General features: G+C 38.8%; 6 protein-coding genes across 14 annotated transcripts in view; 5 read left to right on the plus strand and 1 right to left on the minus strand.

The window, feature by feature from the left end:
• The first annotated feature begins 13,508 nt into the window (after positions 1–13,508).
• On the plus strand, positions 13,509–23,136 carry mocs1 (molybdenum cofactor synthesis 1). Of its 2 annotated transcripts, none has more exons than XM_030127324.1 (11): positions 13,509–13,782; positions 15,092–15,200; positions 15,799–15,966; positions 17,322–17,486; positions 18,477–18,538; positions 19,271–19,382; positions 19,770–19,882; positions 20,214–20,324; positions 20,491–20,611; positions 20,717–20,764; positions 20,899–23,136. In XM_030127324.1, exons 1-11 carry the CDS (start codon positions 13,576–13,578, stop codon positions 22,029–22,031), a joined length of 2,349 nt encoding a protein of 782 aa, XP_029983184.1. In that variant the 5' UTR covers positions 13,509–13,575; the 3' UTR covers positions 22,032–23,136. The 2 variants fall into 2 exon arrangements, with proteins under 2 accessions (XP_029983184.1, XP_029983185.1); XM_030127325.1 differs by having other exon boundaries at positions 20,717–20,779; positions 20,899–20,995.
• Positions 23,137–36,236: 13,100 nt separating this feature from the next.
• LOC115414112 (cilia- and flagella-associated protein 100-like) lies at positions 36,237–38,333 on the plus strand. Its single transcript, XM_030127326.1, has 4 exons — positions 36,237–36,354; positions 36,472–36,674; positions 37,719–37,812; positions 38,150–38,333. Exons 1-4 carry the CDS (start codon positions 36,247–36,249, stop codon positions 38,273–38,275), a joined length of 531 nt encoding a protein of 176 aa, XP_029983186.1. The 5' UTR covers positions 36,237–36,246; the 3' UTR covers positions 38,276–38,333.
• A 9,997-nt stretch (positions 38,334–48,330) lies between these two features.
• LOC115413245 (uncharacterized) lies at positions 48,331–66,469 on the plus strand. Its single transcript, XM_030125978.1, has 6 exons — positions 48,331–48,741; positions 48,928–49,493; positions 50,077–50,664; positions 59,523–59,553; positions 64,557–65,122; positions 65,707–66,469. Exons 2-6 carry the CDS (start codon positions 48,935–48,937, stop codon positions 66,306–66,308), a joined length of 2,346 nt encoding a protein of 781 aa, XP_029981838.1. The 5' UTR covers positions 48,331–48,741; positions 48,928–48,934; the 3' UTR covers positions 66,309–66,469.
• Positions 66,470–70,873: 4,404 nt separating this feature from the next.
• Positions 70,874–206,404, minus strand: daam2 (dishevelled associated activator of morphogenesis 2). Of its 8 annotated transcripts, none has more exons than XM_030127317.1 (27): positions 206,190–206,404; positions 171,823–172,111; positions 160,524–160,613; positions 151,308–151,382; positions 145,637–145,731; positions 134,152–134,485; positions 132,210–132,320; positions 131,080–131,183; positions 129,673–129,739; positions 129,440–129,557; positions 129,207–129,345; positions 126,252–126,275; positions 125,647–125,705; positions 125,229–125,413; positions 123,816–124,121; positions 122,815–122,922; positions 121,249–121,278; positions 119,400–119,506; positions 117,955–118,039; positions 117,310–117,416; positions 114,894–114,982; positions 111,774–111,942; positions 108,093–108,200; positions 107,296–107,356; positions 104,992–105,123; positions 99,272–99,442; positions 70,874–72,313 (listed from the first exon to the last, which is right to left on the minus strand). In XM_030127317.1, the coding sequence occupies exons 2-27, from the start codon at positions 171,988–171,990 to the stop codon at positions 72,101–72,103; spliced, it is 3,255 nt and encodes a 1,084-aa protein (XP_029983177.1). In that variant the 5' UTR covers positions 171,991–172,111; positions 206,190–206,404; the 3' UTR covers positions 70,874–72,100. The 8 variants fall into 8 exon arrangements, with proteins under 8 accessions (XP_029983177.1, XP_029983175.1, XP_029983180.1 ...); XM_030127315.1 differs by lacking the exon at positions 206,190–206,404 and adding an exon at positions 185,492–185,800; XM_030127316.1 differs by lacking the exons at positions 70,874–72,313; positions 206,190–206,404 and adding exons at positions 96,144–97,619; positions 185,492–185,789.
• On the plus strand, positions 82,815–90,247 carry LOC115413829 (uncharacterized). Its single transcript, XM_030126942.1, has 5 exons — positions 82,815–83,586; positions 83,774–84,339; positions 84,930–85,524; positions 88,008–88,573; positions 89,157–90,247. Exons 2-5 carry the CDS (start codon positions 83,781–83,783, stop codon positions 89,756–89,758), a joined length of 2,322 nt encoding a protein of 773 aa, XP_029982802.1. The 5' UTR covers positions 82,815–83,586; positions 83,774–83,780; the 3' UTR covers positions 89,759–90,247.
• An 18,021-nt stretch (positions 206,405–224,425) lies between the features above and the next one.
• The window catches only part of kif6 (kinesin family member 6), a 55,638-nt gene continuing 13,132 nt past the window's right edge, over positions 224,426–266,931 (plus strand). The window contains exons 1-15 of the mRNA XM_030125980.1: positions 224,426–224,518; positions 226,352–226,461; positions 227,192–227,266; positions 231,176–231,323; positions 231,567–231,676; positions 233,309–233,438; positions 236,601–236,807; positions 236,938–237,081; positions 237,359–237,445; positions 242,102–242,205; positions 243,899–244,004; positions 246,833–246,992; positions 252,784–252,981; positions 260,266–260,368; positions 261,103–261,158. Of these exons, the coding sequence (XP_029981840.1) occupies positions 224,459–224,518; positions 226,352–226,461; positions 227,192–227,266; positions 231,176–231,323; positions 231,567–231,676; positions 233,309–233,438; positions 236,601–236,807; positions 236,938–237,081; positions 237,359–237,445; positions 242,102–242,205; positions 243,899–244,004; positions 246,833–246,992; positions 252,784–252,981; positions 260,266–260,368; positions 261,103–261,158 (1,798 nt within the window). The 5' untranslated portion in view covers positions 224,426–224,458. The remainder of the gene's footprint in view (positions 224,519–226,351; positions 226,462–227,191; positions 227,267–231,175; positions 231,324–231,566; positions 231,677–233,308; positions 233,439–236,600; positions 236,808–236,937; positions 237,082–237,358; positions 237,446–242,101; positions 242,206–243,898; positions 244,005–246,832; positions 246,993–252,783; positions 252,982–260,265; positions 260,369–261,102; positions 261,159–266,931) is intronic.

Below are 266,931 nucleotides of genomic sequence, written 5' to 3' on the forward strand. Positions count from 1 at the left end.
TACAGAGCCTCCGAACCTCCAAATGGGTCATACCTGATGACAATGAAAAGATGACAAACTGTATTTTACGGCCATTATTTACATGTATTGATAGGATTAGCTGATCAGAAGTTATTAAACATTTTAGATCAGTAGATATTTTTGGTTGTCAGTGGCTGTTTAGGTCTTTATGGGTCAAGACTAGTATGGTTTTCAAAGGTCTATATGTCAGAACAGCTGAAACAGCATAGCACACCATACATCCACCACCCATAAACCTTCAGTTATTGTCTCAAATAAAAAAGTCACTGCCCTCAAAATGAAAAATCCCTTTGGCATTGTGTAAACTGTGGTGGCCACACTCTTATGTAAGATGTTTTGGTAGCAGATTTGGAGTTGGTCCTTCTATCGACGTTTCATTCTTGTGTTACTTTTTTGATTGACACAGAATAGTAAATGTATGAGAACGTTATTTCTGTCTCACTAACTGAAGGCTATAGTATATCAAAGTGTATATTAAATTCAGATGGAGGTTTCAGTGGTAAAGAGTTTTACATTACACTGCACTCACATTTCCATGTTAGTATGCTGTGTTCATTTATGATAATTATATGATATTATCAGACCAAATGAATTATCATCAATAACACATAATTACAAAAGAGGAAAATAATGTACAGGCCGACACTGTCGCTGTGTTTGCTGTTACATGTTGGAGTGATTCACTAAAGCATCAATGCATATCAAAAGTGAGATGTGAAAAATCCACATTAATATAATGATATTCATATATACCTGACAGTTGCAGTGATGTGATAAAACAATCCCATTTTGATTAAAAGAATGAAAAATCCAAACTTGTCTTTACGTCAATGCAACGTCAACTGAAGCAATATAATGTTCTAATGGGAGACAAGTGACAAATTGAAGGAAAAACCTGAACAAATGGAAGGACAAGCGTAACAAATGCAGGGGCCGCTACACATGCAGTCCATGATAGAACTGAATATTGAGAAGTTAGCATACATAACATACAGACAGACAGAGAAAGGTAGATCCAGATCCAGATTAATTTCATGAATCCTCAGGGGGAAACTCACACATCCATTTGCTCAAGAAAACAAGAAATTGAACAAGTGAACAGTGAATTATTTACAGAGTATTCAGCCTGTCTTCACGTTAGAAAACCATGCTTTGTGGCATGTACAAAAACGCTGAACAGGTCCAGCTGATCTTGCTTTTAGATCAAGATAGGAAGAGGAAAGATAAGTGGCTTTGACAGAGGGTTCCGTTTTGGGACAAATAGCAGGGATTCTAGTTACACAGACCGTTCCCTAGTGCTTCAATAGTGCATCTGCATTTAGATCTATAGAAAAGATATCTAACATGGTCATGAACCGTAACCAATGACACTTGATAAGCACAGGGGCCTTTTGCTGGCAGAGTTTGGGTCTAGTTGTCCCCTTAGAGCAGAGGTGTCAAACATACGGCCAGTGGGCCAAAACCAGCCCACCACACATTTCAAAGAATTTGCAAAGTGCAAAATTTACACTGGAGATATTAACAGTCAAGAGTGTCAGACTCATTTTAGCTCAATTTGATCACAAGTGGGTAAGATATTAATAAATTGCAGGTAAAATAATGGCTAAATAAACTCTGTTGTGGAAATTTTTCTGTGCTGCTGGTGAATAACGAAATAGAGATGTCTGCCAGCTGACAAGGTTTTTATTTCTCTGCAAAGAGCGGTGATTGTGAAGAAAGACCCCGAGCTTCTGGCAAAATCCACCTTTATTGGGTGGATACCATCTCTCAGGTGACACCTAAAGGGGTCTTCAAAAGGGCCCTTTTGATTCAGTGGTGGGCCCCGGGTTTTACACCTAGTCAGGAACATGCACTCACCTTTTGTTGGTCCGTATTTACATATGCAATAAGACACCTCGGTACGTTCCATTGAAAGGCAACGTTAGGGCGTTCTGAGGAAGGAGATGAGACAAAGAAGCTAAAATTCCATTACAACTCTAAATAATGACAACTACAAATTTCAAACTCCAATATTTTAACAATATTATGTTATTAAAATGTGATAAGTTGTGGCAGAATATTGCCAAAATTACACTTATTTTTCTTATTTTGCGAAAGCAATGTTTGTAAATGTTGACATTTTAACATTTTCATAATATAATGTTACTTTTTTGCACTAAAGCAAAGAGAAAAATTTGGAATTGTGAATATATGTAGACTATTTTTATATTATTTTACTGGTTCGGCCCACTTGAGATCATACTGAGCTGTATGTGGTCCCTGAACTAAAATGACTTTGACACCTCTGCCTTAGAGGAGAGCATCACAATAAATACAGTGAAAAGTAAATACAACACAAAGTTGTTTTGAGTTATCAGCTTTATAGGATAAAACATTTATTTTTTGATGGCAATGCTCTTTTCCAGGACAATTCACACATCCATAGGGCACCAGGGCTCACTGAATGGTTTGACGAGAGTGAAAAATTATGTAAATTAAACGCTGTGGCCTTTACAGTCACCAGATCTCCACCTAACTGAACCTCTATGGGAAATGATGGACCAACATGTTTGACACCTCTGCACCATCCTCATCAAATCCGTGGACATAGACATATGCTTCAGCAGTTTAAAGCTGGGTAGGCACTCTCTGCATTTTGTTGAACATGGCTGAATAAATTAAATATGACCAGTGTTTTATTCTGTAACAAATTAACACCCTCTCAGCTTTAACAAACATTTAACTTTGTGTGAGATTCTTGAGAGACCCAAGCTGAGGATAATGTGTTCATAGCTCAACAGTTATAGGCTGAACGCCCTTCTAAATATCGTCGAGAACATGAGGAAAACTCAATCATATGGTTGAGCTAGCGTTCTACTCACATCTATTTCTTGCAAATTGCTCTTTAAAATGTCACTGACTGCAGAGCTGCTGCGAGCATGCAAAATCATTCCTTGAAGGGAGGATGGGAATATTTTAGTCTATCATGTACTTTTGACCACATGCATATAGCCCCAATGCCTGGGGACAAAATAAAAGTAAAACTGATAGGGAAGGAAGCTAGTTTTTCACTTGAAGGCAGAATTTTTATTTGATATATTCACATTTTAAATTAACATATTCTAACTCAACATATCTGGTCTGAAATAAAAAGAGGAACGAGTCAAGTTTATTTACTTAAAAAAAAAAAAGAAAGAAAAAAAATCATACAAACATAGATTTAATGGGCTTCAAAATGAAGGCAAAGTACCAAAAGGGATAGAAAAGTGAACACACTTCCTGACATTAATTACATCTTTTAATCACATTAACACATTAAACTAGTATTTAGGCCACTGGAGAGTAATAAAACCATGTTAGCATTTATTAGTTCTGGTTAACAAGACACAAAGCAACATTAAGAGTACTTTGTAGTGTTCCACAGCATCTTGCAAAAAAGACCAATATACTCTATCTTCTCCTTTTGGTCCATGTTTCATCTCCTGTATCTTCTAAAGACTGAGCTGAATATCTAATCTATCACTGAAAACAGCTGTAAGTTGAAATAAAACTGATATGTATGTTAGTAGTGGACAGAGTAAGGCCTTAAAGTGAACCTGTACTGGTCATGCTTACAACATTAATTGTACTTTGTGTATTACTTATAAGCAAAAGTGGCTCAAATTCAGTAAAAAATTGCCATAAATGAAAATAAATAAATAAATATTGAAAATAAATTGGTTTTAAGATACTGTAGAAACATGGTGGACTGTGTGACCTGTTCCCACTATATTAACATCTCATTCTGACAAAAATTGAATTATTATACACTAATGAAAACAGACATGAATATTCTGATATATCGCTACAATTAAATCATTAGCTCCTCGTAAATCTCACACACTAGATTTTCAAAAAGTCTGTAGAGCTGACAGACAAAGCAGTATTGGACTACAGTTTACAAGACAAAGCAAAATAGTAAGTTGTCAGTACTCCACTTTAAAATCCTAATAATGAGGCAAAGATTTTCAGAAAATGACAAAGGATGTTACATTTAGAAAAATAATAATCAAACCCATAATATATGGAACTTGTAAAATTATTTAGAATTTTTATCAAAATATAGAGGATACTGCGAATTACAGATCTTATATTAGATGCCAGAACCGAATACCAGATCTGCGTGTGCCTCCCTTTCTGAAACAGATTTCACAGTTACATTGCTGAACTTCAGGTCTGCCAAGAAAACTCAATGCTCCTGCTATTTAAAACCCCACACATATGGACCCAAACGGCTCAAAAGTGACTATTTTTCCTATTCCTTTTTCATTTTCTGAGTTAGTGTCTAATCAGTCCCTCATTACCGCTGTCATGTTGGCTGTAACAGCATTGATTCAATTGATGTGGTTCTTAAAATGAATACAAACAAACAGCTGAACTGTTTCAGCAACATAAATGTATACTGGCAGTGGGAAAACTCTCCAAATGTACAATAAATATGGTCACCCTAAAGTAAACTTCCACTGAACTGCAGCACTTGAATGAACCCACTCTACTGGGGCTCAGTGAAACATTTATTTAGAGCATAAAAATTCTTACAAATATTACCATAAGGCATTCTAAGCATTTCTATCAACTCTATTGAGTCATGGTTTGAAAGGTGGAAGGCAAATGTTAAAAGTTCCTCAACAGCTATTCATACTGCTGAATCTGTGAATTTTGGGAATTCACACAAATTCATAGCATTTTTATTCAGTCATACTTTTCTACTTTTATTCATAATTTGTTGTGTTCAAACTGTGTGTTTAGCAAAGTATAATGAAAATCCTCCAGTTAAAATCCAATACCTGAAGAGATTTTTGGAGACTGTGGGGTTAAGCAGGTCCAAACTGAGTTCAGCAATGAAGAGGACAAAGCTAAATTATTCATATGCTGACTACCTTTTCATTAATCTCTGAGTTCTAGAAAGTGCTTCACCTCTACATGAGTTAATAATAGCTTCGGTAAAGAAGTGAAAGGATGAGGCTTGGAGAGCATACTCTTCATCTGAAAACACTGAATATTTTGCACTTTTTCACCATGTCAAACAGAATTTCATAAATAAAGGAATGACTGGCAAAACAGCCACATGGATGTCTTGCATGTAACTGTTACAATATGTTCAAATGAAGAGTCTCAAAATCAAAAATACATTCACAATATTTAAGCTGTTTGATGGGTTGGCGGTACAATCAAAAACAGCCTGTTACTGCATTCGGTGGCAGTCATGTTACAGCCTTTTTTCAGTTAACCTTTCTTCAGACTTCTTTGATGTTTAATACAGAACAGACTAAGCTGCTGTAACACAGGACATAATATTGAGTTTCTTCAGCCTCATCCACCCCACTCTGCACACACCCCATATTTGCAGCCACTCCACTCCGACTTAATAAAACACTTCTAAATAATTTGTGACACAATTTTACATTTTTGGCAATGCAAGTTATCAAAAAAAATCCTAAAAAAGTCAGCTCAGAGTAAAAGTTTAACTATTCTAAGCTGAGCTGGTGTGATCGCATTACAATCTCCCCTGCCTGGGAAACTATAAACTGTAATTCTAAAATCAATGCATATAATCAATGTGCATTAGCAGAACTGCATCACTAGGACAAGCCTTTGTCCCAAACCACTGAGGTTTTGTTTATCATTTGATGTTCAAAGTTATCTTGCTGCTGTCCTCCCCTCATTTCTAAAAACACTGTTTCGTCCCTGTGTCCCTGGTGGCGAACACCCACTCTGGCAGAGAATTGATAACAGCTAGAGGATTAACTTCAGAGGTTTACAGCGTGTGCTGGGAGTCCCTATGTCCCTCAGAAGCAGCATTACGTCAACAAAGGACAATACTTTGTCCCCAAGTAATGCTGGGAGTCAAACACCCACCACTCTTTAGGATATTGATTATTGTTAGTTTTCCTTGGTGGATTGTGTTTAGCAAAGCTATGAAAATCCTGCCAGCAGTCACAAAGTTATAAATCCTATAGAAAGATTTATTTTGCTCTCTATGGTGTATAGTTTAAAGGTCAAGTGCATCTCATGTAAAGACAGAATTCCAAAAGGACCAACAGGCTAACTAGTCTGAGACACATTTGGCCTTTACACCACATTATATTAAAACATAGAACATAAAATCAATGTGCTGCTGCTCATTGCTGCACAGGAGACTTTTTCATTTATTTTGCCACTTGTTTTGGTTTGTTATGTTCTCATTCCCCACAGCTCAGTTCAGTCAGAGGGCACACTCTGCACACATGCTGCAATCTTGCTCTGTGGTTTGTACAGTATGAAACACATCAATGCACCAGCAAAATCAAGCCTGAAATATGGCAAAATAACTCAGCCTTTCTCTTACAAATAATAACTCAATTTGATGAACACTTTGAAGTTGTACAGAAAAACTATATGTAGGAAGTTGCATTTAGGGAGTTTTATTCGAATAGGAAGGACAAAAAAGGTGTTATTATGAGTCACAAGTAAAATAAATAAATTAAGAACCATTTCAGTTGTCTTACATGGCAGTTTGCAGTGTGGATAGCTTCTTAACTCTAACTTTTTAATTTGTAATCTAACATTTTTATAGCTGGACTACCTTTTCATACTTGTGCAGCTCATTTTACAAAACACTTGTAAATGTGAATCTCAGTTTCCTACAACTAACATAACAGACTGAGTTTCATATGGAGTCTGACATTCAGTGTATAGCAGTGCGGGCCAACTACCCTTGCAGTATAATTTCAAGAGCAGCCATTGTTCCCAAGACATTATTGCCTCTTTGATGATGCAGCATAAACACCAAAGTCACCTTCTATTGAATCTGCAGCAATAAATCTGTAAACATGGCCTCATATCATACTATTACAACATAATTACAGGTGCAGTATCTCTCCTTATACATTTCAGTAGCTACTGATGATGTGTCCCCATCAGTCCAGGACCCAGTGACCTTCGTAGAAGAGGTCTTTCAGTCGTCAGAGGTAAATACAGTATGCAGCCTATCTGTGTATTTTATGATGGACAGAACTGATTGTCTGTAGAATTGTATGTAATTGTTTTTCTGGAAACTGGTAAATAAGTCACACATGGCTCCATGTACCCAGTGAACTGTAAACACCATCAGATCCCTCAGATTCTTTGTGGGCATAAAAGATGTTGAGTTAATTATGCCATGTTGCCATTAGTCAGCCAAACTGGAGTCATTTAAAAAAAACAAAAAAAACATCAGATTGTCTCTTCATCCGTCCATCACAACAGCCTCATCCTCTAATTTTGAGCTTGTTTCTGTGCTGCTGACAGTTCAGATTCAATTCCTCACCCAAACTTCACCAAAGTTGAATTCAGCATAAAAGACAGATGAGGAAACTTTTATAAAAACATTTGCTACTCTGAAAAGTCTACAGATCAAACTAAATTTTGCCCCAAAAGGTTAAAAACAAACACCACATGTCAATTTTCCTTCAAAACTCGTAAAAATCAAAACACATGCATCATTTAGTCATTATTATTTAATGTTTGCACTGATGAATGACTGATCTTGAGCTGGAATTGACTGTGATATATACATCAAAACCACAGAGTTGCCCAATTTTGAGGAGTGGGGAGCAGGAGGATGCTTGACTTCCTTCACCATATAAGCAAAGAATGTGGCAGCTCCATGCATTGAAGCAGCATGACAAATGCTGATGACTAATGGGTAAATAGTCTCACAGACCTACACCACCTGCTTACCGAGGCTAAGCTGACTGATGCCAACATCACAATGAGTTCTGGCTTAAGGGAAGAAATTATTTAACTGGCACCTGCTAACAAGTCAGAATAAAATGATGAATGAATGTCATAGGCAATCAGTGCAGAATAAGAGTAAAAAATATATGTAGAGATAAAAATAAATTCCTTTATTAAGGAAAAAGTCTCTCAGTCATGCTGTAGTACACGTTGAATGCTGGACTGCCTCCTCAAGTCCACATTTAACTTTTGGTGTTATGGCCATAATTGTACTGTTTGTTGTTTCAGCATCACATTCAGGTGCATCAATAAGCTGTTTTTGCTGAGAAACCTCTTGAAGGTGACAATAAATTATGTAGTCAACATTAAACAACATATTAAGGCAGATGTATTACTCAGTTGCCACCAAAAAGGCTAAAAGAAAGTTGAATATTGGACAAAAATTCCTGAGGGAATTATAGAAAAGACTCCAAATGAATGGTTGCTGAATGCGTACACAGAATTACAACATGTCATGAGACAGAACTTTACTAGAATCACGCATCAGAAACCAATCACTTTTCAATGGAAACACCTAGAAGTTGTACTTTTTCGAAATTGTTGAAATATTGCTTTTATTTTGTGGAAAACTGTAATGGAAACCCAGCCACTGTGTACCTTTATCATATCATTAGAATGTTTTTAGCTCGTTTTGCTTCTAGTGGTTGGAGGACTTGGTTAAATTTTACAAACAGGAAACAATAGAGCCAATTTAGTTGATTCTTAAAGATTCTTAAAGTTTTAAAGATTTCTCCTTTGTCTTTGACTTTCACCATGCAGTATTATATCTGTGGGAAGTTTGACAGTCTTAGAATCTTTGGCTTAAGTGAGAAAGTTAAATCCCTGAATTTAGGGAGCAAACCCTGTACAATGTCAAAAGAGTGATCTGAAAGTCTAAAGCCATCAGTAAATAAAGACTGAAAGTGGACCTGCAGGGGAGGACAAGGACAGAGGAGACATGTCCCACAGATAAATGTCTTGCTTGGTATTGCCAGAATAATTCATGAATGAGAATTAGTCTGGGCTCTCTCTGTTCATTTTTGATTTCCAAAGGCTGTTTTTAACACACTCAGACCAAAATGACTCTGGATACACTTGGATTGACCTTCAGTCAATCAGACCAACAGTTATGGACAAAGCTACTGCTGGACCTGCAGCTGCCACGGCACATCATCGTATCAAACCACACCAGCCCTGACCAATATCAGATAAATGACCGAGATTAGCTCTACCCAATATAGGCACAGTGGAAATGAGTTAGAATGGGAGCAATGCCAGACAGGCAGATGTGTCAAGGACCAAGGCTAATAAAACTTCAGAAACACACAATATTTGTATATTTATGGTCCAAATTATTCAGGGAGGTATGGAGAGAACATGTAAATTTTTAATGAGATCTTGAACATTTGCTATTGATTATTAAGTGCATCTTAAGCTGTCTTCTAATGTGGATATTCAAGAAGAATTTATGTTTCTTAGAAAATTAAGTTTATTGTTTCTTACTTTAAACATAAAATAGGTTACTGTTTTTCTCATAATTAAGGAGAAATTAGAAAAAAAATCCAATTTGAGTATTTGCTTTTTTTCTCTCTCTCTCTTGAGTCACTGTTAAATTAAAGGGATAAGCTGAACATATTTAATCCTTCCATTACAGAGCACTCAGATAAACAGCTCCTACAGTCTGGAACCACTTGGTGTTGGCCATATGCAAATTCATGTTCCCTCTATTTCAATAGTAAATTACGCCCACACAGAAAGGGAGAGAATGCTGCTGGACAAGAGTGGGAAGTGAGCCTATCATTTGAGGAATCTTCCAAGATCAGAGCCAGCTTTAAATACCTCTGTTTAATTGCTGTGTCATGACAGGATAATTACCACCGTCATTCCATCCATTCAAGGGGACTAACAGGCCCACAGCTTACACCTAACACTTTCTGCCTGTTGGCATGGTTCTGCATTGACTTCTGGTTGTTGTCTGGCAGCAAAATCATGGTAAAATGAAATGAGCTTTAGAGGGTAGGTGGCACTGAGAAATAAGAGAGAATGAACAGTCAAAAAGGAAAGCCATGTGCTGCTTTAAGGCTACATCTGTGGCTGACTCTGAATGGTTTTTAACAAATACACACAATCAAAAGCTAGAAGCTAATATGTGCTCCAGCTTTCGTGTTTGAGAAGTGATAGAGTTCTGACTGTGATCAAATAAAATGTTGAGTGAAGTTTTTGTATTATAACCTTTACTGAACCAATAAAAAGCTCATTGAGATTAAAAATGTCTTTTTCAAGAGTGTCCTGGCCAAGAAAGGAGCAGCGGCGGCAGCAGCAGCAATACAAAATAGAAATCGCAGCCATACATCCACACTAAAAAATATACATATAAAACGCCACCATTATTTTAAAAGGTACTAAAAGTATAACAACAATGTCCCTTAAATGTTATTTGAAGAACTACCACATTGAAAGCTACAAGCATCTCAACAGTTGACAGTGTGTTTTGTAGAAATCCACTGCGATCATTAGAAATGCTGTGTGTAACACTTTTAATACTTGAATTACAAATTGGCTCGCTAAGGCAGTGGTGACATCCTGCGTGACCACACATCAGCTGTGTTTATCTGGTAAAAACAAGAGGATATCATTGTTGCAGGTATGATTTGCAGAACACCACGTTTGGAAGGAAGAGGTTACTCAAAAACCAAAAGCAAGACAAAGTGTTGTAAGATACTTAATAGGGTGAAAAAAACTGCATGTTTCACAGTATATTTAGCTGTGATTTCACGCTCCTCTGCACTGCTGAAGCAGTCTGTGAAGCTGGATGCATTTCAGGTGCTAAAAGGGGAATGATGAAAGGCACCAGAAACTTGCATAAGTCAACAGTGATATAGACAGAGGGCTTTAGGCAAAATGCAGTGTGCTGTGCAAACAAAGGCTAATCAATTGCTTGTCAGTTACCTTTATGATCAATTACCTGTCCATGTACACAGATAAGATAATATGTTAGACAATGCAGACTTTTTCTGTGTTGCAAGGTTGTGTTTTGTTGACCTATAAAGACCCAAACGTCCACAGGTGACCAAAACCGTCTACTGATCTAAACTATTTAATACCTGTTGATCCACTAATCCTATCAATAAATGTAAATAATTGGTGTAAAATGTAGTTTTTTGTCTTTTCATGGTCATTAGAAATGACCCATTTGGACATTCAGAGGGTCCGTAGTTACTGTGGAAACACTGACATCTTCTACAACGTTGATTCATCAACAAAACCCACGAAGTTTGATAAATGACAGAAGATGGACAGACTTGATTCATGTTCAGTTAATGATACATTTTACTGAAAAAGTCACTTTTTCTTCAGTTTTCTCTGTTTTTGATATAATAACCCTCAGTTTTAATCCCAGCTTTTATGAACATCTACATGATCAGTGAATTAAATAAGGGAAAACATCTGATTTTCACTGAAAACAAAAACCATAAAATGCAGAGGATAATATTATTATAAATGGTGATGAATCACTTATGAAAGGTTAAACTGAGAGAAAAATTTCATTTGGGAACAGCCATAAATGTAGCACTGGGTCTTTATGGGTTAAACTGAACCATTGTCATGTTTGAAGTTGTGCCTTGAGTGTATGTGAATCAGTTTCAAAGATGTCATGTATGATGTTCCGCAGACTTCGATCATTATCTCTGCACTGATGGAATGCTGTGACCTGTGAGTGGTCTTCTGCCGCCCACTGCTGGGACCCCCTGCCCTGCATGTTGATCCTCAGCATTAACTCTCGAATGATTTCTGAACAAAAACACCCTTGATGCTCTGTGGGTTCTTTGCTATGTGCACCGGTGGAGTTCGATACGGTTCACCTCAATATTGAAGAAATGTAAAAACATCCTCTGCCCATCACATCATGTCTCATGCATGGCTACAACTCTATGACAAACATCAGGTTGTTTGATTTCACTGAAAATCACCTTTTGATTCTGCAGATCATACTTCATGAAAAATGTTATTGAGAAGGCAACGGCACCACCATGTTATTTTAAAAGCCACAATAGTTAAATGAGTTTTTTTTTTTTTTTTTTTTTTTTTGTTACTATTCACTAAACGAAAAACACAACCCTTATACATCAAACACTCAATTGTCCAACATTCAGCTGTGATTGAATGATATATTACATGTTTTCAATCAGTAAATGATGTAGAAATGGTAGAAATAGCCAGTCTGAACCAAGCAGTAGTGCTGTAAAAATAAATGTTACAGACAAACAGCATTGTTGCATAAATGAGGTATGTTGATTAGAATACAATACCCCTCATCAAGAAACAGAAAGACTGCAGATCCAGTAATCAGTTCTTTTATTTATAGTGTAGAGAAAACGCTATTATTTTTCTCTTCTACAGACTGATTTGTTCAGGAAAAAAAACCAATAATTAAATAGGTGACCTTAACCAAAATGTGTCTGAAATACTTTGCCATTTGGGCACCTGCAACATTCTTCCGGTCGGTGACATTACTTTGGCAATAAAATGTCCCTCTGTCATGTATTTTTCCTATAAACCCCTTTTACTATTTTCAGAGGTAAAAGCAACCCCAATTTATAAAGCTAAGAGTCTACTCCCATCTAGTGGATAAAGCATGTGTTGCATCACTAGAGAAAAACGATTATACACAGATGAATTTGCTTTATAGCCCCTGTAGAATTATATGAAATATGTGTGTGAAAATCTATATAGAAGTGAGTTTCTGTCAAAAAGCTTAAGAATGGCCAAGATCAATGGTTTATTTTTATTTTTATAAATATATACAGTTGTGGCCAAAAGCTTTGGCAGTGACACAGGTCGATTCTTTGCATGAATGTGATTTATTTGCTAAAAGTCTTTGAAACTTATAAAATTGCTATTACTGTCTTCAGTTTACTTAAGAAAGATGTGTAAAACAAGAGAAGAGAAATTCTAAATAGAAAAAATAAATTAAAAAGCTTGTGAAAACAAAATTCATGTCATTGCCAAAACGTTTGCCCGTAACTGTAGGTTGTCCAAGGAAGTGATCTTTACATTAGGTCAGAAATCAAGGAATTCTTTGTTCTACATACGGAGCCTGTGCTCATTTGTGATGGAGGTGGTTTAGTTGCTATCACATTACCTCAGTATGAAATTTCAGTCAGCTGATAACAGGACTGCATTGTCGCGTGTGTCTTTGAAACAGATTTAAAAGTCAGAAGTGCAAATGGGGCTGTGTAAAAACCAGACTTTGAAAAAATCAGCAGAACAATTCATTGGAAATTTCCTCAGCTACACGGTCAGCCTACACTTAAATGACTTATTAGTGTGGCTGAATGGTTTACATGTTTGTTTAAGTTTTGACATGAGGGAAAGTCAAATCTGTCCCTCAGCACTCTACTACAATTTACCTCAACATAAGAAGTTCTAGTGTTATGCAATAATGGAATACCAAGCAACTATGGGATAGGGCTCTTTTTTTTTAATCAGGGTTATGGCATGACTGAGCACCATGAGTGAAATAAAATGAGACATATTATCTTGGGAAATGAATAAATTAAGCACCAATGGACTAAATTATCAAAATAAAAACAGTCTATAATGGATTAACAAGTTCCAAATGGTATTACTTGCCTCGAACTACATTACCCAGCATGCATCAGCATATGCGTTTTCACGCGCGATTGGCTGACGTGACCCCGCCCCTCCCAGTGTTCAGGTCATCGGTCTCACTGCAGATAGAGCTCTGGGAACAGCCACGCACAGTTCCGGGGCTGTCAAAAATAAAAAAGTAAAACCATGGCTTCTCATGCTAGCAGGTACTGCCGCCTGTTAGACAGACATTGGACTGTAACACCTTTTAGAAAACTCTTCGTACAACGTTCAAATGGGAACAGTCAGCGACCGTATTCCAGTGCGACGTACAAGGAAAATCAACTTGAACTTGGCCACCCGACTTTAGCTTCTACTAACTTCGCTGCGTCTACGAAAACCAGGTCAAAACAGGTAGGACTATCCACTAGAGTGTGTGTACAAGTTTCACTGTGAACGTCTTCACCAGAGGCTACTTTTTGTGATGCTTAGCTTACATTTGTTAGGTTGTGACCGTAAGTGCAAGTACCTCTAACCTCAGTGCACTTTAAGGCCCAATAAAGGGGCTTGACTTATCCGAATGACAAACGGAATGGAATAACCAATGACCACTAGGATTAGGGTTAGGGTCAGGGGTTAGGGTTAGGTCGTTCGTTATTCCATGCCATTTGTCATTCGGATTAGGAAGGCCCCCAATAAAGGCTAAATACAAACAGTCAGGGCTATATAGTAACCTGTTGTAACCTACTGTGACTGAATAACAGCGTACAGACAACACCGGCGAAATCCAACTTTGTAAAACTTTCTTAAATTATTATTTTTTTATTCAAAAAATCCCTAAATGCAAAGTAAACAAATGCTATTTCAACCACATGTCCAATAACTTCTACTACTTACGTTGACTTAGTATTGAACCAGTACCCTGTGACAAATTTAATCAGACAACTTGTACAATTATTTTTCCACTGGCAAAACTGTTTTTCTTTCTCCCAAGTTCTTAAGCTGTCTACCACTCAAAAACACACAATAGACATTACCCTTCCAGTTAGTTTTGCCACTCGTACATTAATTGTACTTGCTTTGTCTTGTCACTTACATGTGCTGTCAATGACAAACTATATCAAAATTAATTTTGAGAGTCTGTCTGAGAATAGAAGCTGTATGTTTTGAGAAGCCTGGAAGATTTTACTTTCATATTTACCGGTGGTTGTACTACTACATTGGGCAGGTATTACAGTTACAGATGGAAAGGAAGATGACAGGGGATGCAGGAGGATTCATTGACTATCTTAGTGAATAATCTCCACAGGAGTCAGCTGATTCCTTTTGCACTGACAATTCTGTCATAACAGCAGCCCACTGTTGACAGTCAAAGGTCAGGAGTCATTTACAAAGCCACGCACAAGTTGCTTAATGTGCCTGAAGGAATAGAGCCTTTGATGTACTCGGGCTTTTCTTACATACATGCAATGCAGGATGCATCACATGCACAAAGGTCTGAAAACCTCATTTAAACTCTAATTGGTTAATTATGTTATGATTTAAGGCCTGAAATTCAATGCTAAGGCACCATTTTTGTGTGCATTTTGTGAGAATAAGATAAAAAATAATGGGTAAATATGATAAAGATCTTGTTTTAATGCCACAGCATATTGCAATTCAACACATGGTATCATCTGTTTCATTGTGTAAGGTTGTTTCTCATTGTCTATGCTTTCCCCAGGAAAGGCTAAAAGATCACAGCCTACCCTTTTCAGCATTCTTGACTGACAACTTTGGTCGGAGGCACAGCTACCTGCGGATATCCCTGACTGAGAAGTGCAACCTGCGCTGTGAGTCAATCTGTTTCCAATGTGCCATTATGAGTGTCCTTGGCTGCTCCACTGGTGTTGATATAGCTTGTACTGCAGACACCACAGTCCATAATATATAAATCTACCACTTGTACAGCTTGCACAGCCTGTACAGCCTAGTATTACCTCAGCCTATACTCAAGCCAGACTTCAATAAACTGTACAGCACGACTGTTGAGCAAAGGTGATAGTGAGCGACAGAAAAGCACCTTGATTTGGCAGAGATTCATTGTTTCTTTATGAACGATGCTTCAGCAGTGGTATGTTTGTTGGCAGAAGCGCAGGGTCTGACTGAAGGACATTCTTTCTGAATGTTAAGACACTCTTAAAAACAGACAGAAATTGGCCACACTTGGACAATTTTATATGACAGTTTAAGGACAAATATGTGGCTGATAAATCTGTGTTAGTTACTTTTGTGTATTTACACATATTAAATGCATATAAAGACATATATGAAAAAAATCACAATGTAATAGCATATAATGACAAATATGTGAACCCACATATCTGGCAATACTGCTGGATATGGGTTTTAACTGGTACCTTCCTAACTTGCCTCTCTTCTCGTTTTCAGGTCAGTACTGTATGCCAGAGGAGGGGGTGAAGCTTACACCACGGGGTCAGCTGTTGTCCACCTCAGAAATACTGACCTTAGCCCGCCTCTTTGTCCAGGAAGGAGTAGATAAAATTCGCCTGACTGGAGGAGAGCCCCTCATCAGACCTGATGTGCTGGATATCATCGGTAAGGAACTGGTATTTTCACCTGAAACACCATATGAGGCCTCCTTCTGAAATGGGGGAAACAGTGTTTTAGGCGTGGGATTCATTCATCATTCTTTTTCTCTGCAAACAAGGGTGTGTCTGCTCCATTTCTCACTTTTTATCATAAAGGTATACCATGTGGAGCTGATTTGGATCTCCATACTAGTGGTAAACACAAACTGTGTTATGCAGTTTATGTCATGACTAAGTGCATGTAGTGACAGCCTTTTCAGAAGTGATTCAGAGAAGCATTTAGTTTCCAAGGCTATCAGTGATTCATCTGCTTCACCCCCTTCACTAAACTCGAGCTTTTGTAAGTGACAAGAAGAGAGAAGAGTAGAAGAACAGAACTGATTTTCTACGCATGCCATCAGCTGAACATACACATGACAAGGAAAATGATTTGTTACACCACAGCTGCACATGACTGACAAATTTAAGGAAAACCCCCATGAAAGTGGTCTCTTTTAGGATAACAATTGACCCGTCCATTTAGTTCAAGGGGTCACTGAATGACTTGAGACTGATGATGTGAATTCTATGTTGGGGCCTTTGGATCTCAGTTGAACACTTTTAGATGTGTTAGACACTGCTCCCTGCCCCAATCATCAAACACCCAATCATATATATTTGGTTAAAATGGTGTTCATCTGTCCAGTTGAGTTCAGAAGCTTATTTAATCCTGGAAGGATGTAGTGGAACACCACCCTAGTGAGACACTAGATTTTCCTTTAATTCGTCATGTCTGACATTATCGCATGATTTAATTTTACCACCAGATTTCCTGGTTAACTCGAACATTCTCAACTACTGAGGAACACTTCTTGCTGGATGTACTTATTTTGTTATAGCAAGACATGAATGTATGGAACTACTGAGTGTTATAAAGTGAATAATAACTTATAAATAGCATATAAAGTGCGGTAAATATCTGTTACTGTGTCACCTTACTTCACGGGGGTTGCTGGAGCCTACTTATGGGCAAAGGTGGGGTACACCCTGGACATGTAGCTGGGATAGGCTCCAGCGACCCTGGTGAGGATAAAGGGGGTTCAGTTAATGAATGAATGTGTCACCTTACATGTAACTGTTACGTGTTATGTTCATGTGATATTCATTAAAGGTTAATGTGAAAACAGTTACCAGACTTTTACATTATGTATTGTTGTCTGCTGGTAGTAGATAAAAGAAATAATATGCAGCTCCAAAGTGTCAGAACACGGAGGGGTTTTTCATGTTACTATGAAAACTACTAAAAATCTACATACAGTACATCTACACATTTCACCACAACAGTTTGTATTTATTTATTTAGTTTTATCTTTCTTTTTGCAGCTGAACTGAGGAAGCTGGAGGGTCTAAAGACTATTGCTGTCACAACCAATGGCATAAACCTGGCCAGGCTTCTGCCTAAACTGAAAGATGCTGGTCTTGACCTGATAAACATTAGCCTGGATTCACTGGTCCCAGCGAAATTTGAGTTCATTGTCAGACGGAAAGGTATGAAAATGCAACATTTGACTGGTCATGAAGAAACCCAACTTTAAGCTTACAGTGTAATCTGTGTACAGAGATACAAGTTACAGAGAAAGGAAAAAAAAACAACATTTTGAACACCAAACAATAGTTTAATACTGGGTAAGCTCTGAAAACTTAAAGAGACCACTGGTTTTATTATCTGTTGGTACATGTTTTTAATGTTTTTTGTTTATCAGAGACCAGACAACATCTCTCTTAATTCCAAATAAGATATTGTAAATTAGTACAGTCATTTACAGAAAATGATTATTGGTAGCTCATATTAATTTTGGAATATGTAATTTAAAAGCAATCAAATCTCTTTTAACTTAGGAAGAGTTCAGAAGCCAATATTTGGCAGGAGAACCATGATTTTCATGCATCTCAGCTCCAGTCTCCCACATGCTTTTGACTGGTTTTTCTCACTCTGCTGCTGTGAAACAAAGCAGCTTGGCTTTGTTTCATGGTTTCTCTTGTTCACATTCCAGAGGTTTTCAATGGGGTTCAAGTCTGGAATTCTGAAAGGGTCTTTATACTTTTTTCAGAGCTGTATATGGGCTGTTTTCAGACAATCATATCAGGGTTTTGTAAAGAGTCTCTGAATACAGGTGGAGTGAAGGTGACAGCAGGGCAGAGCTCTGGGTGGTTGGCATGTGGAGGGCAAACACAGATGGACCGACTGAGATTAGGAGATGAGACAAAGAAAAAAGAGCGTATTGGCATGTAGAAAAAGTGTCTCAGCCAATGCTCCACCACAGAACCTAATTTCTAGCAGTCTAACAGACATTAAGCCTCAAAAATCATTTTGTAAAAACCCACAGTATGTTTATTGGAATAAGAGGTCTCAAGTCTCCCTGAAATTGCGAACTAGAAGACAAATGAGTCGAACTCCTGGAGTTTATGGGTTAAAATATGTATTTAAAAAGTACCCAAGTTTTAACACATGCTCTTTTCTCACCATTTCTTCCATAGGATTCCATAAGGTCATGGAGGGCATCGATAAGGCTGTTGAAATGGGCTACAACCCTGTCAAGGTATTTTATTATAATTTTATACATACATACATACATGGATTAAAAAAAAAAAAAATGCATGCTTATAATAAGAGTGCTAGCAGCATGAGAATATATATGTCTCAGAATAGTAGTAATTTATTCGTCCCTTTAACAAAACATGATATATACATACATACAGTTTGGATTTCCATATTAAATACATTGCGTTTGTTATAACAAAGATGGAAATAAATTATGCTATGAAGGGAAATATATCATACTGTATGAACGTACTGTACTGTTTGAACTGCTTGAATTTCCCTCGGGATCAATAAAGTATGAGTTTTGGCGTGCAAAAGGATTTGAACAGTAAGACACATTTAGTGCTGGCCTAGCTTGTTGACATTAGTGTCTGCTTTAGTACAATTTACAATACAGACTTTATCAGCAGCATATTTGAGTTTTCAGTTTTGACTAAATGAAAGACCTTGGTAACGTTGCATCAATGCATGACTGCAATAAATGTATCAGCAGAATATGTGCAGAGCTGATAGCTGATGATAGTACAGCAGTTTCCAACTTTCACTGAAAGAATCACTATTTTTCTGTGGGTTTCTTGTAACATTATTCCTTTAAAATGTCACTAATCTGTTGACATGGATAAATATGACACCTGGCTGTCTAAAGAAACTCTGTAACTGTGGAGATTACAAGAACCAGAAACGTGTCTCTAAAGCTATCATTGGCCTGCTTTTGTGGTTCCCCCTGCAGGTCAACTGTGTTGTCATGCGAGGTCTGAATGAGGATGAACTGCTAGACTTTGTGGCACTGACAGAAAAGAAGCCTCTGGAGGTGCGCTTCATTGAATACATGCCCTTTGATGGTGAGTTCTCTCCTTCCAAAAGACAATCAGTGCTCCTTTAAAGCATATCATATTGAACAGCTTTTATACAAAAATTGTACTGCAATGATTTTTAATTGTCAGAGTGAAAAACAGTGTTTCCATTACACAAGATAAATGGAATTAGCAGCAATGGGACAAAGATTTCATCACTGGTACACTTATTTACACCTTTGTGCTCTTTTATTCATATTTGAGAAAATTATTCTGTATGTAATTCTGTTTGCATAAACTGCACTGATGTGTTTCTACACAACAGAAGTTTGGGGTATTTAAAAGTTAAAGGGGGCAAAGATACTATTCCTTTCTTAAATGTTAAACTAGTGTTAACTCACCCAGTCGCACACTGTTTTTTCCTCTTCTCTACAGGAAACAAATGGAACTTTAAGAAAATGGTGAGCTACCAGGAAATGCTGGACCGTATAAGGCAGCATTGGTCCAACGTGGAAAGGCTTCAAACAGGACAAACAGACACAGCAAAGGTCAGATTAGAAGGACTAATTGAACATTCTTCTAAGCAATATACTCTTTGTTTGTCTTCTGTCACATCATTTAATTCTATCATTTCAGAATATTTGGAATAAATGCTCTAAGAAAATACCTTAATGCAGAACACACAATTGCAAAGTTCATTAAATATTTAAAACATGAACAAACATGAAAAATCTTTTTACGACACTTATTAGTGGTAAGGTCTGTGAAAAATAAGATATGTCAGAGGTAATTTAAGTATTTGTTGATTGGTCAAAACACTTAAACCATTTTTAGATTAAAGTTTGTCGTTTTATATCTTTTTTTCTTCGTTTACAACAGATATTTCAAGTACCAGGCTTTAAAGGGCAGGTGGGCTTCATCACCTCCATGTCGGACCATTTCTGTGGCTCATGCAACCGCCTGCGCATCACTGCAGATGGCAGCCTCAAGGTAAACCTATAACTACTGCTGTGTTTTGTTGGAAGCTGCAAAATAACATCACATGTGCAAATTGTACACAAGCTATAACATTCACATATTTGCAAACATCCACAGTTCTATTTTTTTATTTTTTTTTTTTGGCATACTGACCCTCTTTCATGTCTGTTGCTGTCAGGTGTGTTTGTTTGGTAACTCGGAGGTGTCCCTCAGGGATGTCCTTCGCTCTGGGGCGTCTGATGAAGAGCTACTGCAAATCATTGGAGCGGCTGTTGGCAGGAAGAAAAAGCAACACGCAGGTAGACTTATTTTCTTTAACTTTATTCCCACAAATGTTTTGTGGATAAGTATTCACGAACATATGAGTAGCATGTCAGCTTGCATGTTTTTTTTTCCTCCTTCAGGCATGTTCAGCATCTCCCAAATGAAGAACAGGCCTATGATCCTCATTGGTGGGTGACATAACTGTACGTACAGATTCACCACAGTCTGACTTGGTGAATTATTTGGCACTTCTAATCTGTCTGTAGATGATCGTTGCCTCTGTTGAATTGTGACCTTGACCTGTTTACTCTTTCTTCAATAGACATCAAACCCAAAAGACCATGGTCCCTGCCCGGGTTACAAGACAGGCTGAGGGCTTTCCCCATTGGTACCCAGCCCACAGACGACACATTCCTCTCTCAAAAAGATCGTTGCATGAGCCTATTAGAAGACAGGAGGGTCCTCAACAGTGAGGGTGTTTTGTGCCTTCCACTCTGCAGCCCTGTAACAAAGGTAGTCCATGTTTGCTGCCCAAATGTATTGAGTGGGGATATCCATCTTCAGTCACATATTGGCAGTGAAAATCCTACTGAGACGGACCACCTCCACTCCACAGCATCACTTCACTCCTCTGCTGTCAATGATGGTCTGATTCGTCACTCTTTCCACACTAAGACTGCAAGTGATAATACGCGCACAAATGTTATGAGCAATGTTAATATAGACAGTCTCAGGTACGCACAAGCCACAGGGCCTAAGGCTTCAGCCAGGACCCCTATTTCTTGCACACTACTAATGAATGCCAAACAAACTGTACATCACCATAGTGTTAGACTATGCCACAGTCACAATTCTACTGAAGACCCCAAGCCCAGAAAATCAACAAGTGATCAGACCGACTCAAACGCAAACACTTCCACCACCTTCCTGGATGATACAACCGTAACCCAGCTGACACATACAGATGCCCAAGGCCGAGCCACCATGGTGGATGTGGGGGGCAAAGTTCCTACGCGTCGCAAAGCATCAGCAAGTGCCACTGTCCTGTTGGGCTCCAAAGCCTTTTCACTGCTTCAGGAAAATCAGCTGGTTAAGGGTGATGCATTGGCTGTGGCACAGTTGGCCGGCATCATGGCCTCAAAGCAGACCTCCGCTCTCATCCCTCTGTGTCACCCACTCCCATTAGACCACGTCTCTGTCACCTTTGAGCTAGATGAGCTGCAGAACAAGGCAATCATCACAGCAACGTGTCGCACTACAGGCAGGACAGGAGTCGAGATGGAGGCTTTGACAGCCGCGTCTGTTGCTGCACTGACCATCTATGACATGTGCAAAGCCGTGAGCCATGACATCATCATCACTGACATTAAACTAATCAGTAAGACAGGGGGGAAGAGGGACTTCCACCGCCATCCTCACCTCTCCACCGACAACAAATCAAATGCAGCAAAATGAGAATGAAAGAGTTTTACAGACAAAAGCGTGCCATCTTATTTCACATATAAACACATAAACGTTCTTTCAGAGCTTCACTAACAGTTTCTCAAGCTCTGACACAGAAAACTTGTTTGACTCTGCCAGTGTTTTTTCCCACTATATTCTAAACACTTGTACTGTCATTTGAAGTCCTATATTAATATGAATCATGCAGTCTTAAGAGATCATGTTTACCTTAATTTGACAATGCCATTTTTCCGATTTTAATAGCATTTATTTCAGTGTTATACAGCAGATTATTTGCCATGACACAATGCATCTGATGAATGTAACATGAGGAGCTTTGCACTAATTGCAGGCTTTTTGGACTTTTTTGTGTGCGTCTCTAGAGGGCAGTATTACATCTCTTGCAAAATACTCTATGGACAGTGTCATCTTCACCACAACACTCAACATGTTTAATATGTTGGTGTTGTATTGGACTACTTGAAATTTGGAGATGCTGTCATATATGGAAACCCTGTTATTTACTTGAAAGTTGGCACTGAAAGAAGTTTCAGCCAAGTAGCTACAAAAAGTGTTTATTTTCTGGATGAAGTAGTACCTTACCTTTTTAAATGCATCTAGTTTTACATTTTATTAATCAACAGAGTTATGAATGTTAACACTTTTTAAGTTATTTCATATATGTGAAATGTAACTTCTCACAGATGGTTCATCCATCTTTTTTGTTAGATATAAGACAGATTTCACTCTAAAGTTGCACATTGAAATGATTACACTTAATTTGTTTGATTCCTTCTACCTCCTGAAAACACTGGACTGATACCACAGCGTAGGGAGAACATGTTAAGATTGATTTGCCTCAAAATATCCACCTTCTACAAGAATACCACCATCTATGGTGGATATGAAGACATAAACTCAGTGCAAACCAAAAGTTGTCTTTTTTTTTTCCCTCTTCTCGTAAAATGATTACCTTAAAATAATTGTGTTAAGATGGAAGTTGCTTTATTTTTGTTGGTGCAAAAGTTGTCTAAAATGTTTTATATAACTGAAATACAAAGTGACTGACATTTCATGCAAACTATGTATTGTAAATCTCTGCCACATAAATTTTGAGGAAAAAAGAAAAACTTGATTGCTTAAATTTTCTAATGCACATCCCTCACCTGTGGGAACCAAGTAAAGTACAGTAAGTAAAGTAAATTTTATTTATAGAGCACTTTTCACAGACAGAGTCACAAAGTGCTTTATCAATTCAAATCAGAATCAAATTAGTTTACAGAGACCCAACAGAATCCTTCAGGAGCAAACACTTGTGATTGGTGACAGTGGCGACGAAAAACTTCCCTTTAACGGGCAGAAACCTCGAGCAGACCCAGACTCCTGAAGGATGGCTGTCTGCCTTGACCAGTTGGGTTAAAGAGAGAGAGAGAGTAAAGGAGGAGAAAAGAGAGAGCGATAGAGATATAGAGAGACTGGGGGTGACACATGGAGTACGTTATGATGAATACATAGTGTAATCAGTTTGTGGTGGCCCTGGGTCAGGTGGGAGACTAAAAAGCCTTTTTGAACAGGAGGGTTTTGAGGTGTTTTTTAAAGCTCTCTACAGAGTCCATGGACCGTAGGTGTAGAGGCAGGTCATTCCATAGACGTGGTGCCACAGCTTTAAAAGACCTGTCACCACGTGTGCTAAAACAGGTGCGTGGAACCATCAGCAGGTGCTGTCCTGAAGACCTCAAGCTACGAGTCGAGCTGTAGGGCTGGGTCAGGGAAGCAATGTATGCAGGGGCCTGGCCATGTAGAGCCCGGAAAGTTAGCACAAGAATTTTGAAATGAAGACGATATAGAACAGGGAGCCAGTGGAGAGATTTAAGGATGGGAGTGATGTGGGTTCTCCTGTTTGTGCGGGTCAGAAGCCTGGCAGCAGAGTTCTGGACAAACTGTAGTCGGGCCAGCTCCTTCTTGTTTAAGCATGTAAACAGGCTGTTGCAGTAGTCTAAGCGAGAAGACACAAAAGCGTGAACGATCATCTCGAGCTCATTTATGGACACCATAGATCTGAGTTTGGAGATGTTGCGTAGGTGGAAGAAACAGTTTTTGACTAGGTGTTTGGAGTAGAATTCTAAAGACATGTCCTGGTCAAAGAGGACACCCAGATTCCTCAGTTTGGTCTTTACCGAGGAACTCAGGTCTCCAAGGTGATGTTTGATCCCTGGGATTGCACTGTCCGGGGCAATGATGAGGGTCTCAGTTTTGCTGGAGTTCAGCTGGAGGCTGTTATCATTTAGCCACTGCTTCAGCTCTGACAAGCAGTTGATTAAGGAACTCAGTTTGTGGGGCTCAGAGGAGTTAAAGGAGCAGTATATCTGGATGTCATCCGCGAATAGATGATAGGAGACATCACTATACTGTCGGATAATGTGGCCAAGTGGGAGGACATAGAGTAAGAATAGCATTGGTCCCAGGACAGAGCCTTGGGGCACACCACACAGTAGATCTGCTGAGTCAGATTGGAAGTTGTTTATTGACACAGTGAAGCTTCTGCCGGTCAGGTAAGAGGAGAACCAGTCTAGCACAGGACCTGACATCCCTACCAGGTCCCTCAGTCTCTCAATCATTATGGTATGGTCCACTGTGTCAAAGGTCGAGGAGAGATCTAGCAGGACCAAGACCGTGGATTTCCCGGAGTCAGCCGCCATCAGGATGTCACTAGACACTTTTAATAGTGCGGTTTCTGTTGAGTGGCGTTGTCTAAACCCAGACTGAAAAGTGTCATAGATCTAGTGTGTCTCCAGAAAAGCTGTAAGTTGTTTAGACACTGCCTTCTCAAGGATTTTGGCCAATAGGGGGAGCTTTGAAATGGGCCTGTAGCTTTTGAAGTCTGTGGGGTCCAGTGTGGTTTTCTTTAGTTTAGGTTCTATGATGGCCTGTTTGAAGGAGCTGGGAAACAAACCAGTTGAGAGCGACAGGTTAAAAAGCTTTGTGACCCATGGTCCAATAGTGTCAAAGACACCGACAAGGAGCTTATGGGGGAGGATGTCTGCAGAGTTGGAGGAGGGTTTCGTTTTGGATAAAAGTGCTGAGATGTCCTCCAGTGTCACAGGGTCGAAAGAGGACCAGGTTTGCAGAGGGGGATCAGCTCGGGTCAGACGGCCAGAGGGTGGTGGGATATTGTGTTTAATATCTTGTGATCTTGTCTGTGAAGAAGTTTAGGAAGTCATTGCTGTCAGCTTTACAGAGCACGGGGGCCGCATGGACAGCAGGGGACACAATGGACTGGATTGTGTCAAAGATTACTCTGGGGTTTTTCCTGTTTGTGGCTATAAGTTTGTGGAAGTAGCTGGATCTTGCCTCCTTAATCATTTTATTTAATGAGGTTATGAGATCTTTAAGAACCAAGCAAAGCTCAGATCATTACTTTATCCAGTTTCTGAAGGAAATGCAGGCTGTAATTTGGAGACTTGTTTAGTATTTACTTTGTTCAATAAAAAAATGACAAAACATTCAGTTTTACACATGTGACGCAGCAAAAATATAACATAATATAAAGAATAGGTATTTCACAAAAGCATCTAAAAATAATACTGGTTCTGATCTGTGTTGGAGATGCATTTGGAGCATAAAGAAAAGTGGGGAATTCCAACAGGTGAGTGACTAATAAAATGATGGCGACCACTTATTGGAGATGAAAAAATAATGCTGTAAAAGTAATAACATCGACACACCTACATCTAACATGAAAAAATAAGCTGCAGCCAAACTAGGAAATCTGCCACTTGAAGCTGAATTTTACGCATTTTTTTAGCCACTATGTCAGTTACATAGATTGTAACTGTTGGGGAGGAACTAATTAGGGCTAATTCGTTTAGGCTAAACTGGAAACAAGATGGTGCGTCTGCCAGAACGCAGGTGAAGGGGAAGAGACCAGACTCCAAATGTGTCTTCTAGCAGCTTTACTTGATTTTCCCTCATACAGATGAAACTGCATATACATGCAACTTAAACAATCAAGCATCAGTCAGTCTGAAACAAAAAACAAATAAATAAAGGCATTAAATTCAACCTTCCACAGTAATCAATCATTATAAACAAACAAACAAACAAACACACATACATTCAACAACCTGAGTGTGTTTCATGGCATACATATTGCAGGTAACTGAACCCATAACCCATCCAAGATAAATTATCCAATGGCGCCATCTAGCGGCGTTAATAACAAACGTGGCGATCACATACACACGCGATCCATTACTCCATATCCACCCCCCGCACTGACACAACTACGAATAATACACCCCACAACACAGATAACTTGTTAATATGTAAACGCTCACTAATGAGCTCTAAATTATGCGTCTTGAGGACCGCGACCGGGCCACGGCCCTAAGCTAACATGCTAACGTGGCTAACGTAATCATACAGAGAAATTACCTACATTAACCATATGTAAGGAACACAGAACAACATGTACTTACTTTTTGTTCATTAACTAGGAACCTATAATGTTGGCGAAGACGAAAATGGACAGGGAGCTTATACTTTACAATACAACATGCGCTTCACAGCAGTCGGAACAGGAAATAACGAAACAACGTGAGATCACACACGTAATCTCGCGTGATTTCTAGTGAAGGGCTGAGCCTTGTTACAGTAACTATGGTAATTTGTTTTATTGGTAGCATTCAGTAGAAGTGAAACGGAATAAGGTAAGCTCATGTTTTTTTAAAAGAAGATGAAGAAAAAAAACGTGCTAGTTATTACATATTCTAATACTTATCATTAAGGCCAGATTGGAGTTAAAAGACAGTTTCTCATAAGCTAACGCTAGCTAAATTTACCAAAACCGAGTGTAGTTATTAGGACGTTTTATGAACTCTCACTTAGCAAGTCTATTTTTGTAAAAAAAAAAAAAACAACAACAACAACAACAAAAAAAAACACTATTAATGGCAAACAAACATGTAATTCATTCATTTTTGTCTTTATTATGAAAGGTTTCATTTTTTTCTAACCAACTTTGCGAGCTAATGGTGCCACAGATACCAGGTTAGCTAACTTCCGCTAGCTAGCTTAGTTGACTTATGCTAATGGTGAGCCGTTAAGGTACCGAATCTTTGTAAAGAGCCGTTCGGGTTTTTTTTTGTTTGTTTGTTTGTTTTTTTTTTATGGAGGGAGTGTCCGATTGCCTGTCAATTTACCAACATACTGTTCTTGTTCTGAGAATTGCACTACAGTTAAGGTATTTAAGTAATTGCAGTGATTAATCACTGTTGTGTTTTGTGTAATTTTTTTCCGTATGTTTACACACATTTATTGTTCTTGTTTTGAGGAGAATAAAATGTTATTTCATAAGAAAATGTTTTATTTTCTTCTTCATATTTAGGCTATAGACTAGTCCACATTATGTTCCGTGATGTTTTTTGTCAAATTCCAGCATTTGCCTAATGTCACCTCTCATGTCATGGATTTAGCCCACACATTTGAACTAACTATTCTTTTTTACGGTAAGATAATATTTACTGCTGCGCCAATCAAACACCTTTAAAATGTAATGTCAGTCATCACATGTAGCCTATTTAGTCATTAAAACATTGGTGTTTCAAAATAATGCAAAAAAACATAAAAGAGCCAGTCTGTTGAACAGCTCTTTTCAGTGAACGGCTCCTGATTGAACGGCTTCCTTCAAAGAGCCAAAAGTCCCATCACAAACTACGATCTTGTTCTTGTTCTTGTGGTTTTATGGTGGTTGGCAAGCCAACTTATTGGAGCATTACCGCCACCAACTGGACTGGAGTGTGAACAGAGATTTGCTAGAGAAAAGGAAAAAAAAAAACAATTAAATCCTTCCGAAAATATCGTTATCCCTGAAGTACTCTATAATATATTTATATGTGCATCCAACTTGACTCCCAAGAAGCCCCTGCAAAGAAAAATCAGTATGCTTCAGTTTCTTTAGCGCTGTAAATAATTTTCTGCGTTGTACTGAATATGCCCTACACTCCAATAATATATGTTTGACAGATTCTACCTCACTGCACTTGCTGCATACACCTGTTAGATGTTTTCCAATTAAATGTAAAGACTGATTTAATCCAGTGTGTCCTGTCCTAAGTCGTGTTATGATTCTTTCATTTTCCTGATTCCACCCTCCAATCCTACCTTTTCCTATTTGTGAATTTATGTTATACAGATGTCTACCTGTTTCACTCCCATCCCAATACTCCTGCCATATTTTAAACATTTGCGTTTTAATATAACTTTTCATTTCAGCCCTACTGATAGAACTCTGAAAGCCTACATCCTTATTTTTCAATGCTTGTTTGGCCAGTTGATCTACTTTCTCATTACCTTCTAACCCTACATGAGCAGGTACCCAAATAAATTTTATTTCACAATCTCTCTTTTGGACATGATATAATCCACTCAAAATTTCAAACGGAATGTCTTGCCTACATCCCGACTTTCCACTTTTCAAACTAGATAGAGCTGAGAGGCTATCAGATACAATAACTACATCCTGTTCTGAATTCCCTTCTACCCATTGTAAAGCTATTCTAATTGCCAAAAGTTCTGCAGTAAAAACTGATAAATGATCTGATGCCCTTTCTTTAATCGCTACATCATGACTAGGAATGAAAATTGCTGCTGCTGTTTTCCCTGACTCCGGTTGTTTTGATCCATCCGTATAAATAATTGTTTTCCCCACTCAGTGCTGGTCAATATATCTCTGAACTACAACTTGTGTAGTGACTACAATCTGCATGAGTGATTTGCATAAATATTAACATTACCTTTTGACAAAGGAACAAGATATTTGTTCCAAAGATTGATTCTCATGAGAAAGAAAGAAAGAAAGAAAGAAAGAAAGAAAGAAAGAAAGAAAGAAAGAAAGAAAGAAAGAAAAGTATATTGTTTTCTTTTATACTCTTTCCATTCCTTTTTGTGTGTTGTATTGCAAGGACGAGATTCAGAACAGATTTACTTCTTACTGTATCGCAGTAGAAGCCTGTCATCTGTGACTGTAAAGGACCAAAAACAGAAGGAAGTGATTGGTCTGACATTAAGACATAACTATGTGCAAATCTGCCACAGACGAAACATAAGATTGTGTCAACAAAACATTAAAAATTGCTGCTTTTCTGTTCCTTTTCAGGAGTTGTATAAAATGCTGGCAGGTTCCTCTGATAAGGACAAAAGGGACGATGCAGTGATGCAGACAATGCCCAGTGAGTGGAATAATAAGTGTGGAAAACCATGAAGTGGTACTTCTTGGAGAGGATTAATAATTATCTTTAATTATTTTATTATTTGACCTTTCATTGTAGAGAGAAATGAGAAGAAGATGACAGAATTGGAGGTAAAAAAAAAACAAACAAAACACAACACAATTTTCAAAGTAGTTTTAGCACAAAGTGGTTGTTGTTTCGGTAGCACATATGACATTTTCAACGCCGATTCATGTTTTCATTTTCCATAATTATATGGATTACCCTTCATTCCTCTATCCTTAGATAAATATCAGGAAGAGCAGGTCTGACATTATGAAGTTAAATACAGTGATAAAGGAAGAGAATCAGCTACAAAAAGACCTCAAAGAGCAACTTAAGGATCTTAAAGAATTTGTAGACAGCATTGTCAAGAACGAGGAGAAATTTGCTGACGTGATATCACTGTAAGAAGTACATTACACAGATGCTTTGATTTCCCATCACCATTGTTATAAATGTTTTGTGTTTTTTTTCTTTGGTGTTTGATGTTTTTATTGTTTTATTGGCAGTTTTGAGAAAGTGAGAGAGTCCAAACTAGAAAAGATTGCTGTGCTTGAGAAGTTAGCCAGTGAAATAGAGAGCATGAGAAGGTAATACAGGTGTGTGTGTCTGTCATGCAGTATGTCTACAAGTAAGTGCTCCATAGACAAGGAGCAAACTCCCTTTTTTCTTTTTTACAGTGAACTTGTCGAGACTGAAAGAAACCTGAAACAATATATCCAATTTGAGGACATTTTGTTTAAGCTATCACCTGTCGACTGGCAGGAGATCCAAAAGACAGAGGCTTTGAAAGTTCAAGTCTCATCTGAAAGAGGTAAGCAGATAATTAACAACAACAAACACTCTTAATCTTGATTGGAAGTACTTAAGAATTCACTACTCATTTGAGTAAAGCAGCATAGGCTACCAGTATTAAAAGCATTCAAAATTGCCTGGAGCCCCATTAACACCAGCCTATCTGGAGTTCATTACACAAATGCATATACAGACTTATGTTTATACATAAACTACCTACCTACACTTAAATTTAATAAACATGCCAGTTTTTCATGTCCAATTTACACTGAAGTTCATACAGCAAATAAAAGGGTTTTACAGTCTCAAAAGACAGTAATGAATCTGGAATAACTCCTTAAATGTTCATGTGAATATATTTAACTTAACTTTTCTTAACGAAAATGCTCAAATAACATCATCTTCATCATATACCACAAAAATGACATTTTACAAATCTTGTTTATTGTTCATATACATTAATATACGGCTCAAGGTTTTTTGTTCATGTTTCACATTCCCTTCTCGCACTTTTTCATTTACAAAACAATTCATAGTTACAAAGTCCTACAATGAACTAGTGATCTATCCAGGCTCAAGACACGCACACACCCACACACACGCGCACACACACACACACACAGAACCTGCAAATATTGAGCAGTTACAGAAAAATAATGAACTCCTGCTGCTTTTGGAAATGCTATTTTACCAACGATTTTAACAAGTTTGTACTAGAATAAGATTAGCTAGACCATTCCTCTGTAAAGTGCTGCTTTTTGCATCATAATTGTTTTCCCCTTTAGCAATTTGATCCTCCCTTAAATGGTGTTTGATAATTATGTTGGCCAAACACGTCACATTTACATTTCTTGTTAAAGCTGGCAAAGCACAGACTGATTTGTCATGTTTATGGTCATTTTACTTTTCAAGCACATGTATTATCCAGGTCTCAGTTGTAAGGAGTCCTGATACAATAAATTATGATTAATACACTATCAATGCTGATACCTGCATCAGTATCAACTTCAGTTTCCCATTTAAACCAGTATATTAATAATCATAATGCGGTACAAATATTTATTTTCAAGCTCTTCAGCATTCTTCCAAAAAAGCTGAAATCTGATATTTGTTAATATCACATCATTAATAGAAGTGTATAAAAGTTGTTGATGTCAATACAGTTGATACTTGGCTATATATAAGTAGTTCAGTGACATAATAGTGTTAAAGTTTCTTACCCAGCCCGAATGGTCATAGTGTGATGGGAATGCTGACATGCACACAGGTGTGGAGACCACAGAGTCCAGCCCAGGTCAAATAGCACCTTCAGCTACAGCATCTGCCAGTGCCAGCAGTACACTGTAAGTACACGACAACGCACTCACCTCAAACATGAAACTAAAGATTTGACGCGGCATCACTAGATACACATAAACACTTCATAAGCACTGATAATGATGCCTTTATCTCTATAATTTTTTTCTCTTTCTGATGAAACTGTATAATGTGATTTTGTTTCCAGTTTATCAGAAAAGCAGTAATGAAATCATTACATCTCGAGATGACAGCGCTTAATATAATTAGTAGAGAAATAACCAGTTTTGTCCATGTGCCTGAATACATGCTGCTGGAACAACTTCCCAACACGCTTATTTCATGTTTGTGTGCTTGAATCTTCTTCTCACAGGGAATTGTATTCTACACCGGATAGCAACAGATCAGAGCACAAGGTCAGTTTTCCTGAGCTTCAATTCAGACTTCACTTCATGTTCCATCTTGTCATATCCTGTGTTTATTGGCTGTTCTCACTGTGATGTCACTCTCTCCTTGCAGCTTAAGCCAGTGCTCTACTTCTCTGAGCCTGAGGAGCTACTGGATGTGATGTCTGGTGTGACAGAACAGATTCTGTCCCTCAGCCAGAATTGCAGGAGGGTGGATGAGGTGCATACAGAGCAAGCAAAGGCCATTGAAATGAAAAGGAAGAGCATGTAAGAAACTGGGGTCAATGATCATGGACTTTGGGGACATTTTGTCATAGATTATATACTTTTATTTCTTTTGCTCATGATATCCTTTGTATTCATCCTTGATTTGTAATGCTTTTCCAGTGGTAGGATTTTATCTACGACAAAATAGAGTTATCAAGTACCTGTACTTTACTTTTTAGTATTTGTTTTTACTTTTACTTCCCTTTTTTACCCCAACTATTTACCACACTACTTTTTACTCCTTATACTTTCAAAGCAAGATTGTTAATTTGTTTAAATGCATTTGAGGGATATTGCCATTTGCTGTATCGTACATTACTGTGTGCCTTCCCAGTACCAAAGATAATTTTAAGCCTAATGAACTGGACTATATCACATAGAAAAGACCTTCGTGTATCCATCAGTTCATATGATACACTACAAATACAACAAGGTGAAAATGATGTAGAAGACCAACAGTCTAGGCCAAAAATTTTGTTCCTTCCACAAAGTTTCTTTTTTCCAAGCTTTGCTGCTTTTTTAGACTTTTTGTCCACATGTTTCTGAGGTGCACTGATGAGGGTTTTATGACTTTCAAGGACTTATATTGGTAAATAAATAACAGCAAATAACAAATAGGTCAGTTATAGAATCAGTTTGCGTCACTGGCAAAACCTTTGGCCACATCTGTAGAGCAGAAAGACAAAACAGACAAAAAAAAGACTAGACACTGATTTTTATTATTTTCAGCAAATATTTTTATTTACTTTATGTTAGAATGATTTAATATTCTTCACATTATATTAAAACATGGGCGAGGTCAAGGGCATCACGGATGGATAACCCACTACTTTTTGATTCAGAACCAGACAAGTTTAAGACAGATATTACACATAATGGGAAAGGTCTAAATGCCATCTTAAACATACTCAAAGGGCAAAATTTAGTTTCAAATATTTGTAAATGAAAAATATCAAAAACTACTGTGTCACAGATGGACAAAAAAATTAATGTCTATTTTTTTGCAAGAATTACAAAGTTCTCAAAAGTGAAGTTCCTCTGACATTTTCATCCTAAAATGTATTCAGTGTATACCTTAAACCCTCTATTTAATAACCTAATAATTGGTTAGATGAAAAAAATATTTAATCATACCTAAACAGCACGACTTCCGACAAGTGGCATCGTCACGGATGGACAAAGCCAAAAATGTCACAGATAGACAACAAAAGTAAATATCAAATTAAGCATTTTTTATTTCAATTATCATATTTATAACATACAAATATTAACATTATATTCAAATGTATTTTACGTAGATATACAGTACAGGCCAAAAGTTTGGACACACCTTCTCATTCTTCACATTTTCTTTATTTTCATGACTATTTACATTGTAGATTCTCACTGAAGGCATCAAAACTATGAATGAACACATGTGGAATTATGTACTTAACAAAAAAGTGTGAAATAAATGAAAACATCTCTTATACTCTAGTTTCTTCAAAGTAGCCACCCTTAGCTCTGATGACTGCCTTGCACACCCTTGGCATTCTCTTGATGAGCATCAAGAGGTAGTCACCTGAAATGGTTTTCACTTCATAGCTGTGCCTTGTCAGGGTTACTTAGTGGAATTTCTTGCCTTATTGATGGGGTTGGGACCATCAGTTGTGTTGTGCAGAAGTCAGGTTGATGCACAGCTGACAGCCCTATTGGACAACTGTTAGAATACATATTATGGCGAGAACCAATCAGCTAAGTAAAGACAAACGAGTGGCCATCATTACTTTAAGAAATGAAGGTCAGTCAGTCTAGAAAATTTCAAAAACTTTGAATGTGTCCCCAAGTGCAGTCGCAAAAACCATCAAGCGCTCCAACGAAACTGGCTCACATGAGGACTGCCCCAGGAAAGGAAGACCAAGAGTCACCTCTGATGCTGAAGATAAGTTCATCTGAGTCACCAGCCTCAGAAATCGCAAATTAACAGCAGCTCAGATTAGAGACCAGATGAATACCACACAGAGCTCTAGCAGCAGACACATCTCTACAACAACTGTTAAGAGGAGACTGCGTGAATCAGGCCTTCATGGTCAAATAGCTGCTAGGAAACCACTGCACAGGAGAGGCAACAAACAGAAGAGATTTATTTGGGCCAAGAAACCCAAGGAATGGACATTAGACCAGTGGAAATCTGTGCTTTGGTCTGATGAGTCCAAATTTGAGATCTTTGGATCCAACCGCCGTGTCTTTGTGCGACGCAGAAAAGGTGAACGGATGGATGCTACATGCCTGGTTCCCACCGTGAAGCATGGAGGGGGAGGTGTGATGGTGTGGGGGTGCTTTGCTGGTGACGCTGTTGGGGATTTATTCAAGATTGAAGGCAACCTGAATCAGCATGGCTACCACAGCATCCTGAAGTGACATGCCATTCCATCCGGTTTGCGTTTAGTTGGACCGTCATTTATGTTTCAACAGGACAATGACCCCAAACACACCTCCAGGCTGTGTGAGGGATATTTGACCAAGAAGGAGAGTGATGGAGTGCTGCGCCAGATGACCTGGCCTCCACAGTCACCGGACCTGAACCCAGTCGAGATGGTTTGGGGTGAGCTGGACCGCAGAGTGAAGGCAAAAGGGCCAACAAGTGCTAAGCATCTCTGGGAACTTCTTCAAGACTGTTAGGAAACCATTTCAGGTGACTACCTCTTGAAGCTCATCAAGAGAATGGCAAGAGTGTGCAAAGCAGTCATCAGAGCTAAGGGTGGCTACTTTGAAGAAACTAGAATATAAGAGATGTTTTCAGTTATTTCACACTTTTTTGTTAAGTACATAATTCCACATGTGTTCATTCATAGTTTTGATGCCTTCAGTGAGAATCTACAATGTAAATAGTCATGAAAATAAAGAAAATGCAAAGAATGAGAAGGTGTGTCCAAACTTTTGGCCTGTACGCATTTATTAATTTTAAACACTGTGCGTTTAGAATATGACACAAATAAAATAGTAGCCATATATCAGTGTATTTGGAATAATTTAGTTTGAGTTTATAAAATGAACCCAGAATGACGGCACAAAACTGTGCCGCTTTCCAAACATTCACACTCATAAAACTCCTCAAAATTTTTTTTCATGAATTTTTTCTCATTTCAAAATACATTTTCCTGAAAATATAAGTAATTACCTACCAAAAAATATAAGTTTGGTGTAGATTACTGTAATTTAATTTTTTTGACCAGATGTTAACCTTCCCTTGACTTCTCCCAACAGTATAACACGAAGCTCAGTTAGTATTTCACAAAAGCAGATTTCAGAGCCTGAACTTTTTCACTTTTACTTGAGTAAGACTGAACCAGTATATTCACTTACCCTCATAGTGACAAGGTGAAAAACAATGTGAACTAGAAGCACTTGGAGAGCACAGACCTCTGCCTAGGCTGATCAGTGGCCCCCCTCCGTGGGCCCCCCCATGCCTAGGAGGTTATGTTTTTGCCAGGGTTTGTTTGTTTGTTTGTCTGTCTGTTTGTCTGTCCGTTAGTGTGCAACATAACTCAAAAAGTTATGGACAGATTTTGATGAAATTTTCAGGGTTTGTTGGAAATGGGCCCCCCCACCCCCGATCACCACCAAAATTTAATCATTTCTTCCTTATCCCATTTCCAACAAACCCTGAAAATTTCATCAAAATCTGTCCATAACTTTTTGAGTTATGTTGCACACTAACGGACAGACAAACAAACAGACAAACAAACAAACAAACCCTGGCAAAAACATAACCTCCTTGGCGGAGGTAACAAACAAACCCTGGCAAAAACATAACCTCCTTGGCGGAGGTAATAATGTGAATAACATGTTTTATTGCGGTGGTATATATTAGTAAGGTATAAAGAAAATACATCACACTAATATTGCCCAGTGTTTCAGGTTCAATTTAAGCATTAGACCGCACATAATTCTGCGCTCAGCTGCACATGTTGATGCAGGCTGACATTTGATCTTATTTAGCAAATCTGTTGAAGAGCATGTAATCATTTACATTTGTAAGTGTCCCACTTAATTAATGTTTTTGAAAATTATGTTGTACATCAGATATAATAGGATTTAAGATGATACGAAAGCTGTAAAATATTGCATAGAAAGTATTGTGTGCAGTGTTCAGTGATATTTGCGCAGTCACTTCTCTCTGCCTGAAGCGAGGAGTCTGAAGAGCAAGCAATGTTGCAGCTTTCTAAGATGAAGGACAAACTCAAACAAGTCAAGGAGGAAACAGTCAGACTGAAACAGAAGGTCCAGCTCCATGACACCTTAAAAACAAAAGACAAGGTGGTCACTACTGTTTCAAATGGATTCTCTCAGAGTTAATAATAATTAGATGTGACGAAAGATGTCATCACACCCTCCTGCCTTTTCACGCATCCCTCATCCTCTGTTTGCTTCCAGGACATAATGTTGAACTCTCTGGATAAGAAGGTGTCAGAGGTGTTTCACTGCTGCGTGAACAAGCACTGCACCATCTTAGGTACCCTGGAGAAGCTGACAAGGATTGAAAACCGCATGTCTGAGCTGGTAGAGCAGGTTGAGACCATGCCTAAAGAAGTGGTGGAGAGGTTATTGCAGGTCAAGGAGCAGGAGAGGAGATCCAGGTCAGTCTCTGTGATGGTCCTAGATTTTTTAAGTCACTTTTTTCAAGTCTTGATCCTTTATGCAGCCAAAGTTAGTTAAGAGTGAGGCTGGAGAAAATAAAGTAAAAAAGCACTGTTCATTTAGTGAGAATAGTGGTATATTTATACTGTAGCATATTTACTTTTATAGTATTCACCTTCATTGTTTTATGTTTTTATTGTCTCTGGAGTACACAGAATGCAGTGTTTTTTGTTTTTTTTTCACTTTATAACAAACCAGACCTCCTTTTGGTTTAAGTACCCCGCCCCCCGAAGGGGAGGCAAGGGGTATTATTTTTGGTTCAGTTTGTTTCTTTGTTTCATTGTTAACACTCTAGCTGCAAAACTATTGGTTAAATTCATACCAAATTTGGTTTATAGATTGCCAGTGACCCAGAATAGATGTCATTACATTTTGGGAAAAACAGGTGAAAGTTTCAAGTTTTATTAATTTTTTAAATCTTTTTTTATTATTATTATTATTTACTTATAATGGGTGAAATTTCACGTCTGTCAAAGCAAAACTATTGGTTGAATTCATACCAAATTGGGTTTATAGATTGCCAGTGACCCAGAATAGATGTGATTACATTTAAGGAAAAGTAGGTCAAAGTTCAAATTTTTTCTGAATGTTTTCAATCTTTTTTTTTTTAACTCCCATTTACTTATAATGGGTGAAATTTCACATCTGTAAAAAACATCAATTTTGTTTCAGTTTACTTCATATTTGGCACATATATAGAGGCAATTGATATGCTGACATCACCACACGCATAGACATGATGACATCAGCTGGATCGATGTCAAAATAAGCTACAATACATGCAAGGGGCGGGGTTTGTTGTAACTTGTTTATTCTCAGGTGAAATATACCAAGTTAAAATTGAGGTGGGAGGAAATTCACTTCAGCTGTCTATAAGGCTCCAGATCAGTAAAGAAAATGTATAGAACCACAAAAAGTGGTTTTATAACCAGTTTAATAAATGTTAGATTGTTTTCCTATTTAAATGTCATTACATGTTCCAGGCTGCACGAGGAAAAGCTCCGACTGGAAAGGCAGAAACATGAGCTGAAATTTAAAAAGTACAAAGAAAGAGCCATGGGTGAAACCAAGAAAAAGGTGCTTTCAAATCCTTTACAGTTACATTTTACGGCATTCTCTGTATGCTTTCTGTATACTTACCATGTACTGTAGCACTGGATCAGATGTGAAGGAAATTTGCTGGAATGTATTACAGATCACATCAGAATTAAGGTGCTTTTTTTCCCAGAATGAAACTATATTTTCTGAAAAAGCAGATGTAACATGAAGAAACATGGACGCTCACTTTAAGACAGACCTTAATGACAATGTCAGATTGACATAAGAACAAAGTCATTGTCTGTTTTTCCTTGTAGTCTTTGTAATGTAGGGTCAAACACCTTTTCTTTTTTCTTTTCTTTTCTTTTCTTTTCAGAGTGGAAGGAAGCTCATGCCCAGATCTTATGTTGGTGCGACCAAAAAGGAAGTCCCTGAAGAAGACAACAGACCTGATGAGGAAGATCTACCTGACTACCTGTCATCAGACACTGAGGACTTTTAAAAATAGATGTTTCCCATGTCATGCAAAATTTTAAAAAGTAAAAAAATACAAGTGAAAGCACAATCTGAATCTCTTTAACTTATTCCTTATTGCAAAGAAATTGATTTCCCTATTAAAATCTTTTGAGGTGCAGCTTTTTATTTAGGTCGACCCGTTTCTGTAACAACAAAATGAAAGTGTTTCCCCTCATCATAATGTCTGTCTGCAGTACTTCCTCCTGAAGCTTTAATGACATGACATACAGTGAGTGGTGCTGAGTTGAGTTCAGGGACCATTAAAGGTGTGAATTCCACTTTATCATTTGATACTTTTAAGACCTTCTTAACTTTGGGAGGAACCTCTGAACTGAACTGAAGTATGAACTATTTCACACATTAAGATCAATGGTTACACATTAAAGAGTGTTGTGTTTACCTCCTAAAATGTGTATCCATGGTATCTAATAATTAGGCTAGAAGGTTTGCAGGCCAAAGTAAAATGCAACACTTTGGAATGTGGACTGTGAGCAGGTCTACCAGCTTTATGGCACCATTGACTGAAGCATGACCAAACTTTACAACAAGCTGTGACTTAATAACAAGTCACTACTTAATCTCTGTTGTTGTTAAGATGGTTCTGCAGAGTTGAAGTTGCCACTGGCTGAGAAACAACTAAAGATGATGTTTTTAATGATACTTAATGATACTGTCAAAGTTGCCAAATTTCTTTAATAGAGGGGCTTGATTTGTTCCTGTAATCTATGGACCAGATGAGATGTCAGTACCACTCAAAGTGACAAAGGGTGCTTATACTTTTGGAAAAGATGCATGTCTGTAGTCAACATTTTAGTATGATCACCCTTCTGGAGTCACAGCTAGATTAGTATTATTAGCTAGTGTTAAAATGCATTGATAATATTTACACTAATATGCATGGCCGAGCAACAAGTGGTATATTTTTAAATGATATTAATGATCATTTTCCCATATTTGTTATACTGTATAGTTTAAATGTTAAATCTTCTGTTGGTGTGAATGAGTCTACTTGTAAATTGGTAAGAATAAGGACTCGAGAAAGAATTGAGGCTTTAAAGACGGATTTAACATACTGCAACTGGAATGAGGTGTATGCTGAGGATCCTACTCAGGCCTATGATGCATTTTTGTCTATATTTATAGAGTTATACATTAAACATTGTACTATTAGAAAGTGCTGGGTGAAGGAAAAATACAAAGGAAAACCTTGGATGACTAAGAGCCTACAAAAGGCGTGTAAAAAGAAAAACTCTAACAAATTTTTACATCTAAGAACCAGTGAAAGTGAGAAAAAGTATAAGTTGTATAAGAATACACCAATTATAATCATGGATTAGATTTAAATAGCACTTTTCTATGAATGCATACTCAAAGTGAGTACAGAGGATCCATTATTCATTCACTCACACATTCTCCCTCTGGTGGTGGTAAACTACATTTGTATCCATAGCTGCGCTGGGGCAGACTGACGGAAGCGTGGCTGCCAATTTGTACCTATGGCCCCTCCAACCACCACTGAACATTCACACACATTCATGCGAGTAGCAGCACTGGAGGCAAGGGGGGTGAAGTGTGTTGCCCAAGGACACAACAGCACATGGACAGAGCAGGATTCAAACCGCCAACCCTTCAGTTATTGGATGACCCATTCTACCATCTGAGCCATGGCCGCCCCACTGACTTCCATTATGAGAAAACAGAAGATGGAATATTACAAAAAACTGTTAGAGGAAAGAAAAACAACATTAAAATGACTTGGAAAGTAATTAATCAAATCATTCGAAATGCACATAACAAATCAGAAGACCCAAGTTATTTCTTAAATGGCTCAGGTGATACAGTGGACATTTTGAAAAGCATTGCTGAAGAGTTCAACAATTATTTTGTACGGGTCGGTTGTAATTTGGCCAGTAAAATTAAAGGTAACAGCAATACTTATGTTCCTTTATGGAATTGATGAAACTGATGCAACTGAGATTGTAAGAAAATTCAAAAAACATCTGATATGCATTCAGTTGATATGGCAATTGTTAAAGAAGTCATTGGCCAAATTGTAAGCCCTCTGACCTATATATGCAATCTGTCCTGCCAAAAAGGTGTTTTTCCAAATAACATGAAAACAGCAAAGGTTATACCAATATTTAAACATGGAGATAAGCATTGCATTGATAACTACAGACCAGTGTCCCTTCTTCCCCAGTTCTCAAAAATATTAGTGAAATTATTTACTAAAAAACTGGATCTTTTTACTGAAAAATATAAAATATTGAGGGAACATCAATATGGCTTCAGGGAGAATAAAACTACTGACTTTGCAGTAATAGAGATGGTAGAGGAAATAGCAAAGGCAAATGAAAATTAGGAATATTCAATTGGTATTTATATTGATTTACAGAAGGCATTTGATACTATAGATCATAGCATATTGAGAAAACTGGGGAAGTATGGGATAAGAGGTGTGGATTATTCTTGGCTGAAAAGTTACTTGGAAAATAGACAGCAATGTGTACAAATTAACAATACTGTGTCACAATTACAGGAAGGTCACCTGTGGCATACCCCAAGGATTGGTGATTGGTCCAAAACTTTTTCTGCTCTATATTAATGGTATTTGTAATGTCACTGAATTATTAAAATTTGTTATTTTTGCGGACGATACAAATATGTACTGTTCTGGGAAAAATTTAAAGGAACTTTTGTCCATGGTTGAAAGAGATTTAGAAATTCTTAAAACTGGGTTTGATGTCAATAGATTGTGACTTAACATTAAAAAAACTAAATTTATGGTTTTTGGAAATCGAAAAGAAATTGATGGGGACATTACATAAAAAAATATGTGATGCTGAAATTGAAAGAGTGTTTGATATAAAATTTTTAGGGGTAGTTATTGACACAAATTAACATGGAAATAACATATTAGATATATAAAAGGAAAGATTGCAAAGTCAGTGGCAATCTTGTATAAGTCCAGAAATATACTCAACCATAAGGCACTTCATATAATTTACTGTTCACCTATACTTCCTTATATCTCATATTGTGTGGGAGTGTGGGGCTCGACGTAAAAAACAACTGTAAATACTATAGTCCTCCTACAAAAATGAGTAATACGTATTATTAATAAGGCCAGTTACTATGAACATACAAATGAATTGTTTATGAAATCCCATATTATGAAATTTTATGATTTGGTTTACCATAGAATAATGCAAATAATGTATGAAGGAAAATTAAAGCTACTCCCTGTCTGTGTACAAAGGTTCTTCTCAACACAAGTCTAAATATGATTTGCAAGATCTTTGTAAATTTGTTGTACAAAAAGCTAGAAAAGAGACTAAAAGAAGATGTATATCTGTTGTTGGAGTTAAACTATGGAATGAGGCCAGCATGGATTTAAGAATGTGTAGCTCATTTCTGATATTTAAAAAAAATGCTACATAAGGCAGTTTTTGAAGGATACAATTGTTAAGATCTAATAAGTAATAAGGAAATAATTTATTTTCAACTCCACATTAAATTACCATTAATTTGGTTGGTTATGTTTTCTATTTTTCTGGTTTAGATTCACTTTTTTATGTTTTTGCTTGTTTGTTTGGTTGTATGCATTGTTGTTTTTTCTTTTTCCTATATTGAATGCTGGGTAGCTGGATTTGTTATGTAGGACAGGCATTAATATAAGCATTCTGCTTCTGCCTGTGCCTTTTCACTCACTAACCTGTTGGTAATGTTTGTAGTGTTGACACTGGTTGTATTATGTGATGAATGAATAAATTATTTCATCATCATCAAAGTCAAAGAGACATAGAAAAGACAAGGGGAGAATCCAGGGTGATCAATCAATCAATCAATCAATCAATCAACCTTTATTTATAAAGCGCTTTTCATGCACAGATGCAACACAAAGTGCTTTACAGAATTAAAAACAATTACACAATAAAAACAGAATAACAATTACAAAGAAAACCCCTCCCTCCCACCCTCCATACTAGACACACACACACACGCACACATGCACACGCACACAACAGGGAGACATGGCATGGCACTGTGGATCAAGGAAACGCCACCTTTGGGGCCGTCCACACTGGGAGGAGCCACAGGCCGTGCCATCGGGGGGACCGGCACCCAGGCCCCCCGACTCCGACAGACAGGTGGACCCCCACATCGAAGGGAGGACCCCCAGCCAGCCGGGCCAAAGGGACCCAAGGACAGTACCCCCACTAGCAGACCAGACACAGCTCCCAGTGTTTTTACCTCCGCCAAGGAGGTTATGTTTTTGTTGGCGTTGGTTTGTTTGTCCGTCTGTCTATCTGTCCGTGTGCAAGATAACTCAAAAAGTTATGGACGGATTTGGATGAAATTTTCAGGAAATGTTGATACTGGCACAAGGAACAAATGATTAAATTTTGGTGATGGGGGGGGGACTGATCTGCCTTGGCGGAGGTCTGCGCTCTCCGAGTTCTTTTCAGTTACTTTCAAATTCATATTTGGTTCAGTTGAACCATAAGGGATAATCCTAAACAAAACGCTACTTTATATTCGAATAAATGTTGGAATGGCAAACAATTAAAATTCCTTCTCTGATGGGACATTTTTGGCCCCTGGTATTTTAGGCTAAAACTCCAACTAAAATTTCTCTTTGGAATTTCATTTAATCTATACCTGTTTAATTCATATTTCAAGGTATAAGTCTTAAGAAGTAATTAAGGCATAAATAGACCAGGCTTTTGTACTTTCTTTGGCAGTATGGGCTGTTGAGTGTAAAAAGTCATTATCTCTGACGGGACACTTTTGACCACTCTTTAAAAATCTGAAACCAGAGGTTAAAAAAAAAAAAAAAAAGACACCCTGTTGTAGCTAATGAAATGTATTTGAGTACTTTAAAATAACATTTCTGTATTTTACAAACATCACCAGATATATGTGTTGAGAATATTTTGATAATTATAATGGCACATCGATAAGGGATAATATAATTTTTGTGCAATCCACTATCCATTACTACTACTGGTACTCAGTATTAATTAACATTGTCCATGATAGACAGTCTATTATTCATATAAAAATGTCTTTTTTCCTTAGTCCTAGAAGTCATAGCTTCTCTACATTTGGGATTTCAACCAGTAACATTAACTGGTGAGGGGAACATGTCATGTCCACGAGTGTCTGTGTATCTAGGACTTCTTTCTCATCTTGTATGGGAATCCAGGCTTTGTATTCTGTGGCTGGGAACACAAAAATTCTTTTGCCAGAACCTTTAGTTTAGGGATGCACCAATACCACTTTTTTCCAGACCGAGTACAAGTATTTACATTTGAGTACTTGCTGATACCGAGTACCGATACGAGTACTTAATAATCCTATTCCAGTTCTTAGTTCCTTTTGTAAATGTGCTTTATTGTCGTTGTCATTAGTCTGACTGGAACAAAGTGCTGCTACTGACATTTAATGTGTTGGAATGAGCGTTTGTCAATTAATCCACCAGGGGGCGCTGCTCTGAATTAACCATACTGGACAAATACCACGAAGAAGAGTAAAGTTTTTTGAGAAGAAGAAGTCAGTAATAACAAACATGGAGACGACAGAGGTAACACTAATGTGATACTAATATTGCAGCGTTTTCATTGCTAAGGTTTAAAAGCTTAGCTTCAGCAGGAAGAGAAAAGAGAAATGAGAAATCTTTTTCTTCCTCATCCCATTTCCAACAAACCCTGAAAATTTCATCCAAATCTGTCCATAACTTTTTGAGTTATGTTGCACACTAACGATCAGTGCCCCCCCTCGTGGGCCCCCCCACCCCCGAGCACCACCAAAATTTAATCATTTCTTCCTTATCCCATTTCCAACAAACCCTGAAAATTTCATCCAAATCTGTCCATAACTTTTTGAGTTATGTTGCACACTAACGGACAGACAAACAAACAAACAGACAGACAAACAAACAAACCCTGGCAAAAACATAACCTCCTTGGCGGAGCTAATTATCCTCTATAATTACAATTTTCACTGTAAATCAAATCTTTTCCTATGTTTAATTTCCTATATTCAATGTAGATGTTCATGAAAATTCCGAGTTAATTCAAAGGTTATTATATCAAAACAGAGAAAACTGAAGAAAAAGCGAGTTTTTCAGCAAAGATATCAATAACTGAACGTAAAAACAAGCGTTGTCAACCACTGTCCTTGATCCAACTCCATGGGTTTTACTGGTGAATCAATGTTGTAGAAGATTCCACAGTAACTACGGCACCTCTGAACATCCAAATGGGTCATATCTGATGACCATGAAAAGATGACAAACTGACAAACACCAATTATTTACATGTATTGATAGTGTGGCATGTCGGTGTGCACCTTTACCTGTGTGGTGAATGGTAAGTGGCAGAGAGCAGAGCCTATCAGTAGTGGGTGGTCCATGCGCGCTCACAGGACTTGGTTCAGGTGCGGCGGTTGCAGTGTTTGTTAACTGGTCAGAGTTTTCTTAGTCTGGAGCACGCCTGTGTGCCCTGGTGCTCCAGTTCGGCTGGCGCCGTGGGATCGGGAAGTCTAGCTCCGGGTAAGTCGCTCGTTTCTCCGCCTTGTAATTTGGGCCCTAGGCCGAAGCTGACCCAAATTACGCTTCACTTCAGATTCGGAGCTGCAGCGGGGACAGCCGCTCATCCCCTCCATCTGGCTCTCCCCCTCCTCCTCTCGCTGCCCATGAACACGTGCCTTCTCCAGCAGGTAAGGTCCGAGATAGTTTCCTTTCAGTAGATTAGTCTATTCTTCATTATTATTTCAAGACTCGTGTCTCCAGCAAGCACGAGAATCCCAGGTAGCGGTCCATGACCAGGACCACCGCTCCCAGAAAGGACCCGCTGTTTTGTCCAGTGTTGTCCAGCTCTGTTCCACCTCGTCCAGCGTATCTGTTTCCAATGTAGTCCAGCGCCACCGCTCGGTACGGGCTCCAAAACTGAAGACGGGAGCTCTGTCGACAGCTCCCCTGGGCATCCGAGTGGTGCGTCCAGGTGCACTCGGACAAAAATCCATCAAATACTTTCCACCTATACTAATAGGAAAAATTGGACTATTAACGCTGGTTTTGTTTCTTTTGAGTAGATCGGATTCCTCATTTGGTGAGCTTGGTTAAGTTTTGTGTGCTTCATTTTTGCCTTATTACTTGCTGTATTATTTTTGCTGTGATTATTTTATTTGCTTTGCATGTAACACATATTTGCTGCGCATGGCTTATGTTTTTGATTTGCATGTTGTCATTTATTTTGCATGTTTTGCTGTGTTTTGCATTCTGATTTGTTAGAATTGAAGCATGAATTGCTTTTCTGTTCCTCTCGCCATTTCGGAAATGATCTCCTGTTTTAATGTTGATTAATGTTTGCGATTGCTTTTACCAACAGGCCTTTAGTGTTTTAACAAATTGTGAAAAGGAAAATAAACTTTAATTTTGTAACTTTATTTAATCTGGTCTCACATCTCGCTTTATGTCCATACCAAGCGTGGCCTCATTTTCAATTGGTTTGGTCCTGGAGCCATCCCTCTAGGTGGCATTGTCAAATTAGTGCCATCTTAACTTTAAGTCAAACACCAAAATCTACCCTCATGGCACAATAGGATTAGTGGATCAAAAGGAATTAAACATTTTAGATCAGTAGATGCCTTTGGTTGCAGGTGGAGGTTTGGGTCTTTATGGGTTAACAAATGTATGAATGAATGAATACATAATTCACAGTAAATTATGTTTTACTGAAAGAAACATTTTCAAAACATGAAAATCACAAAAGTGTATGGATATCACACAAACAAGTTTCACTAGAATCATTCCAGTACTGACCAGTTAGTGAGATCATATCAAGTTTTTATATGTTTTCCTCATGTGTTTCATATCTTAATAGATTATGTGCCTTTGCACATACTCTAAAATTCAACTATGAGAGAAACTATTTTCCCCACTTTAAGATGTTCACACAAAATTCCAGACTTTTCAACGTCTGGAAAACAGCGTCTCAAAATTCCATACTTTTTACACAAGCTGCACAAGCACCCTCTCTACCATCCATGGCACTCTGTGAGAATGTAATGTTAAACCAGTAACTGCGAGCAGTTACGACTATTGTTCACCCACGCAACTCGGGGTGGGTCACAATTGATGGGTGTCACAATCGTGGGAATACAGGGGTCTGGAGGTCTGTTGTGACTCAGTATCTAGCAATACTGACTTAGATGTGAATTCCATTGCCCACCAATAGGTGGTGCTGTAATACAGATTCATTGGATAAACGGACAAAAAAAATGACTGAGTTATAATAGTTATGTTTTTCATGGCGAGACATCAAACAGACATCGCTGCCTCACCCTGACCGTGTCAATGATCCCCCACCAAATCTATATGTAACTTTTCATCTACAACCTCTAGAGACTTAACTGACCTCTTAACTTAACTGAGTTTGAAGTCCACTGAGTTAAATCCCTAGGAGGAGTTTGATCAAAGACACTGTGAGGAAATGGCCTAAAAGAGCAGCAAAATTCAAAATGGTGGACTTTCTGTTGATCTGATGTCATGGACCTTGTGACTTTTTTGTAGATCCTGGTGAGACACATATATGTACAAAATTTTGTATAGATTGGGGAAAGTAGCAGGGAGCAGTAGACTTTAGGGGGTGCTACTGGGTGAGTTTCACTTGTCCATGTACCACGCCCATTCTGTTGTGTTGGGGATGGGACTCTTCTTCTACATGTGAAATTTTACGCAGATTAGATGAAGCACAGGTGAGTTATAACAATTTGTTCACTTACAGCGTAACATCAGAACTCATGGTGGCGCAATGATGACATCATGTCACTTAAGGTCACCAAATTTTACACACAGTATCATCAACATGTTAAGGCTCGTCTGACAGAATTCAGTTGGATATGTTCAACCTGTTAGGAATAATACACCAAAATGTTAAAAGAGGCCATTTCCTGTTACTACTAAGTGGTGCTATGAGTCAGATTTAATAATGTTATGTCATTTCATTCAGGGCAGGACTAACAACAAACACATTAAGTTTGGTGTTGATGGGATGAAAAATGGCTGTTAGTTGTAACAGTTTCATTTTTCATAGTGATACATTAAAATATGTCACCCTGCTCTGACTGCATCGATGGTCACCCATCAAATCAGTACGCAACTTTTCATCTACATCCTCTTGAGCAGTGCTGTAGTCTAGTTATTCTAGTGGGTATATTCTGATTTATCCCCTTCCAGCATTGTAAACCCCTGTCCTGGAGCAACATCTGCCCCGCAGCACCCTTCCCAGCGCAGCAGCCGCTCCAAAACAGCCCCACACAAGGACCAGCATGCTCATTAACTCATAAAGTATGCATCCACACATAATTGAGATTATGAAAGACTGGCTATGTATTATCTAAATGTAAATGTATCGTAAGCAACACAAGATGTATAACAGTCATTAACAGCTGGAAAAGAAAACAAAGTTTCAAATAAAGAAGTCTGCTCCTCAGATGTAGACACCCTTTTCTCTGTAAGGTTGCCAGTTGATTTTGTTGCACTGCAGATAGCGTAACCTGGAGGTAAACAACAACATCAGTAATTAACATCATAATACAAGTGTCATGGTTTTACTAATGAAACAGTGTTGTCCTTAACTGTGAGCCTAGCTCTGCTTGAGAGCTGCACCGGTGAACCACACCTAATACACATGCACGACTTTGAGTAGAGAACACACGTCATAAAACACCTCGAGTGGCTGAAGACCCCTGCGGAGACCTTCCAATGCCTTCAACTGAGCACAGTGCTACAGAATTCCATCCAGAGAAAAAACAAGTCTTTCCAAACATCTCAGAGCAGTATTCTGATCATTGCTGTTGTTGTTGAGCTTATTGTGATATGTACTCTTCTTACGAATCTGATCATCCTAAGGTATTTTCTATGATGGGGTATCTTAAACTGTAACCAGGGTGATACATCTGAAGTTTAAATGTCTGACTTGTATATAAAAGTTACCATTAAATGATCAAAGGGAGGAAGTGAGATGGAAAATGTTATATGTTAACCTTTATCCTAATAACTAAAACTGTTTTGCAGTTGCTGCATGTGGGTAGAGGTTATGAAGTTTTTCTGGCACTGATAGCTTAGCTGACATGAAACTGTGTTCAGATATAGAGGAAATGTGATGGTACACTCCAAGAAATCAACACCCATGTGGGTTCTCAGAAATGGTATTGTGCTTCCTTTTGTCTGCACAGCAACCACCTTGTATAAAACCTATGTGTGACCTTTTTTCGATGAGCTTCTGTTCAGGCTGCTGTGTGTACTCTGTCAGACTTAATCCTTCTGCTGCAGAATAAAAGACTGAATTCATCTGATAACATTTATCTGCAAAAGATTTAGTCTCTGTTCATACAGTGAAAATCAGAGAAGTGCTTCAGCCTCCAGTGTCAAGAAGAACCTGAGTGAGTACTTGTAAAACATCAATGTTATTTCTCCACTTCTGTTTTTACATCCATGTATCAGACCACAAACGTGTAAATTCTAGAATTCTTTTACATTCCTATAAACAAATAATGTCACTAAGTTAAGTCTTTTACCAAACCATATGATGAGGCAGAGGTTTTCATATGTTTTTTCTCCTTTTCCAGGATCATCATGGGGGATCAAGCTGAGTTGGACCAATGTAAAGAACATATTAAAAAAGCACTGGAAAATGGTATTGTTGCTTTGATAGCTGAAAAGATGAGAGAATTTTTGGAGAAGCATGAACAGGTTCCACTGAACATTGCTGTCACAGGAGAGTCTGGTTCTGGTAAATCCTCCTTTGTTAATGCCTTTAGAGGCGTCGACAACAAAGATGAGAATGCTGCTGCTACTGGTTGTGTAGAAACCACCACAGAGGTTAAAAGTTACAACCATCCAAAATATCCCAATGTTACATTATGGGATCTCCCTGGCATTGGAACCACCAAGTTCACAGCTGACAAGTATCTGGAACATATAGAATTTAAGAAGTTTGACTTCTTCATCATCATCTCAGATACTCGCTTCAGAGAAAATGATGCAAAACTCGCTCAGGAGATTCAGAATATGGAGAAGAAGTTCTACTTTGTTCGTACCAAGATTGACCACAACATGCAAGATGAGGAAAGAAGTCAGAGAGACTTCAATGAGGAAAACACCCTTGATCGAATCAGAAAAAACTGCACTGAAGGTAAATTTCTTTAGTTTCTTATTTACGTAGGATCCCCATTAGTTATTATCACACTAACCAAAACTCTTCTCTCACTATTGCATCACTGCTACTGAATATAAGATCTGATCTGCACTGACCACAGTGGAGTAAACTCCATGTATGCACTATAGATTCACAACTACAGACAATGTATGTTAAATGTGAATGAATGATTTTCATTCACATGAACTGATGCACAAAGGTCCTGGGTTTGATTCCAGTGCCTTCTGGTGTGGGTCTTTCTGTGTGGAGTTAGTGTGGATTCTGTGTAGATTCTCTCTGGTTACTCCAGCTCTTCAAACAAATGCACCTTAACAGGTTAACTGGTCAATCTAATTTACCTGTAGGTGTGACTGTGACAGTGAATGGTTGTTCATCTGTATATGTCACCCCTGTGATGAAGCTGGGGTTGGCTCCGCCCCCCATGACCCTAGCAACCATTAAGTGGTTCAAAAAATGGATGGACAGATGATTTTCATATCAGTCTCTGTATATTAACTCTTTCCAGCTCCCAGCCTCCTGAAATATTTAATGTTTTACATTAAACTCTGTTTTCATGCAGGTCTTGAAAAGCTTCATATTCCATCTCCAAAGGTCTTCCTGATCTCCAACTTTGAACCCCACCAGTATGACTTTGAGTGTTTATGTAAGACCTTAGAAGAGGAACTTCCTGAACACCAGGAACATGTTCTGCTTCTTGCTCTGCCCAACATCAGCCAGGAGATCTGCAATAAGAAGAGAGAGGTTTTACAGGCCAAGATAAAATACTATGCATTAATGTCTGCAGTTGGAGCTGCTGTACCAGTTCCTGGCACCTCTGTTGCTATTGATGGAAGCATCGCTCTGATGTTTGTCAGAAACTGTGAAGATGCATTTCATATTAATGGAGTGGAACTGCTTCATTCTGTTATAAAAGAACCAGTAAAGCCAGGTAACAAACTGAGTTTAGATCTTGTACTCCATGTTTTGTCCTCATCTGTAGTTTTTACTTCATTAACAGCAGCAGAGGAAGGAACCAGATTCATCCTGATATTTGGAATTGCAGTAGCAATGACTCTGTCTTCCATAACAACCCACAAAGCTCTCACATTTATTCTTGACAAGTTCACTGAAGCTGCACAAAAGGCTAATATGAAGGCAGTAGGTTTGAGCATCTAAGTGTGATATAGAGGTAATAACATCACACTTTCAAATCTGTGGTGGAACAACAATCAGCATTTAGATGTACAGGGGTTGGACAAAATAATGGAAACACCTTCACCTCAAGATGATAATGCCCCAATCCATACAGCTAGAATTGTTAAAGAATGGCATGAGGAACATTCTAATGAAGTTGAGCATCTCGTATGGCCGGCACAGTCCCCAGACCTCAACATTATTGAGCATTTATGGTCAGTTTTAGAGATTCAAGTAAGACGTCGATTTCCACCGCCATCGTCTCTAAAAGAGTTGGAGGGTATTCTAACTGAAGAATGGCTTAAAATTCCTTTGGAAACAATTCACAAGTTGTATGAATCAATACCTCGGAGAATTGAGGCTGTAATTGCCGCAAAAGGCGGACCTACACCATATTATATTTTGTTGATTTTTTAAGGTGTTTCCATTATTTTGTCCAACCCCTGTAACTGACACCATATTAACGGTTTAAAACTGTTAAAAACTTTATCTTTTACTACATGCTTCTTACATACTCCATGTTCTGTGTGCACCAAACCACTGAAGCAAATACCAAGTAATGTGAACCCTGTTTACTTACGTGGCAATGAGCATGATTCTGTTTCTTCGATGTAGTTACTCACTTTTACATCACACTTATTTTATGATTTGAGTCAATTTGTTTTGTTTGTTAGTTTTAAAACACTATGTTATCATTAAAATTATGTAAGAATTAACAAATACAAGTATCTACAGATTCTGTCTATTTGTCTATGTATGATAAGACACACACTGATCACTGTCTATATTCATTGTTTCTGATTAACTCAGAATAATCTGTGGACTGTTGCAAGTACCAAATACTCAGTAAATAATGTAAAGTTACTATTTTTTGTATGTTTGGTCTAATAAAAGTCTGGTTAAAAAGCATCACAGTGTCACCTCTTTTTTCATCAAATCATTGAAAAAAAAAAACAGACCATCCATTGTCAGGGACAAAGGTTTATTGTAACCCTACAAAAGACACAGGGTGAGAAAAAAAATTAAACAAAAATAATATAGAAATGAAAAAAAAAAAAAAAAAAGGATTCTCATCTTATATAAGTCTATCCATCATACATGGACCACAGTTTATTTATTCACATTTTTAATATAACATTTTGTTGTAATGCTGTGTGTACATACAAAATATAGCAAACTAAATAAGGCAAATAAATAGAGGTACAATTTACAGGAGAAGGGAACATTCCTGAATTTTTATGAACATCTACATGATCAGAAAATGAAATACGGAAAAAAATACATGATTTTCACTAAAACACCTCAAATTACTGAGGATAATATTATAATAAATGGTGATAAATCACTTCAGTAAAGTTAAATGAAGAGAACTTTTTTTTTTTCGTAATCCCAGAAAAGTAGCAGTGGGTCTTTATTGGTTAAACTCATAGAAATGTGGCTACGATGAAATGTCTGTAAAATAAGTCAAAGGTATGGAGGGAAGGATGTTCTGTCAACATGTAACAGGTCACTGGTTGGACTTGTCTATTAGACTTTGTGCAGAGCTGGGCTCATGTGTCACAGTGGACTGACCATGTGGAGAATACAGTATCAACCCAATGCACTGAGCTGAAAACTGACACAGGTTATGACACGTGATGCCACAAGATGGAGCCTGTTAGTCATAGTCCAACTGTCACATGCATCCTGCTGTCAAATGAGTTTCTAGCAGTGGCGATTTCTCATAGACTGCAAGGGAAGCCCGGCTTCCCCTAAAATTACAAAAATTAAATGGTTAAATCTGTTCGGTTGTGTTGACATTTTATTGACTCCAAATGTGTTAGAACACGTTCATCTTAAAGATGAGTTCATTCAAATCAGCTTTATCACAAATCAACGGACACGATGTTGTTCACTTCTCCTACATTCCCGTGTCTCTGTTTCCTCATCCATCTCTGCTCAGTGCATTTGTCCGTAGACTGCGGGCATCTCTGGGCTTCAATGGGACTGAGTGGAACAGTTTTTTTCATTGCGTCAAAACTGGACGGTAATTGGATAAATGCCACGACGTTGTCCCGCCCCCGGATGCTGGGCGTCTCTGGGGGTGAATGGAGCTGTGGGCGGAGCTCGGCCAGGCTGGACGCCAGAATCCCACGTGCTGATTGGAGGATCAGTCGAAAGACTGAATCCCGTTTGATTGACAGCCGTTTTCAGATCTACTCCTTCACTGACAGTTCAGTTTAATACCGTCACACATTCTGCTGTGAAATCGAGAAACTACTACGAAATTACTCGTTCATTTCTTGCACTGTAAATAAAACACACTCATTGTACTTCCTTGTTTCAATTTAACATAATTTCAGCGTTTTCTTGTTTCAGTTACATAATTTAATAATTTCTTGTTCGAGTTTAATATGGTTTTGTAGATAGTTAAATCAATCATACTGTCGGCTAGGTCGGAGTGAAAGGAGCATCTGTAGTTTAAAAAGGCTGAAGTCTAACACCCACAACACACTGGGCCAAGGCAATCTAAGCAGAGAGGACACTGGTCCAGTCCCTGGAAAAGACGCCTGCTTGGTAGGATAAGGTCACTGAGCATTTTCCTTAAAAGGAACAGAGGGCCGAATGTATGTTTAAATAACTTGACTTTTTGTTTTGTTTTGTTTTTTCTGATGTAAGCCGACAATGAGCTTCCCCTGTCTGAAAGACGAGCAGCCGCCACTGGTTTCTAGAGAGCATTACATCGCAAAAGGGCAATGGTACATGTGTGAAAACAGGAGCAGAGGCACTTAAAGCTGAAATGAAAAGGTGTTTAAGGTCCCAACAGTTGTTCATACAGTTCTTAACGTGGACTTTTCATTTGGAGTCGGTCTACTGGTCCATTTCAAGTCAGTAAACCACTGATGTTCAGTGAGAAACAGGTTTGTGACCTGTATTATCATCACATACAGTCACTGCAAATGTCCTCGTCTTGTGATCTATGACACTGTTTACTGTCCATAAACCAAGTGTTTACTGAGTTCAGTGCAGTGGGAACATTTCTCTTTAGTGGTGTGGGGAATGGCTTTGCAATGTTTATACTCCTTCTCTTTAAAAAACTGAACCAGGAGCTGTTGTGCAAATCCTTCAGTCTGTTAAGGGGTAAATACGCCGACAAATACAGCTGTCGAGAAACCCTCAGATAGAAAAAGAGCCCAAGTCCAGTCCTTTTACTGCACTCTTGGACACCTGACATGTGGCCCTTCAGTGACCATGCACCTGGATGGAATGATTAAAATGGCTGATTGTGAAAAACAACAGCGTGAAAAGGGCAAGCAGTTCCCTTTTTACATAAAGCGCAAAATGTATAGAAATTCACTTCAACAGCAATGTGAACTTGCAACACCAACAAATAATGCATTGCGTGTACAAAACCCAAAAAAATGCCATGAAAACATAGAAAAACCTCTACATCTTTGCAATTAGCTTGTCTGCATCTAAATATAAATATATATATATATATATATATATAAATATATATATATATACACACACACATACATATATATATATACACACACACACATATATATATACACACACATACATATATATACACACACACACACACACACATATATATATATATGTGTGTGTGTGTGTGTGTGTGTGTGTGTGTGTGTGTGTGTGTGTGTGTGTGTGTACAGGGTGGGGAAGCAAAATTTACAATATTTTGAGGCAGGGATTGAAAGACAGTGTATGACCAATTAGTTTATTGAAAGTCATGAGAATTTATTTGCCACAAGAAAATTTACATAATAGAAAATGTTTTTATTCTGTGTCCTCCTTCTTTCTCAATAACTGCCTTCACACGCTTCCTGAAACTTGCGCAAGTGTTCCTCAAATATTCAGGTGACAACTTCTCCCATTCTTCTTTAATAGTATCTTCCAGACTTTCTCGTAATAGTTTTGTTCATAGTCATTCTCTTCTTTACATCATAAACAGTCTTTATGGACACTCCAACTATTTTTGAAATCTCCTTTGGTGTGACAAGTGCATTCAGCAAATCACACACTCTTTAACGTTTGCTTTCCTGATTACTCATATGGGCAAAAGTCTCTGAAAAGGTATGGATAATAGTGTTAGGAATGATTATGACATCAATATATGTTTGGTTTCAAAACAATTGACATAGTGCCTGCTGAGAAAAAACAACTAAATGTTCAGTGTAAATTTTGCTTCCCCACCCTGTATATATATATATATATATATATATATATATATATATATATATATATATATATATATATATATATATATATATATATATATATATATATATATATATATGTACTGTATAAACGCCTAATTGCAGTATGTTTTGTATCAATACATTTACATTTGTTTTCTTTTTGCTTTGGCACTAGTTGATGCCGGAACAATGCTGAATCATTGGTGAGTGGAGGTGATACTCGACCCTTGTGGCACCGTTCTCTCCCTGTGTCAGGTGGATTCGAGCCCAGACGGTGGTTTGAGGGATTCTCTGAAAAATGTACCCCGGGAATGCTGTGTGCTGGAGGAGGCCACTGGGATGATTCCTAACACCATTTTGATTTTTTAATCTTTCTCTTCCTTTCAGAGGCCTGCAAAGCATTCTGGGAGTGTTGATGCAGTGGAAGTTCATATCCATCTGTTCTGTGTCTTCTCTTAGGGACATTTGAGGCAACCCTGACTGTGAAGAGATCCTTTTTTTCCACTTCTTCTTCTTTTCTGATATTTTGATCTGCCCTGGACTCTGTCATTGCTCTTCTTTCTGTGCTTTTGGCCCTTGTGTCTATGTACAGTATGACTGATTAATCCCAATGTCCATGATCAGCCCACTCCAGGGGTTATGGGAAAATATAGCAATGAGAAGTGATGACGGGAAACTCGAGAACAGTGTTAAAAGAATATGGTCAAAAGACGTGGGATAATTTGTCACAGTGGTCCGTCCATCTGTCCATCAGTCCCAGCCGTCCTGTGACCAGCTCAGGAGAAAACAGTTCACGACAACATCCAGGACAAACAGCTTCACGAGACCAATCAGAGGATTTGCAACTCGTCTGATGCACCACTCTTCTTGATTTCTTCTTGATTTTGCAATAAAAATCTTTTGAGATGCAGCTTTTCATTTAGGTCGACCAGTTTCTGTACCAACAAAATTAAAGTGTTTTCCCTCATCATGATGTCTGTCTGTCTGTACTTCCTCAGCAGCTTTACTGACATGACATACAGTGAGTGGTGCTGAGTTGAGGGACCATGAAGGTGTGAATCCCACTTTTTCATCTGATAAAGGTCAATGGTTACATGTTAGAGCGAGTGTTGTGTTTACCTCCTAAAATGTGTGTCCATGGTATCTAATAGTTAGGCTAGAAGCTTTGCAGGCCAAAATAAAATCTAACACTTTGTAATCTGGACTGTGAGCAGGTCTACCAGCTTTATGGCACCGCTGACTTAAGTTCCAAGTTGATTATTCATATTTCTTTACCAGGGGCATATGGGGCTTGATTTGTTCCTGTTTTTAACAGTTTCTGGTTGAAGAATATTCAATTGTTTGTCTTCTTCTTCTACTTAAAAATACTGATCGTTAGATCTACACAACCCCTGCAACTAGATGGAGTACAGATGACCAGAGGCTTGTATCTAGTGGATACAGGTTACAAGTTGTGAAAATGTAGTTTAAAATCTGCTGTATAATACAGGCATAGAAGTTGGGAGTCTAAGGTTGAAAGCATGTAAAGTTGCAGTTTTGTGCACAAAATGAGACTTTAATGTTCCTCCACATACAGTTATATGACATGTTAAAGTTGGGTTTACAGCATTAATATCATATGTCTGTTAAATGCGAGCATTGTGTGATATTGTTGCTCATTCTGATGTCAACCTTTTGGTTCCTCATGCAGTTTCACTGATTCTAAATTATACGAAATCTTCACATTTGTCTACCCCTGGGTTTGACCATTATCACACCACTCTGCTAGGCCTCCCTAATGTTAGTTTTAAACAATGTACTGTTTTTAATCCAGCTTCTCTCTTACCCATACCAGGTTTATTGTTTATTTTTTAGGATCCCCATTAGCTGCAGCAAATGCTGCTTATTCTTCCTGGGTCCATTACATACATAAAATTACACAATACATGCATACATGACAAAACTAAAAAGAAAAAACAAGAAAAAAAATGGTAAAAGAAAACACACAGCATGCATGGTGCTGTTCTCCGAAGTCAGTGATGTCATGGAAAAGTTTTTATCATTGCTATTTCCTTAGTAAAACATAATACATATTATATTTAGTATTATTATAACTAATTTCTTCAATCATATTACATGTCATATCTAGTGCTGGGCAGTGATTAAATTTTTTAATCGCAATTAATCACATGGATTTCTGCAATTAATCGTGATTAATCGCATAGTTATGGGGGGGTGGGGGGGCATCAACAGCGTGTATTGCCTTTCAGTGATATTTCAGACTGGAAGTACTCTGGTGATAAAAATAATTCCACATTGCAGTGCTTCCAAACAACTTTGTCCTTCTCAACCTCACCATCTGAAGACATTTAAAATGAAAATGTCCATGTAAAAGACCGGCACTTTTCTCCATGTTTATATCCACACCAGTTTATTTCCGCTTGTGAGCGATTGACAGGGGTCTTAGGTCCACTAATAAGTACTAATACTGATAAGCCCAATAATAGGCGATGTTCAGTTGTTAAAAGTAAACCAAGGGGGCCCTCTAGTGGTTGGAATAAATTGCACCAACGTATGTTTTGTCCTTGCGGTGTTCCCATAGCCAGTTCGGACATAAGAAGGAACTAACAGACACGTTTCTTTCACTCTGTTTGTATGGCCCGAAAAACGTTTGCCTGTGAGTATTTTATGTTCAGTTGTTGTAAGAATGAATAGTATAAAATATCTCTGATGTGAACCTTTGTTGCTGGATAAAAAGACATAAATCTTACGTTAATCTCTAAATGCTAATCGTTAGCGTGTCTATGGATTTTCACATTCAAGTTAGCATTGAGCTAGTGATCTTTTTCCCATTCATTTAAATGTATAATGCCATGTAAATGTACGAAGGCAATGAACAGAACTGAGACATATTTTGTATGTATGTTGCAGTTTTACAGTGAGTCTCAAGTAAAAGATTTGGACAGAAGTTTTGGGCGTCCAGCTCTTCTTGGGAAACCTGTTGTCTATCTGCCGAGCTAATCACTACACACACACAAGCAGGAGCAGAATAATATACGTGTACTGTCCTCGCTAAGACGTCTGTACTTAGTCTGAGCTAGACAGCGAGCTAAACTCTGAATTGACGATGCAAGATATGTCCTCTATAAAGTTTGCAGCTTTAATGTACATATTTGACATGCAGATTGACAGAGTGAAACTACAAAATAAAGACAAAATAATTCAACTAGTTATGTCTATTAATGATATGCATGTTCACGGAGAATGCGTAGATGTAATTATTATAAACTTAAATTGACTGCTAACACAACAATCACATCGAAAATAAGTAAAGGTTAGTTCAAAGGCTGGCATATTATATCTAAACACAACCAATGAATTTACACAAACTTCACATCAGCCTGCAGAAAGAATTAGGAACCCATCTCCGACTGCTAGCATAAATGAATTAGCTTAAACATGTTAATAACACATTGTAATAAACACATCCAAAATAACGTCATAAGCATGTTCCTAATGGCACGTTTGTATGTGAAATTATTTAGCAAACAACAGAATGATTGATACATACAGGCATTGAACTGCAGGAGTTACACAAAGTTTGATTCAGCATTACTCGGAAAGTTCGCTCACTTTTCTCCTCTCAGCTACGTGCACAGTTCACACAGAGCACCGACGCTTCTACAGTGCGTGTGGAAAATAAGAGTCTGTATGTATAAATGAACTAAGACTTGCTTGAAAGGCAGAACAATAATAAAATGAAATTAACGTGAGATTAAAAAAATTGTCGGCGTTATTTAATGAATGCGTTAACACAGTAATAACGCTTTTACTTGCCCAGCCCTAGTCATATCATTATGCAGTTACAGTATTAACACCAATAACTATAATCACAACTACAACAGTTATTACCATCTTATCACCATTCACCACAACAAAATCCCTATAATTTTATCTTATTTCCAATAACATCATCCATACCGTAAATAATCCTCTTATTATCATCATCACCACTACTACCACCCATTACAACAACAATCATGACTAAACAATAGCAATGAGAGCAGACACAGCACCCTCATCATTTGAAAAAGCAAACATTAATACTAATTTTAACAATAATCTACACTTACGCCATTTTATTCAAAAGATGCTGTTTTAATCATAATTTAAATCTACTGATACTAGTTTTTTGTGTGATGTCTCTGTGGAGGGAATTCCATTCATACATAGCTCTGAACATGACTGTTGGTTCGAAAGCTTTAGTCTTTATTTTCGGTAAAGTAAAATTACCTACTGTCGTGTGTTTTGTCATGAAATTATGTTTATATATACTAAACAATAAGTTCTGATGCATAATGTGCAGAGTCTTTGTCATAGAGATATTGCTACTAATAATGAATATAACAACTTGTGCTTTACTAATAACCAATTAAGACTTTCATGCATTGAAAGGCGAAGGTGAAGACCATGACTGTGTTGCAGAACTTCAGACATTCCACTCCATAACCCTGATCTCATTCTCTGTGTTGATGATTCTGCCTCCCCTGATTCATATGGCATGAATCGTGTGGGGTTTGCAGTTGTTTCTGATTCTGACATTCTCTGTTCTGCTTCTCTTCCATGTCATCTTTCTGCACAGGCAGCAGAAATGACAGCCTTGACGGAGGCATGTAAATTGGCAGCTGGTAAGACTGTTAACATTTACACTGACTCCAGATATGCCTTTGATGTTGTGCATTACTCTGGGGCCCTCTGGCATCATCATAACTTCCTCAAATCTGATGATAAACAAATCCAACCCCACTGTCTGGTTGTAACTATGCTAGATGGTGTTCTTCTACCAACTGAAGTTGCTGTAAAAAACTATGAAGGTTGATGAAAAGGGCTGATTTGTGTTGTAATAATTAGAACTTCTTCACTGGCATACGGTTAGATATGATAAGTGGTCAGGGATTGCGTTGAAATGCTTTATTCTCTCTTCAGGTTGATTATATACAGGTGAACAGTTCTGGTGTTGACATGGGTAGGATGATTTGGATAGGATGACATGGGTAGGATGACATGGGTAGGTTGTTTTAAGCTTAAACAAAGGGAAACAATAACTATTACAAAAACAATTCCAAACACTTTCAAAGATATTCAATTAACTATAACACAAAATACAACTCACTCAATTATGCATCCATCCAGTCTGTGCATTTAAGTCTGTCTTCTCTTCAGGCCACATGCTCCCAGTCAAACAAAGGAAAGAGGATGGTCTGGGCCTGACTCTTCCTCTTAAAGGGTTGGGTGTGGCCTGATAGGTGAGGGTTAGGTCCTGACCCTCCCCAACCAGGAAGTGGAGTTTTTAACAGTTGCAGTATGTAAATGTGTGGCTCATGCAAAAGCCACTGACTCTGTGTCACGAGAGAATGCACAGACGGATGCAACTGCAAAAGTTATAACTTCCTCCTCTCCTCCTCACACCCTCACATGTCTTTCTGCTACCACATCCCTTCCTCCTGACCTAGTAGCACTACAGTCATTTGCTACACCTGATGAACGCTGCATTTGGTCTCAATGTGGCTTGGATTTTTCAGATGGGGTATGGTGGAGTCCTAATGCCCATCCCTGCTTACTTAAACATTTTTTCCACATATTGCCAGGTTGACTCATGGGTTAGACCATGTGTCAAAAGGGGGAGAATGGAAATGACAAAACAGCACTGGTACACAAAAGGATTCACCGTGTACACCCAAAAGGGTCAAAACACAGTATTCGAAATCTCACTGGCAGAACATTTTGGAGACAATTTGACAGATTAGTGTTGCTAAATGACCCATATTTTTACTTTTAAATTCATTTTGCTTTAGTTGAACCATAAGGGATTATCCAAAACAAAAAGCTCCTATATATTGGAATAAATGTTAGAATGGCAAACAATTAAAGTTCGTTCTCTGATGGGACATTTTTGGCCCCTGGTATTTTAGGCTAAAACTCCAACCAAAATTTCTCTTTGGAATTTCATTTAATCTATACCTGTTTAATTCATATTGCAAGGTATAAGTCTTAAGAAGTAATTAAGGCATAAATAGACCAGGTTTTTGTACTTTCTTTGGCAGTATGGGCTGTTGAGTGTAAAAAGTCATTATCTCTGACAGGACACTTTTGACCACTATTTAAAAATCTGACAACAGGTAAAAAAAAAAAAAAAAAGAGACACCCTGTTGTATCTAATGAAATGTATTTACATGAGTACTTTAAAATAACATTTCTGTATTTTACAAACATCACCAGATGTATGTGTTGAGAGTATTTAAATAATTATAATGACGCATCGATAAGGCATAATATAATTTTTGTGCAATCCACTATCCATTACTACTACTAGTACTCAGCATTAATTAGCATTGTCCATGATAGACATTCTATTATTCATATAAAAATGTATTTTTTCCTTAGTCCTAGAAGCCATAGCTTCATTAGCTACATTAGGCAGTCCCTCCAGGATTTCGTGGGCTTTTTTTTTTTTTGTTGATTGTTGCGGCCTAAAATGCCTGATTTTGTGGCAGCTTTTCCAAAAAATTGCGATGAAAGTTGTGATGATTTGAGGCTTCTTTTATTAAAGTCACAGGAACATGGGCATTTGCAAAATAGCTAGAACAGTCTTTTTTGAGTTTTTAGTCCTAAAAAGCACGAGGAAGCAATGATTTTAAACAAAACAGGCTTTTTTTTTCATTCATTCATGTATTTGTTTTGAGCAGAAGAAAAAATTAAACATTTTTTGTGTACAAGGAACTAATATCCAAGGAAATAGATTAATAAAGATGTTATAAAAACAGCTTTGTTCCTGTTGCCATCATTGAGCTCAATAAGAAATAGTTACATTGCACTTTATTAACTTTTTTTCGTTATTTATTCTACTTCTTTGCTCTATTTATTATAATTGTGACTTCAAATTTGTAAATTTTTATGTTCTTATCCTGGTTTTTTATCCCAGGCTGTTTTTATCTTCTGGGTTTTTATTGTTTGATTGCATCTTGTTTTTATTCATTTGATCTTATTTATTTATTTTATTCTTTTACTTATCCATGCTGCTATACAAATGAATGGTGGAACACTGAGCACTTTTTGTCCTGTCTTTTTGTCCTGTCTGTAAGCTCGATCAAGTACCTGTCTAACATGTTCAATGTACAGTATGTCTTGCTGTAATGCCAAAGCAATCACCTCGACTGCAAAACAAATCTACCCATGGGTACAAATAAGGTAACCTTGAACCTTGAACCTTGATACTGACTTCGATGTGAATTCCATTGCCCACCAATGGGTGGTGCTGTGATGCAGATTCATTAGATGATTGAACAAAAAATAACTGAGTTATAACAGTTTTGTTTTTCATGGCGAGACATCAAACAGACATCGCTGCCTCGCCCTGACCGTGTCGATGATCACCCACCAAATCTATATGTAACTTTTCATCTACAACCTCTAGAGACTTAAATGACCAAGTTTGAAGTCCATTGAATTAAATCCCAAGGAGGAGTTTGATCAAAGTCATTGTGAGGAAAAATGGCAACAAAATTCAAAATGGCGGACTTTCTGTTAATCTGATGTCATGGACCTTGTTGACTTTTTTGTAGATCCTGGTGAGACACATATATGTACAAAATTTTGTATAGATTGGGGAAAGTAGCAGTAGACTTTAGGGGGTGCTACTGGGTGAGTTTCACTCGTCCATGTGCCACGGCCATTCTACTGTGTCTGGGATGGGACTCTTCTACTTGTGAAATTTTATGCAGATTAGATGAAGCACAGGTGAGTTATAACAATTTGTTCACTTACAGCGTAACATCAGAACTCATGGTGGTGCCATGATGACATCATGTCACGTAAGGTCACCAAGTTTTACACACAGTATCATCAACATGTTAAGGCTCGTCTGACAGAATTCAGTTGGATATGTTCAACCTGTTAGGAATAATACACCAAAATGTTAAAAGAGGCCATTTCCTGTTACTACTAAGTGGTGCTATGAGTCAGATTTAATAATGTTATGTCATTTCATTCAGGGCAGGACTAACAACAAACACATTAAGTTTGGTGTCGATGGGATGAAAAATGGCTGTTAGTTGTAACAGTTTCATTTTTCATAGCGACACATAAAAATATGTCACCCTGCTCTGACTGCATCGATGGTCACCCATCAAATCTGTATGCAACTTTTCATCTACATCCTCTTGAGCAGTGCTGTAGTCTAGTTATTCTAGTGGGTATATTCTGATTTATCCCCTTCCAGCATTGTAAACCCCTGTCCTGGAGCAACATCTGCCCCGCAGCACCCTTCCCAGAGCAGCAGCCGCTCCAAAACAGCCCCACACAAGGACCAGCATGCTCATTAACTCATAAAGTATGCATCCACACATAATTGAGATCATGAAAGACTGGCTATGTATTATCTAAATGTAAATGTATTGTAAGCAACACAAGATGTATAACAGTCATTAACAGCTGGAAAAGAAAACAACAAAGTTTCAAATAAAGAAGTCTGCTCCTCAGATGTAGACACCCTTTTCTCTGTAAGGATGCCAGTTGATTTTGTTGCACTGCAGATAGCGTAACCTGGAGGTAAACAACAACATCAGTAATTAACATCATAATACAAGTGTCATGGTTTTACTAATGAAACAGTGTTGTCCTTAACTGTGAGCCTAGCTCTGCTTGAGAGCTGCACCGGTGAACCACACCTAATACACATGCACGACTTTGAGTAGAGAACACACGTCATAAAACACCTCGAGTGGCTGAAGACCCCTGCGGAGACCTTCCAATGCCTTCAACTGAGCACAGTGCTACAGAATTCCATCCAGAGAAAAAACAAGTTTTTCCAAACATCTCAGAGCAGTATTCTGATCATTGCTGTTGTTGTTGAGCTTATTGTGATATGTACTCTTCTTACGAATCTGATCATCCTAAGGTATTTTTTATGATGGGGTATCTTAAACTGTAACCAGGGTGATACATCTGAAGTTTAAATGTCTGACTTGTATATAAAAGTTACCATTAAATGATCAAAGGGAGGAAGTGAGATGGAAAATGTTATATGTTAACCTTTATCCTAATAACTAAAACTGTTTTGCAGTTGCTGCATGTGGGTAGAGGTTATGAAGTTTTTCTGGCACTGATAGCTTAGCTGACATGAAACTGTGTTCAGATATAGAGGAAATGAGTTGGTACACTCGAAAAAATCAACGCCCCTGTGGGTTCTCAGAAATGGTATTGTGCTTCCTTTTGTCTGCACAGCAACCACCTTGTATAAAACCTATGTGTGACCTTTTTTCGATGAGCTTCTGTTCAGGCTGCTGTGTGTACTCTGTCAGACTTAATCCTTCTGCTGCAGAATAAAAGACTGAATTCATCTGATAACATTTATCTGCAAAAGATTTAGTCTCTGTTCATACAGTGAAAATCAGAGAAGTGCTTCAGCCTCCAGTGTCAAGAAGAACCGGAGTGAGTACTTGTAAAACATCAATGTTATTTCTCCACTTCTGTTTTTACATCCATGTATCAGACCACAAACGTGTAAATTCTAGAATTCTTTTACATTCCTATAAAAAAATAATGTCACTAAGTTAAGTCTTTTACCAAACCATATGATGAGGCAGAGGTTTTCATATGTTTTTTTCTCCTTTTCCAGGATCATCATGGGGGATCAAGCTGAGTTGGACCAATGTCCAGAATCTGTAAAAGAAGCACTGGAAAATGGTGATGATGCTTTGATAGCTGAAAAGGTGAAAGAATATTTGGAGAAGCAAGAACAGGTTCCACTGAACATTGCTGTCACAGGAGAGTCTGGTTCTGGTAAATCCTCCTTTGTTAATGCCTTTAGAGGCGTCGACAACAAAGATGAGAATGCTGCTGCTACTGGTTGTGTAGAAACCACCACAGAGGTTAAAAGTTACAACCATCCAAAATATCCCAATGTTACATTATGGGATCTCCCTGGCATTGGAACCACCAAGTTCCGAGCTGACGAGTATCTGGAACATGTAGAATTTAAGAAGTTTGACTTCTTCATCATCATCTCAGCTGATCGCTTCAGAGAAAATGATGCAAAACTCGCTCAGGAGATTCAGAAAATGGAGAAGAAGTTCTACTTTGTTCGTACCAAGATTGACCACAACATGCAAGATGAGGAAAGAAGTCAGAGAGACTTCAATGAGGAAAACACCCTTGATCGAATCAGAAAAAACTGCACTGAAGGTAAATTTCTTTAGTTTCTTATTTACGTAGGATCCCCATTAGTTATTATCACACTAACCAAAACTCTTCTCTCACTATTGCATCACTGCTACTGAATATAAGATCTGATCTGCACTGACCACAGTGGAGTAAACTCCATGTATGCACTATAGATTCACAACTACAGACAATGTATGTTAAATGTGAATGGATGTTTTTCATTCACATGAACTGATGCACAAAGGTCCTGGGTTTGATTCCAGTGCCTCCTGGTGTGGGCCTTTCTGTGTGGAGTTAGTGTGGATTCTGTGTAGATTCTCTCTGGTTACTCTGGCTCTTCAAACAAATGCGCTTTAACAGGTTAACTGGTCAATCTACTTTACCAGTAGGTGTGAATGTGACAGTGAATGGTTGTTCATCTGTATTTGTCAGCCCTGTGATGAAGCTGGGATTGGCGCCACCCTCCCATGACCCTAACAACTATTACGTGGTTCAGAAAATGGATGCACAGATGATTTTTATATCAGTCTCTGTATATTAACTCTTTCCAGCTCCCAGCCTCCTGAAATATTTAATGTTTTACATTAAACTCTGTTTTCATGCAGGTCTTGAAAAGCTTCATATTCCATCTCCAAAGGTCTTCCTGATCTCCAACTTTGAACCCCACCAGTATGACTTTGAGCGTTTATGTCACACCTTAGAAGAGGAACTTCCTCAACACCAGCAACATGTTCTGCTTCTTGCTCTGCCCAACATCAGCCAGGAGATCTGCAATAAGAAGAGAAAGATTTTAAAGGCCAAGATAAAATACTGTGCATTAATGTCTGCAGTTGGAGCTGCTGTACCAGTTCCTGGCACCTCTGTTGCTGTTGATGGAGGCATCACTCTGAAGTTTGTCAGAAAGTGTCAAGATGTTTTTCATGTTGATGGAGTGAAACTGCTTCATTCTCTTATAAAAGAACCAGTAGAGTCAGGTAAAAAAATGACTGTAGATCTTATACTCCGTGTATTGTCTTCATCTGTAGTTTTTACTTCATTAATTGTAGCAGAGGAAGGAACCAGATTCATCCCAATATTTGGAATCCCAATAGCAATGGCTCTGTCTTCCATAGCAACCTACACAGCTCTCACATTTTTTCTTGACAAGTTCACTGAAGCTGCACAAAAGGCTAATATGAAGGCAGTAGGTTTGGGCACCCAAGTGTGATACAGAGTTAATAACATCACACTTTGAAATCTGTGGTGGCACAAAAATCACCATTTAAATGTAACTGACGCCATAGGACAGTGTTTTTCAACCTTCGGGTCATGAACTCATGTGGGGTCGTCTGGAATTTCTAGTATTTGACCAAAATAAAAATTACGAATAAAAAATATTTTTAATGATTCAATATATATTTAATATATGTTTTGTGTGTCAAATGTTCAATGTGGTCAGTTTCAGATGCTGCAGCTCTTTCATAATTCATAGTTTGAGTTATTGTTTGTTCAGTATTAATTGTCAGCCTTGTAAATCTAAGCTGGACTGACTGTACATATCCTGACCAAGAAAAATCAAATTTTGACTTTGGGCAGTCATCTACACCTGGCTTTACTGCCTCCGTTCATAATAATATACATTATATAGACTAAGTGTTGTCTAAAATTAATGCTTTTTTTGAACATAGTGAAGGAAACTATTACATGATCAAAAATAAATTAATTTTCGCAAAAAAGTCTGTTTCGAATGTCTGGGTTCACCAGAAATTTGTGATGTTAAAATGGGGTCACGAGCCAAAAAAGGTTAGGAACCACTGCTACAGTAACTGTTTAATATAGTTATTCACTTTTACATCACATTTATTTCATGTGTTGAGTCAATTCATTCTGTGCATCAGGAATAACTGTAAGTCTAGCTACACTTTTAGGAAAGTATGAGCTATACACACCACCATCTCACAATGAATTTACATTTTGGTTTGTTAGTTTGAAAACCCTGTCTTAACTATTAACATCATGAACTAATTTAAAAATATACCATGTATATACAGCTTCTGTTTATCTGTCTCTGTATGATTTGATCAGTCACTTTGTTCATTCTTTTTGATTAACTCAGAATAATCTATGGACAGTACCAAATACTCAATAATAATGTGAAGTTACTATTTTTTGTTCTGTTTGGTCTAATAAATGTCTGGTTAAAAAGCATCAGTGTCATTTCTTTCTTCGTCAAATCATTGAAAAAAAACAAAACAAAAAAACAACAGACCATCCATTGTCAGGGACAAAGGTTTATTGTAACCCTACAAAAGACACAGGGTGAGAAAAAATACAAAACAAAAATATAGAAATGAAAAAAAAAAAAAAAAGGATTCTCATCTTATACAAGTCTATCCATCATACACGGACCACAGTTTATTTATTCATATTTTTAATATAACATTTTGTTGTAATGCTGTGTGTACATACAAAATATAGCAAACTAAATAAGGCAAATAAATAGAGGTACAATTTACAGGAGAATGGAACATTCCTCAATGTTTTCTTCTTTTTTTAATCTTATCTCAAACATCAAGAATGGTGTACAAAATGCTTTTTTCTTTCCAACTGTACATCTTTCTGTGGAGGATATTTTTCCAACCATAAAAATACTGACTCCTCACAATTATACAACCTCTAAAACTGGGTGCAACTTTCCTCAGGCAGTACAAATAAATGTCAGGTAACAGGTGTGTTCTGTATCGCAAGCAAATTTCTATCAAAGCTTAAAGTCAACACATCACACGGTGTGCACCCCTATTTAGGCATGCAGGTTGACCCCAAGTGCATATTTGACAGAGGCGTGGTGGTGTCGTAAACATCCCCCCTCCCTCCCTTTTTTAATACACTGAATCAGGTGACATAGACAAGTGAAAACTACAAAACTGTTCACCCGTCCTCCATGACAGCGCCACCTTGTTGTCCCCACATGTCATTACATTTCCAGCGGACCAGCCGGAGTCCCCAACCTCACTTGCCCTTCTCCTCTTTCTCCTCACACCATTTTTATTTATTTATTTTTTTTATCTGCACCACTCTTTCGTTGCACCCTTCTCATTTCAGAGGGACCTACAGCCCTCACAATGGTGCTGCAAATGGAAATATGGAAATGTCCCATAATAAAAGTGCATTGAACGAGCTACTAATTTCATTCCTCTGATTTCCATCTTTATGCTCCATAATCTGCCAGTCAATGGCCAAACATGTAACCACACAAACATGTAATAATACTGACAATGCTGCCAAACCCCTTGGTAAATAGTGTCAACTACAATAAGGGTTAGACCTCTGGATTAACAGTTAAAGGGTCTGATATAGTAACTGTGATGAAGTCTAAAGACAAAGGAGCAGAGGTTAGAAAATAGAACAGCTGAAATATACATGAGATGCTGGTTAAAGAATATTCAATCATTTGTCTTTTTCTCCTTCCAACTAGTAGAGTCTGAATCTATTTGGTTTACCAGGTAAGCTCTGAACTTTCTGATTTAGGAATTCACTGATCCTCTCACGGTTCTGTCTGACGGTCTCTTTTTAAACCCATAAAGACCCAAACAGCCACCGGTGACCAAAACCATCTACTGATCTAGAATGTTTAAGAACTTCTGAAATAGACCTATTAATACATGTAAATAACTGGTGTAAAATTCAGTTTGTCATCTTTTCATGGTCATCACATATGACCCATTTGGACGTTCAGAGGCTCTGTAGTTACCGTGGAAACACCGTCATCTTCTACAACATTGATTCACCAGTAAAACCCATGGAGTTGGATCAATGACAGTGGATGGAGATACTGGGTTTATGTTCAATAAATGATAGATTTTTACTGATAATTACTTACTTTTTCTTCCGTTTTTTCTGTTTTTGATATAATAACCCTCAACTTTAATCTGAGCTTTTATGAACATCTACATGATCAGAAAATTAAATATAGAAAAATACATGATTTTCACTGAAAAAACTCAAAATACTGAGGATAATATGATAATAAATGGTGATAAATCACTTAAGTAAAGTTAAATGCAGAGGAAAAAAAACATTTTGGAACTGCCACAAAAGTAGCAGTGGGTCTTTATGGGTTAAACTCATAGAAATGTGGGTACAATGAAATGTCTGTAAAATAAGTCAAAGGTATGGAGGGAAGAATGTTCTGTCAACATGTAACAGGTGACCGGTTGGACTCGTCTATTAGACTTTGTGCAGAGCTGGGCTCATGTGTCACAGTGGACTGACCACGTGAAGAATACAGTATCGACCCAATGCACTGAGCTGAAAACTGACACAGGTTATGACACATGATGCCACAAGATGGAGCCCGTTAGTCATATTCCAACTGTCACATGCATCCTGCTGTTAAATGAGTTTCTAGAGAGCAGTACATCCCAAAAGGGCAATGGTACATGTGTGAAAACAGGAGCAGAGGCACTTAAAGGTGAAAATGAAAAGGTGTTTAAGGGCCCAACAGTTGTTCACACAGTTCTTAACATGGACTTTTCATTTGGAGTCGGTCTACTGGTCCATTTCAAGTCAGTAAACCACTGATGTTCCATGAGAAACAGGTTTGTGACCTGTATTGTCATCACATACAGTCACTGCAAATGTCCTCGTCTTGTGATCTATGACACTGTTTACTGTCTATAAACCAAGTGTTTACTGAGTTCAGTGCAGTGGGAACATTTCTCTTTAGTGGTGTGGGGAATGGCTTTGCAATATTTATACTCCTCTTTAAAAAACTGAACCAGGAGCTGTTGTGCAAATCCTTCAGCCTGTTAAGAAGTAAATACCCCGACAAATACAGCTGTCGAGAAACCCTCAGATAGAAAAAGAGCCCAAGTCCAGTCCTTTTACTGCACTCTTGGACACCTGACATGTGGCCCTTCAGTGACCATGCACCTGGATGGAATGATTAAAATGGCTGATTGTGAAAAACAACAGCGTGAAACTAGCACATTTCATAAAGTTTGTAGAATTCTGGATTAAAATGGACAGGGTTGGGAGGCAGTCAGTTTCCTTATCTCCCGAGGCATGGCTATATATCTTTAGCCCCCTAATCCACACTGGTGGGCCCCTACCCCAATATTGAGACCTCTTTGTGAGCCCCTATCTCCAGTCTAACCCTACAGAAATTAAAAACCCAAACCCAGGCCTTTGTCAAGGGTACTGCAAGGGGTTTATTATTTAAAAAATACCTCAAAGTTCATCCTGTAGCATCAGGCAGCCCAAGGGGATGGGTCTTTCTGCATGTAAACCAACATTTGGGAAACCTGAAGGAAAAATCCAAGTCTATTCTGTTGGTGTTCTGTTAATCTAAAGTGTTACAGAAACTTAAAAGCACACATTAAGCCATGAAGTGCTACGTTGTACCCTGGTATTGTATCAGCAGATGCATCAACGCTGACTGAAATAAATACTCACAGAAACGCTATAATCTTAGTTACAGCAAGATCAAGCACTAGTTTATCTTGAGGTCAAGGTTAGAGTCGGTAAGTAGGGCCCAGCCTCGACACGGGCTGACGGCACCGAGACCAAATGTTTTAGCACCAGTGGAACAGACCCCTGTATCAATCAAATGAACAACAGAAATTCTGAGGAGGAGACTCATGAAAAGCCCCGATGGAGAGCGTTTAAGGATCTGACTAGCAAAATATAAAAACCATTAATTCGTATATGGCATTCCTTCATTATCTTCATTCAAACTACAGCTAATTAAAAACAACGGAGTGGATGTTTTCCAGAGGACAAGGTCAGGTTTACGTTGCGTGAGGAGGTTTAAGTAAAGTTTCTCAGGAAAAAAAAGCTACAGTGCAAAGGTGTGAAAAGGACAAGCAGTTACCTTTTTACATAAAGCGCAAAATGTATAGAAATTCACTTCAACAGCAATGTGAACTTGCAACACCAACAAATAATGCATTGCGTGTACAAAACCCAAAAAAATGCCATGAAAACATAGAAAAACCTCTACATCTTTGCAATTAGCTTGTCTGCATCTATATATCTATATATATATCTATCTATATATATATATATATGTATTTATATATTTATATATATATATACTGTATAAACGCCTAATTGCAGTATGTTTTGTATTAATACATTTACATTTGTTTTCTTTTAGCTTTGGCACTAGTTGATGCCAGAACAATGCTGAATCATTGGTGAGTGGAGGTGATGCTCGACCCTTGTGGCACCGTTCTCTCCCTGTGTCAGGTGGATTCGAGCCCAGACGGTGGTTTGAGGGATTCTCTGAAAAATGTACCCTGGGAATGCTGTGTGCTGGAGGAGGCCACTGGGATGACTCCTAACACCGTTTTGTTTTTCTAATCTTTCTCTTCCTTTCAGTGGCCTGCAAAGCATTCTGGGAGTGTTGATGCAGTGGAAGTTCATATCCATCTGTTCTGTGTCTTTTCTTAGGGACATCTGAGGCAACCCTGACTGTGATGAGATCCATTTTTTCCACTTCTTCTTCTTCTTCTCTGATATTTTGATCTGCCCTGGACTCTGTCATTGCTCTTCTTTCTGTGCTTTTGGCCCTTGTGTCTATGTACAGTATGACTGATTAATCCCAATGTCCGTGATCAGCCCACTCCAGGGGTTATGGGAAAATATAGCAGTGAGAGGTGATGATGGGAAACTCGAGCAGTGTTGAAAGAATATGGTCAAAAGACATGGGATAATTTGTCACAGTGGTCCGTCCATCTGTCCATCAGTCCCAGCCGTCCTGCATCCAGCTCAGGAGAAAACAGTTCGCGACAACATCCGGGACAAACAGCTTCATGAGACCAATCAGAGGAGAATTTGCATCCTTCAAACGGCGTGGCTGTCCACACACATCCAGTCCAGTCGTTATTTATTTACTGTACATCTTTTAATGTCACTGACGGCCTGGTCACAGATCAAGGACCTGGACTAAAGGTGTTAAGAGATCACCACAGCGAAGTTTAGGTGCCTACAGTTTTTCTGTTCTTTTTCCTTCTGTGTCTAGTAGTTGACCTTAGTGACGGCTCGTTCACGGCCTCCACCCTCCACCAGCTGAGGGACGGAGCGCTTGTGGTTACGCTTGAACTTGTTCAGGTCCTTGTCGAAGACCTCACCGGAACGCAACGCTGACACCAGGTCATCGAACTCCCCGCTGACCTTGTCTGATGCACCGCACTTCTTGGACCGTCGTTCCCGCTCCCTCTGCTCCTTGAGCTGGAGAGAGAGAAGAAGTCAGGTGACTGAGTAAACACAGCAGAAATTTGAGCTTTACACCATGTTCACACTACTGTGGATATATTTTCTTCTCCTCCAAACATGAGCAGTATTTTAAGTCACAAAAACAGACATTTTTATAAATGCTGGGTAGAGGTTTATAAAAACTTTGGTTTATGTGCATCATAGATGTACTGTAGCACTGGATCAGATGTAAAGGAAATTTACTGGAATGTATTACAAACCACACCAGAATTTTTCCTAAATTAAATTATGTTTACTGAAAAAGCAGATGAAATATGAATAAACATGGACAGATTGACACCAGAACAAACTCATTGTCTGTTTTTCCTTGTAGTCTTCATAATGTAGGTTAAAACACCTTTTTCTTTTCTTTTCAGAGTGGAAGGAGGCTCATGCCTAGATCTTATATTGGTGCGATGAAAAAGGAAGTCCCTGAAGAAGACAACAGACCTGTCATCAGACACTGAGGACTTTTTTTTTTTTTTTACTTCTTTTTAATTAGATTTCACGTGTGTAGTCATACGGTGCATTGTAACAAATCATTATATCACAGAAATATGAGTGTGTGTGTGTGTGTGTGTGTGTGTGTATATATATATATATATATATATATATATATATATATATATATATATACACACTCACATCTCAGTCTTAATGGGGGTAGTAGTCCATGGTTGTTTCAAGTCCAAGTCCACAGGGACCAGAATATTCAGGAGAGATCAACATCAGCCATTAAAACACAACATGGTAGAACCTTGACATTCTTTCAGAATCTGAGATAGAACAAAATAGAAATCCACAACAGCAACAACAATAAAAAGCAACAACACTTACATCAAATTAAAATGTGACTTAATGTGGGTCCCGCTGTTCATAAATATTTCTCTTTTCATTTGTAACACTGCAGTGGTATATTCCATGTTGTACACATCCTGAATTCTATCCCTCCATTGGACTATTGTGGGGGGTTGTGGCTTTAACCAGGAGGTTGTTATTACTTTGTTTGCAATCAATAAAAGTATCCTAAGCAGTTTTGTTAGACTGTTTTCCTGAAGATCCTCAGGTATTATGCCCAGTATAAAATGTGATGGTTTCATTGGTAGGTCTATGGACAAACATCCTTTTATTTCTCTTTGAATATTTTTCCAATATTCTGATAATTTTGGACAATCCCAAAATATATGTGTATGGTCTCCTACCAAGCCACAACCCCTCCAACACAAAGATGAGGTATTGCTCCATCTCGATGTTATACGAAGCGTCCTGAAGTATCTCATTTTTAGCTTCCATCCGTATTCCCTCCAATTAGGACTATTTGTTGTCTTATGTCCCTGTTCAAATGAAGTTTCCCATTGTTCATCAGAAATTATGTTCATCTCTAGTTCCCATTTCTCTTTAATATCTAAATTATTCTCTCCCATATCCTCATTTATTATCTTATATAAATATGATATAAATTTTTTCTTCACTGTTCCATCTATTGTTGAAATTAAAAAGTGTTCTATTTTAGATGGTAGAGAGCAGAGCTTTTCCCGTTCTGGATGTCTGTTTAAGTAGTCTCGTATTTGTAAGAACCTGAAAAAGTCCTGGTTTGATAAATCATATTTTTCTTTAAGTTGTTCAAATGATTTTAATATAGTTCCTTCAAATAACTGGTCTAAGACTTCTAAACCCTTTTCTTTCCATCTTTCAAAGCCCTTATCAAGTTTTGATGGGAGAAATTCTGGATTGTTGGCTATTTTCATGGCCCTGGATATAGTCTTAGGTAGTTGTAATTTTTTCCTAACAGTAAACCATACCTTCAAAGTATTTTTAACCCATATATTTGAAAACTTCTTTATCCTACCAGTATCTAAGTTAAGAAATGGGATGGAGTTCAATGGAACATCTGAGCATTCAGACTGTTCCATTCCTACCCAAATAGTATCCTTTTCTTGTAGTATCCAGGAGACCATGGGTCTTAATTGGGCAGCCCAATAATATATTTTCATGTTAGGCAAACTCAGGCCTCCATTGATTTTTGTGCACAATAGTCTTCTAAGTTTAAGTCTTGGGGGTTTACTTTGCCATATGAATTTTGAGAACCATTTATCTATGGTGGTGAAAGTAGCGGAGGAGACATAGATAGGTAAAGACTGGAAAAGAAAGAGCAGTCTGGGCAGAATATTCGTTCTTATGGTTTCTATTCTTCCGATTAAAGAAAGTGGTAACATTTCCCATCTTATAAGATCTGCTTTTATACTATTCATCAACTTTCCATAATTGTTTTTAAACAATTCTGATAGGTCTGCCGTTAAAATTATCCCCAGGTATCTGAATTTTTGTGACCAGCGAAAATTAAAACTTCCTGTTAATTGAATAGGCCATTGTCCTTTAAGCATCATAGCTTCCGATTTTGTTTGATTGATCTGATAACCAGAAAGTTCACCATACTCTTTCAGAGTATCCATTAAGGCAGGAACAGATGTAATTGGTTCACTTATGTAAGTCAAGATGTCATCTGCATATAGGGATATTTTATGTTCTGTATTCCCCATATCCCTTATGCCTTTTATTTTGTTATTTTGTCTTATATATGTTGCTGAGGGTTCAGTATTAATGGCAAAAAGCAGAGGACTAAGACAATCTCCTTGCCTCACCCCTCGCTTCAATTCAAAGAAATCAGAACAGCATCCATTTACTCTGACCCTTGCTTTTGGTTTTTTATAAATAATTTTAACCCAATTTATAAATTTTTGATGAAATCCCATTGCAGACAGCGTCTTATACAGAAACTCCCAATTCACAGTATTGAATGCCTTCTGTGCATCAAAACTTATGAGCATTGATGTCTGTTTATTTTTCTTCGCATAGTTAATAATATTCAAGGTTCTCCTTATATTATTAGCACTCTGTCTGCATGGGATGAACCCTGGTTGGTCTGGCTTAATTAATAATCCAATATATACTTGAACTCTTCGTGCTAAAATACTTGTCAACAGTTTTTGGTCATTACATAGCAAACTAATGGGTCTATATCCTTCACAGAATGTTACAGTGATCCCTTATTTTTCACGGTTAATGGGGGCCGGCGCCCCCCGCGAAAATCGAAAATCCGCGAACTGGAGCCGGAGCCCCCCGAGCCTATCCTAGAATTCTCTCTCTCTCTCTCGCTCTCTCTCTCTCGCTCTCTCTCTCTCTTTTAACATTTTTATATAAAATAACACTTACATTAGACTCCAGCAGCTCCTTCCTTGACTGACGATGAGGCCCATGATGATGATGATGATGATGATGATGATGATGATGATGATGATGATGAAACACCTGTGCACTTCAATGAAGACGATGAAGATGACACAATGCACAGGTGTCAAGGGAGCCTTATAGCTCTTCTAGGGGCGCCTCGTCGTCAGATGTTACTTGAGGCGCTGGATCGTCGAGTAATGCAGCTTCTTCGGATGGAGTTGGCGAAGCAGCGGCAGACGGGGAGGCTGGCGGGGGAGCTGAAGGTTCGGCTGATGGCTTCCGAGGGACAAGGAACATGGTGATGGGGAGCTGTTGCCGTTGCTTCTTCTTTTCGGCGAAGATGCTTTTATACAGGGCCATGACACCCTCTATCCTGTTGCCGAATTCAACAGCCCACACCATGTTGTCGTCTATTTCCTTGGCCGTACGTTTCACTGGCAGCTGCGGCCTCTCGTCTGCTGTGGGGTGGATTTTCGCGGAATTTCCGCGATTTTTTCTTGATTTTTTATTTTTTGATGAATATTTCTGAAAAATCCGCGAATAACTAAAACCGCGGAACTTAAAGCGCGAATTGGCAAGGGATCACTGTAGTTCCTTCCCTTCCTTATGAATTACAGATATGATAGCCTGTGACCAAGTTTCAGGAGGGTTGTCCCTAGAAAGAGCGTATCTAAATACCCTTGTTAATACTGGTGCTAGGTCATTAATAAAGCATTTGTAAAATTCTCCGGGAAGTCCATCTACTCCTGGGGATTTATTATTTTTCAGTCTTTTTATTGCATCTCTTATTTCAGATTCTGTGATGGGTGAAACCATTTGTGATGATGCCTCTTTCGTTAATGTGGGTAATTTTAATTTTTTAAGGAAGATGTTGGTGTTATCAGTTGTTGATTGTAATCTAGGTTCTCTGTATAAATTTTTGTAAAATGTTGCAAATGCCTCTGCTATTTCTTTGGGGTGTGATACTGTTTTAGTACTTGTTGGATGGACTATTTTGGCGACAGTTCGGTCAGCTTGAGCTTTGCGGAGTTGAAAAGCTAGGAGACGACTAGCCCTGTTTCCCCTCTCATAATATCTTTGTTTAATGAATCTTAAAGCTCCTTCTGCTTTGAGTGATAAAAGTTTATCTAAAGCTTTTCTTGCTTCCTTGAGTTCAGTAATAATCATATCATTTGATCTTGTATCTTTGTGTTGTGTCTCCAAAAGTTTTATTTTGTTTTCTAGATTCAGCTGGTCCTCCAGTCGCTTTCTCTTCAGTTGTGATGATATCTGTATGATTTTTCCTCTTATGACCGCTTTTGCTCCCTCCCATAAGACTGTAGGATTAACTTCTCCATTATCATTTATTTTAAAATATTCTTTTAAGACTTGTCTCAAGTCATCTACAGTTTCTGTATTATTCAGTAGTGAGACATTCAGTTTCCAATACTTAAAGAATGAATGCGTTCCTAAATCTATTTGTAATATGGCTGGAGCATGGTCACTTAAGGTTATAGGTTCAATATGGCAATCGATTACTTTATAAATATATTGTAGAGGTAGACAGAAAAAATCGATTCTAGAGTAGCTATTATGAACATTAGAGAAGAAACTGAAATCTTTCCCTTTAGGGTTTTTAGCTCTCCATGGATCTACAAGTCCCAATTCAGAAATGAAATTATTTAACATGTGTGTTTTAGGACTTGGGGGTCCCTTTTCCATTGGGGTCCTATCCATCTTTCCATCTTGTACTGCATTAAAGTCTCCTCCTACTATTAACATACCTTTTGCATTATCTGCTATTACATTCCCCAGTTCTTTAAAAAAAGTTGGATCGCGTTCCTTTGGAGCATAAACATTCAAAATTGAGATATCAGATTCCCCACTCTTCCTATTACCATAACAAATCTTCCTAATTTGTCCTGTACCACCTTTTCTGCACTAAAAGCCACAGTTCTGTTTATTAAAATTGCAACCCCTTTTTTCTTTCCATTGGAAGCACTACTAGTTTGACCCATTCTCTTCTTAGTTTTAGATGTTCATTTTGATTTGAGTGAGTCTTTTGTAACAGAGCAATAGAACAATGCATTTTTTTCAACTGGTTTGCTATATATTCTTTTTTTTTTTCGTTTTATAGGATGATTTAAACCATGGACATTGTAACTGACTATAGTCAATTTATCCATTTGGACAGCTGTACCCCTTCATACATCCTTTAAAGATAATCCTGAAAACATATAATGCACTTCATATGACCACACAATTGCACCCTTTACATGTAGCATCGAACATTGTAGAGAACAGAGATGAAAATAAGAACATTCATCAAACAGGAAGAAAGAACTGACTTCCAAAAACCCGACTGATTTAAAACCCATCAGTCTCACCAAGGACAGAGTTGTTGACAGTCTCTCCGGGTGTGCACACAGTGCGAGTGGCTAAACGTAAGTCGGATGTCTTTACAATAGCCCGTAAACAGTAAATTTACCAAAATAATAAACTTAAAGCAGAAAATATCACAACAAAAGGAAAAAAGTAAGGAGAACTCAGTTGAGGAGAGTCTATTTTTCCAATATATTTCCCTGTAGCTTTCTATGGACAAACTAGCCAAAACATATCAATAGTGCTTTACAATTGTCTATGTATTAAGTGACATTTCACCGAAGTTTACTCACGGTATTAAATGAGTCCACAGTCATTCTTCATTGTAGAAAAACCCCTTCAGATCCGCGTTGGTCATCATGCCCCGTCTGTTTGAAGTCTCAGTCCAGTTATTCCGTGAAAGTTTGGTGAGCAGTGTCTCCCGTTCATCCACTTCAACGTGGACACCCAAACCCTCCAGTGTTTCGGCTGCATCTGCGAGGAATGTGAAGGTCTTTACTCCGGATTCCAGGTGAAGTTTCAGCTTGGCTGGAAATGGCGATTGTGCTTTTATGTTCTTCTCTTTCAGTCGCTTTATTACGTCTCTCACTTGCTTGCGTTTCCTCTTGATATCCACTGTATAGTCCTGGTCGAAAAAAAATTTCTGCTCTTTATATGTCGTTCCTCCGCGGTGTTTCCATGCTTCCTGGAACACCCTGTCTTTGGTTCGGTAATCCAGAAACCGAACGATGATGGACCTGGGTGGACTCTCTGGATTTTTCGGCTTCATAGTTAAGGAGCGGTGTACTCTCGCTATGTTTAGGTTCAAGTCTCCTGGTAATGTAAGTGATGTTCGGATAAGGTCACTAATGAAATCTATCATGTTACTGTTGTTTTCTTCTGTCTTCTTTTACTCCGTAAATGCGTAAATTGTTCCTTCTTGCTCTGGATTCAAGGTCCTCACATTTCGCGGATATGCCAGCATCTGATGAGGTAAATAACGTAGGGCTCTTTCACTTCGTTGTGACTTTTCCTCCTGGCTCTGCTTCTGACACTAAAGCACATTTTAAAAATGCTCATAATTCTCAGCACAAATCTTCTATTTTGCAAAGCCTTGGTGTCAGTTTCATTCATGTAGTGCTGAATCCTGGAGCATCTCAGAGCACCTTTCATACTCAACAGGCCTACACCATACTCTTCATTGTAGCCCTGGCACGTGCAGCAGGGGGCCGGGGGGGGGGCTTGAGCCCCTGCCGCTTTGATCTTCTGCCTGCAAGTGCCCTTTTTATTCTTTTTTTTTTTTTTTTTTTTTGTGCAAAAAACTCCATGACTAAAATTTCCGTGACTAAAATTTTGATCAATGATAATAAATGTTAAGAGTGGTTTAATTTGGCTGTCACTGGACCTGGTCATGGTGTCCTTTCATCTCTGTCACACGGCGCGCGCGCACACACACACACACACACACACACACACACACACACACGTCATGCCGTCTGGAGAATCAACGAGGAGGAGGGAAGCGCCGCGATAAGGTACGTGACAGTGCACCCCGCTATCTGCCCAAAACATTCACTGGTCGCTTTTGGTCCTGGTCCTGTTCCTCAACAACTATAGTTTTGGGGCCAAAAAGCGATGGTAAGTGAGTAAATAATTCAATATCATCGTCACGTCATGGAATGAGCTCCCAGACTAGCACACTCTAACAGCTGGGTGTCCACCTGAGTCTGAGTCCTGCTGAAGCACTCACACAGATCTGCTTCTGTTTTATTTCCATTAACTGTTGAGTTTTAGCCGCAAAATTGTAACACATGGTAATAGTCCTCACTTGCTGAAACAGTCACTTTTTCTTCAGCTTTCTCTGTTTTTGCATAATACCTTTAAGTTTACTCTGAGTTTTAATGAACATCTACATGATCAGTAAATTAAGTATAGGGTAAAGTAAGTGATTTACACTGAAAAATGCAAAACACAGAGGTTTTTATTATAATAAATGGTGATATATCACATAAGAAACGTTAAAAAGAGAGAAAAAAATCATTTAGAAGCTGCCATAAAAGTACCACTGGGTCTTAATGGGTTAAAATGTGCTGAAGTAATTAAATTCTGCTAAACTGATATAAAATTGCATAAAAAGAAAACACATCCAAGTCTTCTTCTCATCCAATACCTAAATCTGGCCCTTTTGGTGTACAAGAGTCATAAAACTCATGTAAAATCCCCCGACTCTTTCATCAGTGCCAACACTTTGACATTTCTGCTTTTGTTTCAGAAACCGCTGGATCGATTATCGTAATATCCGTGTTCGCCTCAAACATCTTGAGTGAATCTTATTTGAAATAACCACAAACCTCCACAAATATTCCCATCAACCTGGTCAATATTAAATGATACAGCTATAAATACTACAATATAAACTTTATTATCATGTAATGTTAAATGGTTTGGCTTGGGTTAACACTTCCTCTACATGATTTCTTAACTGTAGACCTAAATATCATCATAAATATGTCCTATAATGAAAAGAAACTAAATATTCAATGTTTCACTGTAAAACCAGGTGTAAAATGAAGGTATTTCTAGTTATTAACATTCATCGTCATGCTTTTATACATAATTTAACATCTGTTTTGAAGAATTTATCTTGGACTTGCACTGGAAAAATCCAAATCTTACAAAGTGTATTATTCTCATTTACTAGTCAAAATATCTCATCACACTTAAAATAAGACATAATCACCTACAGAGTAACTTGTAAGGGAGATAAAAGAACTTATTTTTAGACAATAGATCTAGAAAATCTTATTTCAAGAAATCTTTCCGAGATAATTTTCACTTGTTCCATTGGCAGATTTTTTTGGTGAATTGAGCAAAAAAAAAAAAAAATCTTGAATTAAGCAAAAAATATCTGCCAGTGGAACAAGTGAAAATTATCTTACTAAGATTTCTTGAAATAAGATTTTCCAGATCTATTGTCTAAAACCAAGTTCTTATATCTCACTGAAAAGTTACTCTTTAGGTGATTTTGTCTTATTTTAAGTGTGATGAGATATTTGGACTAGGAATGAGAAAAATACACCTGGTAAGGTGTAGATTTTTGCAGGGTATTAACACACAAAAACTTCTACACATTACATCTGTATTTACACTTCTATAGGAACTGAATATCAAAAGAAACTTATCACATATTCTATGTGATGCCATTTCACACCATTTTATTAAATATGAAAACAAATTCTTTCTTGTTCTTAACAAAACATTGAATTAACAAACAAAATACAACAAACAACAAAAGAGTGGATGGGTATCCAGAGGAGAATGTAAAATATGACAAAGGGTAGTTCAACAAAGTTCACATTTAGAAACAAACATTATTAATCCACAGCACGTCAAAGATCTCAATCCCATTGAACATCTGTGGGATATTCTTGGTAGATCCGTGTATGCTCGGCGTCCAGCACCTGGCAACCGCCAGATGTTCATCCAGGCCCTTCAGGAAGAGTGGGACAACATCCCCCCCAGATAGGATCAGGAGGTGAATCCAGAGTATGTGCAGAAGGTGCACAGCCTGTGTTAGGGCCCAGGGAGGACACACCCAGTATTGAGGACATGGATCTGGACCATTTGGTCAATCTTTGACTTGCTGTGGATTAATAATGTTGCTTGCTGCTAAATGTGAACTTTTTAATTGGTGGTTATTCGTTTTCATGTGCCCTTTTGGAAGTTTGAGCCCCTGCCCCTTTATAGCTCTCTGCACGGCCCTGTATAGAGATAAACAATCACACTCACACCTATGGGCAATTTAGATTAACTTATCAAACACAAGTGCTATCCACTGCACCACTGTGTCACCCATGCTCTAAACATATGTACTGTTAAGTTGGTAAATGAGTTACTTTAAACTTTAGAAGGCTTATAGATATTTATCATATTTGGTCTTAGTTAAACTGTCTGCCTTATATACAGCTGAAACCTCCTCAGAATTAGATTATATGGTTATTTTCAGAATGGTTAGTTGTACAGTTGTAACCTCACTGTGAGATAAATTATCCCGTATTGCCATTGATTTGAACAAATGCATAAAATGAATGTGGTCTTGCTGACTTTGGTCAGCTTTCTTAGAATAACTGTCTTACAGAAGGTTGAAAATCACCCCCCCCCCCCCCCCGGAATGAAATACTGCAATACTGGCATGACTCTAAGGATTCAGGAAATGTATAATTTGCCCATATTGTTTGTATTTTGGATCTCTGATGCTTCCTGATGCCGCAGGATTAAAAAAAAAAAAAAAAAAAAAAAAAAAAAAAAAAAGATCTTGTTAGAACCGGTAGTACGAGGTCTGGACCCAAATGCACAACCCACAGACAAAAATACAGTTAAGTGGTGTTTATTAAACACGGACAGGATAAACAGTTCAGACAAAGGGGTCTTGAGTGAATCCTCGAAGGATTGTTTGCGTGGATTCATAACGGCGTCCGAATCTAAAAGAGAAAGCTCATTGCCCGGGTCGGGAGCACACGAGGGGAACCTGACTAGGAGAAAGCAGAGGAGCGTCAGGGGACAGACCAGGTCATACACAGGGAGTCTAGCAATCAGGCACCGGTACAAAAGGGAAAAGGCAAAAACACAAACCATGAATCCGGGCAAAAAGGGTCGAACACCAGAGTGGCAGATCAGGCTGAAGTACAGGGAGGGAGGGAGGGAGGGAGGGAGGCAGGCAGGCAGGCAGGCAGGCTGAGAAGAACACTGGTTGGTAAACACACCACGAGGGAGGAATACAAACTAGCACAGGACAGGTGAAAACACAGGGCTTATATACACAGAAGGGAGGGAAGACAATGAGACACAGGTGGAACAAATCAGGGCGGGGACAGGTAATCAACACAGGTGAAACAATCAGGGAAAGGAAGCAAAGACACCAGACATGACACAAGAGGAGGACTTAACAAAATAAAACAGGAAATGACACACAAGACAGACAAAACATACAAGACTCCAGGGACTGATATGACAGATCTAGGCAGAAATTGTAGGAAAATGTGTGTGATTAAAAGTTTGAAGAGCTCCAGTGTCTACTGTATGTTTGTTAAAAGTATTGACAAAAGAGCTTGAATGAAAGCTCAGTGTCCCTTTTAACGTGATACTAAACATATTAATAAAACACACTGAAATATGTCGTTAACAAGGGTAAATACCAAGATATACACTAATGACAAAAATACATTTTTTCAGTGGGGTAGGGAAACTTTCACAGCTGATAACACTAATTTAGCTGTGACTCCAGAATGGTTATCATACCAAAATGTTGACTACAGACATGTATCCTCTCAAAAAGTATAAGTAACCTTTGCCACCTTGAGTGGTACCATCTGGTCTGGCCCATGGACTACAGTAATAACGCACATACACAGAAATAGTCGAATCCACCGTTCATATTGTATTTTTCCATCAGTTGGCCAGAGCAGGGTTTCTGTTTCACTATTACTCACACTCACTAAAAGGAAAACAACATCTGACTCCTCCCCTTCTGTTTTTCTTCATAAGTGACCAGTGCTACATGAAGCCTCCCCAGAAAGAAACATAGATGAAGGATTGAATTCATCTGACAACATTTATTCTCTGTTCTTACAGTGAAAATCAGAGAAGTGCTTCAGTCTCCAGTATCAAGAAGAACCTGAGTGAGTAGTTGTCAAACATCAGTGTTATTTTTCCATTTCTATTTTTACATCTATGTATCAGACTACAAATATATAAATTCCAGCATTCTTTTACATTCCTGTAAACAAACATTGTCACTAAGTTAAGTCCTTTTTCAGACCATATACTGGGGCAGAGGTTTTCATATGTTTTTTTCTCCTTTTCCAGGATCATCATGGGGGATCCAGCTGAGTTGGTCCGATGTGAGGAATCTGTTAAAGAAGCACTGAAAACTGGTGATGCTGCTTTGATAGCTGAAAAGGTGAAAGAATATTTGGAGAAGCATGAACAGGTTCCACTAAACATTGCTGTCACAGGAGAGACTGGTTCTGGTAAATCCTCCTTTGTTAATGCCTTTAGAGGTGTCGACAACAAAGATGAGAATGCTGCTGCTACTGGTTGTGTAGAAACCACCAAAGAGGTTAAAAGTTACAACCATCCAAAATATCCCAATGTTACATTATGGGATCTCCCTGGCATTGGAACCACCATGTTCCCAGCTGACAAGTATCTGAAACTTGTAGGATTTAAGAAGTTTGACTTCTTCATCATCATCTCAGCTGATCGCTTCAGAGAAAATGATGCAAAACTCGCTCAAGAGATTCAGAAGATGGGGAAGAAGTTCTACTTTGTTCGTACCAAGATTGACCTGGACATGAAGAATCAGGAAAGAAGTCAGAGAGACTTCAATGAGAAAAACAACCTTCATCGAATCAGAAAAAACTGCATTGAAGGTAAATTTCTTTTGTTTCTTATTAACGTAGGATCCCCATTAGTTATTATCACACTAACCAAAACTCTTCTCTCACTATTGCATCACTGCTACTGAATATAAGATCTGATCTGCACTGACCACAGTGGAGTAAACTCCATGTATGCACTATAGATTCACAACTACAGACAATGTATGTTAAATGTGAATGGATGTTTTTCATTAATATGGACTGATACACAAAGGTCCTGGGTTTGATTCCAGTGCCTTCTGGTGTGGGTCTTTCTGTGTGGAGTCAGTGTGGATTCTGTGTAGATTCTCTCTGGTTACTCCAGCTCTTCAAACAAATGCACCTTAACAGGTTAACTGGTCAATCTAATTTACCTGTAGGTGTGAATGTGACAGTGAATGGTTGTTCATCTGTATATGTCAGCACTGTGATGAAGCTGGGATTGGCGCCACCCCCCATGACCCTAACAACCATTAAGTGGTTCAGAAAATGGATGGACAGATGATTTTTATATCAGTCTCTTTATATTAACTCTTTCCAGCTCCCAGCCCCCAGCCTCCTAAAATATTCAATGTTTTACATTAAACTCTGTTTTCATACAGGTCTTGAAAAGCTTCTTATTCCATCTCCAAAGGTCTTCCTGATCTCCAACTTTGACCTCCACCTGTATGACTTTGAGCGTTTATGTAACACCTTAGAAAAGGAACTTCCTCAACACCAGCAACATGTTCTGCTCCTTGCTTTGCCCAACATCAGCCAGGAGGTCTGCAATAAGAAGAGAGAGGTTTTACAGGCCAAGATACAATACTATGCATTAATGTCTGCAGTTGGAGCTGCTGTACCACTTCCTGGCACCTCTACTGTTGTTGATGCAAGCATCATTCTGGCATTTGTCACAAAGTGTGAAGATGTATTTCATATTGATGGAGGGGAACTGCTTCTTTCTCTTGTAAAAGAACCAGTAAAGTCAGGTGGAAAACTGACTTTAGCTCTTATACTCCGTGTTTTGTCCTCATCTATACTTTCTACTTCATTAAAAGCAACAGAGGAAGGAACCAGATTCATCCCAGGAATTGGAATCCCAATAGCAATGGGTCTGTCTTCCCTAACAACGTACAATGCTCTCAAATTTTTTCTTGACAATTTCACTAAAGCTGCACAAAAGGCTAATATGAAGGCAGTGGGTTTGAGCACCTAAGTGTGATATAGAGTTAACATCACACTTTGAAATCTGTGGTGGAACAAAAATCAGCATTTAAATGTAACTGACACCATATTAACTGATTAATGTAGTTATTTGTTTTTACATCACATTTATTTCATGTGTTGAGTCAATTCATTCTGAGCATCAGGAATAAATTTAAATCTAGCTACACTTTTAGGAACATATGAGCTATAAACACCACCGTCTCATAATGATTTTTGAAATGTTGGTTTGTTGATGTTGTTGATGTTGGTTTGAGCCCACAAGTCCAGAGTGGGCAGGTAGGACTGCTCAGAGAGGGAAGAGGATTAGAAGAAATAGGCTCCAGTGAAGATAATGGTGTAGGCCTGTTCAGTATGAAAGGGGCTCTGAGATGATTCAGCACTACATGAATGAAACTGACACCAAGGCTTTGGAAACAGAAGGTTTGTGCTGAGAATTCAGAGCATTTAAACTGTGCTTTAGTGTCAGAAGCAGAGCCAGGAGCCAGTAGTGATGAGGGGATTGTTGTTGCATTGCTCGCCCTCAGTCACAGGATACACATATATTTTTTTCTTATCATCCTCATCAAACCCCTAATATCACTATGCCAAAAGTTTTTGATAGCAATGATGGAACAAACTGCAAGTAAGTTGTGATGGAAATCTTTTGTTGCAGAAGATACAAAAATAATAGTTATTAGAAAGTGCAGCAAGCTTTTTTTTTATTATTATTTTTTTATTTAATATTTTTATATATTCTTTCATTTCATTTCAAACATTTTAAAGGTTTGAAAAATGTTAACACTTATAAGAAGAAAAATATAGATTCTGTTATTGTTGTATTGTGAGGAATAATAATGTTGGAGATGTCGATGTGCACTCACTGTTGAAATAAATCCACATTGTGAAGCAACCTTTACTTGCGCTGAATGGGAAATATTTTAGAAAATACACAGAATTACAAGGCTGTGCAGAACAGTGTGTAGGCCTAACATGTAAGGTTATAATTGCATGATTTTAATAATAATTGATTGTGATCTAAAGTGGGCCAGTCTGCGGTATGAAACTCCAGGGCTGAAAATGAGTCTCAGTCCGGCCCTGTTGACAGACATATAGAGATAAACAATCACACTCACACCTTTGGGCAATTTAGATGAACTTATCAAACACAAGTGCTCTCCACTGCACCACCATGTCACCCATGCTCTAAACATAACATATGTACTGTTGGTAAATGAGTTACTTTAAACTTTAGAAGGCTTATAGATATTTATCATATTTGGTCTTAGTTAAACTGTCTGCCTTATATACAGCTGAAACCTCCTCAGAATTAGATTATATGGTTATTTTCAGAATCGTTAGTTGTACAGTTGTAACCTCACTGTGAGATAAATTATTATCCCGTATTGCCATTGATTTGAACAAATGCATAAAATGAATGTGGTCTTGCTGACTTTGGTCAGCTTTCTTAGAATAACTGTCTTATAGAAGGTTGAAAATCCCCCCCCCCCCCCCCCCCCCCCCCCCAGAATGAGATACTGCAATACTGGCATGACTCTAAGGATTCAGGAAATGTATAATTTGCCCATATTGTTTGTATTTTGGATCTCTGATGCTTCCTGATGCTGCAGGATTAAAAAAAAAGATGATTTAGGCAGAAATTGTAGGAAAAATGTGTGTGATTAAAAGTTTGAAGAGCTCCAGTGTCTACTGTATGTTTGTTAAAAGTATTGTCAAAAGAGCTTGAATGAAAGCTCAGTGTCCCTTTTAACGTGATACTAAACATATTAATAAAACACACTGAAATATGTCGTTAACAAGGGTAAATACCAAGATATGCACTAATGACAAAAATACATTTTTTCAGTGGGGGAGGGAAATTTTCACAGCTGATAACACTAATTTAGCTGTGACTCCAGAACGGTTATCATACCAAAATGTTGACTACAGACATGTATCTTCTCAAAAAGTATAAGTAACCTTTGCCACCTTGAGTGGTACCATCTGGTCTGGCCCATGGACTATTAACGCACATACACAGAAATAGTCGAACCCACTATTCACATTGTATTTTTCCATCAGTTGGCCAGAGCACGGTTTCTGTTTCACTATTACTCACACTCACTAAAAGGAAAACAACATCTGACTCCTCCCCTTCTGTTTTTCTTCATAAGTGACCAGTGCTACATGAAGCCTCTCCAGAAAGAAACATAGATGAAGGATTGAATTCATCTGACAACATTTATTCTCTGTTCTTACAGTGAAAATCAGAGAAGTGCTTCAGTCTCCAGTATCAAGAAGAACCTGAGTGAGTAGTTGTCAAACATCAGTGTTATTTTTCCATTTCTATTTTTACATCTATGTATCAGACTACAAATATATAAATTCCAGCATTCTTTTACATTCCTGTAAACAAACATTGTCACTAAGTTAAGTCCTTTTTCAGACCATATATTGGGGCAGAAGTTTTCATATGTTTTTTTCTCCTTTTCCAGTATCATCATGGGGGATCCAGCTGAGTTGGTCCGATGTGAGGAATCTGTTAAAGAAGCACTGAAAACTGGTGATGCTGCTTTGATAGCTGAAAAGGTGAAAGAATATTTGGAGAAGCATGAACAGGTTCCACTGAACATTGCTGTCACAGGAGAGACTGGTTCTGGTAAATCCTCCTTTGTTAATGCCTCTCGAAGCATCGACAACACAGATGAGAATGCTGCTCCTACTGGTTGTGTAGAAACCACCACAGAGGTTAAAAGTTACAACCATCCAAAATATCCCAATGTTACATTATGGGATCTCCCTGGCATTGGAACCACCAGGTTCACAGCTGACAAGTATCTGGAACATGTAGAATTTAAGAAGTTTGACTTCTTCATCATCATCTCAGATACTCGCTTCAGAGAAAATGATGCAAAACTCGCTCAGGAGATTCAGAAGATGGGGAAGAAGTTCTACTTTGTTCGTACCAAGATTGACCTGGACATGAAGAATGAGGAAAGAAGTCAGAGAGACTTCAATGAGAAAAACACCCTTGATCGAATCAGAAAAAACTGCATTGAAGGTACATTTCTTTAGTTTCTTATTAACATAGGATCCCCATTAGTTATTATCACACTAAGCAAAACTCTTCTCTCACTATTGCATCACTGCTACTGAATATAAGATCTGATCTGCACTGGCCACAGTCGAGTAAACTCCATGTATGCACTATAGATTCACAACTACAGACAATGTATGTTAAATGTGAATGGATGATTTTCATTAATATGGACTGATGCACAAAGGTCCTGGGTTTGATTCCAGTGCCTTCTGGTGTGGGTCTTTCTGTGTGGAGTTAGTGTGGATTCTGTGTAGATTCTCTCTGGTTACTCCAGCTCTTCAAACAAATGCACCTTAACAGGTTAACTGGTCAATCTAATTTACCAGTAGGTGTGAATTGACAGTGAATGGTTCTTCATCTGTATGTGTCAGCCCTGTGATGAAGCTGGGATTGGCTCCACCCCCCCATGACCCTAACAACCATTAAGTGGTTCAGAAAATGGATGGACAGATGATTTTTATATCAGTCTCTGTATATTAACTCTTTCCAGCTCCCAGCCTCCTAAAATATTCAATGTTTTACATTAAACTCTGTTTTCATACAGGTCTTGAAAAGCTTCTTATTCCATCTCCAAAGGTCTTCCTGATCTCCAACTTTGACCTCCACCTGTATGACTTTGAGCGCTTATGGAACACCTTAGAAAAGGAACTTCCTCAACACCAGCAACATGTTCTGCTCCTTGCTTTGCCCAACATCAGCCAGGAGATCTGCAATAAGAAGAGAAAGATTTTAAAGGCCAAGATTAAATACCTTGCATTCGCGTCTGCAGTTGGAGCTGCTGTACCAGTTCCTTTCACCTCTGTTGCTGTTGATGGAAGCATCATTCTGGCATTTGTCACAAAGTGTCAAGATGTATTTCAGATCAATGGAGTGGAACTGCTTCATTCTCTTATAAAAGAACCAGTAAAGTCAGGTGGAAAAATGACTTTTGCTCTTATACTCCGTGTTTTGTCCTCATCTGCATTTTTAACTTCATTAAAAGCAGCAGAGGAAGGAACCAGATTCATCCTGGTAGTTGGAATCCCAGTAGCAATGGGTCTGTCTTCCCTAGCAACCTACACAGCTTTCACATTTATTCTTGACAAGTTCACTGAAGCTGCACAAAAGGCTAATATGAAGGCAGTGGGTTTGAGCACCCAAGTGTGATATAGAGTTAATAACATCACACTTTGAAATCTGTGGTGGAACAAAAATCAGCATTTAAATGTAACTGACACCATATTAACTGATTAATGTAGTTATTTGTTTTTACATGACATTTATTTCATGTGTTGAGTCAATTCATTCTGAGCATCAGGAATAAGTTTAAGTCTAGCTACACTTTTAGGAAAATATGAGCTATAAACACCACCGTCTCATAATGATTTTTGAAATGTTGGTTTGTTAGTTTAAAAACACTGTCATTACTGTTAACATTATGAACTAATTAAAAAAATACCATGTATCTACTGCTTCTATCTGTCTATCAGTTTCTGTATATGATCAGTCACATTCATTGTTTTTGATTAACTCAGAATAATCTATGTTACAACAAACAAACAAACAATCAAAGTTACAACCATCCAAAATATCCCAATGTTACATTATGGGATCTCCCTGGCATTGGAACCACCAAGTTCCGAGCTGACGAGTATCTGGAACATGTAGAATTTAAGAAGTTTGACTTCTTCATCATCATCTCAGCTGATCGCTTCAGAGAAAATGATGCAAAACTCGCTCAGGAGATTCAGAAAATGGAGAAGAAGTTCTACTTTGTTCGTACCAAGATTGACCACAACATGCAAGATGAGGAAAGAAGTCAGAGAGACTTCAATGAGGAAAACACCCTTGATCGAATCAGAAAAAACTGCACTGAAGGTAAATTTCTTTAGTTTCTTATTTACGTAGGATCCCCATTAGTTATTATCACACTAACCAAAACTCTTCTCTCACTATTGCATCACTGCTACTGAATATAAGATCTGATCTGCACTGACCACAGTGGAGTAAACTCCATGTATGCACTATAGATTCACAACTACAGACAATGTATGTTAAATGTGAATGGATGTTTTTCATTCACATGAACTGATGCACAAAGGTCCTGGGTTTGATTCCAGTGCCTCCTGGTGTGGGCCTTTCTGTGTGGAGTTAGTGTGGATTCTGTGTAGATTCTCTCTGGTTACTCTGGCTCTTCAAACAAATGCGCTTTAACAGGTTAACTGGTCAATCTACTTTACCAGTAGGTGTGAATGTGACAGTGAATGGTTGTTCATCTGTATTTGTCAGCCCTGTGATGAAGCTGGGATTGGCGCCACCCTCCCATGACCCTAACAACTATTACGTGGTTCAGAAAATGGATGCACAGATGATTTTTATATCAGTCTCTGTATATTAACTCTTTCCAGCTCCCAGCCTCCTGAAATATTTAACGTTTTACATTAAACTCTGTTTTCATGCAGGTCTTGAAAAGCTTCATATTCCATCTCCAAAGGTCTTCCTGATCTCCAACTTTGAACCCCACCAGTATGGCTTTGAGCGTTTATGTCACACCTTAGAAGAGGAACTTCCTCAACACCAGCAACATGTTCTGCTTCTTGCTCTGCCCAACATCAGCCAGGAGATCTGCAATAAGAAGAGAAAGATTTTAAAGGCCAAGATAAAATACTGTGCATTAATGTCTGCAGTTGGAGCTGCTGTACCAGTTCCTGGCACCTCTGTTGCTGTTGATGGAGGCATCACTCTGAAGTTTGTCAGAAAGTGTCAAGATGTTTTTCATGTTGATGGAGTGAAACTGCTTCATTCTGTTATAAAAGAACCAGTAGAGTCAGGTAAAAAAGTGACTGTAGATCTTATACTCCGTGTATTGTCTTCATCTGTAGTTTTTACTTCATTAATTGTAGCAGAGGAAGGAACCAGATTCATCCCAATATTTGGAATCCCAATAGCAATGGCTCTGTCTTCCATAGCAACCTACACAGCTCTCACATTTTTTCTTGACAAGTTCACTGAAGCTGCACAAAAGGCTAATATGAAGGCAGTAGGTTTGGGCACCCAAGTGTGATACAGAGTTAATAACATCACACTTTGAAATCTGTGGTGGCACAAAAATCACCATTTAAATGTAACTGACGCCATAGGACAGTGTTTTTCAACCTTCGGGTCATGAACTCATGTGGGGTCGTCTGGAATTTCTAGTATTTGACCAAAATAAAAATTACGAATAAAAAATATTTTTTAATGATTCAATATATATTTAATATATGTTTTGTGTGTCAAATGTTCAATGTGGTCAGTTTCAGATGCTGCAGCTCTTTCATAATTCATAGTTTGAGTTATTGTTTGTTCAGTATTAATTGTCAGCCTTGTAAATCTAAGCTGGACTGACTGTACATATCCTGACCAAGGAAAATAAAATTTTCACTTTGGGCAGTCATCTACACCTGGCTTTACTGCCTCCGTTCATAATAATATACATTATATAGACTAAGTGTTGTCTAAAATTAATGCTTTTTTTGAACATAGTGAAGGAAACTATTACATGATCAAAAATAAATTAATTTTCGCAAAAAAGTCTGTTTCGAATGTCTGGGTTCACCAGAAATTTGTGATGTTAAAATGGGGTCACGAGCCAAAAAAGGTTAGGAACCACTGCTACAGTAACTGTTTAATATAGTTATTCACTTTTACATCACATTTATTTCATGTGTTGAGTCAATTCATTCTGTGCATCAGGAATAACTGTAAGTCTAGCTACACTTTTAGGAAAGTATGAGCTATACACACCACCATCTCACAATGAATTTACATTTTGGTTTGTTAGTTTGAAAACCCTGTCTTAACTATTAACATCATGAACTAATTTAAAAATATACCATGTATATACAGCTTCTGTTTATCTGTCTCTGTATGATTTGATCAGTCACTTTGTTCATTCTTTTTGATTAACTCAGAATAATCTATGGACAGTACCAAATACTCAATAATAATCTGAAGTTACTATTTTTTGTTCTGTTTGGTCTAATAAATGTCTGGTTAAAAAGCATCAGTGTCATTTCTTTCTTCGTCAAATCATTGAAAAAAAACAAAACAAAAAAACAACAGACCATCCATTGTCAGGGACAAAGGTTTATTGTAACCCTACAAAAGACACAGGGTGAGAAAAAATACAAAACAAAAATATTATAGAAATGAAAAAAAAAAAAAAAGGATTCTCATCTTATACAAGTCTATCCATCATACACGGACCACAGTTTATTTATTCATATTTTTAATATAACATTTTGTTGTAATGCTGTGTGTACATACAAAATATAGCAAACTAAATAAGGCAAATAAATAGAGGTACAATTTACAGGAGAATGGAACATTCCTCAATGTTTTCTTCTTTTTTTAATCTTATCTCAAACATCAAGAATGGTGTACAAAATGCTTTTTTCTTTCCAACTGTACATCTTTCTGTGGAGGATATTTTTCCAACCATAAAAATACTGACTCCTCACAATTATACAACCTCTAAAACTGGGTGCAACTTTCCTCAGGCAGTACAAATAAATGTCAGGTAACAGGTGTGTTCTGTATCGCAAGCAAATTTCTATCAAAGCTTAAAGTCAACACATCACACGGTGTGCACCCCTATTTAGGCATGCAGGTTGACCCCAAGTGCATATTTGACAGAGGCGTGGTGGTGTCGTAAACATCCCCCCTCCCTCCCTTTTTTAATACACTGAATCAGGTGACATAGACGAGTGAAAACTACAAAACTGTTCACCCGTCCTCCATGACAGCGCCACCTTGTTGTCCCCACATGTCATTACATTTCCAGCGGACCAGCCGGAGTCCCCAACCTCACTTGCCCTTCTCCTCTTTCTCCTCACACCATTTTTATTTATTTATTTTTTTATCTGCACCACTCTTTCGTTGCACCCTTCTCATTTCAGAGGGACCTACAGCCCTCACAATGGTGCTGCAAATGGAAATATGGAAATGTCCCATAATAAAAGTGCATTGAACGAGCTACTAATTTCATTCCTCTGATTTCCATCTTTATGCTCCATAATCTGCCAGTCAATGGCCAAACATGTAACCACACAAACATGTAATAATACTGACAATGCTGCCAAACCCCTTGGTAAATAGTGTCAACTACAATAAGGGTTAGACCTCTGGATTAACAGTTAAAGGGTCTGATATAGTAACTGTGATGAAGTCTAAAGACAAAGGAGCAGAGGTTAGAAAATAGAACAGCTGAAATATACATGAGATGCTGGTTAAAGAATATTCAATCATTTGTCTTTTTCTCCTTCCAACTAGTAGAGTCTGAATCTATTTGGTTTACCAGGTAAGCTCTGAACTTTCTGATTTAGGAATTCACTGATCCTCTCACGGTTCTGTCTGACGGTCTCTTTTTAAACCCATAAAGACCCAAACAGCCACCGGTGACCAAAACCATCTACTGATCTAGAATGTTTAAGAACTTCTGAAATAGACCTATTAATACATGTAAATAACTGGTGTAAAATTCAGTTTGTCATCTTTTCATGGTCATCACATATGACCCATTTGGACGTTCAGAGGCTCTGTAGTTACCGTGGAAACACTGTCATCTTCTACAACATTGATTCACCAGTAAAACCCATGGAGTTGGATCAATGACAGTGGATGGAGATACTGGGTTTATGTTCAATAAATGATAGATTTTTACTGATAATTACTTACTTTTTCTTCCGTTTTTTCTGTTTTTGATATAATAACCCTCAACTTTAATCTGAGCTTTTATGAACATCTACATGATCAGAAAATTAAATATAGAAAAATACATGATTTTCACTGAAAAAACTCAAAATACTGAGGATAATATGATAATAAATGGTGATAAATCACTTAAGTAAAGTTAAATGCAGAGGAAAAAAAACATTTTGGAACTGCCACAAAAGTAGCAGTGGGTCTTTATGGGTTAAACTCATAGAAATGTGGGTACAATGAAATGTCTGTAAAATAAGTCAAAGGTATGGAGGGAAGGATGTTCTGTCAACATGTAACAGGTTGGACTCGTCTATTAGACTTTGTGCAGAGCTGGGCTCATGTGTCACAGTGGACTGACCACGTGAAGAATACAGTATCGACCCAATGCACTGAGCTGAAAACTGACACAGGTTATGACACATGATGCCACAAGATGGAGCCCGTTAGTCATATTCTAACTGTCACATGCATCCTGCTGTTAAATGAGTTTCTAGAGAGCAGTACATCCCAAAAGGGCAATGGTACATGTGTGAAAACAGGAGCAGAGGCACTTAAAGGTGAAAATGAAAAGGTGTTTAAGGGCCCAACAGTTGTTCACACAGTTCTTAACATGGACTTTTCATTTGGAGTCGGTCTACTGGTCCATTTCAAGTCAGTAAACCACTGATGTTCCATGAGAAACAGGTTTGTGACCCGTATTATCATCACATACAGTCACTGCAAATGTCCTCGTCTTGTGATCTATGACACTGTTTACTGTCTATAAACCAAGTGTTTACTGAGTTCAGTGCAGTGGGAACATTTCTCTTTAGTGGTGTGGGGAATGGCTTTGCAATATTTATACTCCTCTTTAAAAAACTGAACCAGGAGCTGTTGTGCAAATCCTTCCGCCTGTTAAGAAGTAAATACCCCGACAAATACAGCTGTCGAGAAACCCTCAGATAGAAAAAGAGCCCAAGTCCAGTCCTTTTACTGCACTCTTGGACACCTGACATGTGGCCCTTCAGTGACCATGCACCTGGATGGAATGATTAAAATGGCTGATTGTGAAAAACAATAGCATGAAACTAGCACATTTCATAAAGTTTGTAGAATTCTGGATTAAAATGGACAGGGTTGGGAGGCAGCCAGCTTCCTTATCTCCTGAGGCATGGCGTCTTTCGCCCCCTAATCCACACTGGTGGGCCCCTACCCCAATATTGAGACCTCTTTGTGAGCCCCTATCGCCAATCTAACCCTACAGAAATTAAAAAACCCAAACCCAGGCCTTTGTCAAGGGTACTGCAAGGGGTTTATTATTTAAAAAATACCTCAAAGTTCATCCTGTAGCATCAGGCAGCCCAAGGGGATGGGTCTTTCTGCATGTAAACCAACATTTGGGAAACCTGAAGGAAAAATCCAAGTCTATTCTGTTGGTGTTCTGTTAATCTAAAGTGTTACAGAAACTTAAAAGCACACATTAAGCCATGAAGTGCTACGTTGTACCCTGGTATTGTATCAGCAGACGCATCAACGCTGACTGAAATAAATACTCACAGAAACGCTGTAATCTTAGTTACAGCAAGATCAAGCACTAGTTTATCTTGAGGTCAAGGTTAGAGTCGGTAAGTAGGGCCCAGCCTCGACACGGACTGACGGCACCGAGACCAAATGTTTTAGCACCAGTGGAACAGACCCCTGTATCAATCAAATGAACAACATGAATTCTGAGGAGGAGACTCATGAAAAGCTCCGATGGAGAGCGTTTAAGGATCTGACTAGCAAAATATAAAAACCATTAATTCATATATGGCATTCCTTCATTATCTTCATTCAAACTACAGCTAATTAAAAATAACAGAGTGGATGTTTTCCAGAGGACAAGGTCAGGTTTACGTTGCGTGAGGAAGTTTAAGTAAAGTTTCTCAGAAAAAAAAAGCTACAGTGCAAAGGTGTGAAAAGGACAAGCAGTTACCTTTTTACATAAAGCGCAAAATGTATAGAAATTCACTTCAACAGCAATGTGAACTTGCAACACCAACAAATAATGCATTGCGTGTACAAAACCCAAAAAAATGCCATGAAAACATAGAAAAACCTCTACATCTTTGCAATTAGCTTGTCTGCATCTAAATATAAATATATATATATTTATATATATATACTGTATAAACGCCTAATTGCAGTATGTTTTGTATTAATACATTTACATTTGTTTTCTTTTTGCTTTGGCACTAGTTGATGCCAGAACAATGCTGAATCATTGGTGAGTGGAGGTGATACTCGACCCTTGTGGCACCGTTCTCTCCCTGTGTCAGGTGGGTTCGAGCCCAGACGGTGGTTTGAGGGATTCTCTGAAAAATGTACCCTGGGAATGCTGTGTGCTGGAGGGGGCCACTGGGATGACTCCTGACACCGTTTTGTTTTTCTAATCTTTCGCTTCCTTTCAGTGGCCTGCAAAGCATTCTGGGAGTGTTGATGCAGTGGAAGTTCATATCCATCTGTTCTGTGTCTTTTCTTAGGGACATTTGAGGCAACCCTGACTGTGAAGAGATCCATTTTTTCCACTTCTTCGTCTTCTTTTCTGATATTTTGATCTGCCCTGGACTCTGTCATTGCTCTTCTTTCTGTGCTTTTGGCCCTTGTGTCTATGTACAGTATGACTGATTAATCCCAATGTCTGTGATCAACCCACTCCAGGGGTTATGGGAAAATATAGCAGTGAGAGGTGATGATGGGAAACTCGAGCACAGTGTTGAAAGAATATGGTCAAAAGACATGGGATAATTTGTCACAGTGGTCCGTCCATCTGTCCATCAGTCCCAGCCGTCCTGCGTCCAGCTCAGGAGAAAACAGTTCATGACAACATCCGGGACAAACAGCTTCACGAGACCAATCAGAGGAGAATTTGCATCCTTCAAACGGCGTGGCTGTCCACACACATCCAGTCCGGTCGTTATTTATTTACTGTACATCCTTTAATGTCACTGACGGCCTGGTCACAGATCAAGGACCTGGACTAAAGGTGTTAAGAGATCACCACGGCGGAGTTTAGGTGCCTAAAGTTTTTCTGTTCTTTTTCCTTCTGTGTCTAGTAGTTGACCTTAGTGACGGCTCGTTCGCGGCCTCCGCCCTCCACCAGCTGAGGGACGGAGCGCTTGCGGTTACGCTTGAACTTGTTCAGGTCCTTGTCGAAGACCTCACCGGAACGCAACGCTGACACCAGGTCATCGAACTCCCCGCTGACCTCATCTGACGCACCACTCTTCTTGGACCGTCGTTCCCGCTCCCTCTGCTCCTTGAGCTGGAGAGAGAGAAGAAGTCAGGTGACTGAGTAAACACAGCAGAAATTTGAGCTTTACACCATATTCACACTACCGTGGATATATTTTCCTCTCCTCCAAATATAAACAGTATTTGAAGTCATAAAAATAGACATTTTTATAAATGCTTTCCTGGGTAAAGATTCATAAAAACTTTGGTTTGTATGCATCATATGGAAACCAAAGAAGCACACCACATTTTGTACATGCCTATTGTTTCTTTATGTAAATACAGATTATAATCGTACACTGTATAGTCAGTGTATGACCTGCAGTAGATTAACTTACTGTCACTGCTCAGCTTCAGGACCGACTAAGGTCTCTGCATCTACTGTGAATAATATTATCAGAGGGCGTTCGTCCCAGTTTGCAGTCACTTGTGCATTTTAGTGTGGACAGTGATGTTTTGTAAAATGAACCTTGTTTTTTTTAATGAAGGGAGAAGATATAAGCAGAGAAAGATATCCATGTGGACATGGCATTGGGCAGAACATATTACAACTAAATCTAGTAACAATGTGGCACTTCTTTAACAACAAAAAATCAGAGCCATTAATGTTTATTCTCTAGGTCAGGGGTGTCAAACTCATTTTGGTTCAGGGGCCACATACAACCCAATTTGATCTCAAGTGGGTCAGACCAGTCAAATAATAGCATCATGACATAGAAATAATGAGATATCCAAATTTTTCTCTTGCTAATTGAGCAAAAAAGTCAAATTAAATTATGAAAATGTTTGCATTTACAAACTATTCTGTCACAAAAATGTGAATAACTTGAAAAAGTGTAATTTTAACAATATTATGCTCAGTTTATCATTTATACATGTGCATTACGGATCACGGTGGCTCTACAAAAGGCACAAAAAATTTAGTAACAGGCAGAATGTTGTTAAAGGTTTGAAGTTTGGAACTAAAATGACTTCATATTTCAGTATCTTCAGTGTAATTTTTGCACTTTTTAAATTCATCCAGCAGGCCAGAGTGGAACTTTTAGTGGGCTGATTTTGGCCCATGGGCCTTATGTTTGACACCCCTGCTGTAGTGGTTTTCAACAGTTGATATAGTCTGAGGTAATAATGATGTTTACGTCCATAAAAACAATATAAAACCAAGCAATTTAACATGAAATCACTCAAGAATACAATATAATGCTTGGACAAACAAACTCCCCTGACATAGTATTCCTTAAACACATCAATACATTCTGTGCTTCTCAGCCTACTAACCACTACTTATGAGAAAATATTTATTTATGTTCACTCATGTTAAGGACACAACCTTCAGGCTCTACTTTGTCCTAACTTTGAGTCTGTCATTACACTTTCTAAGCTCCTAGGAGATGAGCAAGAGTTAACTTAAGGTGTATTTCAGTGCAGTCTGAATGTAGACAGCGCCCTCTGTTGGAATGAACTTGAACAGCTGTTCAAACTCACTGAGGTCGTTCATTTTGAGTCATTAATATCATGCTCCCTTTTGATAGATGATTATTATGATATAATCATAAATACTGATTGACTGGGAGTCACTGTGTTTTCCTTTGAGTATATTTCAGGTGATATTTTAGTGGTTGGTGGGCTGGTTCTGGTACTGCCCTGTGTTTACTCATGTGTGCTCTTAGGTTTATGTCTCACCATGGCCTCCATTCGTGCCCTCCTCTCCTCCTCATCCTTGCGTCTCTGCATGTTCTCTAGGTCTTGCCGAGCTTCGCTGAACGATTGCAGGAAGGTGTCGAAGATTCCAAAGAACTCGTCAGGCTGCATCCTCCCTTCTTCCTCCCCAAAGTGCTTCAGAGATTTGGCAAACTGCACAAAGATAACAAAGGTAATCATTTTCACATTTTACAGGGAGTGAGTGAAATCCAACCGATACATTTACACAGAAAGTGAAAACAAAGGCTTTCATCTGTGTGCTCGCAGATCTCTTATGGTTTGGTCTCGTTTCCAGTGAAAGGCTCATATGAGTTAAACTTAAATTCATTATCTGGCATTTCTGCTTGAAGTCATCATCGCAGGAGCACAGAATGTACACACATACATAAGGCCAATGGTGGAGGATGATTACATGATTTGACACCGTATGTCCGCCCTGTTCTGTCCCATCTGTTCACTAAACCCTGCCAGGATGATGCCTTCAGCCAAACTCACTGTACATTCCCACACTCACACAGCTTCATCCTTCACCACAAAGCAGACGACTCAGGAAGGCCCAGCTGATATGTTAACACAATAATGTGATACCGAATGGAGAAGAAAGCAGGTTATCCCTAAAACACCAGCAGGATGTTGTTACATAGGTGCACAATTCATTTAAAGTAGTTTTTCATTTATATAGATTGAGGCGTGTAATACTGTTATGAAACGGACAGAGTTTATTTTTGATGTGTATAAGATTTTTGTGTTTGGTGAAGGCTTGGTCAGAATTTATCTTGATACATATAAGATTTGTTAAGTTACTTTGGGGAGTTGACATGGGAATTTATGGCAGTTAGAAAAAAAAGATAAGGTAAGGGGGCAGGAGTAAATACAGCACATCTAATTTAATGTTTTTTAATGCCCTTTTTAATGCCCATGTCCAACTGCAGATACAGTTTTATTTATAGTTTTATGACGATTTACCGTCGACAGGCTTTAACCGGGTTCTGAATGGTTCCTCCTCCAATCACTTCTGCTGAAACTTGCATTTTCCCATTTTTCCGACATTTGCTAATATTTTCTCTGCTCTTTCGCCGCAGCATGAGCATGCTCACAGCACATTGCATTCCAAGCATCCAGTGTTGTGACTTTGTACATCGGCCATAAACAATAGTTAAAGGGTTCAGCCTCTCAATCATCACACTATACTTCTGATCAGAATTATTAAATGTTTATATAATCAAAATAAATCGTATATAACAATACTTCTTTTTACATCAAAAGTATTAAATTTTTTAATGCTTCTGGACATTGAATTGAATGCTTTTTAATGCCATTTAAGGCCTTAATTTTCACAAAATCTATTTAATGACTTTTGATGCTTTTTAATGACCCACATAAACCCTGAAATAAGTTGAACTTCATCCCACTCCTTTTCGAATATGTTTTTTCTTCTTTTATATATTGCTTTTTCTCATTGTATTTGGTTTTAAATGTTGATATTCGAAATAAAGAATAAACAAACCAACAAGGTATGTTTACTTTGCAACTAATTTTGTAGTAAATCAAGGCCTTACATGTTATTTCAAAGCTATTTTTTTTAGCTCACAAAACAATCTGACAACAAACACATCACGTTCATTCTTATAGTGTTGCTTATATGCTGTGCATCAAAACATACGATATCGTAAATCACTAAATTACTGTGCTGCCATATTAATCTGCCTTCCAGATGATCCTCAGTTTTAAAAGTGTCAGGACGCAGTAATCTGTGCTGTACTTTATTACTCTGTTGTGTGTGGGAGTCCAGTGACAAACACATCACATCACTCCAGTTTATGAGACGTCTAAACACTGTATGTGGCCCCGGTGTTGTGATATGAAGGAGCTGGGGCTCGTTCTTTTCCGAGGATGCGAAACCATCCTGTTATTATGGGCTGGCTCCCATAGCAACCACTGCCATCATCCCTCTCTCTCCTGTAATTACGTGTCTGGTCAAATCTGTTTCCTCTCGTCCCCCTGGGTCTGCGCTAAATGAGTAAACACACATACAAGAAACGGAGAAACGACTCAGATGTAGCCTATCGTGCACATTCAGTCAACTCTGTAAAAGGCTAATTGTCTTTTTTATTGATTGTGCCCTTAAGTATTAATTTCTTGTGTTTCTTTATCATTGATGTTGAACAGAGAGACTTTAATTTGGTGTCGGCTCTGATAAACACATTGTGGATTGAATTTTGCATAATAACCTCACAGCTACTGTAACAGATATACATATGAGAACTGGCTTTGAAAATACATTGAGGAAATACTTTATTAGAAGAAATCCATTTACAATAAAACATAAAGAAGCTAGCTATGTGCTAACTTATGAAGCGGAGCAAGAACAAAAGTTGGTAAATGTTTAATTGTTATCAAGTGTAAGAAGATGAGGTCAATAAAAGAGGGGAAATAAGTACAAACGGGTGTTGAGCTGACTTGCATCACTAAACGAATCACAATCAGTGCAATTTTACTGTATAAATGCAGTTTGTGATTTAAACGTTCAGTGTGTTTGGTGATATTTTAGATTTGGTAACACTAAGCAGAGTGAGATCCTATGTAAAAAATGCAAAATGAAAACTGAATTTGTCTGCATTTATTTATACTAGTTTGAGTTTATATGTATAAGTTGGACAGACTCTATGTTTCAAAATGATCACCAATCTACATTTTACGTGATGACCAAGCAACACTGTCCACAATAACAATCCAACATGTTTGTTTTTTTTGTTTGTTTTTTTTTTACACCAAACTAAGCAACTCCAGTGCTGAGCTAAAACTGAAAGCATAACATATTGTTTGTTTAGGAAAACTGTCATCAGATTCTGAAGAACTGTTGTTAGATACACATACATGGATGGATCAGAGAATTAAATATGTAAATGTGTGAGCCTTTAGTTTCACAAAACAAGGAGAAAAGGGGTGTGTCTGCACGTTGTCGGTCACATGGGTAAAAACCAGTGCTGTGAGCACATTTCACAATACTCTTAAAGAATCACTTTCGATGGTGAACTGTTAGGTCAGGGGTGTCCAACTCATTTTAGTTCAGGGCCACATACAGACCAGTATGATCTCAAGTGGGCCTGGAGAGTAAGATAATAACATAATGACCTATAAATAATCTTACCTCCTCCTTTTATCTATGTTTTATAGTAAAAAAAAGTTAAAATACAGTCAGGAAAATATTTATGTCTACAAACTATCCTTTTAAAAAATGTGAATAACATGAACAATCTGAAATTTCACAAAAAATAAGTGCAAGTTAAACAATATTATTCATTCATTCATTCATTCATTATCTGAACCCACTTTATCCTCACTAGGGTCACGGGGGTCGCTTGGAGCCTATCCCAGCTACATAGGGGCGAAGGCAGCGTACACCCTGGACAAGTCGCCAGTTCATCGCAGGGCTGACATAACAATATTATACTTCACCTTATTATTTCCACATGTGCATTACAATTTACAGATCACAGTGAATCTACAAATACACACAACATTTAATAACAGACAGAATTTTGATAAAACTGCACTTATTTCTCTTAACACATTTCAGGTTCATATTTGTTCAGGATTTTCACATTTTTTGTGAAAGGATAGTGTAAACATTTTCATGTCCTTTGACTTTTTTTTCTTTTCTTTTTTTTTACACCAAAACTAAGAAAGTTTTGTGTTATTTATCAGTTATTACAATAGTATTTAACTGGTATGACCCACTTGAGATCGAATTGGTCTGTATATGACCCCTGAACTAAACTTTCACATCCTCAACTGTTAATATCTTGAGTGTAATTTTTGCATTTCACAAATTCATCCCATGGGCTGGAATGGAGCCTTTGGCAGGCCGGTTATGGCCCTCAGATCGTATGTTTGACACCCCTGTGTTAGGGGGTCAGCTGGTCTTATAGATGATCCACCACTTTGGTCCATACTGCTAAACAGTTACAGGAAATCTGCCATTAAATTGTGCACAGATATTCACAGATCCCATGTGTGGGTTATGATCCAACTGTGTTTCAGTACGCTCTAGGCTCCTCATTCATACTATTAAAAAAAAGAACTAAAGGCTTAAAGACACTGCTCTGGCTGTTCAACCACTGAACAGAGGAAAGTACAGAAGACAGATTGGCGCTGTTTTTAATGTTACAAACCATCCACTAAAAGTGTTTTATTATCCAAATTCACATTCGCGCCTGGATCTGGAGTTTTAACGCTACATTTAGTGCTGGTGCTCATAAATGGTCCTTTTTATCTTAATATTTCCTTTCCATCGGTGGCGCATGTGAAAATGTCATGGACGACTCCCTGTTCTGTTTTCTGTTTAAAGCCAAGCAGTTGTGCTGTTGGATAAAAAATGTCAACGTGTGTGTGTGTGTGTGCCTGTGTGTGTCTGTCTGTGTGTTTTAAGTATAAACCCAACCAATCTCTCTGGATGAAAGAAAAATCCCACCCCTCCTCTAGAAACCTCTGTCCCAATAACCTACGTGACCTTTTACAGCTGTAATCCTCTGTAATGTATGTACTAGTGTCTGGACTGGTGATGGAGTGTATGTTGTGTATCTGTTCAACACATACACACTCATACATCTGTTGCTATGGAGCTATACGAGCCTCAGTGGACCGACTGACGGCCTGTTCTGTTTAGTCATCCTCCTCTTAACTTTAAGACCCAAACACCCACACTTCCATATTTGTATTCCACTGGAAACCCGTCGTAGAGTCAACGAACCCTGACCTGCTGAATTAACGCGTCACATTCCCTGCTTCACAACACCCCACATATTGATACAGACACACACACACACACACACACACACACACACACAGACACACACACACACAGTCATATTGGGGGAAAATGTGTGTGTTTAGAGTCTGGGCCAGTGAACACAGGTTCTTTTGTTTAACTGCAGGAACCGGTGCCCTGCTCCTCCCGTTCTTTTCCCGTGACGTTCCTTCTCTGGCTCGTTTTCCCCTCCAGTTTTCTACCGACCTCCTCCTTAAACAAATAATTAAGCAGAGGGCAGATTCTACGTACAACCCTCCTAATTTTCATCCTTCCTCTCTCTCCCTCTCTCCCACAATCTGTTCATCTTTAAGAGAATTTAAGCAATTTGGGCAGTTAACGTCATTACTGCAGTTACACTGAGGGAAAAAGACAAGCCACACTAACTTCTGGCATTGAGGTACTGGTGTGCAGCGTGCAGCAGCGCAGCAAAAGGCCTGCAAATTAAATAACGTGCTGAAATAAATCTTTTCAACAACGTCTTTTTTTCTGGATCCTTAAGGATTCCCCAAGCTCCAGTGATATCTTCAGCTGACATACTTCCTCCCATACATCACTACATGATCCAGCAGGGTTCAGTAGGGCATTCGTCCCAGTTGTAAGGACTCAGAATGTGGATTTAAAACGCGAAGTCAAAGAGACAAAGAAAAGACAAGGGGAGAATCCAGGGAGATGGGTTTCCTCAGTCTGCTCAAGCCATCACGACGGGCTGCACAGAGGTGTTGAGGCTTCTCCCTTCAGAGTTTTGTCTTTCATCCTCTCTCCTCCTGCCTGACATGAAGGCTTGGCAGTGCAACCGATGCATAGAAACCACCCACATGTTCTCATCCCGTTCACATACAGTTTATACTATGTATCTGCTTTCACACTGCACCGTTACTCATTTATCTACCTTGTCCTTGGCTTCACTCAGCTGGTCCTCCAGTTCAGAGAAGCTGAAACCGGCAACAGTGATGAAGTCTCCAATCACTGCCACAAACTTGTCTCCACGTTCCCTTGTCCTGCTCTGCTGGTAGTGTAGCTCCTATAGGTACAAAACAGAAGAAGGAGAAGGAGAAGAAGAAGAAAAAGGAGGAGTAGAAGAAGTAGAAGAAGAAGGAACAGAAGGAGAAGAAGAGGAACAAGAGCAAGATCACGGAGAAGAACAAGAAGAAAGAGGAGGAATAGAAGAAGAAAAAGGAGGAGTAGAAGAAGTAGAAGAAGGAACAGAAGAAGAAGGAGGAGAAGAAGAAGGAGAAGAAGAAGAAGAAGAAAGAAGAGGACGAAGGAGAAGAAGAACAAGAGCAAAATCACAAAGAACAAGAAGAAAGAGGAGGAATAGAAGAAGAAAAAGGAGGAGTAGAAGAAGTAGAAGAAGGAACAGAAGAAGAAGGAGGAGAAGGAGAAGGAGAAGAAGAAGAAGAAAGAAGAGGATGAAGGAGAAGAAGAACAAGAGCAAAATCACAAAGAACAAGAAGAAAGAGGAGGAACAGAAGAAGAAAAGGAGTAGAAGAAGTAGAAGAAGGAACAGAAGGAGAAGAAGAAGAAGAAGGAGAAGGAGAAGATGGAGAAGAACAAGAGCAAAATCACGAAGAACAAGAAGAAAGAGGAGGAATAGAAGAAGAAAAAGGAGTAGAAGAAGTAGAAGAAGAAGGAACAGAAGGAGAAGAAGAAGAAGAAGGAGAAGAAGAAAGAAGACGAAGGAGAAGAACAAGAGCAAGATCACGAAGAACAAGAAGAAAGAGGAGGAATAGAAGTAGAAGAAGGAACAGAGGGAGAAGAAGAAGAAGAAGCGAAGAAGAAGAAGAACAAGAGCAAGATCACGGAGAAGAACAAGAAGAAAGAGGAGGAATAGAAGAAGAAAAAGGAGGAGTAGAAGAAGTAGAAGAAGGAACAGAAGAAGAAGGAGGAGAAGAAGAAGGAGAAGAAGAAGAAGAAGAAGAAGAAGAAAGAAGAGGACGAAGGAGAAGAAGAACAAGAGCAAAATCACAAAGAACAAGAAGAAAGAGGAGGAATAGAATAGGAAAAAGGAGGAGTAGAAGTAGAAGAAGGAACAGAAGAAGAAGGAGGAGAAGGAGAAGAAGAAGAAGAAGAAGAAGAAAGAAGAGGATGAAGGAGAAGAAGAACAAGAGCAAAATCTCAAAGAACAAGAAGAAAGAGGAGGAATAGAAGAAGAAAAAGGAGGAGTATAAGAAGTAGAAGAAGAAGGAACAGAAGGAGAAGAAGAAGGAGAAGGAGAAGATGAAGGAGAAGAACAAGAGCAAAATCACGAAGAAGAACAAGAAGAGGAGGAATAGAAGAAAAAGGAGGAGTAGAAGAAATAGAAGAAGAAGGAACAGAAGGAGAAGAAGAAAGAAGACGAAGGAGAAGAACAAGAGCAAGATCACGAAGAACAAGAAGAAAGAGGAGGAATAGAAGAAGTAGAAGAAGGAACAGAAGGAGAAGAAGAAGAAGCGAAGAAAAAGAAGAACAAGAGCAAGAACATGACGAACAAGAAGAAAGAGGAGGAATAGAAAAATAAAGAGGAGTAGAAAAAGAAGAAAGAGGTGGGGTAGAAGAATAAGAGGAGGAACAAGAACAGCATCCATAAATGTCACCATAAACTATTTTCCAGAATTTCACAACAATAATCATTTAACTCATGTGACTTCCCAAATATTCCATAATCATCACCAAATATTCCAAAGTCAAAGCTGGTACTAACAACAGGTTACACAGACTGAGGAGGAAACCAAATTATTCAATGGTCTCATCCATTGAAAACACATTGCAGCCATTTAGAATAATGATGTTGTTGTAAAATGATGTTGCACCATGGTCTGTTTTACGAGAGAGTAGTTGGAATCAGCAAGAGGATGACCTGCTTCTGTACCTCCGTTAATTACAGAGGTAACATAGTCCATGTTACCACCTTCTGACAACATTACTCAGACCACATAGCAGTTTATAGAAACACTTTTCTAATTTTTTTGTAACTTTTTAAAAGTTTGCTTCAAAGTTGCTTGATGTTTAAGGAAACCCAGCTTGAGGGTGCACTGTCATAAGCATGTGTATGTGGTGACACATGTGATATTTGGTATCACCTCCCAGTGGAAGGGTCATTTCCAGATCTTAAAACACATCACCTCGCGGTTCATCTTCTCTTTGCTCAAAAACATAATTACAGACATGAGAATAACCAGCGGGAGGGATCGTGACACAATGCAGAAGAACTCACCGCCTCAAGAGCCTTCAGTCCACTTTTGATGTTGTGAACTTCTTTTTCCAACTCTGACAAACTAACAAAAAAAAAAAAGAAACATAAGTGAGACACTGAGATACTTTACTGAGATATTCAACTGTAGTTTTTAATCAGTGCTCAACCACTTCAACATGACTTATGCCTTTTCTCATTTAACCCTTTCATGCATGAATTATGAGAACCTTAATCAAGATTTTTTTTCCTGAGTGTTTTTATTCCTCTTTAGGTATGAACCCCGCCCCCCCCCCAAAAAAACACAATGCGATTGAAATGTTTTTATGAACCTATTTGTCATAGAGTTGCAAAAACGTCCTCTCAGCTGGACACCATGTGTTTAATTTTTGAAGTAAAGAATCATGTATTTACTGATATACTGTTTGAAAACTGTGAAATAAAAACATGTTTAATGCTGCTAATCTGATGTTTTCTCACATTTTAACATACTCTAATACAAGTTACTACTTACTTCATGGAGAAAATATGCAAAAAAAAACAAAAAAAAAAGTTTAAAAAAAATGTTGATTACAGTCTAATAGCAATTAGCAATTGATTTACACTCAAACGTGTCACTTCAGATCAGGTTTAGTAAGAACAGCAAAGTTACAGTAATGGTATGAAATAATTCAGTGTATGGGATGGTGCATAAGCGTCCACTATGTTGGCTGATATGGAACTAAAACAACAAAATCCATGAAAATACAAAAGAATAGCTGGAGAATAACTGTCCACTGGAGTGACCAGTATCCATGAAAGGGTTAAGAGCTTCCACTCACTTGACTTTGGCGGCTTCAGGTACACTACTGAGGTCTCCCTGGATATGCAGCGTGTCAGGGTAGTTCTTCTCAAAGATCATGATCAGGTAGTGCAACATGGTAATATTCCTGTTGTTTAAAACACAAACACAGAACCAAACGAACTTAGTAAAGGAGCAAATGAATGGAATCAGTGAAACATAGATCTGCATCTTCTTTAAAACATGGGCTGGTTCTTCTTTTTATTCTTCTACTCTTCTTTCTGTTCTAATTTGCACCAATAAATGTAATTATTTACAAAAACTGAATAAAATATGGACTTAACGGAAAGTGTAATTAAACCCATTAATGTTATAGTTTGATCAGCTTGATACAAACTACAGAACTGATTTGAATAATGTTGAGAGTCTGTGTAAGTGTAGTCACCTTTAGATCAACAGTGTTTGTACCAGTAGGTGGCATAATGGGACAAATTACAATGCAGTATGTTATTCCACAACTATTACAAGTTTATTTAGGATCATTGTCTTCACTGGTGCTCAGCATTTAATACATGTGTTATTTTCTCAAACTTTCCAAAAACAATTTGAATGTGCACTCCCAGTAAACTGACAGTAAGATTCCCAAAGCAAAGCTAATACATTACAAGGGTGATATTGTATTTTCTAGCATATTAACCATCAAACACCTAAACAGCCTCTGGCAACCAAAACCATCTACTGATTTAAAATGTCCAATAACTTCTGAACCACAAATCCTATTGATGTATTTACATAATTCAGGTAAAATGTAGTTCCTCAGGTTTTCATAGTCATCGGATTTGACCCATTTGGACGTTCAGAGGCTCTGTAGTGAACATGAAACAACTGTCATCTTCTATAACATTGATTCACCAGTAAAACTCATGTATTTAGATAAATGACAGTAGCTGGTGACACTTATTTTTATATTTGGTTAATGATATACTGTATGATGCTGAAAAAGTCACTCTTCCTTCAGTTTTCTCCGTTTTTATATATCAAATAAATGTAGGAAAATACCTTCTTTTCACTGAAATGATTATACAATGATAAATGGTGATAAATTGCTTAGAAAAGGTTCAATATGCAGAAAAAAATCAGTTGGAGGTCACCATAAAAATACCTCTAGGGTTAAGGGTTAACTGTTGACTATTACATTTTCAATAAATCATTAGTTTTGGTGCATATGTGCTATAGTTAAGTTAACCCTTTCATGCATGAATTATTAGAACCTTAATCAGGATTTTTATTCCTCTTTAGGCATGAAAAAAACAATGTGATTTCAGTTTTTTTAATTGAACCTATTTTTCATGGAGTTACTAAAATGTACACTCAGCTGGACACCATGCATTTACTGACATACTGTGTGCAAACTATGAAATTTTTTTTTTTCTGGGTCTCAGGAGGATACCACTAGTTATTATTCACTCAGATATGCCAAAAAAAAATCTTTTGGTTAAAAAAACCCTGTTAATTACAGTCTAATAACAATTAGCAATTGATTTACACTCAAATATGTTACTGCAGATCAGGTTTATCAAGAACAGAAAAGTTTCAGTAATTTGTATGAATTGCATTGTATTTTTATATATATATATATATATATATATATATATATATATATATATATATATATATATATATATATAATTGATGCATAAGTGTCCACTGTGTTGGTTGATATGCAAGTAAAATAACAAAATCCATGCATATACAAAACAACAGCTGTGAGTAGCTGTCTACTGTAGTGACCACTATGCATGAAAGGGTTAATAAAAAATAAGCTCTGCTGCTATTACTATGTGTGGGTTAGTGATTAATGAAATCATATACATCTACGTAACTTAAATGAATCACAAAGAAAGAGTCCCAACTGAAAGACTGTCATATCTATGAGGCATTCTAATAAATCTCTGTAAAATTAAGTGACAGCCTTTTTACAATTTGCTTTACAAAATGCTTTAGGAGTTGGTACTACAGTTCCCATCATGCCTTGGACAAGACAAACAGGAAGTGAAACCCTGGCATTAAGATAGAGGTGCCTGAGCTCATTTTTTGTTTACATCGTGACCAATTTTAGCTGTGGAAAACTGCACCGCATTAGTGAGCAGCCCTTTCTGTTTGCACCGTAACCATGGTGATACGGAAAAACAACAGCTCAGGCTAAACTCAATTTAGTTCGATACTAAATATGAACTTTAAGATGCGAGAAGCTCTGAAGATGCAGAAAGGGTTTTATGCAATTTCTAAACAAATGTATGAATGTTTATCTAAAGCAGCGACATCAGATGGACTGAGCAAATGGAAAGAGTCTGTTAAGTTGATTCCAGTTGTATGTGTTTGATGTGTGAGTTACCATTCAACTGTTACGACTAGAAAGAGTCTGACTCAACAGAATATAAGGGTTTTTAGCCATTACAGGCCCAAACAGCCACTGGCAACCAAATTCATCTACTAATGTAAAATGTTTCATAACTTCTGAGCCACTAAATCAGGGGTGTCAAACATGCGGCCTGGGGGCTAAAACTGGCCCGCAAAAGGGTCCAATCCGGCCAGTAGGATGAATTAGTGAAATCCAAAAATTACACTGAAGACATTAACAATTAAGAATATTAAAATAATTTTAGGTCAATTCGATCTAAAGTGGGTCAGACCAGTAAAATACTATCATAATAAACTATAAATAATGAAAACCACAAATTTTTCTTTGTTCTTGTATAAAAAAACAAAAAAAAACAAAACAAAACATACAATAACACAAAAAATGTTTATATTAACTGACTAGTCTTACAAAAATGTGAACCTGAACCAATATGAACAACCTGAAATATCTTAAGAGAATTAAATGTAATTGTTCTAATATTCTGCCTGTTAATAAATATTGTGTGTATTTGTAGATCCCCTGTAAGCTGTAATGAACATGTGGAAATGAGAAGCTGAGGCCAAATAATGGCAATAAATTGTTAAAATTGCACTTTTATTCTTAATAAATTTCATTTTGTACATGGTTGTTCATGTTTTTCATTTTTTTAAAGGATATTTTGTAGATGTAAACGTTTCGATAATATAATTTCATTCTAAAACATAGAAGTTAGACGTACACATTTTGAAATTGGTATTATTTATGTATTATTATTTTAATGATCCGGCCCACTTCAGGTCATATTGGGCTGTATGTGGCCTCTGAGCTAACATGAGTTTAACACCCCTGCACTAAACCTATTAATACGTTGAAATAATGGGTGTAAAATGCAGTTTGTCATCTTTTCATGGTCATCAGATGTGACCTATTTGGACGTTCAGAGGCTATAGCATTCACCAGTAAAACCCATGGAGTTTGATCAATGACAGTGGATGGAGACACTTGTTTTTCCATTCAGTTATTGATATCTTTGCTAAAAAAGTCCCTTTTTCAGTAGTTTTCTCTGTTTTTGATATAATAACCCTCAACTTTAAACTGAGCTTTTATGAACATCTACGTAATCAGTAAACTGAACATAGAAAAATACATGATTTACACTGAAAAAATGCAAAACTCAGAGGATAATATTATGATAAATGATGAAAAATCACTTAAGAAAGTTTACAGATGGAGAAAAATGAATTTGGGAAGTGCCACAAAAGTAGCACTGGGTCTTTATGGGTTAATCTATCTCCCATTTAGAGTCCCTGCTGACCTCACCTGTCTATGCTGGACTTGGTGTCAGCGATTTTGTTGAGGCTGGAGACCTTGAAGCCGTAGGCGTTTCCTCTCTGGCCTTTGTTCATGAAGTTGCCGAAGGCCAGCACCACCTCCAGGATCTGAGTCAGCCGCTTGCTCCGAACCACCTCCTTGGAAGCATTCAGGATGGCTGTCGAGTTGAGGGAAAATGTAGAGAAAGAAGCAGCTGGAGAGATCATATATGGTGATGGATACGTGTGCGCGTTGTGTAGTGGATCACTTAACCTTTAATATGACATAATAAACTGGCCTATTGCCTCTCCATTCTGGTATTCTCCTCAGCCTCCAATGACACACATGCAAAGCAGAGGCTCAACCCAACACTGCCTGAAGGTTCTCATCCTTTCCTTTACTTTTAACATCCTTCATAATGATTGATCAGTATTCCCCCAAACAACTGGGCCGCTCAGTGGGGAAACCCATCAAGTCCTTCCATCTATCTCTAAAACAGCAGGGGGAAGGGAATATTCTAAACCCAGTTCCACGCTGTCTGTTTCTTCCCCCTGAGAACAGACTTCTCTGGCAAAGTGCAGGTGCTTCCCCTCTCTGAGCAGAGAAAACCTCAGTGTGAATGTGAAAATCATTAACTAAATTCATATTGTTATTGTTAGAGTTCTTTTTGCTGTGATACCACATGGGAACCGTTCTTTTGGCGCCGCTGACAGTGTTCTGCTGGAGGCAGAAAAGTCTGGCGGCACACGGCACCATCTTCAGTGTTCTACTGAACGTACTGGGTGGTCCAGGGATATACGGCCTCATCAAGAATATATGACAAAGTAACATGAATAATAAGACGGGATGAGAACTTTATTACAGCCAGCGATGAACTGTGTGGTTGAGGAACATTTGGATCTGACGAAGATTCTGAAACTCACAGGATTACAAAATGCACTTTTCTTTCCATTCCTGGAAACCCGTGATGTTTTTCAGAGGATTATTTTAATTTGATCTCAGACTGGAGTGGATCGACTATCTGAAAAAAATGTTGCAGTACACACAGTAGCAAATTACACACACAAATAATATGATTATCTCATCAAAGCCCCAAAACGCCTTCAGGCCTTTCCAGTAGCTCTGGCGCTAAAGGACACTGTGACAGCTCAGTGGCGACACACCCATGTGCACACGCGTGTTCCCACAGATGTCGATCACCCTCATTGGAAGCCGCTGGCTCTTTGAAGTGAGCAGTAATGTTTACGAGAAAGGCTCTTCCCTCTCAACACTGGCCAGCTTTCCAAAACAGCCTCCCTGGCAACCTGAAGGCTGGCTTACAGGAAAAAACTGGAGTGGGCCAACGCAGAGTGGGCCACCCGCCCTCACCGTGCACACACATGAGCGAGGGAAGAAATTAAGCACTGGCCAGAGTCTTCCACACAGACATGTTTAATATCTGAAAAATGTTTTTGCTTTTAGACGTATTGGTGTAAACCGGTGATTCTCAACTGGTCGGTTGTAAACTCATTTTCAGTGGGTCATGGGCCTTTGTCTGAGGAAATAATGTTAATAAACCAACCCTGTGCTTTATTTTCTATGGAACTGAGTGCCACCCATTCACACTCCCAACAGTAGGTGGTGGTAATGTACTGTTATGCTAATTAACACCAGATAATTCACAGCATAAAAGAAGATCCAAAAGATTTTATTCAAATCACAGTGAAACTCAGGTATGACAACGACTCCATCAGATATGGTTTTACCTACATCGACAAAAACCTCAGTGTGTTTAATGCTTGAAGAAGTGACTGAATTTACTTTTAATTTTTAACTGAGTGCACTTCTTAGTTTTGGTTAAAATGTACCTATTTTAGTGTTATTGGGAATATTTCCATATTTAGCGTCACCCCCTGCTGATCAGTTTGGTTTATCATTAAACGTTTCTTCTGTGTTTCCATACTGTGATATTCTGTATTATCTCAGGTTCAAAACACACCAACTTTTTATTATATAAATTTGAGAAGTTTAACTTATCAATTTGAGTCACTGCCTGTCATTGAGGGGTGAGAGTGAGTCCTGAAGCCTGACCAGTTGAGAACCACTAGTGTAAACAATAGTGGTGGGACCTTAAAATATGTTGTACTTTTTTCTGTGTAATGTTAATCCGTATTGAGTTTTAATCACTTTTGATGGAGAATGGAGCTGCGGCATAAACCAGGCTTTGAATATATGCTTATTACTAAAATCAGCTCATTGTTGCAGAGTTTTGACAGTACCACTAGGAAATATGGTAAAACAATGTTCTTGATGGGTTCAGATATGATAATTTTGACAAATATTTTTCTTGAGGCTGATTTTTGGTCCTGGAAACCTGATAGTTATTTGTGTTCTTAAACTATTCTTTATACAACTACAACTTGCTGAGCAGTGGATGTGAAAACAGAATATTCAACATAAAACTGTCCTGTATGTGGAGCTGAAGAAAAATCAGCCCAAGAGAGCAAACATTTATACTATGACAATGATGTTTGCAATTTAATTATCATTTGAATGCATTTTATATAAAATATTACCAGCCAAATTCATCGTTACAAAAAAAAAGAATAACTGAATGAGTTTACTTCTGCTACTTCCACCTTTTATTGTTTTTTACAGGGTGCTTGCTCTTTATCCGAATAAAAATTCCTGATTTTTCCAGACTTTTACAAAACTGCAATTTTTTTTTGACTTTATGTACTTCTATACTTGCATGTCTACTTTTTTTGTTGAGATTGTACCTGTTGTATGTAGTAGAACATTTCATTTTAATAAATGTATAATGAATGAATGCATAATTCGCAGTTAATTATACTTTACCGACAGCAACATTTTCAAAACCTATGAAAATCACAAAAGTGCATGAATATTACACCAGAATCATTCCAGTACTGACCGTTTTTTTATACGCTTTCCTCGTGTATTTATTATATTACAAGATCATGAGCATACTCTAAAATTCAACTGAGAGAAAATTTTTTCCATACTTTAAGACTTTCACACAAAATTCCAGACTTTACAAGGTCTGGAAAACAGCATTTCAAAATTCCAAACTTTTTAAGACTTTCAGGACCTGCACAAGCACTCTGTTCTTAATGTTTATGTCCTTACCTTCAACTTTCGGCTTGGCTTCAGCTAGACGCTCTGCAAACTTCTTCTTAAAGAAAAGAGCCTGCAGTCTTTGCTGGTAGTGGTCAATTCTGTTGCAGAACAGACAGAGACAGAAACAGGACACAGTTTAAAAAATAAGAAAAAAACAGTACAACGAGTGAGTTACAATCATCTCTAGGGAGCGAAAGTTCAAAGCCAGAAGTCACCCAGTCATCCAAAACTCCCTGACTCAGTTTTCACAGACCTTTTATCATCGAACAGGCTCCCACCAACCTGGAGAGTTGACAAATGGGTATGTTAAACTGAGTTCACTGAGGGAGGGAGGGGACATTTCAAAGAGGAACCAGGGATATTAAATGGTGAAAAAAGGAAATAAGAAAATCCCAGATGTATTCCTCAGACCAAAGGAGATGCGGTGAAAAGGAAGGAAACTGAATAGGGTAATATTTCACAAAAGGAAATGAAAAGGCTTAATTATCTTGCATAAACAGTTAAGGGGGCACGTTCTGAGAAAAGATGGAGGGCAGAAGAAAAAAAAAACAAAATGTCTGGAGCTCACAGCTGATTTAAAAAGCCTCTGCTCTGTGGTGTGACTCCTCAAAGGGCAGCCATGATGTCTTTATTCAACTGAATGATGAATCACCCTGAAATTTAATTTTCTTTATCCCAGCCTCCACTTAGTGTTTCACTAGTTCATTGTGTACGAACAGCAGTGAGCAAAATCTATGAACAAATCTGAACAAACACACTTTCCATTCTATACATCCTATACTGCTTTATACCTATACTCCATTACATTTAAGAGGGAAATATTGTACTTTTCATACCACTAAATGTACTTAGTTGCTTACTTTTTAAATATATAATATATACATCCAGACCTTTACATCCCCAGCGCAAGAAGGAGTGGACCGCAGGTCATTCCTCCCCACAGCAATCAGACGATATAACACTCCACAGTGACCCCCCCACCCCCCATATCATACCATGTGCATGTGCAACCACAATGTTAAAATGTGAATGACATTTAATTTTAATTCTATATTCATATAAATACCAAATTTCTTATTTTTCCTCTTTTATTTAATTTTTCACTTATTTGTGGTTTTTCTACCCATCTTTTTCTCTGCACTTGCTTGTCATATGTTGCTGCCATTAACTGTGAAATTTCCCCACGGTGGAACAAACAAAGTCATGGCTTATCTTACATGCTTATATGACACATACAAAAAGTTGTGATCATTCATGTGCCTTTCAGAGGCAGCGTTTCCTCTTCGCTGAAGATCACTCAACTTATAATCTTTATTATTGCAAATATATAAACATATATTGAAAGGTATATGGTTTGTGTTTATCTTTATTGATTATGAAACAAACATCCATCTTACAAAAATGCTTTCATACAGGGCAGATACTTGCAATAATTCATGAGCATCTCACTTTTATTAAACTACATATATATTGTGCATATTATAATATTATATTACAAAGTGTATAACATAATAAGCTATTTATAATTTATCATTATTATTACTACTTCGTTATTATCACTTTGCTACTCGTAATTTCCAATGTGCAATTGCAATTTTTCACTACTGCTTTTTTACAGGTTTTTTACAAATCATATGCCTTTCAATGTATGTTTATGTATTTGAAATAAAACTTACATATACATTGTAAGTTGAGCAAACCTGGTAAAGTGATCCCCAGTAAAGAGAAAACACTGCCTCCTAAATGCTCACAACTGTTAGTGTGTGCCTGCTTATATGACAGGGTGCAGTACTATACTATTACTCTACCCTGTAGTATACCAGAATCTGTATCTGAAATAGACCCCGAATCTAAAATTGGATTCATATTGAGAAACTACAAAATTAATACTAGTCTGTTCTGTATATACAGAATATAACAGACATTATATATATATATATATATATATATATATATATATATATATATATATATATATATATATATATATATATACATATATATATATGTGTGTGTGTGTGTGTGTGTGTGTGTGTGTAATGCAATAATCTGTAATAATATAACACTTCTGCATACATTTCTGTACATTTTTGTCAATAATTCTTCAATACTTTTACATGTAGTTGAGTACTTCTACACTGTGGTTTTCCTACTTTATTTAAGTAAAGGATCTGGGTACTTTTTCAATCTCCATTGAACAGATATTTTAGGTATTTTATCACCTAGTAGAGTTATATCTTAATTTAACAATTAACTTTCAGACATCACTCTGTAGCATTAGTATCAAAAACATTAAGCAAAACCAGTGTCTTTGATTTATAGAGGTGATGATTAGAAATGTGTAAGACATGAACCACAAAAGTCAGACTACTTTCAAACTGGTTGTGTTTTTGTGGTGTTATTGTGAAGTAAAGTTTGCACATACCTGCTCATTTCAAAGAGGAAGCGATCTGCCCGGGCCATTCGCTCCAGCTCATGTTTGTGCTCCTCCAAGAGGTCGATGTCGCTTTTCTCAGGGACAAACTTCAGCAGCTGTAAACACACAGGGGCATCATTAAAACACATGAGCAAAACACTATTATGCCAAGACCTTTATCCACACAAGTTTTTTTTTTTTTTAAATCTGAGTCGAAAGTTTTTCCTCTGCTCAGAAACTTAACATGGATGCTCAACCTTCACTGTGCAGGATAACGTGGGTGTCTGAGTTTGACACTTGAAGGTTGTTTGAGTTCATATTCATCTGCTTAAAATGCAGCGTTCCTCTGTGCTCAAATTAAATCTGCTGTTTCAGAACAGACTGAACAGATGCAAAGGTAAATCGATTATGTGATGCTTATAAGAGAGTGATGAGGACAGAGCAGACGTTTCAGTTTACAGAAAAAAATCAAATCTGTGACACCACTTGGTCTCAGGGCAAATCACTGATGAGACCATATACCACTTTCACTTTTTCAGCTCTTATATGTGCACTGTTTTTGCCAAAGAATCAGACAGTAAAAACCTCGATGAGCACTTCTGTCTTACTGTTGTCCTCCATGTACATGTACATTTACTATAAACTGAACCTGACCTGCTCTAGCATATCTTTGGCCAGTTCTTCTCTCTCGTCCATCTCCAGGATCGCCCTCCTAATTTCTTCATTGCTCATTTTTAACCTGCAAAGAGAGAAAAAAAAGCCTGAAAGCTCTGCGGATTTGTTGTAATTAATTACATTCATTGATTGAATGTAGTTATTTGCTCCATTAGAAAAAAAAACATAAGAGGGATGTGAGAGACACCAATACTGGTCTGACCCAGAGTGAAACCCGGGACCAGTGCCAGCTGTTTTTGGTGCATCTGATCAGCGTTAAGTGTACTGGGCTGGGATCAATAACAGCATTGTTAGCCTGTGCATCAAAGCTTTATTGAACAAATGCTGACCCCATTTGGGTCTAGTTTGTACCCTGGGGTCATTTACTATTGACACGAAGCAGAGTTCATTGACTGTGTTGCAGTTTTTTCAGACAGAGGTCTCAGGAAGCCTGCTTATTGATTTGTAAAGATAGTGGGGGTAGGCCTCAAATTCTCCAAAGAGCTCAGGATTATTGCTGTTAGGAGACACCCAAATGGGAAACATACTGTGTAGGGGGGGGTCTTAAATGATGACAATTGATTCTAGTTCACATATAGTGTGGCTCGAAGGAACAGGGGAAATTAATGCTTCTATGTTGATTTTAGATACATTCATGTAGAAACTGTCAGGGGGAATGTTAAAAAAACAGGAGGCAGCCCTTATTATTCATTTTCCTTAACTTCATTTGTTCATTTGTTTACAGTGTTATTTCCACAGGTTCCAACAAAATAAGAAATACAATAATAATTATAACAAAAACAGATTTGCAGAGAGTTATACGACCTATATTTAGCTTGAATATTGATTGCTTTGTGTTACTTCTCATATCCAAGAGAATTTGCCTTGTTTTTTATGTGTTTGTAAAAAATGCCTAAAAAAAAGAATAAAAATAATAATCATGAGATTAAATATGTAAGACATGCACTGTTTTTATGAGGGTGATTTCAGTATTCATTAGCATAGGTGATAATGCATGTACATGCATTGTGGGTTTTTTACTCTGCATCATGTCAGATGTCTGTTGGTAGTTACAGTGACAATGGTGAATGAATCTTCCTTCTGTTTGGTGCCTTTTAATCCATAAAACAGCATACTGAACTGCTAGGACATAAATGTCTATTTTTCTTTATTCGCTACTGAAATACATCCTGACTTTGAAAATGTTTTTGTCATATAAATAACTTTTCCCTCATTTAATTACACCGACAGATGCCCTCCTGTGTCCACTGAAATCATATTTCCTGTACCAGACATAAAAAGGACCAGGCAGAGTGAGTTATATCTCTAAAACCCAAAGGCTGCTATGTCACTGTGGACAATGTTCACAGAGTAATGATCACATCTACAGATGAAAACCATGATGTTAATTCATTTTGGAAAATGTAATTATTGCCAAGACGTACTTTGAAAGCAGGATAACACAGTTCTGTGCACGTCTGCCGTCGATGACTGACAGCTCTTTGACCTTCCTTGTGCTGACGTATATATCATCCATAGAGCCTGTCTCTTTCTGTAACAGACACAAACAAAGAAACATGTTAACACCATCCCCCTTCAAAAACACAAAGCTCACATCTGGTTGACATCGTTATATTGTTTAGAGATGGCATGACCCTATCAAAACATTTAATAAAGTGTTAATTTGGAACAGATACTGAAGAAAAAAGAAAAAACAAGTTTAAATGCTGCAGTGAAAATGGAACAAAAAGGCTGCATTCAAGTCACATTCTTGTGTTGGCCCTCGGTCAAGTTCTTTGACCTGCTTTTGCCGTCATTCACTATGAATGTCAGGTGTCATGTATCATGTTTAAGAAGTCATAATGCAAACACTGGAACAAATTGTGGGAGGTGTTTGAACCTATATCAAAAAGAGCTGTAAAAATGATTGCTGAAGGCTGAAATTCTATATTGGATCTCTGGAGGGAAGAGTTTTTTTTTGGTGAGTCACCACTGAAACACAAAGCAGTCGGGCCTATAAAGTGCTCAGAGGAACAGGAAACTCGGTTCAAAAACGTGGTTCAGGCGACTCATATTTTTGTAATCTTCACACAAATGTAGTTTTAAAAATCCACAAGGGGGAAAGAAGAAATGTCTGAGAAACTGGTTGGGCCAACATGTTAAACACGTTCTATTTATGGCCCGAGTTGGTTTCCTGCTCGCCAGAAAACGTCCTTTTTGAGGCTGCTGGGTATGACGTATGTAAAACAGATGCGGCTTGTAAAGAAAGTGTAATTTTTCCATGCCCGCGTTGACCTACAGTGTCTGGCAGCAGAGTAAGGTTGGCACTGGGTTAGGGGGACAACTCCCATTCACTGGTCCTGCCTCAGCCCTCCATGCCCACGCGTGGAGAACACAGTTTACCAAGTTGTTAACAGTATGTGCACTCAAACCATGTAACCAAAGACTATCCCCTTCATCTTTTACAACAGCTATTAAGTGGCAGTGCTAATTTTTTCTTAATTTTTGTCTCATTTTTTGTTGGCTTTCATGAGCAAGTGGCTGCACTTAAAAAGGCTCTTCTTGCTCAGCTTATGATGACGGATTATGACGATTAAGGCAATGAAATGTTATGATGGTAATAGAGGTAATCAACACAATAATAATAAGATAAAAAAATTAGTGTACAAATTGACAATGAAGATTAATGTTGTTTTTACAGTGCATCTGGGCTTATTGGATCTCCACTAAATTACAGGAACGTGGCCAAGTCTACAACTTCATTTGTCATACACACAATTAAGAATCATGTTGCATCATTAGAACAATCAGATTTGGTATTTGACATGATATTTAAGCACACAGCTTTGCTTTTTTGCTTATTTACAATAAAAACATCTGTGTATGGGTAAATCGTAATGAATAAAGAAATGAAGAAAGACCCAAACAGTCAAACTTTAAGCTGCAAAAAACTTAAAAGCTGGGAGAAACTGTACGGCTAATGACCATTCTGTGTGGGTTTGTTCCTATTTTCACATTATATGAGCTGTTCTCATTGCTCATCTTAAAAAATACTGGTAAATGTAGCTTTTAAGCCAGCATATCCCAGATCCATCTGATATAGTCCAAGTTCCCCAAAAGGAAACAGCAGCAAACTTTCGGTACTCTACACACTATAACCAGAAACAAGTCACATTAACTGGCATTCGTGACAGAAGTATTGCCTCATTGGCTGGCTGCTGCACCGCAGGACAGAGGTTGATAGTGCAATGAAGGTAAACATTTGGTGGAGAAGCTGGAAGACCTGTAACTCACCTGTTTGAAGGATTGGTTAGTGAGCAGGTCCTACCCAGGCAGTCGGAGAGAGTGCAGAGAGACACAAAAAATTGAAAACACATGCAGAGATTAGCATTTCAAGCAGAAAAAAGTGGTGGCTAGAGCAAAGAACTACAACTATGCACACTACAAGCTGAAGCTGGAAAGCTTTCTGTGAGAAAAACAATGATCATCTACTGTCCAAGTCATCAAGGGCTCATGAAACACTACTTTACTTTGAAATACAGTACCTCTGTGCTGCATAGGTGAACACAGAAGAGTTTTAACTATGTTCTTTTGTGGTTTCTGAGTTCCTTCAGAGGTCCCAATTGTTCTAATGTATTCTTTTGATTGCATCTACATGTGTCTTGACATGGAAAAACAAGAACATGAAAAATGAGTGTGGTAACTAATCCTACAGAGGGCAAATGTAAACAAAAGCCTTTTTTTCTAAAAGAAAGACCAATGACAAGCCTAAAAAAGCAATTATACCGTGGATAAACACTGCATTATTGTCCAGTTGAATTGAATCCGTCTCTTGCCAAATGGAACCAAGTTGTCAAAGCCAGGAAGATCTTGGTTTTTTTTTATGTGGCTTTATCCATTGCGATCTGCATTTAACCATTGGCTTGTGCCAATAAAAACCTGCTTTGTATAAATAAATACCCACAGTATATCACTGTCAGCAACAACCTCAAATGACCCATTACTCTTTAATAAAAGTCAGAAAAGAGAAGTTCGGCTTTTAGCAGGCAGTGAAGTGCATTATAAAATGTACCATATTCAACACTTAGAAAGCCTCTATAGAGAATACAGTGTGTAAACGTCTTTCAATGAGCCTTGCTGTGAATACTAGAAACTAATTAGGGCATATTAACATTCCACTTAAAACCATTTGAGGCAGTAAAATATATCAATTTATACAATTGCACCAATATTATCACATGACAAGTGGTGTGTAATTAGTTTGTAGCACAGAGGGAAGTAATTGCTATGTACTGTATGGTGTCACCCAAAGACATACAATTATCCTATTAGTTAGTCCCTGGCTCAACATGTTTTAGTCAATTGCTCCTTTATTTTACTCCAACAGCCTCAGTAAAACCATTTCCTGTATCGTGACTCCTTGTGACTTCAATGTAATGACTGTTTCCTCTGTATTTACCCTGAACCATGAGCCCGTGATGACCCAGTCAGTTCCACAGCTCTCATACAAATGCACTAAAGATACTACGGCAAAGCTTCAGCACTGTGGCATCTCTACAATAAGGCTTTTAGTAGTGAACAGCTGCTGGTGTTAGCCTGGAGCTGGACCCTAAGGACTCTGGAGAGTTCTCTTAAAAGATCCTGGCCCTCAGCCCATCACACACACTTTCACTAATACACACACGCATTAAGACATCAAGGCCAATTTCATACTTTCATACGCTGTGACAGTGAATATAATAACGATACAATGGGTTTCTGTTTTTGCAGTTGTGATTCTTGCCAACACAAGCACACTTAAACACACTCAAGTGTTAGCCATAAAACTACATTTCAGAATACCGTAGAACAAATCCAAACCTGCTGCCTCTGATAGGCTGAAAACATCTTCTCTATGTCCTTGAGGTCGAGAATCTTGAAAGCTCGCAGGTCATCAATGTCATGCCAGATGGTGCCATTGATCATATTCTGAGGAGAGGAGAATATTAAGGTTATTTTGGATATGATAATCATGTTTGGGAAACTGAGTTTAATCTACTGCTGGACTATGTGAATAAATTCATCATTTACATTCTGCAAGTCTTAAATACATACTGATTACTTTATATATACTATCATTACTTTGTGGAGCCAAGCACTTTCTATAACCACAGCCTTCAATATACATGGCACAAAAAGTAAAATAATGTGATATTACATTATATTGAATCTTGTGGTATACATTTTTTGGTAATATTGCTCCACACGAGTACAATAAATATTAACACATAAAGACCCAAACAACCACCGGTGACCAAAAGCATCTACTGATCTAAAATGTTTAATGACTTCTGATCCACTAATCTTATCAATACATGCAAGTAATTGGTGTAAAATGCACTTTGTCATCTTTTCATGGTCATCAGATATGACCCATTTGGACGTTCAGAGGCTCCATAGTGAACATGGAAACACTGTTATCTTCTACAACATTGATTCACCAGTAAAAACCATGTAGCTTGATACATGACAATGGATGGAGATGCTTTTTTATGTTCAGTTATTGATATATTTGCTGAAAAAGTCACTTTTTCTTCCGTTTCTGTGTTTCTGATTTAATAACCTTAGAATTTACTGTCATCTACATGATCAGTTAACAAAACAAGAAAAAAACAAGAGTTTCATTGAAAAAATGCTAAACACAGTGGATAATATTACAATAAATGGTGGTAAATCATTTAAGAAAAGGTTAAATCTACAGAAAAATTCATTTGGGTACAGTCACAAAAGTAACACTGGGTCTTTATGGGTTAAAGTATGAGATTCATTTCTATCAGGTGAATACTTATTTTGTGTTTACCCAACGTTCTGAGTTCACTCACCTCTCCTATTTTAGACCAGTTAAAGGACTTCAGAGGATGAGACGGCTGAGGAATGGACTTGGAGCGCAGAGTGTTCGCTGAATTGAAGGAAGAGGGAATAGGAGGAGGCGGTACTCCGAAAAGGGGCGGGGCTCCCGGTGGGGGAGGCGGTGCTCCAGGTGGCGGAGGTGGCGGCGGAGGAGGCGGACAGCTGACAGGTAATGGCGGAGGAGGCGGAGGAAAACCACCCATCATAGGTGGAGGAGGTGGAGCCGCAGGACCGCCGGGAGGGGGAGGAGGCGGCGGGAAAGAGACGCTACCAGACTGTTGGGGGAAAAAAAAGACGAGATGAGTTTATAATATATAAGACAAAGGGAAATAATCTGAATGCTCTTGGAAACTGTGAAATATGCTTGTTTCTTGTCTGATTAGCAATCAGCACAAGACTGGAAGCATTAAACATTTTCAGAGTATTATTTCTGTCTTTAAAGTTATTTCATTGTTTGTACTGAAAAAATTCATAAACCATTAATATGCGTAGAGATAGATAGATAGATAGATAGATAGATAGATAGATAGATAGATAGATAGATAGATAGATAGATAGATAGATAGATAGATAGATAGATAGATAGATAGATAGATAGATAGATAGATAGATACATAGATAGATACATAGATACATAGATAGATGGAATGAAGAGCTTAAAGTTGTAGGAGTTGGATTTGAGAGTGCACACCCTCAGACAACATATGAATACACACCATTAAGTGACATAATGGAAAAGTGAAACCCCTTCTTAAAGCTTATGAGTTAAGACACAGAGTAGTGACACATATTTACCAGACACACTGAAGCTTTAGGTAAGAAAAAGTCTATTGTTAATCAATAACTTTGTATGGATTTAAAATAAAGTTGGTCTTTGCTGCCTCACTGTTATGTACATTAAGTTGTGGGAACATGTATATAATAAAAAGCACTAAATAAGACAACCTTCTCAGACTGTGGAATTTGCCAAAGATTATAAAAACATTAATTCTGTTCCATGTTGCGTTTATTCTAACTTCACCAGATGCATCATTTTTTTGTCCTGGTGTTGCTTGTTGGTAATCAGCTTGATTGTGCAGCTGCCATTTCTTGGTCATGAAGCATCATCATCAGCATCAGCATCAGCATCTTATTTTATATCAACATGTGTTGTTCACACAAGTAAGTAAATATGAAAGGAGTTAGAATTAGAATAAGAAGCGATCTCTGTAGTCAATTTTCTGCTAATATTTACTCTATGGAGTTAATTTTCAAGTAAACTGAAAATGCAGAATTCAGTCATTAAAAAACAAAGACTAAACATAATGTAAAGATCTAATTCTACACAACATCATCTGCCCCCTAGATCATATTATATTTTACATGTATTCCAGTGTAGTGCTTACAGCTATGTCAGTGATGCGTGAAGACAGGTCCAGGACTTGTTCCCTGGCTGAGCGTAACTCTACACCCTCACGCTGGAGTTTGTCCTTCATCTTGTTCAAAGTCTTCATCATCTCCTCCTTCTCCTGAGTCTTGGTGTCACACTCCCGTTCCTTTTTCTCCAGTTTACCTAGCAGCTCTACGTGATCTGGAAAAGACCAGAGGGAAACATTGTTCATGCACTGTGGATGCAAGTGATGGAAATGCAAATAAGCAACACAAATCAACACAAAACAAAAAAATCAAGACTATATATCTGTACATGCAGCATTTAAGAGGGAGAATAATGAAGATGAGAATACAGTCAAACATGCATTAATTTGATGCATTTTCTTTTTCAACCTGCAGAGTGCAGTGTGTCAAACAATTTACAAGTCGCACCTTTCCTGAACTTTTCTGCCTGGTCTCGCCACTGTTTCACCTCATTCTCATTTACCAGCCTGAAAAAGAAAGAGGAAAAAATTAAAACATCAAAACACAATTACACAGACAAATTAAGTAAAGTCCTGCACAAAGTCTTTGCTGGTAGGAGTCAGCTGCAGCCCAATCAAGGCAAGCCAGAACATTTTCCACAAATGCAATCACTGGATTGGAAATCCATTATCATTGACAATAATTTGAGGGTTCCTGTTTATAAAACTGATTCAGATTCACTGCCTGCATTGACTGGATTGATGCAGTTTTCTCCTTTAAGCTGCATAGTACAACATTAATGCTGGATGGCCGATTAAAACAATTATATTCAGAGTTACAGTATTTTGCACTTAGTTCAGTGGGAAGCGTAAGTTCAAACAGAGTTATTTTGTTGGTCTGTAATTAATTCAAAACTGAGTAATGTGAGAAACGGATATTTTTTAATAGGCAGGAAATTAGAGAGAATGTGTAAGAGGTAAGAGGGAGAATCAGAGGTCAACATATAAAGACTGAATAAAAGAAAAATAAATGAAATGGTCAAAGAGATATGATGACAAAGATCAGAGTGAAACCTTGAGCATCGATGGTAGCTTTGGCTGGAGTTGAGAAAACAAACATACACAGAATATACACAATGAAATGAGCATGAAAAAAAATACAAATGTTGGAAGAAAATTCTGAGGTACGGCTGCAGAACAGGATAAAATAAGTTCACTCTAGTAATGATTCACACTTAGATGCTTGCAATCAGTTCACACTAGGAAATCCACCAGGCAGTTCAAGGGTAAACTGACCATTAATCAGGTTTGAGGTCTATGTTGGTGAACGTAAATGTCTGAACTTGATTACAAAATCAATACTGCTTTAATTACAGCTCAGAAATTGTTCCATGGATCCAACTCATTAGATTAAAAAAACACAATCACTTTATTGTTGACTAGTCAAATAAATACCTTCACATAGCTGTGGAAAAATGTAATTTGTACAGGAGTGTTAATTTTTACGTTAGGAACACGTGTGAGTAGTCAGAGCCGTCTTCATGGCGACCGCACATGATAAATGACTTTGTCTTCCAGTTGTTTTAACAGTTGTTTTAAGGTCCCCCTCTCCCGCTCTGAGCCGCCCCGGCATGAGACGTACGTTTTCACCCGTTAACCATCAGGGCACGCAGCCAACATAATGAGGAAATCTCACTTTATGCGTTCTTTTCCAGGCATAATTTACTCTAGGAGAGTTTATGGAAACACAACAAGGCTTTGGCACTAATGTAAAGTGAGCGATACATTTTGACGGCTGTGATAGAAGTAACAGTAATAGGCAGCTGGACTTGGCTCTCTGTATTCCATGATGCTAACGTGCTGATTACACAAACAGTGGTGGCTGAATTAGTGAACGGGGTAGGAACGAGCAGGAGCCAAGGTTTACCACGCTACATGTTATATGGTGCTTTCACCGCACAGACTAAACACATTCATCACTGATCTGAAGGTTGGTTTAGAAATCACAGAAATGTGGAGAGAGAGAAAAGAAAGAGAGAAAGAAAAGAACATCAGAAAGCGAAACTGAAGTCCATTGTTTGGGAAAAGCACACACCAAATATTGTGTATGGACAAGCTCTGAATGCTGTCTTTTAACACTACCTTTTCTCAGAGGACACGGCAGTCATTGGCTTCTGAGCACAAGCAAAAAATCAGTGAAAACAGACCGCAAAACCCACCGAATGTCAGCGATCATCTGAAAACAATCTCCTTCACTGACAATGTAAACTGTGCCCACAATGACATACAGAAAACATTCAAGTAATAATGATGGGTTTTACTTCATGAAACGGTTACGTCTTTCTGTTGTCTTCTACATGGAACAACGTGAGCGCTTCGCCGCACCTGAACATGGCTGACTTGGCTGACTCGCCTGCTTAATGCGATTAGAGCAATTTCCTTTTGATCTCTGGCTTCCGCTTTCATGCCAATTCATGCTCAGAGCTTGGCTTCCTCCAATTCTACCCAGAACCCCCTGCTGCCACCTTCACTTCACCTCACCTTCCTGTGCAATTGCATTCTTTGCTCCTACAACTGGTACAATAGCTCATAAAATAAAAAAAAATTAAAGAATTAGCCAGGATAAGAGTTCTGAGTCTGGTTTCCCTATGCCACTGCTCCACTGATGGGCTGATACACAAGCCACTGAGTCAATCATTCAAAGCACTTATCTGCTGTCTAGTCATGTCTTTATCAGTGATAAACACAGAATGTTGATATCAAACCTCTCTTTGATCTGATGCAATTTTAATAAGATTCACTAACCACTAGGATTTTCTCCATACTTACATCTTCAGTGGATAAAAGGGAAAAAGATACAGAGCCGTAAACAGACCCGACACTGTGCCAGTCGCTCTTTTATAATGGTCTTAACTATTAAGAATTTATGTCTGGGTGCAGAAAATACAGACATTTGCTTCTAAAAATCCTGAGAAAATTTTAATTGTTTTGTTTTTTGTGTATTTGTCTGTTATGTTTTGTTTGACTGCTGCTGTAATTCACTTTAATTATTAATTTTATTATGTACTAATTTTGTGTTGTCTTCAAGAATGTATGTATGTATTTATTTACTTTTCTAGTGGTTAATATAGGTGTGTAGGTATATATGTGTATGTGAAAATGACAAGGGTTAACTATTTACAAAAGATCCAAAGGAATTGATTTTCAGTATAGCCTTATGCTGATAGGAAGCTAAAGGATAGACTGTCATGTGTAGGAGGGGTGGAATTAACCCCGTAAAGCCTGAGCCACTGAATCATTGACAGAAAATTCCAGTTCTTTCAAACTGGAGCTATTGGTCCTTTTGAACAACCCCCCAAATTTTTTTTTCAAACATCAATTTCCATGTATGAGTTTCAATTTTGTATCATATTTGATACATCGGGTCTCAATGCTCAAATATTATTATTTTTGAACAAACAAAAACATAGTATAACACAAACATGTCAAACAAATTGGTAATTCCTTTTCAAAATTGGCAAAGTTCTGCCTCCTTCCTCATTAATGACAATCTTGTAGCGTCACTGGAAAGGCCTGTGGGGAATGAATTCCTCCCCTGGTGGATTATCTGTGTATTGCATGTATCTAATTGCACACATCAGGTTTTTCAGGAAAAAAAAAATACCACACTGATCATGTAGAGGGCTCCAAAACTCATGCATCAAATATGACACATTTGGCGTTACAGGGTTAAATAAGTTATACTTCTTCCCACTCCTTTTTGAAATATGTGAATGAAGTCATATTTTATTTTCATGTTTATGTATAAGTTTTCATGTTTGTTTGCAATCTGTTTTATTTTTAAGGACTAAAGTTGGGTTATTTTGTTTGTTTTGTTGTATATTTGAAATAAACTGAACTGAACTGAACTGAATTTGATGTATGAACATCTGATATGACTTAGAAATGTTTTGGTCCATATCTGAGTGAAATCACAGTGATCATGTTTCAGCTGCTGTGTGTGAATATAACATAAGAGATTCCACTTACATACGAATAATGTTCTTAACACTAAAGTTGTCCAGAGGAGCAACATCGGGGTCCTCTCCTTTGTCGTCCTGAAGGACTAGCTGCTGGAGGATCCGGTCTAAGAGCTGCCAGTGCTGCAGGCTGCCACCACCACGCTTATCTGAAGGATGGGGGGGTATGAGAGATGAGACACGCTCATTTAGGTGAAGTGGTTTTGCCTTTGACTCGTCCTTGAATCGTACGTGCATACTCACATGGCATCTGCAGGCAGTGATGGAGGATGGAGAGGAGGTGTGGGTAGGAGTCCGTGTGGCTCAGCTTCTTCTTGATCAACTCAAACATGGCACCAGCACTCTTAGTATCTACATGGTTCTATCAAGAAAAAGAGGAACAACCCTTTAAATACTGCAAAGTCTAACCATCAGCCTGCTGGAGTGTAACAAATGAGCCATTCGGAAAGTATTTTGAGACTATTTTTTTTACTCACCATATCAAATCTTTTGGCTAGTTCAGAGTCATCCTCATTCCGCACCATCTCAAAGAAGTCCAAATGTCTATAGAGAGAGAAGATGTAGAGTTTCAGTCAGCCAGTTCAGCTATTCACAAAAATAGATTAGAAAAAATAGTCCAATTGTAGAAAACAGAACTGAGATTTGAGAAATGTGACATCCAGACAAACAATATGAAGCTTGAGAAAAGGTACCCACACACTAAAATATATATATATACATAGCAACACTTTATCTAGATTTGAAAAAATAAATGCATGTTAAATAGTAAAATTTATGACCTCCTGCCCCCACCCTGGAAAACTGCCATCATATTGTTTACTCAGTTTTTGTGATAGAGCGAATCACATTTTACAACAGACTCCAAAATGACAGATTTGATAAAATATGGGATAAATGGAGAAAATACATCTTATGAAGATGACCAGATTTTGTGCAAATCTTTTTTTTTTTTTTAATTTCTACATTCTCTTTTCTTTATGAAACTGTATTTCCCTGTATATTGTTTTTGTATTTTATTTGATTGTGTTCACCCCTCATTAAATGTTCTTGTTATCTTACTTTTTTCTGTACAAAACCTGCTTGAAAAATAAAATTACAATCCCTAAGACATCTGAGATGGACAAAAGGCTAAAATAAAACCTGCAGTTCATTTATAATGAACTGGAGGAATTTATTGGATGAAGAGACAATAACTTGAGTACACGATCTGTCTCTAGAGAAGACTGTGACTGTTCAGACAAACTAAAACAGGTCCAAACTCCATCTCTGTTACAGGCAATAAGAGCTGGAATAGTCTCCCAACGACTATTCGTGAAATCTCCACCTTTTTTACATTTAAAAAAGAGCTAAAAAAAAATGGTTAATATCTAATCAAACCTGTGAACAGCTGTGATGTCTGCTTAGCATTTCATTGCCATCTCAGTGGTTATTCTTCTTGGAAGTTTTACATTGTATTTATTGTATTAATAACGCATTGTATAATGTACATTTTTATATAATAATGTGTTATTTGTATGTTTAGTCTATTTTAAATTTTGAGGACTATGGATGGAAAATAGCTCCCTGCTAAATCCGGCATATTTACACAAAGTAATGTTTTTATTTGTACTGCGTGTTCATTAATATGCACTGTCCTCATCAAATAAACTAATATAGAAAGAAACTAAAGCCTAAATTACTGAAAGGGTATAAGAATTATCTCGGATTACATATAGTTTAAAAAGTAAAGATACAATACATAGAGATACCCATTAAATGTAGATCATAGTCAAATACATGTGGACAATAAGTACAATAAGTTAAAACAATGGGATACAATCTGCAGCTTCCAAACATTTTTATGTGATCTGTAGATATGAGTAGTTATTATGTGTCATTCTTACCTATCCAACGTGGCGTTCTCATGCTCTCGGAGCTTGTCAATGACCGGCTGGATGCCCAACATTAGAAATTCGTACCTTAGATGGAGGCGGAACTCCAGGTTGTCCTGTTAATAAGAGGACAACAACAGAAGATGATGAGCCAGTTATAAATGCACAATACTGTCACTGATGCTGCATTCGATTCTTTAAATTAAGACTTAAAAACTTAAACCAAAATAGACTTTCATACAAGATTAGGTTTATGTTTGTTTTAAACTATTTTAAGTTTTTCCTTTTGATTTAGCTTTGCATCCTCGAGCTCAAGCAATGTTCATGGTGTCCAAGAATAAACTGAAATTTTAAAAAGCAATGGTTTTGTAAATCAAAATTGGTATGTATGTAAATTTCTTTTTTAATTGTTTTATTTCAAATATGGAAATGATACAAGCCTCCTAATTGCTACTAATTGACTTCTTTGCACACCATAATATAGAAATGAAAATTCAAGGAGGCAAAACATAATTATACACACAAAAAAGAAAAAGAAAAATAGAGTCATACATACCTTTTTTAATTCACAAAATGTCTAAAAAAAAAAAAAACTAATACTGACATTAACACTAATAAAAATTTAACTAAAACTAGGCAGATTTGCATAATAAAAGTAAAACTATTTCTTTACCCCAAGATTAAACTGAAATTAAAACCCAAACGAACACACTAAATTAAAATAAAAACTAAAGAAAACTCAACAACTATAATAAGTGTACCTTAAAGGAGTGAGTAAACAGTAAATAAAGAGAATATAGATCAGGGGTCACCAATCCTGGTCCTCGAGGGCTGGTATCCTGCATGTTTTAGATATTTCCCTTGTCCAGCACACCTGACAGGCGTTATCAGGGTTCTGCAGAGCTTGATGATAGGCTTATCATATGAATCAGGTGTGCTGGAAGAGGGATACATCTAAAACATGCAGGAAACTGGCCCTCGAGGACCAGGATTGGTGACCCCTGATATAGATTGTAGAAGGTATTGCAATATTGTATTTAATCTCAACCCTCGTAATCTATTACTTACTATCCGCCCACATGAGATTTGTTTTTGTTATTAACTTTAAACAGTGTCTAATAATAACACATATTGGCTCTGACCTCCCCAGCTCCAGCGTTGAGCACAGCATTGATGAAGGACATGATGGCTGTCTTTAGGTTGACCTCGTCTCTGTAGCGGCCTGTACTTCTGTCCAGCTCATTCAACAGTGTCTACATGATGGGGATAGATGGGAGAATTAGTCAGCCAGTATGTGTGAACTAAATCTTCAGATAGCAGCGGGGTCAAACATAAAAGGAACATGTCACTGAACTAATGCACAATCTGCATTTATCATGTTCTAACATAACAGCGGAGGTACTTAGGTAACAAGGAGGTCACTGTTCTCGCCTCTCAGACCCCTCTCACTCCCTCCGTCACTGACCTCCGGCATACCTCCGCAGCTTAATCATAACTCAAACCAACATGAAAAAGGCCTCATAAGTTCTGAATCACTCAGCTCTTGTGGTGTTAGCTTAGCCCGAGGTGGCATGATTTACCAATACCCCGGGGGAATGTGTGAGATGTGGCGTGTTGACTCAGTCCTCGTAGTCAGTAAAGCCTCCATAACTCAGGATGTCCTCACCTGCCTTTAATACGCCCGACGTGTTGACTTAACCTGAGGCCGACAGTCTGAGGCGCTTCAGCATGAGTGTACAACTTATCTGAAATGACCACGGGTTGTATTTTTGTCTGTTCTTCTATCATCTCTGTCTCCAGCAAAGCCCCCATGAGACATGACCCACAGTATTTGGAGTAGTAGTGACAGGAGTTATGGGTATTTGTACTAGTTATGGGTAGCAGCAATTCTAGTGTTTAACAGTTGTACTTCAGTTTACTGCCCATTCATATGTCTCCCCCTATCTCTTTCTCTTCTTTTAATCCTCTCTCTTTAATCCCAATTGGTCCGGGCAGATGACCACACCCCAAGAGCCAGGGTCTGCTCCAAGTTCCTGCCTGTCAAAAGGAAGTTTTTCCTTCCACTGTCACCCAGTGTTTACTCCTGGTGGATTCTGTTGGTGTCTCTGAATTGGCTTATTAACCCTTTTGGTAATTTCCACATGCATTACAAGACAGTGACAGCAACAGTTACAGTGAGGACAGTGAGTCAACAATCTCAGGTCTAATGTGGTCTACAGGGTCTGTAAGGTCCACCTCTGCATGAACAGTGAATGTACCTGCTTTGTTAGGTACCATGAAGTAATGGTACTAATGTAAGGAATGATGTTCAAAGGGATCATGTGGATGTGGACAGGTGTCTGGATCAGCACTTATGCTGGTCTAATGTTCTACAAGTGATGTTCTAATGTTTGAAAATATATGTTCTTCTCACCTTATATGTGTTTTTCTTGAATTTTTACCCCATCCCCTGAAGGGGAGACAAAGGGTATTGTTTTTTGGTTTGGTTTGTTTCTTGGTTTTTTGTTTCTTTGTTAACACTTTAGCATCAAAACTATTGGTTTAATTCATACCAAAGTGGGTCTATAGATTACCAGTGACACAGAATAGATATCATAACATTTTGGGAACAGTAGGTCAAAGTTCAAATTTTTTTATGATTTTTAGAAAAATCTTCCCATTTACTTTTAATCGGCAAAATATGTGCGAGGGGCAGGGTTTGTTGTACCTGGCACTACTTGTTTATATGTACTTCTTGGATTTTTATTTATTTATTTTTTTGCCACTTATGGGTAAGAACCAAACATGGTAACTTCATTAATCTTGATTTTCTATATAACAATAGAAAAAAATTTTAAAAATTCACAAAAGTAATAGGGTCTCCTCCAATAACACACTAAGGTTGAAATTTTGAATTTCAGAGTATTTCTATGAGTGAACTATAAAGGGTTAAGAGTCTGGTTTAGATCAGCTCTAAACGTAAAGTGTCATGAGATTACTTTTGTGATGACATGGCACTATATAAATAAAATTTGATTAATTGATTTAATGAACATGACAGCTGTCGACACGTGTACTTCATGGGATTCATTTCCTTCCTCTTACCTGGAAGCGGGTCCTCTCAGCAGCGTACTTCTGGTAGTGTGCCATGGCCTGCAGCACCTTCTTGTGTCCATCGGGCACCAGGCACACCGCCCCCAGAATCTCCAGCACCGCCACTTTGGTCTTGATATTCTCCGTCCGCAGGCTCTGTGAGATGGTGTTGATGCTCTGTGGGTGGGCCAGGACGTGGGCGCGGCCCTGGGAGTTGTTCATCAGAGCTTTGATGCAACCGATGACCGAGGTGTGGACGCGGCTCTCGGACGTCTCGTAGTCCATGCTGCGCAGGAAGTTGAGAAGGCAGGTGAGGCCGTCAAGCTCGATGAAGCGAGTGACAAACCTGGAGGACAAAAGATTCAGAGAACAGAGAGTTTAGAAAGTGTCAGAAACAAACGGACAATTCAACACTGCAAAAGGGGGAAGACCATGTAGCACTGTCTCTACTAGAGGTCAAATCCAGTTTAACTAAACAACCATAAAGAGTAATTAAAGAACATAATTTAATACATAACATGTCCTGATATGGTCACTTTAACCCTCCTATGACCATAATTATATTCAGGCTGCCTGGACTTATTTCAGAATTGTGAAAAAATGTGAAATGAGTGAAATGAATGAAAAACTGTCAATATCTGGCAGTTATTCAATATTACTGTGTGTTTTTGCCTATGCAGTAACAGATTAAAGACTGGTTTAATTAAACAAGTCAACTAATCTAACTAAATAATATATACATTTTTACAGCAACAAATGATTCTTGGTTATCAGTTATTCTTGTATGGTATACCCATTTATATATACTAAATATTCACAAATAAAACTGTAAATTCAGAAAAATCTCCCACAGTGAAAAATGTCTTTCATTTGCTTCATTCAACAGTTCATAGTTTTAATGTTTTCATTGCATTGCCACCATACATCAAGTTTTATTCAAGTGAGTTATATACAGTATTGCCTTCTGAAGTGCAGAGAAAGTACCACATAACATAAAAAGTAATATTAATGAACAACTCCACCTAAGTACACTATTTAAATAAGTGTCCTTAATTAATTTCCATCACTTACTTGCTCTCACAGTCACTTAAGTGACACTAAACAATAAAAAGACTTTTTTAAACTTGAGACTTTACACCTACTGTTTGCTGAGGATCAAGCTGACAACCCTCATTAGCAGAACTAATTAGAAAGCAGTGAGTCATTAACCTCTGATGGAGAAGCAGCCCTGCTGAATGACAGATAGCACATGTAAACATCCAGGAATGTCACATCTAGGGAGCTCACTGTGGGCTGCATTGTGAATGACTTTGTGATAGGACTCGTAAATTATTACAAACAAATGAGTGTTTGTACGAAGGAGCAAAAAGAAAGAGGCTACGGAGGACAGAGGAGGACGAGTGGAGGATGACAACAGAAGGATTGAGTCACAGGCGGACAGCGAGGAAAGAGGGAGAGGAAAACGACAGAAAAAGGCAAAGGGCTGAGAGGCCACATTTATTGGTCCTCGCTGTAACAGATACATTGTTTTGACACTGACGGAGGGATGAGCTCCAAGTTCCATCCCCTCCCACTGCTGTCCTGGCTCAGTTAGCATGGAAAAACAACACAGAAAAATGTGAATTATCTAATTATTATCTTATATAGCTGAGGCCAGGGCTCCTTCCACTGCTCACACAGGATCAATCCCAGATTTCCATGCATAAACACACTCACACACACTCAAACTTTACCTGGCATGACCAGTAAATCTCTCAAAGACACATAATCCCCAGATCTCCAGCAGCACCTACATGAGATCAACTAGATCATACTACATGCATGCATGCATTCAGTCAGCCATCCTTGACAATCACAGAGAACACACACACAACCCTTCAGCTGACAATGTGCTTTTTGTTTAAGCGCAGATGCCGCAGTCTCAATACCCACTCAACACTAAGGTGCTGAAAAATAAATGCAATAAATTAGATATGACTTGATTCTGATGTAAGACAGACACTGGAACTGGAGCAAGGGAGAACTGATCCAACTGTTGAAGTTACACATCTTATATCAGAGAAATTCCTTGGAAGACGGCGATAGCCAGGAATTGCGGGGCCACCTCAGAGAGCGAGGCTTCATACTGGAGGAGAAATTAAGCTGAACATCCTTGTGATTAATGTATGGAAAGTAGAGGGTGATAGATGTTGTTCTTGGAGTTTGAGTTCAAAAGGGTGGGATGGGATTCAAGGACTCACTTACTGCTGCTGCACTTTGTTCTCCTGGTTTGCTGACAGTTTGCCAGAAACATGTACACACACATACACACAGGTACACAATGCAGCATGTGAATATGCTTGTGTGGGTAAAGTGGGCAAATGCACGAAATTTTAAAAAAAATCACAAATGCACAACTCTTCGAAAGGCATTCAATAGTAACTAATCCTCTGTACTGTTAACAAAACCTTCTCGTAAGCTGACATCCAGCTATTCTCCAGCCTCTGCCCCCTTTCCTTCCCCCTCCCTCCCTCCCTCCCTCCCTCCCCATCTTTCATTTTCTCTCCACTGAGCACTTGAATCAATGGATCCCATCTCCTCTGACTTTGGAGTCTCCTCTCGTCTCCTCTTGTCCGCTGATATTCACGCTCAGCCGAGTGGCGTGCAGGCCTCCTCTTTTTCAAAAATATTTTTGGAACAACCGCTGCATACTTAAAACCCACTGGGGTTGCGTTCAAGACAGGGAGAGCTAGACAACTGCTGCATACGATATGAGCTCAGGCGGAGCTGAACAATACCGGGGCTGAGCCAACAACACACACACACACACACAGAGACAGAGACAGAGAGAGAGAGAGAGAGAGAGAGAGAGAGAGAGAGAGAGAGAGAGAGAGAGAGAGAGTTCTTCAGACAGACAAAAGAAAGAAGTGAGGAATATAACTTGGAATGGGACAAGACAAAACAAAAGTGACAGTGAGGCAAAAAATGACTGCATGTGTGTGTCTTGATGCGGAGCCAAGGATGGTCAAAGGGGAGCTGCGGATGCATTTAGGAGAAAGATACTTGATATAATAAAAATATCTCAAGGTTTACTTGCTCCCATTGATGTAAAATGTGTCAAATCTACAACTAGAAGCTAAATCAGAAGGACGGTGTGAATGCCCAAAATCAGATTTCTAAACCTCTTTCCATCAGACTGGACTCTGCTGAACTGTGCCTGACCCCTGTGTGCAGACAGTTCATTTAAATTCACACTTGCCCCAAGGCCTGACCACACAAACTTATCAGAAATGAACACGTGCACACTTCCACACATACATGCACGCACTCAGGTGGTCATGCGCTCCCTGCCTCTCCTCCTTACCACACACTTAACATCTTTCAAACCCTTTCTACTAATCTGAGGCACTAGAGATTGACCTATGTGTTATTTTCAGCGCTGATGACAATAGAGATACCGGTTATTAATAATCAAGCAAATCCATGACTGATATTTAGAAGTGATACACATATGCAGAAAAAGTGAAACCTCGGTGTCAAATATTAAGACACAAAACTGTGTATAAAAGTAGATTTCAGCAGTATTTCAATAACTTTCACGTCACTTTTCGCACTGAATGGGAAGGATTACAAATTAGTACTAGTTATTCAGATCAGTGCTGTGGATGGGACAATGCTTGAGAACATAGAGCGATAATTATCAGACTGTGTACAAAGATGCACACTGTGATTGCCATCCCAAATTTAGGAAAAAAAGGTCTTGATATTCTACTGGCAACTTGTTGCGAAGGTCATAAATCTCACCCCTTCCATGTTCTTTGGTTTGAAGACTTTGGACAAACCAAACAAAAGTACACATTAAGAATTTTTTTTTCAGATTTGTGCTCAAATTGTGAGTTTTTTATGCTATAAAAACATGGGATAAACAGTTGTAGTGCCCAATCATAGTCTTAAATATATCAGACACATGGCCAGGAGCCAATCAGGTGGGAAGCATGACCTCCTTGTATCACTACTGCGCAGACTCTGGCTCCAAATTGCGTCACACCAGGAACATGGTTTCATTCATACACAGCAGCAGGAAACACTAGTCACTTTTCCATTGGACATACACGCAAAACTTCACCGATATTTGCTTAATGTCAAAAAAACAGAAGTGCATAATGTCGGTTTTTCCATTAAATCCCAAATGCTATAATTTATTTATTTATTATTGCGAGATGACACGAGAAGTCATTCCATAAACATGGCAACGAACATAAATATCGTGTTGATTACCTCTCTATCCTCAATTTAAAAATTATTTGTTTCCTGATGTGTCCACACATACCACACCATGTTTCTTTTAAAACTCTTCTTTTTCGCTTGTTGTAACGTCTGTCAACATCCGTTTTTTGTTTTTTGTTTTTTTTTCATTCACATGACTCTAGTTGCAGAAAAAGGTCTTTCCATTGCAGTTTTGCATGATATACCAATTGCGCTATGCCCCAAAACCCCCCTCTTGCCAGTGCAAAAACTTTTAATCGAAAAACGAGAGTTTTGGCGAAATTGTCGTTTTTCCATTAGGTAAATTTTTACGTGCAAGTTATATTTGCACAATTTCAGTGACAAAGGAAAAGCGACTAGTGTCAATCTTTATATACAGTCTATTGTGACAACAGACAGACAGGTGATGCTGCATCAGAGCCACAGTATTGGCTTAAAAGATCCACATAGTCTTAAAAATGTGAATGTGGGATCCTGTCATTGGTCGATTCCATACAAGGACACACACATGCATAATGTATATACTTTTCTAATATAACAAGGGCCCAGGAGATTCTTCATGGGTGCAGCTTAAAACTATTTGACCCAGGTGTCTGTAAAGCTTGGAAGGAAAGCCATACAATATCAGCACAACTCTCACTCAAATAAATGTTTCATGTGAGGCCCAGTGTATAACGGAGCTGAACCAAGAGCTGAACAAAGGGCAACACACATAAACCTGACACACGCACATAATTATATCACAATAAAAGCCCTGGCCAAGGTGCACATCTGTGATGTGTATAGTCTATATTGGCATGGTGGGAATGGCTCTTATGGACTTGGTCGGGATCAGTCTGTCTGGATATTTCTGAGAGCTTTCCAGTGAACCATGTGTTCATAAAGGCTCCTGTGACTGGTAATGAGCTCAGAAATGCACACAGAAACATTAATCAGACAATAATCAGCACTAAATCTCAGAGTGAACCACAATATACACATACAAATTTAGACATGAAAAGGAAAGTGTTTGGGAGACTAGAGTGAGGACAGACTATACCCTCTTTGCTTTCCACTTCCTTGTTAAATACAAAGTACCAAACGGTGAGAAATCAGCACATTGAGAGAAGCAAAAACATTCCTCAATCCAAGACTCTTTAAAGGTGTAATACTTCTATTTGGTAATATGCGAAAACAGATATAAAGTTCACTCTCTATTAAGCGGGGACGACTGCAAAATGTTTTGAAGGATAATATTTGCATGTGATGGCGGTGAATCGTCCAAAGGGCTGTTGACTCAGGCGCTCTTCTGAGCAGAGGCTGAACGGTTGCAGTCGACTCGAGTCAATGTTCTTGTTGGAGGAGTGATACAGAAACAACGTCCACAGAACTGTCCTGGGAATCACTGCAAGGTTATAATGATTATGCTTGGACTGCAATTGCATTTTAGGCCAGTGTGGCCTCTGTGACCTCCAAAAAGCTTCATTTCCTGTCATCCTGCAGTTATTTCACAGCGGAAATGACAGTGGTTGAGGAGCATCACGTCTTAGTTGCAGGAATGCGCTCACAAAACAACCGACAACACACAAACAGCACAGATGAGTTGATGACTTTACAGGTCAACGGTGCTTATGTTAAGTACACTTGACTCAAGTTTGTAAATATTTAAATAACAGGACGCTAATTTGAAAATGCACACGGGACTCTGCATGTTTTTATGCTGTGGGTTGTGTTTGTGTGTTGGTAATATGCTGGGCCTATTTCTGCTTTATGTGAGTAAACACAACCTGAACATGATGGTTCAAGCTCCATTTGACAGCTGGTAAACAAAGCAGTAACTGTTGGCAAAGAAAATGAGATTAGCTCAAATTTTCTTCCACTTAAGTTTATAGCCTGTGTTTGAAATGACTCTCTTTTTATGGTTGTTCATAATTAATCAAATTTACAATCAAAATAAGACATGTGGGCCATTAAATTTACTTAACTATTATACCTATTAAAATAATTTTCAGCAGCATCGCAGCATGAACAGACATGACTCTGACGTTCAAGTCTGATGCAGTCTCTTTGTTCTGTGATGAAATGTTGGAATATGCTGCTGTACCTGCCATTCTTGTCAGACCAGGCCTTATATAAAACACTTATGAATTTACTCTGATTCGCAAAAGTCCCTGTTTAGCCTGTTTCCAGCCGCATTACTGGGTTCACCCCATCACAATAAGCCACAAAATGACAGCAATTTCAGGTCAAATTTTACAAAGCCTATACTGGTAGGGATTCAAGATTATTAAATTATTATGCTATTGTTTCTGTCTTTTGATTTTTTGTTACTTCACAATCACTGGCACTAATGTGACAATATGTGGTTTAATTTACTGAGGCAAACAGGCTGTGTTTGTGCATTTATATGTTACTGTAGCTGAAATAAGACTGAGAAATGCATTTTCAACGTTTCATTACTGTTAACCCTTTATTGGGCAAGAGACTATTTTTGGTAATTTCTGCATACATTACAAGACAGTTGCAGTGAGGACAGTGAGTCAACAATCTCAGGTCCAATGTGGTCTACAGGGTCTGTAAGGTCCACCTCTGCAAGAACAATGAGTGTAACTGCTTTGTTAGGTACCATGAAGTAATGGTACTAATGTAAGGAATGGGCGGCCATGGCTCAGGAGGTAGAGTGGGTCGTCCAATAACCGAAGGCGGTTGGCAGTTTGAATCTTGCTCTGTCCTAGTCATGTGCCGTTGTGTCCTTGGGCAAGACACTTCACCCACATTTGCCTCCAGTGTCACTCACACTGGTGTATGACTGTGTATGAATGTTCGGTGGTGGTCGGAGGGGCCGTTTGGTGTGAATCGGCAGCCACACTTCCGTCAGCCTGCCCCAGGGCAGCTGTGGATACAAATGTAGTTTACCACCATAAATGTGAGAGCAAATGAATAATAGATCAATAATGTAAAGCGCTTTGGGTGCCTTGAAAAGTGTTATAGAAGTCTAATCCATTATTATTATTATTATCATTATAATTATTATTATTAATGATGTTCAATGGGATAATGTGTATGTTGGTCTACGTTCTAAAATACATGTTCCTTTCACCTTGCATGTGTTTTTCTTGTATTTTTTTAAAAATAAATTTCTTGGACTTTTACTTTTTTTGCCACTTATGGGTAAGGAACTAAATATGGTAACTTCATTAACTTTGATTTTCTACATTATATATATATATATATATATATATATATATATATATATATATATATATATATATATAATTTCACAAAAGTTATAAAGTCTTGATAGATCATCAAATAACACACTAAGGTTGAAATTTTGAATTTCATAGTATTTTTATGAGTGCCCTATTAAGGGTTAAATATATTTTACCGCAGAGTAGACAAAGGTAAGTTAAGTTGCTGTTGCCATTGTGTTCATTTCACAAGTGTGCAGTAACACTATGCAGGCCACATGATCAGAAGGTGTCATCTTGTGTTTTCAGTGCCCTATAATCAGCCTGTAAGTGAAAGTGACAGCAGTGGGTGGCCTGCTAACAATGTGCTGCTTTTCTGTGCTCTGCCTGGCACTCTGCATGGCCACCATGTGTTTGCGTCCCGTGGTCCTGCAGAGGGGGCCGAGGGCACAAGGGCACCTCTTTACTCCAAAACCCAGCTGCCTCTCTGAAATGCCAGAGGAGACGAGGGAGGGAGGGTTGGAGGCCGTTTCAGGCAGTGATCCAAAGCCAAGCCGTGAATCAACGCAGAATACAGACACTGACTTGTCGCAGAAAATGTTGCCATAAAAGTGTGTACATATGCACACACACACACACACACACACACACACACACACACACACACACACACAGAGGTGACACATGAATAGAAAGTGTAGGTGAGGCTAATGAGCACATTAAACCACACGGTTTCCCTAGACATCTAAGCTGTCAGGCACCCATAGACACCCATTTGTCACAAACTTAGCGGAACAGTAACACACTAGCCGGGCTTTCCCCTAACGCCCATATTCAGTGGGACACACCTGCTACCCAGATCACTGCTACAGTACTTAAAAACATCTGTGATCAATAGCAATAATTCACTCTGAGAACAGTACAGTTGCAGGTGCATTACTAAATAGTGTTGACTGATTCATTGCAGACACCATTGATGAGTTTAATTAAGTACACTTAAATATAATACAAGAGTTAATGGCTGAGAGAGAGCACATTGAAAGGCATAATGGGAAGCATCATTATTCACGTCACACAAAATTAGGAGCCGTCTGTGCTAATGTGGATATTTTGCAAAACTAACATGTTCCTCTACATTTTGGCTTCTCATCCACTCATAAACAGTACTTTCAAAGTGAGGATTTTAACAGTTTGTGAGCAGGTATCCATGGCCTTTCTGCTGTGTTGTGTAATGTAAAATGCGCAAGAATCGTAACGGCCAAAACAGCAGATCTGCGGCTTACTGATTCTATTTGTTTGGCAGTGTTCAACTTCACTTGTTTCTGCTGCTTAACTTCTCCACCTGGCAAAAGCCTTTGCATTCTGACCTGGGCCCATCTGTGGTTTAAAGTCCCCCAGAAATAACGGTTTGTTTGAGCATTTACAGTTGATTTTGTGTGCAATTTTAATTGTGTTTTGTTTTTTGTTTTTTTAACAACTTTGTACAGTGACCTTGAGTGTCCTGAAAGGCACCTATAAATACAATTTATTATTATTATTATCATTATTATTATTATTATTATTATTATTATTATTATTGTGCACTCCTATTGTGTATTCAACATAATATACAGTATTCTAAGTATACTCTATATTGAGTAGCTACTGGAAAATCACATTTGAGCCTCTTTAAACTGATTCTAGTCCTCTGAAATCCTACCTTTTGTGTTATTTACTGAAATTGCCATCTGAATGTGCAGTTAAGAAAAACTACAGTTACAGTCAAAAGAGCAAAATGTGAACCGTAAAGACAAGTAGTCACACAGCTGTGGTTTAATATTTCAGTACAACTTTCATTTCACTCTGGTTACTGATAAAATGAAGTCCTTATTGTTGACACAGATCCCTTTTATTACTGGGCTTCAGTGCTCAGGGATGTGTTTTTTCAGTAGTGTGCTGGTAATACCGAACACCTCGATGCGTCACTGCAATGGCAGGTATCAGCATCAACATTGCGGGAAACTATTACTAAGCTTTCCTGACAGTGAATGTCTGAAATATGCTTTCATTTTCCTTTCAGCTGGTATGCCGCATTTATATTTTCCATCTGGTATGGGTGAAAGAATCATCTGAGCATGTTTGGATGATTAATCAGATATAAAGACAGTATTCCTAATATTTCTGTTGCATTTTAATGTAAATCAAAGGGGTCCCTTAAACAAATCAGACCTTGCTGTTATTGCTTTAAATAAAAGGGTAATATCTCCTAATATTTCAGTATTTCCTTCAAATAAAGTTACAGTTTTTTCTGGTTAATTTTTCGTCCATAGCAAACATCATTATACAGCTTATGTAACACGACAAGACAGGGAAAGGAAAGCAGTGTCTACTGTTACGGACACTTAACACCCACTGCATTATGAATTTGAACCAATACCCTCAAGGCAATGGTACAAGACACCTTAGCCTCACAAAAAAATATAAAAGAATATTGTGTAAAGGACCACTTAGGCAATGCGATATATATTTCTGCTGATTTAATGGTGAGTGACAGAGTGTGACTATAAAGGACATTTGCTCCATTAACTTTAGTCCAATCCTGAGTAAAACTCCACCCACTGCATGAATCTGCAAAGTGGTACAAGGTTGATAAAAGACCTGGGGGGGTGAATGTGTGTGACAGGAGATGTTCAGGGACATCGAGACAGGAGAGGATCAAAAGACACCTATGCAGAGCCATGCAAAGGTCTGAAAGGGTTAGTTTCCCTTTTGTTCAACTTTACCCCACCAAAATAAAAAAAAAATCAATTTCATTTTAAATGTATTAGGAATTTAGGATATTTTCACCAGTTTACTGCGTCCTCTCCTAGAGAGCAAAGACACGCTTAACTACTCTTCAAACCCACCAAAGTCGCCTGACAATAACAGCAATTCTGTGGCTATTTCAGTTGGTCAGCCTGCTTGTACTACTGTATTTGAACACATTAGCTCAGAAACTAAATGTCAAACCAAGTAGCAAATCAATGCAGCAGTAAATTATAGAGTGCAATAGTAGTGTTTTTTTTTTCTTCAAACAAATCTGATGGTTCTGTATAGAAGTATGTACAGGGTTTGCAGTCGCTCTTTGATTTTTCTTTTTAGGACATTTTTACATAAAATTTAATCCATAATGGTTACTTCAGTGTCTTCAAGGTTGGACACACTTGAAATGGCATGTTGAGCCATTGTCATTCCTGGTCTAAAACACGGTTTAGTGTTTAGTACCACTTTAAAAACAACTTTGATGCAACTTTGTCTAAAGCATAGATTCAGATCATTACTTTTGGTGCACTGACTTGTTTATTTATCTGAATTCCATTAGTAGTGGTATTAGTACTGGTCTCAAAAGTTTTTCATTTTTAAATAAATAATTTAGAAATAACATGTAATACTATAAATAATGGGAATGTGACCAACTAATATGACTAAGAACTTTACTTAGGAGGCCAGATTCCTCCCATGTGACTAGACACTTCAGCATTGTTAATTTTACTGGCTTGGATATCGAAACATGTAAAAACTCAAATACACCAATGTTTGCCTAAACTTTGCCTAAAATCACACACAACCCAGACATGACCCAGACACTGAGGCTGCGTGGGTTTTTGTCACTCTACACATTACGTCTGTCACTTCATAGCTCCTCTTAGGAAAACTCAACACCCAGCTTTTATCCAGACCACTGCATCATGCAACTGGCTGATGGACAGCTCCAAAGAACCGCTGACAGGCAGAGGGAGGTGGTTTGCATTAGTGGACTGTCCAATGTCCTTGAATGTTACTTTGTGGGTCATAAGTGGTGCTGAACAGTCACTGATGACCATGTCAGTGAGAGAGGAGTTCAGATCTTAAAGTGTCTATCATTGGTTTTATTTCACTGAAAGGTTATTAAATGAGCTGCATCAGTTTATGCTTCCATGACAGGAGAGAGACTTCATGGAAAGCAAATCTTTACATAATTAAGAGTGCTTTACATGTGTAGTGTAGCGTAGTTAGTTAAACAGCAGGAATGCATGACTGAGTGAACAAAGAGCAATGAAAGGCTCAGAAGAAGATTCGCTCACCTCATTGGCTGAGTTCGAAGTGCTGTCTTCAGGTCCTCCACCACTTTGTTCCTCATTTCCATTTCCTCTTCATCGAAAGCAAACAAGGTCTGCATCTGTGCAAATGTTGAGAAATAAAATGAATATCAGTAAAAAAAAAAAAAAAAAAAAAAATGTTATGGCATGTGCCTCTGGCTAAAACACCCTCAGGCATTATTTTTCCCCTTTAATTAAGAGCTTTAAAAAGTACAGCAACAAAATGTTCATCTTAATTTGGAAGCAATATGACAGGAGTCTTACTCACATACTATATTTCATACCCTTTATGAGTGAATATATTTGTTTTGATTAGTCCTAGCAACAGATAATCAGAGCCTCATTAGAAGGCTTATGTTTCAGGTGCAATAATCAAACACATCATGTGGTTTTCTCCCTTTCAAAGTCATTTTCCTTTTAATGAACTGTTTGATGCTATACAATGTGCCAAAAAAGTCATGAGGGCAATTAGGTCCAATCAAGCTTACAACAAATAGGGCAAATCATAAATAAATACTTTGACCAGTGGGAGTGTTAATGCATTTCTGCATCACTTAAAGGCTTCCCTCAGCAACATCAAAGAGCTGCTGTGCTCCTATTAGTCAGGGCCACAGGGCTTCTGTTTAGCCTCTCCAGGCTTTTTCCATGGCAGTTCTCTGCCAAGTGCAATGGTTCAAACAGTGTGTGTTTTTGCAGTGGAGTGACGTAATCACTATAGCTGCCTATTAATTTGCCTGACAGTAGTGCTCAAATGTGACCCCATTTTCCAATCTTTGAAGAACACACACAGGTCAAATTTTGGGGGAAATATTCCATTGGCAAGTAATACCTTTGTGGACTAACAATACCTAAATAGAGCTGTCCCATGTTTGACTACCTAACAACAGCTCTGGTCTGTCCAGTGTGTGAGAGTGTTTAATCTAGAAACAGTGCAGTCAAAACATCCATCATGTCGACTTAGCCTCAAGTCCAGATGGTTCAGAGACCCTGTGCCAAGAAGTAAAAGCTCTGGCTCCTGTTTCTCTAAACGAATATGTTCATAGTCAATGGGAAGTTGGACACAACAAGTGTTGGGGGGGGTGAATGATTTGGTCATGCTGTGAGCCAGTTCACCGTGTCAATGAGTCTAGCCAAATGGCTCCTTCCTACATCTGCTATTTGTAAGCCCACACTAACCTGTGGCCAACATGCACATAAGGATACCATTATAGACAGTTGGTAAACCAGCAGAAGGTACCTCCCTAATTCTCTATTATGGGAAGTGCCCCCCAGAGTCACAACTATGCCTTCAAGCTACTCGTCAGTGTATTGTTAACTGAGTGAGTGATGAGTGCAGCTCATCAAAATCTTAATTTCCACCATGTGGGTCAATGATGTGCCAACAAGTAAAGAATGGAGCAAACTATATTACTTAGACAGAGGTACCAACTTATTTAACATGACAAAATGCTAGCAGACACTTATCTGATGTCGACATATTTGTTGGTAATGCAAAAGAAAGAAAGACATGCTAAGCAGTGCTATCTTCTGTCTTCACTACAATGTGAAGTTGCTGAATATTTCAGGGGTCTTTCTGTTACCTTTGATGCTATTTTAAAGCCATAAATGAAAAGAAAAAGACCAGTGATAGCATTAGCTTTTTGCAGTCTGGTTACTCATCACTAACCTGTAGAACTAAAATAAACAGAACTTCAAAACACTGAGGTTTTCTTTCCGCTTTTCTCAAGTATCATGTGACTGAAAATACCTTTTCGTGCTTTTGTCATTGCTAATGCAGGAAAAGTGCAGGTGATACAGATAAGATTAATGATGGCTCTGCTCTATTTCTGTGTCCCCAGCATAATTAGCATAATTAGTGGATGGAGGAACCAGGACATCATCCTTTGGTTTCTGAATTGTGGTTTTGAAGCTGCAGATGACAAGCTACAGGACCCCACGAGGTCAGAGGTGAGCTAATGCAAAGTGCTAGCTTACAGACTCAGTAAAATGGTAAACTTCAATGTATGATGTGATTTTACTAAGTCATTTCACAGTCTTGCTAGTGGAATCGATTAATAACTCCAGTGTAGCTGTCTGTCAGGGGAAAAAAGTGGTTTATTAAATAAACCAAAACACTGAAAGTCCAAGTCAGCTGGTGAGCAAGCCGTCACACAGACCTGTCAATCAAAGCCCAACACAGCAGGCATTAGAGCCCTCTATTGGCCCTGAGATCTTATTAACGGAGGAAAAACTGATCACTTATTAGAGGGTCCAAATACAATGGATCCCACTAGAATGACAACTGGAAAAAATAATTGAAATGATTAGTAATAGTATTTTAGAGTGAACTTCAATGGGAGCCAAACCCAGGGGCCAACAGTCATATTACAACTTTATGATACCTCAGCACTGAAACAAATTCTCCTACATATAATGTACCAATTGTTAATGCTATTAATTTGATTTTGTGCATTTTATATATTAACAACTCAAAACATCTCTTTTGAAATGGGGTTTTCATCATAAGAATAGCCTCACAAATTCTGTTTCTGATGTAAAAAAAAAAGCTTTAAAAAAAAAAAAAAAAAAAAAAATAGAGGGCCTGGAATATATAAAATTGTCTGCTGCCCAGTTTAATAATTTCTTTTTTTTTTTTTACACAGTGACACTAAAATAGAACACAATTCTTGGCTAAATTAAGACGCCCTTCCCGTTGCCTCTGAGTCAAAGCTCGTTTCTCTTAGTGTCGATCTCCACAGTTCTGGCCAGGTGCGAGCTCTGAAGTTCAGAACACTTGCTTGGACACAGCAGGGCTACAGAAACTCATGTCAGAGTCACGAGGATGTTTGAGTTATCACCCTGCAGCCAATGAACAAGCTCAAGGCTCTGACACAATTTTATGAATGAACATCAAGACACACAGTACAGTAATGTCTGCGGGCGGCAAAGTGAAAATGAGCTCATCCAATAACTCAGCTACTGTGGAAGGGCCGTCCCTGGTAAACTCACCCAGGAGCCAAGACATGAAGTCATAGACGGCGCAAAGCACCTCCAAAATTTAAAATGCTCTACTTGTCAAATGCTGTCTGGGGCACGGCAGTGGAGAAAATGGAAGATTCAGGAAAGGGATGAAATCAGTCGTTACTATGGTGAATAAGGCAGACTTGGCTCGTGGGAGGATTGAATAAAAGACTGATTATTCTACAAAAAGACGGCAATAATATACTTAAAGGGGTCATATTTTGCTAAATGCACTTTTATTATTCTTTGATACATTTATTTGCGTATTTGGGGACCCTAACAGTTAAAAAAAGTTTGAATTTGAACCCTCAGGTGCTGCAAAGCTATCTTTATATTCATTTTGGCAAAAGTCGAGTGGATTTCTAAAACCTGTTTTAATTCCTTCTTAATTCATTGCGTCTAACTAGTTACGTCACGACATTTGCACATATAAGGTCAAGACTTCCAACGAACATTTCTCTGAGTACGGCATAATTGTTTGTCAGCAGCAGCGGTTGTAGTCCATACTGAAAATTTGTCCAAACTTCGAGCCGATTACCTAAAATGTTCAGTTGTTGGTTGTATTAGCAAACACAAGTAGCTGAACGGGACAGAGCAGCACAGCCAACGACCTGGAAGGGGTGGGGCATGAGGTGGCTAATGTGCATTTAAAGGGCCGGCACTCAAAACGACCTTTCTGGTGTCATTAGTCAGAAATAGGTTTGAAGATGGACCAGTGGAGTTTAATTTATGAAGAATTCAGACCCAACCATAGCATTTACAGTTTATGTAGACCACAGGGAAATGTTTTAAAATGCATAATTCCATTTAAAAAAGCAAAATATCACTCCTTTAATAACCTATTTAGTCTATTATAGAATCACACTATCTTAATTTTCCTCAAACAAGTGAAAACAGGGATGCTATATACATACAATTTGGTCAACTTCATAATTTTAGAGGATCTAATTATACAAATGGAATGTAATATGCAAGATTATATTTTCAGAGAGGTCGAAGTAGAAGAATTCTTGTTTTTGTTACCATAGAATATGTACAGATGGGGTGAGTTGCCTCGTATAGTTGCGGTGCCATGTTTCTAAAGTACCTTAAAATGGAAGTGTTCTTCTTTTACTGTTTCATACTCTCATCTACTATGTCTGAGTGTGGATCAGATAAATATTCACTTAACTGAAGAGGCCAAAACAGACAAAAACAGGCTTTTTTAGTGGCCACTGTAGGAGACGTTGAGTGCTATCTGCAAAAAATTGGTTTTCAATATTTCCTGCAACTCTCTGCACTTAAGGCTTTCTTGAAAATGTTAGTGAACAGCTGGAGAAAAGTGGGAATATTTCATCATGTTGTCACCATTTTAAACTTATTTCCGGACATTTTTAAGACTATACAGCTCACTTGCCGATACTCCAGGTGCTGTCGTGAAAAAGGTAAAAGATGAGCTGAAACATAACCCTGACAGTGTGCCTGACACCTAATAGTGCAGAGGCTCTACTGGTGGAGTTAAAATTCTTGACAACTTACAAATCAGCACTTTCTCTCGACAACACTTAAAATACTGTGTACGCATTTGAGTGTGTGTTTGTGTGTCCCCTGACTGAGAACAACAGTAAAATGGTTTCTCCAGACTTCAACGCAAAGCCCAGGTACTGCACTGTGCAGAAAGAGCTTGTCCTCATCTCCTGAGTGACGCCAGTAAACAAAAACAGTTGTAAAAATAGCAACCTTCAACATGAGTTGTTGCTATAGGCATATTTGCCAGAAAAACAAACAACATGGCAATAAACAGATATTAAATGCCATAACTTCTTGGCTCTATGGTTATGATGATCCGCTTAAGTTATGGGTGAGCTTATGTTATCTGAATGATGTCTTGGAAAGACTTGTCAACTTGTAATTTGCCTGTCTGGCCAGATGGAAAAATCTATAATTCAATTAATATTCAACATCAGTAAGTGAAAAAAAGGTCAATTACTGAGATGAGATGCACATATGGAATTCCCAGACTGTACCTCAGGCACTAACTTGCTAGTCTCTACATTTCATCCTTACACGTCGTTCTTCAGGAGGCCCTTATAAAATCATGTTTTATGATGCTCAAACATTTGGGAGCCAACTTGCTGTCCATGTAAGGACTTGGGGTTAAAGGTCACAGTCACTAACAATGTCAGCGCCCCTGAATGTGTATGTACAAACAAATAATACTCTCATAGCAGTGCTTGTGTCTTAAATGATCCTGAGGTCATGGTAGAAGACAGTTTTGTGATGGTATCAAGCTGTTTTTATTGGCAGCTATTCTGGCTCAAAATAATGAATATCGTCGTGCTGGCTCTGCCTCATGTCTCTAACAGTCATTCCCACTGACTGAACTGCTGAGCATGTAAATGGCCTGTTTGTCATCTCGGTGTGTGTGAATGCTGGGGTCACAGCAAAGGAATGTGGTCATGCGAATATAACAAGCAGTCAGCAGGGAGACGATAAAAAAGCAAGCCAAGAGGGAAGTCTGAGAAATCTTGACTTAACAAACAGTGACCTCTGAGGAGTGGTACTCAGACATAAGTAAGTGAACTGAAGGATGCAGGAATAGTAGATTAAAGTTAGCAAGGAATACTAGCTCATCTATGAAATTTAGGTGGGTATCCAAAGCATGAGTTTGACTTACAGCAGCCATGGAGTTGATGCGGTCAATGTAGTAGTCGGGCCAGCTGGTGGCCAGCTTGTTCGGGTCCTCTTGTTCCTGTGGATCAAAAAAAAGAGAAAAAAGGCTTTATTATTGTCAAGAAACAAAGTGTTTCAGTATGGCTCTGCTTGTATGTTAAGACACTAAACATCCAGAGACTGTATGTAATGATGGACATCAGATATGGTAGTCCCTGATCCCAAAACCCAGACTACATTTACATGCAAATAATGGTCCAGTTTTGCACCCTTACTCTGAGAAAGACAACATTCCTAATAAGCAGTGTTGATGGCTAATGAAGGTGAATATTCAGCCATGCATAACCTGATTAAAAATAGTGTTTTTGAAAAAGGCTGGCATAGATTTGCTTATATGCATAAACCTGTTAGTATCCTGTCACATTGTTTAACAGTTGCCGTGTTTCTTCTTCCAACCAGAAATGTGGATCTTTGTTTGGATTCATCCATCTCTGCTAGAGAGGATTTCAACTCCACTCCAGCTGACTGTAAACAGGAGCCATGTGTGGAGGCCTGTAGTCAAACACGCACATTTCTGAATGCACGTCATACATGTCCAATGAATCCTCCTAAAACATTTCCCACATGCTGTTTGGAAAATGCACCATTAAGAAAAAGACCATTCAGAGCATCCTAACAGATTATTCAGTTTAGATGACACGTCATGTTCACAGTATTAGTGGAATAATAGTGTGTGTGTGTGTAAACATAGTCGTTGTGGTTACAGGACTGTGGACCATTTTGCAACTGGTGCATAGTAGAGATAAAGGAGCAGAACATGGAGAAGATGCTGAATACAAAATAGCATGAAGATTTTCAGACATAAATTTTTTGTGGGATCCAAATTCCACTGACCTTAAGAGGGCAGGGTTTAAAAATGACGCTACAAACGGCAACTAGGGGACGATCAAGATATTTTGGCTGCACTTTTAGAAAGCTGTTGTGTCATCCATCTTTTATGTACAGTGGGGTTTAAATCCACTGGAGGCCACATTTTAAATTCTGAACAAAAGGTAGTGCAGTTGTCTACTAGAGGCGAGATGAGGCCATTGGGACAAAGTTAACATTTTCAACCGAACACTAAGTTCATGGAAGCATCAAAAATGATGTGTATTTTGTTCAACGCCATAGCAGGATATGAAAAACAAAGCACCCTCTTCAGGATGTTAAAACACTATTGACTTTTAGTTTTGGTTAAATATTATGAAGATAATTTTGAAACTACTTTAATCCCTCCTTTTCTTCCATCCCTTCACTTTCTACCTTTACTTTCTACCTCAGTGTGCCTCTGAAATCTAAATGGATCAGGCACTCCAGTCCATAATAATTGGGTCACAACATCTCCGACTACTCACTTAGCTTTTATTGCACAGAGAAGGGGAAAGAAAGAAAAGAGAGGAACTGCCTCGAGAAACAAAGTGCACTTCGCATTAGTTTTCAAATAGGTCTGTCTGAGATCAATTTGTCCTGGCCAATCCTAGGAAGCGCAATGCCACAAGCAACCAAGGCACAGGGGAATACAGAGAGCATGTTCCATGTTCACATCTGGTCTTGTTTAGCCTGGGATTAGAGCGCTGGGGGAACGTTGTTGTTCTTGTTACTGTGTGCACGTCAACGAAAGTTGGAAAGTGTTGTGTGCCACATTAAGGCGCAATTTGATAGTTTTGTAAGATAAGAGTTACAATAATTCTTTGCCTGTTCTTTTAATCTCAGAATGTAGTTTCTGATGCATCAGTACATTGTAACAAATGTACTTGATTGATTCTTTCTTTTGCGATTCTCTTCCTAAATGCAGTAAAAACTTGACAAATTAATTAACCAAAAGATTGTGTATGTTGTCATCAGGGGCAGACTAAGCCTAGAAATCTTCACTTTTCATTTACAACTAGAGTATTCATGCAGCTGCAAGAGCTCATCAACTCCTCCTTGATATGGAAAATCAATATTTCATGCCTCTCAAATCCCCTCATTTCTAAAATATTGCTCTAATATTTGTGCTGTGGCACTGCACAGCAAAAAGCAAATTACCTTTTCTGGTATTAAGCCAGTGAAACTCTATTCAGAAATAACCTTGAACTGACTGCCCTGGAAATAAAATCTAATTATCATCTCCAGTAATCCAACAACTACAAGTCTGGACATAAAAATGCACTGCACAAACACAAAATCCATACACACTGAGGCAGGGCCATGCTGCTTCAGTGTAGACTTTGGGGTTGGTCAGCGTGGCTTTCAGCGCTCATAATGACCACTGTTTGTGATCGGCAACACCCGGTGCCAGCATTCAAGCTCAAACTAAAGAGCTGGAATAAAACTAAAACAATGGACCTCACTGTGCTACTGAGCGAGTGTTTTCACGCTGGCCGCCGTTTTTCACTACACTGCAGACACACTCAGGACATGATGCCAGACAGATCCTGACGCTAAGATTAACAACTTAACTGCTTCACTCTGGCCCTTTAGCCCAATTACAGCACAGACACACCCTCCCAAACATGTCAAGTCCAACGCAACATTTACTCTGGCAGTTTCACGAGCTGTAATTTTCCTCTTGTTTTTGGGACAAATGAAAAAATTATTACTACACGAGGTTTGTTTTTCAGGGTCGGAGTCCTATCAGTGTGTTTACTTTATGAATGTTCACCCTTTTGATCAAATTTCTGCAGCTGAAAGTTGCAGACCAGTTTGCTGTTTTCTTCATCAACCATTTTTGACTTAATTACAGTTGATGACTGATATTAAAATCTTTAGAGAAGATGCCAGACTCCACACAGTGGTGCCTTTTGAAAATGAAAAGTGTAGAAAGCATGCACTGCCTATAAATGGAGAAAATATATTTGAAAGATTGTGCATTTGTTTAAAGGATCTGACCCACATTTTATATTTATGTACAGTCTATATACTGAACATTCTTCTGCTTATGGTCTTCTTCTAAGCAAAAACATTCCAGTTACATGCCCTGCTGCGACAGTTTTAAGGTCAGTCCCGTCGTTCTATTACAGCAATTACACACTTACAGTGCACTGTACATTCCTCATGTCTGGGGACATTAAATATGATTTACAATCAGGGTTGCAGCAAAGCAGGACAGGAATCCCCAGCAGTGTATCAGGTATATTTCTGTAAGGTGTTACAACCATCTGTTGAAGGATATATTCTTTCAATGAAGACCAAAACACCCAGTGAAAGCCAGAGTGCAAGAATATTTCACTATGTTTTTGGCAGGCTATTGTGTTTGCAGAGGCACCTGTTAAAAGAGGATATGAAATTACATATTTCAGCTCCCTGCTGTCATGCAACACACCATTTCACGGATTTCAAATCTCTGAAAAGTTTTCACTGACAAATATAATTGAGTTCACAGATTGTAAAAATGTAACATGCATCCTTTCATGTCACAAGTCAGGAGCAACAGGGGGTGGAAAGCACAAAGAGTCTGTTTTAATGATGAGCAAGAGAGTGGGAGGTAAAGAGAAATGAGACTTACACAACACTAGAGCTGATGGGCTCCTTCTAAATTCAGCATGTGCTATTTCATGATCCTTTTGCACATATAAACGCCTAGATTACTATTAATGTGTTCTGCAGAACACAGCATGTAATACAGATCTAAGGGCAGCATACTTCTCTGTAGGATCTTGGCTTGGTCGTTGGTTCAAGTAGCCAAGAGTTCTGGATCCTAAACAGGCCATGGTCTATGCATTGCCTCTCAGAAACATGCTAACATGTTTCTTTGAGATCTCCAGTTTCTTTGGAGATGCTTGTCAGCCTCCTCACAATCTGTTCCCATGTGCTCAGAGAGGCCCGGGGGGACCCTGGCTCTAATGTGGGGACTCTTGAGGGCTGTTTAAACCCATGACAGCACCAGCAAGTAGCACAGTATAGTCCCAGCCAAGTGTATGTATGCTAGTGTTGTTCCAATTTAAGGTTCATATCCACAAAGGAAATTCTATATTTTCTACCCAAAGTCATTGATTCTGTTCAAGATATAAAGCATATGATCAAGTGGAAAACATAAAAAAACCCCACAAATATGCTCAAACTGTTAAAACTAACTCTTCTTTGACAAACCTCAAAAATAAAATGCTTCTTTCCCAATAACACACTAGTAGTACATTCACTCCTTTAATACTTTACTGAATATTCCTTTTGTACTTTTGCATATTTAAGATTTTGAAAGGACAGAACATTTTTCAGTGCAGCTTTGTGTTTTTTAGGAAGAGTAAAATATTTATGCAACATTGCACTTTTCTCCAGCATATTAAAAATCCACATCATAAAACAAGATAGAGAGCAACCAAGTGTTAAATTATACTTTCTGAAAGTTATGTCAATAAACACTAGTTCAGTAACTATCTGTCCATCCAACTCTCTGGTAAAACACTAATGCATATATAAAGGATATATAGTGACGCTTAGATGCCAATCTGGTGCATCCAGTTCCCTGGAAACATACAGACCATGCAGCTCCTATAAAAATGTGTTTTACAGCAAGACATTAAACAGATACAGTGCTTGTCATTGAAGTTTTTACAACTCTATATTCACTGCTCGATCTGCCACCTCTTAACGCTCCTTTGTGCAGAACGAGGGGTACTGTCCAACATTCCAAAGAACCAATCCCTCTGTGGGGAATATTTATCTATGGAAGCTGGGATATAAAATCTCACCTAGAGAGGCAGGAAATGGACAGGATATTGAATTCTGGAAGGTTATGTAATGACTGCTGTCTCCTACAGGTAGCTAAGACTGCACGAGGTTGAGCACATGTTCAGGCAGAATGTTTGGGTGAGGTCACATTAGTGATGGAGATAAAGCACGTGTGCGTAATAACCGAAGACTGCTGCCACTTCGCTCAAGGGCTACGTGCATATGGTACATGGGCCAGTTTGTGCTAAAGGTGCACTGCGTGGGGTTTATGTTGGCATCTGTTTTGTGCTGTGAGCCCGTCGTTTGTTGACAATAGAAAGCATTCAAACCAAATATCAAAAATGGATCTAATATTAGAAAGTTTGCAAAAATGAAATGCTGATATCTTCACTTTCAAATAGTTTTTGATGCTTATTATTGTGTACATATGACCCTAAATAACACACTGTATTCCCAGTGGCTTTAAATATAGTATGTTAAAAGTATGTATGTTAGATGAGGATAAAGTTCAGAGAATTTGCACCAGAAATCCTCAAGAGACACAAAATCCTTCTTTCAGAGAAAATGAGGACAGTAGATCATTGATCAGTGCAAGTTTTGTCAGTCCCTTGACACTGATAAATGGTCATATTGTGCGATTACTGGCTGCAACTACAGTGTGTGTCAGTGTAGCACTACTAATAGGAGTCAGGAGACTCTGTTTGGCTCCCAGCGCAGAGCAATTATTAGAAGGTATTAGATGTAACATCGTGTTCTCTACCTGCGGGCTGCTGGACACGAGTCATCGTTGCAAAAACAAGTATAAACACATGTACATATAAACACACAGATACACACACAGGTCGAGAATGCATGTACGCTCAAACAGGGAATCTGTGTTTGGATTATATGTTAAATGACCGTCTCTTCATTGTCACACTTGACTAAATGTGAAACCCACACTACATGTCTTTCTCACGTCCAGACAACCAGGACCCCTGGCTGTGGCTGACTGGGTGGCTGAGATCAGGTGAAGATACGGCTGAGTTATATAAAGCCCCAAGGTCCTGACAAGATGTTCTAGTTAGTCATGGTACAACAGAGGCCATATTTACACTAATTCCACCACTGACTCACATCAGCCAGAGACTGTAAGTATACAAGTGTCTGAAAAACCAGCTAAATATTTAATGTGGCAACAAGCAAGATCAACAAAGTTAGTAGGCATTGACTTCATATTTAGCTACTTGTGTTATCTGTGATCTTAATCCCTTGCAAATTGGAAGATCTGTAAAGTAAAAATTTCACTGAAAATGACCTACCCTATTTCAGTAAACGCAGAGGTCCTCTAATAATATTAGTCCTGTCTGAATCAACATCTATGTGATTTGGTAAGATTTGCTGTACTTTTTGTTTCCTCAATGCTTTTATTCTGTCTATTTCCTGGTCAAAGCAATGGCGGTTGTGCCAGTGATGATAAGTGAAAGTTTTAAAAGTGTATCGAGTGGAAATTCAGAGGGTTCATGTCACGATATAACATAGATATTCACTGAAAGAGCAAACTGAAAACCATCAGAAAAGTGACATCTCCTACGACAATGAGACAGATGACGTGCATCACAACTACAATAATGAACATTTTTCTGTCCTTCAACAAAGAAATAATGTTCAGGGAAAAAAAATCAGCGAATTCAACTAAAAACAAACTTATTCCATGTGAATACGCTGCATGAAACACAGACATGGAAGGTTCATTTCCAAATCACAAGAGATCCCCAGGTTTTACTAATCCTGTGTAACTTGGGCTCCAAGGTCTAAATCACGGGTGTCAAGTGGGTCAGTTAGTAAAATGCTCTCATAATGACTTACTGTACAAATAATGACAACTCCAAATTTCTCTCTTTGTTTTAGTGTAAAAAAGTAAAATAACATTAAAATGTTTATATTTACAAACACTTTCACAAAAAAATGTGAATAACCGAAAATGTCTTAAGAGAAGTAAGTGCAATTTTAGCAATATTCTGCCTGTTACTAATGTTATGTGCGTTTGTAGATCCACTGTGATCTGTAAGTTGTAATGCACATGTGCAAATGATGAACTGAGGCATAATATTGTTAAAATTGCACTTATTTTTCTTAATAAATTTCAGATTTTTCATGACTGCTCATGTTAACCATATTTTTAAAGGATTATCTGTGGATGTAAACATTTTCATAATGTAATTTAACTTTTTTCACTCTGGCAGACTTTGGATTTGACATTATTTATATGTTATTTTATTATTTTACTGGTCCGGCCCACTTCAGATCATACTGGACTGTAAGTGGCATGTGAAGTAACATGACTTGGACACCCCTGGTATAAATTAACAGATTTATTCATCTTTAGTTACTTTTTTATAATTATGTTTTACCAAATTAGTGTGTGGAAGTTTTGGGCAGTCACCTGAAAGCAGTTTATTCAATTATTGATGTATTTTTGAATTGTAAACAACATTTCCGAATAAAGAAAACCAGTTGCAGTCTAAGGCAAAAATCAACAGTGTTGGTGGTTGTAACACTTTAAGAAGCATGGTATTTTTCCTCAAGTATGCAGTCCATCATGTGAAGAAAAAAAAAGAAATCTAAATATGTGGTTTTTGATGGACAGCACCACAAATGGGAGCAGCACAGCTGAAGGGGTTTGCATTAAACGTGTTGACTAGTTTGTTTTGCAGGTGAACAAAGTTAGTTTGTCCCTTTGCAGTCCTCTGTGGCTCCGTCCAACTGTTATCTAACCACAACAACTGGAGCCATCGCTTGGCTGGAGGAAACAAGGGAACCAGTGTTTGTCGCTGACAGGAACGGCTGAGGGAAATTCTGCTGTCCTCTGCTCTCCATTCAAATCACTGTCATGCTGTAATTCTCAGGAACACTGGGCACTACTGTGTGGCGTGTTTCTGTGTGGGTTATGTCTGAATAACCTATAAGTACGCATTTTCCGACGTATACAGTGCGGTTCATGATGTCGGTGTGGGTGTGTGCATGTGAGGATGCTAATCATACGTTCCTGCCCACATATTCACACACAGACATGCAGATTATTATTCACTATTGCACGCCAGTTGTTTTTTTTCCCCTCATTCTCCATTACGCCGTCTCTATCCATGAATGAGGGGTTTGTTTGGTTTTTCCTCCGGCTTTCCGCTGTGCACCGTTACCCTGGTTTTGCTCTCCGTTTCCTGGCCTGAACACTTGGCTGTTTTTTTTTTTCACCTTAGCCTTGAAGAGGAAATGATTTCTGACTGGGAGAGATGGGGGAGGAACGACAAACATAATATATCCTACCTCTGAACCCAGTTCGGCTCACACTGCAAACCATATTGGGTCCAATATTCCCAGACTGTAGCCAAAATTTTGTTTCCACTACCTTCTACTACAACACAAAGGGTCCTCATAAACATCTGTGGTTGCTTCCGATATTAAATAACTGATATCAGAGTAATATTGAACTTTTCATGTGGGTTCAAATGTGCAAACGGATCGTGCCAAGAAATAAAGTATACTCTGCAATATATTCAAAAATCATAGAACACCACAAGTCTCTTCGTTATCATAATATATTAGAAGAAAGACTTTATCCTCCTTGGTTATTATTTTTACCTGTATTCCATTTCATTGTAAACTATTGCGGTTCTCCAGCTTCCATCCTTGCCTTGACATCCCTCTAAACACACTGTTATTCCACTGCTCTTCTTTTTCCTAGTAACTTAATACTGTCCTGCACAAGTACAAACTTTAACACATACAGGTGAACACAAGTGCATGCACACACACATATAAAGCAGTGTGTGTTTGTTCCTTTTTAAAAAGGTTGTCAGGGCCCATCACATCAGTAAAGTTGAGCCTGCATGCCTTGGAAAAGAGAAAGGAGGGGTCTGATCACCCTGCTTCCAACACTAAACCTTCAGCCAAAAAACAAATTAGCAAAGAGACACAAGGGAGGGTTTATAACTATTTATTCAATTTGCTATAGAAGGGGAGATTGGGGTGAATTCCCTTTTTCCTTCAAGTACCAGGTCATTTCCTGGGGGATATATGACCACAAAGTGAGACCAGAGTTGTTGTGGAGAGACAACGAAAGATGTTTTGGCGAGTGGAACGGGGTGAAAGAGAGGACTAACCAGAATGTTCAAGTATGTTGACATGGTAGGTTGACAATTTTTGCACAGCTCAAGGAAATTACTCGCTCCGATGTGGGGAGGGAAATTTGTAGATTTTAGGGTCATGACACATGGGCTGAGAGTGCACCATATGTTGTTTAAATGTGTGTGGATCTACAGTAATACATATACCACAGTCTGTGAGCAATATTGCGCAATGTAACTGGCATAATGGCCGAATATGTTTTTGTCAGCACAGAAATTGGTTGCTGGAAAGTGGGTTCACTTGTGGCTGAGCTAATTTAAAAAAGGTTTCTCTAACATTCATCACTGATAGTTTAGCTCTGAACTGTGGGCTCAGATAGCCAGTCAACAAAGGGCCAGCCAGAGACTGATAAAGATGTACTCACCTTCTTTTTGCTGCAGTAGATCTGCCATTTCTTCTCATCTGGCAGAGCAAACATGGCCTCCCGGTTCTTGTCTGTGAGGTCCAGTTCATCCTGCAACATCAGAGGAAGGGGTTTTAGAATTATGCTTAAATATGTTAAATATGAGTTGAGCCAGAATGTAAAACAAAATATGAGCAGGAAACATGTATTTAAAACATTTACAGGATTGACTGTCTCTATAGTATGCAACAAGCCATCTTTTTAGGATACAGTTCCCTATGTTAATATGTCCAAATACCAACACATAATAAAACATTGTAGCTATGGATGTAGATCACAGAGTGAGTCAAGTTTACAGAATGACATCTGATGGTCCAACCTTCCCACCATCTGACTGAGAAGTGGATTAAACAAACTACAGAGGAGTGTTTTAATATTCACCCCGCTGCTCTGCTCAATTCTTCAGCTTGGTACAAGGAGCCTCCCGCACCTTTTGAAATGCATATGAGCCCAGGAAATAAGTCTCTGTGTGCCACAGAGGAAAAGTAAAGTCTTGGAAAAATTGGGTGGATAAATCAGGATTTAGAGGAGAAAAGGAGAGAAGTAGAAAGGCAATGATGTAAAGGAAGTGGGCGAGAGGTGCATTGGTAGAAAAAAAAACTGTAGATGGTGAAAGAAGCAGAAAAAAAGGGGGTGTGTAGTGTTGGAAATCGACAAAGAAAAAGAGAGGATGAGATGCTACTGCACCAGGGCTTTGTACCGAAGCTCAAACTAATCTCATCATAATGGTTTTCTACCATGACGTCAGCCAGAAGTGCTGGGCCTCCTGGGCCCCCCAAAGTGAAGATGGCCACTGGTGCCAGAGGCGGGGGTCCCTTAAAGCTGGCCAGTAGAATCACAGGGTTTGTTTTCATCCATTCAGCTGGACGGGGTGGGCTGAGGTGGCCCACATTCCAAGTGTCCGACACTATGAAGAATGACATCATCTCTCAGTCCATTCAGTGGGATAACCAGTGGCAGCATTATTGTAGGTTTGGTAAAAAGGAAAAATCTGAAGAGTGGGAGCTTCTAGGGGGTCTAACACAGATAAAAAACATGAGGGGGCTTTAGAATCCTTAGTTAAAGCATTCCTCAGTTCAACAGTGGGAATTCAATCATTTATATGTGCCTCAGATCTTGAGCTGATCCCCCTGTGTTATACCTGCTTTACCACAGTCTTCAGATGTCCACAGACCATGAGATCTTTTAACTTTTTTGCAAGACACATTATGTGACATGGATTTAATAAACTTGGGTGCAACATCAGGTTTCATGTAGGCTACGCGACAAGTCAGTATACAAGAATATAACATCAGCAACATGCATTGTCCCTCGGAGCCACTCTGAACAATGAAGCTAAGCTGAGATTCAAGTCATTACAATAGTTGTATTTATGTGCATGGAAAGAACAGGAGGAGAGCCTGGATCCAGCCATGACTTGGGAACAGAGGCCAACTTAGAGACTGCTTCTGGAAAGTAGGTTGTTGGTTCATTAGTAAATATAGATCATAACAGCAGTCAGGTCATTTTGTCACAATACCATGAAGACAGCTGTTGTTAAACCTCTCACAGTGTGACAAAATACAACCATGGCCAAAGAAGTGTACCGTGTCAGTGTCAATGTTATGATTTATTACATTTTACACACAGATTCACAGCAGACAGCTCATTGTGGGTTCTGTTTAAATCCGTTATGATTGCTGCCACTGTAAATATATATATGCTGGCTTGGACAGTTGATGATAGTAAAATCACAATCCATCACCTTTTCTACAGTCTCCTGTACTGTAACATGCCAGACTTTTGCTGATAATCAATTTACATCACTTTTTAATCACCTTTCAACTGGGACAACCCAAAACAATATAGCTAACCATCTCACCTCTGACCGTGCCCCTCAATCTTTACAGATTTCAGCACCGACTTGGACCCAATCCCCTTTCCACAAGCTCAGGCTTAGAGATGAACACAGTGAAGCCAGCTGGTCTCTGGCCTGTGGCCTTGTTGCTGGGTCAAAGCTCTGCTGGCCAAGATGCTGCTGTTTGGAGGAGCTGATAGTGGGAGCTGGTGGGGGATATCAGTGAGACTGAGACCCTTGGATTTTAACCAGATGGGAGCTAAGCCCAACAGCCTCCTTGTTGCACTCTCAATCTAACTCCTTCTAGTTCTTGAGCCTCTCAATTCAGGCTCTTATATGGATGGTAGATAGTTGAGAGGCTGATACATGGCAGCAATCAAAATGAGGATTTAGGTGTCTATAACACACGTTATACAGTTGATGAAAGCAGCTAAGCTCCTCTCAAGAAGACTCTTTTTCTTAGGAAATTCCATTTAGAAATGGATATATGATTACATAAGGCTTTTACATAAGGTTTAAGGTGTATGCATGGAATGGTGGCAATGTCAAGTTAAGTAACAAGGACAGAGGTGAAAGCGAGTGGCAGGATGGACTAATGTACTCCATCTTCAGATTTCAGACTAAGGACTGCATGTTTTATGAAAAGTCGTGAAGGCAGGCATCTAGATGAATCTTTATACTTCCACTTATGTAACAGTCCAGTTTCTCCCTCCACCTGCACCCCCTGATAACTTCAAAACATTCTCAGGTACCACATCTGGAACACATGGCCTGTCCTCATGACTGAGCTGACATCCAAGAAACATGCACTCCTTCTCTTAATCTTCCAAAACAGAACCAAATCCTTTTTCACTTTACAGTGTAAAACTCTCCTGATGTGCCCCTGTGCTCCTTTGCCAGCATGCTTCAGCAGAGAATTTCATATAAACCAAAACTAATATTGTTACACCTGCTGCTTGAGAGGGCTCAGACCTCTGAACCATTTTCATATTTCCTCTAGAAATACCTACCAAGAAATGTTACAAATTAAAAAGTGGTGCTGTAATGGTTATAGGCACTGACTGTCTTGTGTGAAACTGCCCTGTCATTTAATTTCCTGCTTCTATAAAACTGAAAGGCTTCCTTAATGTGCTGAGATAATATGAGAGATATACTGCAAAGAGAGAAAGGTGACCAGAGAGGAAATCAAAACACCTTCTCTATATTGCATTTGGAAACTGATTTTGTACCATCCTTTAACAATTAAAAGAGGGCAATTGCTTGAACCTAATACAATGAAAGTGTATTATGAATCATGTCATTTCGTTTTAGAAATTGTAGCTTTTCTCCCTTTGGACTAGAGGAGGTTGTCAACCTCACATCTGTAAGTATATGATGCTAAACTGTGGATGGTATCTTTCCCCGCTATGACTAGACCACCAAAACAAACCACATATTCTGTATTAACTAGTTAAATCGTGTGTTTAAGTAAAACGTACAAAATTCCATCTTGTCTGCTTCATGCTACTGTGCCTGCTCGATACAGGCACCATCTTTGTTTATCAGCAGTACAGGTGTAACTGCCAATTTAGACTGTGTAGTACACTGCCAAGCCAGAAAATAGTCTCAACATGGATTTAACTAAACAAATAGGTGATTGTCTCCCATTGGGTTTTGACAACAGAGATTAAAATGTTTCAGCTACAACAAGTTCTTAAATAGTACCTGATGCAGTGAGTATCTTCTCATTTCTTAAAGAATCATAAGTTTCCTGTAGAGCATAAAGATTGGACTGTGTTTCAGTGGAAAAAGCTCATATGGGCTGATGAGTTCATATTGACCCTGGCCCATACATCAGGGTGAGAAGAGAGATGAATGAAATTATTACCCATCATGCCTAGTGCCTATTATCCAAGCCTGTGGGGGCAGTGTTATGATCTGGGGTTTCTGAAGTTGGTCAGGTCTAGGTTCTACTACATTTTGACAAATAAGAGTACAATACAACAAAATGATATCAAATGTAGTGACAGTGAACATGCTGATCAAAACAACACTGCAGTGAATGTGTGCCATAATCTTTTTCTTTTTTTTTTTTCCCTCAATGAGGTTATGTAAGATAACTGTGTTAAAGTATATCATCTGACCATGTAACTCACCTACTCACCAAAAGTCTTCTTATTGGTAAGAAAAACAACACTTAAATACCTTTTGCATGTTGTAAAAAATGTTGCATGTTGTCCTTTACATGCCAACATTTCAAAACTTCGGAAATCTGATTGTAAAGTTAAAGCAAGCATTTAGTTAACAACTGCATAATGCAGGCTAATACCTCCAAGGGATTATGACGATGAAGCACATCCATAAGTCATAGCTTCTATTGCCACATAAATTAAGGTGTGTGACGTTGTAGGAGTCAGACAGATACAATACATCTGTGGGAGATTTAAAATATTTACCTTCACCATATGGTGAAGTAAAGTGGAGGATGATTTGCATCCAAATGTGGGGATGAAGTCAGACCAGCCTGGGAAAACATAAATACCTGCTACTGTTGTTTAGATTGCTCACGAATTACAGTGACAATGATAAGTGTATGGAGAAACAGAGGAGCAGAGGCGGAGAGTACAAAGAAGTAGGACTGCACAAAATAGGACTGAAATCAATAAAGCTAAACTGCAGGAGCTGCAAACATAAGATTATAAATTAAGCATTGTTGTCCTATACTGGTGTATGAGTGTGTGCGTGTGTGTGCGTGTGCGTGTGCGCGTGCGTGCGTATGTGTGTATGGGTGAATGTGAGGCTTTGTAAAGCGCTTTGGGCACCATGAAGGTGTATAAAATGCACTATATAAGTGCAGTCCATTTACCATTTATACACATGCCTCAGCTCATAGCTCAAACAATAAAACACTTGGACCGGTTGATTAATTGCCCAAATATATTTCAATAAATTTTTAATTTATCACTATCTGCAGATATTGTCTATAGCTAATATAAGGCTTCTCAACTGGAGACAGTGACTTTGAGAGAAAGTGATCAAAACCTAGAAACTGTATGAGAATCATCTAGATGTTGAACAGTTAATTTAACTGTTCAAGATTTACTGTGGAAACTAGTTTGGTTTTTACATCCCGAATTAAAGGTTAAATGTAATTTACTTTATTATCCCCTTACATACAGTACATAGCATTAGCATTAGCACAGACACTTATAAGGAGCAGTGAGCTGCCATTGACGGTGCTTGGGAACTCATTCCAGATCTTCATCAGTAGCTCGATCAGGGCCCTGACAGGACGATGAACCTGCATATACCTGTTTTTAATGGAGGGGGAAACTGGAGGGCTCAGAGGAAACCCTTGCGGCAGAGAGGGAACAGGCAAACTCAACACAGAAAGGCTCCAGACCGACTGGCTATCGGCCTTTTCCTGCTCTAAATTATCATTATTATATAGCCCTTTAAAATTCGGTCACCCTCTACTTATATTGCAATCATAATATCTGCAACCTGATATTTCAGCATATTGTTCAGTCCAGGCTGCACGTGCATTCGGGATATATATACAACTTGGTGTGTGCGTGTTTTGAGATGAAGGAAAACTCACACAGAAATGCGAGGGAGACTACAGGAAAAGGAGGGAAGTAAATGAGTAGGTGTGAGTGAGTGACACAGGAGTGGGAGTAGGTGTGTCTTTGTGACAACTGATTGAGAATGTGCGAGGCTGCGCCTATAAGGGAAATGTGTGTGGTCCAAGAATGACATCCTCTCAGCGGTGTGCATGTGACTTTTCCACAGTGAATTTAAATGTCTTTAACTCGTGTACAGCACAGACTGACACATACTCTCACATGTGCATATATACTGTATCTCCTGTAGCGGTTTCTGGGCGAGACAGGAAGTTAGAGGAAAGACAAGCAAGATGGCAGGAAGTCATATGAAGCCTCGGGGGGACTCACAGGAAGCTGTAGCTGCCATTATTGACCTCAACGAGATTCAGGGAGTTTGTACGCGTCCGACTTCTAGCATTGGACTTCTATGTATGAGGCAAAAACTAACTCATCTACCACCATCAATAAGAGGTCAGCAATTACATTAGATGCATTATTTCCACAGTAGACCTCCACAGCCCAAACACACACAGTGAGCTTGCACCATTTAGCAGCATTAAGATGAGTCATATATCCTCTCTTTGATGTGTCATTCAGTAGCTAGCTGTTATTCTGCTGCCTCTCCCCTCGTCCAAACAAGGCTTGACCACTTCTGTGATAAGGTTGGCTCGGGACAATGAGAGCTCGGCTTTAGAACGGAGGTGGGAAGTGGGAAGCCGGTACTAAAAGACAAATGCGAGGGAAGGAGGGAGCGAAATAAAAGGAAGAGAGGGTGCATCCCAGGGCGTACACTGGGGAGGAAACTTGCTCCCAGTGGCTCAGAGGGTGGAGAACATTTCCATTCCTTCTTGTTATGCAACACATTTTTGATTTGCGTCCGGCTGGAAAGTCACACCGGAGGGAACATTAGACGTAGATTTATGTTTAAAAAGGGCCTGCAAACACAAGTAAATCAAAAAGGCTAATATTAAGGGTTGTGATTGTGAGTCTTATAGAGTGGATGACATTAATGGTTGTGCACAGACCAAGGGCCTGACACTGGACATCTGGACCACAGCCCAGAGTGGCTGGATTAAATCTGTCCCAAATTACCAGACAGAGAAAGATAGAATAAGGCTCCCGCATAGGACAGACACCACAAAGTAGATAGAAAATAAAGAGGGCAGAGAGAAAGCACTCTAATCTGATGTCTGCCAGTACTGTACTTGCCAGATGTTGGCCTAGCAGAGCTGATTCTGTCGCGCTAATATGGATAGACTGTAAATCACATCTTCTCTTAGCTCTAATCACAGCAACTCAGACAAGTGTGTAAATACACAAGCGATATGGCTGTGGTTTAAATTGAAAAACTCTTTACTTCCATGTTGAGGGGAGCATTTTTCTGCAATCTGTATGCAAAAAAAAACAAAAAAAAAAACGCAAAGCACAAAGATGCTGAGTCATCTTTGTCGATCACCTTTCAGTTCAGTTCTATTCCACTGCATGTTTTCCAGCCCCTGGGGTTGCACTGTATCTTTGTTTTTCTCCCTCTTAAAAATGTGTGTCTCCACCAGTTCAGTGGCACTCTGTTGTTGGGTGCAGGCCTTTATAAATGTGTTGACACATTGGGACCATATGCAGACCTTTCCGCAGTAAATGCAATCTGTTCACTGCTATCAGCTGAAAAGTGTAAATGCCAGTCTGGCTGTCCCCAAACAACCTCAAATTCTGGTTTCTCTTTGAAGAAACAGAAACTGCATTTTGGTTTACCAACTACCACCAACGAAAAATGTAACCAAGCATTTGAACAAACTTTAATAAGAGAGCAATTTGACATTATAATAAAATGTTATTAGCAGGGAATTGCCTGATAAACAAAAATAAAACTGCCATTGTTCCTGAAACACTGCCAGATTTCACACATGGCCTGTATATATGAAGTATGCGTGCAAGACTTGAAACACTGGCGGAAAAAAAAAAGGTTTAAAATGCACCCTGATCCATAAAACAGAACCCGGAACATTTGCTATCAGGAAATTCTGTGGCCAGCTGCAAATGTGTAGTTTAATTGATGCAATCCATTAACTCCTCTGATGTGGTCTTTGTTCATTGTGTCCAAATCAGTGGCGATTGCTTCCAGGTTCATTTGCATCAGTTTGTCAAGTTCAGTATTGGCACGAGAGGCTTTCACGTGGCAGACATGGAAGCAGGAATACTGCTCAGAAATTCTCTAGGATGAGTTGTTGTATGTTTGGAGAGTCTTTGTTTACACAAGGGAAACAAAAATGGATCCCACACATGCTTATTCTGCAATATTAGTTCTGTAAGCTACACACTGACGACAATAAGTCATCTCAGCACATGTTTTTCCATAAAGCAGCAGAAAAAGTGGTGGAGGTTGTTTAAAGGTTATATATCTGTGAACTCCTTGAATTCATACGTTTAGGAACTGTATAGCAAAGAATAGAAGAAGGGGTGAAAATGCATAATTTTGTTTTTAACCCATAAAGACCCAGTGCTACTTTTGTGCCAGTTCCCAAATGAATTTTTCTCTATATGTAACCTTTCTTACGTGATTTATCACCATTTATTATAATATCCTTTGTATTTTATGTTTTTTTTTCAGTGAAAATCAAGTATTTTCCTAAATTTAATTTACTTGTTTAAAGTTGAGGGTTATTATATCAAAACAGAAGGAAAATGAAGAAAATTTACTTTTTCAGCAAAGATATCAATAACTGAATGTAAAAACAACCACTGTTACTGCATAACCACTCCAACCACTGTTATTTGTCAAACTCCATGGGTTTTACTGGTGAATCAATGTTGTAGAGGATGACGGTGCTTCCATGGTAACTACGGAGCCTCTGAACATCCAAATGGGTCATATCTGATGACCATGAAAAGATGACAAACTGTATTTTACACCAACTATTTACATGGATTGATAGCAGCGTTTCCACTGGTAAGGTTTTGCCGTGGCGCGGCACCATGGCAAATCCTTGCCACCACACCATACATTTCATACAAAAAAGTAATCACCATCACATTAGACTTATTATACGTATGTATAATATATAATAGGCCAGGACAAACGTCCTGCCCCCTCAAATGAAAGTTTGCGAAGATTCAGGCGGTAGGCAAAATGTTAAACGAGTGTTAAGTTTCACTTTCACTTCCGCGGACCGCACCTCCCACCCCACCCCCAGATTACACACTGACAACCAAGAGATCAATTCCACAGGCAACACTGGATAGGATTAGTGGATCAGCAGGTAGTAAAGTTTATATCAGTAGATGATTTTAGTCGCCAGTGGATGTTTAGGTCTTCATGTGTTAAGAGGGGGCAATGTGAGTGGCATCATGCTTATTCCAACTCCTCTCAAAACATCCTAAATAGTAAAGAAGGACATATCATAATCCCATTCAAGATTATGGATGGATGAAGAGAACAGTTACACCCACCATACAGTCTGTTTCCTGAAATATTCCTGGAACAAGAAAGTCCAAATTCTTTAGTTTTACTAAAAATGTGAACCAAGCTAATATTGCACTGTGCAGTATGTTCACACACTGAATACCTCACTGTGGACACGTGGAGGTGGCTTACTCCTCCGTTTGGCCCAGATCTGTCGCTCCTACTCTGGAGGCTCCATTGAGTCTCATTTTCCTCCTCAGGAGAGGCTTTCATAACAGTAACCCCTGTGCCTGAGTTGCCAAGGAAACACTCAGTGTTACATTATACTCTGATTTCTCCATGTCTTTCCCTGTTGCACAGTTCTTCACTTCACAACATTACCTCCCTGTGTCAGCGTTACAAGTACCATGTCCATCTTGAGTGACGGCCTGAGGTCTGGTTGTACAGATTTTTGGACGACTGGTCATATGTGTCAGCATGTCGGCTGCTGGATCAGTCAAACAGATGTGGAGGACCAATGGCTTGGACAGATGATTACAGTTAGGTAGAACCAGTTTGTACAATCGGCCATCCAATCAAAGCAGACATGAATCAAACTGTCAAGGCTTGAGTGATTATCTGACTGGAACATCATTTTTCCTGTGTCAAACTTTCTATCAAACAATTTAAAACTCTAAGAGCAACATTTAATGATACAATACTGCAGTAAAACAACACCACAGCCCAACACAAATATTAGAACAAGGACAAAACATGTAACCAGTGAGTGACACCATCAGATGAAGCCACCCAATAACCATCTTAGGAATAATCTATTCACAACATGTGGAAGGGGCCCAGATCCAGTGAGAAAATGCCAAATCCTCTTGCTCCCTTGGGTTCAAAATCTGCAATCTAAGAGGTTTTAAAATCAGGGATGGATCCTTCTGCTCAGCTTTTTTTTCAGCTTGTGTATCTGTGCAAGTTTCATTACAGACATTTATAAGAAAATAAATTCTCAAACATTTGCCTCCACATGAAAAGCATGTTTTATATTCCTCTGCTTAATATGCTGTAAGTACTTTCAGGTGTGGAGGATGACATGAGTAAAGAGCTGAAACGCATCAGGTCATTCCTAGATGCAGATTGGAAAAATCAATGTCTTGTCTGTGACCAACTTTTGAATTTTCCCCAATCATGCCAATACCTGTACTTCACCTACTAAGGTTAATGACTTGTACGTTTCCCCGTGATTATAAAGACAGAACATACGGGGTCACTTCAGGTCAATTAGCTGGAAAAAATACAGGAAGGATTGGGAAAACATCTGCCTTGATAATGGCAAATAATTTCCCATCACAAACGGAATTTCACTTAATCTGCTGAATTGATTTTGACAGTCAGAGGAGTGATATATCCTGCAGGCGGTGAGGTTTAGCATTCCCCAGGACCAAGACTGGACAGTGCCAGAAGCAGTCCCATAGCCACGCTGTTGAACACATTGCTGAGCAAGAGACGGAGTGAAGAAGGAGGATGTTTAAGACACAAAGAGATGGAGACAGACAGGGCAGGAGACAGGAAGTGAGCAAACGAAGACACAGAAACAGCAAAGCTCTGTTTTTCTAGTGGCCAGCTTGCATGGAAGCTGAAACACATAGTGGCCCTCTTTAGTCTGACAGCTGTGCTCGATCCGTCAGCGCAGGTTGGACTCATGCCAGCACAGCCATGCCAGTCTGGCAACAATACAGTCCTCTGACCTGTGCCAACAAGAGCGATCTGGGAATGAGACAGGAAGCACTGGGGATGTAGCACAGAATGGAAAGGATGAGTTTTGAAATTTGTGGAATGGCGGGTTGTGGGGGGGTGGGGGTCTCATTCACCCATGTAGATGCGCTCCATGATTCGTTTGCTGTGAGATTCCAAGTTCTGTCTGGTTGGGATAATGAACAGCACGCAAAGGAAAAGACCTAGGCTGCTCTGCATTAGAAAAATGCAATAGCAGGACTTTTATTGTACCCAAGCATTGTTATGTGCCCAATCCACACAATTTATGTGTTTTCACACATTTCTACTTGGCAGCTAATTTTGGAAAGTGGTTCTTAGCATGGCATCTACAGCAGCACAGAACTGAATAACACTGAGGTAGGCTTGTTAAACTTTGTTCACATGGCAACAGGTACTTAAATAAATTATCATTATGCTCCTGAAAAATGCTGTGCTTAAAGTGTCCTGATATATTGTGAAAGTATCTGAGTGTTCACATGGGAAGCATACTGCAACACCAAGTCATGAATTATGCATTATGGGAAATTAAAAACACATCACCACATTACTCACGAGGAGTCTCTCTATGCTTTGTTTTAACATGCAGGATCAAGTCATTGCAATCACATACTGTATAACCTTTGAATGACACTATGAGGAATGTTGCTCAAATATTAATATCCTGCTATATTTACTCACCACCAGCTCAGAAAAACGTGCATGCAGCTCCTCAGCAGGCGGCATAGGTGCACTGAACTCCAGCAGCTGTAGCGGCACACTATCCTTTAGGTTGATCTCCGGGGGCTCGCTACTGCCAAAGCAGCACAAAAAGCCAAGGCCCGGTCGCGTCCTTTTCCTGGGGGGCATGGTGGCTGTGTTGGCACAGGTGGCAGTGGTAGTGCTGGACCAGGAAGGTAGAGGGGGGGGGGCCAAGGGGCAGGGAGGGGGAGTGGAGAGGAAGACGAGGCTGCTATCTAGGGGGCATGATCTGAAAAAGAAGAAAGAAGAGATAGGTTACACAGAGATACTGACAACCCAAGCTTACTTTACATTGGCTTATGTTAATAAGAAAACCTGGTAATACATTTACTATCACATGTGGAGTGTTGTAACGTATGGTACTTGCACAAATGATTCTTAATTTTTTATATTAAAAATACCAATCTGTGCTGAGTTGTCAAAAAAAAAAAAAAAAAAAAAAAAAAAAGGTCTTCCCATAGTGCATGGATCTACAACACCCTGTTTGTCAATGTTTCCTGGAAAGAAATTATTAGCCATAGGAAGTGAAGGAATTTATGTTTCCAGCAGCACCAGATTGTCTGGAAATAAATACAGGAAGATACATGACAGCCACAGCCATCACAGCTAAACAAAAGAAAAAATATCACCTTGGGAAACTTTCCATCAGAGAAAATTTATGCAGGAAGACCTTAACAGTACTATAAATGCAAAGAGAAGTGGAAGTGCAATTTAGAAACGGCCATCAGTACCAGTCAGATCGTCTTTATCCTTTTCACTCTGTATATAAACGGTGCTTTGAGGAGGCACAGAGGCAGCAAGGACCGCCATCATATCCTTGTCTTGACATCGGTTGGTCTTATGCCTTGACAAAGAATCCTTGTCTGTGAGGTACAATAGTGAGTGTACAGTGTGTGTCGTTTGTGTAGACTTACACTGAGAGCTGCCCCAGCAGTGCCCTCACTCCTTCAATGGAGCAGACACTGTGTATACTGTATGTGTGTGCATGGAGGGTAGTGAATGACACCCACTACAACAGGGGCAGGGGCCTGAATGGGCCAGGACTCCCTGGAGGATTTCCTCAAAGCCACAAAAAGAATATGGGTGGTCTCTAGTTTATGAATAATAGTTATTTATATTATATTATGTCCTATCAAGCTGACACTTCCACTTTGTGAGAGTACATCCACTACAGTTCTCTTTTAGGCATCAGTTTACTGCATTTGTGAATGAATGGACCGCAAAGCTTGTTATGCAAATATTATGGAAATCTACCAGAAATACATGATCTGTGTGTGCTTTAAGTGGAACATGATGAAATTAAACTCCATGAACAACAAAGAAAACCGTAAGCAGATTCAAAAACACTAATCTCCAAACTTTAACTCTTTTTTCATTTGTAAATATCCACAGGGGCCTTAAGCTGTGCACCCCTCTGCACCATACGGCAGAAAGGTTATGACTTTAGTTTCCACTTGAAAACGCAATCTACTACATCTTCAATGAGCACAATTCGCCGCCATCACTCTCTCACACATTCAGCTCAGCGTAGGAGTTCTCACTGCACTAGCTAAAAATAGCCAGATGGTAAATTCTTTATGAATGCGCAGGGCCCTCAACAGGAGCTTAAAGGGGGAAAAAATGAAAAGAGAAAACACCACATTTCCATTTTGCCCTTTCGTCTTTTGCTCATTTGCTTTTTCCGCCTCCTTGAATCTGCCATTCAGTCTTGAGGAAAGAGGAATGGAGCTGTGCACAGTTACAAATGAATTGGGAGGTTACGTAAAGGAATAAAAGGCACCCTAAGTTTTTCTTGATAAAAATCATAACAATAATAATAATATGTTTATTAATAGAGCGCTTTCCATTTAAGTGCTGTACAACAACTAGAATAAAGAATAAAAACACAGTTCAGTAGAGACGGGCAGGATATGGCTGCAGTAAAATAATAAATGGGGTGTTGAAGTTGGAAAACACTTTTTTCTGACAAGTATTTCAATTTAGAATCTTAAATTATTCTGTACTACCACCTTGACATATTGGGATTCTTTCACTGCCATTGCATCAGTGTGCCAGATAATAATTATAGCACATGCGGCATGTTGTATATGTGAGCTGGTGTGTGTTTGGTATGTGTGATACCGCACTTAAATGTATGTCATGTTAGTCAAAGTGACAACTTCTAAAACAGTCTCCAATTAGCCTGTTGGAGGGCTGTGGGCAAAAATAAGCCCCCATTACACCCATTCTCTGCGCAGTGTTTATGTATCTTATTGCCTTTAATATCTTATTAGTTACCGTGCAGACTGCAGAATAGTAATTATGTTTCTCCCAAAGTGCCATAAACAGTGAGCCGTTAAGTAATAATAACAATAATAATAATACATCACACTTATATAGCGCTTTTTTGGACACTCAAAGACATTTCACAAACAAAACAAGTAGTGATTTGAAGTTTTGTATTGAGTCCGAGTTCCTGATGTTTTGTGGAAGTGTATACATAGTAATTTGATTAAATAAAAACACAATTTTTGGAGCATCGTCATTCGTTTTTTCCTCCAGGTCTTCCAATCTAAAATAACAGCCACATGTGTGTGGGATATTGTGTATGCAAAACTACTGAGATGTTGCATTAACATGTATCAAAACAGATGTGGCAAGGCATGGCACGCTGACTAAAATTGCATGGACGTACAGTATAGGTATAACTGAGTTTTCATTGTGGTAAAGCAGTGGGGAAACAGGAAACTGTACAGCACTTTAAAACAGTGAGTTAAAAAAAAAAGGCATATTTCAGGGAGGTAAATCACATACATTTGCACTTGAAAAGGATGTGCCTCAGACTATTAACATAGACAGCTTTTCATCGTTTTTATTACTATAAGATAAAGTATGAGCCTGTGCCAAATTTTTATGGTGGTGGTGAGTTAGTTATTGTTTCTGTGGACAGCTGGCGGAGCCTAATGGAAAAGAGGCCACTCAACAGGGGTTTAAAACCATTCAGCAAAAAACACAACCTAAACCTCCTGTCCAGTGTGTGTCCGTGTGTTTGTGTATGTGTGTGTGTTTGCCTCTATCTTCACTCTCCCACAGAGCCCCACGTGCAGCCAGTCCTCACTCAACACCACTTCTGCTGGCCTTCTTCCAGCCCCTGCCCAGGGAAAGTAGGCCAAGGAATCCAAATACACTATAGGCTCACAGAAATACAGCATCTACTGTATATATATGGAAACATTAGGAGAGAAGGACATCCAAGACTGTGTTTGTGTAACCTTTGTCACTCTCTGTATGGAAGAGTCACTACACAAACAGAATCCAAAATGACCGTGTCCACTGCCATATGTGACATGAGCCCCCTCTTATCTTCCACCTTTTCATCTCATCCCTCTCTCCCTCCCTACTTCACAGGCTCACTGTCATCTCCCATTATTCCTCTCTTTCAGGGTGAATGGAGTGACATTTCCCTCCGTCAACCCCCCTCCGACAATAACATCTGTCATTTTTCCTTGCCACTACCCACGTCTCCTCCTACTATCTCTATTCCTCGCTTTCAAATATTCTATTCCTTCCCACTCTTCTTCCATGTTTGAGACACTATTTCCCTTCTTTTCTTCATGTGGGTAATTTAGCATTCTGGGGAAATACATATATTTTCTTTATTTCAAAAACCAAATGCATCATAATTTGGTTTTTAATGCATCTCACTAATGCACCTCTTTCACTTTTCTAGTGACATTTCTTCTTATACAGAGACTTAATGCCAGATACTTTGTTTCATGACAGTTTTACACATTAACTGAGTGTAGCAAGCCATCCACAAACTGTTGTTATTACAGGGGGGATGCCAAGTCTCATGTCTGAAGGGGCAAGAATCAAGCCTGCGGCTACAAAACGAGGCCAAAGTGGAAGCATCTTAAACTTCTAACACCACTGAAAACTAAAAGCTCCAAAAATGCCTGGCTCCCATAGACTTAAACTAAACCTCTTACTAAAAATGCTTGATATCTTTCCCCCCAGGAGACATTTTGATCTCATTCATTGTATGAGGTGGTTCATCTTTAAATAACTCTTGTTAATTAAGTTTTTGGGCAAATAAGTAGGCCTTGCAGTGGCAACTCATACACCTGCCGAGTCAGAGCTTCTGTTTATTGAATAAAACATTTTTAAAAACAATACAACTTGATGTTGCAGCTAATATTGTAATAACTAGACTGTCAAACTACTTTGTTATACAAATCTTTGATGAACTTAATGTTTAAAGTCCTTTACACATGAGCCTTTTTCCGTGTCAAGAGTACTTTAGCAGAGAACACAAATATTGTACCGTGAAAAAGTGGAATATGGTTAATTTTTCCAGACTTTCACAGCACAGATAAAGTCATCAACCAATCATTTGTGTGAAACTGATGCTAAGTGATAATAATGATGAAACTGTACCTGTTCATTTCTAACCACACTGATTAGTATGAAACACAGAAAGGATATCTATGTTTGTCCCGTAGGTGTCTTTTACCTGGACACTGGACATAGATTTAGAGGACTGGTGGATGCTGGATTTATTTGCCATGCCCCTGGTGTGTAAAGACCTTTATTGTGTCAGTGCGCTAGCATTTAGCATTAGCTCACAATGACCCCTAATTCTCTGCCAGCTCTGTCTGTTTGTGACTCCACAACTCCTGAATTGAAAACAGCAGTCCAAAAACCAATGGGTGACGACGTGGTTCCATCCACTCCATCTATACCAGGCCAAGGACCTCAATATCTGGCAGATTGCTAACATGACAGCAAAACATGCTACTGGCGTAAACATACTGGGCAGATGGTTGAAGTATTGCCTACTATTGCTAGAAACGACTAAAAGTGGTTTCTAGACAAAGTGATTAGTTTACTTTTCTTTTTTTTCGTTCATGTAGCTACTTGTTACACAAACAAGATTTTTTAATAACTTTTTTAAAAATGCTGACAGCTTAGCTAGATATTCTATAATATGTAATAATATATGTAATATTACATGTTATAATATATAATATTTTATACAGTTATAATCAGTAATCACTACTAATCAGTGCTAACCTGATTTTAGTTCATATTACTGCACTGACAAAAAACTATTTTAATCTCTATTCTTAGATGAAGCAGTTTCCTAAATTTTCAATTATTTGTTTGATGAATATTGTTTCTCATTACATTAATCTCTCTGTCTCTGTATTTTCAATGCTAGCTGTTTATACACTAGCTGTTTTTTCCTGTCACTTGTCAGACATCCAACCCTTGTAGCTTGAAAAAGTCAACACACACACTTCCGTTCTTTTGTTGCTCATCGCTAGGAAATACAAGTGTGCAAGTCACAGGAAAAGGAAACTATCAGTGGAAGAGTGAAAGCTTCAGGACCTCTATAGGCAGGTGCTAAAGAAAACCATCTGTGTGTTGAAATGAAAAATGTAGGAAGACCTCTATAAAAAACAAAAAGAAAAATAATGTGTCATTCCGAACTCCCAGACTGACACAAAATTCTGCGTATATTTACACCCAGACCTGCCTGCAGACAACCTGAAAATAGACATTCACTGCTCCATTTCCTTAGACACCACTCCTGCAGTCGCACTGGCACAGGCAAACAGTGACAACTTTTCATGAGTCAAAATTCAGACACACCCACCCTGAGATTCATATGTAGGCACATCCACACATGCGGTATTAGCATACTCACACACCACAAGCCCCGAAGCAGGGAGAGGAGCCTGCTGGCTGCTCTGTGTTTGAAGGGTCTGGAAAGCAGCCGAGCAGAGAGAGAGAGAGACAGAATGAGATGAGAAGGAAGAGCGGGAGGGAGGTAGGGATAAAGGGAGATACTGCTGCCACTTCTCATTCAGCCCACTACCTCATCGCTTCATCCCTAGCGCCGGGAAGTAGGTCAGTGGAAGAGGAGGAGGAGGAGGAGGAGGAGAAGGAAGAGGAGGGGGCGGTAGTGTGGAGAGATGAACTGCTGCTGCTGTTGCTGTTGCTGCTGGTGTGTGATTGTGTGTGCAGGCAAAATACAGAAGAGGTGTATATCTATGCAGAGATCAGTCTCTCAAACATCTGTGTAGGAGTAATTTCAATCCTCTACCCAACATCTGTCGCACAAGACAATTATTTTAGTATCAAATGGGATCAAAATCAAGCTCCTGCATATCATCACCCTTTTCCTTTTTACTTGCAGCACATAATCTAGACTCTCCTTCAGCTCCAGCTACTTCAGTATGCTTCTACTCCACAGTCTTGTCATCTTATTTGTATCACACAGACGGAGGAATCAAGCCTGAGCTAGCTCTTACTGAACTGATGTCACTTGGAGAAAGAGAGAAAAGTAATGGAAGGCAACAGCAATGTAATGGAGGAAAAACAGCAGCAAAAAAACTAGTAGACACAAATAACAAGTTGAAGAGGCACTGAATAAAAGATCAGAGAGAAGCCTGCAGCACACATTTTCTTTTATTCTTTGCACATACACACATATTGTTTCTGGGTCCCACAAATGAGGACCATTCCTCTGGGGTGCTGGGCTGTGGAGGAGGGTATAAGCTGGTTTACGTAAGCACCCAACACCAGAGTTGGGAAGCAGTGCCACGCTGGCAAAAACAAGAACAAAAATGCCAAATGCAGTGGGGATCATATTAAAGAGTTGGCATTGAGGGGTGAACGATGGCACTTAGCTGTGCCAAACACAAAGCTGGTTGTCCAAAAATACTGTTTATCTTTAAGATCTCAGTGCTGTTTCATGTGGCAACACCTGTGGTAAGCAGTGTTCATGGCACCAGAGAGTCCTAGAGTTTGTTTTAACTGACACACGCCTGCCACAGACACCTTGAGTTACTGTGTCACAGAGATGCAACACAAGAACACAGTGTAATGAAAATAAAACTTGGCCTGAGAGGATTCATCACATATAGTACAACCCCAAATAAGGAACATTGTGGCAGGGAGAAAAATGTAATTACAAAAGAATGAAGTTATATTAAAATTTGGTGTGGAAGACAACATATTTCATGTTATATCTGGAAAGTAAATGCATTCCTGACATTGAAGCTGCAACACATTATAACTATTTTTTATTTGGGGTTTGATCTTAATGAAGAACAGTATAAAACACACCAAACCAAAACCACCATACTGCCTCATCTGTACACATGTATGCAGTTGAACAGGGTTATGATAAAAACATAATGTATGTATGTGTTTTGCCAAAAGTCATCACAAAGTGTCAGTATAGTGGGTTATCAATGCACATAAGCACAGAAAAAACACTACCAGATGTTGAAAAGGGAAATCTACCAATTGCTTGTTTGTTCATAGTCAGGTTGTGTACTGGAATGTAAAAATCGATCTGTCCTTTGACGTGGAAGTGAACTACTCTCATTCATTAATTTGACATGAAGTAGCTATTCAACCCAGTCAATTGGACACATTGGAGCCATGCCACCCTTTGGATGCTGCTGCCCAGACATGCCCTCTCCAACATGCCCTAACCCTCCCTTTCTACTGTCTGCCTGTCTGTCCAATGACTAAGAACCCACTCTCCGTTCTTTTCTACACACCAAAAGCCACTGGCTCCAGGCCAAATCACCTGGGACACTGAAACTCACTCCCCATGGACCCCCACCAGACCTTTGGCCCACCCACAGTCCACTGCCTTAGGGGAGTCGAGTACACATGTAGACATCAGTCTTACTCTGTTAGGGTCAGAGGTAATATTCCAGTGCTATCTATTATATAATGCAACTTACTGGCATGCATCCCCTCACACACAAACACAAATAATCACAGTTTGTTCAGTAGTTTTACAGTTGTGACAACAGTTTTATTCAAGCATCACTTCCTCATTTACATGGTTTTAGCATCATGGGTGGTCAATATATAGATTTTACTGATACATGACTGACAGAAACAACTGGTGCAGCAAACAGACAGTTCAGTACTCATCCCTGATCAAATTTATGTCAGCATGACTATAAATTCCCTGTACATAAAAGAGTCCACCACACACATTGGGACTGGCATTCCTGAGGTGTGACATCACCAATTTACTCCAAGTTTCTGTGGTTAGTAGCGAGTTACAGCTGACAAATGATCAGAGCTGACAGCGGAGGAACTGCCATTATTTCACGGTACATTTGCATGAGATGCATTCCTGCGCTCGCACTGAAAGCACACATTCTGTGAGGGATTTCATGTTGGAAGGCCAGCACTTTCATCAGAGTACACCGAGTGGCTTTTGCATGTGGACCTGGACAATGGGCCAGAGGATTTGGGTTTGGACAGTCTGCTGGGCCTAACAGGGTAGACAAATGCAGGCAGAGCTACTTTTTTGTCCAAGTCTGCAACGTTAGAATCCCTCCTCTTGCTTTAGAGTCCATGTGTATCTGATCTTCAAGAGGACTGTTATTTTAGCCATGACAGCATGGGCTGTCTCCAAGAATATCTTGGCCCTGTTGATTGGTTCTACACTCACATTAAGTAAGCAAGGAGCAATAGGTTCAAGCTTTTCATACAATAGCAAAAAGTCCGTCCTAGTGACCACACGTCAGAATGACTTACTGTCAATTAGATTCATTTGGCTTACAGACACTCTCCAAGGGTTTGTGTCTTCAGATAAGGGATGTCTGTGAACTTATTGTGCCTACGTGCATCTTCCAGGAAACAGGAGTCGAGAACACACCCATGTCTTCACCCCTATGAGTCCTCCTATACTCCTTCATTCCTTTGCTTATATTCGTCTCCCAATCACTTCCTTTCAGCTTTGCAATCAGATCGAGGGCACTATGAGCATGAGACAGCTAAAAATCAACTTGGCTGTTGGACAAGGTACGCTGTCGTCAGGACATACTAAAATATAGTCTGAGACAAAACTCCCTGAGTCACTGACAAATTTATATGATGAAATAACACCCAATAGCAGATACTGAGTCACTTTTGAAATTCTATGTGCTTCTCACATTTCGAGACAGAATAAACCTCTCTTCAGCAACAGAAATACATAACGTTAAGGAGGTGTGATTGACTTTATTCCATGCGGTTGTCATATAGTATGGAGCCAAAACTGCACAGACCATAAGGAAGAAATGAATAAGTCAAAGTACCACTATTTAAAATGACCGCAACCTCAATTATTATTAATTACTTTAATCACTTGAATTTAATACTGCTGCCTAAATATTTCCAGACTATCTCCGAGGCAAATGCAATCACATTTGGACACAAACATTATCATTTTCTTTGTTTACAAACAGCTATTGTCAAGCAGCCAATAAAAAGACAGTGTAATTAAATGAATCCCATAGGTTTGCACAATGGATTAATGCTTTTTATAAGTTTGACTACTAATATTCTATCTTTAGGACACTAACTGCTATATTTTAATTGTTCTGGCAGATTGTTTAAACTCTCAATGTCCATATTGTGGCATTTACATAGATCAGTCCTTATTGTCTGATTAATAAGAAGTTAGGTCTGCACCATCTACACATAGCAGTTTTCAATATCCCACCATAAACTCTGTAAAACTGTCAACCTCTTTCACAGCCACATTTGAGAATTCTCAGAGGCCTTATTGGCTTCTAGCCTTATTCAAACAAACATATAAGCACTGTTGGTTTTAACGGGGCCATAAGGCACTGTAACCCACTCACCCATAAAGAGGAAATTCCTCAACTTAACCGCTGGAAAAAGAGGAGGGGAGACGTTTTCCATCCTCCAGGGATGTCATTAATAGCCATTTCATTTAGGCTGATTAATAAAAAAAAGTCCATTTCCTGATGTGAGGAACATTCATAAGTGACGCAGACCAAATGAAAGTACCAGGGGGTTTATTACAACTGTGCTTTTAGATTCAATTTTTACTTTGATCAAAACAAATGTAGCAGCTCCAAGCAGAAGTATTGGGGCCTCAAGTACCAAGCACTGCACAGTTGCAGTTTGAAGCAAATTATTATAAACATGTTAAACCCCTTCATAGAAGCCACGAACCACAGACACGAGCTGCATGAGCGAAAGTTGAAATAAGACCCCGTGCAAGAGGAGGCAATTTGGTTGAAGGTAACAAATGAGCTCCACAAGTTTGCAGACAAACATCTTTGGGTCCTGACATAGTAAAAACACCCCAATGTTGGACACTTTTGTTTTACAATGTTTTATTCAAAAAAGCAATTTAATTCCACCTCTATTAATATTCTTTTATTACAGTACTCAGAAGACCATCCACACATTGTACAAGTCCACCAGCTGCTCTATAAGTCTTTAAAATATAGATGGGAAAGGCAGAAGAAAAAGTTGATATCAAGGGAGAAACTACCATCCAAAGCCCAGATCCACTGTTGACCCACTTCTCCACTGGCTGATGGGCACATCTCTACAAGTCACATCTCTGCTCATCAAGTGGACCAGATCACTGGGATAACTGCGCTATTAATACTGGGAATGAGAAGAAAGTCAGCCACGCCACAGTTCACAGGCCCTAACATTCCCACATATTAACAGGGCTCGGAATGAAACCCAATACTTGGCATCCCTTTCCCTTGAACCCCAAAGCACTGTCCTGCTGTGTCAAATCGTTTTCTTATTTCATATGAGAGGAACGCGTCAGAGTCACAAGCTCCTTGTCTAACTAAAGATGTGTTATGTTGAGGAAAAAAATTGGCTCGAGTACAGCCTCACAAGTACAGGCCTGCTTACCATGACCCTCAAGAGGGATGGGATGCTGGACTACCCAGAGATTCCATGTTCTTCAAACACCCAAGTGTTCTCATTTAAAGGGAATGGGCCATTTCTATCAGTGCAATGCACTCAAACAAATTACACAGATACTTGAGGAGATCCAGCTTTTTGTGGGTGGTGAAAAGGGGAAACGTTTGTCCTTCCAAATGAAAACAAAAAACACAGACTCACCAATTAGATCCTATCAAGCCTACATGACAATAAAGAAAATTTGCTACATGCAATAACATTGTTCAGTACTGTGGTGACAATATAACTGTGCAACCAATTAATCTGAGAGCTGTTGACAGCTAAGTAAGAGTTCACCCCATTGGCCAAATGTTGTAATGAAGACATACCTAGGTACCATGTATCCAGGGCTCCATCTGACAGCATGCTGAGTCTGTATGCATGGTATTTATGAATATAATAATTTTTGCTATTAATTACAGTTCAGGCATCATTTTGCAATGTGTTTATCAGCATCTTCATATTGCAATCAAAACTGTTAGTTTCTACACAAGCTCCACCAACACCACTCCCCAGAGATAACACTGCAAACCCATCATTGTTTAGTTTCTTGTTTTGCAGTGTGGTTTAAATATGTCACTCAATATCAGTGAATGTCGGTCGATTGCAGAATTTTATATTGTGCATTGTTAAGCTATTAATCTTGCCTGGGTTAGAGGTCAACAGCTGCAGCATAGAGGACAGAGGGCTTCTGGGTAATGTCTGGAATGTTATGGTGGGGACTGTTTTAGCACTGTAGATAGGGACAGCCCTCTGAAGTGACCAGCATTTTTTTAAAAATAGCCTGCAGTAATACTGCACTGAATCAAGGCACTGTAAAAAGGAGATATGCTTACACATCATAAACCCCAGAAAGTGTGTCACTGGCACAAATACAATAGTACTATTTGATACACTCTCAGTGTGGGGACTTCCAGTGAAGAAGAGGAGCAGTCAGTTTTCTCCTTAAAATCTCTGAGTGTTTGCTTCTCCAGATACTGTAAACACTCTTGTGTAAATACAACATAATGATAATCCAGCTCAGAGGAGCAGATAGTTGATTTTAAGCAGCTTTACAGACCTTGTCTCTTTCATTCTTTTCCACTATCCTAATGAGGAGGCTGTTGATTTGCCAGTCAGCAGCAGGGCTAAAGCAATAAAAAGCCAACCGTTGCTCACTAACTCTTCCTTGCGCTCCCTCTAATCCTGAAAGAGCAGTTCATGCATCCGTAATGGTCGATAAAATATGAAAAGCCCTGAGAGCGCTGACGGCAGCAGAGGGTGTACACTATGTGTGGGTTCTCAGCATTCGTTAATGTCCTCCCAACACACTGAATCTTTAACCAAGGCCACTCTGTTCACCCCCCCCCCAAGCACACGTGAGCATATGAGGATTTCCAGCAGACTGGAGAGTAAGCCTTTAATGTGGTGGAAATGGATACTATCTTGTTCACAATGCAAAAAGACATCAAAGAAACACACATGGCCCTATGACTGTATGATGAGCTCTGCCTCAGGTGAATAACCTTTAACCACTAGCCATTGAAAACCAAAAATGCTTTGAATCCACAGTAAATAATGTTTTGTCTAATGCTTTTTATACTGCCATTATTTCCCAGATCAGCTATTTTAAGGCCAAGCCTCTAGTAAAAGTTTGCATACACGAGGTAACTTTTTGGATGTTTTTCCTCCTAAACCATCAGAACTTATGTGAACCCTAAGTAGGCATCACTAACCAATTTCCAGGTGGAAAATTGGTAGGCTGGAACATGAACTTTCATCACCATACTTTGACACACTAGAAGGATTTACCGCTAAGATGACAGCTCTCAGCTGCGTATGGGCAAGACTTCCACATTGAAAAGAAACCATAACGAGGCTTCACCATTCCTTTAAATTAGGAAGCCTAGGAGATTAATACAAGTTGTTTCTGTTTGTCTGAGGACTGGCTTCCCTTCAGGGAAATTTTACAGCAGAATGTATGTGTAAAAAAAGACCAACTTTCCAAGTAAAACTGAGCTGCTTTTAGAGGTTACTGGAAGTCTGTAGTGCTGGTTCCATATTGGGATGGGCTGTTGTTGCTGGGAGAAGATGTAAAGCATATATGGAATGTTTGGCTGCCAGGCCATTACTTACACGTAGGAGCTGACTGTGTGATTGATGAACATGTGTGATCTGCCCACGTATACGACCCAAAAAAAGCTTCTACCCATTGCATATGACACTGTCACATCCTCCCTCAATTTTTCAAATGCCAAACATTTTCATGAAATTTATGTAGAGAACACATCACAACTTTTTTTTGGTTCAAACACATATTCCTTACATGCAACAGTTTTATACTAGTTTTTCTACCAAGCAGCACAGCCAAAATTACATTCAATACTTCTATCAAAAGCCCAAAAGCCCAGCTCATATATTGCGCAAGCACACATGGGGGTAGAGGAAGGCATGCTGTCAACACCACTGGGAAAAGAGTCCAAACATCAGGACCATGCACAATTCACAACCCAGCTTTTGCTGCTGTTTATGGCCTATAAAGCCACCGTAGTAAAAGTGAGTATTGTAAAATACTGTCCTGCCCTCCAATCACAACAACACAAAAATGTGGAAACTCTATCATCTTAGTGGGATTAGTAGCCCTTGTTGCCCACCAGCTTCTTCTCTGCTCAGCCTACAGACTTATGTTTATTTTATTGGCTGCAGTAGTCTATGTTTTCCTGGCTGAACTAAGCAGCGGGACACAGAGCACAGACAAACTGGGTTTACACTTAAACATCTGTATTCTGTCGTGTGTGCAGTCTCCTGCTGGGTGAATGGTGTAGCTGTTGCTCACAATGACCAGGGAAGGTTCAGGTATCAGTTTTAAGATCAAGTATCTCCTACTTACCCACTACAGACAGGCTGCCTTGAGAGATAGATTGTCCCTGTGTTGTGTCACTTGCAACAGAATATGAAAAGACTTTCAACAAAGCAAAGTTAGGAGAAAGGTTTCAAGTATTCCTGCATCCTCAGGCAATATTTCTCTCTCTTTTGCCACTTGAAGTTTGTGTTTCATGGCCAAAAATTCCGCGGCATTGCTGAGTCTGGTGGTGTTTCCCGGCTGAGCCCGCTGCGTTATGTCTGCTTCCCCTCACTGAGGTTCTGAGCCGAGCTCTGGATTTCAGCTGACTGTGCGGGGAGCTGAGCTGTTGACATTGTCCTCACTCTCTTTCCCCCTCCCTTCCTTGCTCTCTCTCCCTCTTGCTCTCTGTCTTTAGATCACCCGCCCCTCTTTCCCTTTGGATTCCGGCTCTAGCATGACAGCATCCATGTGGATTCACTGGGAAGGTGCTGAGCGCTCTGTGAATATATGAACAGAGTGCATAAGTGCATGTGACTGCCCGCTGCGTGATGCCAAGGGAGAGGGCAAGATGAAAGGAAATGACCCTTGGCGACCTGTGCTTCCCACCAACACCCCTACTCGCAATGTCAACTCCACCCAATGCATTCCCTCACTGAGTGAAAAAACGCATTGGATGGGGGGGATATCACACCCAAAGGAAAACCCTTTTCCTGTCTCGTCATCTCACATGCACAAAAGCACACCCAAGCACATACACCAGGACATTCCAATTATGTGATTCTCCATTAAGAATTACTTTTGTGACATACACATACACAGGAAAAGGCTTTCCCACAAGTCCAATCAGTGTTCACTGCGGAAAAGGTGAGACTATTTGTCGATAGCATGATTCACAGCTGGGTCAACCTTGTCAGGTTCCCAGCATTAGCTCAGACATCATACATATGTTATATGTGTTATGAAGGGTCAGCTGAGAGGCCACATTAAAGAGGTTTCTGTGAAGTTCAAGAATGTTACTGTTGTAAGTCAAAGAGTTCATGTCAAGATACCACATTTGCTAGAAACACGCAAACCTTAACCCCTGAAGCTGAGAAAATCTACACAGGACATGCCAACTCTTATACTAATCACTGCAACATTTCTAAATACAGGGGTTACAAAGATTAGCAAGCAAAAGAATTTGTCCATTTTATCATGTCAGCTCTTTTATTGAGTGTATTGATGGGGAGAGTGCCTCAAGACATTATTAACATCCTCTTAACCCAAAATGAGTGATCAGTACAAAGGGTATGCATTTTTATTTTCATTGTCAAAGTTTCTGAAACCAAGAGTCATTCTTATCTGGCTCTGTCTGCTACTGAGGCTAGACAAGGTGCTAGCTTGTCTGATGGTGATTTCTGATCAATATAAAGGTTAGTGCCTCTTGTCACGCTGATACAATGTGCAAAAATATAAAGAAGTATGGGCCATTAAAAACACAAGTTGTCAGTTACATTGTTTCATCCTTACATGTGCAGCCTATAAACATGACTCCAAGTAAACCCCATCTATTTGTTTGTGCTGAAAATGTGTGCTTGTGGTGCTTAAACTCTCATAGCCAAGTAGAGCCAATGATATGCCAAAAAGTGGATAAAGGGGAGAGTCATTATACCATTTGTCATGTCTCTCTAGGGACAGCACACAGATGTCACCAAGTTGTTGGCATAAATGCCTGAGTGCATTCCTGAGAGAGCTCTAGGGACACATCCATTAGCCCAGCACTCAGTCTTAGCCACTTTCAATACTGCTTCTTCCTCTCTCTTACTGTGCAGCATCAGGTGTGTTTGCATCTTTTATCTTCTCTCTTGGGCAATATCTCCATTCCACAAAGAAAGGGAAGAATCCCTGAGGAAATGCATAGGAACAGAGTAAGCTCATTCGTCTTGTTTAGCTAAGTGTGTTTCAGCTACCCCTGTATCATCCATCACAAGACAGTAAATTATATTGGCTAATTGGAGTAAATTGAGTGGGCTGGGCATGCTTGCGATAAACATCATACCCCTACAAAAAAAAAAAATCCAGAAAAAACATAGGTTCATCTGTTTTCCTTTTTTGGGAGTGTGTTTGTTTTGAATTGTCTTGGACAGCATACATTTTGTTGTAGGAAAGAAAATAAGAGGTTACACACTCCACTCCACATTGTCACTCACAGTGCCAGAGGATGACCGCAGATTGTGGCCTCTACAGACTTGACTTTGGTGAACTTGCACTGCCCCCTGGGTAATTTTTTTAAACACAAGTGAGGCTGGCGTTTGCCCACCATGAACAGAACCGTATGGTGAACATCAGGAGTGACATTCCAGCTGTAGAGCAACATAAATAAAGATAAAGTGTGACATTTCAGGTAGGGTGCTTTCCTCTCCGCAGGTTTGTGAGCTATGAAGTGACACGTAGCTACAGTCAACCTGCCAGTCACTTGTCATTCCGGTGAGAAAACCTCACTGAGTTGCAGTCTGAACTCTCCTATACCAACTGAGAAACCTATGAAAGGCACCACTGAGCATTCCAAGCAGATCTTTCACAAACAAAAATGCACCACCACAGTGTAGAAACAATCAAAGCCAAGCTAACGAGGGCTAAATTTAGTCAAGGAGAGCAGTGAAAAGAAACTTGGCTCTCTGTGGGGAGTTGGACAAAAGGTGGATGGAATATTGGCCAAGAAGAAATGGGTCACCCAAGGTGGTCTCCTCTAGGCTCATAAACCATGCTTTTTACTTCAGTTGCCTGGTATGGACAGGTAGTCAAAACTGATAACAGGCAAACAAACAGCTGGAAGTGAGTAAAACTGCTGCTCTTGGCTCTGAAGAGGTCTCAAGGGTCATCACTGAAGAGCAGTGGCAAGATCCCTCCTCCAACCTGGCAGCTGCCAGAGCTAACATGGCAAACAGTCATGTTTTACGATGTGTTGTTTCTTAATGTATTATTTAGGGTTTCTCTGACCAGACAGCTCTCATTTTAGTTTGTTTTGTTTAAGAAAGGAATTCCTTGTGACAGCAGTTTGCACACAACCATTTCTTTCATGCCCCCACAGACATAAATTGCCAGTTAAAAAAAAAGAAAGTCACTGCACAAAGCCTGAACTCTTGACAACATAAACATGAGGGCACATTTTCATTCAGAGCCTAATTGTATGTTGGCTATAAATCATGATAGTGGGGAACGCTATCCATCTTTCGAACCTTGCCACAGAAAAGTAGCCTTATGACAGTAAAGCCATAAACCATGAATCTAATTGTAGTCAGTGTGTTCTTATGATGACATTCATTCCTGTCTGTATTATTTACAATAGCAATGTACAATTTCTTACTCAGGATGCACTTCTACTTTAACTTTCTTCAATGACAAATAAAAAACATTAAGCTGTTTTTATTGATTTGACTCAGTGACCAGAATTACCAGTCTCTGGCAGAGGATGGCTTTTTTTGGGTGTTTTGTCGCAGTACTGGGTATCTGAATGGCTCCTTTGTAACAAAAGCAGACTGGGCAGGGTCAGAGGTCACCCTGCTGGCCTGCTCCCACAGTACCTCTGCTGTCTGCCTGGATATATGCCAGCTAAATGCAGTCATGTTTGGACAATGGCGCAGCTTTCCGCCGAATGACTCATGACAGCTTCATCATGTTAACTAGCGATGTCATGCCTTGATCTTTGGGCATGAAGGCCATGTAAGACTGACAAGGTCTAAAAGAAATCATCTACACATTGAACAACCACTTTGAAATACAGTGAGCACAATTATGCTTTGACTGCAGACGACAACTGCAGTTTTAGAAATGTGGAATTCAGCAAAGAAGTACCCACAAGACAACCACACTTTTGCTCTAACACATCAGTTCTCACAGGTCCTTTTGTGACCACAGTGAATCCAGGTGTGTGGACTATAAAAAGGAGAATAGAGACTGACAAAGAATACTTATGGGAAATGAAAGACTGATGGCAAAACCGAAAGGCAAGGGCTTTGCTTTCTATTTTTCCAGATGTGTCCATTCAAAAGCAAGGTTTATGTATTCCAGTTGCTTTTATATTGGCGACATGGGGACCTCACTCCACAGTGTACATTGTCAGCTGTATGGCAGACATTACAATTTATCACCATTGCTTTTGCCGCCATTTGAAAGAAAACACTAAAATAACTGATCTTTTAAGGAGAGACTTTTCAGAATGACCTCTTCCTTCACTGACCACTGACTGAACCCGAGTCAAAGTCCCTTATCTTAGCTTTTCCAGGTGTATGCATGTCTTCTTAAAATCCATTCATAACAATATAAATCAGAACTTTTACTTTCCTCAAAACTGCTGCACATGTCCATGTATGGCAGGGCACGTCTGGAAAGTTGGATTGAAAAGTTTAGTCCAACTCTAAACAGTGCACTTGCAGGGGGTACCCTCACTTCTTGGTCACGCTACACTCCACACACGGTCATGACTGTCATAGTATCGCCATGAAAACATCTGGGAGTCATCTGTTCTGTTAAAAGAGGCCCCCTGTGAACAGGTGTGTGTCTGCGCTCATGGCCTTTTAGCCTTTTTCTTGACCTCTGATCTCTTGTTATGGGTGAAGAACTCTTTGAACCCTGTGGCACCAATGGACACAGACGGTGCTGTCTGAACAACCAAGGTCACATTACCTTAGACTGAGGGTGACTCAGGGCATTTTTTGTTCCTGGTGAAGCTACTGAAGTTAGAGTTTCAAAGCAACACAAAAGTGCACCCCAAATTTTAATTAGCTAATTACAGGCTGTGCCCAAGGAACTATGATGATTAGCTTAGCTAGGCACAGTAAAAATAACACAGCTGTATCTATTTGCATAAAGCTGGGACAGCAAACGCAACAACTGACCAAACCTTTGAAGCCACTGTGACAAAAAAACTCTGCAGCCTCTTGAAAGATTTTTATCACAAACCAAAGGAAGTGGATTGCCTAAAAATAGCCCACGAATTTTGTTCTCTTACCCTTTGGTCTGGCTTGTTCACATTGGTTTTAACCAACCCAGCTCACACCACTAGTGTGCCCAAAATAAATCATAAGCTGCTATTTTTTTTTTTTTTTTTTTTAAATCTCTTTCCTGGTAGATTTAATACTTAGAATGAGGCTTGAGGGTGTTGTACTGTACTGCAACTCTCTTATATGCTCTCCAGAGATGACAGAATAATAACAAACACTTCCTGTTTATCTCTGCAGCAGGTCAGAACAGACTGTTCGGAGCTGCAAATCCATTCCAACACAAATCCACTGGTTATCACATCTTAATGTAGGAAACAAATACCATTTCCGACAGTAAACAAAAAAATGACAAATCAACAATATTGGCTTTCCTTCACAATCTTGTAGCAGCATCTGTAGTCATAGAGAATGAGACTCTATCAAAAGGAACTATTTGAAGAATTTTCAGGATTTCAGCCAAAGTTACACAATATATCCGTCTACAAAACTTGGAAAGCTGAAGAACAATTGACCTTCGACCTATCAGCATCACTCAAGCACACGTGCCTCGTGTTCCATTCAGCCACACAGAGACTTTGTCTGTCCAGCTGCTTCTGATATGGTGGGAAGGGTCAGACATGTTATTACAGTGATTTACTAGCCCCTTAAGTAAAGAAACCCTTCGCCCTTTCTCCGTCCCCACAGCTGAGAAGGGGCTCCCAGAAACATACAGTGCAATGGCTAAACAGTGGACAGTCACATGGCCTCCGCTGCTGTCTACATGTTCTTTAAGTTGATTGAGAGGAGAATACTAAGAAAACTGTCCTTGGGATGCATGTTTAAAGGGCTGGGTCAGGATTGCCTTTCTGCTTTGGCTGATAAGCAACGGTCATTCCTGTCTGCAGGAAGACATCACACATTCATGTGCATTACACCCAAACCAAACTGATAAGAAAGCAATCTTAATTTGGTTCTTCATTCACTCTCATTCTCCATTCAGTCTCTACATCTGCTACTGTGTGGAGAGCAGACTGAGGGAACATTAATGATGACAACCATCTTCAGCCACATGTAACACAATAATAACAATAAAACAATGTACTGAATGATAAGTGAGTTTAACATGATTTTTTCCACAAACAACTTTTGAGACCTTGGTAAAAGTGAAAAGCTTGAAATCTCAAAATGTGCAATTATTATTTTTGTGATTTTTTTCCCTTTTTTTTTTTTTCCCTGTTTTTTTTATGTGAAATTACACAGCAAAAGAGTAGGGTTTTATTTTGTCAAAACACACTGACTTATCCAAGCTTTCAAGGAGGAAATACAAGCTCAATTATGTGTGTGAAAAGCACATCATGTGACAACAACAATTAGTTGATTTCTAGCCACAGGGATTTGTACAAAATATACAAAAGATAAAGGAAACACAGTGAAGGACAACATGTGGTGCAGCATCAACAACCAATTGGATCATAATAAGGAGTTTCATATGAGTCAAATACAGTCTGCATCATCTGTGTTCTTTTACTGGACACTGGATCAGACACACTGGCTACAGATGAACATCCAGGTGATGTTGAATCCATGAATAATCTATTGCCTGGCACAAATATATTTGAATCTGATACAGAGTAAATGTGACTGTTGCAAATTGTATCAGTAGATTTCACACAAAATTCTTCGTTTGGACTTTATTCATCATCCCAGTTCCACATCACACTTATAAAAATTGTACTGTTTGATGTCACAAAACCTACTGGTTGGTATGTCCTTTAATTTCAGATTTTTGTTGAGCACTAAGAAACTTTCCCAAGTCAGTAGATGAAAAAATGTACTAAACCCTGCACAGACATCAATGTGAACAGTATAAATCAGACATTACAGTGAAATAAGACTGAAAAATACTTGTTTTTGAATAGTCTGACTTTAAAATTGTATCTAATATTTAAAGTTGAAAGTAGTTTGTCAGTATGATCATATTTGTGGCCATATTGTCAGGCCCTAAGGGGAGTACATGATGTGTGTGCAAGAAAGAGAATCTGAATACATATAGCACCATGCTGTGTGCAAGGGTGTTGGGGGACCGGGGGTGGAGGGGTGCTTGCTAAGAAGGCCCTTTGTGCACCGATTACCAGCAAGTGGGGTAAGTGATGGTGTTGATTGAAACCAGCTGAGCCCAGGGCAGGCTCCTGGAGTCACAGACGCACGCCCAACACCGCGCCGCCCTTAAAATCCATCTGGTCTCTTCAATGACATATCCGCTAATGAGCCTCTCTTCCATGCTTGTTCATTTTCTGCTGCCTGAAGTTTACACAAACACACCCACACATCCGCAAACGCTTGTGAAATCAACCTAGCAAACAAGTGAAAAAGACTAGCTATGCTAATGCTCATCAGCTGGGAACTGACCGCCGTGCTGTGACAAAAACATGCACTTGCTTTGCTGATGAGGTCTCTGCATTGATTATATTCATGCCTTAATTCTGAGGATGATTCTTGCCTCATGAAAAAAAAAAGATATCAATTATTCCAATCATGTTTAGCCCTCACAGAAATACATTTACACACACATGCACATGATTGCCAATCAGAAGTACTCAATAGTACAACATCGACTGAACTCAATGAGCAGTGTATCCTCAGGGACGTTCTAAATGCAGTCATGTGTGGTATCCAAAAAGCATGATCCAAGCCAAAGCTATAGCCATCATTCAGCTGCTATATACTGTATTTATTTAAATGTAGTACAGATGTTTCCTTACCCATGCCTTAAAAATGCACAGCGTTGCAGAAATATAAGTACAGGTTTTACTGAGAAGAAAAGTTGTCACACAATAAGCAGTTGTCCTGTGCACTCGACAAAAACCTGCACTGAAATAAAGCCTTGACCCCCGTAGTACAAATCTGGGTTAATCACAGCTGCTCTGGCTGCATACAATCAACACACATTGTTCCGATTACATGCTATTTAAGTTAAATGGTCAGGTTGGACCTCGAATTGTTGTCCCATTGCATGCTGCAACAAAAATGTGGGTCAGCATTTTTTTCCCCTGCAGCTTTTCCTCTCTCTGCATCTAAGTTTCCTTCTCTGAACAATGAGTCTGCCATTTTTTTTTTTTTTTTTTTTTTTAGTCCCTTGGATCGAAGTGACAACTGGTATTATTATTATTATGACCACAAAGGCCACAGACAGTTAACATGCCTGCTCTAAGATGCAGGACGTGATATGAAGCAGAACTCAGTGACCTTGCTTCGCCGTTTCACCTCTTTCTTTTTTAAACACTCAAAAACCGAGGTCAAAAGAGCCATTTCCATAATCATGAGCATTGATTGGTAACTCTCAAATGGAAAGGAGGAAGATCAATGGGAGAACAGGAAAAGGGGCTCATCGGCAGCTTCATCCTCTTCCAATGTCAACAGCTTTTGATTTGAGTGGCACTTTACCTTCAGGGAGCTGAAATAACTTACTCCTTTTTGGCCTTCAGTGTTTTGGTTTCACCAGAGACCATGGTGAGATGAGGAAACCAGGCTAGGTCTCTGCAACTGTTCATCCAAACTAGAATACCGCAACTAAAAATACACTACAGTAACCAGGAATCGATATACCATTACATGTGAAGGTTTTAAGTGGAAGTGTATTCTAACAAAAAAAAAAAGGAAGAGGAGATACGTCTGGGAAATGTACTGCACACCACTGACCAGTAGCCAAAAAGCATAAGACAGATTTATGATCAGCGTCTGCTTTAATACTTTGTCATCTGTGTTCTAAGTGAGTTTGTGTGTGCGCGTGAGCATTCAAATGTACTCGACGCACAAATGAATCGCAGCGGGGCTTCTTCCCTTCATTCTGTTTCACGAGCCAAACCAGCAGGCCCCCACATCTCTGATCAGCAGATCCTTTTCCTCTTCCTCTTTAAGCACTTGGATGGAATGTCAGGAAGCCAAGGTGATGATGGCTAGTTTGGGTGTAAGTGTATGCACTATACGTGAGTGTATGCAGGCATATGCAGTACACAGTGCAAGTGTAGGGTGTGTGCAGGATCAGCTTTGCACAACACAAGGCTACAAGGCTAGCTTCTACAGGTAGGTTTGGAAAGACTTTAAAATCTGCATTCCTGATTTTTTTCTGTTTCTGAATCTACAGTCTATTTCTCCCCAAAACTAGTAAAAGAGCCAAAAAAAAGTTGTCCATCTCCAGCAAGAAAGCAAGAAATGGACTGAACTGAAAAATAAGGCTTCCATTTGGTTTTGTGTCTCTATCCAAGGGCTGAGAGATAAAGAATGCACAAGATTTCCTGCCTCGCGGCGCAATGTTCCCCAAACATCGCCCGGTTTATGTACTGCGGCCTGTCGCCAAGGCAACCTGGCAGCGAATCAGGGCCCAGCAAAAGAGCGATGGTGATCCAAAGAAGGGAAAGAGTGAGAGGAAAAAAAGGAGGCAAAAGGCAGTTTTAGTGAGGCTCTGCTTGAAAAAAATGTATTATTTTGAGGCACAACGTTTACATGAGAAATACTTTTACATTTTTAAATGTAATTAATGCATATTTTATCCTCCTTTCATCTTATAACTTTAATGATATGACAATGCTTTCACTAGTTTTGCCAACAAAATGACTCAGGAGGTTCAATGCATAAATGGCCACCTCAGTCAAGTCTGCTAGAAAATCTGTTAATTCTCATCATCTAATTGGATTGCAGTCGTTATTCCAACAACTTTTCATCAAGATGTTTAAGTTGATCTACACACCTCTACTCCTGTCCAAACTGTCACTCCCCTCTGGCTCTTGGCATCCAGAATAAAACAATACATCCATATTCTCTCCACATTAAAACTGTATCACTGTAATAACCTGGATCACTCAGGCAGTTAATTGTGCATTTAAAGGATTTCGTTTGTCAGCGCAGAAGCCAGGGGGGATGGGGTGGGGTGGGGGGTGGGGGTTGACAGAGCTTGGTGCATGGGTTGATATAGCAGCATTAATGTCTGCACCAGGGGTCCAGTCTGTTGGACTAATACCTCTAATCCACCCCCCACCGATCATGTCAAATCCCAGTAGATGTGGTCAAGGGCATGGTTACAGTGTGGTAGCATCAGTGCCTCAGCCCTGACCCTCAACCCCTCAACTCCCCTCCCCCCCTACACCACACGCTGTCATTTCACCTCTTTCTCTCCGATCACAATATCTTTCGGTCCCCTCACGCTACATGGCACCGCTAATCCCTGCGGCTGCTGGACAATGTGAAGGTACAGAGGGGGGTGAAAAGGAGATGGGGGGGGGGGGGGGTTGAATTGTGATGATGGAGCGAGACTGGACTTTAAAAACCCATTTTCTAGATGGATCACTGCCTGAAGAAATATTACAGGCAATGGCTCTGATACAGAAAGAAAATAGGCAGTACAGCCAAGATGCAGAGAGAAAAAAATATATATCAGTAGCTTTAATGCACGCCAATTCCAACGTTCAGTGTGGGGTGGAAACAGTCAGATGGTTTGGCACACAGAGCAGTGGCTTATGGGTTATCTCTCCATCACTCTGATGCTGACAGGATGGGCCTGTCAACACACATGCGCACACAGACAAGCTTCTTTTTTTTTGCAGAACTGTTACAATCCTTGATCTGTGCTGCTTCTCGTATTTCCATTTGGAAATTACCTTAAAACAGCAAAAGTTGACAATAAGGGAAAAAAATATATATAAAGGATGACTCCAGCTCTATCCTTTAAGTACACCAGAAGCTGTAAACCACTGCCAAGAGCACATTAGCAGAAGAGAGCTACATAACCGCACTAGCAGGGACTTCCATGGATGACAGTGAATGCACCATAAATATCTAATTAGTGAGAGGCAGTACAAAAGAGAGATATTGCGTCATGTGCACATCTGTGCACAGACAGTGATTAAGATTAAAATGAAAGGAAGCTGAAGTTAATTTTTCCAACCTATGTAATCTTGCAAGTGCGCAAATAACTTTGCCTGAACGCATAAACAAATATAAACAAGCCCCTTTATAACCAAAGTGCACAGATCCAGAAAATGCCAAAAATAACCTGCTGTTCGTGGTTGCTAAGACATGCCTGGGTCATTTGAGTTTCCCCCACTGGCTCCCGTCGCTTGTTTACCCCCACACTTCCTGAATGCTGATGGAAGATAGCCTCCTGGTTTAAACAAGTGGAAAGAGAAGGAAAACAGCACACTGTTCTGAGAAGCTGCTGCACAATGCAAGGGGAAAGAGGAGGACGGAGGAGGGGGAGGTCTGTTTCTTTGTAACCAAGGAAACAGCACCAAGGGGGTCACCTGACGTCCACATGATATTTACCACAAGGGAGTGATGGAGCTGTACATCAGAGGAGGATGACAACTGTTTTAACAGGCTTCCTTCCTCCCCTCCTTACTATCTCCTCTCCATCTGCAAAAACTTTAAAACCAGAGAATATGCTGCATTCAAGAGCATGCATTTTCCATCAGTATTGATCAAGGAGAGCAGATGAGATTAGTACGGACCAGCAGCAGGTCAGAGGGGAGGTAGAGGGCTAGTGTTACAGGTGAAAGCAAGAATAACAGAAGAAGAGGAGGTCATGAGGGATGGAATCGCAGCACAGAGATCATCCACAGATGCTGCAATCTGGAGGAATGACTCGGTTTATAATGCAGCACAAATAAACGCCTTGCTTTTCAACAGTCCATTTGAAGTGCACTGCGAGTGCAAAACCTGCACAAGATCAATCTGCCTCTCTGGAGGGATAAAAGTAAAAAAAAACAACAAAAAAGGCCCCATTTCAACGAGCCTCTCAAGAGACAGAACCCTATTCATAGCACTGCTGAATGTTTCAGTTGTTGCCAACCACGCGGTTTGTCACTTGGCGAAAAGGAGTTTTTGAAAAGAACATGCCAGGGATGAAGGATATATGGCTCAGGTCCACTGTTCGGACGGTGTTGGTCTGTTTAGTTACTCGATAGCAAGAGAGACAGAAGCGTTTGTCATCGCTCCTGGATCCGTAGCTGTGTTCGCTCATCCATCTCGAAGCTCAAACACAATGAGATGGCAGTTAGCTAAGATGAAGCATTAGGGCCTGGGAGAGAATCAGTGGAACACAGTAAAAGTGCCTGTCACAGCTTTCTTTTCTACTTAAGAGCTTTGAACTGCACCATAAAGCCATTACACGACTGAAAAGAAATGCATGAGAAGATATAGATGCCAAATTTAGTAATCCAAAAGTCTGACTGAGAATTATGACTGAAATGAGGTTATAAAATGTTTTACTGTTTAGTAATGGCCTTTAATTTCAAACAAAGTGAGGTCAGTGGGGAGGTTTTGTCTGAATGTTTGAACCTTTTTTCTGCCTCAGGTCCAATAATTAACGGTCTCACGGTTTCCAAACCCTGCAGGTGAGGACAAAATAAGAATATATGATGGACCAGAGTGGAAAACAATATGGGTGAAAGGGATGCATCCACTTCTTAAATCTTGTTAAGAGGCTCCAGGCTTAGATCACGTCCATAAAACGTATTTGTCACACCAGTAAAGTGAATTACAGCTGCTTAAATTGAATTTAAGATAGAGGTGGGAGGCAACATAATCCGACAGCGTCTAATCTTTGGAAAAGAATTACAGGTTATTTAGTCTTTGGTCAGTACAAAGGAAAATCCCCAACAAACCAGTGAGGGATAAACATCACTAATCACAAAAAGACACTGACGAGCTTCATAAGAAAAATCCAAAACCTGTATTTCAGGGGAAAGCCGTGATGTGAAAACGAAACTATGTCAAAGTAAATGAGCGTGTCAGTGTGACATAAGTGCATGAAGCAAAGTCCAACTACACTGGGCCACAAACTGTGTTTAATGATGTAATTCCTTTATCTGAATGGCTTTTACTCTACATGAGTCACAACAAGTTTCATTAACAAAACTGAAAGCTATAAATGGTATCCATCTCAGGTTCAACATTTTAAGACATATTCTGCAACTGGAGCCAAGGTAAACCTGCCAAAGCCTGGCCCCTGCTCAGAACCTGTCACATCAAGATACATGTCTCAATCTCACCCTTCATCTGATGTAATTTATCGGTGGGAGTTGTTTGCCAAGCTATTCATCACTATACTGAAGAAGATAAAATATATAATGGAGCAGAGAGGACTGGTCATTGAAATGGTTTTGACAAGTGGTTTGCTACTCAAACGGCAGGATTTAAGGACTACATGCTACCACTAGGGGGGTTGTTGGGAGCAGAGGGGGCCCACAGCCCCTCCGAGCCTGGAGGACCCCAAGGGAAAAAAGCCAGTCCAGAGAGCGGGGGACTCTCACGGACAGTTGAGAAATTTTCCCACAATCAAACACACAAACAGAGCCACACAGGGCAGAGGGAAAGACCCCTGTCCACCAAGGAGAAAGAGGGAGGGAGGGAGAGAAGGAGGAAAAGAGGAGGACAATCTGATAGTTACAATAACACAACCCAAAGAAGCATATACATGCCATATCTCTTGTGAAGAGGCCCCTCATATTTAATGCATGCTATGGATGCTATGGATATCCAATGGTCTGAGTAAAAACTCTACATTCTCCTAGGGATGTTTAACCTGTGAATAACCTTAAGTAAATTTCATAAACCCACAGGGCTAGTATGGGCCTCCACCAGATGATTTGGCCAAACCCGCACAGTTCATTGGTAAATGACCTCATTAAGGTAATCTGTTTTCAACACAATCTACTGCTACAAATACCATCTGCTAGGCATTAATGGGGTGTCAGGCCACTGAGGACATCTGGATTGTTAGTGTTGAGCAGTTTAGGCTAATTTAGGGACATTTTGATCCTGGGAAACTAACAATGCAAGATAAAAATTCTACAAAAAAACCCAGGCCAAATGGTTTGTCGGGGGCAAATCAAGCAGAAAAAGATCTCAGGTTGAAGCCGAACAAGGAGAACTTTGTCATTAAAACAAATCCAAAAGGCTATGGGCTTCAATATTGAATGCCTTGAGCTGCCCAACCCAGCATGTCAAGATAATTAAATCTTAAGCACATAATGGCAAGCTCTTTAAAAACACAATCTATTTCCTGGAGGGCCAGCCAAGCAGTTGGGCAAGGTCACAGGTCAAAGGTCAGCTTTCACCACAGTTCTGGGGAGTCTATCAACACAAAAGGTTTGATCTCTGATACAAGGAGAGGCCTTTTGAGGGAGGAGAAATTAAAAATCCTCAAACATCAGGATCAAGTCCTTTGAAGATGCTCCTGTGGCTGTAGGGCTGGGTGATAAAACGACTAGGAGACACAAAATGCTGTTTTAGTTATTTTCACTGCAAATTTTGATGCTGAATGAACATTTCATTATTTTAACTTAATACAAGTGAATTGTTTTGAATGCTGTACTTCTAGATTGCTGAAATGTTCTGTGTTACTCATGCTCTGGCCATAGCAAATACTTTAAAACCGCAAATAAACATCTGTTTTCTTGTACTTTGACTCAAGACTATAAATCACCCTGTAAAACTGAAAGAAATAATGACCTGACAGTTATGATGATAAGTATTGGTATTAACTGATATGAACTGTTTTTTTCATGATAAGATTTTTGAACAAAAGCATTTGGATTGAGCCCAGTTTGGAGTCAGTTTTTCACTTTTGTCACCTAACCATCACCACCCACGCTATATTTCACCATTTGATGATGGAGCTCCTTCCACTGGAAATCTAAAGGTTACATCTTGAGAGAATGTGGCATGCAAGCCTCCTTGCAAGTGGGTCTGCAAAAAGTCTTCGAACTTCCTTTTATAGAAGTAACCCCCCGAGCTGGATATCATAGCCATTATAAATAAGAGGCTGGAATGTAGAAGGGGAAAAAATAAACATCCAAGCTACTCTGTTATCTGCACCCAGCTGTGCAGTTTAGAAGCCAGTCCTTCGAGGTGATGTCACGCTGGCATTGTGTTACTGTTAAAATAGAGTTCCTATAACTTCTGTGAACACTGATTCATTCAAGGAAGCAGGAATGCAGACCTTGACATCACATGACCTTAAAGCACAAAATAAAAGGGATGTAACTGTCACAAAAAGTCAGTGAGTGTAGGCATTACGATCTGGATAAATCTGATTTGGTGCTGATTTGCAGTTGTAAAGCAGAGTCACAACAATCCACTGTATGACCTTAAACTGAAACCACAACTTCTAAGAACTTAAAAGAAACAGTGCTTTAATGAGTCAGGTAATGTTGGAATTACGAGTTTAAGAGGTTCAAAGGAGCAGGGGACGATGGGGAACATCTCCAGGTGTGGCTTTTTCAAGCTCATTTCGGAGGCAAAGTGAATCCGAGACGTGGAGGTGAGGGGAAACCTGCAGTCAAGAGAATTCGAGGGGCTGACGCACTGGAGGTTCGATAAACGATTCCATATGTGCTCCAGATCCCAAGTGAAAGGCCTGCTTTGTGCTCAGTGAGGTAGCACGCGCACAGGTCCCAAGTGGACCCCCCTTCCCTGCTCTCCCTTCCATCTACTGACAAAACCTATCGTGCCCTTTCTCAGTAGCTCGGGGTAATATTAGCCAGGCACATGGGCCAGGAGTAAGGGGGTTTGGATGCCCAAGTCTCCACCCTCTGTCCTGCAGTCTATTTTGACGGGAGCTAATTGCCTGTGACTACGTGGAGACAGGGGACCGAAACAACCATTTCAGTGGGTTAGTTGTCTGAGAGGGTGAATAAGGGTAGAGGGTAAAAAGGATGGAGGTTGAGATGGAGATGGAGGGGGAGGGAACTGTCAGGAAGTGAAGACATATTAGGATATTCTCAACCTCCATTACCCTTAGTGCTAAATCATTCCTACTGATGGAGAAATAATTCCTCAAGACATTAAAGAGGCAATCATACACAAACACCTGCTCCTGTGTGTTTAGCTCTGATATGATTGAGGAACCAATCATCCAGCCATAATGCACACTTAATGCAAAATACGACCTCTTTTGTGGTCAAGAGGATCAAAACAATGGATGGTGAAACTGAGAATAAAATTGCCTCTAATTTATACCACTGGTGGAAACATGCAAGTCTAATCAGGTAGTCAAGGCAGCAAGCTACTGTTTCTAATAACATTACAGCGGCATGAGTGTACAAACACCAATCTAACAATGACACATTGTGCAAAACTGCAAGAACAGAACTTCCCTTTTAAAAAACTGGTTTGGATTTTTGAGATTGTAATCAACACATGATCTATTTTTTTACATTAAGACTGAGTGAGTGTGTGAGGTGGACTGAGAAGAAACCAGACTGTACTGAGGAGGAAGCAGAAAATGACAACACATCCCATTGGTAAAGGTGTCATCCTTCTCAAAGACAACAGATACAACCTGCAACCCTTGGAACCTGGTTTTCCCAAGCAAACAGTTGCATAACGTAACCCAGACAACCCATTTACAAGAACAGGCTTGGTATGAAGAGGAAGAGAAAATGCTGATTATCTGACATGAGGTCCCTTCAAATGTACATTAAGATCATATCATGGCTTCACAGTTGGCTGAACTGAACTGGTGCCAAGTGTCTTTGGCATACAGGTGCATTCCTGCCACACTGCAATTCCTCTTCCTCCACAGCACAGAACAGCCTCACTACTGTATGAGAGAAACAGACCAAAGCCTGTTGCAGCCACCCATCAGCAAGCCCTGCACACTAAGCACCCATGTCCAGGACCCGTTCTAGATCAGACATGACTTGAGGCAAAGAAAAATATAAAATGTCATGCTTGTTCAAACTAAATACATAAAGCTTTAGAAAGAGTTTTACTTCAACGTCAAATAAATGTCTCCAAATCTGTGTTTAATCAAGAATCCCTAATAAATGCCTGGTGCATTCATGTACTGGAAACTTTCCTCTGCAATTTGTCCTTTACAGTATATTTTAGAGTCTGGCAGGTGTGAAATCTTCTGTTAATGTTACAATACAGACGGGGAGCTATTTTAAAACCTCCTCTTCACTGATTTGGCACTGTACACTGTGTGCAGACTATGCATGTGTAATTCGTGGTGTAAATATGGTCGCCTCCTGCTGCACAAACAAATCTGCGACCCAAACCAGTTTCACTTTTTGTCACAAATAAAAGAACATGCTAGTGAAGTAGCAGAGGTGGCCATGTATTTGTGTGGATGAGGAGGGGGTCACAGCCACTAGTGACATAGGACTGTGAGGATGGGGAGGGGGCTACTGGGCACTGTACTTTAAACTACGCAACACTGTGTCTGGTGTAGGATTATACCCTCACAGCTAATTACTCCCAGACTTCTTTGCTGAGCGCCAGAAACTGTCCGCCGATACAGTAAGCCGGCACGCTGCCTGCCTGTCCAGTGCACAAAGAAGAGAGGGAGCTGGAACAGGGACTGGCACGGGGCCGTATGTGTGTGCTGTGGCCACTTAAGTGTGTTTGCAATGAGTGAAGGGTAAAGAAAGAGAGGAAAAGCCGGCTGCTGGCAAACCTTTAGGATGCAAGGCAAGATGAGGACGAAGCTGTCAACTTAATAGTTCATGAACTGTAAAGGTGCATGTGCTGCACATAGAGGTTTAAGTGCAGTTTCGAGCACAAAGTCAGCACAAAACCTCCAGAGATCTAGAGGAAAATGAGCCACATCCTCCAGCCGTTCACACTTCCTACCCTGTGTAGTCCACCACACAGGAATCTAAACTTATAATGGCACATTTATACAGAGTTAAAACAAAAGAGGACCCCGACCTCAGCAACTACTCATAAACAACAGGCTTACGTTTTGCCTGGCTGCCCTCTCCCCATGGCAGAGAGGCTGAGACCGGACACCCACCACCACAGCCATGTGTGACCACCCTGATACCTGGTTAACAAACACACATCCACCCTGTGCTGAGCAAAGCTTCCAGTCATCGTTCCACCCACAGACACAACCAACAGGCCTCTACTCTGTGCTCTGTCAGCAGGGGCACTGCCAGAAGCAGAACACCTCAGCCCAGTGGCCTTGTTACTCTTGGATGTCAGGCCTATTTTTCTTCCCTCCCACCCCTCTGAAAACACACAGGTAGGTGGACAAGGATTATGTGCGATAACCAAAACATTGGACCTAAAAATACTCCGGCCAAATTGCTGGGACAGCTGCTCTTGTCTAACTTGAGAGTAAACAGACAAATACATTCCTGTTTTCTGGGGGATATTTTACATATTTGTAGCTGAACCTGTGGGAAAGCTTACAGCGTATTAAAAGCTCAGTGGATTGCAGCTTTGCTTAGAGATATACAGCCCACTATAGTGCATGGCTTTTCAATAAATCCATCCATCGCTGACATCCATTAACAGAAGTCTGTGGGGTTCAGTGGTCAGACTATTTCTGTCTGTACACTGAGTGAATTACATATTGTTACAAAAATTCCTTCAACGGCCTTACATGGACAAATCCTGCAAGCTACTTATTCCAAATGGGTTAGCATGATTAAAATGTCATTTCTATATCATAATCCATTCTAATCCACGATCATGCATTTTTTGTTTTTATTTTTTCTTCTGTTTTTAATTTCTCTGAATCAGGTCCAAACTGTGAAGGATCACTGTGGCTTTACTTGGTGCTCCAATCTTGATCCAGTAGGAGGAATGGAGCAGATGCTAAGTACTCCTTAGGCAAACTGTGTGGGTGAGGAGAAGGGGATGATTTTGTGCTTAGCATGGCACTGTGCTTGTAAAGCCTCGACAACTGGCCAAGAGGTCCCAACGTTGCATTACTGCCAGATGTTCAGTTAGATTAAATAGCTCTTGATGCCTCCCCATCGTGTAAACTGGCTGGCAACGTGGGCTTTAAGAGTCATGGACACCCCAAGAGTACAGGCATTTAATTGTATTCTCCTGATATGGAACACAAAAAGTAGCTCTTCAAAAAACTAATGGTAGTTTATGTCCATTGTGTATTATTGATGATTCACAATCTGAATCACTTTCTTTCTCTCTACATGAACTCAGAAAAAAGCATGATTCACAAATAATTAACCCTTAAAGATCTAGATCTATTTTCCTAATTATTTTTTTCTAACTTTAACCTTTCCTTAGTGATTTATCTCAATTTCTCCTGCATTTAATTTACTGATTATGTGGATGTTTACAAAAGCTTAGAATAAAATCAAGGTTTATTTTATCTTTTTAACTTTTTTTAGCAAAATATATCATTAAATGAACATAAAACCAATCATATACAACCCCTGCCATCCAACTATATGGGTTTTATTGATGAGTCATAATGTCGGAGGAAATTATTCTGTTTCCATGTTCATTAAAGAGTCTCTGAACATCCAAATAAGAGGGATCTCCTGCCAGTGATAAGCTCAGTAACTGTATTTTACATTAATTATTTCAGTGTATTGATTGGATTAGTTGTTCAAAAGTTAGTTAGTTGATGCTTTTGGTCACCAGTGGCTGGTTTGGTCCTTGAGGGTGAACAATACACTGTACACTTGTAATATCATTAAAAAACAATACCAAAAAAAGCTTGCAAGGGTTGCCATTATGCATTATTAGTTAAGAAATAAAAATAATTCAAATACAGTGAAGCACCAGTGGATTCGTTACAACAAATAGGTTGCATTTTTGTTGAGAAGGAATGCGCTGATCTTAATTTTACAATTAATGAATTTTTCATGGTTTTCACTGAGCAAAACCTAGATTCACTATAATAACTTTGACAAGCAACAGCTTTAGGTGGACTTATGTTAAAAAATACAAGCTTTTACTTGAGAAGATTAATTTCTGATATTTTAATGCCACTTTTCTTGGCTGATACAAAAACACTGAAACATCACTTGCTGATGTGTGCATGTTAAATTCAACCTGAAAAGTTACTGCAGCCAAATTGAACTCAAGAGGATAGGAATTACCTCCCACTATAAGAAATATCAATCACAATAAACTAGTTAGAAAACTAAACACTCAGATTTGCAGAATTTTGAGGCAAAAATACAAGCAAAACTCTAGGACGTGTAAGAGATGTCTTATTCCACTGGTTAAAATCATTTATTTGTTTTGAAACTGTTTGCAGGGATAGATAAGCATTAATATTTACAGAGACACTTTTTGCAGCGTGGGCCTTGTGATGACAGGGCAGCTGAGGGGACGCAGCGCCCTCTTCAGACCCTCACAGGAATAGAAATGACTGTGTGTGGAGCCCACTGAACGATCAGCCGCCTAATATCGAGGTCAAAGGCATTACGCATCTTTCCAACACTTAGTGCCATCCATCATTATGACACATGTTGAATTAAATATCTGACAACCATAGTGATAAGAGCAGTAATGAAGGAAAAGACTGCATAAGATCACATGTTCAGGGTGGCTGTCATGCGCAAAAACTGCATTTAAATTAACCAATATGAATGTAGGGTAATGGCGGTCAATAATGTGCCATAACGCATTGGTTTCAAAAAAAAAAAAACAAAAAAAAAAAAACAGCTAATAAATGTGATCATGTTTGACTGATCTTAGAGACAGGCTTCAGATCAGGTGTTAGATGTTGAATAGAAAAAAAAAAAGCAGCAGCAGCGAGGTGAGACACATTTCCACCTTAAACCAGGGTGTGATTTCTAAAAGCAGTATGAGCAAGCACAGCATACAGCAAAAAAAAAAAAAAAAAAAAAAGGAAGAAAGAAAATCCCCCGATCTCCATCACTGCCATTCCCATTAATCGTGATTTCCCACCGAACCACCTCCAGCCCAGTCAGAGGGTCTAACCCTGGGGATGCACCAGGTACCACCGCTGAACACAGACTCGTTTTTACACTGAATTTGTCCAAACTTACCTTTCAGATTTGTGTCCGAGAAACAATCGCCGCTCGATAATAATAATCCGCTGTCGTTGTCACCAGGTGGATGTGAAAGAGGTGAGTGTGGCGACGGGTCCGGATAAACACAGCCGATGAGCCCAGTGTGTGTCTGTGTGTGCGTGTGTATCTGTGTGTGTGTGTATGTGTGTGTTGGCTGTACGAGCCTGCTCATTCAGCTGAATGATAGTGGAGAGTGAAGGGACTGACAAGTCGGTCAAAACAGCAGCACCACGCCTCCCCTCTTAAAGCTACCGCACTCTGTCTGTCTGTCTGTCTGTCTGTCTGCCTGCGTGCGTGTGTGTGTTTGTGTTGGAGGTGAGGGGAGGATGATTGCAATCAAAAGTCATAACACTACCAGCCCCAGTTCATTAATAAGTCATGATCTCCTTCATGTTTTCATTGCAACCCATAAATACTGAAGCAACCAATAACCTGAGGTAGAGCTGGGTAATGAGAAGCAAGATGAGCATGAACATCTACTAGTGATCAAAAGCATCTACTGATCTGAAATCTTTAATACTATTTACATTTTTAAAATGTTCAATTCAAATTCTCTATTTATATAAATATTTATAAAATAAAAAAAATTAAAAAAAAAATTTTCATTTTCTTTTATACTTCATTTCTCACTTGTTGTTTGTTTATTTTTTTCCTACCTGTCTTTTTCTGTGCACTTGTGGGTTGTATGTTGCTGCTGTTAAGTGTGAAATTTGTGCTTGGTGGGATCAAAGTCTTTCTTATCTTATCTTATCTTATCTTATCTTATCTTATCTTATCTTATCTTATCTTATCTTATCTTATCTTACCTTATCTTATCCATTGTATTGTGCTTTTGATTGTGTTGGGGTGTTTTGCCAGAGTGTGGTTTTTAAACTTTCTCTTACAAGGTGAATTAAAAGATGGATTTCTGTTTTTACTTGGAACAGACAATAGTTATCTATCTATCTATCTATCTATCTATCTATCTATCTATCTATCTATCTATCTATCTATCTATCTATCTATCTATCTATCTATCTATCTATCTATCTATCTATCTATCTATCTATCTATCTATCTATCTATCCTTCTCTTAATAACTTTTGATCCACTAATCCTATCAATACTATGAAGTCATTCAGGTAAAATGCAGTTTCTCATTGTTATCAGATATGACCCATTTGGACATTCAGAGGCTTTGTAGTGAATGTCTTGCACAACACTGATTCACCAATAAAGACCATGCAGTTTAACTAAAGTCAGTGGTTGGAGATAATTGGGTTTTTTTGCTGCAAAAGTTTCTTTTTCTTCAGTTTTGTCTGTTCTAATAATAACATAATAACCATCGGCTTTACTCTGAGCTTTTATAAACATCTACATGATTAATGATTTAAATATGGGAAAATACCTGCTTTTCACTGAAAAAATGCAAATGCAGAGTCAAAGATGAAAGCTTAAAAAACGTAATAAGAGGAAAACTATGTAAAAGACACAAGCTGAAAAGAACATAAAAGATGCAACAAGATGAAAATGAAGCAAAATGCACAGTTGCTCTAATATAATAACCTTTTATGAACATCAGCTATAATTACTGAATTAAATATAGGAAAATACCTGATTTTCACTGAAAAATGCAAATGCAGTGGATAATATTAATGATAAATCACTTAAATGAAATTACATATAGAGAAAAATTCATGTGGAAGTCATCAGTATCAGTATTGGTAATATTGGTATTGATAATTATCAAGATAAATGTTTAAGGCTGTATGAATGAACTAAATTAAAGAAAACTAAAGAAGGAAAAACCACACAAATATGACAAAATATATGGCATAACAACTTAAAGGATGTAACAATGAAAATATAAAAATGAAATGAGCCAAAAACAAAGAATTGAAATTGATGTAAAAGAAATTATGAAACTACACAAGACAAAAAAAACTAAATAAAAGATGAAGGAAGACAAACTAAAACATAACACAAAGACACATAGACCCAAAGAGACAGATATAAAAGATGAAATGAGACAAAAACGATGTAAAAGACTGAAATAGACAAGATGAAAAAGAAGTAAAAGATGCAACAAAAAGAAAATAAATTTAAAAAAAAGAAGTCGGAAACAACATGTAAAATATACAATGAGATGAAAATGAAGTAATACATGCAACAACATGAAAAAGAAGTAAAAGACACAAGACCAAAAAACAAAAAATAAAATGAGGCAAAAATGTGAGAAACTGAACAAGATCAGATGAAAAAGAGTAAAAACCATAACAAAAAGGAAATGTTGACTGTGTATAGTTGTCACTAGTTTATCTCACTGTGTGAACAAAATAAACCCTAAAGACATAAGATGAACATATATCATAATAAATATAATTATTATAAATGTGCATACAAATATATGATAATAACTATGGATTTATTCCAACAGATGCTCCATTTGAAAAATAATTACAGCTGGAAATGCCACAGTCACAGAGGAATAACAATAAACTAGTGTGACTCCAAACTCAACAGGGATTTTAAAGAAAGAAAATAATTATGATTATATGTTTGCCAAAGACCTAAGGGTTTAAAAGTTTCCCAAATATAAAGCAAAGGTCTCAGTGCCGCAGCTGCTAAGCATTTAATCCTCTGAAATATGAAGAAACAGTATGACTGGCTGTGTTTTGATCTCTTCACAACCCATAATCCTTCATTAATTGCAAATTCTGGGCATCCACTTTGACCTGGGCTCAAACATGGACATCAATACTAATTTCATGTGTTTGTGAGAATCAAACAAGTCCTGCTGTGATGTTTTGGATACAGTCTGTGAGATAATTCCCGGGCAAGAAATTGGGTTTCGCTAAAGGTCAGTAAACAGGCCTGAGCCTTGTGTACACGCAGTCGCTGCCCTGAAATGAACTCATCACAATCCATAATTTGTGCCTATAAAATGCAAGATCATTCACGGTATGGAGTTTTGGAGCTCAAGCGAATGAAGCGGAGACTCAGAAAGTCAGAGTCGTGCCATGGAGGGATATGTTTAATGCCTGGCACGTCACCAACGCGTAACCAGAGCCATGTTTACTGTCAACAGATGAAGGCAGCGACTTTATTATTTCGTTTAACAGTAAGCAGCAGCAGCCCAGGCGATTATTTTATGGGACAAATAAGCCATTTAAACCACGCAAGCACAAAGGAAACTAATATCTATCAGTGGCAGAGGATTAATGACGCGTATACTTTTGTTTTACTGTGTAAATTTGGCGGTAGAACAACATTGCTTAAGATTTATTCCTTAATATGTAAATAACAGCTGAAGACATGAAGAGTTCCCAGCAGACAGTTTCAGATGTTTGTTTGACAGCTTTCACTGGTGTTGAAACATGTAGTTATACGGTGCCAAAATGAAAGTAAAAACACACTTACCTTGTACCTGATTGTTTGTCATTCCTTAAATACCTTTATGCTATTAGTTCTGAAATGTTTCCAAAGCATTATATAACAACGTCACAGTGAAAGTCTGGATTTCTAAGAGAAATCCTATAAACAGCATATGCATTTGCAATGATTTTTAGATTCAGTAGTCCTCGGGGAGTCGGTATCTTGATTGAAATCATCATGTCTGCTACCTTAACTGTCATGTCTTTCAACTGGTGTGTGTGTGTGTGTGTGTGTTTGAGTTCTGAGTAGAGTTTCAGATGCAGTAAGACGGAGTGGAGCTGTCCAGTAGCCCAGCAGCTTGGCCTGTCAGAGCACCGGGATGACATTATCCAGTGGAAACCAGCAATTCAGTCCCTGGGAGAAAACCAGGCAAGAGGCCTCGATTAATCTCTTCAATTTGGCAAAACTGAGGGGAGGTCAAATCTATAATCCAGAGCAGATAGTATATCATAGTGGAGTTAGACTCATGTCAGATAATGACGCTGTGTCTGTAACTTTAACCTGAGCTCTTTAGCCTGACCCCCACAACTCAGCCGGTGAATTAGACTTGGCGACATGGACACACACACACACACACTAAAGTATTCTTTTTATGGTTCCAGGAGTCAGTTCAGACTTATCTTAATCATTCTATTGTTTGGACCAAAAATATATGACATATAATTTTATATTATTAACCTACCATGTCACAGTGAGCAGTGTCTACACAGCGACGCCACCACAAATTAAGGCTTTTTCCAGTAAACCCAGTGAGTGGGGATATCTGTCCAAGGCTCAGTCAGTGTAAGGCACTCCAGGTTTTACACTGACCTCAAAGCGACTGGTGGGGAACAGACCCAGGCGGAATAGCTGCTTAAGTACATTTGAAATACTCATAAAGTTTGGATAGAGGCATGAGGACTGCTGGATTTCTGATGCTGCTGGAGTGTTGAGACAGAAGAATCAAGCGCACCTCAAACTGTTCAAATGATCTGAAACCGTATAGCGTTTATGTCCCAGTACACATCTGATATGGAAAGCCAAAGCTAATAGATTTTGTTACCAGAGGATTGTCAGTGCCCCGGTCCGACAGGGGCCGGGTTGTTTGTAGACAGGCTTGATTTGACGGGGCTGCAGATGTGAAAAGGTCCACTCGACACCTTGAGATCTCATGGGTGTCTGGGAGAATAATAAAAACGCTAACTGAATTCACACATGTCCTTTGATGTGCACTCCCATTTTTATGAGACAGACCCATACACATGTAGTATTCATGCCTGTATGTGTACTAAAACTTGTATGTACTGTACAATCTGAGTACACACTTTAGCATACACAAACATACCTTTCATGTTCAAGGTGGATACAACACTTTGAAGAACAGGTGTAGGGTTTTTTTTAAATGTAATGTGAGAGTGAAAAGCCATAAAAAGTGTGACCTCTTCGAGAACTCCACATGTAAAACATAACTCAGTATTTAGTACGTAACATTTAGTAATATCTGGTACAGAACATGTAGACTGCAAACCGCTTAATGCCCCCCTCACCCTCCTCTATGGTGACACAAAAGTCCCTTTTTACAACCAGTGTTTGTTTTTCCAATGTGAGCTTTTTAGTTAAAGGCATATTGGTCTAGTTTACACTCATACATACTAGGCGACAGTTAAGTACCTTAACAGTGGATACCAACAGCACTAAAACAGAAAGACAATGAAGACGCCTGAGCTACTACAGAAACATAGTGGACTCCTGAGGTGACCCACTCCCACTGTACGCTAACCAAAACACAGCCACTTTTATTTTTGTTTGGAATATGTATAAATCATCCCTTACTATACCATACAATATATATAATTATTTATATTATATTACATTCATGCAATTATAACCTCATAAATATGATGTAAATTGTATACACTGGAGCTTTAAGACACCAATATAAGTTAAGCTCTCTTATATAAACAGTTGTTATGGGAAACAAAAAGACTTTAGTGTAGGACAATTATCAAAATATACTTGGGTGCTTCTATGAAACTAGTCCCTAAAAACAGGACATGGGGGCTAAAAATTCAAACCAGATGTAGACTACTGTTATGAAACAAGTTTGGAAACACTTTGGGTCTATTTTAGAAACAAATATGTACAGAGATAAAAGAGAAACTATTTTTTAGATAACACACATTTTTAGATTTTTTTGTATTTTTTTTTTTTTTTTTATGCAAAAATCCATATGTAACACTGTAAAAAGGACATAAAAATTACTTGCTACTATTTTTTTGAATATCTCTTTATTCTCTCACAGGTACAATTTGGGAATTGAACCAGTTATGCAAGGCAGAGTGTTTCAGAGAAATGACCGCTGTTGCAAAATTATTCACGATTTATTTGTGTTTAAATGGGCAGGTTCTGCGTGTAACATGAGTGGACACGACGGGTTGCATACAAAACCTGGAATGAAACTGCCGATTCATGAAAAACCCACATGTCTGGATTAGAAAAACCACTGGGATCAACAAATTTAACACAGTGTCTTTATTTATAGCGGTGTGTAAGTCCATTTCAAGCCATATGTTCCAGATCAAATGCACTGACACCTAGGTAGCTTTTCGTGTCCCAATTATGGTCCTATTTTTTCCCCCAATATTTTATTAAAAAATTATTATTTTTGGGATGGCTCAGAGCAAGAGTATACTTTTTTTTTTTTTTTTTTTTTTTTTTTTTTTTTTACATTTATCTGAGGTCATCATTAGGTACATCCTGTCTAAATTTCTATTTTATCACTGGGTCTAAAAAGCTTGCCAGGTACCAAAATGAACCCAGTTTCATAGACACACCCAGTTGTTACCTCCAAAAAAACACCTCTAAGTAGATGATTAAGGAGTGTTTCCATTCATACTGCATCAGCGGGTTTAAAGACATGATTGCTTGTCAGGGCTGCATCCTGAGATAATGCTTTGGCGTCCTTGACCAGGGACATTCACCTCAAATTGCCTGAATAACAAGATGAATAAATGGCTGAAATGTTCAGTGTGTGAGGGGGGGTAGAAATGACTCTGTTAAGTGAGTCCATTCAGCTATGTGAGTGATGATGGAAAATGAAAGGGAGTAAAATGACTTCATGCATTCCAAATGAAGGCTTTGTGTCTAAATCAGGTTTCCTGTATGTATTATTCCACTGTAGTGTTCATAGCATTTACAGGAAGATTTTCTCAACAGGCTTTTATTAAAACAGTCACTTTATTAATGATAATAATAATAAAAATAAGCGGATGCAGATTAGAGTAAGTCAGTCTGTCTAGGCTGTTTCAGTACCACATGTGATGGTGCTTTGGCCAAACATTATAAAAGTTAGTCAAAACCTTATTTCACAGAAATATGGTACGCGTCAGTTCTAAATGCTTATCAGACGGTGTCACAGTTAAAAACAGAAGCAGTTTGTTTTGTTTTTAAAAACAAAAGGAGGAAATAAAAGCCACTCCTGAAATGAAAATTCAACAAATATTTGTGACATCAAACTCTTAAAGATATCGTTTCTTGGCTATGACTCTGAATTTTGGAGTGTTTTTGTGTGACTGTGGTGTTTAGGATGAACTCCAATTAGAGGAACTAAAGACAGGTCACATATTTAATTCTTAATTCTGGTCTTATCTCATTTGAAGTATTGTTTAGTTAAATGGACTCCTGCTAATAAAAAGACCTTGAAGCTTCAGTGTGTTGTATTTTTTGACATCACCAGGCAAAAATTCTATAATTACCTTTCATCACATTATAATTCAAGCAGTCTGAGAGGAAACAAGACTTCTGCACCAAAGGGTAAGTTATCAACATGGAGCGATAATCACAGCTGTAGTTGACAACTTTTCTCAATCGCCATAAATATTCTGTCAGATACGACTCCACTGCTGTACCTGTGTCACGACAAAGGCAACACAGCGGCTTCCATAAAGTGTTCACCAGTGTCTGTGAACTGATGACATGTCCAGGGTCCATCTTCACCCACTGGTAACTGGGATAGGCTATAACAACCCTGGGACCTTCTCAAGGAAAATGAATGGATGAGTGAATATGTCAGTATTACAGTTACATGGGGACATAGACATCATGTGCAGACAAACTAAATATACAGTTGTTCTAAGACAGTTGGACTAAGAAGTCTTCTATTTTGGCCTTTTGAGTTTATTCACAGCTTCCTATGTCACCTCACCTGACACGTTGGGAACAGCTGACCTGGTTATGCTGTCTAACACAACACAGAAGCCTTCTATTGTCTAGCGAACTGCATGCTCTGCTGGTTTTTGCCCACTCTCATACACTGACACACAAAGTATCTGTTTTCCCATCTATGCTGTGTGTCTCCACAACCTGTCTGCTGAAAGACAGGAGAAGACAAGTAGACAGTGCAGCGCTATTACCCTTCCACCAAAATGTCCACATTAGCTTTCACCCTGAACTACAGAGCGATGCAAAGTCATCTATTTGTGTTCTGCCTTCGTCATTCTCCTCTCATCTCATCTTCCTCTGTGCTTCATTGTGATGACTACGCTACAAAATCTGGGAATCAATAACATACCACTTTGTTCTATTTCTGCCTTCTGTCCTCTTTCATTTCCTGGCTGTCATCGAAGTCTTTCTGCATCTCTCTCAGTCCATCCATGTTGCAAGGCAGTAAAGCTATTACCTTCCCTGTTTATAGCTTTACAAACAGTACGTGCGCCTGTGCATGTGTGAGTTTAAAAGAAATACTATCACAAAGCCATTACAGGAACTCTGCTGGGAGAAATATTGATTTCCAACAAATAGAGAAGAAATGGAATTTGCATCACCCTCTGGCAGAGAGAGAGAAAAAAAAAAAAGCAAAGCAGCACCATCACAGACAAGCTCTCATCACATTAGTGTGGCCTAATTGACAATGACACATTTTACTAATCAATATCCAACGTTATGTAAATATCCTCAGTGAACTGTCACTGATTATGGCATAGATGTTAGATGCAATGAGACATAGTGTCTGCTGTACTCAGGCTGTTTGCTTTTATTTGTTTAGCATTATATAACCATGTGGTCAATAATGCATTACAATAATATTTTTTATCAAAACACATTATCTGCATGTTAAAGTATTCAAGACCACTTTGTGGTTTTTGCACTGTATCCAATCATTCCTGGACTTCAGAGTTTGGCTGATTGGATGTGAGCTTGCATCGGCCTCCTCTGGTGTGACACATCATGGGGTTGGCCAGGGGGTAACAGTGACATAAGCCAGCTTATTGTGCGAGGAATGGCATGCAACAACAGTACCCCAACGCACAGTCCTGAATAGCACTTCAAAGGCAGTGGAGTTCAGCACTGCAAGGTATTTCATTGTAACTCTACCACACTGCGGAGGAGAGGAATTTGGATGCTAGAATCCTCCACAGCAGCAGGAATTCTGCAGACGTAAAGGGTCTCTCATGTCAAATTCCACCTCTGTTCGTTATTTAGCCAGAAAGAGTTCCTGCAATCCTTACATAACACTGTACAAGTGCTGAACCATCACCTGGACTTGGGTTTGGACAGCACGTTACCGGCACTTGGTGGTGATCACTCAGAAAAGGTGGAGAAAGTGGATTTACTCTGTATTCTCTGCCAATATTTCCAGTACCCTATAGTTCTTTCAGCAAATTCGTTTGTCATTCCAGCTGCAAATTATTCCTCTAGTATGCTTTTAACTGTCTCCTATTTCATATCCATTTATTTTCTCTCCTTTTCTATACTCCCTATCTTTCCTCTCCTGCTTCTCTTAGACTGTTTCAAAAGTTCACTAGGAAATTCCACTCCCCATTATACACATTTTCTTTGTTTCTTTCTGTCTTCCTTGCGCTTGCTTCTGCTCCCCGTTTGACAGTTGAGAAGTCATGCGGGCTCTCTCAAACCCAAGTTTGTTCTATTTATACTGTGCAGTTAGAGCGGTTAGTTCTGCATTCAGAGCTCCAGGCCGTCTACACCCGCAGAGGGAGGGTCTAATCCACCCACTGCCAAGCACCGCGCCGGGCCAGCGGGACCGCCCAGCCCCGTCCCTGCCCACTGTCCAAAGTCCTGACCACAGGAGAGATGGAGCGGATGGAAAGGAGAGCAGGGAGGGAGAGTCACTTGACAAGCATATATTTTATGAAGTGTATGAACACAGCTACGAGACCCAGGGCCAAACTGGTGTGTTCACTCACTTGTACCCATACTTGTAACTAAATTACAGCCACCCTCACTGGGCCTAAATAGAAAAACGTCTTTTCCAAAAGATATTTCTAGAAAAATGTACACAAACGTCCTTGGAGTTAAGACAGGAGAAAATAATGACTTTAGAAAAAAAAAACAAAAAAAACGGCAAGCTGTTATTTACACAGATGGCTCAGAATAAATTCCAAGCTCCTAAAGTGAGATTCATTGAAAAGTCTTGAAATAATGTCCATTATGCAACTATGGCCTAAAAATTCCCCCTTGCTAAAAATGTTAAGCACGAGAGCTGCTATAAAAGGACAAGGTATGCGTCAGATTTTCCAGGGAAATGGATTAGATGTACATGCCAGCTGAACTTTTTTAAGTACTTTGATAAGTGTTTATTAAGCGGTTATCAGGAGGCCATCAAGGAGAGCTATGTGATGTGATAATATTTACTGACAGGAGGAAATATAACTCAAGATAATCCTCATCAACAAGGAATGGGCTGAGCTGGTCACTACAAAGCAGACATGTTGAATTAACCGGTATGAGAAAATTCCAATATAATAGTAGGTCAATCAGTTTTTATCTGGTAAAACGGGCATGAATTGTAGATTTTAGTTTCATGTGATGTACTAAAACATTAAATGGCCTTTCCTGTTCCTGCCCTGGATAGCATTTTACATTAATATGGTCTCATGGAAAGAGCACATCACATTCTGTTTGCAGTGAGACGGAGCTAAACAGTCCTAAACAAATCATTCAGAGCATACCACGCACTTTTCCATTTCATTTCTCCCTGAGTTTCTTCTCACTGACAGAGAAACAAACATGCTGACGGGGCCAAAAAATGCTAAATGTCACCCTGTCCATGACTCCTTGTTCATCCCCAAATCCATCCCACAATATTACTAGTCTTTGAGTCTTGGAGATTCATATACAGTATTTCAGGAATGCAGACTGAAGTTTGATATGCCTGGGCCTTGCAAGCATAACAGAGGGCAGAAGCCTCAGAGAATAACACATAACCAAAGCCCTAAAGAATTCCCTTGGACACAGCTACTGACCAGGAAAAGTGCATTGGAGGGGAAGGCAGAAGAGCTGCTGAAACCCCAGACTTAAATAGCATGAGCTCCACTGCTGGTGACTGCCCGACATAGACATGAAATTAGATTCAAAGATGTATTTATAATGTTCTTTCATTATAGTTAACAATTTGTACCAAGTCTTATTGTTTTATAAACATCACATACTTGTGTAAATGTAAATATTATGCACAGACACTCTGAACAAGAAAATTCTCATTATAGCTATTCATGATTGTCATCCCCTGGTTTCGTGTTTACACTGTGTCCTCTCATCCTAGGATTCCTCAGTTCAGCATCCTCTTTCGTCCCTCCATATATTTATATCCATTCAAGTGATATAGAGTGTGTATAAAACTAAATGGACAAAAGCATTGGAAAAGGAATTCGAGTGTTTTTCAGGGAGCTACAAAATTATATTGAGAAATGTTATAATACTGCAATAAACATCTTTTATTTTCTCTGCAGGGTTCATTTTGACGCTTATAAAATGCTTCAGTTTGTTTTTGTTTAGTTTTGCTCAGTGCTAAGATTTCCCTCTCATTTTCATTGTTTCAAATGTTTTGCCTGTAGATTTCTGACATATTTGTCATGTTTTCACCATAAATAGTAATTTTAAACCACACATAATTGTCTGGTTTATTCTTTCACTTAGGAAGAAAAATCAGCCCATAAATATAGACATCTATCATGATAATTTTTCAAATCAGCAGGAAAATTAGGTCATTCAAGCTGTAGGAGAGATGTGTCCCAATGTTTTTGTTCATATTGTGTTTGTACATACATGGAATCCACAGGTTAAAATCGGCTTTATTGGTTGTTTGATCTACAGCTCTGGAAAAAATGAAGAGACTACTGCAGTTCCCTGTGAAATCAGCATGCCTGCATGTATGTCAGCCATTCCATTCCTGTGTCTGTTGAATTCCAGCACAAGCACACCTTCTTCCACTTAATAAACACCTGATCCACGTCTTATTTAAGAAGAAGAAGTATAAAAACCAGTACTGTGGCCATCACTATCTTCTTACAATAGGCAAAAACAGTGCTAATAGTACCACAAAAGGAATTGGAATCCAAAAATAACTATTGAAAACTACTGGACTTCTGCTCTGACAATGTTCCCAAACTCTGAGGACTGGTTTTTCTATCAGGACAATGCTCCTGGCCTCAGCTAGGTCCATAAAGGTGTGGATGACGGACCACCAGATGAAGACCCTGTCATGGCCAGCCCAATCTGCAGACCTGAACCCACTTTGAAAACTTCTGGAGGAACATGGATGGTCACAAGCCATCGAATATTGCTGAGCTTCTTGAACTTCTATGCCAGGAGCTGCATAAAGTCATCCAACAGCAATGATGGAGAGCCAAGACACGGGAAAGCTGTCACTGAAAATCAGGGTTATTCCACCAAATATTGATGTCTGACCTTTTACCAAGTTACAACATTAGTATTGTTTTGTTTAGAAATGAATATGAACTGATTTTCTTTGCATTATTTGAGGTCTGAAAACACCTGCATCTTTTTGTTATTTTGACCATATGTCATGTTCTGCAAATACATGTTCTAAATAACAATATTTTTATTTTGAATTTGGGGGAAATGTTGTTGGTAGTTTAGAGAATAAAACAAAAATGTTAATTTTTCTCAAACACATACCTATAAATGGTAAAATCAGAGAAAGTGATAATTTTGCAGTGGTCTCTTAGTTTTTCCAGAGCTGTATTTCTCTATCTCTTTATTTGCTAAACTCAGAGCAGGGAGAAAGGAAAAGGGGGAAGGTGAGAGTGAGGGAATGATACTCAAAAAATGGCTTTACATTGGAATTGAACATGGGCTGTTCAACATGGCCTTGGCTTACATACTCAACTTTTTGTCATGTGCCATTTGCCTCATTGTCCTACATAATGTTGGATTGTGATTCTGTTCGTCATTGTTTGCATTACAAGTGTCACTCAAGTCCTACATTGTTTGGATGCAATAAGACAAAACACATTTTGCATTAAAGTGACTCTTTCAGCCACAGATTAGTTTTTGACATTCATTTCCACCTTTATTATCTTTCCAACCTTTAAACCCCTTTTTAACAAGTTTATCTAAGTCATACATTTCTCACTATGTATTTCAAGTTTCAACTCAAAATTACTGCACATATCATTCATTGTACTGCGTCCATATGTTCCTAGGTTTCATCATTATTCCAGATGGGCTGTTTCCATGTCTGTTGCTTTAAATTCAAATGAACTGTTGACCATGCTCCTTTTCTGCTGTTACCAAAGATATCATCATGTACACACCTCAATAAATCATGCAAAGGGTGTCAGGATGGCTCTGGTGGTTGCAGAGACTGTATAGATGTTGCATCACAAATAGTCAGTACTTTAAACAGCTTGTTATATGACCACGTTTCTAAAAACAAGCTGTGTGTGTTTCTACATCAACTATTTTGATAGTTTAACTTTTTTTTTTTTTTTTTACCTGTTTTGTGATGAAAAAATAAATGCAAACTTTATTGACTTTATTACTTTCAGTTAATAGAAAGGAAATTATACATCAATGTAAGGGTTATTTTTTTGTCTTTTCCACTCAGCTGTTTATGTATGGTCCCTGCATGTCATGAAAAACTCTTCTCAGTTCCTAGTACAGACCCTCAGTGCAATGCTCCCAGTACGTTTTCACTATGTTGACATAAAAATAGCACCCCATGTGCAAACGTACATGTACAGGCCACTCCTTGGTCTGACCCCCTCACCACAGCGGCCATAACAGTTATTCACTCTGAACATAGCTCTGTTACCACCATCCTGTCTTGAACTCACCCACTTACTCGTACACATTGCAGTTTCCCCCCTGTTAAAAATGTAACTTTTCTCATGGAGCTTAGCAAATCTGTCCTGCCCAGATGTTACTAAACCTATGTCCAATGTGGATGAGATAATAATACTGTGGTTATGTGCACATTCACAAGTCATTTGATGTATTTGATTGTTACTTGTACTGCACATGATCATTAAGTTGTAATTGTCACAGACAGATTTTCCATACACCAACTGCCACATGTGTATGTATTTCATGTGTGTGTGATGACACTTGATGGCTTACAGTATAACCAAGGTAACACAGTGGCAGAAGCTTGCTTCTAATAGCCCCTTTGGTTAAAGGAGCATCTTTGCATTCTACCACTAAGCCTCTGTGGCCACCCTCAGACAGAACTGGAACAACACACACATTCACAGAGCAACGTATCATCCTATGGAATCTATCTAACCTCAACCACTAAGCCAGTGAGAGGCAGCTACTTAACTGGAGCATCATCTTCCTCTAGTCTGTAATAATGGCCTGGCCAAATCTAAACCTCTCTGCTTGAAAGGAACACCAAGACGTCTTCGTACGGGATTGATTAGCCGAGAGCTGTGGAGGGTAGAGTGTTTACAGCTTGGTGGAATGGGTGTGTGCACTTACACACACAGACACACACAAATAATCTTCGTATTTACAGTAAATACCCACGCATTCATATAAATAATCACACATGGAGATACGCAGAAGGAAAATACACCCACATTTGAACACAAACTGCTGGTGTGCATGCAGATAGTTGTTGGGCTACTGTTGGGACTGTAAGCACTGATGAATCCCACTGGGATGATCCACTGCAGTGAATTAAACAATTCAGCCTGAGTTTCAAAGCACTGACTGACATTCAACCAATAACAGAGCTTCTTCCTAAAAACAGAGTTTAGTTTGAAAGCAGGGCTTTTCAAGATGAGAAGTGAAAATGCATGTTGGTTGCACTCCGTTTGATCCTGGTGTAATAGTACCTGCCTTGAAGTGGGTACTGGGTCATCATGCAAACATCCAAACAAAATCACAGCCACAAACCAAACCTAACAGCCTGTCAGGAGACTGCTGCAAACACTCCCAGACAGGCTGAAATCCTTTGACTCTGAGCACACCTTGATTAGCTGCCAGGCCAGCTCTTAGAGACAAAAGTGTCAAATGCTGGCAAAGATGACTGAAAAAACAGGTTTTTTTCTTCGCTGCTGGAGCACAAGTTGTTTTCTGCCTGTAAGGTTCTACGAGTTTTGAAATGTTCTCAGCTGAAGCAAGTCGACCCAACCTTTATCTGTAGCAAAACAACAGTCTTTACTGTACCTCAGTCCTTTCAGAGTTGATGAAGCATGTATGCTGCATAAGTGTGTGCATGTGTGTGCGCACACATGCTTGCACATGCCAGCATGTATAATCATCATCCATAGTGGCAGTTCCAGTGTGACACTACATACTTCTGAATGTCACCTGATCTTAAAATTAACCCAGTGCAGGAAAGATGTTTTTGTCACATCAGTTAGAGGAAATTAACAATCAGAAGAACAGAAATCACATTTAATGACTCACTTCACTAAACAAAAGAAGTCCATTTTAATTGCATGATTGGAAGAGTTTAAAATAAAACTGTGACTTGTTTGGAAAGAATAAAAATGTCTTTGATTTGAGGTCCCATTCCGTGCATCGGATTCATGCAGTACAGTTGGTTGGCTCCTTTGGAGTGAAACCACAGCTATGTCAGCTAAAGCTAAAGACAACACATGGACCAAAACAGGATATTAAAAAAAGATTTCACAGCTCTCTAACAAACCCAGTCCGGCCCTTGGTTGGTGTTTACTGCATGTGCTTTTCTGTGCAAGTCCAGCAAATAGATTTATCTACAGTGTATAATTGTTTTGCAGAATCCAGACTTGGCTGTTTCCTTCTTGGAACTCATGCTACTTTCTGAAAAGGCTGTATTTTGTATGCAAATGAGAAAGAAGAAGAAAAGCAATATTTTAGATATCATTCTGTTTCTTGTTTCAGAGTCAACAATTGCAAGAAATATTGAACAGCATTTAATAAGAACAAATGTAGTTCAGACTGACAAAAATATGGAAATCCATGTCTGAAATAAACTCTAATGTACCCTCAAGTAAGTTTCTATCTATAGAATAGCAGATATGGAAGCAGATACCGTTCAAAGTGCACAAATTCAATACATGAGTGAAAAGTACAACCTGTAAAACTAAACTGCATTGGGTTTCACATGTTTAATGTGTGTTACTGAAGACTTCTCTTTACCACCTTAGCTTGTGGCTAAATGCACTTCCAGTTATAGCTTGAAAAGACTAAAGGGAACCTGAACATACAGCTTTCCCTCTGCTTACTGAACTAATCTGTTAAAGAAAACAAACAGTCTAAGTATCCACCTGTATCACCAGCATCAACACAAATAACAGGCATGCACATTTCATTTCATATGCACATAATCCTACATCTGATCTAGTCAGTGAGTTCCTTCTTCAGAAATGGGTTTGAAAAATTAAGTCCAGTGAGATGTCCATACCATTGCCAAAAAGCTGTGATGTTCAACATGGCTGCCAAAGGGTGTGTTCAAGCACCTGAAAGCCCTGTATAATGTTCCCTCTTTGAAGTTTCGTCTCACTGCTGCAGGGTTACACGGTCTTTGTTCAGCCATGTGTGGCTTGTAGTGCCTACTGCCTGATGGCAACTTGAACTGAATATCTGTACAGCGCTACACGTGAGCAACAACATGTCAGAAACAGAGCTTTGGCCGTTGCATAACACAGAGTATCATGCACATATACAGAGCTAACCCGAAGGAATGCAGGACCGCATGTTAGACCATTCAGGGCCCATGTGAAACTCATCCTGTCCTCTCAGTTATCCTCACACATGCATGTTTATCCCTGTGTGAGGGGACTAATTGTTTAGGTTGTATAATGAGTAAATAACTTGTATATGTTTGCTTTGTTGAGTTTGTTCTGCTGAGACTTTCACATTTTGCTGACATTTTAATAACAAAAATGAGCACTTTTTGCATGCATGCACACACCCATATGAGCTTTATAACACAAAGACAGTTTCACATACATTCTCAATAGCAAACACAGTATATGATTATCTGCACAGTTAAACCAAACTGCCCACTAAATGTCTTTTGAGCAGCAGTCTATGTAATCATGCACAACACGCACACAAACACGATACTAACGAAAATGAGGCGCCACACAAGGAGTATTTTCTGTGGCACCGGGGAATGCACTGGAACAAACATGATACATTCTCCTCTATGCCACCATGAAACCACACAGGCTTCCTGGTACTCTGCCTGGAGTGCAGCTTGGGGTTATAGGCCTCCTGGTAGGACTATATTTGGGGAACATCCAGGGTTCAGGTGAAATACCAGAAACAGTGTCACACACATAAACTGAAACTGGAGACAGGGTCAGAGCAAACGCCTGTCCCCCCTTTACCTCACAAATACAAGACATATGGTTCTGTGCAAATCAGCTGATAAGGGAATTTGTATACTTGATAAATTTCTATGAGAGACATGATTGTTTGTGAATTCTTACAGAAGCTTCTCTACTTTTGTGTTTAATGTTCCAAGTAAATTACAAAGTGGTTAAGGGTTAGCATGCTGTAACCTGATCAAAGTCAGTGAAATAAATAGTCATACATCAACAGACCCAGGCTAGTTATACACACATATATGTATGCTGGCAAATACTGGCAAGCCTTCACACACACACGCACACGCACACACACACACACACACACACACACACTCATATATTAGTCCTCCTCTTACTTTCGTTTAGTGCATATCTCTCATGCACTCTAATTTCCCATTCAACATATGGTTTTCCAATCTTTAATTTCAAAACATAGAATTTTGGATTTTGTTATGTAGCACATAAAAGAGAAGTTGTTAAACACTATGATGGGCTGCCACTTTTGGTACATATGTTTCCTATTTATTTAAAGGCTCTGCACTTGAGGAAACACTTATACATTTCCACATATAATTGCCATGTCTATTTTCTCTTTTTTTCTACAAATACATTTCTACAACTTCCATTTCCCTTTTAACAAATAGGCGACGTATCTTGAATAGTATATAACTGTTAAATCAGGCACTTGTGGTTGTTCTTATTTGCATTATGAGCAAATGCCACTGGCAGCACAGGGAGTGCCAGTGCTGAGTCTACTTGTGTCAATATGCCCACTGAATGACTCACTGAACTCTGAGTCGACCTTTTGTCTTGAATATAGCTACAAAACACGTCCTTAGCACAGAGTAATGAACCGTATAGTGGGAAAGAGAACACTATTAAATCCTATGTTTTATTTTTTACTCTTGATGATGTGTTATAATGTTGTTCACATGTGCAGCTCCTACACACACACACACACACACACACACACACACACACACACACACACACACACACACACACTGAGGTCTTTCTTACCCATGCTATTATTAGGCATATGAAGAAAACACACACAAAAGAACAATTCTTTCACTCGGAGGGAATCATCTTAGAACCATAGATGATCTTTGGCGCTCCCCTCCCCCGCCACGCCGACTGTCGCCTAGCAACCAGCTACAACATACTACGAGTGCGGGATCTTTAGCTCTGCACAGTCACAGACAAAAAAGTTAATGTAAGCCAGCAAACTAACCGCCTTTATGTATTTTGGAATCTAACCCGACGAGTCAGACTTTAGGTAAAATGGTGAAACAGACTATACAGATATTTGCTCGAATTAAACCAACTAAGAAAACTACGGCGGTAAGCAAAATAGCTAACTTCAACATGATTTAGCCAAAGCTAGCATAGCCTCACAAGTAGTAGTTTTATTCCCAGGAACCATTTTATTTTTAAGTCAGTTCACTTTAGTGACAATGAATGGGAGGTAGATTTTACAGATTTGGAACACAGTCTGTACCAGCAAGTTAACTTTTAAGCCGTTTATGAAAGTTTGTAAAACTAGCTTACTTTACCTCAGCAGACAGCCTGTCAGAGCAGGTGTAACTAGTTAATGAATCAAGCCTCTGTTCCATGAAGCGTCCCACTAAATCATTCCGGTGAACTAACACAAACACCCTCAGTATCAGCCAGGGCTGGGGTTTGTCCATCCAGATGGAATGCTATTAACTCCTGTTTTTGTCATTACACCTGTGCTGATCTTGCTATGACATGTCAAATAAGCAAGGAAAAAATGTGTAAACACACTGAGGTGACCATAGAGCCAGTGTGTTTTCAACTTTCCATTGCAAGCTGCTGCAAGACAGATCGAGGTAAAACCAGTAATGTACTTTAATATTAAGGAATGGTGCACTGAAAATTAACAAACCAATGTTTTACTTATTGTTCGGCAATGGAATACACATGCAGAATATACACACAACTGGACTCTATTGGACACACATGTAAGAAACAGCCTATTTTCATCAGGAAAGCCCCTGGCAAAGCACTTTCTTCTTCCTAAATCCCAGGTTATTGTCTGAGCACAGCAGATGATGGGAGGAACAATCAAATTACACTGAGCATTTCTGTGGCACTTTAACTTGAACTGACAATATCCAGCAAAATGAAATGAGCACAGCTGCCTCCTTGGGGCCTTTTGAGATTCTGCATATGTTGGAGTCAAAGACAACGGAGCAGTATCACTGCAGGCAGGGTGACAGAGAAAAACAATTCAATCATTTAGGTCTTATCTTTTATTCCTGAAACCCTGGGGACTTGTAATTGCATCCGTGTCCATTGGAAACATATGCCAGGACATATGTTGAAGCTCAAAAACAGAGTATTCAGCTAGGCCGAGACAATCTCACTCTTAATGTCCACCAGTGCTTAAGCTCAATCTATACCAGTTTTATGTTCTACATTTTCTTTTGTCCCCTGAGGTTTGGGTTTCATTTTGTTGAGTGGAAGTGAATTTGCCTATAACTTTACCTATATTGTGATTGCTTGTACCATTCTATTGCTCATCACAAGTTATAAACAACACTTCATAAATGTAATTTCTCTGTTTACCTGAACACACTTTATACTTAGAAATATCTCTTTTCTCTGTTTTAAAGAAGGCCTGCTTGTATGACAAAAAGACAGATTCACATGACATCACAAGACTACATTTAAACATTAAGTAGCTTAGTAACACTTTATTTGGATAGTCCGCCTACTGAAACTTCACTGAACATTTGTAATACTAAAGCAGCATTAGAGATTAATCAATTCAGCTGTTTTACTTTGTCTCACATATACTCAATTGATAACCTGTTCAACATTATTGACTTTCTCACCCTTTCATGCATGAAATATGAGGACAAAAATTCCATATTTTTTCAGACTTCTTGGATCATTCAACTATGTGCTGTGATCCATTTTAATTCCAAAATACTGTTTTAAATTACATGGTCAATATTTAAATTAAGCTAAAAAATACTCCCCAATGTCTGTAAATGGACTGTCCAAATAAAGAGTTAACAGTATAGGCCTGTTAATGGCAACGTGGCTCCTCTCAAATACTCATCTAATGTTTTTTTCTTGTAGCACAATGCGATTGTGTCTCTGCTTGATTTCACTAGCGCTGACTGCTGTTGTCTCTGGCTCCCTCAGGTGTATTCTGTGGACAATGAAGATCAGGCAGGTGCTTCTGTAGAGTTTATTGTGCCTAGAGACTTGGCTGATGGCTTCATTAACAACAAGAAGGAATGCTATAAGTTCAGGTAGAGTACCTGACGGGTCTATATGTGTCTTTAACTTTTTTTTTTGCCAAGGTAGATTCCTTAACACCAAAATTATTACTGCGTCCCCTAAAAGATATTGCTTGAAGTACAATCACACAGCTGAAGCATTAGCAAGATTGTTGCTTACAAAATTCTAATTATTATAGATATTATACATTATAGTGAAAGGTGTCTACCAGAATTCTCTGTAGGTTGCATAAAAAACTTTTCTGATGAATAATTCATCCACCAGTTCTGTCAGAGCCAGAACATCTGTTTAACGCTAGTGGTGAAAGCTGCAGCCTTATATACCCTCTGGGCAGGGCCCGTGCCACGCTTCCAAAGCCCTAAATTCACAGTTTGGGAGTCAGACAGCAGTGGACACTGAGAGCCTTGAAAACCACAGAGTCTTTTAATAGCCTGTGGAGGTTCCCTTGTGCCCTTATAGAAATAAAATTTCCACATTTAACAATCTTCCTTCTCTCTCATCTTTCTGTGGGATAAGACATGATGGGCTTCAGAAAACAGTATGACTAAACTCCTCCTCATCCACTTAAATAGACTGCTTTATTGTGCCTGTCCAGTACAGCTGTTCGTAACTGTGTTACATCTTGGATTCCCCAGATAAACCAGTAACATATGTTTTTGTGTATGTATAATACAGCCATGTTATGTCCAGTCTTCATTCACAGGTCAACATGTCATGGTACTCATTTTTGTCTTTATCCAGATTCCAGAGGGTGTTTGATCAAACAGTCAAACAAGAAGACATATTTGAGAATATTGCGAAACCCGTTGCAGACAGGTAAAATCTTACTGACTCTGGTTATACAGTCCACAAATCTTTTCATTTTTTAGTTTTTGTAATTATTTTTTTTAAAATAATGAGCATTTTCAAGTGGTCATATTTAAATGATAGATGTAGCACTGACTATCTGTGTCCAGTGGTGCTCATCTCCCCATGTTTTGGTCAGGTCACACATGCTTCAGCCAGCTTTGTTGACAGGAAGTCTGTAAAGCTCTGATTTCTTTAAGATGGAAATGGAGGGTGTCAGTGATTTTTGGCATGCTCTACAAACTTAAACCACTAAGTGGACGGAGCTGGCAGGCAGGATGGCACACTCTGCCACATTGTGAGTGTGAGAACATTTTCAACCCACAACAGAGCTATACTATACTACAGCTGCACGCTCAACTTAAGCTGTTGTATAATATGTCAAACATAGAGGACACTGACAAATGTGGCATCCCTGTTTAACATGGGAAGTAATTAATAAAACTTCATTATTGTTTATTGGAGCCCAGAGGTCTGCCTGGGCCTCTTGTTGTCATGTTTGAATTGGCCAATAATAGTGAAAAGTTAGTAGTGCTAAAATATGTCACTTTTTCATGTTGTTGATAATATAATATCTGTGGATTGTGATTTTTGAACAGTATGTTTTGGGTTATTGAATTTAGAAATTGTTTTGAAACTGGGACGTTGTAGCCAGTGTGAATCACTAGATAGACATTGTTAAACATGACAGAACAAAACATGTTGTCACAAAGAGGAATGCCATTATTGAACTTTTATTGCGATAAAAATGACCTTAAAAACTAAATTAATATTCATACATTACTCATTAGAACTGCACTTTTCTATCTCTGTGAGAAGACTTTTGCCTCATTGATGAAGTTCTGTTTCCTGTTGTACTGCTTCAAATAATTTTTACTTCACATTAAGAAAAGGAACACTCTTACAGTGTCAGTGACAGGAAAACCTAAATCAAGACTGTCTTTTGCAAGGGAGAAAAAACAAAACTGAAAGCACCAGTGAAAACATCATTTTAACAGAGGTTTTCAAAAACACTAAACATGAATAAAGACAACAATGAATAATGCAACACAAATGAAAATGAAATAGAATTGCAGCTAAAACCTTATTTTTTCATTCCACCTTTTATACTTTTACCCAGGCTTTCCTAAAATACTTGAAATAACTGAAAGTAAAGAACTGAAACAAATCTAGTGAATTCCTTAAAATAAAACTAAAAGCAAAACTGCTTTTGAGCTTCTAAAATGAAATAAAACTAACCTGAAACCAAAAACCAAACTGAGAGAGTGAATAAAAATAAAAACTAATGAAAATGTCAAAACTATAGTTTTCAACTTAGTTTGTTGTATGAAAATTCTTTTTCCTCTCCTCACAACCAAAGTCTCCTGGCTCACTTTAGCTCTGCCATCTTCTCAACATACCATCCTGGTCTTTTTAGTCACAATAGGGTCTATTTGTGGAATCCTACAAGTGTTTTGCATTATCTTTGCTATTAGGAGACATATAAACAACATGGTCCCATGTCTGGACTGGCTGTACAATTACTTGGATGTATTTGACCTGAGTCACACAGGTTCGTTGACTCTGGTATTAGGTTGCCCTCCCTAGCCAACGTTTTAACAGTTCCCTCTTTGTTGCGGCAGATGGTAAACATCAGGTTAAAAAGTTTCAGTCACAACTGCACTACATTTTAGCATATCAATTTGAGCTTGGCGTCTGTTGGTCTTTGATATGACTATGGTGTCGGCAGCTTAGCGGATGCCTGTCATACTGCTTAGTTGTGACCAATGTGTCTCCTCAATCAGACATTTCATAGTCTACTGTCAGTTTCCTGTTCCCTTTTAAGATCTGACCATTACGCGCTGAACACTTTGCATTCCACAGAGTTTTAACCTTTAAAATCCAGTCTCACCACAGTGAGTAAACACAGAGTTTAACTGAAGGAATAACCTGTTTAACCCTGATTTCCCATTGGAATATGTTCAAAACAATCATAGGAGTATGCTGAGGCTTTGGCTTCATGGCCTTGCAACAAAAGGTATTGGAAGAGATTATGAAAAGCACTTGCTGGGGCTGACGTAGAGTAAGCTACTTGAAACCCATTTGGTGTGCTGATAACTATTTAGGCTAAGTTGATGTTGACATTGTCCCAGTAACAGAAGCACGTCTGGTCACAGTAATCAAAAACAGAATCAAATTGGAATGGCAGAATGTTTTTCTAAAGCCACTGTAGTCGGGAAACATTTATTCAGGTTTAGAGAGGAGTCTCTTTGAATCGCAACATTTTCGCTGTCACCGCACTAAAACTCACAATTTCATGCACGCAGGCGCCTATCCTCTCAACTGGCAATAACTGTCAGGTTGTTGTTTCGTTGGTACTCTGTCATGCTTGGCCCACTTCAAGTTTAGCCAGAAGCTCTAACTCGTTTACTTGCACACTAGTCCCTGTCTCTGCTGTGGTGTAACCGAAACCAGTCATTTCAACCCCAACACGGTAGTTTAAAAACAAACCAGCATTAATAGCTCCAGGAGAGGAAAAGCCAGCGTACTGATGTTGGGCTGGCAAAGCAAACCTTCTATCTGCGTTGTAATCCCATTTCACATGGCCGTGAAACCTGCGGCCCCAATTCATCGCAGAATGAGAGGCTGTTTAGTGTAATCCTCAACCTTATTACTTTAAAAGATTGGACGTAATGCTTGTTGTATAAAGTACAGGAAGAACAGGGATCTTTTGAAATATGTGTTGCCAATCTCCAGGAAAGCTGAGGTGTAAACAGGAACAAGCATTGGGAAACACCCAAGCCTCAGTCGCAGGCCCAGGCCGCATCATTAGCACTGACATTAAACCAAACACTGAGTCTGTGTCTTTTCTCCCGTCTGCCAATCACTGCTATGACTCATGCAACATTAAATGGACACCCAACGGCTGTCCGAGTCAGAATAACCAACCACCCTTCTCATAAGTGAACTCCGTTTTATATATAAACCGACATGATAGCGTTTTTCCTTTGCCCTTCTCATGATGGGTGTGGAATCGAACAGAACACAGGAAGGGAAACCCACACTCTGCTCAATTACTGGGTAAGCAATTCCATTAGAAGAAGGATACTTCAGTTCATTTATAATTAACCTTAAAAAAAAATGTCATATTACAGTATCCTCTTCCATGCAGTTGGCAGCAATGAAAACACAAAATGAAGCATCACCTTTGATCCAGGATCATGTGTCACAGATGTTTCTTTCGCTTTCCTATTTCTTCTGGTTTATTTCCAAAATTTCAAACTTTTACTTTTTTTTCTACAAACCAAGACTTATCTCTGCATCATATGAGTACTATCATTTTGAACGTTCATTTCATTCAAACAGAACTAGATACAGCTGGTTTCTATGGCCCTGTTCACATGTACTTGGACACTGGTGCCAAACCAAAATTTACCAAGTCTGGTGCAGTTGAATGGGTTTGGGCCTTTTCCTTCACTCACACTCAGAGACATTCCTCCCTCACCGGCAGATGTCTGCCGCCATAGCAGTTCTCCACTCACTGCGATCTTTTCCTGTGGGTTTCTGGTGTCACATTCAATTCAATCACATGTTTGGTGTCTGCTTTGGGATACGCTCAACGGTCTTGCCACTCAATTAAGACAATGATGTCATAGTGGGCACATGATGCAAGTGAGCAAGAATATGGTTACACTCTAAATTTTGCAACTCATCACTATTTATGTCATTGTTGCTGTATTTTAAGTGTGTCTTGTCTCATTATGACACCACAGATATTTGGATTGTTTTCTTATTTATTGCAACTAATAAATAGTAGAAGAGGCTGACATGCTATCTTTTTAACTAATAAGCTAAATGCATTTTAAATGAATGTGTGTCTGCTTGCATGTGTCTCTGCAGTGTATTGGCTGGCTATAATGGCACCATATTCGCCTATGGTCAAACGGGCAGTGGGAAGACGTTTACGATTACAGGAGGAGCAGAGCGCTACAGTGATCGTGGAATTATCCCGCGGACCCTCTCCTACCTGTACACGTGCTTCAGCCAGGTCAGCATGGCACAGTGGTCTGTTTTTCACATGAAAGCCAAAATATTGTCATCATACATTAATACACACATAGCTAGATATGTAGTGCATACACAAAGATGTGATATTCCATTAATTGGGTTCTCTCATCATAGTGGTTATTGGCTTTATCATTCATAATACTTTAAACTGGTTTTAGTCAAATGTCAAAAATACTCTGAGATTACAGTTATTTTCTACTGTGGTGTATTTTTCCTTCCACAGGACAGCAGTATGGTGTATACTACTCACGTCTCCTACTTGGAGATCTACAATGAGATGGGATATGACCTCCTTGATTCTCAACACGAAGCTTCTCGACTGGAGGATCTGCCGTCAGTATTCTCTATATGCGCTGTTGCCACACTCATATCAGCAGTCACCCAGTTACATTTGACAGCATTTAAAATTACGGTGGTTAAAATTATAGTAAATTAGGGCAGTACTGTACTGATATATTTCTTGACTTGAAGGCATGTACTCAAAAATGAATAATGTGCATATTTTAAAGTGGATCAGAAAAATCACTACTGGTGTTATTACTGTCCTAAACACTTGTGGGGAAAGGCAAGTGTTATTCCTGAACAGCCATTTGTCATCCTGGCTCGGAGTCACTGTGTGGTGAAATACAGAGACTCCAGTATTTACCACCTCTGTGCTAACTGCCAACTGACATAATGAGACTGTGGGACAGCAATGGATGTGGTCAACCTGGTGGCAGACTCTGGACAGATAGATGTGGAGAAGTAGTTTTTCATAACTGGTCACTGTTGTTGCTGGTCTGACAGAAGCATTTGTATACTCGTGTACATCTTTTTAAAATTTATTTCTATACTTTGTTTTTTATAGAACAGGGTTCTGTCTTTGTTACTTTTTCTGTTTCTCGCTGTTCCTCATGTTTTCTATTTTCTCGTTTCCTTGCGATTTTAAATTCCATCTGTCTAGAGGTTTGTCTGTCTGACTGTTTTTTTTGTTTGTTTGGTTTTTTTAAGTCATATTTTGTCATACTCAATACTTATTCATCTCAAAGTAGACCTTGGACATGGTACCTTATTTTGTTTGTGCTGTACTTTCTTGTACCATTTCCATTTAAGTTTCTTCACTTTCACAGAGGATTCAACTCAAGGTTTAGATACCCACAAATCACAGTCTTCTGGAAATAGACAGTGCCCGTTGTTAACCATGCTGTGGCCTCACATGCTGATTCAAGGAGAAGCTGTGGCACTGACAAATCCTTTTAACTGTGGCTCTGATTTTTCTATGCATTATTTCCATCTGTGGTCCAGCATTCCACCTTCATAAAAAAAGAAAAAGGACATGAAGCAAGTCTCAAGATCTACATGTTTATTGCTCATTCATTAAATATAGTAATCAGTCATTTATATTAGTGTAAAAATGCAGTAAGCGTTTCCTATTTAGGGCTTGTGGGGCTGTTTAGTAAAACAACCCAGCCAAGACTCAGTCTTTAATCACTTAAAGATTAATACTGTTTTATCAAACAATCTCAATTACGTACACATGTTACCATAATTATCTACATGTGTTTTCCAGTCACCCCACCCTCTTTGACATCTCAATCCACTAACCATACTGTCACAACCCCGGTGGCATCATGTGAAGAGTTTTTTCAGCCCCATCTGTCCAAGCACACTGGATTGTATAGTGCTTGATGTGGACAAGTACCAAGCCCCCGTTTGTTTTCAAAGTGAGCCCAGTCTGTTATCAGGATATGAACCTCCAGTTAGACAAAGCACATATGTCAAACTGGGTCACAGCCCACACCGGCTTGCAGATGTGTTTTGTATAGATATAGAGTTGAGTTAGACCCATGGGAGCAAAACAGATGAAATGCCTATATATCTTTGTAATCACTTGAGTGTTGGAATATTATTTTTATTCATAATTTGCAGTTAATTCATTATGCTGCTATTTCCCCTCACATTGTTTTTGTTTTACTTCTTTTCCAGAAAAGTACTGATTATGGAGGATTCAGACCAGAACATTCATCTCAGGAACCTGTCACTGCAGCCATCAGCAAATGAGGAGGAGGCTCTGAATCTGCTCTTCCTCGGTGACACCAATCGTATGATTGCAGAAGTAAGAATGACAGCCTGTGTAGGGTTTACTTCATTTTTTATTTAAGTCATAAATGCAGTTTTCTTAGTAAGCACTCTACATCGGATGCAGAAAATACATGGCCACTCCCAGAGTAAATGGCCCAAAGAATTTTTCTCAGTCTACAAATGCAGAATGCTCTCTAAAGGCTACCTTAAGACCCTTCTAAAATATTATTTTTGGTCCCCTGTGGTCTTTTTTACCATGTTTTTTCCCCTGTAAAACTAAGCATTCTCTCTGTAATTTCTGTTTATGTTGTGGTGTTTTTTTTCTACACCCAGACACCCAGACTCCCCATACCTTCGGTCAGCTTTTGGTTTGGAGCAAAGGACTGATCTCACCTTGTTTAGTTTTGTTTCCAGTTTGTGAGTAAATAAAGTGCAGTAAAAGTGAGCTGAGTTATCATGTTTCAATCAAACTTGCTTTTGATTTTTGCTGAATATGTCAGTGTTTGTTTTTGATGTGGCTGGGATTCTTACATGAAACAAAACCAATCCAAAAAAAAGGTATCCAACATGGAATTTTTTCTGTGATTTGGACATGGGTTTGGATGCTTTATAGTGTATGGGAATATGTTTTTGAGTAGTCCAGCAAATAATATGCATATTCTATTGAGGACACACACCCAGTATAAGTGCGGTATTATATCTGAGTATTTAGTGGAAACACATTGTCCGTTGTTATATTAGTCTGTTTGTTAAGCAGTTGGGGAGTTCCACAGTTCAGCAGGGAGTTCCAAGCACAATCCACCCACGCAGAAACTTTTATTAACACATCATCACTGGGACTTCTTCATAAGAGGGTTTCTCTAGAGACTGAAGCAAACAATGAAACATCAACATTGTCTATTTATCATTACCAGAGCCATCTCAGAAGTCTTTGCTCCACATAGATTTCCAGTGAAGTTAACACTAATGCTTTCTTCTCATGCTCCCAGCCATGTGGATAAAAGATGACACATCCATTCACGGCACACTCAAAAGACTATGAGTTCACTCACTTCAAGACTTGGCAAACCCCTCCACACTTTTATTGGACAGGAAATAAAACACACTGTCTTGTCCCTTCACCTTTCCATCATCCTCATCAGGAAACATCTCATCTCATCAGGTCCCTGTCCTAAATTTTTTTCAACATATGGGGGATGCAGAACTTATCCCCCTATGTCTGCATCACATCTGCCTCCTTCTTCTACTTCAGGTTCAGCTTATGGGGTGAATGGGGTGCATAGCAGATGGTCCAAGAGAAACTTCCTGCTTAAACTTTGATTCAAAGATCTCTCCATCTTGTGGGGCTTATAGTCAAGCACCAGATTACCCCTTCACACTGACCTGCTGCGGCGCTGTGTGTGGTCAGCATGTGGTCCATGTAAGATCAACATGTGGTCAATTTAGAACACAGGAGAGTACGGAAGTGACCCCGATGAGGTTCAATGTTCTATCGTTTTTGCACAGTTAAGACATACTTTAATGCCTCAACAGAGATTATCTCTTTTGTGGACGTGTACACAGTGTGCATCTCTACTGTAGCTATGAGTGTGTTTTTGTCCTTACTGTGTGAGCTGAGATTTATTATCCAATTACTTAAGAAACCTCTCATGTTTGGTAGTTATTGTGATGCAGTGGACGCAAATCTTGAAGCCTTTCAACAGCCACTCCTTATCTATAGGCAGGCTGCCAGTACATGTTTGAAGACTTTCAACGGTTATCCATAGGCACTGTTAATAGACCTGCAGTATGTTACATATAAATAAACGTCTTGCTTTATATTTCACCTTTAGTCACTTGGTGCATAAATTAAACAGACAGCATTTTTTCCTCATAGGTAATGTGCTGTCATTACTTTTGCATGTGTACATTACTAATGCATGTGCAATGTGGTTCCTTATGTAGATGTGTATATGTATAGTGTAGTATGTGTAGTGTATATGTCTCTCCTTTTAGTAAACTGAATTTTGTTTTCCGAAAATAACACAATACTTCTATAATCTGAAGCTAGAAGAACTTTGGTTTCCATTCTAAAACAAGAGCAGTTTCGAGTTAAAACCTTCAGGAATATTTATACATAAGAGCTTATCGTGCAAACTGTTATTTATTTATATATAGCACAGTGCACACATTCACCCCCCAGTTTGATAATGGTTTTCTCACATGTGGTTAATGTAACCAATAGCTCTTACAAACAGAACATTAAAAATGATCCTTTGACTCAACCCCTGACCTTTCCTTGATCGCTTGTCAGTGCCTAATGGCCGTTTCATATTTCTTCAAGGGCGACCTTGAAGAAAATATTGTGAATGTGTGCAGATTAAAGGCATTTGATGTATGGGGAGAGATGACAGCTATGCTTAAGGATTGCAAAAGATCTTTCATAAGCTGTCATGACTGGAACAGACAAGTGCTGGCACATTTACGCCAACATCAAGTTAGGGTCAGTGCACCTTTTGAGAATGAATGGCATGGAATGTCTGTCAAGATGTTTTCATGCTGAGAGAAAGTTAGTTATGTCCACATCTGAGCTCTATGACCATAACACCTCACCACAAAAAAGAGGGTATGTCACTCACTATGCACTTATTTTGATAACCCCACCATTCTGATGAGAAACTGCTATTTGCAACCACTGTTATGTGTCCAGGCTATGTCTGTGTCTATGGACTACAGCAGAAATGTACAAACAAAAGCAAACAAAGAGAAGTCTGTGATCAGCACTTGGCCTGTAAATCTCCATTTCCTCTGTTTATTCTCTTTGTGAGGACAGAATAACTAACCCGTTCTTCTCTAGTTAATAACTGTTGTTTGTGCAGTGACGAACGTTCTATTTTTGTCTCCCTCTGGTTTCAACCTGACTTCCACTGTTCCAGTGACCATCTGAAAATCAACCTCAGCTTTTGTAAAGACACCACCATCTGTTTACGTCTCATCGGTTACACATGGCGTAGCTTTGATGTTCAAACAGCAGGAGAAAGAAAAAACAAAAGTCTAAGGAAACATGTTTTTGTTGTTTGAATTTGGAAAGCACTGCACATGGCAAACTCCTTTTTTGTTTGCTTGTCTACAGTTTTAGTCAATTCAGGATCTCTCCCCCACACAGAGCTAATTTCCAGTTTAACCACACTACTCTTCTTACATTTGTTATTTCCAGACTCCCATGAACCAGGCATCCACACGTTCCCATTGTATTTTCACTGTGCACTTGTGCAGACGTGAGCCTGGTTCAGCCACTGTGAGACGATCCAAGCTGCACTTGGTGGACCTGGCTGGATCAGATAGAGTTAGCAAGACTGGTCTTAATGGGCAGTTGCTCACTGAAGCCAAGTACATCAACTTGTCTCTTCACTACTTGGAACAGGTAGCCATTTTCTAAACTGATATTTAAATGAATTAAAGTGAATTTAGAAGCAGAATAAATAATATGGAAATTGAACAGTGCAGTCAGATATTCAGGTTTCGTCATCTCTTCATGCACATGTCTTCTTCAGGTGATCATTTCATTGTCGGAGAAGAACCGCTCCCATATTCCTTACAGGAACTCCATGTTGACATCAGTGCTGAGGGACAGCCTTGGTGGTAACTGCAGGACCACTATGATCGCCACAATGGCAGTCGACAAGAGGAATGTTGATGTAAGCATGGCCTGCTAAGACCCTGTTCAGACACAGTTTTGTTAGACTACAAACATTTCAGCAATAGTGATCTTCTGAGAGTTGTAGGTACTGTAACATAGCCTTTGAGAGGTACTAGCTACTCTATGTAAGTATTTAAAATAAATATGCTTTTTTAGAAAGCTTATGTTGAGCAAACTTATTTTTTCCCTATGATAGAGTATAATTACAACTTTTTCACAATATTCTTCTTAGAAACCATGAATCATTTTGTTTTCTTAAACACTACTGTCCTCAGGAGTCCATCTCTACGTGTCGATTTGCTCAGCGTGTTGCTCTCATCAAGAACGAGGCAATGCTGAATGAAGAACTGGATCCTGTCCTGGTGAGATGGCACTCCTAGCACTTTACCAGTCACTACAGACACCATATCTGAGCCACGGAGCCACAGAATCCTGACTCAATGTACTTTACTATCGCCAGACCCTCCTCTCAGCTTCCAGACCCTAAATTGATCACTGAATGAGCGGCAGTGAGAATCCAGCTCTTACATGTAACCAAGTGTAACCCACCATGTGCTTAAGTGTCCTTTTTAGGTTTCAAATACCAACTTAGTTTTTCCAGTGTCAGACAGTAATTCTGAAAGAAGCTGTTTTCCAGATTCAGCATGTGCTTGTCTATCTTATGATATTTGGACTGCTCCTGTTTGCATTCTCTCTCTTGTTTACATGCCTCTCATTCTGCTTTGGCATATTTTATCCCAATATCTCAAGGCCTCTTGAAAAAAAGCATCCAGCTGGAGACAGATGTGTATATATTGTGTGTCTCTCCAAACGCACATGACGCACGCATTCAGCCACGTGAACAGTTCCTACCCAGATGTTGTAGATATGTAAAGGCCATATTATGATGTTTATAAACAACACATTCTAGTGCAGTTAATGTCAGGTTCTTTATTTGTGATTAAATGTTTATTTTGAAGAGTAGGACATTTTTGGTAAAATTAAGTCATGTGACATTTGGAACAAAACACAGTTTTACTCAGCCTCACATTTTTTTTCTATTCATGCCTTCATTTAATAGAGTATATTTATACAGTAAATAATAGGTGAAAGGAAAATACATTACTTGATTTGCCAGCTCGACCCTTAACTATGGGTTCTCCTGTTCACTCTCTCCCTGTAGAATACCTGTCATACCTTCCCTTACTGTAGTGTGTCAGGAAACAGCCCTGGTAATTGTTTCAAGTCACAGTGGGGGATATACAGTAGTACGTCATCACAGTTATATCCGCTTCCTCCCCTCCCACCCAGATCTGCCTTAGGATCAACTGCTACTGTATTACTGCTTCTGAAACTTGGCTGGCCACTTGCAAACCCTACAGAGGTATTTTTAAGAGAGTCTGCGGCTGGCCCAGTAATTGTGACAGTGTCTGGCTGCTCCCAATTGGGTCCGGCACAGTTACAGCTCCAGGCAAACCCAAACTCCCTGGGCAAACTTCTTGTCTCTGTTTATGGCTTTTTTGTGTGTTTTTCATTTTGTTCACTGCTCCATCTCACTGTCAGTCCTTCTATCTCTCTTCCTGGAAACAAAAGCCAACGGTGCAGTTTGCAGATTAGAATGATGTCATTTATTGTGGTTTGGGGTGACACTTAGACAGCCATTTTTGGTCTGCCAGTCTGAGGGCATACTGCCTGTTAGACTTACTGGTTGTGGTAATTGATTTGAAACCTGGGTTTTACTTTTCACAATCTTGCAGTCAGTGTTTGGTACATCGTTTAGACCACACACTGCCTTAATGGTCCTATACTGTAGCCTGCAGGCTACAAAATGCACTTCTTCAAAGATTGAAAGGCAGGAAACCAGCCAGACCAGACAAAACAATTTTTTCATGGATAGCGAGTGAATGAGGTGTTGAAAGTGATCTGTGATCACAATGAGGCCAGCCATAGTCACCTTACCATATAGGGTTGGTTCTGTCTGTTTTTCTTTGAGGTTCAGTGGCTTAATCCTTACTTAGTCCGTGTTCATGTTGATATGGAGTAATCAGATTGGTTTTTGACTTGAGAAATGTACTCCATGCTGTAAACTTTATTTGCTTAAAGGTTAAGTGTTCGTTAAATGTGCATGAAAGGGAAACATAGGTATTGACATGAAAACTTGATCCTAGCATGTTGTTATGCAGTTGTGAGTGGGGTAATAACATAAAGACTAAGTGACTCGACTGAACCTTGTTCATCCCGTCTTTCAAACACACAACAGAAGACAGTTCTGATTAGCACATACCTGTGAGTTAAACACAAGATGTAGAGGGTGCACCAGAGACATGTTTGAGAATGGGGTGTGAAAATTCCTGTAGGATTTTCCCCTTCTTTGGGTATCTGTCTGGTCTGAAAGCTTGAGTTTTTAAGGCTGGTGGAAAATGGCACTGTGTTCTGTATTGTTAATAGTGCAGTGCTTCTCGCCTTAGTCACTAATGCCTAAATGGTGCCATCCATGGAACACAGCCCATATGTTATCATTTTGTTGACGGGGGATAAAACACAGCCCACATTTAAGTGTAGTGGGAAAACATGGCCCCTCTTCCATCATAAAAAGGGGCCCCATAATAGCAGCATGTTTGTGAGTGGCATACTACATAATACATATGCATTTTGGGTCAAACCTGTGGTTTTACAGCAGTGTCTACAGTTTATAGTTTAGTGGGTGGCTTTCTCACAGGATGAGTAGTGTGTACTTAACAAAAAGATGTTTCACTTCAAGTTAGTTCAAAATTTGGTTCGCGCAGTTCAATTTAGTGTCCACAGTTCTTATTGTGTGTTATTGCTTGTTATTACTAATTTGCCTGTTTTCATTTTCCAGGTTATTTTGTGATATTTAGGCAATTAGTATCAACATGTGTTTCAGCTGTAGAGAGAAACATTTCTGTGGATATGTTTAATCACAAAATTTCAAAATTATTGTCTCATAAGAAGTAACAACAACGTGGAACAATATGTGAAGTATGATTTAAATAAATTAAAATTCCTATTTGCTCTTGCATTCAGGAAGATTACCATTAGTGACTGACATGTCCAATGTCCCTCCTGTCCAGTATATGAGGCCTGAATATTTATGAAAAACTTGAGTTGTGTTGGGAACATTTTTTTATTGTTTGCCAAGGTTTGGAGAAATGGGCAGAATATTTTGTTTAAACTGAACTGTAAAATAACCTGAAATCTTATAATGAAATGTTTTACCGCCTCAACTGGACTTTTTGGTGTCTTGTAAAGCCATGAGGGTTGGCTACTTTGTGTGCATGACACAAAAATAAAAGAATCAATCATCATCACCACTATTGAGAGACGCTCTGTTAGTCGGGTGAAGACCACATGAATTTGGGTATTTCTCTAGCAGTATCTTGATGCTTCTATCCCCACTATAAAAACTAGAAGTCCCTTTTGCGATGTTGCATTAAAACTGGCTTCATTAAGAAATGCTGACATCATCACGTTGACTGTTTTTTTTTTCTTTCTTTTTTTTTTTTGGTCAGAGTGTGTGGAAGCTTGCTGCTGTGGTGCCAGTGTGGGCTTGGCACTCTGAAATAGACTGCAACCGATTCCGCTGACCAGTAACTGGCGGTCAGCCTTTGAGGATGCAGCTGGAGTATTACATCAGGCGATGGGTCCCAAAAAAGAGATACAGGGAGCGGCCCTGGTGCGGGACGGTCAACTATGATATTCAGTGTCAAAAAATATGATATGGGATGGATTAGAGGTGAAATTCCTGTTGAGCTTAAGTGGCACCAACCCAAAACCACAGAGCAGGTCTGTTTCTTCTCAAGAGCATCTTGCGTTTACAAAGTCTGACTGTATGACTGCTTTTGGCATTCCAGTGTGAGGATGTATTTTCTTGAAGTGGTGGCACATTGCTAAGTCTGACCTTTGGCCCTGACATAGCTTTTGTGCTGACCTTTGGCTCCCTAGCAGCTTTGTGTCAGCAGTGTAAACTATGATTCTGGTTAAGTTACAACTCTTTGTTGTATTTCCACTACACCAGACCTCCAGTCTTGCAGGCTTCTTTAGCATTTTGTGGTGACAAATCTATCAGTGATTGTTAAGTGGGATTTGCTCTGAAGAGAGAAGGACGTCATGTGAGGAAAAAGAACAATTGACACTTGTATTTTGGTGGTTCAGTATGTTTTGTGGTGGCGTGGACATTTCTTATTGCAGCTGGTTTGACTTGATTCCAGTAAATACAGCATTCATTTGTCTTGGAACTGGCCTGTAATCTCATTTACACATAAACTACAGTACATCTTTCTACTCAGCGTTAATGAGGAAAGGGGTCATACTGAAAGGTGTGACAAGTCTTCCTTTTAGACTGCTGTTTCAGTGGACCAGCAAATGTAGGAATGAATCATACATAACAAGCCTGTTTTATGACAGAAATGTAGTTGTTGTTGTAGTGAATTAGCCTGACTTGTTCTCCTTTGACAGTATTTGAAGTGCTGCTATAAAATGTTTATTAAAAATATGACCCTGTCAAATCATCCCTGTGATCGTGATTTGACATTGATACACATTCTTGGTGTTACCACTTTTATACAAAGATGGCTATCTAAGTACTTATTTAGGAAGCTATGTCTGGTCTTGGTGAGATATTTTCTTTTTTCATATATGCAGTAACCAGACCCAGACAGCGGTTACTAATGGCAACTAGCCCGTTAGCTCAAGGCCTTAACCAAACACGTGCAGACAGACAGAAGAGATGAGATTCTGAGTGTTCTTTTTTGCCACCATAGCTGTTTTCTACTATGTTATGTTTTGCTTCCTGCATTTTCTCACTGGAGCATCCAGTTGTCTGGAATCACTTAAGTTTGTCTTTAGAAGGCATCAGCAAGATAACCCACAATGATATTCGCAGAACAACTGTCTCATCAGTTGGCAGCAGCAAATTAATATCTGTCTTCAAATGCTTATAACAGTGGATCTCTTGGTTTTCTGCTGCATTCTTGTCTGTGTATTTTTTACATGGTGAATGTGTTGGTGTGTGTCTTCAGCTGATAGCACGTTTGAAGAAGGAGATCCAGTCTCTGAAGGATGAGTTGTCCATTGTGACAGGACAGCAGAGAGATGAGCAACTGACCATGGAGGAGATCCAGAAGTAAGCATTCTCCTGTTTCTGCAGTCCTGTAGATCCAGTCAGTTTCTCAATATAGTTCATTTCTTATGAATTATAACATAATCTCCAGATCCACAAATCGGATGATATACAGATATATACAGAGGGGAGTCAACACAGTCCTGACTATGTCTGAATGTTCTAGAGGCACTCACAGCAGGGCGCATGCCACATGATAACTGGTTGTACAGTACTTATGTGCATGCGTGTGTGTATGTGTGTATAATGCTATGACCTCGGTGAGCCAGTCATCTCAGGACAGTGAAGATGGGAATAGAGCTGGGTTGGCCCCCGTCATGCTTAGGTTTAAAGATTGCCTCAGACCCAGGGAAGAGAGCAGACTGTCTTTTTTTGGACATTAATTTGTATTCGTAATGCTCAAAACCAAAAATTCTTGCGCCAATTTGTTTCATGATTTATCACTATTTGAGGTTTGCGAAAAGTGCCTACATAACTTATGCTGTTGGCTATGCATCGATGCTGAGCTGAAGCCTCATTCACTGAGGCTTAACCAGATCTAATGGAGGTTCCCAAGTCTGTGCTTTAGCCAGGACTGCTATGTTTCTGCTGTTATACTCAAATGGCAGTGCAGCCCCTTCATTCAGGGCCAGCTCAGACCAGAGGTTCCATCAAGTACTTGGCAAATTGCCTCTCTAGTGCTGATGTATTTACTGCCCCTTGGCCCCCTCTGTCCGTCTTTTTATTATTTCCCCTTTACTCGGGTGATTATCCTCGATTTCCCCCTGTTTGTGGTCAAACTCACACAGAGAACCTCTAATGATGTTTTTTGTAACCACATTCACTGGACATGCTGACATTTTGTTACTGTTTCTTATGTCTTGATTCATCCCCAGTGCTGTGTGATTGCACATATCCTGCTCTGTTTATTGCCACATTTCCAAACACACATTCTGTATATCCTCAGGCCTAAAGAATATGTGTGTGCATGTCATCCAGAAGCCTCCTGCTCAAACAAGTGCTTTCTGAGATTCAGTATCGGTTCATTTCCAAGCTACAGTCAGTTATTTTTTTTTTCTTTTTTAGAAAATACAATATTAGCATCTTCATTTGCTGAATATCAGGTCACACCTCAGAAAAGCTATTTGGTAACTATCAACTTCTGGTGTTTGAAAGATTATGTTTTTTCTTTTACAAAATATTGTACATGGCGTTGAAGAGTGTTCTCTACAATCAGAGGTATCAGAAAACCACTGATGTCTCACAGGGCCCTGAAACAAGACCACTACGTTTGTTTTAAGTCCTTCATCATGTAAACCTAGCGTGTTCGACACTGTACATGTACCAGTGGAAAATTAAGACCGCACATTGTTGTGCCTACATTGGATCTGTCTGGATGCTTGGCCCTTGGCCTTTTCCAGTGGCTGATTCCAGAGCTCGAAGAACCAATGTTTGGAATATCATCTAGTGATAGTTTATCAACAGGACGACCCAGTGGAGCTGGAACACACGTTTAAGTAAATAGTTTTCTTTGACCAGACCTACATTTTAAACATAGACGCACTCCTCAAATAACTGTCTTAACTGTTTGATTGCCTTTTTAGTCTTTTGAGCCTATGTTGAGTGTGATGGAGAAGGATTACAACATGGAATGTAGCTTTGGTTTAAGATCTTGCAGGCTAATAGAAAGTATGAGTATGTCTATGTGTATTCTCAGGTTGGAAGAGTTACTCAAGGCCTTTCTGGAAGATCCTGATCCGGATGCGACATTGTTACTGGGACCAGACATGAGAAAAATCCACCACTGTTTCTCCCTGCTGAAGGTAATGTATAATAAGTCTCATTGTATAAATATTTATATGTCTGCATCACTCTAAGCACAATATGACAGTCTGCACTGTAGTGCATGGCAAGGAAACAATAAATACTGTGATGGAGCTGCATACATGTCATTCCATATATACCAAGGCTCAGTGGCCAGCTGAATGGCCACTTGCCCTTTTAATAACTTCCCCTGCTGACCACTCATGGACATGCATTGCTTTTGAATGAACCCAAGTGTGATGTTCTGTTTTGAGGTGGTTAATGCTTGTTGAAACTATAGATAGATTCGTCCACATATGCATAAAATGCATGAAAAATACTTAAAACAGAAAAACCCTATCCTGATGTAATCTACCCTAAATCTAAATAGAAATCATATGATCAGTTTGTCATCAACAATAATTAACAAGGAGGTAAAAAAACAACTTTCATTTACACAGAATGTCAAAACTTTGATAGACATCACTGTTTATTTTCCCACAGCCAGACACTCATGTCAGTCTAGACATTTAGTGTTTTCACTTATTTGCCATCTAATTAGATACAAGGTGTAATGTTGACTGGAAAACATTTTCGAATTTGCACAACAGATATACCAAGTCACAGCGAAAATACCTACATTTTTTGGTAGGTTGTATCCACTTTTTTTGGTATGTCTAACATCCAATCCAATCCAATCCAACTTTATTTGTAAAGCACTTTAAAACAACCACAGTGGACCAAAGAGCTGTACAGAAGAATAAATAAAAACCAAAATAAAAGAGTAAAATACATTACATGTATTATGTGTCACTTTATTTTAGTTGTATGACCATTACACTTTGCCTTTGTCATGCAGATGGTTTCAAGTATGTGATGGAAAGGTTTGTTTGTTGGGAGAAGAATTCTTAAATCTGAGTTCAGAGACAGTCAGTTCCTAGACCCACATTTCTCAAACAGCAGCTGATGGCCCACTGGTACTAAATGAGCATAGGGAAAACACTGCAGCACTCACAGTGTCCTGGGTTCTAGTTTGGTTGAAGTTGGAGCAGCCACCAGAAGCAGTTCCAAATCCCACTTCAATGTCTGTTTATCTCTCCCTCAGTTTGTTATGATCCGCAAACTCTATCTCCTGTTCAGTTTACATTCCCTTAAGCATCACCCCAGTCATACTTCACTGATTCTGTAGGAATTTGGATCTGTTTTAAATTTTGTTTCGTTCTTCTTTGTTCTCATTGTTCACTAGCTGTATCATGCTCAACTTTGTGCTCGCCTTGGTGCATTTATGTTTGGAGCTTTTCTCTTTAGTGGTTTGAGCTCAGATGCTCTGTGTGACCCGAATGCTGTCATGATGACACAGAAACATCAAGTTATTTTACCAACATGCCGAACCTTAGCCAAACTTAATCATCTTTTTCAGTGCTATTATGATATGTATTTTCGTTATTGAAATTTGTAGATAAACAGTCTTTTTCTGTACTGCCTGGCAAAGACAGAGGTTTTTTTTTTTTTTACATCCATAGAGGTGGTAGGTAGGTGAAGATGAGAGTGGAGTGGGTGGAGAAAAGTGTACAGGAAAGTGAAAGATGTACAGGACAGTAGTGAGACCAGTGATGTTGTACAGTTAAGAGATCGCTGCACTGGCAAAAAGACGGGAAGCAGAGTCAGAGGAGGCAGAGCTGAAGACATTGAGATTTTCTTTGGGAGTGACAAGGAGGAACAAGATTAGGAATGAGCACATCGGAGGGACAGATCAGGAGACCATCTGGGGACAAAGTGAGAGAGGCTCAGATTACAATAGTTCAGAAATGTGCAGAGGAGGGATTGTAAATATGAAGATGGATGATGAAGATGGAGTTACCAGGAAGGAGGCAAACAGGAAGGAAAAGAGATTTATGGATGTGGTGAGGGAAGATATGCAGGTAGTTTGTGTGAAAGGAGATGCAGGAGACGGGGTCAGATGGGGGCAGGTGATTTGCTGTGGTGGCCCTAAAGGGAGCAGCCGAAAGCAGGAGCAGTAGTAGTGGTGGTAGTAGTAGTGGTAGTAGTAGCAGTACATTGCAAAAATCAAAATCTTACCAAGTGTATTTTTCTCATTTCTTGTCAAAATATCTCATCACACTTAAAATAAGACATAATCACCTAAAGTGTAACTTGTGAGATATAAGAACTTATTTTTAGACAATAGATCTTGAAAATCTTATTTAAAAAAATCTTACCAAGATAATTTTCCCTTGTTCCATTGGCAGATTATTTTGCTTAAATCAAGCAAAAGCAGTACTAGTAGTTGTAGTAGTAGCGGTAGTAGTAGTAACAGTCGTTGAAGTAGTAGTAGTAGTAATAATAGCAGTAGTTGCAGTAGTAGGTATATTTTTATTTTTTTGTCCCAGATCTTGTGTTGATGATGGGTGAGTCAGATTTAACATGAAGTCTTCTTGATGGTGTTCAGGTCTGGGCACTGGGGTGGCCAAGCCATGTGTGAGAATGATGTCTTGTGCTCCCTGAACTACTCTTTCACACTTTCAGCCTTATGAATCCTGGTATTTCTCAAATCTTTCAGCTCTCTAGCAAATTGATAGTTGTTTAAGAAACAAGAAACTATTCACTGCATCAGTTAGGGTTGAAGAACTTGTTGCAGCTGAAACACATTAATCACTGCAGTGTTTATCTAAGGGAAGAATCTGAACTATTAGCCTAGTTAAACCCAGGTGAAGGCTGTGTCTGAATCTGGCCGCAATAACTGATCATCTTAGTGAACACAAAATGTTCAACAATCATCTTATCTCATCTTATCTTATCAAAACAAATCAAGCATTATTTTCTTATTTTCTGTTTTTTGTTTCTACAGAGGATGGTTCTGGAAAAGCAAGACATGGGAAACAGACACAGTGATCGTCAAGTGTCACCAGCAGTAACAGTAACGCAGGAAGATGTTAAAGAGAGCCAGGACCACTCAGCAGAAGTGACAAAATTAAAGGAAATGCTGACGCAACGTGACAATGAGATCAGTATCCTTTGAAATAGTGGCAGCAAAGTTCAGACTGTTGAGAAAACAAAATCACTTTAACTTAATGGGTTTTGATTGTAAAGTAACAATACTCTTATTGTCACATAGGAACTTCAGTTGCAGTCATGTGGTGTGAAAAACTGGGGCAGATCATAAAAGGCTCAGCTTGATTATGCAAAGAACTGTAGTCTACTGCATCCTCTACTCCCAAATGATGGAGAACTATCTGCAAATTGGCAGTCAAAACTTGGAGGAAAGAAAAAAAATTGATAAAAATGAATCTTTGAAGATGCTATTGTCTGCACCCAGCCTCACAGTTTAATCACACTTACTGCTGAGAGTAAAATCTTCATTAGTAGAAAGATATGTAACCCGAGGTAAATCTATCTTATTGAATGGTCAGATTACAGTGCTTCTACAAACACATGGACTATGAAATGTAAGTAGTCTACAATCCCCCGAGTCCCATAAATATACACAAGAAATGTTGTTTTAATGTGTATGTTCAGATATATCTCCATCTAATGACTGCAGTTCATCATAATTACTATTAATCATAATTATGGTATTTGCGTTTAAATATGATATTTCTAATAGCTTTATGGGATTATTATTCCCTCAGCCACCCTTGCTGCGGCTTGTCATTAGATCACAGCACATTAGTCGGAAAATTGAGATGTCTGCTTGATTATTTAGCCACAAAAACCCTCAGTCTTCCAAAACAAATAGAATATTATCATGCAGATATTTCACCGTAGTGTTTCTTGGACAAAGTGTGTGTAATGTGAAATCCTCACTTCTTTGTAAATTTTCCCTCTCAAGATGACATACAGTGGTTTTCACATGATGCAAATGTAATTGCCAAAACTTCTCGTGCATGTTTAAGGGTACATATTTGAGCCAGTAATGCAGACACGTTTCTCACCATATTGATTTTATGTTCTCTCATGGTGACATTTGTATATGTATATAGTTTCAGTAGCCTAAACTGTCAGTCTCTGTTAGAGCGGTCTGTCTGCAGAATGTAAAACTATACTTTGGGTTGACCAGCCCTGCATGGGTGACATCATTTCCAGCCAAAGCCCTACTAAGTATTTAGGCTTAGACAATTTCTACTACTAAAGCCTGTATCTGCTAGCTAATTTGTCCCACCCCAGCAGCTCTCGCCAGCATAAGTTGTTATGTGGAGGCAATGGTTTCTGTGCTACAGGCCTTAGTCAGTGCCCTCACAGGGTTTGTTATGGTAGATGTAAAACAAAAGGGTGTATCCTTACCCACCACCCCTGTTTACGTGGGAGTTGGTCACCTGATAATAGATGACTCCGGTGGAATGATGAAATATAGACCACTAACATGATGATAGAGTAGCCAAACGAACTAAAAACACTGGCAAATGTTATCTGTAATTGGGCCATGTAGCACTTAGACTTGGCTGTATTGTGTCGTTCCAGGTCTTGTAGTAAAAATCTACAATGTACAGAAACATTGTTATCGATACAATGGCATGTCCTTTGCTCTGTGACTGATTTGCCTCTACTGTTCTTAATAGTGACAGTACTTCCCTAGAGATGAATTTTGTCTCAGTCTAATGATTTAAAACAAAGTGCATTTCTAAATTGACCTTAATCACGACACTACTGGGACATTTATTGCTTAATCCTTTCATGCACGAATTATGAGAACCTTAGTCAATATTTTTTTCTTGAGTGTTTTTGTTCTGCTTTAGGCATGAAAAAAACAATACAATTAATTTTTTTTTTTTTTTATTAACATATTTTTTGTGGAGTTACAAAAATGTCCACTCAGCTGGACACCGTGCATTTAAGTTTTGAAGCAAAGAAACATGTATTTAAAAATCATCATCAGAAAGTGATATACTGTGTGAAAACTATGAAATAAAAGCATTTTTAATGCTGCTAATTGCTAAATTGTTACTGTTTTCTCACATTTTCTCACACTCTAATATTCGGTATTACACATTTCATGGAGATAAAATCCTCCTGAGACCCAGGAAATGGACAGTTTTAGCTTTTTCACATTAAAACATTGTCTTGATTGGAAACTGCATCATACAACAGTTTTTTCAGATACATTTTTAAAACTATTTTTGTTGATTGATTTTTTTTAATGGAATGTCCTTTGCAATGGACAGCATTTTTAAAGTAAAACTGTCAAACTTTTGTCCCCTACAGAGGACAAAATGCATTGCTGGGTCTCAGGAGGATATGCAAAAAAAAAAAAAAATTGTTAATTACAGTCTAATTGATTTACACTAAAACATGTTACTGCAGATCAGGTTTATCAAGAACAGCAAAGTTACTGTGATTGTATGTATTGCAGTGTTTTGGATGATGCATAAGAGTCCTGATATGGAACTAAAACAACAAAACCCATGAATAAACAAGAGAACAGCTGTAGAATAACTGTCCACTGTAGTGACCTCTGCGCATGAAAGGGTTAAATACCCTCTAAAAATAGGCATCTTCCAAAAAGGGAGTTCCAGATTTTCAGCTCATCAACCTGAGTATGTAATCATTACCGCTGGAACACTTATAATGGTCATGAATATGCATGTATATAATCTGTTGAGACAGTCAGTGCAAAATGGGGTGATTTCACTGTTTATACATTCTGTCACTTTATTTTACTCTATGCAGAAGCTGTGTAGGTTTTCCAGGCTGGATTATGTCTGGCTAATCAACTCTTAGTCAGTCTTGCTGCCTGATATAAACTGTTTTTGCATATAAAAAGAGTAAAAACCATATCCTAAACCTTTTTTTTTTTTTGTTTTTGCAGATTATGCACACAATATACATGGTTCTGACTTTTGATTACCTTTAATTACTGTCACAGTAGAATGGGTTAGGTAACTATTATTGCTCTGTTTATACAAGTGTTGACAGTAATGCTCATATTGTGTCTGTTGGACAGCAGTTACTATTTAGCAGAGGTGTCAGAAGTATTCACATTCATTACTCAGGTAGAAATACAGATTCTAGGGTTTAAAAAGACTTTTGTAGAAGTTGAAGTATGAACTCAAGCTTTTTACTCATGTAAAAGTGTAAGTACTGGTTTCAAAACTACTTAAAGTATAAAAAGTAAATGTAAGGGGGAAAAAAAGCGATTAGGACAAAAGCTTAGGCGGTGCCACAGGGGCCTATAGTGCACTACCTCACCTCCCCAAAAACATTTTTCTCAAGGCCATAATGATTTTAATGTTATATTAAAATGTTAATGTTGAAACATGTTGGATACACTAGGCTACCTGTTTCAGCCACATATATGCCCGCTGAAAATGAATGCATTTTAGTCCAGTGCACATGTATTAAAGAACCATATATGTGTCCTACTGAGCATTAACATGTGTTTCATGGAGCAGAAGATATGATGACTAGTTGCCTATAAGTATTGGAATGGTGCAAAAAGTCAGGTGTGATGGATTGTGTACAAACTAATAGGATGTCGGAATGGTGTATGTTTGTACTTCTCATCCAATCACAATCAAATTCACTCTATTGGATGGTGCAATTTAAGTGGATAGGGTTTTTTTGTTTGAATGATGACAAGCCGGACTGAAAACAAGCCGAAAAGAAATAGGAGTTGCAAGGCTGAAAGTACAGAGAATTGTGTGAAAATGTAGAAGTAAAAAGTCGGCAGAAAAATAATTACTCCCGTATAGATAACCAAAATTTTTACTTAATTTAGGTAACAAAGTAATTGTACTTCGTTATTTCTACTATACTATTACTATTACTATTATTACTACTTCTGCTATTTCGACAATTATTTTCATACCTCTGTCTCATAAGTCTACAGCAGATCAAACTATTTATAATATTAATAATGTATACAGATCTGTGGAATTGTTTACCACTCATTTCATTCCAACTTCATTGTTTTTGTCCCATATATTGCACATATGTTTGAGTATTCTCTATTTCCAGGGGTAGTGGTGGTAACTTTACGTGTGAGCACAAGCTGAATCAATCATGAGCTGAGTTTGACTACAGCGTTCCGAGCACATGGTGAAGTGCAGCAGCCCACAGATCTAACATGCAACCCCCAAGGGTAATTTTCATCATATACTAGAAGTCTATAGTAGTGTTCACCCTAAATGAAGATATCAGATGCCAGAGATCTCAATAATGGAAAAACCCGGTGAACAACAGTCTGAAGTAATGACTTGTCTGAACAATGACATACAGTAGAACCCACAAAACAGTAATATTCTCGGTAAAACTTGGCATCTAGAGGTCATTTAGAATTGTGTCGGGTTTAGATTTTGGCAGTTTTGAGAAGAGTGCATGGTTGGTTTCAATGGAAACTGTAATTGGAGACTTGGTTCCCTCATGTTATTGTTCCCACTGACATCCCCTTTTTATTGGCTGACAGAAATATAAATTAACTTCTCCAGCTCCTTTTGAAAGTATGTTCATTCCACATCCAGAACAATGACATTCAGACTTTTTTTTTCTTTGAACATCCCAAATTATCTGCTGACCACCACAGTTTAAGTCTGGCCACAGCTACGGTACACGTCTGCTAATGTCATAATAGGAACGTGCCTCAGGAACAGACTAATCTATTGACTCAAAATTATGGGTTGTGATTAGGCCATCAAACACACTCCATTTACACTGGAAAAACAGACAGATAGGGCAGGAGCTGAATAAATATTTTATGAAACTGTAATGTTTTATTCATACAACTAATGTATACAAAGATCAAATCTAAAGGTTGGACACACATCTACCGAAGGAATAACTTAGCAAAGGTTCTGGCCCCTTTTACGTGCTAACACCATGAAAATCTTTGACTCCTTGCATTCTGTGGAGATCATAAAGTCATTACGGTAGCCAAGTGTTCAATGTCTTCATCATGTTTTTCTTTGCAGCAGGTTTCCCATGCAGTTTCAGCTCACTCAATGTCAGCAGTTCTAATTGCAAAAAATGACCTCTGCTAGCATGTCGTCTCCTTTCTCACCAGTAGCAGAAATAGCCATGTACTTGTGCAGCTCTACTTCGTGAGGTGTTCCGCTAAAGCATAGCTAACAGGCGTAAATTTGACAATCACATTTCAGGGAGCACAAACATGCCCTGTTGTATGCATTGTTAGGAAAAATAAATTCATGTGAGTCCAGATGAAAGCAGTTGAGAAGGAGGCACTTGATTAAATACAGAGTAGCGCTGCAGAGTTGGAAGCAAAGTACAGTGAGTGGAGCAAAGGAAGCGATTATAGTAAATTGACCTAATGCATGGAGACACTGCACATGGAGAAGTGAGACAAGTCATGGCGATAAAAGTGTGAACAGGAGCCGAGTGACAGTTTTTGTCTTTCTGTCTCCTCTTGTAGCAACTAAATTACTCTCTGTCACACGCACACTGAGGCACCCAGACTCACCGACGAATCTACATTTGGATTCGAGTAGACAAATGCTTACATACAGCCTCATCAGTGGGAGAAGATTTTTTTGTGGAATCTTGGCAGGGTCTCTGCAGCCTCTCTGGCTCCTCTTTCCCCCTCTGATTCATCCCAGACCATGACATCTTTCTGAGCCTGTAAGGTCAGAAGCTGTGCACATGTCAGCGCTCTGCTATTATTAAAAGCCCACAATGTAGTAGTCACACTGATGCTATCTTAGTATGGTCATTTTTGTGCTGCTCTTCACAACAGATCATTTTCGTTGTTTACACTGTTGTTTACACATATGTCAAATTTTGAAACCATTAACATTTTGATGTGCATATACAAATAAATGAACTGTTATATGATCCTTAACTCAGTGCAAACAGGTATCTTAATTAAGATGCTAAAGAAAGAGAAAAAAAGGGCCCAAGATGCTGCTGCTCAATTAGATAACATCACCAGTGACCAGAAGCTGGCCTCCCAAAGTACCACACAGCTGTCCACAACACCAGAGTCTAATGAGGGGAACAGAGACATCACCTCAACTCACCAGGAAGGACGAGCTATACAATACATGAAAAAAGGTACGGGGATCAGGCTTTATTTATTTTTTTATATATATATGCACTACTGTCTCAGCTGTCAATAAAGGACAATTCTGTAAACTTTATAAACTTTTATTAATACTGTAATGCAGTGTTTCTAAATACTTACACAAGTTTGAATCCTTATTGGACTTTGTGAAAGGTTTAGAAATAGACCAATTAATCGCTTTGGTTTTCTTGCCACCAATTGCACCCTTTATAAACTGCAGGTATTAGTGGCAGTTGTCCTTGATAGTAATGATAATATTAGGCTTTTGAATTTCAAGTACCAAGTTTGAGGAAAAATAATACTTCTAAAAACCTACTTTAAGTTTGATTTACCATCACATTTATTTATTTAATTACTCTGACTTAGATGTTCAATTCATCAGGTATCCAGTTTCAAATAAATGTTAAGGCATGTAACAGACATTGATATTTTTTGGTTTAAGGGCAAGGTTGATACTCGCTAATTAATTATTATTCAACTTTTTCTGCTTCAAAGTACTACTATTTCATCTGCCTTGAAAAACCCACTGTGTCAGTCAACTTCAAGTATGGCTTTGTAATGAGACCTTCCATTTAAAAAGCTGAACTAGCAAAGATGACTTCATCCTCTTACACCCCACATATTGACAATACCAAAACCCAATCAGAAATCAATCTGCGCAGGAACAATCTGCGTGACGTTACCATGTTTTCTTTTTAATGTTTTTAATGTTAAGAGAACAGACAGGTGATCTGCCCAGATTGGAATGTGGGCAGCTTTCTGCGGTCATGCTGGTTTCTTGAGCGTCTGTTGAGGTTGCCCATGGGGCATGACAAATCCTTGATTTCTGGATTTTACTGCATGGCAAACGGTCTGACATCCCAGAGCTCCCTGCACTCCCCTCTTTCTAAACAATGTCATCAGTGGGATTGCATGTATTTAAGAGCTTCCTTCTTGAGGTCACTGAAGTGGCCCAGTGTAGTCGTGTCAGCAAAGCAACATTAGACAGTACAGTATATTAAACCTGTAATTTGTTGCTGATGAAAAGCTGATGAGTTTAAAATCTGTAATACTTACTGGAACATGAAGCAGAGACCAGGGGCCAAGAACGCTGCAATGTAAACACAGGAGACAATCCTGAGACCTGACAGGGATAAGTAACCGGGATCCACTGCCTTTTAGAAAACAGCATTCCACCTATAGGCACATCCAGGTCCAAAGACAATGAACCTCATTTGTTTGTAATTTATAATGCGATAATATATCTCATATAAGTAAACATGCTTGAGGATGTTTATATTTCTTTTTGGCAAATGTATAGATGGAAATCTTGCAAATGTGATGGAATTAAACAGAAGTTTGTTTTACTAAGATCAAGTGACTGGCACTACAGCACACTAGTAGTTTTGCCATGGTTTGTCCCTTCTAAAGGTTTAGATTACAATGTCTTTGTAAAGGGAGAACATTGAAGACCCAGAGATAGAGCAAATAGACACTTTGGGCTGAAACTTCTTTTCTTCAGTTTATTTTGGACTTTTTTTTACATGAACTCATTTTAAATGTAACAGGAGTGTGGGGTTTGCTGAGAGTTAAACCATTTGATCGATCTGAGATGTGCACCTTAGCCAGTGATAGCATTAATTCAACTTTTCTTGTTTAATTTAGGTTAAGAAGAGCTGTGGTGATACATCTTACCATTGGGCACAGAAGTAAAACCCAGTGGCTCATCAAACTTAACATGTGCTCCTGTCTTTACTGACGTAGCTCCCTCATCCTCTTTGACATTTGTGTATAATGATGGCCAGTGTGATATTAAGGACAGCAAGGGGGTAAATGCAAACAGGGTTTCTGCAAGAAGAGCCTGTTAAAAAGCAAACACATGTTTGAATCGGGTCCAGTCTGAATTACTAAGTGTATCAGTCACTCAATGAAGGCACAATGAGGGGCACTGTGATGGATGGCCATAAAGCAGTGGTTTTTGAAATCACGGATAAATGATGTGTCGTATATTAGTCTTTCAGCATGGTATGCAGGCTAATGTGGAAAGAGCTTGATCATTTGGGTCATCTCACCAAAGTATTTGTTTTCACCTGGCTTCACATTTTAGTCTTTCACTGAATTTACGAGACAGGATAACCTCCTTAGAATCACTTTTATTTGACCCCATTGTGTGAGAGTGGTGACAACTATTTGGTAAAGAATATGTTGTTATGTGTTGTAAGTTGTACCTGGGTACTAAAGACTTTGAACATTTGTAGATCTTCATTTAATAGAATGAAACATCTAATATTTTGCTATTAAGATATTTCTATGACTTAGATTTCTGCACACTTATTGGACAAAATATTACAGTGAGCATTTGGTGGCGCTTAGTCATACATAGATATCAATACATGGAAATAATGTCAGTGTAAATAATCTATCAGTTGGGGACTACAGATGTAAATTAGTCAAAGACTAACTCTGTGACAGTTTCATCAAATGGCAACATGTATGTTTAAAATTGTACATGGTCCCTAATAAATAAAGTATAACTAAGTAAGTAAATTTCAAAATGAAATAAAAACGCAAGTTTCATCCTGTTAGACTAACAAACCCTTATCATTACAAAGGATCTTCCCGGTCCTCAATTTGACCATTTTACTTGAGCCCTAAACAAATGTTATTTCTAGCAAAAACTCTATAATATTGACATTAGATGATATCTAATCACTGTTTCCTTTTATACATATAGTTCATAATAAGTACAGAAAAAACTGTTGACTTAAATGTAGTGGAAAGTAAGACTACAGATTATCTTGACATTGTGATGACGGCTGCTAAGTCTGTGTTAGAATCCACTGTTATATTGTTCCAATATGTCACACCAAGGTATATGAGTCCCTGTTAAAGAACCAAGGAATCCTTTCTTACCCTCCAACACCAGACTTGGTCAAACTCAAAAGCCCATTAATGTCATGTTACCATATCAGTCTGAATAATATGCTTTCATGTCAAGATAAATGTACATGTACGCCTTCTTTTATTTTAGTCTTGTATGCTACCTGCATTATGTACTGCTCCTTTCCTGGAAAAAAATACAACTTAATACTACAATTGAAAATTTTTTTTTACCAGTCCTGGAATTGATTTATGGTTTATTCTTATGATTTCTGTATCTAAATTTTGACCAAACCTGTGTAATTTTGTTGCAATAGTGTCAACAAATGTTACCAAGCACTGTTTCAGGTAAACCAGACTGATAATTAAAATTAAAAAACACTTGTTTCAGTACCACAGTTACACGCCCTGAGTCAGTGACCAGTAGAGTCAACGAACTGTTCAAGAGTTCTCACATTTATTATATTTGCTTTAATAATTGTTCACATCTGACCCTTGTCTTTTCCCACATACAAAGGAAATTAATGGATTGTAGATATTGTTTGTGTTGGGGTTGCTTATAAAAATTAAAGTGCTCATGGGAAAATTCTCACAATCTGACAATGACAAACACTAAGTAATTATGACTGGACTGTATTTTGTTGCTAGGTCATACTGTAGGTTCTTGAGAAAACTGTGAATCAGTTTTAACTTATTTCAGCTTTACGCTGGAGCTGTGACTTGAGATGGTGTTAACGGACGACAGCGTTAAACATAAACATAGATGTACTGCAACTAAATGAGGTACTTTTGTCAACAATATTGGCTTTGTATATTATTGTCTGTTTAGTTATGGAATACTTACAACCCCCGAAAAAATTCCCACATACTGTTGTCCCTTGCTAACAATTACATGTCCACTCAGGAATGTTCATCCACTTTTCTCACACTTCATGAGAAGCTTCTTTCTGCTCTGTTTGCAGCCAGAGCTGTGAGCAGAAGCTACTTCCAACCACATCAGCTGTTAACCGGCAGGGAAAGTTTGATGTTGTCCAGGAAGGCTGTGCACTTTGGGAAGCAAAAGCTTTTAAGAACACACTGAGTAGTTCCAGGTCGATCAGAGAAGACATTTCTCAGAAGTATTTTTGACTTTTACAATGCAGAATCCAGAAGAACACCTAGGGATTTTTACATCCGTAGTTAATACACCAGTGTCAAGCGTTTCTTGCAAGAGACCATTACTTTCTATAACACCGAGTATAGTCAATGTGCAAAATATTAGCAACACCTATTTGACACAGTTCTCCATGTAGACACTTTAGTTTTATACAATAGACTTCATTATATTTCACATGTTTCACATCTGGAGCGCCTCTTTTCCATGACCCACTTGGAAACTTCTAACTAAACTATATGTACATTAGATCATTGTTCTTCAATCTGTCCAAATTCAAAACAAATGCACGGCACTTATCCTCTCCTCGTCCTCAATGGGTCACTGGATGTTTATGTATGTTTTAATTTACATTCAATCTGAGGGTTGTGGTGTCGTAGCCAGCAGCCTCCATGGTTACAGAGAGGGAAATTGCTGTCCCCTGTAGATTAACTGTAGATGTAATGATGATGACCTTTCCATGGAAACCAGCCATGCTGATCGAATAGTGTATAATCAACCCTGCTCTCCCCATAATGCATCTGTCTGTATCAGGCTCTTAGCTTTTCATTTATTTTATTTTTTCAGTGACAAAAGTTTCTGTAAAAGCCATCTGTATGGCTGACTTTGGCATTGATATTTTTATACTAAATTACAGTGTATAGTTTCTATTTTGTTCACAGTAAACTGACAACTGGACTATTTTGGTATAAATGCACCCATTGTGTTTCCTCTTGTAATAGTGTAAAAATATGGTTAATGGATGGGCAAGGTGCCCACTGATGACTTAGTATAGGTTTACAGGAGCTGAAAAGAAATTTGGGATTTAAAGGGAGGTTTAGATCTTACTGTAAATCCTGCTAGTATGTAATGAGATGATAATGATTGTAGCAGACCTTTCACAGCTCTCTGTGATCTAAGCCAAAGCCTAATAAGGACTCCTCACCCCTTACTGTACGTCAGATACTCCTGTACTCTGCGAAAATACTTGGTTTTATATGGTCTACGCAGAAATCTAGTTTTCATTCAAGCTAACAAGTTCTAGCCTCTTCTGCAAACAGTTACAGAGGGCGTGAGGCATTTTTCCGTTACCTCTAAATGAATGGAACAGTGCTTCACTTTGCTGGTATTTCATTTCTAAAATTTGTTGAAACAGCAACAATAGTCACGACACATTCCTCCCCTGTAAAACCTCTGTGGTTTGTCAGCGCTTGAAGCACGGAAAAGAAGAATTAGGAAAGTTGGCCTAAGGTACATGTGATCTCATTACCCCACAAATTATGTTAGTACAACTTAATATGATGTCATATCACTCTAAGATATTCCTGGAATGTTACTTTTTACAAGAGTCGAACGAAGTGCATTTCCCTCAAGAAACCCTCAAACTGATTTGTTAAGGTTGGCTCTTGCAACATTGAGGCCTGCTGGTTTCAATCAGGGCTTTCCAAAAATAAAGAGACAACATTCCTTACTGTCTTACAATTAATCACACTTTGAGTTACTGTCCTTTGTGTGTCTGTTACTAGAAATGTGTCGCACAAGTTGACACATTTTTTTAACAAGGTGTAAATTTACTGTAAGTCATTGTGAAGCATTGGAGTTTCAGTGGCACAAGGCTGTCCATATAAAACTGCTTCAGTCTTTCATACAGGAAGAAAATGAACTTGCTTTCTTCATTATGGTATTAAAAATGAAATATGACATGTTGACAAGGAGCATTTATGCAAAAACATGTATCAGTGGAAGCCCCTTAAAATAGAAGCACACAATCAGACTCCCAAGAGTAAGAAAATCACAAAATTAACAATGTATTGTAAACATATTGAGTTCTTGAATTGAGTATAATACAGTCTGATAATGCTGCAAGCAGTAACTACCTGCTACAATGATAAAAATATTTGTGTAGTTTCCTGACATGTTCCAGACATTTTCACCAAAGGCCAGACATTCTTACATGTCAACAACTTTCTAGCAGAGAAGAAAAATAACTTGATACAGTCAGCTTTAACCTTTTGTATTTTATATTATTATTATTATTATTATTATTATTATTGATTTATTTTTGTAATGTTGAATATTAAAAGCAGCTGTTTGAGCTTCAGTAAAAATGCTCATTAAACTAAAACACAACTACATATAAAGTTGCCCAAGTTGGCAGGGGAGTCTCCACCATGTAGTGCTGACATGACCAGAATTGCTGTTTATACTTGTGTTAATGTTCTCTCTAAACTGTAAATGGCAGACTAATAGTCGTTGGGTTTTGTAGTTAGTAATAGGTGGGAGGTCAGCGATATCAGTGGGGATGCTGGCATCTGGCTGCCAGATTGGAGTTGAGTGTCTGTGGATGTGGGAACAGGGTACAGCTCACATCTCACTGAGACTGATTAAATCTTAAAATCGTAATAACAGGATCTGACACAGTTTCCCATAGTTAGAAGATCTATGCCAGTAAGTATAACAAGCATGTCCTGTTTGGATGCTCTTCCTTATTTTAACTTGTGTGTGTGTGTGTGTGTGTGTGTGTGTGTGTACTCAACATTGAGAGTAGGATACTCAACATTAAATAAAGACAGGAAGATGCAGCAAAAATCAAGATCTGTGGGTCCTTTATATCCAGTTGTTCTTCAATTACACCATTAGTGACTGATTCAGGAAATATTGGTGTATTTTAAATGAAGTTGGGTCCTTCTCACATTTATGAACTGAAGTCCAATCTGTTCCAAGAAAAGAAACAAGAGAAAAGGAAAACCCACATAAAGTCACATTACTTCATGGTCAAATAAGTTTTCCATTTTTCCAGGATGTTTAATATTTTATGGTTCATAGAAAATGTTCCATAATATTAATCTGCATAATCTATATTATAAAAGCCAAGTGGCCTCTGTGTGTGTGTGTGCGTGTGCGTTTGTGTGTGTGTGTGTGTGTCTGGGGATTCACACAAAATCCTGAAAGAGCTGACTGCTGTAGTTTGACATACCTATGTATTTTTGGTCAAGAAACAGACTAACCAAAACAGCAAGTTGATAGGATCAGTATATTGGAAGATATAAATTTTGGAATACAATAGCCTTAAAATCATGTTACTATGGCCAGAACACTTTGGTGGTGACCGCTGGACAAATGCAGTATAGCATGCACGAATAGACAACAACATAAAAACTACCACATCTAGAACTCGTGGATCCCCACATGTCAACACACTAGTAATAGATATTTCCTGTCCCGTGACTATTTGATGCTCATTTCTGTACTGTAAATTTGTGTTTGATGCTGCTCATCTTAGGTCCCCAGTTGTCTATGGGAAAGCAAGAGGCCTTTGAGATTTTTATGAGGGACCATGAAGACCACCTGACCATTGAAGACAACAAAACTCTTCTTCAGCAACGGTTAGTGACCAGCAGTTGTTTGAACAGTTACAGTCTTCACAATGTGAGAATCATATGTACTGTGTCACATGTTTCATTTATTTTTAGTTGTCACTGTTCTCTCATAAACCATAGAGCATGTGATGTGTTGCTTATATGCATGTAGCTATATTCTTTCAACATGTCTGTGCATCCTAGAGTTTGTTATTTCATTAGCCGTACCTCAGAAAAATTCGCTTTTATCAAATATTTTTGAAGCAGAGCTCTTTTTCTTTCATTTCTTCAGACATGCATGTCATTAACACAAGAAGTGAAAAGTACTTGATTTTTATTTGGATGAAGAACATGTGTAGGGGTGTGAAGATATTGATGATGTCTAAATTTCTAATGATCTCTATTCTATGGTGGTGTGGTGGCGTAGTGGTTAGCACTTACGCCTCACAACAAGAAGGTTCAGCTCTCCTGTCAGGGTCCCTGAGCATGGTGCTGGTGAAGATCTGGATGGGTGTGCTAATGCTAATGGTAATGCTAGATACTGTGTGCATTAGGATGGGTAAAATGCAAACACTTATTCCCTACCGGGATAATAAAGTGTATTCACCTTCGACCTTTTATTTAATGAGTGGTGTTAAACTTTTGAGTTGAATGCAAACAGATTCTGTAACTTCTTTAGATTCTTTCCCCTTGAAAAGAAAAATAACGTGTTTATTTGTTTTTGGAGCACTGACTTAGGACGTATGGATTGTTTTGAACAGGTCAGCTGAGGCCAGAAGACTTGGGAAACAACTAAATGAAGCCACAAACAGAATCAGTAAGTTGTATGGATTTGTTACTGGTATTATTTGTGCGGACGTGGTGTATGATATTCTGTTCATGCTTTCTTGTCTTATATTCATCATTTAATAGGTCTTATGTATTTTATTTTATTTTATTGTAGTTTTGTTTGTTTGTTTGTTTGTTTGTTTGTTTGTTTGTTATGTGTTTTCTTTCTCTCTCTCTTCTGCCCAGTTTACTCAGTTCTGGTTGTAGTTATTGTTACCATTATAATTATCACCTTGGTTGTTACTGTTTGTGTTGTTGATACTTTCTTGTGAGGGTCTTTGCCACCTTCTTCTTTCTTGCCCCCCCCCCCCCCCCCCCCCCCCCCCATGTCAGGTTCGGCATCAAATTGTGGTTCAACAAAACTCATAATAAAGACAGTACAGTATCAAGGGGAGCTTCATATACTTTATGAAGTTTCCCTTGGCAAAGCAAATTTGTGCAGCACCAAAAGGTAGCCAGACTACCATTCTGCTGTTATGATGCTGGATAAGACAAGTTAAAAAAAAAAAAAAAAAGAATCAGTAAGTTGTCTCAACAGATGGAAGTTGCTTTCTGGGAATTTAATTACATTTAGGAGCTGTGAAAATGTTCAATTCTGACTTTCATTGACATCATTAAGAATGTGGTTCAAGCCCTGAGGGTCCTGACAATTTACAATTCTATAAGTAGAAAAAGACACTAACCTACCTGCCTGGAAACTTTAATGAACAAATCACTGTTGGGGCTCAGTTTCCCTGGAGTGTGGAGCTGTCGTTCAGCACATTCCTGAAGTTTTCCAAGACCAAGTGACGTTTTGATTTCCACCCACCTAGTCCTTTAACCTGTGCTTTTTACCGGTATGGTTCAAGTTGTTTTATGTAGACTCTGTAAGCACAAATCTGTCTGTGTGTAATTCCAGTGACAGGTAGCCTTGTGCCTTTGGGAGTTTATTTTGAGGAATTCACATTAGATTTTGTTGGAGGGTTTTATTCATGGGTGCTCTTGCTACTTGTGTACACTAGTACTTTCTAATGTGCATTTGCCTGTTTTTTTTTTTTTTTTCACTGCTGTTTTTTGTTTTTTAGAGTTACTGTTTTGCTATTTTTCTGGTGGTATTTCTTGCGTGTGTTTGCTGTTGTGCTGCTATTAGAACCTCAATTTCTAAATAGTTTAGTTTATTTCTTACTGCTCTGAGTATGTAGAGAGAGCCTCAAACAGAAGCCCTATCACTGATATGGCATCGAATGTAGATGATTTCACTGCACTCTAGTTGAATTTTCCAGTCAACTCAAAAAAGGTAAAATATCTTTTAAGGCTCGATCTGGTTTGCATTTACTATTTCAAGCTGCATTTATAAATTTCCTTGACTGTGTGTGTTTGCGGCTTATTTTACATGCCATTGAAATGGATAGGTTTGCCCCACACCAATGTCTGGCTTCATCCCTACCTCAGATCACGCTTGGTGGTTTGGTCGCATTCGGCTTTTTCTGTCACATATGCCAGCATACACTTACCATCACTGGAATTAATTTTTTTTTCAGTATTCAGTCCCTGAGGTGCTGAAACAACCGTATATCAGATATGCCATACATCACAGTGAAATCTTCTATGACAGCTTGTAGGTATTACCTCCTCAAATGTGTTCTGCAGACATCATCACTGTCCGAGCACAGCATGGAGAAAGTTGATTTTCAACTAAAGTAATATATTTTTTCATGGACTTTAGGTTCCAAATTCTTCAGCTTTTTCAGATTTTGGAAAAACACCCAAAAACATCTTGATGCTGTCAAATATTGTTACATTGTTAGGTGTACGAAGCTGCATTCTTCCTAAATGAGAGACATTATTTTTAGTGGAAAGAAGTTGTCTCTTCTGGCTGGAAAGTGGTACCATAATATTTAGCTCAGTGTGTTTCCTTGCCATCTTGGAAGACTCACTTGGAATTTTTACACTACCTGTGCCTCATGGTTTAATGTAGAACATGGAAACAGTTATTATAATATAGACAAAAGCCTTGTGCAGTTTTTTCTGATGGATGTACCCAGCATGGGGGTCAGTAGCAGGGGAGAAAGAGAGAGGCGGTAGCCCGTGGAGACATTGGTGTCTAAACATTTCCCTGGTTTACAGTATTGTTCTTGGCCACAGCATATAGCATAGGAATCCAATCCCACTGGAGGAGCATACGTTCTGAGCCCTTAGGTCCAAAAAGTGCAAGGGTATATATTTATTCAGAGGGATCAGTGATGCACATCTTCTACAGTTTGAAACGTGTAGGTCAGCTGGAAATGAGCAGAATCTCTTGATTTCTCTGCCAGATGTGGACGAATTGTGCTGTACAGTTCTAGATAGAGCATCTGGCTTTGGTATCCCACTTTTAAACTCTGCTAACCTTAGCTATAGTGACCCAAAGACACACAAAGACAGACTATTATAGGAAATTGTGTTGCTAGCAAGCTGCAATTGTCACAATGAAAAATGCACAGTGCATAAATATTGTAACCTCGTTTAAACATCTTGTAACCAACAGCTGCTGGATGTAACACAACATACGATAATTTACTTAAAGGGTGAATGTATTAGCTGCTCATTAGCGTGGATTATGTAATGTCCTGTTTCAAATCCAGTGACAACACAAAATATATTATGCAAAAGAACAGTTGAAGCAGTCATTTTTGTGTGTGGGGTTTTTTTTTTATGCTCTCAATGCACAGCTCTCACAGTGGTGCAATATAAGCTAAATTATATGTGTGCACTTTCGTATTTTTGTTCAGGATTTTCCTCTACCTTTGTAATGCATTCAGATAATGAGAAGCTGGATAGAAAGCCGCATGGTTCCTGGACATTGATCTTGCTGTGGTACTGGTGCGGCGTATCACATTTAACCTCCAGGCCACAAAAATCACCCAATATTTATTGAGGCTTGTAGCTTGAAACCGGTCCTTTAAGCCGATGGCATGTCTCCTGACACGGTGGGGGGAAACCCTGCATGGTTTGGAAGAGTTTGTGGTGTTGAGCCTCCACTCATGTACTGGAACGGAGATAGAGGGCTGAGGTGTAATGAAGAATTGCACACCGCTATTATTTGACACGTATGCAAATTCATCTTGTATGAAATAATATTAAAACTGAAGTCCATTTTGGCACATGAATGGGTTATATGAACCAAACCATATGTAATGTTTGACTCCACTCATCACAAAGATCCAGTATGTACATTTAATTTAATTTTATTTTAGAGCCAGCACATCTCTGTCAGAGTTTACCCTCACACTACATTTACGATGCTCGGCCGTAAAATTGCACAATAGAGTGCATTCATGTGGTTATTTTAGGATGGTTACAGTACATGAGCAATGCATAAAAGAGCCCTTATTGTAGAATAGACATGAAAAACCTCCAACTAAAGTCATCATTATGTAGCTGCTTGTAAATCTGCTCAACCATGGTGCTGTATGTCAAGCACAAGTCTTGACCTATATAAGCCATGAGTCATGATGGCCCCTTGTGCTCTTTATGTTACTCTTATGTCCTCCCTGCACTTTATCACCCTGTCAACATCGAACACTAATAGCATAAATACTTCTTAATCCTTTTATATTATTATGGAAGAACAAGACTATACATCAGTTGGTTATGGCAGATGTTAGAGAAGGTTTTTGTCTGTTAAAGGAGACTTGGGTAACCCCCCCGACCACAATGTAAAGCCACAGGGCGTCTCAGTTCATTTACATTCTCAGCTATGTGGACTACTGATGTTGTTTGAAAACAAGAGGCTTTGTGAAAGGCTCCCAAAACCTTTCATGCTCTGAAGGCATTTAGGAAAAACACTGTCATCATGGACACAGTATGTCCCTTAGCGCCGTTTGTAACATTTCACATCATCCGTTCATGTCTCCACCGTCTGACATGGTCTACTTTTGTAAAGAGCTCTGAAAGATGAACTGGCTGGTGAGTTGTATGGGCAGATTGTGGACACTTTTATATCATTTATCAGTGGAACACTTAAAACCTGGTGTTCCATTTAACCCCAAAGTCTGTGATAATAATATTGTTTCTCTTCATTAATCCCTCGGTCGCTATAAGGCCTTCAGTTTTAGTCAAGGATCACTTCAGCAGGACATATGTTTACCTTATACATTTCCAATCTATTCATCTACTGTTTGACAAAGTAAGTGGTCTAATCCAACTGTTTTATTGCACCATCAGCGGTGCACAGTGAAAAAGTAGCTTCTCACACCCCATTTCTGTGAAACAACACTTCATCTGGATTTCTCATTTTTAAGTCGTAGAACCTCAGCTTTTAGATTGGCGACAGGATCACATTACAGAAAGTGTACCGTCTACATGTGTAAGAGACCTGAGGGATTGTAATGGAAACTCACCACAAAAGACACTGCCATTCAATGTCTCTTTTATCATCTCACACTTTTTTTATAATTGGAATAATGGTCAATTACTAAACGCATGATACCTGAATTAGATATGAATTTTAAGCTGTTTCTTTTCTTTTTTTTTCTGTTACAGTAAAAGTATCCCATATGGTTCAGTGTGATCCTTTACTGGCACGGTGCAGTATGTTTTACTCCATTTGCTTTACAATTTTCCTTTGGCATAGAAAGTATTGTATCCAAAATTCAATCTTGTCAATTGGGCAATTAACTACTTCAATTAGGGGAAGGGAAGAAAAACAGAAGACCGGACACAAATTACTTAACCATATGTTAACCCGCTATTTCTGCTACAAGAAAGGCAGTGACCCAAAAGTCTCCTTCGTGTCACTTCCTAGCTCACTGGAGTCATAAAAGATCATTTTGAAGACTACATGACTATATATAATCTAACATATGTAAAACCTCTACCTAGTCCAGCTGTGAACATGGACTAGTTTGACTCAAGTCAAAACTGCTTTGTGTCTTAAGACGCCTGTAGAGTGTATCAATTATATCACTCGAATATCCCTTGCATATTTTACATCACTATGTAAAGACTTTTAGCATTTATTTTTAGTAGTCACTATAACCCGTAAAGACCCAGTCCTACTTTTGTGGCAGTTCCCAAATGAATTTTTCTCTCTATTTAACTTTTCTTAAGTGATTTATCACCATTTGTTGTAATATTATAATCTGCATTTTGCATTTTTCACTGTAAACCATGTATTTTCTTACATTTAATTTCCTATAGCTAATGTAGATGTTCAAGAAAACTTCGTATATTCACAAGGTTATTGTATCAAAACAGAGAAAACTGAAGAAAAAGTTAGTTTTCCAGCAAACATATCATTGACTGAATATAAAACAAGTGTCTCCATCCAGTGTCATTGATCAAACTACATGGGTTTTACTGGTGAATCAATGTTGTAGAAGATGGCAGTGTTTCCACGTTCACTACGGAGCCTCTGAACGTCCAAATGGGTCATATCTGATGATCATGAAAAGATGTCAAACTGCATTTTACACCAATTATTTACATGGATTGATAGGATTAGTGGATTAACAGGTGTTAAACATTTAGATCAGCTGATGCTTTTGGTCGCTGGTAGATGTTTGGGTCTTTATAGGTTAATTTTATATTTATTACATTGTATACACTTATACAATTCCTATCATAAGCATTCACCCCCTTGGATGTTTTACCTTTTCGTTGCTTTCATGAATCAATCATGGTCAATAAAATTTGGCCTTTTTCATACAAAAATTTATTGGAAAAAACTCTTTAACGTCAAAGTTACAACAGATTTCCACAAAGTAATGTCAGTGAAACAAAAATTTATAAAGAAAAATAAC

This window comes from Sphaeramia orbicularis, chromosome 22, assembly GCF_902148855.1.
Source record: "Sphaeramia orbicularis chromosome 22, fSphaOr1.1, whole genome shotgun sequence".
Taxonomy (NCBI): Eukaryota; Metazoa; Chordata; class Actinopteri; order Kurtiformes; family Apogonidae; genus Sphaeramia; species Sphaeramia orbicularis.

Coding starts and splice junctions, on each gene's coding strand:
- mocs1 (XM_030127324.1), top strand. CDS start 13,576: ATGGCTTCTCATGCTAGCAGGTACTGCCGCCTGTTAGACAGACATTGG. Junction 18,539..19,270: donor TGGGCTACAACCCTGTCAAG/GTATTTTATTAT, acceptor TTCCCCCTGCAG/GTCAACTGTGTTGTCATGCG. Junction 19,383..19,769: donor TGAATACATGCCCTTTGATG/GTGAGTTCTCTC, acceptor TCTTCTCTACAG/GAAACAAATGGAACTTTAAG.
- LOC115414112 (XM_030127326.1), top strand. CDS start 36,247: ATGTTGCAGCTTTCTAAGATGAAGGACAAACTCAAACAAGTCAAGGAG. Junction 36,675..37,718: donor GAGCAGGAGAGGAGATCCAG/GTCAGTCTCTGT, acceptor TACATGTTCCAG/GCTGCACGAGGAAAAGCTCC. Junction 37,813..38,149: donor TGGGTGAAACCAAGAAAAAG/GTGCTTTCAAAT, acceptor TTTTCTTTTCAG/AGTGGAAGGAAGCTCATGCC.
- LOC115413245 (XM_030125978.1), top strand. CDS start 48,935: ATGGGGGATCAAGCTGAGTTGGACCAATGTAAAGAACATATTAAAAAA. Junction 59,554..64,556: donor GACAGCCTTGACGGAGGCAT/GTAAATTGGCAG, acceptor CTCCTTTTCCAG/GATCATCATGGGGGATCAAG. Junction 65,123..65,706: donor CAGAAAAAACTGCACTGAAG/GTAAATTTCTTT, acceptor GTTTTCATGCAG/GTCTTGAAAAGCTTCATATT.
- LOC115413829 (XM_030126942.1), top strand. CDS start 83,781: ATGGGGGATCCAGCTGAGTTGGTCCGATGTGAGGAATCTGTTAAAGAA. Junction 85,525..88,007: donor GCAGTGGGTTTGAGCACCTA/AGTGTGATATAG, acceptor CTCCTTTTCCAG/TATCATCATGGGGGATCCAG. Junction 88,574..89,156: donor CAGAAAAAACTGCATTGAAG/GTACATTTCTTT, acceptor GTTTTCATACAG/GTCTTGAAAAGCTTCTTATT.
- daam2 (XM_030127317.1), bottom strand. CDS start 171,990: ATGCCCCCCAGGAAAAGGACGCGACCGGGCCTTGGCTTTTTGTGCTGC. Junction 134,486..145,636: donor CTTCGAACTCAGCCAATGAG/GTGAGCGAATCT, acceptor TTTGTCCTCCAG/GTTTGTCACTCGCTTCATCG. Junction 126,276..129,206: donor GTTAAGAACATTATTCGTAT/GTAAGTGGAATC, acceptor TCTCAACTCCAG/CCAAAGCTACCATCGATGCT.